The 275,080-nt window shown below is 43.6% G+C and overlaps 30 protein-coding genes and 3 long non-coding RNA genes across 54 annotated transcripts in view; 18 read left to right on the forward strand and 15 right to left on the reverse strand.

Annotated features, from left to right (window-relative positions):
• Positions 1-256: 256 nt before the first annotated feature.
• On the forward strand, positions 257-3,918 carry gpr173 (G protein-coupled receptor 173). Its single transcript, XM_061272832.1, has one exon. It carries the CDS (start codon positions 257-259, stop codon positions 1,463-1,465), a length of 1,209 nt encoding a protein of 402 aa, XP_061128816.1. The 3' UTR covers positions 1,466-3,918.
• A 1,192-nt stretch (positions 3,919-5,110) lies between these two features.
• Positions 5,111-11,905, reverse strand: wdr13 (WD repeat domain 13). Its single transcript, XM_061272825.1, has 10 exons — positions 11,765-11,905; positions 11,253-11,358; positions 10,051-10,282; positions 9,287-9,396; positions 8,943-9,073; positions 7,904-8,211; positions 7,221-7,401; positions 6,846-6,987; positions 6,637-6,755; positions 5,111-5,719 (listed from the first exon to the last, which is right to left on the reverse strand). Exons 2-10 carry the CDS (start codon positions 11,291-11,293, stop codon positions 5,535-5,537), a joined length of 1,449 nt encoding a protein of 482 aa, XP_061128809.1. The 5' UTR covers positions 11,294-11,358; positions 11,765-11,905; the 3' UTR covers positions 5,111-5,534.
• A 979-nt stretch (positions 11,906-12,884) lies between these two features.
• Positions 12,885-14,319, forward strand: LOC133150353 (uncharacterized). The gene is made up of 4 exons (XR_009713756.1): positions 12,885-13,034; positions 13,114-13,145; positions 13,228-13,297; positions 13,891-14,319. It is a non-coding gene; the product is annotated as an uncharacterized LOC133150353 (long non-coding RNA).
• A 358-nt stretch (positions 14,320-14,677) lies between these two features.
• On the reverse strand, positions 14,678-22,086 carry LOC133150349 (protein-serine O-palmitoleoyltransferase porcupine-like). 3 transcript variants are annotated; one of them, XM_061272830.1, is made up of 14 exons: positions 21,951-22,086; positions 21,682-21,874; positions 20,937-20,980; positions 20,678-20,859; positions 20,477-20,607; positions 20,365-20,385; positions 20,247-20,261; positions 19,681-19,806; positions 19,503-19,603; positions 18,872-18,948; positions 18,709-18,772; positions 17,959-18,044; positions 16,861-16,971; positions 14,678-16,304 (listed from the first exon to the last, which is right to left on the reverse strand). In XM_061272830.1, the coding sequence occupies exons 1-14, from the start codon at positions 22,084-22,086 to the stop codon at positions 16,203-16,205; spliced, it is 1,389 nt and encodes a 462-aa protein (XP_061128814.1). In that variant the 3' UTR covers positions 14,678-16,202. The 3 variants fall into 3 exon arrangements, with proteins under 3 accessions (XP_061128814.1, XP_061128813.1, XP_061128815.1); XM_061272829.1 differs by lacking the exon at positions 20,247-20,261; XM_061272831.1 differs by lacking the exons at positions 20,247-20,261; positions 20,365-20,385.
• A 1,684-nt stretch (positions 22,087-23,770) lies between these two features.
• LOC133150348 (uncharacterized) lies at positions 23,771-26,729 on the reverse strand. The gene is made up of 4 exons (XM_061272828.1): positions 26,228-26,729; positions 26,045-26,138; positions 24,939-25,110; positions 23,771-24,828 (listed from the first exon to the last, which is right to left on the reverse strand). The coding sequence occupies exons 1-4, from the start codon at positions 26,424-26,426 to the stop codon at positions 23,902-23,904; spliced, it is 1,392 nt and encodes a 463-aa protein (XP_061128812.1). The 5' UTR covers positions 26,427-26,729; the 3' UTR covers positions 23,771-23,901.
• An 8,351-nt stretch (positions 26,730-35,080) lies between these two features.
• LOC133149926 (PDZ domain-containing protein 4-like) lies at positions 35,081-46,209 on the forward strand. Its single transcript, XM_061272163.1, has 7 exons — positions 35,081-35,140; positions 40,100-40,395; positions 40,461-40,548; positions 40,718-40,816; positions 40,905-40,967; positions 41,266-41,367; positions 42,472-46,209. Exons 1-7 carry the CDS (start codon positions 35,081-35,083, stop codon positions 44,284-44,286), a joined length of 2,523 nt encoding a protein of 840 aa, XP_061128147.1. The 3' UTR covers positions 44,287-46,209.
• An 82-nt stretch (positions 46,210-46,291) lies between these two features.
• On the reverse strand, positions 46,292-63,367 carry kdm5c (lysine demethylase 5C). 2 transcript variants are annotated; one of them, XM_061272795.1, is made up of 29 exons: positions 62,944-63,367; positions 61,466-61,613; positions 59,974-60,051; positions 59,752-59,874; positions 59,442-59,612; positions 59,227-59,361; positions 56,806-56,862; positions 54,775-54,895; positions 54,413-54,708; positions 54,061-54,219; positions 53,839-53,958; positions 53,614-53,772; positions 53,087-53,268; positions 52,847-53,009; positions 52,642-52,761; positions 51,980-52,174; positions 51,648-51,833; positions 51,418-51,538; positions 51,176-51,323; positions 51,015-51,105; positions 50,202-50,584; positions 49,975-50,113; positions 49,707-49,886; positions 49,097-49,207; positions 48,303-49,019; positions 47,975-48,017; positions 47,704-47,903; positions 47,149-47,328; positions 46,292-47,062 (listed from the first exon to the last, which is right to left on the reverse strand). In XM_061272795.1, exons 2-29 carry the CDS (start codon positions 61,607-61,609, stop codon positions 47,054-47,056), a joined length of 4,731 nt encoding a protein of 1,576 aa, XP_061128779.1. In that variant the 5' UTR covers positions 61,610-61,613; positions 62,944-63,367; the 3' UTR covers positions 46,292-47,053. The 2 variants fall into 2 exon arrangements, with proteins under 2 accessions (XP_061128779.1, XP_061128780.1); XM_061272796.1 differs by lacking the exon at positions 56,806-56,862.
• A 513-nt stretch (positions 63,368-63,880) lies between these two features.
• Positions 63,881-91,101, reverse strand: iqsec2b (IQ motif and Sec7 domain ArfGEF 2b). Of its 2 annotated transcripts, XM_061272797.1 has the most exons (14): positions 89,779-91,101; positions 72,771-73,074; positions 72,270-72,587; positions 70,996-72,059; positions 70,764-70,925; positions 70,559-70,681; positions 70,301-70,467; positions 69,932-70,071; positions 69,726-69,851; positions 69,279-69,378; positions 69,031-69,192; positions 68,759-68,953; positions 68,313-68,362; positions 63,881-67,277 (listed from the first exon to the last, which is right to left on the reverse strand). In XM_061272797.1, exons 1-14 carry the CDS (start codon positions 90,219-90,221, stop codon positions 66,099-66,101), a joined length of 4,533 nt encoding a protein of 1,510 aa, XP_061128781.1. In that variant the 5' UTR covers positions 90,222-91,101; the 3' UTR covers positions 63,881-66,098. The 2 variants fall into 2 exon arrangements, with proteins under 2 accessions (XP_061128781.1, XP_061128783.1); XM_061272799.1 differs by lacking the exon at positions 68,313-68,362 and having other exon boundaries at positions 67,126-67,277; positions 89,779-91,091.
• On the forward strand, positions 72,862-75,161 carry LOC133150354 (uncharacterized). The gene is made up of 2 exons (XR_009713757.1): positions 72,862-73,001; positions 74,495-75,161. It is a non-coding gene; the product is annotated as an uncharacterized LOC133150354 (long non-coding RNA).
• Positions 91,102-92,281: 1,180 nt separating the features above from the next.
• LOC133150335 (membrane-associated guanylate kinase, WW and PDZ domain-containing protein 1) lies at positions 92,282-129,913 on the reverse strand. Of its 5 annotated transcripts, none has more exons than XM_061272803.1 (16): positions 129,557-129,913; positions 119,399-119,688; positions 116,262-116,378; positions 110,023-110,142; positions 108,619-108,792; positions 106,407-106,569; positions 105,812-105,876; positions 104,407-104,568; positions 102,736-103,222; positions 102,036-102,555; positions 101,529-101,592; positions 101,051-101,455; positions 97,745-97,945; positions 97,383-97,606; positions 96,727-96,865; positions 92,282-95,440 (listed from the first exon to the last, which is right to left on the reverse strand). In XM_061272803.1, the coding sequence occupies exons 2-16, from the start codon at positions 119,676-119,678 to the stop codon at positions 94,527-94,529; spliced, it is 4,035 nt and encodes a 1,344-aa protein (XP_061128787.1). In that variant the 5' UTR covers positions 119,679-119,688; positions 129,557-129,913; the 3' UTR covers positions 92,282-94,526. The 5 variants fall into 5 exon arrangements, with proteins under 5 accessions (XP_061128787.1, XP_061128784.1, XP_061128785.1 ...); XM_061272800.1 differs by lacking the exon at positions 129,557-129,913 and adding an exon at positions 129,127-129,319; XM_061272801.1 differs by lacking the exon at positions 129,557-129,913 and adding an exon at positions 128,994-129,093.
• Positions 129,914-130,688: 775 nt separating this feature from the next.
• Positions 130,689-134,184, forward strand: gpkow (G patch domain and KOW motifs). Its single transcript, XM_061272413.1, has 11 exons — positions 130,689-130,915; positions 131,021-131,223; positions 131,457-131,590; positions 131,813-131,919; positions 132,329-132,542; positions 132,617-132,749; positions 132,946-133,114; positions 133,198-133,318; positions 133,672-133,741; positions 133,818-133,903; positions 133,984-134,184. The coding sequence occupies exons 1-11, from the start codon at positions 130,725-130,727 to the stop codon at positions 134,113-134,115; spliced, it is 1,560 nt and encodes a 519-aa protein (XP_061128397.1). The 5' UTR covers positions 130,689-130,724; the 3' UTR covers positions 134,116-134,184.
• On the reverse strand, positions 134,059-137,188 carry pqbp1 (polyglutamine binding protein 1). Its single transcript, XM_061272414.1, has 7 exons — positions 137,119-137,188; positions 136,378-136,445; positions 136,176-136,287; positions 135,795-135,895; positions 135,533-135,715; positions 134,824-134,881; positions 134,059-134,744 (listed from the first exon to the last, which is right to left on the reverse strand). Exons 2-7 carry the CDS (start codon positions 136,442-136,444, stop codon positions 134,594-134,596), a joined length of 672 nt encoding a protein of 223 aa, XP_061128398.1. The 5' UTR covers position 136,445; positions 137,119-137,188; the 3' UTR covers positions 134,059-134,593.
• A 378-nt stretch (positions 137,189-137,566) lies between these two features.
• On the forward strand, positions 137,567-140,227 carry timm17b (translocase of inner mitochondrial membrane 17 homolog B (yeast)). The gene is made up of 6 exons (XM_061271448.1): positions 137,567-137,707; positions 138,356-138,455; positions 138,521-138,584; positions 138,654-138,782; positions 139,027-139,137; positions 139,209-140,227. Exons 1-6 carry the CDS (start codon positions 137,682-137,684, stop codon positions 139,277-139,279), a joined length of 501 nt encoding a protein of 166 aa, XP_061127432.1. The 5' UTR covers positions 137,567-137,681; the 3' UTR covers positions 139,280-140,227.
• A 2,098-nt stretch (positions 140,228-142,325) lies between these two features.
• On the forward strand, positions 142,326-156,950 carry LOC133148348 (voltage-dependent L-type calcium channel subunit alpha-1D-like). The gene is made up of 46 exons (XM_061271454.1): positions 142,326-142,612; positions 142,703-142,808; positions 143,655-143,794; positions 144,164-144,309; positions 144,391-144,543; positions 144,916-145,112; positions 145,206-145,309; positions 145,393-145,535; positions 145,648-145,713; positions 145,779-145,842; positions 145,990-146,016; positions 146,128-146,288; positions 146,776-147,001; positions 147,133-147,340; positions 147,411-147,531; positions 147,615-147,687; positions 147,768-147,831; positions 147,921-147,978; positions 148,079-148,175; positions 148,275-148,404; positions 148,479-148,538; positions 148,717-148,823; positions 148,938-149,025; positions 149,569-149,676; positions 149,743-149,795; positions 149,861-150,007; positions 150,077-150,278; positions 150,355-150,513; positions 150,797-150,907; positions 150,984-151,067; positions 151,234-151,254; positions 151,340-151,468; positions 151,550-151,615; positions 151,701-151,792; positions 151,920-152,079; positions 152,185-152,312; positions 152,387-152,483; positions 152,568-152,670; positions 152,762-152,863; positions 152,972-153,096; positions 153,736-154,058; positions 154,623-154,739; positions 154,818-155,167; positions 155,388-155,500; positions 155,562-155,891; positions 156,065-156,950. The coding sequence occupies exons 1-46, from the start codon at positions 142,512-142,514 to the stop codon at positions 156,260-156,262; spliced, it is 5,958 nt and encodes a 1,985-aa protein (XP_061127438.1). The 5' UTR covers positions 142,326-142,511; the 3' UTR covers positions 156,263-156,950.
• Positions 156,951-157,875: 925 nt separating this feature from the next.
• Positions 157,876-168,018, forward strand: sypb (synaptophysin b). Its single transcript, XM_061271442.1, has 7 exons — positions 157,876-157,960; positions 159,929-159,994; positions 165,227-165,351; positions 165,810-166,008; positions 166,077-166,268; positions 166,380-166,695; positions 167,919-168,018. The coding sequence occupies exons 1-6, from the start codon at positions 157,943-157,945 to the stop codon at positions 166,662-166,664; spliced, it is 885 nt and encodes a 294-aa protein (XP_061127426.1). The 5' UTR covers positions 157,876-157,942; the 3' UTR covers positions 166,665-166,695; positions 167,919-168,018.
• A 3,424-nt stretch (positions 168,019-171,442) lies between these two features.
• On the forward strand, positions 171,443-180,789 carry plp2b (proteolipid protein 2b). Its single transcript, XM_061271998.1, has 5 exons — positions 171,443-171,838; positions 176,855-177,010; positions 177,081-177,179; positions 178,676-178,772; positions 179,164-180,789. The coding sequence occupies exons 1-5, from the start codon at positions 171,746-171,748 to the stop codon at positions 179,175-179,177; spliced, it is 459 nt and encodes a 152-aa protein (XP_061127982.1). The 5' UTR covers positions 171,443-171,745; the 3' UTR covers positions 179,178-180,789.
• A 748-nt stretch (positions 180,790-181,537) lies between these two features.
• Positions 181,538-190,390, forward strand: prickle3 (prickle homolog 3). 2 transcript variants are annotated; one of them, XM_061299760.1, is made up of 11 exons: positions 181,538-181,771; positions 184,520-184,599; positions 186,006-186,189; positions 186,380-186,493; positions 186,751-186,888; positions 187,130-187,333; positions 187,903-188,089; positions 188,202-188,501; positions 188,773-189,069; positions 189,138-189,482; positions 189,703-190,390. In XM_061299760.1, the coding sequence occupies exons 1-11, from the start codon at positions 181,730-181,732 to the stop codon at positions 190,128-190,130; spliced, it is 2,319 nt and encodes a 772-aa protein (XP_061155744.1). In that variant the 5' UTR covers positions 181,538-181,729; the 3' UTR covers positions 190,131-190,390. The 2 variants fall into 2 exon arrangements, with proteins under 2 accessions (XP_061155744.1, XP_061155735.1); XM_061299751.1 differs by having other exon boundaries at positions 181,539-181,771; positions 184,517-184,599.
• Positions 190,391-190,653: 263 nt separating this feature from the next.
• On the forward strand, positions 190,654-193,988 carry fam110a (family with sequence similarity 110 member A). 3 transcript variants are annotated; one of them, XM_061299793.1, is made up of 4 exons: positions 190,654-190,784; positions 191,084-191,264; positions 191,464-192,127; positions 192,285-193,988. In XM_061299793.1, exons 3-4 carry the CDS (start codon positions 191,666-191,668, stop codon positions 192,948-192,950), a joined length of 1,128 nt encoding a protein of 375 aa, XP_061155777.1. In that variant the 5' UTR covers positions 190,654-190,784; positions 191,084-191,264; positions 191,464-191,665; the 3' UTR covers positions 192,951-193,988. The 3 variants fall into 3 exon arrangements, with proteins under 3 accessions (XP_061155777.1, XP_061155774.1, XP_061155783.1); XM_061299790.1 differs by having other exon boundaries at positions 191,563-192,127; XM_061299799.1 differs by lacking the exon at positions 191,084-191,264 and having other exon boundaries at positions 191,563-192,127.
• Positions 193,989-196,519: 2,531 nt separating this feature from the next.
• Positions 196,520-199,970, forward strand: LOC133168326 (peptidyl-prolyl cis-trans isomerase FKBP1A-like). The gene is made up of 5 exons (XM_061299810.1): positions 196,520-196,664; positions 196,759-196,806; positions 198,000-198,112; positions 198,186-198,362; positions 199,256-199,970. The coding sequence occupies exons 1-4, from the start codon at positions 196,628-196,630 to the stop codon at positions 198,312-198,314; spliced, it is 327 nt and encodes a 108-aa protein (XP_061155794.1). The 5' UTR covers positions 196,520-196,627; the 3' UTR covers positions 198,315-198,362; positions 199,256-199,970.
• Positions 199,543-204,653, reverse strand: LOC133168300 (syntaphilin). 2 transcript variants are annotated; one of them, XM_061299771.1, is made up of 5 exons: positions 204,480-204,653; positions 203,379-203,471; positions 203,171-203,302; positions 202,854-203,003; positions 199,543-202,476 (listed from the first exon to the last, which is right to left on the reverse strand). In XM_061299771.1, the coding sequence occupies exons 2-5, from the start codon at positions 203,426-203,428 to the stop codon at positions 201,390-201,392; spliced, it is 1,419 nt and encodes a 472-aa protein (XP_061155755.1). In that variant the 5' UTR covers positions 203,429-203,471; positions 204,480-204,653; the 3' UTR covers positions 199,543-201,389. The 2 variants fall into 2 exon arrangements, with proteins under 2 accessions (XP_061155755.1, XP_061155762.1); XM_061299778.1 differs by lacking the exon at positions 204,480-204,653 and having other exon boundaries at positions 203,379-204,452.
• A 1,794-nt stretch (positions 204,654-206,447) lies between these two features.
• On the reverse strand, positions 206,448-210,887 carry LOC133168310 (double-strand-break repair protein rad21-like protein 1). Its single transcript, XM_061299787.1, has 13 exons — positions 210,738-210,887; positions 210,527-210,653; positions 210,145-210,244; positions 209,891-209,973; positions 209,447-209,545; positions 209,230-209,325; positions 209,027-209,126; positions 208,302-208,524; positions 208,140-208,209; positions 207,500-207,633; positions 207,341-207,430; positions 207,097-207,174; positions 206,448-206,946 (listed from the first exon to the last, which is right to left on the reverse strand). The coding sequence occupies exons 1-13, from the start codon at positions 210,885-210,887 to the stop codon at positions 206,770-206,772; spliced, it is 1,527 nt and encodes a 508-aa protein (XP_061155771.1). The 3' UTR covers positions 206,448-206,769.
• Positions 210,888-212,072: 1,185 nt separating this feature from the next.
• Positions 212,073-217,920, reverse strand: LOC133150455 (opsin-5-like). 2 transcript variants are annotated; one of them, XM_061272999.1, is made up of 7 exons: positions 217,772-217,920; positions 216,599-216,742; positions 214,786-214,876; positions 214,546-214,708; positions 214,159-214,286; positions 213,753-214,087; positions 212,073-213,461 (listed from the first exon to the last, which is right to left on the reverse strand). In XM_061272999.1, exons 3-7 carry the CDS (start codon positions 214,874-214,876, stop codon positions 213,189-213,191), a joined length of 990 nt encoding a protein of 329 aa, XP_061128983.1. In that variant the 5' UTR covers positions 216,599-216,742; positions 217,772-217,920; the 3' UTR covers positions 212,073-213,188. The 2 variants fall into 2 exon arrangements, with proteins under 2 accessions (XP_061128983.1, XP_061128984.1); XM_061273000.1 differs by having other exon boundaries at positions 213,237-213,461; positions 213,743-214,087.
• A 1,269-nt stretch (positions 217,921-219,189) lies between these two features.
• On the reverse strand, positions 219,190-223,857 carry LOC133150408 (EMILIN-3-like). The gene is made up of 4 exons (XM_061272913.1): positions 223,222-223,857; positions 223,009-223,128; positions 221,721-222,217; positions 219,190-221,621 (listed from the first exon to the last, which is right to left on the reverse strand). The coding sequence occupies exons 1-4, from the start codon at positions 223,374-223,376 to the stop codon at positions 219,703-219,705; spliced, it is 2,691 nt and encodes an 896-aa protein (XP_061128897.1). The 5' UTR covers positions 223,377-223,857; the 3' UTR covers positions 219,190-219,702.
• Positions 223,858-228,161: 4,304 nt separating this feature from the next.
• On the reverse strand, positions 228,162-231,204 carry LOC133150561 (fibrinogen C domain-containing protein 1-like). The gene is made up of 8 exons (XM_061273188.1): positions 230,991-231,204; positions 230,704-230,801; positions 230,205-230,589; positions 229,952-230,045; positions 229,727-229,857; positions 229,464-229,560; positions 229,206-229,385; positions 228,162-229,120 (listed from the first exon to the last, which is right to left on the reverse strand). Exons 1-8 carry the CDS (start codon positions 231,060-231,062, stop codon positions 228,867-228,869), a joined length of 1,311 nt encoding a protein of 436 aa, XP_061129172.1. The 5' UTR covers positions 231,063-231,204; the 3' UTR covers positions 228,162-228,866.
• A 2,374-nt stretch (positions 231,205-233,578) lies between these two features.
• LOC133150320 (uncharacterized) lies at positions 233,579-234,965 on the forward strand. The gene is made up of 3 exons (XR_009713754.1): positions 233,579-233,792; positions 233,982-234,076; positions 234,175-234,965. It is a non-coding gene; the product is annotated as an uncharacterized LOC133150320 (long non-coding RNA).
• A 3,510-nt stretch (positions 234,966-238,475) lies between these two features.
• On the reverse strand, positions 238,476-241,014 carry LOC133149932 (fibrinogen C domain-containing protein 1-B-like). Its single transcript, XM_061272168.1, has 8 exons — positions 240,828-241,014; positions 240,560-240,654; positions 239,820-240,456; positions 239,564-239,657; positions 239,339-239,469; positions 239,072-239,168; positions 238,814-238,993; positions 238,476-238,729 (listed from the first exon to the last, which is right to left on the reverse strand). Exons 1-8 carry the CDS (start codon positions 240,897-240,899, stop codon positions 238,476-238,478), a joined length of 1,560 nt encoding a protein of 519 aa, XP_061128152.1. The 5' UTR covers positions 240,900-241,014.
• Positions 241,015-243,727: 2,713 nt separating this feature from the next.
• On the forward strand, positions 243,728-246,854 carry LOC133149942 (angiopoietin-4-like). Its single transcript, XM_061272179.1, has 8 exons — positions 243,728-243,869; positions 244,059-244,153; positions 244,256-245,036; positions 245,199-245,292; positions 245,387-245,517; positions 245,680-245,776; positions 245,855-246,196; positions 246,772-246,854. Exons 1-8 carry the CDS (start codon positions 243,798-243,800, stop codon positions 246,852-246,854), a joined length of 1,695 nt encoding a protein of 564 aa, XP_061128163.1. The 5' UTR covers positions 243,728-243,797.
• Positions 246,855-248,026: 1,172 nt separating this feature from the next.
• LOC133150540 (fibrinogen C domain-containing protein 1-B-like) lies at positions 248,027-251,275 on the reverse strand. Its single transcript, XM_061273121.1, has 8 exons — positions 251,089-251,275; positions 250,821-250,915; positions 250,081-250,717; positions 249,825-249,918; positions 249,600-249,730; positions 249,333-249,429; positions 249,075-249,254; positions 248,027-248,990 (listed from the first exon to the last, which is right to left on the reverse strand). Exons 1-8 carry the CDS (start codon positions 251,158-251,160, stop codon positions 248,737-248,739), a joined length of 1,560 nt encoding a protein of 519 aa, XP_061129105.1. The 5' UTR covers positions 251,161-251,275; the 3' UTR covers positions 248,027-248,736.
• A 2,713-nt stretch (positions 251,276-253,988) lies between these two features.
• On the forward strand, positions 253,989-257,224 carry LOC133142663 (fibrinogen C domain-containing protein 1-like). 2 transcript variants are annotated; one of them, XM_061264075.1, is made up of 9 exons: positions 253,989-254,130; positions 254,320-254,414; positions 254,517-254,971; positions 255,152-255,297; positions 255,460-255,553; positions 255,648-255,778; positions 255,941-256,037; positions 256,116-256,295; positions 256,383-257,224. In XM_061264075.1, the coding sequence occupies exons 1-9, from the start codon at positions 254,059-254,061 to the stop codon at positions 256,466-256,468; spliced, it is 1,356 nt and encodes a 451-aa protein (XP_061120059.1). In that variant the 5' UTR covers positions 253,989-254,058; the 3' UTR covers positions 256,469-257,224. The 2 variants fall into 2 exon arrangements, with proteins under 2 accessions (XP_061120059.1, XP_061120050.1); XM_061264066.1 differs by having other exon boundaries at positions 254,517-255,297.
• Positions 257,225-258,283: 1,059 nt separating this feature from the next.
• Positions 258,284-261,532, reverse strand: LOC133142655 (fibrinogen C domain-containing protein 1-B-like). The gene is made up of 8 exons (XM_061264053.1): positions 261,346-261,532; positions 261,078-261,172; positions 260,338-260,974; positions 260,082-260,175; positions 259,857-259,987; positions 259,590-259,686; positions 259,332-259,511; positions 258,284-259,247 (listed from the first exon to the last, which is right to left on the reverse strand). Exons 1-8 carry the CDS (start codon positions 261,415-261,417, stop codon positions 258,994-258,996), a joined length of 1,560 nt encoding a protein of 519 aa, XP_061120037.1. The 5' UTR covers positions 261,418-261,532; the 3' UTR covers positions 258,284-258,993.
• A 2,713-nt stretch (positions 261,533-264,245) lies between these two features.
• On the forward strand, positions 264,246-266,881 carry LOC133149445 (fibrinogen C domain-containing protein 1-B-like). Of its 3 annotated transcripts, none has more exons than XM_061271876.1 (9): positions 264,246-264,387; positions 264,577-264,671; positions 264,774-265,228; positions 265,409-265,554; positions 265,717-265,810; positions 265,905-266,035; positions 266,198-266,294; positions 266,373-266,552; positions 266,640-266,881. In XM_061271876.1, exons 1-9 carry the CDS (start codon positions 264,316-264,318, stop codon positions 266,723-266,725), a joined length of 1,356 nt encoding a protein of 451 aa, XP_061127860.1. In that variant the 5' UTR covers positions 264,246-264,315; the 3' UTR covers positions 266,726-266,881. The 3 variants fall into 3 exon arrangements, with proteins under 3 accessions (XP_061127860.1, XP_061127861.1, XP_061127859.1); XM_061271877.1 differs by having other exon boundaries at positions 264,774-265,168; XM_061271875.1 differs by having other exon boundaries at positions 264,774-265,554.
• Positions 266,882-267,016: 135 nt separating this feature from the next.
• On the forward strand, positions 267,017-270,816 carry samd10a (sterile alpha motif domain containing 10a). Of its 5 annotated transcripts, none has more exons than XR_009713482.1 (6): positions 267,017-267,403; positions 268,982-269,048; positions 269,397-269,578; positions 269,823-269,991; positions 270,088-270,209; positions 270,597-270,612. XR_009713482.1 is itself a non-coding variant. In XM_061271885.1 (6 exons), exons 1-6 carry the CDS (start codon positions 267,302-267,304, stop codon positions 270,617-270,619), a joined length of 690 nt encoding a protein of 229 aa, XP_061127869.1. In that variant the 5' UTR covers positions 267,017-267,301; the 3' UTR covers positions 270,620-270,816. The 5 variants fall into 5 exon arrangements, 4 of the variants coding, with proteins under 4 accessions (XP_061127869.1, XP_061127870.1, XP_061127872.1 ...); XM_061271885.1 differs by having other exon boundaries at positions 270,063-270,209; positions 270,597-270,816; XM_061271886.1 differs by having other exon boundaries at positions 269,834-269,991; positions 270,597-270,816.
• Positions 270,817-270,914: 98 nt separating this feature from the next.
• The window catches only part of uckl1a (uridine-cytidine kinase 1-like 1a), a 10,455-nt gene continuing 6,289 nt past the window's right edge, over positions 270,915-275,080 (forward strand). Inside the window, exons 1-6 of one of the 2 annotated variants that reach the window (XM_061271891.1) lie at positions 270,915-271,052; positions 273,158-273,345; positions 273,510-273,616; positions 274,249-274,419; positions 274,766-274,837; positions 274,935-275,080. The exon at positions 274,935-275,080 is cut by the window's right edge and continues 44 nt beyond it. In XM_061271891.1, coding sequence (XP_061127875.1) covers positions 270,964-271,052; positions 273,158-273,345; positions 273,510-273,616; positions 274,249-274,419; positions 274,766-274,837; positions 274,935-275,080 — 773 coding nt within the window. In that variant the 5' untranslated portion in view covers positions 270,915-270,963. Of the gene's footprint in view, positions 271,053-272,342; positions 272,805-273,157; positions 273,346-273,509; positions 273,617-274,248; positions 274,420-274,765; positions 274,838-274,934 lie in introns of those variants that run through there. The other variant, XM_061271890.1, reaches the window with a different exon arrangement.

Raw genomic sequence — 275,080 nt, forward strand, 5'->3', positions numbered from 1 at the left:
GAGGAACGGGGAAGATTTCCATGGCGGTCCTCCGTCTCTCGCCGAGGGAGGAGGAAGGTGGGGGGGCGCACACAGCCCTTCATGAAAATGTGCGTCTGTGTTCACAGGTGGCGAGCTTGTGGACAAAAGAGGAGAGGTGACGTGTAGAAAAGGCCTCTCCTTGTAAAGCAGACAACGGCCGTAAGAGGATCAGTGGAGCTTATAGGCAGGCAGGCAGAAAGCACGCCCGAGCGCAGGCGGGAGGGAGGCCGACAGAATGGCCAACCAGAGCTTCGCCATGGACGGACCCGGCAGCTTGCTGGCCGGGCTGGCCTCGCAGAGCGGCTCGGCCCGAGGAGGCAGCAGCAGCAGCCACGGCGGCGGCGGCGGCGGGGGAGGAGCAATCTCGGCCTCAGATGTATCTGCGTACTTCAAACTTGTTTTCTTAGGCTTGATCATCTGCATTAGCCTGGCGGGCAACCTTTTGGTCTCTCTGCTGGTCCTCCGAGACCGGACACTTCACAAGGCGCCGTATTTCTTCCTGCTGGATCTGTGCCTGGCCGACGCAGTGCGCTCGGCCGCCTGCTTCCCTTTCGTCCTGGTGTCGGTCCACAACGGCTCGGCGTGGACTTACAGCGCCTTGAGCTGCAAAGTGGTGGCGTTCATGGCCGTGCTCTTTTGTTTCCACGCTGCCTTTATGCTCTTCTGCGTGGCCGTCACCCGCTACCTTGCCATCGCCCACCACAGGTTCTACGCCAAGCGCATGACGATCTGGACCTGCGCCGCTATCATTTGCATGGTGTGGACTCTGGCGGTGGCCATGGCCTTCCCGCCCGTCTTCGACGTGGGGACGTACAAGTTCATCCGGGACGAGGACCAGTGCATTTTTGAACACCGCTACCTGAAGACCAACGACACCCTGGGCTTCATGCTCATGCTGGCCGTGGTGGTTCTGGCCACGCACGGCTTCTACGCCAAACTGCTGCTCTTCGAGTACAGGCACCGCAAGATGAAACCCGTCCAGCTGGTGCCGGCCATCAGCCAGAACTGGACTTTCCACGGTCCCGGCGCCACCGGCCAGGCGGCGGCGAACTGGATCGCCGGGTTCGGCCGGGGCCCCATGCCGCCCACTCTGCTGGGGATCAGGCAGAACCTACACAATCAACACCGGCGCCTGCTGGGGATGGACGAGGTGAGGTCCGAGAGGAGGCTGGGCCGCATGTTCTACACCATCACCCTGCTCTTCTTGGTCCTGTGGGCTCCCTATATCGTGACGTGCTTCTGGAGGGTGTTCGTCAAGTCGTGCAGCATCCCTCACAAGTACCTCTCCGTCACCGTGTGGATGAGCTTTGCCCAGGCCGGAGTCAACCCCATCTTCTGTCTCCTGCTCAACGAAGATCTGAGAAAAGTGCTGCGAGCCCACCTGCCCGCCTATTGGAGGACTAAACAACACCTGCCCCAGGATGAGGCCTACTGCATCATGTGAAGGGGGGGGGCCCGGAGAATGTGCTTTGGAGCCAACCAGTGCAGGCACAGTGCCATTTCAACAAAGAATGTCGATATTTGTGCCAGAGGTTTTTGGAGGGGCCCGCTCAGCCAAACTCAATTGCCTCGTGATGGATTAATAGGTAAGCTCAGCCCGGAAAAGTGAGACCGATGCCATTTTTAATATCATGTTGCCTTACTTCAGCGCGACACACATCAGTGTCTGTGTCACTCAAGGCACAAAACTGAGCATTAGGACTACCGGATAAAATGTTTTGATTGGAACATTGCAGACTTGAAAGACAGCAAAAAAGAATTTGGAGAGTTTGAGTGATGGAGCGACCACCCCGGGACTCCGATTTGTGCTAACGGAAGGAGACTCTTCGGAATCGAAGAAAGCGTTTTAATAGCAGTTATGAACCCTAACATGCTTGAGGTTTTTTTTTGGACTTCATTTAGGGTACGTTACATTTCTTTGTGTCATAAGAAAAAAAAAAATGCCTGTTTTTCTTTATTTGTAAACGATACATGTTAAGCAGATGACCCTATTTTGAAATATGAATTGATTTCATATTGTAAAGGCTGTACAGGAACGTTAATTCCTGCTTGTGTGTGTTTTTATATCTCATTTTTGCGTAGGTGTGTGAGGATAAGCCTGCTCTGATGTTGCCATGTTAAAACTCCTGCTGTGTCATACTTAGGCCTGGAACACACGTAAAGATTTTTTTTTCAAATCATCGTTTATCAACCGACGATAACAAGTCACAATTTCTCCCCTCAAAAATGAAGACTTTCAGTTGTAAATCTTTAACATGTTTATTAATATTTAAGGTTGGTGCACCAAACCATTTAGACCCAATTATTGGGACAAATTCACTCTTAACTCAAACCGCAGGATATTCTTAAAGGATTATTTGATTAGGTTGAGTAGAAGCCAAATGATGACAAAAACAAACTCATTGTCTTTGTGTGTGTACCAGGCCTTGTACCAGTCAGAAAATGTGAGAGAGCTAAATGATGTTTATTTTCAACAACAAAAAAAAGTCAATAAGAACTGTAATAGTGTGGCTTGCGTATGAAACAAGCCATCAAATGAAGATGTGTCTTCAAAATGGATTCCAATACCATAAACAACATCAGATATTTAACATTAAAAGGAAACTAAACCCAAATCAATTTAAAAGCAAAAACGCCATGTTGGCGCCAGCACTTGTCAAAACAAGGTAGGACCCTCTGATTCATATTGCAGTGAGAATGAACTAGATAATTAATCAACGTAAAGGGGGAGGGCGCCATGTTGGGGGAAAACAGAATGAGCCGTACTGAAGCTGTTTTATTTTTACACATTATAAACCAATTAAAAGTGAAGAAAGTGCTTGATAAAAAACAGGGAGAATTGTTGTAAAACTTTGCCTCATTTCTCACACTTGAGAACTTGGATTTGTTGTCAATAAGTGAAAGTAATTAGGTTTGATACATTTGAGTACACCTGTTTCATTCCAAATGGCTTGCAGCAAGGCAAAGTCAACATACCAAAACAAGAAATACAGTTTGCGACCATTAAAGCTGTTTTGTGAATGTCTGGCAAACATCTTTGCAATCTTAAACAAACGCTGACAAAAAAAAATATTTGCTATGTGTGCAAAAACTCGCAAACCTTCACCGCTCAGTGACATACGAGCTTCAGTAGGAATTTGAAGTGTGTCAGCGTTAAAGTTAACACTAGACTCGGCTAATGGCCGACAGCAACCATGTGTCGCTTGTCGTTGCTGAACATTTACCAAGTATGTTTTGTCAGTAAAAAAAAAAAGTTTGCATAATATGCGGGAACGTCACATTCTTACAAATTCTCACTGACGATGAAAAAGCAAGCCGACCCCTAAGTGACTAGCTGCAATGTTTTAAACTAGACTTATGTGAACAGCAGTTTATCAATCAGATAAACACGTTCAAAACACAACTGACATCTTGGGTTTAGCTCCCCTCTAATGTAAGTATAACAAAAATGCAAAACTATGGGTGAATCTTAAAATGAGAGGAAACAGTCCACTTGAAATGGCTAATGGTGATGTACATTGTATTCCAAATATGCAAATATTTGCAGATCTGTGATGTTGGGAAATGTTTTTCAAGTAACTATGAATGACGAAACGCAGTGGGAGTCGATGTGGAAGAGCGAACACTGAATGTTTGCGAGCCTGCTCATGTTTCCCTCCCATGTGAGAGTCTGGATCAAAGTTTCCGAGCCAGATAGTCCCGCTGCAAGTCAAGTCGCCGAGTCTCCAATTTGAGATTTGCGCCATGCAAATCTTTGACCTGTGCGGTCAATCTCGAACGTGGGGGGGGGCAGGGCTAACTTGTACAGATGTTGATATGGAACGTCCAAGCAAAAAGTGTAATGAGGTCTGTGATTTTTACATCAAGCATTGCTTTGCGAGGTGATCTTGTGTAAACTGTACAGTTGAGCTGAGGTGGTTATTTTGCCCACTCGTCAATAAAGACTCTACTTTTGATGCATTCTTTTTTTTTTTTTTTTGCTGTCTGTGAGGCCAGACGGCCGGGCTGCTGTGGGGCACACTTTATGGGAAATGCAACGAGCAAGGCAACAAATATGACATCTGTACCTGCAGGATGGTTGCACAAACAAGCATTTTGGGCACCCTGAAAGGAGTACAATGGTTCCTTGGGACCTGACTTGGGAGTTGTTCGTGATACGAGTCGTTATACTGACAATTTTTGTTTGGCTTTTACTTCCTGCGCAAACTTGATTATTTATTGGAAAAATGGCTAATATTACAGCATATTAGTTTACTGGTTCTTTTATCACAAAGTGTTTAGGTTGAGCTACCTGACATGTTTCGGAACTACATGCCAGGTAACTCAACCTAAATCCTTTGTTTGTGATAAAAGTAAAATAATTGACAAGAGAAAACAAAATGAACATAGTACAACTATTACAGCATCTTACTGAGTCAGAGCTGTAATATTCTATTTTTCTCCATTCGTTATACTTCCTCCCCTTGAAGGAGCGGCACAGCGAATTAGATTGCAATGAAAGGAGGAAGTACAGTACGTGACTTTATATTTGTCGTCTTTTCTATACGAGTTCCAATCCATGCAATTGATCTCAAATATAATTTTACAATCCAATTGTAATCCCTAGTTTAGGTTTAACACTAAATGTTGGTTAAGAGCTAACTATTTTAATCTGTTTGTTATTTTGTTGATTAATACATGAGGATTAATTAACGTTAAAATTAAGTTGTAATTTACATTCTCATCCTCCTCCGTTCTAGAACATTCTATAATATGGTGTCATTCTAGTTAATCATCAGTTAAGAAACCGGTTCATACAGGATCAGCATTTGTTTGTTTAGGGGGTCATAAAGTAGTGGCTAAAATGTCAGCACTAGGGTGTGTGGTTGCCGAAAAATAAATCTCCAGATTTACTACTAAATATAATCATAACGACCAACCCAAGGGGAGGGGCGAGGTCTAAACTGGAAGGGGAGGAGCTTATACCGGAAAAGGAGGGGCTGGGGTTCGCCCCCATGCGAGCCGAGCCGTAGATGGATGGATACTCTCAAACAGAACATTGTTTTGTATTGACAGTGCAGAAGATTCACAAACAAGTTGAGTCAAGTCAGTCAGTTGCAGTTGTTTATTTTTGCATGGGTATTAACTTGCTCCATAAGCATCTGCAATAAATACACAAATAAGCACAAAGAAACTTAAAACATGCATAATGCTCATGCTAGGGCAGCGCACATCTGAAAAGCAAAAAAGGCCTTTTGATTCCACGTATTGCATGAATACCATAACTACAGCAGTGAGACTGACAGTGTTGGGAATGTTTCTGTAGACACCACAAGGAAGCAACGTCAGAATACAGAAACGCTCACTTGCACACAATGACAACGCACACCTGACTTTTCCAAAACACCTCCTACGCAGCAAAGTGACGAGAATGACTTCAAAATCTAAAAGCGGCTCGTTACAGTGAAAAGACAGGCGGTTAGGGAACAGCAGCGTTTTTTTTGGGATTGGCCACTTTGAAGCCTGTTCTTGCGTTACTTTTGCTCCCGCCTCCAGATGATCACCATGCCCGTGGAGTCAGCGGAGGCCAGCAGACTCTCATCGCAGTTGAAGCTGACGTCGAGCACGGGGCCGCCGTGACCTTGCAACTTGTTGACGATGGCCTTGGTGTTACGTTCCACGTCAAAGAAGTACACGCAGGCGTCCTCACTTCCCGTCACTGTTGACAAAAAATGTCGCCATTTGCCGCAGAGTGCTGTTGTGTGGCTCGGTTTGTATTGCTGCTCCACGTACGCGTAAGAGGCATTTCAGCTAACTGAAGGTTCATTTCACTGTGCAAATTTTAATTATTTATGTTAGCATTACGTTTTCTGACTTTTCTTATTAACCGATAACTGATTACTTAACCGATTTGATGAATATTTTGGTGTTTCAATAAACAATTCCATTTGCTTTCATCTGTGTGTTTGCTTTTACTTTAAACTTGGGACAACTGGGAGTGACTCATGGCTTGAAACAAGCACACCTCGCCTTTTATTTGGAGCAAGAGGGTAAGAACAGGTTGCGTGTTTAAAGTAAACAACCAGAGCCAATTTGCTCTTTGTTGCCTTTCTTCTGTTAAAGCCACATATGATCGGTCAAGATGCGTGATGCCGTCCGTCTCTGTTACAGGGGGCGTAATGAGCGTACAAACTGGAGTGGCAAGAAAACGCAAAATTTGGACCCATTGTTAATGATAGCAGAGAGGGCGAAGGCAGAGCTCAGATTTCACAAACGGTATACTTTCTGTCAGATAGGTTCCGCAAACAACCTCCATTTGGTTAAGTATGTGCATCTATTGCAACTGCTGTTGGCATGCTCGAGTTCTACACAAAATGATTCCGCCCTTTTGATGTTGTTTGTATGACGCAGTTTTGTTTTTGTAGCACTCAAGTTGTGCTAACAAAAACAACAAAATAACAAAAACGATAAAAAAAAATAGTATCAAAAACAATATAAAAAATTGGATGACAAGTGCTGAATATTACATCACAATTAAGTAATAAAATTAACAAATACAAATCTGATACAAATAAAAAGGTTTGGAAAGTACTGAAATGCATTTTTTGGTGGTAATCCCTAAGCAGGGCAACTTACCGACACAGGCGCCTTGTCTGAAAGACATGAGAGGGCAGAAGATGCTGTGAACGAGCTCTGAGCCGTGCTGGATGGGGAAGCTCCTCTTCAGCTGCAGCCCACCTTCGTTGTCCATAACCCTGAAAACGTGACGCGGGTTATGAGATCAAAAACAATGAAAGGCAGTGTTGCATGATGCTTGTGTGTGTGCTTGCGCCAAGCAAACAGACCTGTAGAGCAGCAGCTTATTGACGCAGGCATTGACCAGCAAGGAGGGGTCTCGTGCCTCTCGGCTGATCCACGAGCGAGCAGAAATGCTGCAGATGGAGCTGCCTTCGCTCACCACCAGACGCTTCGCTTTGGTCAGCTTCCCTGCGTCGGGGCGGTCGAGGAAGAGATGGTGTGGATAAACAAATGGTCAACACAAGAATTGACACAGGCTGTGGGTAACGCCTTTCTTCACTCAGGACAACCTTAACCCATTTTTGAGAGTTATTAAGGACCCTCTAAGCCACAAGGGGCCAGAAGTATATTTTTTACATTTCCACAAAAGAGGTCAAACTCTGGCTGATCTTCCGAGATGATGACAACAGCTGCGACGGTACCTGTGGCCATGTCGAAGAGGAAGGAAAAGATGCTGCCTCTGTCGTCGCCCGCCCAGAGAATCCTCCCCGGAGAGTCAAAGGACAGTGACAGCACGCGGCCGGTGAGCTTGCTGGAGCCACCCTTCACCTTCTTGCCCGTGGAGATGTTTACCACCTGCAGATGATGTTTACTGTTGCCCACCTGTTAAAAACAAGTCAGGAGACAATCCTGATAGTTTACACAGCCAAAAAAAAAAAAAAATGCACATAAGGGTAATCCTCCCTCTTGCTTGCAGAGTTAATTATGCTATTGTACAACACGCGGCGAGTGGGGTGCAATATCCCTAGAGCAGTCGTTCTTTAATTTTTATAGTTAAGTGCCTCCTAAAAAAAAAATGCTTGGCTCTCCACGTACCAACATCAAGACAAGCATTTTTTGGTGTTTATTAACCGCAACAGAAATTTGGGACTCAAACAAATCGTATGAAAAGTGAAAGTTGAACTCTGTAAATGATTAAATTGATGATCAAAAGTGTTGTCAATTAATGTGATAACAGATTAGCTGTCTACTAGTGGATCGATTGTTGCACCTCTACAGTATACAAAACATTGGATGTGCAAGAAGAGGAGATTGTGAGCAAACCAAGATAACCATTTCACTAACTGGATGAGACGAAGCAACCGTGTATCAAATTAAGACTCACAACAGTGAGGTTGTTATTCATCGGCTGGAAAGTGCAGCAGAGTAGCTCGCTGGATTCCGGGTCTCGGACTTCTCGGATGCACCGGCCGTCCTCGGTGTTCCAGATCCGCAGGGTCCCGTCGAGCGACGTCGACACAATGACATCGTTGCTGAGGGACCAAGCAAAGTCTGTGACGGGGCCTCCGTGGCCTTTCAGAATCACTTTGACCGTGGGCGGAGGGGGGGACAAGGTCATGATGGACAGGGTGCCGTCCAGCGAGCAGCAAGCCAGGAGGTGCTTGTCGTCGTTGGCAAACTGCAATCGTGGTACTGCAATGAGGCAGGATGACGGAATGAGAGGACGCTCTTGTTCAACATCAGGTTTTGGTCAGGCCCGTTTTAGTTTATAGCTTGCACAGTATAGTGGACAAAAATAGAGGCGCGAGTTCACATTTGGTTAGTCATTTGGAATTGGCTCATGTTTGCAGCGCCAGGCAGTGAGCAAAAAAGCAGTCTGCTGCAAAGTATCTTCAAAGGGTGTTGCAACCAAAGAGAGTAGCGTGACCAACTTCATCAACATTTTAAAGGGAGACAAGCAACTAAGGGGGAGATGTGCTGCTTTGTGCGTGGCTCAGGAAAAGATGGGAGGCCAGACACTTTAATTATGGGGAAAAACAGGAACCCGTCAAAAGGTAACAAGGAGTCAAGCAAGCTGCACACGGTCAAAGACAAAAAAAAAAGCAATGATTTTGCCACGTTGAACCATTTACGAAAAACCACTTATTTTGACATTATCTGTAAACAAAATATCTATTACTATTTTCTATCCATTAACAGACTACCTGTCGATTAATTTAATAATCGATTAGTTGTCGATTGATCGTTACACTTCTAGTTTCAGGAGAAATAAAGCATTTTGCAAAGGAGGAAAATAAAATCTAAAAAGTAAAAAAACCAAAAAACGTTTTGGTAAAACAAAAGAAAAAAATTAAGATACAGTATACCGGCTAACCCTGGCTCAAGACGAAACACCTATTACATAACCAACTAAATGTGCCTACCTGCAGAATCGACATGTTGGTCAAATATGTGGTGCATTCCAGCAAAGGCGTAATTTTCACTCAAAGTCGTGTCCCCAGCCATGGCGCGACTCGCTTCTGCCACCGAGGTTGGTACCAAACTGCCCGGAGGCCTGCCGAGTCCAACGACAACTGGTTTACAACCGGGTTGTCAGTACAGCAGCGTGTAACGCATTAGTCTATTTGCACTGCAATCAAAGTCTACAGCTAAGAGGCAATTATCAATCCTTGCTGAGGTGACAACTGAATGATTAGCTGCATTAGCAGTATCACAATAAGATAAAATGCAATTTCCAAATTGCAATACCAATATTAGGGGGAACTACCTTTCGTCGTAGACAGCTCTGTTCATCTGGGCCTGCAGCTGGTAAGAGCCTCTACTGATGGACCGCCGGTGGCCACGAGCCCCTTGGGTGCGGGGATCCTCCTCAAAGTCCTGCTCATGATGAAAGGAAAGGGAGACAAATGTTGTCAGACTGCAAAAAAGATTTCTTTGTTCTTACCAGTTTTGATGAATCACAACTGAACAACAGCACTAAAACACCAAAACCCCATAACAGTAGTTTGACTTACAAGCCTGTTTTGGTCTGAACGCAAACTCACGGTTTCGTAGCTGTCAAATGAAATATTCACCATCCAAATTCATGAGAAAAGTATCACGGTATCGTATAACATGACAGAATTGAGTGGAATAAACTGATCTTGACAGAGTGTCTCTTCGTTCACTTTTTCTCTGGGCTTGACAAACAATTTAGGCATTTCTGTCACACTGAGCAGTGCGTAGCGAGGGTGACAGACATGATCAACATGCATTACCACAGTTGGCCAGTAGGGTCGATATTTTTACTGTACCTTCGAGCAAATTACACGCGCAACCCTAACCGTGTTGAATGTGTGCCTTGTAAGCTTTTTGGCTCCAATTTTCCTGCCTGTAAAATTGCCACTTCAGACTCTGACATGATGATAACTCTTATCTGACCAAGGCTGTGTGTGGTTATTAACAGCAACTGTGGTCTTGAGCTGTGCTGATTGAGTGGCGCTGTTAAGTAAGTCAAGAAGAAGAAGTCAATTGTTCAAGAAGAGTTCTGACCTCCATGCGGTCCAGTGTGGTGCGGGAACTGCGCACACTGCTAGCCCTGAAGCTGCTCTGCTCGGACAGCGGCCCGTAGCGTAGAGCCAGCAACTGACTACGCAGCCTCAGATACTGCCTGCGCAGCCCCGGCTCAAAGCCGCACTTGGCGTTCTCTCGAAGCAGCTGGCTGCGGCGGCGGATGTACTGAGTTCGGAACTGTGGGAAGGTGGGCGTGCGGTAAGCATTGTACCTGGGGCAGGGCAAAAAAGGTGATGAATGAGTAATGAGTAATGGAAAGCAATTTCAGCAAGTACTCTATATTCTTCATATCTATCTTAAGCTCTGTGTACTAGCACACTCATTTTACACACGAGTAGAATGTCTCTGTCTCTCATTAATAGTGCTAGTGCCACTCACTTTTGGCTTCCCTGTCTCATTTGTAAACTACACTACTAGGCCCAACTGGTTGGCTCGTGTCATGTACTAGTAGCTTCTTGGACCATGGTACCAAAATTCCCAATAATTGTTTCGCCTCTATACAGTTATGGAGCCAGATGTTAACACCGATTTTTTAAAATTCCACTCGTAGTATTACTAGTACATAAGTGTCAACTAGTGCACATACTGCCTCAGCTTCTCAAATTAACATACACCCATCCAACTACTACGCAGAAATGTCAAACAGTAGTGTTATTTTTATTTATTTTTAAAATATTATTATTTTACAGTAGTGTTATTTTTATCTGATAAAGGAGCGATAGCTGTAGAAAACTGCAAGAAATCTAACGTGAACAATGACTAGGCGGAAGTACAAGCCGAAACATTTTAGGTAATTCAACGTAGATATATTGTTTGTGATAAAAGAACCAGTTAAATAATAGTCAAAAACTAATTGTAGCTGTCTCAGATCACAGTTCAATATCTAGGATTCTGTTGCACATGTCTGCAAATGAATTGTGAGTATCTGACAGAAAAACCTAAAGCATGCCTATACAGCCTAAACAAAAGCCTATATGGATCAATTGCAAAAGTGTCATTTGTTTTAAGCAAAAGGATTTTGCAGATGTGTGATGAGGCAAAATTGAATTACAGAGAGCGACACTTATTAAAAGTGTTTACACCAAGTGTGTGGAATGGATAAGTTGAATATGAAGGGTATGGAATATTTTTTCTATAGGATGAGTTGTTTGATGACTATCAAAATGTGCCGCTGGTCTCACCTTGCGTCCACTGCCAAAACCTGCTGCCAAACCGCTGCCATTAGACAAAAAAAGCACAGTAGGCGAAGAGCAAGCCACTGCCAGGGCAGGACCTACACAAACACACCTTTTGAAGAGAAGAAACGAGGCTTTTATTCAAGTGCACACCTTAAGATAAACATGTATAAGTACGTGAAACGGCCACTCGATTTTACTTGTATCCACCTCTACGATCACAGGGTCAGCATTGAAAGCATTTTTTCTGTCAATTTGACACGGACAGATAAACAGCGACATCTAAAAAGCCAATAGTAGTCATGTTTTAGCTTGTTAGTTCTCGATTGTGGTTCGATGCTAACACGGCTAAGCTAGCAACTAGCAGACGAGCCACTCAATGATGACACACACACACACGATAGTTTAACTCGATTTTTTCACTTGAACTAAGGGGCGCGCTGCTTATTAGTATATACAGATTGGTAAAGATTTACTTGACTGGATATAGCGAAGAAATATGTTAGAAAGCGACGCACTTTCCTAGCTTTTCTCCATCGTCGCGTTTCCGGGTTGGTCACGTGACCAGGTAACCACAGGAGGGTCATACCCGGATGAAGACGTTTGCCACAAATGTAAATCTGCAGATGAAACAAAGTTTGTATTCTTCTGAAAGAACGGCATCTTTGTTTACTTTAAATATCTACTGCTAGAAAAAGGACAGCCCTCACGGTCCCATTCCAATGTCTTTAATGTTTGTTTGTTTTTACTCTAGTTTTTCGTGTGACCCCTGGCATGTTTTAGTTTTTGTGTTGGTGATAGGCTGTCGGACGGACGGATGATTCATACTTATAAGTATGAACAAATATATTTGTTCATGTATCTTGTTGAATGTGTATTGCAGTAACATTAAATAATTTAAAATGAATCATATTTTCCTATCATTGCCAATAAATACTCATACAAGTCATGATCAGTGTTTTCGCATAGATTAGGGGGCCCAAATCTTTTCCTCCGAGGGTTGCATACAGAAAAATAGAAAGATGCATGGGTCACTTTGAAATGTTTTGACATTAACTTATTAAACATGGTAAAACCAATCAAGCAAGCAATAATTAACATAGTTTCTAACTATATAGGCATTTTTGGAAAATGCCTACTGCTAAAGTGATGAGGCAGATTGGGGGTGGTTGGGAGTGGCCTGAATCTCATCTTCTTAATAAGGCAGATTTGGGGGCGGTTGGGAGCGGCCTGAATTTGATCTTCACTTTCTTTCAGAAACAAATCAAATCTAGTCAACTGATGAGACTTGAGATTAGAATCCTTAGTGTGATATTGTTACACCTTGATACCGAACAGATAGCAGATCAAACCATTTTAGTTTCTGAAACTATATTATCTTGACTCCCAAGTCCAAAAATGTTGTCACTTTCTTACGTCTGAAGTTAAGTCATGTGACTCAAGTCCCCTCAATTGTGCTACTTCCTGTCCTATTTATGAAAGGGTGTGTTTTGATATTGACATACCACGAACAATAGATGCACTGACAGTTCCAGTGGCTTGACATATCACAAGGTCAGCTGGGCGGTTTTGCCTGGCTCAGCACAGAGGTGCAGAGCCGCAGGACGCGCCGCTCAGCTGACGGGGCTCTTTGCTTGTTTAGCACCGCTTTTTCTCGAAGGGGCCCCGCTGGCCCAGCTATTCAGCCACACCGACCATAAATGACCGCGTGGAACAGCACGTTTTGCACCGCATTCTGAACAAAACAGCATCGACTCTGGAGCACAGCCAAAATGCCAGGAACGAAAGGTGAGCAAACATACGATAACGTCCACAAACTCGCAGCACATCGTCCAGTTTTATTAACGGTAACCGTCAATGTTTTTAGGTAACAAGTCGGACAAGAAGTCAACTACCAAGGTGGGAAAATAGTTACATATCTGTATCTGTATCTTCTTCTTCTTTCTTCACAAAACTTTCTGATGTGTCCATGTTTCCGCAGCAACCTCAGAGTCCTAAAGAGCAGCCGAAGAAAGGTGATCAGAAAGGAGATGACAACAAGAAGCAAGGAGGTAAGCATTTATATGAAGCACAAGACATTAGGGCTGCAGCTATCAAATATTTTTAGCAGTGATTATTCCATCAACTATTCCATTGATTAATCGATAAAAATGTAATTTGCAGAATGTACGTACGTGTAAAATACTCTTTACTATCACTGTCCGTTAAAAGATTATTACCAAGATTAGAAGGAGGCAATATTTTTAACTGAGTGCTACTCTAGTACTTATTTATGTGACACTTATAGCAGCCTGCAAATCATTATTTTTTTTCACGGTAGATAAAACTCTTTTCCCCATTATCTCCGCATCTTTTCAGAAAATGTTCACCATTGTTTTTCGAAAAGTTAAAACAGATATTTGAAAATATCTTCAAGGGATTCGACACAAAGATGGAAACAACACAAATGGCAGAATGTTGAAAACAGGATTTGGAATTGTATCAGTTAAATAATGCTTCTAAAGCAGTGACTCTTTAAGTTTGTTAGGCTGTCTCTAGTGGTAAGCGAAAGAATTACAGATTTAAATACAATTAATAATGAGTGTGAAACAATTTTTGTTAAGTGCCCAGTGAAGCTATCTGTCCGTGTTTCATCCCCTCGCAGGACAGCCGAAGGGAGAGAAGCAGTAACTTCCAGGCCTTTGTGAAGATGGCACTGGAGACGTTGCTGGGCTCCTGCCGTCGCAAACACGGGGGTCCTCGGAGCAGGCAGGGCTAAGCCGAGTTCACCGCCCCCGAGCCGGATTGTTGGGTGGCCTTCCAACACGACATTTGCTCATCTCTCTCTCACAGAGAAGGAAAATCAAACGGATTCCAGATGTCTCTCCCTCTCCCATGTTCTCAGCCTTTATCTGTGACCACACTGTCCACCCAACATGCTGGATGCTTGTACTCCAGTCCCCCCCAAAAAAAATTCTTGCTCAAAGCAAGACCCCATTTTGTCACCCTTTCCCAACTCACCCTCAGTATGGACTGTTTAACAGTCTATACATTTTTCTTGTAAATAATTATTCAAATAAACAATTCTTTCTTACATGATTTGAATGTGACTATTGATACTTTTTATAGCAGGAATCTCTTTCCCCCCCATCTGCTTTGGCTTTGGGTTCATCCATCCATTATTCAAACCGTTTTATCCTCACAAGGAATGCAGGTGGTCCTTTTTCACCTTTGGAAGTTTTTCTTTTCTTTCTAAAATGAATATAGGTACATAAAAAAAACAATAGTGTTGTATTCACTTTAGATCTCAAAATGGTTTTGTGGCTGCTGGTGTATGATGTAAATGGCTCAGAATGTTTAAAGTTGCCGACCCGTTCAACAAATACCGCTTGACAGTGAAACAGGTTTCATGTAAAATTTTATAAAACGATTATCACAGGTGGATCCGTTCATTCACATTCACAGGGGAAAAAATATACTCATTGAAATCGGCTGCTGAAGTGAGCAGTGAATGCTCAATTTTCTGCAGTGGGGTTCATTCACATAGACTTTTGCCATACGCTGTGCAAGACTTGGGCAAATAGAGCCCTCACTCTCTAATATATGTAACACTTACGTGCTTGCACTTACAATTTAATCCTTGAATGTCACAACTACACCGAGAATATGTATTAGCAGTCAGACATTTTCAGGTAATCACATAAAGTCATCGGAATCTGTGGTTGAGGAGAAATACACAAGACAAACGGTTTAATCATCTCTACAAAAGCCTGTGTCAAAATTAATATTGAGAGGAATAAATTAAACACTATCCTGATTCCAAACGTGAATAGTAATTGCAAAATAAAATGACTTTTACCCCTCAAAATGCATTTGCTGGTTGACATTCGAATTCTAAAAATTCCAAAAGAAAACAACAGACATAAATAGTAAAAATGATTATCCATTGGTTGCCAAGCGTCACGATCGTTGCCAAATATTACTGTTTAGTCACTTTTGCTGTACATAATTAACATGAAGTGGGAGTTTTAAGAAAAGTGTGGTTTTAACTTGGCAGCAACACGATACTGATGGGCACACCTCAGCAGTCTTGCACAAAATGAATCTTGCAACTAATAAAGTATAGTGTTTTATTTAGTAACACTTCATCACAACTAAGGTAGAGACAGAGCCCAGAAGTTTATGACAGATGATTGACAGCTCATAAATCACACCTGTCTCTTATTGGTTGTTTTTCCTCTGGTGTGCTGGTTAACTGCAAATCTAAATTAGAGGCCAGAGAACGCTGTTGTTCACTTTTTTACAGATCATTTGACTCTTTTAACAAATTTGACAAAAAGTGTTGTATTTTTTTGTGACTTCAAACTCCCCCTCTACAATCATCTTGGGCTTAGGGCAACCACCTATAACTAATGAGTAATACGTGACAAATGAAATGAATGTTTGAATATTATTTGTGCTATATTAATCTTTATGAAAATTCACCATCTGACACATGCTCATTTGAAAGAGTGATGTTGGTTTAGAAATGTTTTTTCCCATAGATGCTCACTGTTCTTTAAATGGGAACCGCTGAACAAAAGGACATTGTATAATATCTGTTGATCATCATCAGGGAAAATACAAAGTATGATTATGAATCACTAGAGGTGATCGGAAAGCTCATCTGGCGCAGAGATAACAAGTCAACCCCCAGAGAGAACAAGCCGATCCCCGCCACGGTGATCGCTATTGATTGTGACTCGCAGGGAGACATCAGTAACTGCTGTCACAACATGAGCACTCGGAAAGAAACAAGATGGCGTCCATAGAAAAAGAGAAAGGAGAGTGGTGAGGATATCAAAAGGATTCCTCAGCAGGCTGGGATGACACATGAAGCAAACACCAAATGGTGCCAACCTGGCGATCGATTGCTTCTTTGACAGTCACAGGGAAGAGAACGCTCATTGTTGCTGCTTCTTTTGCCCGTTCTCCAATCTAGAGAACGAGGCGGTACAATATCCAGCATCCAAATGTGATCCAGTGGCTTGTCCAGCTCAGCTCTGACCACTTCTGAATGGTGTGATGGCTTATGTCATCCTGTAGGGAGGGGGCAATTTTATTTTTTGGCTCTCATGCCGCAAATCTAAACCATACTTAGAGAACTACCCATATACAATAGCTACATATGGGCCATTCCAACGAATTGGTGCTATCTCAAAATAAACTTCGATTTCTAAGCTACTCAAAATTGGTATTGGCGCATTTGACTTTTTTGGTCAATTTTATTGTACTGAAAATTCTGATTTGAATAACACCACTAAAAGTGAAAGAAGTGAATTTTTAGCATATCATTGGTAAAACATGAAATATTGCCACGTTAAATTTATGCAACAATGTACCTTAGCACAGTACAGCGACAAAATGCTATTTTAAATGTAAACAAACAATACAAAAAATATTCTGATGACAGGATTGTGCCAAAATTTTAACCCTCTGATTCGTAGTTGAAATTATATCAAACATAGAAATAAATAAATGGACTTGCTTATGGCCTTCCCATAGACTACAGAGGATCTGAATAATACAACTTTCTGTGGACCGTGTGACTTATTGGGTGGGTTGGCCCATATGTATTCAAATATATTAAACTCACCTCATCTTCTTCCATGTAGTCCACACTGGAATTGAACACTGAACCCAGATACGTCAAATGGACTATTGCCAGAGCGCTGAATGCTATGTTGATCATGTATACCCAAAATACCTGCAGAGATTGAGGCAACACCGTAAGTTCATGTAGGAAGCATTTTGTTTGCAGGGATTCTCAGGATTTGTCAAAGCAATCCTGCATAACAGCTTTTCTTTTCCTTTCTGGGCATCCTGCCAGACACACTAACTCTAAATTATATCACTTGACAAGCGCCGGAAGACCGTTGAGTCTGCTGTATTTTAACTGGTGCAGATGTAGTTTCCTTGAGAATTAAAACACAAAATCTTCCACATTAGTTTACGAGGAGAAATTGATATTCTGCTTCACTTGACATTCACCTTAATCTAACCCTTTGCAAAATATAGATCTTGCACAAATGTCTTTGTTGATGCTTATGCTAGCATCATTTCTGCACACACAACATACATTCTCTGACCACAGACATCCGCAATCACTTCACAATTCAAAACAATTGCTCTATTTAAAAAGTCTCCTTTAACTGGCTCTGTGCACATTGAAAAATGTTTTTATGAATGTGCCACTGCAAAGGTTTCTAATATGGGCTTACGTCACCATTTTATACCTCAACTTGAATTACTACTAGTTGTTGAAGGAGCTCCATGTTTGACACTGACAATGTTTTTACATTAGAGCTTATTATATTTAGCAGGTCTACCTTCCAAAGGTTTCAAACGCTTTATTGCCACTTCCACTTGAAGTTTACTGTCAAACCAAACATCAAATATAGAATTACACCCCGTGTATTATAAACAACCACATAATTTTGCGTCTAAGGCTGCTATCTTTATGCTGATGCTAACATGTGGAAAACGCCATAGAGTCTGCAGTGTGCACCTGCAACCGGGTCATGCACAAAGGCTGAAAGGAGGAAAAAAATCAGTAAAAAGTAATATCAGCCATATCTAGCAGAGGTCTAACGGAGAGCTCGGGAAGGATGCAAGACTCAGCAAACTGTTCATGCACAGTAAACAAAGAGCCGTGGAGAGAAAAGAGAAATAAAAAAAGAGACAGGTACATCACCTTTTTGTTCTGGTGGGTGCAGTTCGGCTGACATTTCTTGGACAGAACACAGCCATTGAAAATGGCCGCCAGTCTCTTTCGCAGCACTGACGCAAAAACAGAGCAGAGCCGAGGCATTAACATAAAGAGCTTGAGCGATGACAAATAAATGATTGTACCGCAGTGCACAGAAATGGAGCCTAATGGTGGCGGCAATCAGCCATTACTGCAAAGCTAAGTGTGGAAAGGAGACATTAGAGCTGAAGTGTCAAACTCATTTGAGTTCAGGGGTCACATTTAGCCCAATTTCTTCTCAAATGGGCAGGACCAATTTGTTTCACACCCTCAACTGACTCATCACAACAGACAAACCCAAACGGGCATGATTCAGAAAGAGGCTGCTTGGTATGTAATTTGTATTCATACAAATACATAAAGTTGAGGCAATTAGATTAATAATGTAATAATTTTAGAAACTCATTTAAGCGGTAAGTGGGCATTTAGTAAGTTCGTTATACCCACTTGGTTATTTGGTCAAATTAAATCAGTAGTCAGAGATCCATATATAAACCAAACAACGGAGCGGACTGAAGCTTATACTGTCTACCCTTTTCACATAATATCAAACTATCAGACTAGTCCTAGTTATCAGTGTGCCCTTTAGTGGACAAAATGTGTATGTGTACTCTTATTGAGAGATTGCAATCTGTTCTGGCCAATTCAGGCCCGTGGGCCGTATGTTTGACACCCTTGTATTTGACAGACTCTCACCGTGCTCAGTGTAGGTGATGAAGCCCAGGGACAGGAGCACGGCACCTAAATGGAAACTCAACCCCTATCAGGCACAACGATAAGTCAATTGAATTAATCCAATATTAATTAATTAATTTCTTAATCATATACGGAGGGTTAGTCTGAATGCTTTGTCACTCACGTGCAGAAGGGCACTGGCTGCGTATGTCACCATGACGGCAGAGAAAGTCCCAAATTTGAGAGCACTTTGAAATACGTCTACAAAATAAAACTGGCAGTTATTTTCTATTTAGACTTGCTTACAATACGACATACAGATATACGAACGCTATATGGTGGCAGTGAACTCAACTCGGTTCACTTCACAACACAAAGCAGTTTGACAGAAGGAGGAAATCTTCAAAAAGAGGCTTCAAGCTTGTTAAAAGCAACATGACAAGACTTCTCCGAATTGACTTTCTGTCAAAATGCCGAGTCCCGGAGGAATAGTCACTCCAACCTGAGAAAAAACGCAGAATGTGTCTTCAAAGCACTATCGCCTGCCCACATGCAGCAAATATTTGGCTTTTGGTGATGTAAAGCTCAGATGTGTACCGATGAGCATTCATACTGCAAATGCATCGCATACACATGATCTACATTCACATATGAGGCCTGTGTCAATTTTGGGACAAAAAAATGGAATTGACCTGCTGTGTGAACACAGCCAATGACTGATAAGCATAATCATCTAACAAACTCAAACTGTGACTAAAATCAAGGAGCCGTGATGAATTCATATTGCATTGTCGCGTATGAACATTCCAACTCACAGGTGTGAAGAAAACGTGACATGGGCAGATTCCATGATGTGACCACCTCCACCATCGAGCGAGGAAACTCGATATTCAGCGGCTTTGACACCGTCAGATCCCTACAAAGCAAAAGTGTCTTTTAATGTGTGGACTATACGAGCCCGTGCCGTCCATTACGATGCTTTCATTTACGGACCATTTGAGGTTTTCTTTCTCCTCGGTGAAGCCGGCTCCGGCCAGAGTGGCTGTGGTCTCGCTCAAAAAAGCAACAAAATAGTTGCTGAAATGGAAAGACAGCGTGTTCTCGTAAGCCAACAACCACCTAGGGGGGGAAAAAAAGATTTTTTATTTTTCTGGGCTCCCTTAAAATCTATAAAAGGTCATCGCTGTCAATTGAGACAACTTTCTTGGACTCGCGCGTGCAACACATTCAATGCAGTTAGCATCCTACCAAAAGTGCAAATGTGGCATTTATTTAAGTTTAATTTATTTGGACATGGACATTCCAAACATTACATTTGCATATTCAGTACATAGTAATCATCACGTTCAATTTTAACAACTTTTATTTTGAGCTAATCTGGCGTAATTAGTTTTAAATATTTAAGCGCAATGTTCCAACTGTACAGTGGCTTGCAAAAGTATCAACATTTATTTTTAATGAATACATAATGCATACATAATTTAATGTTGCTCATTGTAAATCTGATCAATGCCATGCAACATGTGCTGTGTAAATGCACAATCCAACAACGTACTTACTTAGCCAGTGAACCTCTAAGCAGAAACAAAACAAATGAGGTTTTCAGTTTTAGTAAACAATCAAACCAAAAATAAGCATGCTTTAAAATGCTCACATTAATCAAAAAAAACTCCTCACCTTGTTTTTCTTCTCTTTTTACTATGAAAGGACCAAAAGTAAGCAGATGCATGATGATACAAAACGAGAAATCAGAGTGCAAATCCACATGTGGCCTCCGTATTGCACTCACCTCCTTAGCAGCTTGTCTCCGTAGATAGGAATGAAATAGGGGAAGAGGTAGGGTGCCACGCAGTTGGAGAGAACCAAGCAGATCTGACTTTTCACCCAGCTTAAAGACACTTTGAACAACCATGAAAGGCTCTGCGGATTAAAAAAAAAAAAGATAGTGAAGTGCAACATTTCTACTGAGTGGCTATTGCATTGCACGTACCATCTTCCGTCCTTCTAAAGCCTCTTTGTAGCTATTGAAGCTGATCCACGGCCCGAAGATAACTGTTCCCACATAGTAAATGTAACCCATGAATTCGATGGGAGAAGGTACCCCGGTCAGGACGCCTCTGTCCAGATCGAAGGCCAGCGAGACGGCTTTCATGGCCACCACCATCTGTGAACCTGGAATAGCGCGGCCGATACTTGGAACGGGCCTTGAATAATTAATGCATGAAAGGATGGGCGGCTGTGCTACTTACCTCTCATCTTGTGCCAGTTGGTGGTATCCATCATGTGAAGTTCTCTGCTCAAATCAAGCATAATTATTAGTTGTTGTAAAGTTTTGAGTGAATTTTAGGTTCAACTCAAAATTTCACCCATAATAGGTACGTTATATGAAAGTAGGGCTAAATGATTCTGAAAGATAATTGTGAGTCTAATATTATAATAATTATAATATATATAATAATAATATAATAAAAAATTTTTTCAGCTTCATACATATATTTTTAACAGAAACAACTAATAAATGAATCCGTGTTCCAATAAGAAATATCCGATTTTTCATACTGTACATAAATATTGGTTGATTGATGTTACCATCAACCAAATAATTCATACAGAGCAAACATGCAATTACAGTCAGGGTTTCTTCTTAGCACTTCTTATGACAACTTTACAAAATTCTACAAAATAAGTGTGGCGTAAACATAAATAAGTCCGAAATGAGATTACAATAACAATGCAACAAATCTGTTGCTTTATCACTTGTCCTCTCATAAAACAATGTGTGAATATTTGCACTTCAACACAAAAATAGACACTATATAAATCGTTTTTAAAAAAGCTTACGACCGGGCAAAATGAAGCACAGGTTTTGCGAATTGCAGCCTCTGCAATTCGAAAACTGCCTTCTAAGTCAATTTTGATATGATTAGATAAGCAGGTAAGAAAATGAATGAACAAATCAATGTTAAAGAGTATATCAAAGGTTGATGTTCTTACCCCAGCATCAGATAGATAAGCACAGTGATAGAGAGAAAGGTGCCTCGCATGGTCGAATGGCGACACAGGAAGAGGAAGAGGTAGCAGAGGAGGCTCAGGAGGACCACCCAGATCATGTGAAGCTCGAAGAACAGGTAGAGAACATAGAATCCTCCTGCCACTGTGGCCAGATGCTTCAAAACGGAGGGAAAGCCTTACCACAGAAAAGGAGACGGAGATTACCACCCGGGGTACGCCGTGACTGACGGGACACACACAAAAAAACTCACTCAACATCCAGAGAAGGCGACACAGCAGGCAGATCAACAGCAGCTGCCACACCTGCTCGAGGCCCTGCTGGGCTGTTGGCAGCAGGCAGCCATGAATGAGCTCCTGGAAGAACTTCTGGCGGCTGAACGTGCCCATCGCTGCCAGTCTGAAATGGCAGAGGACTGTTTAGAATATCTTACATGTTACAATGAACCCCTACATAGTCACCATTCACCAATCCCACATATCTGCAGCTACCCAACAATATACTGAAAATTTAATTGAATAGTGTGGGGACTTTTCTAACAGCATACAATTTGTGCAAAGTCTTTTGGAGGAAGAAATGAGTTACTCAGAGGAACCGTGGTCATATTGACTCATGAATTTCAAGTTATGATTGAAATCCAGGTAACATTTTTGTCCATGTCAGGAAAGTAGTCCAGAATGAAATGACTCTATACAGTACGAATGCTATGACACAGACATGACATGCCAAAGTGGGTTACTTAAACGCATCGCTGTGCACGGGTTCGCTGTGGCTCCGCAATGCAGTGGACCGGAGGGACTAGTTGACTCACAGCTGCTCCGCGCGCGACCTCCACCGACACAACACATGCAAGAGGACGTCCAATAAACGCCGTCGCCCAAAGCGCGCTGTGACAATTCTTCTTGGTGAAGACCAAGGTAACCCCGACCACTCGGTTTGATTTTATATTTGAGCGTCGACCCCCCCCCCCCCCCCCCCCCCCCCCCGGACCCCACGCCAACAATGTGACACCGCGCGCTCATCAGTGTGTGTGTTCCGAAAATAAGCCCACCTTTCGCCGAGCGGCAGCTTTGAGCTTCTTCCTGTTTTACAGTCACTTCGCCACGCGTGTTTTTCTGTTCACTGGGTCCAAATGATGCTCAGAACTCGATGACGCGCAGCATCAGCACCAAGCCGTCCACATAAGCCACAGAGGAAGCGTCAGCCAATCAGCAAGCTAACCTGCAAGTGATGGCCAATCAGAACAGTGAATGACAGATGTTTCAACCAATTACAACTCGCGCGCATGCGATTTGGAGCCTTCCGACCAATGCGGTGCAGACAGCGGATCAGGAAACGCTCATCTGTACGTGGGAGCTGTGAGAAAATACACCATTAAATCAAATTACCAATAAAATTCAATACAAATACAATAAAAACGTGGTTCATATAGACACATAATTATATTCCACAATCTTTACTTTTCTCAATGAATGGGGTAAATATAAGAATTTATGATGCGGTGTAATTCTACACATCTGGAGATTACAACTACAATCCAACAATGATGCATCCAATCATTTTCCCTTACCAAGAACATAATGTAAATTTTCTGTCTTGCAATACAGGTCCATTTCAAACGCCGGCAGCAAACTTCGTGGAAAGAGGCTCCCATCAGGTCGTATTGGTTTCCTTGCAGTGGAAGGACAGCATCAGTTGGTGGCGCTACTGTACCATTTAATTGGTTTGCCAACTGCCAGTTAACCCCACAGAAGAAAAGGAACAAGGACAAGGGATCACCATGTTGCATGTTTGTCAGGTGTTTGTTTTTTACAGTACATCAACATTATTGATTGCAATTTGCTTATGAATAAAACATGCACAAAAACCACATTTCTGTGTTTTTGTGTGAAAATGAAGTAGCCATTTTAATAAATTTAAGTAAGATGTCAAGACTACTTTTATTTCAAATGATTTATTATAACTAGGTAATAGTTCTTATTACCAAGGGGTGAAAACAGCGGAAAATGAGCGGAATCATTTACCATGGAACTGGTTGCAAATACTGACTAAAATGCAATTTAATTCAGTGGCTGATGACGACAGATTTATTAACAGTGTCACATAACGTTAAACAACTAGCAGCATTAAACTATACTAGGACTGGATTGTGACATTTGCCAGGCACAATCCCAAAATTTGAGCTTAGTTTTGAAAAGTTTCAGTTAGAGAACAATTTGGAGATCATAAGCAGTTGGTCCTTGATCTTCCGGCTCCTCATTTGGCAGATCTGGAGGGACATCTGGTGAGATCTCCAGTGGCTCCTTTTTGACAACAATGTTATTTGGCACATCCGTTCCCTTGCTCAAAATATAGTTATAGTTTCTTTGAACCTTGAAAAATGCTGAAGTGAGGCACTGTGCGGAAAACATTCGGAGTGCCGGTGGCAGCTTTGGAGGTGGATATAGGGGAGCTTCCATGGAGGCTTCAGATTTTGTATGTAACAAATGAATGGGAAAGGGAGGAGGTGGCATTTCAGAAAAAAACTCCAGCTCCATGTTTGAAGCTGAAGCTTGGGGTTCACTGATTTGGTTAGCAGCATTTCTTAGCAGGGGGATGAAAGCCCAGGCCGTTTGAAAGTCATTGAGCTGCTCCCCAACCTCACCCCGTTCAAGGTCGTCTGACTCTGTGACGGGACAATCGTCGTCGGACTCGCTCGTGATGACCGGCGTAGCCACCAACGGCGCGCGTCTGTGAAGTTGACAGAACAGCACGCCGCACGTCTGGCACTTCCTGACGTCTCTCATGTGGAGCAGTTTGTGGCGCTTCAAGAGTTGGCGGTCAGCGAATGTTCGATCACAAATGTTGCATGGAAAAGCAGGCTCGTCTGGCTCCGCCAGAACTTTGGTGGGCATCTCCTCCTGAACATCGCCACTATGAGGAGATCTTTGTCCTTCATGCTCAAGTTTATGTCTGACCAGCTGTGTGACCGTGGAGAAGTTTTCATTGCACAGCTCACACAGATAAACGCCCGATGGTGCAACGATGTGCTTGAGGAGCACCACAGGGCTGGATTTTTCAAATTTCAACAAAGGTGACGGAGTTCTCATTTCGATGTCACTCTTGGTCTCCTCGGTTGATGCTTCTCCTGTCTGCAAAACACACCAACAAATTAAGAACCTGAATGATGGTCCTGGTTCCAGTTGATTCCTGGGTATCGATGCCCAAGCCAACTTGTGTCACTTGTATTTGGACATTGTACCATTGCACATTGTGTGGTCTGGGCGTCTTGTGAAGGTTGAATTCTAATCAGTTCGAGGGAGGGCTGCTGAATCACAAGGTCTTCATCTTTGATCAGTGCTTCCTTGGACTTGTCTCTGGCGCCTTGGTTGACTTGGTGACCCCAGTGCCATTTTCCATGTCCTCTAACGATCCTTTGAAAATATTGCAAAGAAGATTACATGACATTACAGATTAAATCAACCGATTAATTTAGAAAATATATACGGGTAATGAAAAAAATAATTCCATCCACCCATCACATCACTATACCAACATTTTGTTATCGGTACGGGTACCAAAATCTACTTTGATTCTTATGAATACTTTTCATGGCAACCGTCAAATCTCTGGTGATTCCACATAAAGCAAACAAATGTGCCTGCTCAGGTTTTTTTTTTTTTTTTTTTAAATATTTTTAACTTTTAAGTGAAATGTTATTTAACTAAAATAGAATAGATTTTAATTGTATCATTAAGTAGTTATTTTTTTCTTTTCTTACATAAAAGTGCAGTGTTAATATTGTATTGTTTTTTTATCAACACTTCAGCCTTCTATATTACTGTATTTTAAAATTGGTTAATAAAACGATACATTAAGTATTTTTTCAAGGTGGTACTTTGTGTGGAAAATTTGCATCTGAGTTGGCGTCTTTATTGAATGCATGCATGTTTTCAGACTGTCGGAAGATGCTGGACAACAAAAACCCCATTCAAGCAGAAGAAAAGGCAAAATCGAGCCTACTCCATTCATTTATCCATTTTCTAAAACGTTTATCCTCAGTAAAATATATAACTACCTTTGATGCGTTAATATCAGTGTTACACCTTTGCTTTTGTGCCCTTTCATATTGTAGGAAAACTACCATGATTCCTGCAAGTTGTCCCTTTAATCAATCAATCGGACAACGCTGAGGCAAAATGCGTTTTTCTGACAGTGTACATAACGCATCTGTGATGCTGTAACAAGCGTTAGCTCATGTTTAAAGTTTAGCATGAATAAACGCACGGCTCAAACGTCGCAAGTAACGCTGGAAATATGTCAAACAAGCGCAAGATGATTCTGAGTGAAGAAGTGGAATTCGCTTGCCTTCTGCTTTGGCTCCTGGGTCGCGAGCTGCTGTTCACGTTTGTAAACACTGAAGGTACAAAGTCGGGATTGTTCTGATCCACGGACGGTTCCCCTACAAACACATCCGCATTCTTTAAAAATCACTTTTCGGGTGATAAACAAGCGAGAAAGTCTCTACATATGAACAGTATTGAGCTTTACCTGATATGAAATGAGCGCCACAAATGCGAGCATTTTCTTTGAGCTCCTCCGCGCTGCCATTCACTTGCTGGAGTACTTTGAGCCACAAACGCCGTCGCTTGGCTTGAAACGCTCGGTATTCCGTTGGTAATCTGTAGAATTTGAGTTTGCCACCGGAGGTATGCCGATTTGGACAACCCAGTACGCAACAAGCGTACATTTTACTTGAAAAGCAGTTTAGCTTCGGACGAGGAAATGTGGAGTTGAAATAGCCTGTCGGCTTCCGTTGCCGAGCAGCGCGCGTTAGCACCGGAAGTTAGCGTCAGCTAATGTTAGCTGGGAACGAGACGAGTCTGTCGACTAACTATCCAAATTTGCGGTGCAGTAATTCTGTTTCGACAATGTCAAAAGTATTACTATAGGTCAACGTGCCTTACGTTGACTAAACAATACATCCTATCTTATTCGGTTTTTAAACTTGATGGTCCGAGGATGAGCCAGGCCCCTTCGGATGAGTGCTTGCTTTTTTTGCCCTGCCCACATCGGCCATAATATTAGGTACACCTAAAATGAATACCGTTTGGCGCAAGTGGCAAAAATAGAAGCGTTTTTGACCACCATGGATGACCTAGAACTAAAATCTGGTCGATATAGAAGAAAAGACATAACACTTATTAATGCGTATTTGACATATAACTACTATCACTGAAAGTAAACAAAAGAAAATGGCGTATATTTGGGGTAAAAAAAAAAAGTGAAAGGCTGAACCGATTTTAGAGATGAATAACGTTATTAATATTTGTTACATAGGGTTACAGTTAAGTAATTAATTTATTAAACTATTTAATATATATATATAATTTAATTCTCTCTCTCGCTATATATATATATATATATATATATAGTCGTATTCATTTGGCAAAACCTGCAAAACGACAAACAATTGTAAAATCGTACTGTCACATTATGAAATAAAAGCTATATATATATATATATATATATATATATATATATATATATATATATATATATATATATATATATATATATATATATATATATATATATATATATATATATATATATATATATATATATATATATATATATATATATATATATATATATATATATATATATATATATATATATGAAAAGTCACATCTGTCGTTGATAGAATGCCTAATTCCACCCTAGGGGGCGACAGAAGCCATAAATTGCAGCGTAGTTATTGAAATTAAAAAAGTAACTTGTTATTGAAAGCAATATTTAAAAAAAACAATTACATAGTATAGAAAGTGATGGATATTATGCTCATAAATGAGCTTTTCTTTCGTCAAAGGCAACAGAAAATGAAACCGAAATTTCCCCTTCACTCTATTGCTGGATTCAGTGCCTGTATGTGACTAGTAGATGGCGCTGGTGTTCAGTGTCAACATGCTCAAGGGTTTCTAAATACGGCAATGCATAATTTATGAATTGGACATTTTTCTTTAACGACATCTCATTATCCTGCATTGGCAAAGACTGTTTGTTCTTCTTGATGACTTTCAAATATCTCTCAATAGAACTCAAAACTCAGCCAAGCCAAATTGAGCTTTTATTTTTTTTATTATGCCAATGTTTTGGATAAATTAAACAATAACAACAAATACACATGCGGTTATAGTCAAATTTCGTTTGTGGTTCCATTTTTCTTCAGCACAGTTGTGGCTTTCACAAAAACATCGTATTTAATGAATTCCAGTCTGTTCAGAGCAGTTATTTGTGAACACATACCCGACCTAGAGAGCTCTAAGATGGAGATGCTGTTTTCCTCCCTCAAGGTGACACCTCCATCTGCACCCTCCCTGGTGTTGCCAATCCCCTCCTTTTTTCTCCTATGCGAGGTGGGATCTGATGCTTCTCCACCTCAATCCCACATGTGGTCTGCGAGCAACGCACATCAATCTCTGCTCTCGCGTGATGCAGATTGGGACGAATGAACCTGAACAAAATGAAATAAGACATTGGCTGTATAATAGGACAATTTGCTCACTCTACTCACACCTTCATTTTTTTTTACTGTTGAAGAATGCTGGTTCTATTTGACTGCACTGAATCTCCATCTTAATTAGACTTTTCTTCACCCCCACAACTAATGTTATTCTGGGTGGGACAAAATAGATACAAGCGAGTGATGGAGTACATGGAAAAACTGGGGCAGCAAAATTGTACCAATGGTTCATATTGAGGTCCCATATTGCCAACATAGTCTGAAGCCCTGACCTTGTTTTTGATCAACACTTAGGCTACCTGTATGTTTTGATGATGGTAATCATACTTGTACAAGGGGAGCTGTCTTCCCCACCACTAAAGATGGGCGTGGCGCCGCTTGCCGAGACCATGCCGTGACGCCGACAGCCTCCCATAAAGTATCAGTCTCAACTCCGTCTCAAAGCGGGAGCCTCGTTGCTGACTTGACGACCCCCGCTATCACGTACGCTCCTGCCGAGGCTTTAGCGGGCACAAGCAATTACACATTAATTTCAGCCAGACAGGCTCCCATCCCCCTCGCACCTCCGTTCTCCGCTCTCTCCTTGTTATGTCCCTGCAATGTCTGCCCTCCTGATATCACACACATATTTTCAGCACACCTAAACACACATGCAACCCTTAACCTTCACATTTTTAGCCTCCTTTCACACTTTGCAGCACATCAACACGGGGTTCAGAGAAATACTCAAAGGACCGACAAAGCGGGAGCGAGAACGAGGAGGCCAAAGGGGCGAAGATGAGAGAAAAGCTGGAGGGAGATACAATGTGTGAAATGTAAGGAAAGCGTAGCGTGGGTTGAGTGGGAGCCTGGCTAATGATATATTGATTTGGTTAAGCCCAGGGCAAATAAGTAGGCGTGCGTGGGAGGAGAAGAGTCGTAGCTTGCAGATGTTCTAAAACACCTGGCCGGGATACGTTGGCGTTGTTGTGCACTCAACGAGAAGCACTTCAGAAACCCCCAAGTGACACAAAAAAAACATGTTTGGAACAATTAGGAATCAGTGGTTCGCACTCATTAGTACGCCTGCGCAAGCTAATGATCCGCACAAGAAATGCAAATGCTAGGTTCGTTTACATATTGTTTTGTGAGGAAAGACATCGCCCACTGAGTATTTCAATGAGTTGAAGTTGATACCACAATTGTGCACATGCAGTGTACAATTTTTTATAGTGGTGTTGGGCAGTGCATGTTTGTTGTTGTTTTTTAATGCTTGAAGATAATAGTTCAGGTGTAAGCCATAGTTCAGAGCTAATTTGGAACAATAACAAAGATTCCGGATATTAAAACAGCCATTTGAAGAGATGGGGTCTTGGGGGATCAACTTAGATCAAATCAAGAAGACGGCAGAGAGAGAATGGAGAGTTTTGTGTCTTGCTGCTTGTGCGTCAGGGTGTGCTTTACTGTGCACAACCTTGTATGTACACTTGAGTCCTTTTGGGCAAGTACTGTATTGATTCATAAATACGGTGCTCTGTTAATGATACACTATTGATTTGGCAGATCAGCGGAGATAAATGTGATGCGCTGAGAATTGTTTTGGAGGGTTGTGACACATGGGAGCTAGTCTGAGATGATGAAATTGTCTATTTCCATTTTGAGTCTGTGTTTGTTTAATATTTCTCATGTTGATTTTACAAATCTGTCTGCACATAATCATAGCGAGCCAAGAAAGCCAAGCTAGAGGGGGAGAAAAAAAACATGCTTATGTTGGCTTAATGTAGCAAATCTGTCTACGTTGACAATACTATTAAACACATCATGTTCATTTTGTGCAGATAAAGCAACAGATGACAAGCGAGCAAAATTGCAATTAATTGCATTTATTGAATATTTCCCTACGCTGCTGATGGATGCACCTGAGGGCTGCTGTGGTTAATTCAATTATATGGAAATGAAGATGTCACAGTGAGGTGTCACAGCCAAGCGTGGCCAAATGTATCAGGCCACTCTCACTCAGCCTCCTCTATAATCCTTGTCTTTTGGAAAGCTCAATGCAATTCCTTTTTATCTTATTCCAACTTGCTACACCTTGAACATGATTCCAAAATTCTACCGTCATCGCTTTTTTGGATCTTTTTATCTGAAGTATCTTTATTTCCTTTTTTATATGCTATATAGTCACTCGTAGTAGATATTTGCTATCTCAATCCAGTCAGGTTATTGCACAATTTCCAGCTGATCTATATCATCTGAAAAAAACATTATTTTCTTTCTTACTTTTTTAATTTTAACAAGACTTCATTCAACGGCCACGACATTTTGCACTCGTCTGCAGTTCATTATGAAAAACAAGGCAGAGTGAGATGTGGAAATCTTTTTCTTACTGTACCTTTAAGTGTTTGTCTCCCCGCTCCCCTTTACCTTTTTTTTTTTTTTTACAGGGCCGAGACAAAGGCTTTAAAAAAAAGATAAACATCTTCCACGTCCCCTCAAAACTCCCAGCAAAAGTCATCCTTCCTAACTTTGTTGAGCTGCCGCATCAACCCCCCCATCTTAAATCCTGCACCTTATAGTCAAGCCGCATCTTCTCTTAGTCCACTCCTAGCCTTCCCTTTTTTTCTTTCTCCCATTTATCCACAGGCTCGTTCTTAAAGCACCTTAGTTCTGCTTTGAGGCAAGCTTCCACTGTGAAATGGCTTTCAGCCACTCTGCCAGAATGTGAATGAAGGCACGGCGATGGCCCTCTTCTCACAAACTCATTCACAAGTTAAGACATGATGCAACACCCAAACTGTAATCAAAATAATCCAAAACATCGCATTGCAGTCCATTCTGAACAGTACGTGCAACCTATTCCTCTAAGCGGTTAATAAATAATGAGAAGGATGTTAAGATTCTGCCAGTATTCCCACCATCTGCCTCTCGAAAGCAAAGGGAGCCTCTCTGGGAAAAAAGTGTCTGTTTTCACTTTTTTTTTTTTTTTTTAACAAGCGCCTTCATCTTCCCCAGCCCATTACACTGTCCTGATCCTTCACTTCTTGATCCTTGACAGTCCCTGCTGGGACTGCTTTACCTTCCTTTAGTCATGTATGCAGAACACTTACACACTACAAATGGATGTAACAACCCCGAGCTCTTCCTTGTCTTTCACAGCAGATGCTTGAGTTGAATGAAAAGTGCATCTGGGATGGATTACAGTACATGTGTTGTTATTTTATCGGGAAATCGATAATCAGCACCCATCTGTTTGCTGCAGTGTGACAAATGATTTACAAAATTATTATTATAGTTATTGTTTACTTGCAGTCATCCAATACTGTTGAGTGTGATGAAAATGTTTCATTTTGATGTTTTTGGGTGGAGGATCAATGGGATACAAGACGTTTCCCAAATTTCCATAAACTTTAAGAGTAGGGCCGCCAAAAAGGGTGTATGACCCTAAAGCACCAAGACAGACCTAGATCTCCCTCGACTTCTTTACGAAAGACAAGGCCCCATTGCCCGATTTAAACATTTATGATTTTGCACAAACGTTTGCCCGCACCTGTTTTAGAAGAGAGGTAAAACCTCAGAAGATCCACAGCTGAAATGTGAATCCGCACGCCCTTTACAACAACTTCTCACGATGGAATATTGATATTTACTAGCTTGGTTTTCATTTCATCTTCAGCAGACTTATGCTCATCTTCTTTGACACCTATAAGTGCATTTAGTAGTGTGTAACATACAATGTGTGTTTGTTCATTTTATTTTTACAAATCAATTTCCGCCTCGCCCTCAGCACATCTGCAAATTTGGTTAGAAAAAGTAGATTACATTTTAGAGTCACCAAAACCGGGTCTAATTTGAGGCGCAGGTGGTCTAATGCAATTTTAGTGTATTTAAACAAGGTGCAGGCAGACAGATTCAAGGCTCCGGTGTCTTTACAACAGTAGCAATGTTCTTTTTAAAATAATAATAGTAAAATACAGTTCCATATTTAGCCATCGTATATAAATTAACAGCAAATAAGCACAGTCGATTTAACAGCATATACCTATGCATTAACGTCATTGCATCAAACTTAACCATTGATCCGTTTCCCCATCAATACCTCGAAATGGGCATTTGGTGGCACATTTGAACCTGCTATGTTCTTCCATTTGGCTGCTGCAGTGGGGCCTGGTTGCTTCATGGCAGCGTCAGCGTGAGAGCAGACTTTATGTTTGCAGCATTTTCATCAATGATGGTGTAATAAATTAGCAGTTATTTTAGCATATTCTATTCGCCATTGATTTTGCTGTGGTATGTTGATGTTGGTGCGTGATGGTAAATGATCTCAATCTGAGATACTATAATACCAACCCACAGTGAAGATATCACGATATATTAAGGTCTTTGCACATTAGGTGCAGACAAACAGGCTTACTTGGTCATGCAAGGTGCAGTAGATGTGAATTCATAAAATTGGATGGAGAAAGAAAAAAAAAAAAAACCAAACAAGTGCTGCTCTGAGCTTCACAGGAAATGATTTCACTCACATACCGGACGACAATCTAAGATTGGCCAGAGATTTGGATTTATTGACCACCTTTTTCTTGGCAGAGCTTAAACAAGTCATTGTGATTATCTCTGGCAAAAAAATTGTTTTTCGCTCTCCCACACAGTGATTTGCATTTTATCACTTGGCTTTGCTCCCTGTTCTCTATTCATTGTGTCACACCTGTTATTCACTTTTCTCCCCTCTTCCTCCACAGTGTTTCCTCTCTCTCCTTCTTTGAGGCAGAGCACGCCCCTCATCTAAATGCAGAGCCAGTGCTATGCTCCAAACCTGCTTTGGGCATCAACCACAGCCCTCATCCCTTTTCTTTGTCATTTTACAAGCGGTCAAGGTGAATTGCTTGTGTGTGGTAATTAAGATGGATGAACTTCCAGTTTATTTGCCTGAACCCTGATATTCCAGTCGCTTTGCATGCTCGCATGCCTGCAGACAAGCAAAGCATAGAAAAGACAAGGAGGAGGGAGCGGACAGCAAATGAGGTGTGGGCAAAATTATGGTGGGGGGGGACTAGCAAAGAGAGCCCAGCCCTGGAAACAGAGACTAAAAGGGGTGGGGGATGAAGAGGGGGAAATGTGGAGAGTAAAAAGCTGCTCCAGTCGCAGCTCAGTGCCGAGTACTGATGGGAAGACTCATCAGCGGCGAACAGGCGTCTATTGTGTTCCCCCCGCTGCAGTGGGGGGCCGCATTTACCGCCCGAAGGGAGAAGCTGAGGACCACCCTCCAATCAGTCGAGGATGATTTCGCACCGATTGTGAGACTGCCGATGCAGATTCATCACTGGCATGCCGGGATGCTGGCCATGCGGGTTTTTTTTTTTGCTTCCACACCTTGCTGTGGATTTGTCACATGGACTGAGTAGCAGAGGAAAGATGGACTAAAATGGTTTTGAATTTTGCTTCTGGAGATTCAAGTTCTTTCCAGGAGTTCTTTGATTTCAAAGTCTTTTTTTTTTGGAGAAGGAGGGGAGCTCCAGTTGTCATTAACTGTAATTGATTATTAAGTTGCAGAGAAATGGCAGCACTTACTCTGTCTCCACTTTGACTCAAGTTGTCAACCCCCTCTCGAAGGTTGCAATATTTCTACGTACTTTGCATGTTTGCCTCCTGGTGTGTTCAGGTGCCAGGGTTGGGGATTACAACAGATACAGGTGTTGCCGAGGCTTGATGGAGGATTAGCTGCTTTAATAGCTTGTCGCCGGCAGCCCGCAGAGCCACGAACGCCTCACACGTGTCTCAAGCTGCGGCTGCGTTGACACTTGGTGCGGCGGGATTAAAGATAAAAGGTGAAAGCAATGTGATTGGACTCGGAGGGCAGGAACAATGGCCGGGAGACCGCAAGGAAAGTTATATTGAGATCAGCCTTTTTCAGCTTGTCTCGTGTAGGCAGAAGTGGTTAGTGTTTGTGACACTTTGCCGGGCTTCTCCAATAATTCAACAGCACAAAATCCAATCAGTCCGTGAGAAGATATTGATCGGTCTGACAGTGTGTTGTCTCATCACTCATCTCAAGAGGTCACTGATGTCACTGTAAAGTGCCATCCAGGCTCAGCCTCAAGCAGTTATTGGTCTGAAGGAGTTCTCATCATATCTGACAACACCTCAGATCAATATGATGATTTTCTCCTGCAGTCTACAGCAATTTCATGTGTTCAGTAAGAGGTTGGGCGTGTTAGTTTATTTGTGGACGGTCATTCTGTGTTTGCTTTGATGTGTATCAGTGGAGATTGTGGACAGGAAAATAATATGTGGTGCTCAGTCTCACATCAATTCTCCTCTTGTTGAGGTTCCTCGCTGGGGAAGTTGAAGAATGATTTCCTTCTGAATTGGAGGACCAAAGAAAGTGTGGTGCAGAAACCAAGCACATAGTAACTCAAAGAACAAATCCTTAAGCCTTGATATGTGTGAGCCAAAAAAAGTGCTGCTCATCAGAACTGATAGCAAGTCAAATTTTGCTTTTCAAGTGGTAGACAACACAAGTGGAGTGACTAGGGAAACCAACTTTATCCTGCACAGCAAGTCGATCAGAATCAAATTTTGAAACCAGCACAAACTTTTTTTTTTCTAAACAAAATTTTGCACCGACATTGGATTTAAAAGAGTTTTTTTTTTTTTTTGCCTGAGAACAAGTCTTCTCTTAAGTGTGTGGAACAAAGAGAAGATGAGAAAACTGTCATCCTGACACGGATGTCAGATTGCGTGTGACGCTGAAGTGGAAGAAGAGGAGTGTTCCATACCGCAACCCCGCAAGGGAGGGTGGGGTCCTCCCTCTGCCACAGACAAAGACCTCGACAGGTTCTGCCATAAGTTCCGGTCATCGGGTCGCTCTTGCGCGGTCCAGCAGTGTGTCACACGCCACAATGGGGTGCAACATGTGTGTGGTCCAAAAGCCTGAAGAACAATACAGGGTCATGTTCCAGGTGAGGCCTCGCTCTTGCATCTTTTCCCAACACCTCATTGCCACCTTAAAGGGTGAACTGTACACACCCGGGCCATTCAAACCATTCAAACCAGCTGAAAAGCATTCCGGTTCTACTGTGGATGCCCACAACATGTCCAGTTATACTGCATGATAGAAAATTCCCTGACTATGTAGACTACAATAATAATGCATCCGATTTATATTTCGTCATTTTCTCATTCAAAGCACCCACAATAGCTATTTCAGGTACTCGCATATTCACTCTGGTGGCGGTAAACTTAAAGCACGTAGATTTGAAAAGAAGACGCCTATTTACCTCCTGAGCCACAAGCATGCTTTTTATATTTTACCTTCTTGTCCAGCAACATGTTGTATACTATTTGCCTGTCTGTGCCAACTGAAAGAAAGTAGCAAATTAAAGTGTACCTCCATTTCGAGGTACTGAGGGGAAAACGGAGTAGTTACCATATCATCTAACAACCCCTAACCTGTTTTTGTTTTGTGTCACTGTAATGAGAGTACAATTGAGTTTGTATTCAAACAAAACGTTACCATTTTGATTTAATTGTAAATTATTTCATGACAAAAATCTTGTGAAAATATTTTTTTACAAGTACCCAGTTATTCTTAACAGGGTTGCACTAAACAGCATATGAGCAACGAAATATAATCAGAAAAAAAGTGTACTGTAAAAAAGCTAAGGCTATTCATTATTTTTCTATTCTTGTGTTCAAATCAGTGATCAGCATGGCAGCATTTATGTTTATTTGAATAATAACAAAAGGTATAGAAATAGCAGCAGGAGGAAGCAGTATGACTGTTTTTTTTTTTTTTAAAAAGGTAATAGGAGAGGGGTTGCCAGGGTTACAGCCTGAGCACCACTGTTACCTTCGAGCTTCTTTAAGCTTGCACAATGCCCCAGAGAGGTTCTGATGGCAACTGGACAATATTAGTGCTGACCCCAATGTAAGCCCTGTGATCACAAGGCATGAACAATCCTCAACGGCTGTGCTGTTGTTATCTGTGATGCACCTTTTGGGGGAGTGGCTCGTGGACATCGAGGGCAGCGCTACTTAATGGGGGTACTCCTGGTGCCGGGAGCAAGAAAGACAAAAACCCATGCTAATGAGACGGTCAGGGAAAAGGAGACTCTCAGGAAATTCTGCTTTTTCTGCTCCTTGCCCTCATGTGTCAGAAGCAATTGGATGGACGGCAGATAGACAGCTTTAGGTCCCTTCAAGAATCAACGTTGCATCAACTGTGTGGGTTGCGCTTATGAAACCATAGCCACCAGTCCATGAAACAGTTTTAGAGCAAACTCATTTTATGGCTGCAACATGTACCCAAAAAAGCTGAGATCGGTGGCAAAAAAGATGAAGGAAGTCCAAAAATATGCTCTACAGGTGAACAGCCTGATTGGGCGCAGGTAGGCGGCATGATTGGCTCGAAAAGTCGCTTCCTTTATTTGCTCAGTCATTCACTAGCAAAGATAGGGTGAGAAAATAGTCAAGCACTTTAGGGACAATGTTCTTCAATGTGCAAAGAATTTAGGGGTTTCATCATCCACTGCCCGCACAAAATATCTTCAAAAGAGAATCGAAATCAACACTGAATGCCCGTGACCTTTGATCCTTCAGGCGGCCCTGGCAATGGCAATAAATAGAGTTTGGCGCTACATCCCTAAGGCTCATGTTTCAAATTGTTTTTGGAAATGGATGCAAAATCCAAAGGCCAGTGAATTTGGTGACTTACATCATTCATGCCAAAAAACAAAAATGTGATGTAACAATGGTAAACATCAAGTTCATGATTATTTGCTAAAAAGGAAGTTGATCCGTTTGAACATTAAATATCTTGTCTGTGGTGTAGTCAATTAAATGTAGGTTGATAATGATGAGCAAATCATTGTATTCTGTTTTTATTGATGTCGAACTCAACAGCCTTAATTCATTGGAACTGGGTTTGTAAAAGGGAAGACAATGAATTATAAGTGAATCACTGGATGCGCTCACGTTCCTTTTCAGATTTATGCAGCTCTGTGCGTGCATGTGTAATTACTTTAATTTAAATGAGATAAAGTCAATGTTGGATACAGCAGGCTGCAGAAGCAGATGGTTCAATCGGATGGCTTCTTGCCCGACGAATAAAACGCGAGCGTCGTCCGTCCAGCCTCGCCAACGCTCATGATTAGTACGCACCCGCCACTGGACTACGTGCCGTGATGCACTTGTGCAGTGTAGCTACAGTTGTTGAATTGTGTGCATGTGGATCGAGAACAAGTGAACAGTAAACCTGGTAGCTTCCCCTGGAACCAAATTGGTTTCAAGGGAAGCGGCTTCCATGGCAACCGCTATCATTAAAAAATGAGTGTGTGTGTGCGTGCGTGTGCAACCATGCACTTCTCTGTCACCATTTCAGTCCAGCCATTTTAATTAACTGATTTAAAGGACCTTCCTTTTAGACAAAAAAAAACATATTATATTTGAGTCTCTTGAGGATGTTTTTTGTCTTCACATGGACTTCCGATTTTGTTATTTAAGGAAAACGAGAAATAAAATAGAATACAGTGCTATTTTTTTTATTGTTTCTTTTTCCTTTTGCCTACTTATTCACCCCAATATATATATATATAAATTAGGTGTATTCTAATTGTTTTTTTCCCAAAACATTTAAATGATTAAGGCGATGCTATTTAGCCGAATATATCTAATCTTATTATTTGTATTAGTTAATAACATTTAAGCTTGGCGCTCAATAAGATGGTGATCCAAATCCAATTCTGAAAAGCATTTGATTCAATGTAATTTGGTGTGATGCAATTACCTTGTGCACTTTGGATGTAAGAAATCAGACGACATGCCCCTTTGTAATGTTGAACCTACTTGAAAAGTCTTTGCATCCTCCACGGGCCTCATCAGCAGGACCGCGAGGCCCAGTGATGTCAGTCGACAGGGCTTATCGCGCGCCACTGGGTCAACTGCTCCCACTTGAATTGATTCTCTGAGAAGGTGGCGGCTGTTCACGCCCTCCAAGCGAGGGCAGAGAGGAGAACAAGCCATTGTGGTGGAATCAAAGCAGGCCACAAGGTTGATTTGCTTTTCCTTTCTTTTCCCTTTGGCCTCCAGGGACTTGAGCTGGATAACCGCAAAAGAAAGACAAGGGCAAAACAATGAGTATTTATGTACATATTGATATACAGCATAGTTCTTCCCCTCCCCCCCTTTTTTATGGCAGCGTGTTTATTTTGCTCTTTAAAGACCTTTCATATAAAAACTAATTATGCATATTTCCCAGAGGTCGTTTTTTTTGTGTTTGAATCATGGCTGATCTCACTGGCTGTTTACGTCCACCAAAACAATTCCTTGAAAGACAGTTTTGTTCTCCCCCAATTTTCCTCTCCTTGCCTTCCCCCAACGTTCGGATCTCTTTCATCTCCATCCACTGGCGCAGCCTCCTCCCTCAGCCACCGCCCACCCGCTGTATGCGATTTTCATTTGTATGATTCCTCAGAGTCTTTAGCGGTTATGTTAATAAGTCTAATATTCAAACTACAGAAGTGCACATGTTGATGATTGCGGCACTTTCCTCTGTTTGTATGCACGTGGCCAAGACATTAGGTACACCTGAATGATTTAACAAGATCCAATCCAAGATAATTATGCACACTTTTCATTAACTCTGATCGCACATATTTACTGGCAATGGGTTTTTGAAAAATCTGGAAACTAAAATGTGGAAAAGTGGTGTGACCCTAGAATTCAGTGCTGCTTAGTTCTCAGTCTCCACCATAAACATTTCAACAAATACCTTCAACATACATAATGTATTTTAAATTCCCTTTAAATGAAGAAGTGTGACAGTGCCAGTCCAAAGTGTGCATTAATGTGTGATAGAGCCCATTTTTTAATTTGTCAAAGCAGTTGCGCCTTTTAGTGTGGTCCCCGCTGAGTGTATAAATGACGGCCTACAACCCAGAGACGATTGTAGTGGATTTTTCATTAGCTCTGGGCAGACAAGTGCCATTACGTGGCTTGAAGTCGTCTTCAAAGCAAGCCGAGCACCCTCATTGATAATGAATGAGACGAGCGTATCCCTTCTCTCTGCTCCTTCACCTTCTTCCTCTCACTCATTGTCCTTTCTATCTGTCACTCATGAACCCAAAGATGTTTCCTTGTGGCCTTTCTTTGATGCTACGAATGCATTAAGAGCATGTGAACCTAATGCCGTCCCACTTCCGTGAGCACCTTCGAGATAGGAAACATTCCAAGGCATGAAGCTCATTTGGAAAGGCAGCGAGATTTATGACGACAGATCAGCGTGAGGAAGGACAAACGCAAATAGTGAGAAGCGTGGGTTGCCGTCTCAGGGGAGGGACAGCGCTGGCTAAATTGCTGAGGCAGCACGGCGAGAGGAGCCAAGAGGAAGGGAGATGAATGCCAGCATAAGGCAAGGAAGGAGGATGCTTGGGGGTGGGTGGTATGGTGCTTTCAGAGCATTCCAAAAAAGGTAACAAGATGCTAAAAATGGTTGCCCCCCAAGTGACAAAGTAAAAATATAGCACTTCTTGCCCCGAAGTACATTTTACAGGTATTAATACATTTTGAGATTTGATTTTGCGGGGCAGCCCAGATTTGTACTTGCTACTTTATTCAATTTTCCCCTGATGACAACATCAGGATATGTGTTGTGTCTTGGGTCAGCCTAAAAACAACAAGTGTCAATCAGGGAAACCCATATGAGTTATCATTCGCCGAGTTAGCATTTTCACTGTTTCCCCACAGACAACCTACTACCAGTGCTTCTCAATTATTTTCTGTTTTTAAATTTACGAATCGATATCGGCTTGTGAAAAAGAAAATGGATTCAAATCGATTTTTTTTTTTAAACCCAGCTCTGCCTCCAGTATCTGACTTCAGTAAAAAAGAGCATGAGTATGATACGAGTCTGTTTCTTGCAGTTGAACAGGAAGGAGTTGTCCCGACTATCTGGCGATCCCACGCTGGACATGAGGGACCCCGTACTGTCCAACATACTACGGGGTCGCAGGGCCCGCAGACGCGCAGGCTCCACGGGGCCTCCCGCTAGCGTGGCACCTCTGACCATGGGGATGGCCGACTGCGTGGACAGCTGCACCCAAACGGACATCAGCTTCCAACATATGTTGACCACGGGCAAGAGCAAGCAGTCACCGCCCAAGCCTCCGCCTTCGCCGCCTCTGCCGGGGCTCCTGGAGCCTTATCTGCTCAATGAGCTGTCAGTCACATCACAGGCTCTGTGTCTTCACAGTCGAGCTGACCTTTCACTAACCACCCTTTCAGTTTCCTAGAGCCCGTGTACTACGACCCCTCCGACTACTTTGACGTCTCTCAGCATGACGTCGACAGGCAGGATGAGCTGGAATATGAGGTGAGCGGTATCAAAAACGGAAACTAACGAAATAAACTAAAATTTAACCTTCTGAAAATTCTACCTGTGACTAGAACACAATGCATTCAATATTCTTGATATGTATGCTCTTTGTAGAACGACTGTGACTGAAGCATTTTTGTTTTGTTGTTCAACTTGTCTTTACCAGGAGGTGGAGCTCTACAAATCCCGTCACCAGGATAAACTTGGGCTAACCGTGTGTTACAGAACCGACGATGAGGAGGATCTCGGGATATACGTTGGCGAGGTGATGTTGACTGTTTTTTTCATTTAAGCATTGGCTATGACTTATTAGCACAAGTTCACTTCACAAAAAGCCTTCTCACTTCCTCCAGGTGAACCCAAACAGTATTGCTGCAATGGACGGCCGCATCCGCAAGGGGGACAGAATATTGCAGGTGCACAAAAACTCATCCAGTACCTTGCATGCATGAAGAATAATGAGCAGCATCACACATTCACCACATGGATGCATCATACAAATCCTATTTTGCAAATGTTCCTCGCAAACTACTTATTCAAATGGCCACTTTCCACCATTGGAATCAATACATAGGTCACATAGAGAAGGCATCCTAATTGCTAAGCTACCATGAGATTGATGTGTCGTTTAACACCCGAAGAACGGATAATCAAGTTAGGAAAGATGCAATAATAAAATGAATTTATGTTTTTTGCTTTTTTGTTTGTTTTTAGATCAACGGAGTGGACATCCGAGACAGAGAGGAGGCGGTTGCTATTCTGACCAGAGAAGACAGCACGAATGTCTCCTTGCTCCTCGCACGACCCGAGATAGAGGTGAGAATGTTAGCTAATTGGTGGTGGGCGGGCTGCGAGCAGCCCGTCCCGTGCACTCGCTTAAAAATACACGATCGTCCTTTATCATCTTGTATGCGTCATAAGTCACTTATATCTTTACAGTTGAGAAATTGGAACGAGATAATAGATTGAAAAATTGATTTCTGCTAGATGGCAAAATTAACCTGTTGCCATTCATACAGTGAGTAAATTTAGGATTTAGCATCTTAACTATTTTGGAACATTTGCAGAACTTGCCATTTTTGTTTTCTGGTGTGGCGTTACAATTTCCGACTGTGAAATCAATACTGTGGCTCATTAAAGTTTTGGAAAATTTGAACTCAAACAAGAAATGAGGGACAACTTGAAGAGCAAAGACAAATTATTCTTCGCACTTCTCTAGGTCACTCTGGATTTTTTTTCCGAGGATAAGCTCCTTTAACATTAGCTTTTTGACCGAATTTATTGGCAGACAAAATTGATTCTTTTTTTTGCCGCTGCTTGTTAAAAAAAAAAGTCAGACTCCCACGCTCCTTGTAAGATTACGCCATTTGTATGCAGGCCACATTTTGCACACAGAAGGCGAGAGAGGGCAACGAGCCTGCACAACACACGTACACGTTGCGCAACCTCTTCTTTGGAGAGACAGCTTACCTTGAATACCTGAGAAAAGCTAAGGCCAGACTACTCATTTTGATTCCAAAGAGGCAGCGGTCTCATTAGAGGGTAACACCCACAAATGTATTTTATCTGCGGCCACGCGGGAACGCCGAGCCGTCGTCCGCCGACGAGAACAAAGACCAACGGATCGATCGCTTCAACTGTCTGAATGCGGTTCACGTGCAAGCAATTAGGCGCAAGATCAACTGCGCTCTCTCGGGGCAACCTTCACTGGCTTAAGAACATTTGCATGATTTGCATTCCGGCAGCTGCCGAAGAGGAGAAGCAGGGATGGAGGGAAAGATGATTTGAGGTGCGAGCGTTTTAACTATGAGAATGAAACGCTTATCTCAAGGCACCGCTGTATTTACAATGTATATTTAGTACAAATGAATGCTTGTAATAAAATATTCTTTCTCTTACATCATCTGAACTCTGGATCAGAATGACAACCAGGTGGTTCCAGACACAGGGCAGTTGGAGCCACTGGACAACGCCGTCCACCTGTTGGCCAGTCACAGAAGCAACACCGGCACCTGCGTAGATACCTCCGCCCCGGCTTCTGGGTGCCAGGATGGCTTCCCGAACCGGGATTCGCCCAATTTGCTGCAGACCGTGCTGAGCAACAGTCAGGAGCTGGACAGCGGAGTGGGCCGCACGGACGAAAGCACGCGCTACGAGGAGTCCTCGGAGCACGACCTCCTGGGAGACGATCACACCAGCGCCTCCAATACCAACACCACCAACACGCCCGGAAGCTTGCGCAAGTTTTCCTCCACCCGAAGCGACACGTCGCCACTACTGCACTCCCACGACCTCCAGTATAGCGCCGACTCCCTTTTGGGCCTGGACTGCATCGGCGGTGCACCGCCGGAGTCGCTGGAGGCTAGCGACAGGGCCTACACATGTGACCCGGTGAGAACGATGATGCCCGGGCTGACGGAGGAAGAGTGCGAGCGATACAAGGAGTTGCTGGAGATCAAGTGTTACTTCGAGAGGAGCGCATGCGGTGAGGAAGAAGGCGTCTCGCTGGACGAGAACAAGAACGAGAGCTTAACTCGGCACGAGATGGCGCTGTTAGAGGAGGAGTTGCGGCACCTGGAGTTCAAGTGTCGCAACATCCTGCGGGCGCAGAAGATGCAACAGCTGAGGGAGCGCTGCCTCAAAGCTTGGCCTCTGGAGGAGAAAGCGGCCAGCCGCTGCTCGCTTGGCGACGAGTCCCGGCACCAGGCCCTGTCTGACATCAACGAACTTCCCGAGAGGGAGCGCTCCGATAAGGACAGCACCAGCGCCTACAACACCGGAGGGGAAAGCTGCATGAGTACCCCGCTAGTCAATGAGAAGCACCCTTACGCTGACAGCCCAGAAGGCGGAGAAGCTCAACTGGAGAAGAGCTTCCCCTCAAGACAGAAGGAAAGGGCAACCCGAAATGGAGGAGGGGCCGGAGTCCAAGTGAACCTCAACCAGGCCGGGAGAGGATCCAACCCGGGAGCCCGGAGAGGTTCCGACGGAGGGCTGAGACGCAACTGCAAAACCAATCCTGCCAGCGGGAGGCCCGGCGGCCGCAGTGCCGAGAACAGTCCTTACATGTCTCGCCGTCACGCCCAAACAAAGTTGCCGCGGCACTACCTGAGCTGCATGCAGCTGGGCTCTCCATCAACCTCCGAAGTCCCCGGAGAGGCCGGCGCCGACCCTAGAGGTGGAGACGTCAGCCCCATGAGTCTGGGGAGCACTTGTAAAGACGTGGGCCAAAGTGAAGCCGCCGGGCTCTTGTCCCCGCGGATGGAATGGAAAGTGAAGATTCGAAGCGACGGTTCACGCTACGTGGCCAAAAGGCCCGTGAGAGACCGCCTCCTGAAGGCGCGGGCCATGAAGATCCGAGAAGAACGCAGCGGCATGACCACAGATGACGACGCGGTGAGCGAGATGAAGATGGGCCGCTATTGGAGCAAAGAGGAGCGCAAGCAGCAGCTGCAAAAGGCCCGAGAGCAGCGGCGGCGCCGGGAGATGATGATGCAAAGCCGCCACGACTTCCTGAGGGAGCGGGAGCAGGGCTGCGGGGTCTCCGGGGACGGGGACGCCGTGCCCCAGCAAGAACCCACTTCCATCCTGGAGCTGTGCCACCGCAAGAGCATGAAGAAGCGCAGCCGCAGAATTCTGGACAACTGGATCACCATCCAGGAACTGCTGACCCATGGGAGCCGATCTGCGGATGGATCCAAAGTTTACAACCCGCTGCTGTCCGTCACCACGGTCTAAGCGGGACAATGTGTTGGATGAGGACATGCCCCCTTTTACACTGCCCTGTTGCCAGCCAGAGGAGGCAAGTGCACACACTCTGGACTTACACGACTCACAGAATAGTGGTCTAAAGTAAGTCTACCCGTAAAGGCTAGCGTGAATTTTATTTCCGCTTTTAGATTTAACTTTCACCCGAAAGCCAAATACCTGTAGGTTTTTCGTAGTAGCAGCATTAAATAGAAAAGATAGGCATGTAAAAAAAAAAAAAAAAAAAGATTGGATAAGGACCAGTCCAGCTGGAAATAATAATTCATAAATAATTGATCATTATCCAATGAGTTTTTTTAAGTGATAGTGTGTAGAATGTTTTTATTTTTTAGTGTTCATTGATTGTAAAATAATGTGCAAACATTTTTTTGGACATTTTTGGGGAAAAAAAAAAATCTAGAATTGTAGGTCCACTAACCTCTGATTATATTCCATGGATGGTGCGTCGCCATAGAGTAGCTGACACGTCTCTCCGCCATCTTACTGCTATGGAGAACCAAAGGGGACAATCATGTGATCACAGATCAATGAGTACAACGTGTAAAAACAGCAATGCACTCACCTTGATACGTGATGGAACACAAGAAGTCGTTTGATGACATTTCGCTGACACCTCTGCTGAGGAAATTGGCGGCAGGTGGGGGTCTCCAAGGCACCACTTCATCGTGCACATGCTTCAAATTAAGATCCGTGGATTCTATTAGTTCACCACTAGATGGCAGTAAATTCTACACACTGTCCCTTTAATGCTAAAATGTTTTACAATGAGTCAATTTTGATAAAAGTACAAAATACAGTTGCTTTCAAATGTAGATAAAAGTAAAAAATCATGAGGAAAAATAAAGCCACATCTGAACACATACAGTGCCCTCCAGAAGTATTGGAACGGCAAAGTTAAAGTCCTGCTTTTGTTGTATGCAGAAGACATTTGGGTTTCAGATCACAAGATGAATACGAGACAAAAGTTCAGCTTTTGTTTCCTACTATTTACATCAAGATGTCTTAAACACGTCAGAACAGATCACCTTTTGTTTGAAACCACCTTACTTGCCAATTGAGCAAACGCATTGAAACAGACATGATTAAATTAACTTTAAGTGAGGTGCGGGAAGGGTGTGCTGGGAATGGTGTCTGCTCTCAATAAAGGACACATCTACATTTTGAACTTTTGTCTCATATTGATCTTTCCACCAATAACGTTGCCAAATCTGTCAATAAGCTGCATTCATTAAAAGGATTGTATTAATGAGCTCTTTAAAAAAATAACAGTTGAATTGATGAACTGCATTGCAAACGCCACAGTCGGGAAAATAGATTTAATGGGCTTAAAATACAAACAATGAGCGGTGGCAAGGTTAAAAAGAAAAAAAAAGCCACCAGAGGCGTCGGAAATTGAGAAGAAACGACAACAGCGCCCTCTGCTGATTTAGAATTTGCCACAGAGAAATGACTCAAAAGCTCACGCACAACAGAGCTGATCTTTCTAGAAATGATCCCGTTTTGACCACAAGGTGATTTGTAGGAAAGCTTGATGGAAAGCACAAAATTGAGATTATTTTGCATATAACAGTACAACTGGAAATAGCAAAATTATGATGGGTTATTCTCAAGCACATTTTCTGACTAGGCTATCAGCATTTTCAAAAATATTTTTTAAAGTAAAATTTGCCAGCCTTTTCCTTTCATGTGCATCAAGAATTGTAAGCGGCTCTCGTCTAAAACATCTTGTTCCCTGCCATGAGAACGATGCTCATTTGTTATTGTTTTTCCATGCATGTTTGACTATCATGTTGAGCCGATATTTTTACATTTGTATACCGTGACTGTGCGTGAACGTGCTAGCCAGTATTTGTTCAATGTTGTGCCGTGCACTTTGTGATTTTTCTAAATAAACACCGTATTCATGAAGCTTTGCGGCTGCCTTTCTCTTTGTGGTTTTACATGACTGTCCTAAAGAAACCAAATAATCACTCGGTTTTTCCTAAACAATTCTAAACCTTTATTTTTCTAACAAGAGTGAAAAGAAACAAAGGCAACATTAAAATAAAAAGTTTTTACACAAATGATAACAGTGTCTCTCTGCAATAATAATAATAACAACAATAACAAGAAGAATATTGTTTGAAACAGAGAAATAAAGTGAGTTACAGTAAAGATACCTTAACTCTGCAAATGAAGGAAGTGGAACTGAGAGGATGACCGACATCAGCTCTGCTCTGGGGTCAGACAGTGTCCATTTTGGGAAAGTAGCACCAAAAACATGAATGCCTGTTTTAAACACTTCCCAAAACAACGTCACCAGTTCTCCCCGTTGCCAAAACGAGCTTGAGTAGGACTACAAAAATAAAAGTCATCAAGGTTGCGCCGTATGTCCGTGTCGTGGCCTCATGGAATCCAAACGAACCCATATAGCTTATCCGTGGAGCTCGAGATCAGGGGCAGAGGGCTTCCACTTAACACATTGGGGGTAACAAAACATACCAACTTACCTGGGAGACAACTCTAGATAGACCACATAAACTTCTATCACAGGAAGTCCCACATTTTCCAACTGTCTTGGGAGCTGACGGGAGAAACCGATTCCAGGAACGAGGACCTCTTGGGGGACAGAAAGTCGGATTCATGTGGAGGGAGTGTACAAGGTTGAGAAATGACGTTGTGTGGTGGGTGGATGTCCCGCATCTTTCTTTTGTCAGTCTGCTCCCTCAATGTCTTTGGCAGAGCCAACTTCTACCCTTCACAGAATCTGTCAGAAAATACACACAAAAAAAACATCTTAAGTTTGTTCCAAAATGTTGAAGAGGCTGAGTCAAGGATGATTTCAAGATGTACCTCTGGATGAGTGTCGGCGGGCAGCTGAGGGGAGGGGCATGTTTTCTTCGAGTCCGGCACATCCGGCAGGGCCGCTCCGACGCCGTCCGTATTGGCGCCGCTTCCTCTGTGGCTCTTTCGCTTTCTCTTGGAGTCCTTCGTACGACCTCGACTGTTTCGCTGCTGCTCTTCTAGTTCCATCTGTGAGCATCACACATTATATGTACCGAGTTATACATTACGAGTCCCTTTTGGCACGTAGAACAACAACAATCACCCCCTTGGCAAGATATAAATATTTCATACAGAGTGATAGATTGAATTTTTTTTTTTACTATTGAAACAAGGACCAGGAGAGAGAGAATAAAGAAAAAATGCTGGATTTAGGTGTTTTTATTTTAACCTACATTTAAAAAGAGGATGTGAAAAAGTCAAATAGACTGGACAGTGTTTTTTTTCTTTTTTTTTTTTACGTAAAGTAATGCACGTAGGGCTGGGCAATATGGGTGGAAAATGCTACCCAATATTTATTTCAATTTTTGTGGCTCTGTTTAGTGCAATTTTTATAGTGCTAACCTGAATAAGTGTGCATAGTGTTGCCACAGGCGGATCAGAGGCCGCCTGCAGGACTCTGCTTATGGTGTGCGTCTGATCCAGAGAGACCTCCAGCAGATCTCCGTCCAGCTGCAGCCCCTCCAGTCGCTCCCTGGTGGTCGGTGAAAGCTGCACCACCTGACCTTTGAGCTCGGGCAGCAGCGGCAGCAGAGCGCCCACACCTGAGCGAGCAGAGCAAACCAACGTCTTCAACATTGGTCGCCAAGGGGCATCGGCGAGTGGTCTGACTTACCAGTGACGCCGGATTTCTTGCTAATGCCGTTCTCTCGAGTGGTCTGCGGGAAAACAAGCATCTCATCACACAAACCAACAGAAAAGAAACATTTCAAAGCCTATTTACAAAGATCCATACAGGTCTCTTTGAGCCTTATTTTGGGGGTCTGCAAAATAAATCAGAGCGTTATAGCAGTGCTTCTATCTGACTGATGTCATTTAACTCTGAGGTGGTGGTTTAAGATGGTATGCTGTTACTGTGAAGTGATTCAATGTATTACAATACAGTATAACTGTTGCACTACAACCATAATACACTGGCATTTTGCTTGTGGTTCAGGGTGTACCTCAACGCCATTGGATTTCTTTTTAGGGGAATCGTCCGTCAAATCGATGATTCCGTCCTCTCCTTCACCTCCCTCCGAGTCGGATAAAACAATGACTGAGTTGGAGTCGGGCTCTTTCTGCTCACTTTCCTCCTCTTTGTCACAACGGAGGGTTTCTTTGAGTTCTTGCAGCGTCTGAAGGGCCCGCTGAAGCTCAGGGGTCTCCAGTGCCTCCTTGGCACGACCCTGCCATGTTATGGCTCGCTCTGTGAGACACTGCAGCGCCTCGCCCTCGGGCAGGCGCACGGGCAACCGCTGCAAGGCTACCAGTAACGCCAAGATAGTCTCCAGACGGGGGCGGCGCGAGCGCTGGCACCGCGGACACAGAAAACGCGAGTCCCAGTCCCACCAGCAGCGTGGGTTGCCCGGTGGTCCACAAGAGGGCAACAGCGAGGGGAAAGGAACACAGCCACCGTGGAACCAGTCCTTGCAAAGGTGGCAGCGCAACTGAGGTGTGCGCGGCTGACCAGCGCACACGCACACAGTCTGAACAGAGGAGCCGAGGTGGTTCCCATTCTCTTTGACAGAGTTTGCCGAGTCCGTTTCCATGAGGTCATCTGACGTCTCCTTCGCTTCCTTGTCACCCCCTGCGTCACGTCCTAGCTTCGCCATGTTGACTTTTTGGAGCCTCAGTAGTGCCTCTTTCTCCCGGTGCTCCCCTTCTTTGAATGCCATCACCTAGAACAACACGCGAGTTCAGATGGACAGATTGAAGACTCGCACAGCCACAGGTCAATGTTGTGCGGCAAACTCACAATAGCCGCAGGGTCTCTAAGGTCTTGAGCAGAAAGTCCCAGAGTGTTTGTATCAGGGTCGTCCGTGTCCTCCGTTTTGCCATGTCTCCTTTTAGCGCATGGACACAACACCTGCAGACCAAAATTGGGTGTTCTTCACATTCGACAACAGTTACCGTACGTCGGTAAGGAACACTACTCAGGGGGATAAGCAATGAGTACTCGAGCCCTGGGTACTGTGTGCATATTTTGAGAATCTGCCTAAGCCTATTTATCATTGATTGTACCCACTTGCATGGATTTTGGCAACAGAGTGCATGTAACGATTTCATTCGCAGGTACACATGAAATTATAAATATGCTTCAGTATTGGGAAATAAGACACTAGTGTCTACAGTGTACGACTTGGCAGTACCTGGTTAGAGCTCAGTTCAGGTCAAAACCCGAAGGCATATGTTTGTGTGTGAAAGCTCATGCGCATTTTTGTCGTACCATCTTCAACACAGCAATGCCAATTCAAATTCGGAATCCCCGCAAAACCAGTAGCCAACCGTCGGACACTAAAGAAAAGTAGTTCGGCCAACCTGCCGACTCGGTCAACATTTCAATCAAGTTTGCTCTAATGGTGCACCTCGAGCAGGCTGTGCTGACTGCTCTTCTTCAAGAAGGTCTTGGAGGCCTTGTCCCTCCAGGAATGAGCGCTGGCCACCTGAAACTCCAGCTGTCGCAGCTCCTCCATGAAGACGGGCAGGTCCCTTCCAACGGCCACCAGGCCCTCCAGGTCATCCAGGCATGGGTAATGCTCCCCATTCTATGACAAGTTGCCAAAAAGTCTCAGAGAGGATTTTGACAAGACCAAATAACGCTAAACGCATGAAGAGACAATGGTGCAATTTTACCTGGATTTCCTCCAGGTCTGTTACCCAAGCACGCGCACGGCTTAGACAGCCCTGTAAAGCTTGAATGTTAGGCAACTTGACAGGAATAAGCTGGGCCTCATTCACAATCGCCTCCAGTGTTGACAGAGGGTGCTTTTGCCTGGTGGGACAACGGGTGAGTTGAAAACAGGGACAACTGGTTGTGACGTGTTGTCCGCCCCTACTCCTTTGTTGTATTTGCTGCCTACCGTTGTTCTAGACAGATCTGCGCTTTCTCCTCCCAGCGCTCCGCAATCGTGAGTAGCTCCTGCAGTTCTGCCATAGCCGTATCCACAGATGCGCTCTGTGGCACGTTGCAGCCCGCCTCAATTAAATTCCTCAACACTGCCAACGTGACCTCTGGCCTCTCGGCCCCCTCGGTGCCCAAGGTGCGCCTGACTTCTGCCAGCCATCGCCCTAACTCTTGAAGGCCTTGAAGCAGATTACACTCTGGCACTAGGACAGGCAGCTGAGTTCCCTGTTCCAGCAAGGTCTGCAAAAGCTCTGCTGGTGCATTGTTCCGCCTCCAGTCGCGCTCGTTGATCAACTCCTGAGCTCGGCTCTGATAATCACTCACCAGCTGCAGAACCGCCTAAAGGGGAAAAATGTCGCTGGATGAAGCAACCTGGTTGATTTTTTTATTTATTTATTTTAAGTTGTAAGCCAATTATAAAAACCAAAAGGCGAGGTGCCAAAATGTATTTATTATTCGACAACAAATGAATTATCAAATTGATTGCCTCATATTGTAATAATAATAATAATAGTAAGAGATTTTTAGCTAAGGAACCCATTTACAAACCTCTGCTTTTACTTTGTAAAACAATGACCATTCTTTCTTGTGTGCTATTGCTCGACTGTTGCTTAGTTGTTTTCAAGTCACTAATTACAGAATAAAAATAACTGACAATAAATATCATCAAATAATTGAAAAACAAATACACTAATTCAAGTAAAATTGTATTCTGAATGTAATAATGGATTCTACAAATAATCGTGACAGCTCTACGTGGGGTAGTTACCTGCACGTCCTCCAGCTGACGCATCACACAGGGCAGGTTTTGCATAGTCTCGATCAGGAATTTCAGCTCCGCCAAAGTCATTTTTGTGGCACTGAAACACAGCAATGAGTAAATGTTCTGGTATGACTGATTACATGCATGCCGAGTTTCCTTCATCTCACCTGGTGCTTGAGTCAGCAAGGAGTTCAGTGCTCTTCTGTTGGCAGTGCTCTATGTCTTTGAGAACAGTGTTGAGTTTACGAAGAAGTTCATTGTCTGGGAACTTTCTTTCAGCTGCTTCCGTCTTGAGTGTCTCCAAGTAATCAATTCCTGGGATTGAATGAAATAGCACGCATGCATTTTGACTTGATTCTAACTGTTTCTGTAGAAATCCTCGAAAAACAATTGAGTGCTGGCTTCCTACCTATCTTATTTCCATCCTCTTGCTCAAGCGCCTCTTTTACTCTGTTGGCCCATGAATCGAAGGACTCTGAGCGAACTTTTAGGCGGTGTAACATGGCCAACAACTCATCCAGGGTGTATCTGTACCTGCAAAGAGGCACAGCAAAATGGCAATTCTGCAAGTGTGGCCTATGATGAGAAAACAGAATTCTAAATTTCTAAAGCCAATTGTCAAGAGTCCCCAAAGAATAGGTACCTGAGGTATAGTTTGTCAGTGGGGCAGTTGCACAGATCCTGAGTGTGATACAGACACACCAAACTCTCGGGGCAGCTTGAACAAGCTAGTGCTGAGAGGAAACATGTTGTCTTGCATTTGTCACATTGTCGCTCATCATCAGGTAACAGCTCAAAGGCCTCACGCTCCGCTTCAGTGATGCCCTGCATACAGAGGATATTTTTAGAGATTAGTCAGTAGTGCTTGCTGTTGCTTTGCAGGGTCGTCTATAAAATCAAATGGCAGAAAATAAAAGCTTGAAAATAAATGATGCCAGAAAGACATTAATATAATGTCTGGCAACTCTTACCCTTTCCATCAGAGCCTTTCGCAGCTTTCTCTCTTCCTGAACAATAATAAACATTTCCCGGTGTGTTGCAGCAGCAAGATTGAGATCCAGTTTCTCTGGACTGGCTGCCATTTTACAAGTCAGCTCTTCGTGAGAGAAGACGCAATACCGCCGCAGACGTCGATAGTGCTCGATGCAGGAACGACCGGCAGGTAGCTTTAGAACACAAACAAAATAACAGGGTCATCCTGATTGCCAAGTCTCGTGTTTTCAGAACTGCACAGTGTTGGAACTAACGGCGTTACTAATGCCGTTATAGATTTCCAGTAGCGGCTAATCTACTCAATTACTATGTTAATTGTTATGACGCCGTTACCATTACTAGCAGTGATATGTGGGACGTAACTTATGCTGCTTGGGTAACGCAAAAACACTTCTGCATAATGCCACAGTCAGACTGAAAGCGAGCTGAGCATTTCTGGTGGCACCTTTCTACATATAGTCAATGTGGTTCACACGGTCAGGTCCGGTTGGGTGCCGGGCGGCACGTTTGAAGAAAAACGTTTGCGCATAGCTCATTTTGCCGAGGCAACTCATAGTTACCCCAACAAGCAAACACGTGGGGACGCGTGGCGTGGCACTGTATTTCACGTTCAGTCTGAACCTACCATTAGGACACTTACCCAGTCAGCTGTACAGAAGTTGACTGCTTCTGCAAAATTATATCCCTGGTTGAAACCACTGTGGTATGCTCTGGGGAAGGTGATGACAAACTCGCCGGCACACTGGTTGGTCCTGACAACCTGTCAATTCAAAGTATTCCAATCAAAAAAATAAGTCATAAATGGTCACTTTGAGGCAAGAGAACGTGCGCATTGAGACACTGACCGGTACACCGTGAGCCATGAGGATGTTTGGGTTCATGATTGTGACCAACTGGTGCAAGAGGTCAGGCTGGAACTCAAATAACTCTGGAGTCAATTTCTTCATCACCTCCTCTAGTCGCTCAGCAGCTACTGAAGGAACTCCATACCAGGTTTTAGGTTCGCCCCTGAAGATGATCAAGCAGGTCAGCATACAAGATCCAAAATCATATAAAAACTATAAAAAAAATTGCGTGTCCTGTACCAGTGCAGGTAGTTGATGGAGTAGCTCCAGTGATCCTCAATGTGCCAGCAGAAAGCAGAGAATACCATGCCAACGTAAAGCCAGGGCACCTTCATGCCAGAGATATCGCCATTAATGTGGCACAGGAGAGACTGCTCCAGCACGGGCATCACGTTCAAGTTCCAGCCACTGCGGGCGTAGTCCTGACAAGCGCACAGGTTGAACGTCATGAAGCACTTGGGAGTTTGCCTCAGCTTACATAATGTAGCACTACTGTATTCATTGAGTGTGGGTTACTTTTGTGGCTTCTACTTGTATTCCAGACTGTCTGGAGAATAATTGACTCATATTTCACTAGTAAAACTCTAAGGCCTCCAAGACATTCCAAAATATTTAGCCTAACTTGACATTTGACTTCAGATAGACAAAATGCTAGGTATTTGAAGTTGAACTGGAAATGTGACTCTTAAGTTCTAAATGCCTTAAGTTTTGCTTTTCTAAGCAGGAGCCATAGGCAGAGCACTGTAGCATATCACAAGCAAGCTCACCTCCTCCTCTTTTGTCAGAATCCTCTTGCCGTTGTTCATCGGGAAGCCGCTTCCAAACTCTTTGGAGTGGATGTCTGCTCCATACTCTACAGTCACATCCTCTTCGATGCTGCTAACCAACCTCCAGAACTCCCTCTCCACAAGCTCGGTGGGAACCATCTACAAGGGAAGAACACACGGATGACCTCTCTCATGACGGCAGCAGAAACGTGCGAGTGCGCTTACATGGACAGGCATGTTAAAGTAATCGGCTTTGAATGCGTCGGCCATCTCCCCAAAACTCTGCAGACTGTACTCCCGAGTTGCTTGTTCAAAACCAAACGCTTCCGAAGGCTTCTTGCACTCCTGCAAAGAAGCATGTCCATCAGGAAGGAATACGTTTCATCAGTTGGGACACTCACATACAGGACAGAAGCTTTCTTTTTATTTTAAACTACTACAACTTACTTCCGCAACACACTTTGGGCATCGCCAGTTGCTTTTGGGAAGATCAGTGAGCGGTGGCAGCAGACAGAAGGTGTGGTAGTTGTCATCACAACCATCACACAGCAAGAGTTTCTCGTCGTCATCTCCACGACCACACATTCGACACACAAATGAATCCACCTTTGACCGAACAAAGATTTCAGTGTTGAGAGCGAAATGGGCACATTTTAGTTTAAAACGCTCCAAAATCCAAAAAGCACTTGATTGTGCTGGTCTACACAAAAACCACACCTTATTATAAAGGCACACCTTCGGTTTTTGAGAAAATTAAAGACTTAAGTGCGCCTAATGGAGCGGAAAATACGGTACTTACACTTTGCATGTTGTCGAGGTTACGTCGTAGCCTCATGGTCATTTTGGTGCATGGACCATCGGTAAGATGTTGGCGACTGTCTTTGTGAAGATGCTCCTCCAATTCCTCTTTCTTTACTTCGGTCTTCACTTCCGGCTTGACCTCTGCTTTGACCGTGACGGGAGGGATCTGGGGGGTGGCTGAGCACTCTTCAGTCTGTCCGTCCTGTGGAACCGGAGGCTCCCCTTTTGCACAGGTGACCCCAGCAGCAGCAGGTGCTGGGCAGTCCATGACGGTCACAGTTTGAGGCAGTTCATCTGGAAGAAAAGATTCAAAGTAATCCCCGGAACGCATGCAGGACTTACGTCAATGCATCCCCTTACCCTTCTTCCTATATCGGTCCCGTGCCATGAGTCCAAGTCCCATCATCTTGGGCCCGGCGCCATAGATCTGCAGCTTCTTCAACTCTGGGTTCTTCTCTATGTCTTCCTCGGTAGGTTCGGGCTGAAAATAGGTAAGTAGAAGTGCAATCATTATGATCGAATGGACAGACTGCCGCCACTCTCCAAAGCACACAGAGCAAAGCAATGTGACCTAATGCAGACAAAAATCAAGATCACAAGCAGTGCAAAAGGGGTTATTCTAGCTAAGTTAGACATTAAGGAAAGCGTGAAAGTTACGACCCAGCATCAAAATAAGGTACAACCATAAAGGTACAGCACACTAATGATTCACAAAACCACTTTGAATTCATTCAACACGGAAAGATGCCATGTGGCACAAAGGAGGTGCGATCCAATCAATGACGCACTGAGTACATGTAACACCATCTTCCATTTCTAGAACGCAATTCAAAAGCAACAAAGATGCCATTTGATATGTCGCAAAATCATGTTTACACTTGCATCATTTCAACAAATCCGCATCCAGGAAGTAATGACTGAACTTACATTTTTCCACATTATGTTACTTATTCTAAAATGGGATCAATCCAAAATGTTCCCCTCAAAATTCTCATGCGGTCTGAGAATCCTTCTGGGCACTTTGTGCCAGGCATGCTGTCATGTGGATTTGTGTGGCCATTCGACCATACAGGCCTGATTGGTGGACTACTCCTAGAGACAAAATGGTTATGTTTCTGGAAAAGTCTTGCCACAGAGATAAAGGACCAGCTCTAGAAAGAGATGGTGGTTCAAAACTTCTTCCATTCTCCCACTTTGCTCATTGGAAGCTTCAAAGCAGCAAAAAATGTTCTGTGCTTATCTCCAGATGTGTGCCTTGGGCCAATCCTGAGTCTTAAATCTACAGGAAATTTCTTTACCTTTGCGCTTGGTTTGTGCTTTGACATGCACTCGTCTGCTGGACAGAATCTAGACAGGTGTGTGCCTTTCCCAATCATGAAGTTGTGAATACATGAAATGTCTTTTTTTTCCCCCCAAAACGTTTGCACAAATCGATGGAAAAGGTTTAATTGAATACCGTCCAAATATATCACATGTCCAAGCAGTCAACTAATACACCGCTAAACAACACGAATACTCTAATGGACTCAGCAGCACGCAGATAGACAATGGTTTAAAAAGCAATGAGACACACAAATAAACTGATGAAAGGTATTTTGAAATGTGCCAAGAAAAAAAAACAACGTGCAGAAAAACTGGCTATACAACAAATGTGTGCAAATAAAATGAACACCAGCCCTGTTTTTCCTCTTCCTTGTCTGGCTTACAAATATAGGATGATTCAAAAGGCAAGCTTTTATTCTGAACAGACATGATGCTACACCTTTTCTTGCCGTAAAGTTAGCACCAGCAAAATCGCTCGAGAGCCATATGGGAGACATTTTAAGCCTTTTTAAGGCATTTTTAACCCCGACTAAGCACAAGCTGCATGAGCTGTTGTTTTAATCATTGTTGATTGGTTAGCAGGACAGTGCAAAAACTACACAACCATTCAGGTGGTGTATATCGCAAGCAAAGTCAAGTCAAAATTATTTATATTGCACTTAATCACAGAGGCATCTGAATAGAAGACAGGGCTACCAACTCAAACCCCCCAAAACAGCCCTTATACTGAAGTCCTGGAAATTGCAGCACATCCATTGAACTTTGGACATTAATCAATGTGTCAAAGTTTGGGCAGGTAAATCAGGAAAATTACAAGTTCAAATTTGATTCTACTACAGTACAGTATTACAATATCACCGTGCACACCAACATGTCAGAAAGAGCCACCCTTATGTGTGGCATCCCAACTCAAGTGTGAGTTAAATGTGTGTTCATGAAAATGTTTAAGTGGTTAGCGACACTATTTTTGTTAAAAAATGCATGTGGATGCTAGAAATTGTGCAGTGGGAAGCAAAAGAAGAAAAGAGTAGGGGCTGAGGGTGAGCTCATATGCTCAAGAGGCAGTACCGCTGAGATGAGTTGAAAGCCAGTGGTGAGAGGATGAGGGTTGGGATCCTCCGGACCCTGCAAGGGGACACAACAACAGCAACAATAAACTAAGCCAGGAGAAAGAAGAGGGCAGGAGGGACAGTCAGGGAGGAGCTGGAGCCGTGGTGAAAATTTGAATTGTTGAGACTTTTCTCCATCTCTCTTCATTCATCATCATCTCTTATAAGGAATAGTTTTACGATCAATTAATCATTTGGGACCTTGTTTAACTTAATGGCCCAAATTCTCAACAGTAAGGATTTCTGCAGTGCTTCATGAAAGCAGACTTATGTTTAACCAAATGAAGACATTTGCAAACATCTGCTTTGACTTTGTAAATTAATCAACAACATTGTTGCCCATTTTCTTTTTATGTTTTAGATGAAACCAGAAACGGAATCATAATGTTTCTGTATTTTATGCACTGCCAATTTAAAATAATGTCCTGTTTTTGAATGAAGGGAAACATCTATTTTTATCCGATTCATTTATTAAGAAAAAATAATTAACAATTTATTCTTTAAAGCATTGGTTGCACTGCAAGTACACTATATTATAAAAATGTCATTGCCAATAAGTCAAGATGGGCTTGTGGTAAAAATGTTATTTGAATGAAACCTCCTCTAGTACTGCTTAAGTTATCTTAATTAGATACAAATCTCCGTTCATGAAAGTAGTTGAGGGGAAAGCAACCCAGTAATAAGCAAACAGTAACAATGGCAGGTTAAGGCACAGGTGGATTGCAGGATGGCAGCAAAGCAAGCTGGGATGCGCCCTGATTGCACAGTCACATAGTGCAGACACACACACACACACAAGGACAGACAGTTAACACCAACACAGCAGCATAAGGACAAGATGGAAGACTGCCATGTAACTGATGCAATGGAGACCTTCAGGCAGATGACAAAATGAAACTGAACCAATAGAGGCAGGGTGGCTTGCAAGTGAGAGCAATAGGCGGCTGCAGTATTTGTTGTCCACCATCATTGAACAATGATGGCTCATCATCATGGACTGACAAACTTGCCATACGATTTTTTGGAGAAGGGGTCTCCAGAATTCCTTTGATGCAGTGGACCATTAACCAGGACGCAATCAATCGATTATATAGATCTCCATGATTCACGTTTGGTGGTTGCTCTCTTAATACATGTACAATGGTGCCTTGAAATATTAATTTGTGACCACACCCGTAACTTGCATCACAAACAATCTCCCCCCCATTGAACTGAATGGAAACACCATGAGGGGTCCAGCCTCCCACACCAAAAAAACAAACAAAAGATTTTGAGTCAGGAAGAGTGGGGATGGGGTGGGGGTGGGGGCTGTAATTTATTATTACTGTAAGTAACACCGCAGATAAAGCGGTTCAGAAAAAAAATACATGTATGAATTTGCCGGCTCATATCACCAGTATCACAAGGCACCACTGTATAACGCTAATATCTTACAAAGCCTTCAGACCAGTTGTCAGAAAGGTTACAGGACCAGTATTCTTCAAAGCCAAATTAAGTTTGGTTTTTTTCCTCCTCAATGCAGGCTAGGCTAGACAATCAAGCTGTACATCTACAAACTCTGCTGACCGCTAGAGAAAACCTTCCTTGGTGCATGTGCAGTTTGAGTATGCATACCAACTTCAGTGATCCCTGGGTGACCCAAAGGTCATATAACGTGTTGCTGACTTGTAACTGCATGCCTGCTCACGACGTCCTGAGCAACTGACATTTCTTTACCGTGCTGCAGCAACATGACTATTCGCCTGACCTGGCTCAGTGTTGTTTTCTTTTTCCCCAGGCTTTAAGTGGGTCAATCAAGGGGACCTGTTTTGAAGATGTGGACAATATCTAGATGGAAGCGATTATCACGATGCCGAGGAATTCTGGCAGAGAATACTGGGAAGATGTGTTAGACTGTGATAACGGCCAAGGGGACAATTAACAGTTTGGATTTCAAATATATTTTGTGACTCCAGTCCTGCAACCTTTCTGACACACCTCAGACATGACATGAAACTGTCGGTTTCCTTTCCCGAACAAGATCCATGAATAATATAACCAACGTGCGTTTCAGCAGGCGGGGGAAACACACTCAAATTGATGGCATTCCTAGAAACTTAGAAAGTTAGCTTGACAAAAAACAATGACATGTACAGGAAACTATTAAACTGGTGATTAAGAACAATTAGCTGTTTTAGTTCAGGGCAGACTGAGGTCCTGTTCGTTAAAATTGTGTGATGTCATTTTCACGCAAGCACTGTGCTTCTTTGAGAAGTGACTTGTTCCTAACACGATCACGTACAAGTTAGTCATTTTAGAGGCATGAAAATGTAATCCTAAACGTATAGTCAGGCAACTTACTATAGAATGATTATTATGACAACAAAGCGCTTTGTCTTACATCAGGCTGGCAGCGATTCGCTCGGCGCCCGTAACTGCTCATTTTGGATGGCTGCACTGATTGACGCAGGGGGATGGAGTGGGGCTTGTACTCTTTGTCCACATCCTCACCATCATAGTGCTTCGGCTTGCAATGCTGCAAAATCCATCAAAGACAAAACTTGAACATTTTGTTTAATTAGGGAAAAAAAATAGGTCAGCGTAAAAACGTGTTACCGGCAAGCTGGCACCAGAGTGGAACATTTCAAAAGGGTGGACGATCCTCTCATAGTGCGAGCGCAGAAGAGACCCGATGTTCTTGCCTGGGGGGTAGCCCAGCCTTTGAGCCACACGGGCCCAGCGTCGTTCTTTACAGACCAACTCAAAACCGCCTTCATTAGACACAACCTGGAAGACCACGGCAATATGCATGTCCTAATCACAGTTTCAATAAACAGAATTTTCCAATCACATGACCGGATCGGGACAACTCTATAAGGCAAAGAGAATAATGCGTAATTTATCTAGAAATTCAATTCATGTTCACCCTTGAGAGACCGAAAAGATCAAGAATGCGCCTCTCGATGTGCGGAATTTTCAAGGAGGAAGCCTGAATCTCCCAAAACCTGGCAATGCGGTCCAAATAATTAAGCTTCACTCTTGTCTCCGCCTGGGTGGGGGTAAAGGCATGAAGAACAACAACTATGAAAGAAACTTTCAATCACTCAATTCAACTAACAACATCAAGCAGTGTGTATAAATGACTTGCCTCCAGTTCATTAAGCCTCTGGATGCGCGGCGTGAATCGGAACGTATCCAACTCCACTGAAAATGGTGGTTGCCAGTCCTATTGCCAGAATAAGAACACTAGTCAACAATACGGTCTTGAGCCATCCCTATCAAACGGAACTGGCACTTTGTTAAAATAATCGGTCAGTGAAGCACCAAACACTACTCAAAATTAACTTTTTCGTTTATTGCCCACATTTCAGGTAGTGATCCTTTGTGGTAGGAGTTTAATTCCTTCCATGACCTCTCTAGTGGAACGATAACACTCAATTCATCAACAGCACTAATACGAAACATGGCTTAGAACCAAGGCTTGAAAGAAGCAGTTTCACAAATGCACTCGTATGGCAATTCTGCTCTTGCCGAGTCAAAACAAAAAAAAAGCATTGATTTAACGACTTTTCAGATTTTATAGTTGAGTCAAAACTGTGTTTTGCAGTTATATCGCTACATTGCTTTAAGGTGTGACCCGTGCGTACAACAAAAGGCACTGTCGATAGAATATTTTGGAATTTTTAGCCACAAGCGTCCTGGTATAAAACGGGCAATAGAGGTCAAATTCTTTATTCAGTAGCAGCCCGTATGACACTGTTTGGTGTAAAGCAGTTGGGCTACAAAAGAGGGCCTTCGACCACAGCTGTGTCTGTCAGTGCACCACACTGTTGATAATTTGCCAATAACCAAAACAATGCAGCAAAACTGGCTGAGTGGCAGTTATGAGCTAGTGTTTTCAAATAATATTTTTCATAGACTTTGCATTGCATACTGGTGCTTCACTGAGGTCGAGTACCTGGAGGAAACCCACGCAGGCACGGGGAGAACATGCAAACTCCACACGGGAACGTTTATATAAGCGAAACACTGAGTTTTGATTGTGTGTAAAATTTGTTCTAATGCATCCGGATCAATTTGCTGCAACTTCTATTGCCATTTTTAAGTATTGCTTGTAAAACTTAAAATTTTATTTTGAAGGACAGTGAATGTGATTACATCTTATACATGTACAGCTGCATTAAATGGTTGGGAGTACAAAAAAAAAAGAAACATCAGGATTATTTTGACCGATGTTTGAAGGGCCATTATATGTGGAGACAGTATATACTGTATTTACTGGGCCACTCATAAAACCTTGTGGCTGAACCCTGCGCACACCGCGCTAGTGTTAAATGGAGTCCCGCTGCATCTTAGCTTGTCACAATAGAATATTTTTATTATTAATCAATTATTCCATCATTACTCCATCGATTAATCAAATAGGATTATACTTTATTTTGCATTAAGTTCATTACAACACAACTTTTTCTGATTTACTGTTTATGAAACAATTATTGTTGTTAAGCAATATCAAATGAGGGATTGATGCACTCATCAAAACCTAACAACTCAAAGGATTTGGCCAATATCATGATGGACAATTTCTATAAACGGCTAAAACAGTTTCCTTTTAGTTTCACAAATGATCAAATGCTTACTGGTGGCGGTCGAATTTTGCAGATTCCAGACTTCTCCGCAATTGGACGTATTTTGGCGATGTAGCCCAGAGGATCCTTGAACTCCTCCCATGACGGCTCAAAAACTGGACACTCCGGAGGAGCGACAAACTCGTCCCCTTCCATAGCCCTGAAAAAGATCAAACAAAAATCAGTTTACTCCGGAATTTTCTTTTATGCATGCAATGGCCCAAATTGCAAATTAATGTTTTTGTTGTTGTTGTTGTTGTTTTTTAAACAAATTCATTTAGGATTTTAAAAGCAGACAAAGTATAGCAAAAGTAAATTTTTACATTAAAAATGTCTAATTCAAAAGTATTCACCCACAGAATAGTGTAAACATTGGAAAGTTATATTTAAAAAGTAATAAATAGGTTTGGGTCAGCATGACACCTTTCCTGAGCAAGTTTAACTGTCCGCAAAGCATTCCTGTTTTGTGTGTCACCATCCATTGGAAGCTACAATGAAGCAAGTGTGAGCCACATAGCTACAAAGTGCACAACTTTGGAATTTGAAGCGCTTCCATTTCTATCCCTAAACATGAGCAGATTAAAGAGGAAGTGTCTGCATTTTCCCTACCCCAAGTCAAGACAACAACACAAACTCACTTTCTTTGATCAATCAACACAATTCAAAAGTGGAGCGGCGGAAACTTTGCAACAGAAATCTTTCATTAGTTATCATACATAAACACAGGTCCTTATATTTGAAACACTCAATCCCAACATATGTTGTCGAGAAAAGTGACAGTCTTCAGAATGACAATTTCTTATAAATCTTCACACTTGGGGTCAGTACAATTGACTTTAGACTTGAGTCAATTATGTTCGTGCAATCCGTGTTTGTTGAGCCTCAACCTCAACAATGGCGTGTAGGCCATGAACCCAAAACAAGGCCACAAAGGTATCAATTTTCATAGAGCACTTTTTAAAAACGGCTTTGAAACAACGTATAGAAATCGAAGCTTAATCGTCAAAAAGCAGCATCGACGCTAAAATAATACGTTGGCTATCTTGCACCGACTTGTTATCAATGTTGGTGGCAGAAGATCAACTTGGATTTGGCCCCGAAACCACAAGACGATGACCACCCACTCCAGTCAAAACAACCCATAAACATGACTTCTGGTGTTATGCAATTCACTTTATAAGTCCTACTGTCTACATTTTCTTTGATAATCAATTGAATTCAAGTCTATTATTGTTCAAACATTGGTGGTGCCAAACGGAGCTAACATTAGCATTAAGGCCTCCGATCCGATTTTGCCGTCGGACCATCTTGGTTAGCATTACTTAGCTCAAAGATGAGACTAAGCAAACATTGGCAGGCGGGGGCTTCCGTGTGTCCTCACGACAGCGGCCAAGTCAACACAGCGATTGGGCATTATGTAACAAAAGCAGAGTCGCCTCTGGAGCACCATTCACACCACACAGAGTCGGCATATGCGCCTGTCGACTGACCGTAGACACCTCGATGTCCCGAGCTGTGACGGGACCACTAGCCGCTCTCCTTGGTTTCGTTGCGATGACTGCTGGCTGCTCTCGGATGGTGGTTGGCTAACGAATGCCAGCTGTGCTTTGATGCCGTTGGCGAGCTAGCGCTGCTAACGGCTACAAGCAAAGTTGGCCGCTTGCTTCAATTCACCCTAGACGTCCTCCACTCTGACAAAACACATGAAATATGGACGCGAGGCATCCGTTTCATTTTATCTCCGAATCGTTACTGATAACTGTAGTGTGGCTAGCAATCCTTTTCCGGCAAACACCATCACTCACTCCCTTCAGGCTATCCTATCTTTCTTGACGAGTCGCCATCTTGCTTTTTTGCCCCTTTTTGTTTTTTCTCACGGCCGAAGCACAAACGCAAGTCCACTACGTACGCTCTTTGGAAGTAGTGCGCACGTATGCCGATTCACGACGGCGTGTAGGAAAGCAACAACGTCCTGTAGTTACAACCGCCCCTTCGCCGAAAATTGTCTTAAAATAACGTAAAACGACTCACCTTTGAAACAAAGATCATTTCTTTCCACCTATCAACAGAATGATGTATAAAGTGTGTGTTCTTGTACTTTACATTTCGTATGCTTTATTTTGTGAACTGGTCACTCATAGTGCATGTTGATAGACAATACAAATGAATTGACCGAGTTGTTTTAATATTTCATTTAGCGGTGCAATACGATTTCACTTTTATTTTATTTTTCACAATACTATAAATTAAAAAATGCTGTGTGATGCTGACCCGAAAGTCTCTATGAGGAAAAAGAAAATCATCAGTGATAAGAATTGTATGCTTTTATCTTAACGCTAAACTACGACTAAACTACTACAGTCGCTGCTTGAATATGAAATGAATAAAACAAACAACAACAAAAATGAATAAAACATGACAACCACATCACTGCAAGGACACTTTAATTGTTCTGAAGCAATAAATATTCACATATCAAATCTCTACTCTTTCAGTACATTTAATACAAGCACAACAGAAATTAAATGGTTCAAAATAATATCCATAAGTGCACTGACATAACCGTCAGGCTGTATTATATTCCTCTTGACTCCATTTCTCGTCTTCAGTCACAAATGATAAGAAATAAATATATTTTTTCACAACATTTTCTGTCCCTGTTTGTCGTTGCTATGTACATACATCATGGCACTCACATGCACACACCTGAATACAGACTGGGAGCGCTTTGTCCCATGAGAAGCCTTAAGCATATTATTTACATTTGGATTTATACAATACAATCTATTCAATAAGTGCAGATATACCCATGCAAGAAAAGTCAAAAAATAAAAGGGCTTGGCAACACATAAATAGAAAACCTTCATCTGACTTTCTCGAAAACCTTCTCTATATCATTTGCTTGTGGATTCACGTTTAATCCAATTTGTCATTCAGTACAGCTTGATTCTAAACATTGACATCATTTTGTCCTCACTCCCCCCCCCCCCCCCCCAAAACAAATCTGAGAATAAATGTTCTCTTGCTGGCACTGTAGGTAACTGTCAGTACTCACAATTCAAAATATTGCAGGAGGCCACAGAATAACAAAGGATGCTGTTTTACATTCTCAATCCTTAATTATTCTTTTTTTTTTTTTAAGAATACAAAGCCCTCATGGGGATGCCACTGCATCAGGAAATGTGGCAAGAGAGTTCTACAAAAGTGTCTGGAGGGGTGAGAGAATAAGATGGTCACTTGTGACTTAAGACATCACATGTGGAAAAAAAACAAAAAAAAATCTCTTGTAAAAAGCTCACTTAATTAAAACATCGAAACACCCAATGATGAATCGTATGATTTTGAAAATATGAACCTCCACAACCAACAAAAAAGTTTTTCCCTCCCATCAAGCAAAACAAAATGATTGTCAGTTCAATCAACAATCACTCGAGATGATAGGAAAATGACGTCAATGACTTTAAATCAAAGCGAAGGGCGTCTATATGTACTTTGAAGCTTAACATCTGTCGATACATTTACATACTGATCAAACAGACAATATTAATCATACACATAGCAGATCTAATATTGATAAAACAGCAAGAAGCTTCAGAAACATTCACAATAGATTGTTGATTGTATTATAAATTTCTAAAGTCCTTGAGAAATGCATTACGAAGCTCCCGTCAACATGTAAAAGACGCTCAAGTGAAATTCAACGTCTGCTATTAAAAGGTTTGACGACGGTAACATGTTTGAGGTCATCATTGAGGAGAAAAAAAAAAAAGATACTGTCAAGCAAATCCTGCAGTGGATGGAGACATCATGAAGTCAAGGGAATTATTGCAAATTTTTTTTTTTGCTATTTTGAGTGTTACTTATCTGAACTGTACATTAGGTGTTTGCATTTAAAGTAAAAGTCAATGTACAGTATGGTTGTCATTTTTCATAAATATAGACAAAAAAAGGGCTATTCTCCCATTTGTATGCAAGTCTTTCTTTTTTTTACACGCCTGGCTTGTGCGCCTGTACCGACACGCATTCTCCCGTCCCGTCCAGACTTCTAGCGCACCCTCCATGTGTGACCGCATCAAAATCTGGGTCTGCTTGTAAAAGCATCGATATTTTTAGAGGAGTCAGTGCGTTACCAGTCATGAACCTCACTGCATGTCACGAAATCTTACTCAGCATATGTTAAAAGATGTTAAAGACTTTTGAACAATTGACCTTATAATGCAAATGAAGGCCTTGTTTTTAGACTCAGGAATTAAATGCCTTTCAAGACTTTAAAAGACGTAAATGACAAATTTGAGTGGACGGGAAAAGCACACATCCAACAGGGTGCCTTTTCTGACTTGCGCACACGGGAGAATTCAGACAACTTCCAATCTATGCAGTAACAATATATAGAAATATGAATCTTTAACTATATGGCTATAGACTTCTTTAAATATTGTGTGTTCATGTGCGTTGTTCACACTTGCGATCTACATATGCGGAAAGCGGAGGTGAAAGTAACAGAGGCGGAGCAAACTGCGTTTCTTCTTGTCAACCGCGTTGCCGCTGTTGCTCTCGGTCCTGGCAGATCTGGCCCTGGCCCTCGCCCTGCCCGCCTCCTCCGCTCTCTCGTCCGACCTATGACCCCGGGCGGCCCACACCCTGCTCACACTACGGTGCTTATCCGGTTGATAGGCTTGGATTTGGAGCTGCCCACCGTACCTGTCGCCCCAGCCCCTGTCACCTGCGGCCCTGGCTGAGGCTGCCCGGGGTGTTGGGGGGGGAGAGGGGAGAGAGGTGTAAGAGGGGTAAGGGGGGACGAAGGGGGGGGTAAAGGGGAGTGTGGTGGGGGAGGGGGGATGGAAGAGAGAGGAGGGTACTGGGGCGGATACGGGCCGGCGGAGGCTGCTGCGTGATGCGCGTTGACGGTAGCGGACGGCAGATTGTGGGGGAGGGTGCCGAAGATGAAGTGTGTTTGATGACTGGAGTGGCTGCCCGGGTGCGGTGTGTGCACGTGCCCGGGGTGGGTTTGGGAGTGTGCGTGGGGGTGCGGGTGCGAGAGAGACAAGGTTAGGGGTGGTTTGGTAACAGGGCCGCCGGCGCACCCCCTGATAGAGTGTGTAGGCTGAATGTGGTACAGGGCGAACTGCGGGTTCGGTGAATGCTGGGAGAGAGGAGAAAGGGGCGGCGGACGTCCCACTACCATGTTGGTGTAGCGACCCGGAAGCCCATGTTGTGAGAGCTGGGAGAGATGGGCCAGCTGCGGGTGCGGGGGGCAAAAGGGTGTACGACAGGGTTGCGGGCCTCTCTGGATAGTATGAGGGGGCGGCCCTTGCGAAGGAGGAGTGACATTTTGGGTGTGGTAGCGATGGTGATGGTAGTAAGGTGGCGGGGGCTGCACAATAGCCGCGTGACAGTACTGTGCGTGTAGCGCCTGGATCTTGGAAGGCCCCCCATCCAGCGGCTGGCACAGAGATGACGGGGAGTGAGGAGGGGGCCCTCCCGTCGTCGGCGGGGCGACAGGCGCGGGGTAGGGTGGCCCCGGTGGAATGAGGGGCCCCGGCGGTTTGGCGCGTTTGCTGCCGAATAGTGAGCCCAGGAAGGAGCCGTTGTTGTTGGTGCTCCCCCCAGAGCAGCTCGTCGCTCCCGCTCTCTCGACACTGCTGGGGACGCCACCGACTCCTGTCCCAGCAGTGGTATGTTGCTGCCCCGGCCCACCCCCCATCCCCGTCCCGGGGCTCAGGATGGGGCGATGAGGCCGGAAGTCTTCTGTCGCGTAGCAGCCGGGGACTACGCCTGCCACCGGGTAGCGCTGGTGAGGCTGCGGACTGCTAATGATGGAACCCTGAAAGGAAAAGAGCGTCATCTTGCTCCACATCCGGGGAAGCACTTAAGCATGTTCCTAATTTTTTACACTCTTAATAAGGTAGAAGAGAAAATGCACAACAGCTATGTTGATGAAAGGAGATGAAATGAAATGAGGTCACAGTTGACAGTAATACAAATAGCTGGATAGAAGATAGTTAAGTTTGCTGACACAGCATCTTTGGTCATCCAACATTATTTCTTTCATATTTGCTCCTCGTGACATGTTACGCCACCATTTTTGAGCTATGATGGCCATTTATTTCTGAAATGCTCCACATTTGAAAAGCATGCTTTGCCGTCCAAGTAAAGGGTATAAAAGGGTGCAGGACAGACACGCAGTGGGTGTACACTCACAAGCAACACGCAATTTTAGGGAAGAGGACAGATGCAGGTCTACTTATTGAAAGTCCACAATTGAAGACTTTAAATGGAAAAGCTGACAAGCACCATTTATCCAAAAATAGAAGCAAGCCTACTAGCAGATTGCCCTTGATGGCAGCGTAGTTCTGTCTTTGTAACACTCTAAAGATTTGATTGCAGAATCTGAAGTGTCATACGCCTTTTACAAATTATGCGATTACGTCATTGTGAACGTCTCCTCCGTCCATCAGGCCAGGTCTGCATCTCTTATTTCTCGTTAGCTCATAGCTAATATATAGCGTACCGGCTTCCAATGCTCCCATTGTCAACACTCCCAGAGCCAAGTCCTGATTGTTGAGGTGAAGTTTAGTCGTAGTTGTAGTACAGTCACGTAAAACTATACATATATTATTTTTAATGACGCATAATAGTTACTAACTTTCTGTTATGTCAAAATAATCAGTTTTGAACCATTTTTTTTAGTCGTCTCGTTTAGAGATTTTTTTGGGGTCAAATTAGCATCTCAAGATAAATTTTTAATCTCATGAATAAAAACATAACCTGTAACCTGAAATTCCGAAAATTCATTTTACTCATTTCACAAAAAATGGTGATGCCAGCTATTGCATTTCATATAGTCTTTGAGACTTACTTCCATTGTACTGTCCAGAGAACCAACACTGTTCCTTCGGCCACGCTTCCCTGCACCCCAAAAGGTAGAAGAAAGTTTACAAAGAGAGCAAGATTTCAACGTTGCTGTGCACGCCAAGATGTTCCGATAGACCTTTTTTCATCATGTTTGTAAAGAATAGGCACCGGGACATACGTCCAGGTGGCAGAAGAAGAGTGACTATCGCCGACCAGAACTGAGAATGATGATACAAAGTTGTTGTGTTTGGGGACATATCCTGAGATCATTTGAAGATCACTGTTTTGATTGCACGAATGTTCCAAGAAAGGAGCCGGGTTTCAATCAGAATTTCTGCCACCCGGAGGTATGTACAAGAACATGGTGGAAAGGTCAACAGAAGTAGAGAATAAAATCAAAACAGAACCCAACGCGGTGTAGAATATTCTCCACAGAGCTCTTCTTCTCACCTATATCAGATAAGTCCCTGAGAGATGAGCTGAGAGCGGTGCGTTTGAGACCTTCGCCAATGGAGCAGTTGTCGTCAAAACTGGTCCTTCCCATGGTACCATTCACAATGTCACTCTTCACACCAGCTCCACCTCCGACCACACCTCCTGTCAGCAAACTGGGCCGCATGACACCTTTCTGCTTCTCCAACTCCGCTGTAAACACGGCAAGGGAATTTATATGGGACACATGCATGTAATTCACAACAGCATCCAGTAGACGGCGCACCTACATTCAACTCTGTATTTCTCCATCTCCTGCACTTCTGCGACACTCTCCCTGAGGTCACTCACAAAGCGGGTGCGGTCTTGCTGACTCGGAGCCATAAAGACGATGAGAACTTTTCTTTCCCCACCCAAGACTGCGGATGTCAGGCGAATACCATGAGGATAATCTGGAAGCAGAACGACAATAAGAATCAAAGTATTTGAATGACATAATGATGGTTGAAATGTGTAAAGGGAATAAAAAGTTATTTACAAGAATTCTGGAACAAGTGAACTTGCATCTCAACCAGGGGAAAAGATTGTCGAAAACTGTATGTCACTGAGGTTTTTTTCTTTTGAAAGATTTTGGTTACCTAATGCAAAAACATGGAGAGAATTTCCATGAGGCCTTGAAAATAAAATAAAATTAAAAATAATCAAGTTTTAAGGAACAAGTCATAAAAGAGGCTTTAAGTTGTAGCACAAAATATGCAGCTCCTTTTAATAAGGCCTCATTAAACAGGCATTTAAACTTTGAATATCAGGAACAAGAATAATAATCCCTACCACAATAGCACTTTTACTTTCTTTCATCAGTCATCTGAGCTTTAATGAGCCACTTGAGTTGACGCAGAGCTGCTGCGAGTTAACTACTGTATAATATTTTCCATGTGAGCCCGTAAAGAATATGCGCTAAAAAAAGATGAACGGAGCACCTTACCACCAAAAGGTCATTAAAGAGAAAGACCTCGCGTTGATGTACGCCCGTTCTCTGAGGTCTGTTGGTGTCGGGCACCTCGTACAGCTGGCAGCAACACACCAACCTACGATGGGGAAGGGATAACACCTAACGAAACAAGTACAAGAGTTATATTGGAGCAAAGTTGTTGTCCTGAAAACCATCATGAATTGAAAAGTAGCTCTTACGGGCTTTTTGCCCACAAGGACTCTTTCCACTGCCTGTACTTGAGACACATGGTCATCATTGGTCCGCAACTCCCATTTCTGTATCCGCTGGTAGATCCCGACAAGAAGGTCCCTGGGAATATCCTGACCATTATCTACGCCTTGGGGGAATAAAAGGGAGTGATTGCTTCATTAAATATCTGCTCAGATTGTCACGCATAAGATAAAATACTACAAAGTCAATTAAATTGACATCCGTCCATCCGTCCATCCGTCCGTCCGTCCATCCGTCCGTCCGTCCGTCCGTCCGTCCGTCCGTCCGTCCTTCCATCCATCCATCCATCCATCCATCCATCCATCCATCCATCCATCGGCCTAAATATTTGACACCTCTTAAATTCTTGATGAAATCCTCCAGCTTCATCTTCCTCTCCGCTTTGACGTTGGGACTGTACATGTCCGTGTTGAGAAGGATTATCGCAAAGGCCAAGATAAAGATGGTGTCAGGGTTCTGGAACTGCCGAATCAGAACCGGATTGCATACGCAGTATCTCTGACTGCATGGGAGACATGAAACAGGGTCAGCGTAGTTCATGACTCTGAAAATCTGCTAACCTTTAGCGGTTGGAATCTCCGACACACACAAACCTAAAGGCCTCAATTAGCCGTTCCACTTTTTGCGCTTCTCCCTGAACTTTAATTTGAGCCTGGAACTTCCTCAGCGCGTCATCCAGGTCCATTCCGGAGAAGTCCATCTCATCAACCACACAACTGAAAATTGACACAATACAGATGTTTCAATGTTGGCGTGTTGGCTCGGATCAAAAAAGTAGAGCTTCTTTCTTATACCCACTCTAAAACATCTTTGTTGAATTGCTTCTGCCGGTTTCCCAGGAACTCCCCAATCATCTGCCTGCTCAGACCTTTCCTCTCAAGGATGAACCGAGCAATCCCAACCGGAGTGTCTGACACAAAGCCTCTCTCGATCAGGTACTGGATTCCTTTCTCTGGTTTCCTGTCATTGAAAGAAACATGAGTAAAGAACTGTGTGCGCAGCCTGGATGTTTTCAACCCAAACGTTTTACTTGTTGAAGAGGTTGAGACCAATTCGGTACTGGCGTCTCTGGACCACATCGCTGTTGAAGGGCGGTGAGTCCCAGCTATTACGGCTTTCTCTTTGATAAGTCTGCTTGCCCAGAGGGGGCAAGGGTTCCCGGAGACTGTCCTGAGACGAGGAACCGGAGCTGCAGTTGACTGTCTCATTGGAGTTGGTGGTGGAGTTGAGCGAGTCGTTGTCTCCGTCCGAGCAACACGGTTGCTCCAGTCCGCCGGAGGGCAGCGCTGTGGAGGAGGAGGAGGACAGAGGGGTAGCGGGGGGCTGTTGGGGTGATGAAGAGGACGAGGGCGTGTCAGGGTATTGATGGTGGTGGATGGGATGGTGGTGATGGTGCTGATGGTGGTGGTGCGAGGCCACCTGGTGAGGGATGTGTGTCGGAATGGCTCTGCCCGGCGCTCGGATCTGACCCTGGGCGGCCGTTGTGGATGCCGAGCGGGGGCCTGTGCCGGGGGAGTGTTTGAGGGTTCCCTGAGGAGAACCGGCCCCCACCCCAGGCTCCTGCTCGTACACCAGCTGTCTGGTTAGAGAGCCCCGGTCGGAGCGGTCGCTCATGTCCACTGAGCTGTCGCTCGGTGGCTCAATGGTGAGGAGAGGGAGGTGTGCGCCCCTCAGACGATAGTCCCTACACTCTGTGCACGGTGTACTGCGACGACTGTTACTGCTGCCTCCTCCCTCTGTGTCCCTGCTGTCCTCACGTACCCCGACACCGCCGCCGGGGCCCCAGTACTCCGTGTCAGTACTGCTGGGCGCCCGGTCGGGGGAGAGTGGGGAAGACGGTATCCCGTCATCCATGTAAAGGGTAACGTCACTGTACGAGGTGGCCGTACTGTCTCCATGCATGCTGTGTCCTCCTCCAACTCCTCTGGCTCTTTCGCCCAGACCACGTCGGGAGGAGGGATTGCTGCTGCTGCTCCACATACACTCCCCAAAATCTTCACTGAGACCACCACCCTCCCTGCTGCCTTCTTGGGAATCATTGCGACTTGAGCGGCAGGTCAGGGCATCGTCTATCGAGTCAGCTAAGGACTTAACCTGGACAGAACACAAACAGCGGCAGCGGTTTATTTGTAACATTTTCAACCACTGAAATTGTAGTCATAGAAACCTTTGCCAAGATGCTTTCTGTTTATTTTGTTGTCTAATCTGACTTTCTTTAGGTCCCTCGTGAGACAAATGTAAACAAATGAAAAGAAGCAGATGACTTTGAGAGCCAAAGGGTAGGAAAAAAAACCCTCAGGAGACCTGTTTGCAGAAGGAGTCTTCTAAGTGGGTGTAGTCTCCCTGGCGATTGGTGTCGGGAGAATGAGGAGGACCTATGGCCACACTGTGGGTGAAGTTGGTCTGCGTCTGGGCCTGCTGCTGAGGCTGCCGCTCGTCAAAAGAATACTGAAGCCTCATATTGGACAGAATGATGCGACGTGTCATGCGGCTCTCTGAAGCAGAGCTTCGGAGGCGCTCAAAGTTCTTGTTCATGCGATACTGCCTGAACGCCGTCTGAATGGTCCTGGCTGCCCTCCGACTCACGAACGAGCCCCCGTACTTTCTCTCCAGCATTTCCACCTGGGGAGATTGGGAAGAAACGATTATGCATAGACTATATGGGCAGTCTAAAACTGAACAAATACTTTTGTTACTGGAATTAGAATATTGTGTCGGACCAACACTAGTAAGAGTCTTCACTCTTTGAGTCCTCAGAGTGTGGATGGCGTTAGTGCTTTTTAAAACAATTGCTGTCTTTGTTACCTTCTTATCCTGCAGATCTGTTGAGAGTTCATAACTGTCTGAGAGAGCCTTGCATCTCTTGTTCTCTTCCTCTTCCTGCTTGCGAAGGGCTAGGCTTGCTGGTTGGTGGCGCGTCCGCAGCACCCAAGCCAAACTGGCTGAACTGGAAGCAGCCAAGCATGAGGGGCCCCTGGAGCTAGGGGTGGTGGTCACGCTGCTGTTGCTGTCACCGTAGCGCTCGGAGTTACGCAGGTAAGGCGTCTGGCTGAAAGTGCTGTCTTTGCGGGTGCCCGTCTCCCCCGGACACTGGGACTCCACTTCCACACTAGAGAAGAAATAGCTTGCACTATTACGTTGACTCGTACGTCTGCGTAAGAGGAAACAACTCACACGTTTAGCCTATTGTGTTTGTACAATAGGACTAGGAGTGTGTAATCATAATTGTTAAATACACTCAATAATTTTTTCCTGGAAAACGTGTGTTGATTTCAATAGCTCAATTCACGACTTACTTGTATATTACACAAGATGCTCACATAATGTGGAATATTTCTTTTTTTTAAGTACTTCTCTTTTAGATTTTGTAAATAGACGTTTTAGTTTTGTCACGCTTAAACCCATTCAACTAGTTGTAAGTTGATGTTTCAAAAGTTATGAAAATATTTTATGAAGCTGGACAAGTTCCCTCGTGCTGCTTTAATACAATTTTAATGAATGAGGTCATTTTCCCTGCAGATGGCATCCTAGTGAGTTGGAATAAGTGGAAACTGGACGCTCGTACGGCTCAGAATATTTCCACCATATGTCATGTTGCTGTATATATAGTCCATAAAATGTATTTCATAAAAAGAAAAATGATCAAATAAAATGTACGTCATAAGAATTCCAAGAGTGTGTCCTTTCTATACAAATTATACATAGATTAAGTCAAAAGGTATGATAACTAAGAAATTTTAATTGTAACTTTTTAAAGCCTCAAATTTACATTTGAAACTTTTTTCCCCAGATTCACATAAAACTTGCATCATTTTATTCCTTAACATCTACTCAACTCAATTACCATTTGGAGACATAATTTTAATTTTGCACAAAAGCTAACGACGCATAGGATTTGTGCTGGTTGGTTCACCAATATTGCCACAGTCATGAACAGGCTATATGATGTCTTTGGCAAAAAAAAAAAGAATGTATAATATATTACAAACCACGCAAATTACAAGGTAGTTTGCCATACAAATTATGTTTAAGATGTTATTTGAGTCTAATGGATTCATACTGTTTGTTTTACAGTCAATAAATGTGACATTTTGTCTCTTTTGGTATTTGTATTTCCTCCTCCTTGGCTCCTTAAATAGAAAAAAAGTCAGAAGAGGGAGGGGGAATTGCTCGGTTGCCGTTGGACCTTTTGTGGGTGGCGAGGCAGTTGTTCAGATGAAAATGTTGTTGCCATGGCAATGTATTGACCATAATCACAATTGAAGTGGGTGTTGAAAGATGCGCTACAGGTTGTGAATGGTAGTCTAAAGAAGACTTTGAAAACCACTCATCCATACCTCTGTCCGAATGAATTTCACAATAAAAAAAAAAATCATTTGTGGGGTGTTTTTGGTCTCGAGTGTGAAATAGAAAATAGGCATTGGGCAGATGGTATTTTCATTCGGCTGAGTCATGTGACACTTGGGGAGAAACATGCCTGCTTGTCTAAACATGCATTTGAATTGTTTTTTTTGTTTTTTTTTGTGCAGAATGCTTCAGCCGTCACGCCAAAATGGGAGTGGGAATATGAAACGTACGAGCTTTGAGAGACAGAATGACAATCCTTTGGAGAAAAACACCTTGTCCTATTTGTTCAAACTGTCAGTGTGCTGACAGGAGTAGCCTATAGAAATGAAATGTTCTGTGGGGGAAAAAAAAGTGACATCTCTGGCCCCCGTCTTATGTGATTCAATTCTTGAGAAACCTAGTGGGCGCCACCTCAAACTGGCCTTTTACTTGGGCTTCGTGCGCTTTGCTGAATCTATGGTGGAATATCCACCTATGTGGACAGAAAAATGCCCATCCCTCGTAGCGTCAGGTGAGAGGACACAGAAGCGATGCAGAAATAGAAAAATTTCACTTCGACAGATACATTGATCAACTCTCTTTGACTTTTACTTTGTTACCCAAAAAATAAAAATGGCTGTGTAATATTCTCTTTCTGGTGAGCCTTTTGTGCTGTTTCATAAATAGAAAATTAAGACAATTTCCTGTGGCAGAATTTGCCTTAATTTGTTCTATAAAGATGCAATTTATTATTGTTTTAGTTAAAGTGATGTGGTTGGCCAGTTTCTGAATTTACACATTGCCATTTTTAATGTTGTCATTTAATTCTGTCATGCTTTGATTGAAAAATAAATCACAAGTTATCAATGACTCAGTAGGTCTGTTTATTATTATTATTTTCACTGATTGAGAAGAGTACTTTTTACTTTGAATCATATCATTCGAAAGTAACACTACGTTGACTTGAGTACAATTTATGGCTACTCTACCCACTTCTGTGAATAAATTAATTGCAGAAAGTAGTGAAAGTACATTATCAGAAGAGGAGGAAGTTGGCTGCATAAAACATGAAGGTGGCCAGCCGTATTGCAGCAGGCATCTGCACTTCATCATTTATGCAAAGGACTCTCAGTGGTCCTGTTAAGAGTTCCGGAGGGAGATTTTCTCAAGAGGCTCATTCATGAGTTTCATTGTCATCCAACCATTTAATTGGAGCAGCGGCTTGGACTATAACAAACATAATTCAGGAAAGTTTGTTATTATTTATATTGTATTAGGCCATAAAGAAACAAATTGGTCCATTCGTGGTGAATGTGTCCCTTACACTAAAATGAGTTTCACAGCCGTGCTCAAAATTGTCCAAGAGGTGTGATTGTGCATGTAAATGGATTGTTAAATTTCTAATGTTTTCTTTATCGCAACTTCCTTCACCAAACAAGCCACGCCGATTACCATAGGGGAATTTCTTTGTATCTCATCAGATCAGAGGTTTTTAACTGGGTTTGCCCAAGGAACCACCATTACAACCAAGAAGAGGACCACTGCTTTGGCCGAATATTATTTTATTTTGGACCGAAGGAGGAGAGACCTAGAACAGGCTATTTATTTGCATCTGTATGTCTATGTTGGGAATCTCAGCTATATTTTGACATAATTTGGATTCACAAACTTAGCTGGAAAATAAACCAAGTTTAGATAATGAATCCAGTTTATTTGTAAAAATGTTACAATTATTTTCCAATTTCACGGACTGCCTGCAACATCGCCACGGACCACTAGAGGGCCGCGGACTACCTGTTGACAATCACTGCATTAGATAGTCGAATTGTAGCAAAGGTTGTGGCCAGTGCGTACTGTACATTTCAAGATGTGTGTAAATTCAGCTCTTTGTTGAAATCAATACATAAACAATTGACAAGACGCTCCAAGATACATCATTAAAAATTGATATGCTGACTGTGTGCTTATGACAGACAGAAAGGCAGTCGGTCCAGCTTTGCAAAGGTTTCTAATCTCTTTATCTCCTTTTGTTTTGGCGTCAAAAATCAGCATTTGTAGCCCTCTGCAATATCCCAGAGCAGGAGCAGACATACAGTAAATGAATGTCCTTTGTGTCATGAAACCAAAGTTCGGCAGCATTCTTTATTGGTCGCACTGAATGAAAACAATGAAGTCTTTGACGGGGTTACAGCATCCGTCACCCACCACAATCACTCATTGTTGAATACTTGACATCCCTAAACTACACACAACACACGCGTGCACAGACAAAGACTTAATTGAGCAATAAAAATTCATAGCCTGTCCAATGTGAAGACAAAGCACATTGGTAGGGCAAAAATATAATCGAATAAAATCCGACTTTCATGGAGCGCTTTATCTGGGTCATCACGTGTATCGAACCAAAAACCACATTTTGAGTAGGCCTGAGCTGTGGGCACTGAGGAATGATTTCCAAATCAGTTCAAACTGGTTTTCATCAGAGAAGGCGAGTTTGATACGGCTATGCAACTATTTCACATTCCACTGTACATTATGTTCTTGAACCACATATGTACAGTATTTGCTCTCATTTAGCTTTGTTTCACTCTGCCACCAGCAGTCAGGCGCAGAGGCATTGCAAATCAGAATCTAGTTTCAATCTGATTAGATGGATAGATTTGTGGTTTTACTCGTGTTGTGAAATTGTGATTATGGAATTTGTTCCGCAGCAAGCATGCCATCCGTCACACAATTCATTAAGTCTTAAATATTAGCCAGCGTATGACATAATTTAACATTCAGCAGTATTACCACCATATGTGGAAGCTCTTTAAAGATGGATTCCCCAACATGCAGCATGAACAGGACTTTTCAAAACACATCAGACTGTCACACTTATGTGACACTTCTTGGACCCTGTCACAAAACTAGAGGAAAGAAAAGTTCTTACCATGCTGAGACGAGCAGCGAACGTTCTTATACTGACTGGTGGAGAATTTATCAAACACACCTTCTCTTCTTTCATTTAATCACACACGCACATTTTGTCACCTTGCAAAGCTGCACAGGCCGCATTCTTCGAGGTTTTGTTTTTCATAGCCAAAAACTATCCCCGCCTCCACTGACTTAATGACATGGGCAGGGAAACAAAACAACAGGGAAATAAATAAGCACAATTGTGGGTGTGGTGAGTAAAGCTTGACGTTTTATGAATTTGAAATCACACCATGCTTCTATTCAAGGTCTCCAAGTATGTCATGAACACTATGTGAGAACAGGGATGATTCATTTCAGTGTGCAATTGAATACGTGGTGATTCGGGTGGAGATAATCAAAGCCGCGTGGACGCGTTGTACCATGTTGACTGAAAGAAGTCTTAACAAAGACAATTTACCTATTAATAGATGTCTCGTAGTTACTGTTGCTAGGGTCAACAACCTTATACCTGGAGACAGATTAAGCATTTAAAAGTTACATCAGCCATATAGGGACAGTACAACTAGAGCATTGCCTGACAAGTACTCACATTATAAATATATATGGTGGAATTACCAGCATTTCATAATTCATACCCAGCATTAAAGTAAAACCAGAAATATTTAAGAAACAAAATATTTTAGACATGTACAAATGATTGTGCCAAAAATGCGGCAATGAAGAAAAACATTTTAGTGGAAGCAGAATTAAAAAATGTTCCTTGCAAGACTGTGTTTTATTTGCTCTAATATGTTTTATTTGCCCTCCCACACAGAATTAAGAAAATGAATTCACTGTTCTCAACCAGACAAAGTGATTTTATGCCACACTGCCACCTGCTGTTACCTCAAATTGATTTCAAAATGCCCATTAGCTCGTCTTTCGAACATCGTAACCAACACCAGGAACCAGGTGTTTTTTTTTGTGTGGAACTTTTCACTTGACTTCAGTTAAAACTTAAAAGTCTACACTCTCAAATTAATTAATTAGTTTCTTCATTCATATGCCAAACAACTTACAAATATTAAATTTTCTTTTTTTTCCTTAACCCTAACCACGGCTAGATTTACTTGTTTTTCAAGATTGGCCAAAAATGGGCGACACGAGCTCATGCGCTGTTAAACTGGTTTGTCATCTGGTTTGTTGAGGTCAAATAAAGTAACAAGAATTTGTTAAATCTAAAATGAAGATCTAGGTTGTTGTTTTTTTGGGGGTTGCAAACAGCAGCATGAGTGACCCTTTCTGTGCGATACTTTACCATGTAATGCACAGTGGCAGTTTCTCTTAAAGCCAACCACTGATGAACCTTCCAACCTAGCAAAAGGACAAAGCAATGGAGCACTTTCATGGAGCACACACCTTTATTTTGTTCAGAACGAAAATAACAATCCTAAAAAGTTTTGAGAAACCGAGCACAGACACAGAGATGTTGCAACGGAAAGCATTTTCAACAAAATGCACACACTTAATGAGGAATTTGGGGGCATTACATCACTGCCAATAGCTCGCTAACAAATAGTGACAAGTGAGCACATCCAGACTCAAATGAAATGAGCGCAATGACGGACGACGGTGATGTCTTCTGACAACTTGGGATGTTAATGGGGGGGGAAAGGGGGAAAAAAATGCAGAAGCACAAAAAAGGAAATCCTCAAGATTCTTTAACAAAGAGTGAAACCTTGACTTACAACTTTTCAAGATACGAGCCACCTTTGGTCAATGTGTGTTTTGGCTTTGCGTTGTGGGCATGACTGAAGACATTCCAACACGAGATGGCAGCAACAAACCTAGCAACATCCCACCACTAGGAACACTGAAACAATCCGTTATGTTTGGCATGCTTTGTGCGAGGTGTTGATGTGGTGAAGCAGTACGAGATTAGTACTTTTACAATATGCAAATTTGATAAAGGCTATAACACTAGCCAAGGCCACTAAAACCATTTCTATTTTGCAAACCAATCTATGTATATTAAAAGATGACATTTCTGAAAGGAATACCGGACAAAATAGGACAAAAAAGGGCAAGGGGGGGGGAGCAGTATTTCGTCACTTTTTATGAATTGAAAAAATTCAGAAAAACAAAACAAGTTTTCTAAAAGCTACACAGTGTGTTTCATACCCCTAGCGTCGCCATCAATTCACATCGGTTCACTTGCAGCGGAGGGACGACGCATGTTGGTTAGAATTACCATTAACTCATTCACTGCCAGTACAAAATGATGTTAGACGTCTATTCTCGTCAATGGTAGTGAATGAGTTAAGCTGGTTTGCCAACTGCCGACAGACACCACCGAACAAGAATAACAAAGCACAACACATTATATACAATGTTGGTTGGTCATTCGGAGCAAATGTTATTACTGTGTGTAGGGAAATGGCTTGAAATGTTGCCGGTATCGGCCCGATACGATACCTGATATCGGTACGTAGCCATCACAACTCATATGTGAAGGTACCACTAAATACAGTAAGTCTTAAGTAGAAACCAATGGAATTCTGATAAACAAACGGTAAGCGATTGGTTCCATGCGCTCTGGTATTTCATGGTATCCGCATCTAATACTCGGTCAGCGACACGTCGGCTCAGCTCATCGAGACGATGGGCTGCTGCAGCCTGAAGCTGAACAGCAGAACCGGTGGGCGCCCTCATCCTCCCCCTCCACTCTGGGAGGGGAGAGACGGAAGGAAAGGAGGACAAGGGGAGGCAGACAAATCACAGGAAAGAAGAGAGTGAAGACAAGCGTCAGACAAGCACAAACAAAGCAGAGAGTGGTAGAAGCAAGGAATGGCGACAAGACGTGGGCAACATTTTGAATTTAGGCTACTTATGTACACTCCAATGTAAATGCCTCTGTAGGGACTTTAGATTTTTCTTTGGCTTTTTTTGCATAGGGTATCAAGTGATGGGACTTTATGAATGAGTCACTACAAAAATCTCTGTCCACAATATTCCGAAGGGGACAGTCAACATCATTACAAAAAAACTAACTAAGGAAGTATGTACGTGCCTTCATATTCTGAATCTGAATTTCTAACCCTGAATTTTCTTACCATCAAAAGAGTGAATGCAGACATTTCAGTTTCAAAAATTCAACATTCAGTGTTGAATGTATTCAGCTTCTAAGTCAACGCTCGGCTTGAAATTCAACACTTGGCTACAAATGAAGATGCAAATAGTCAACTCCGAGTCATTACAGTAGGAGAAGCCAGACCAAAGCAATATTTAAAAATAAATAAAATGATTGGGTGTCATTGGATGCTGTGACGCATAAGTTACAAATTTCATCTGTACTATTTGTAGCCAAATGTCAAATAGTATTTGAAGCCTGATGGTAATTTTATCAAGCGGAAAGCTGTACAGTGAATAAAATTCAGATTCAGAATCTTAGTAATTTGGGTTCAGAACCTGAATGCAAGTAAAGTAACTACCCGAAAATCTCTTAAGTCACTCGTAAGTCCCGTTTCTGAATGCCATTTCTGCAAGGGAGCTTGTTGGGAGGTGACTTGTTTTGGTCTTGAGGAGCCTCCTTACCTGTCCTGCCGCTGCATGCTCGGCTGAGCTGAGGAGCAGCAGTACTGATGGAGACTGACGAAGCTGTGAACGCTCAGACTGCTGGGGAAGAGAGTGGCGAGGGCAGAGATGCCCGCCGTAGTAGTGGGAGTGCTGGGAGCTGAGGTGGGCTGCTGCCCTGAGATGGACGATGGTCGCACACTGACAGCCACGAGCGGAGATGAAGCGCATACACACAGAAAAAGCAGAGACACACGAGAAGATCAGCAACGGCCGAAGCAGCGACAAAGAGGTGAAGTGAGAGAAGCAGACAGATCATGTGGCAGCATGCGGACAATGAATGGGACCATTTGCACTCTGCGGACAAAGACAGATAAAAAAAAAAAAAAAAGAGATTGCAATAAATAGAGCAAAAGGCCACCGAAATCTTTTAGGACTGTTTGAGGAACTCAAACGCGCAAAATAAATGACACTGGACCTGACAAGGACTGATTAGACCTACGAACAAAAATATATATTTTTTTCTTATTATTATTTGAAAATTATTATTTATATAGGTTATTTTCCATGCAATTTGATTCACAGTGATAAAGATGTACGCGACTGAATTTCATTTTGAAACTCAAATGGACTCCTATGAGAATTTGAATTATTGACAATTATTATTCAAAATTGAGTCATTGCTTCTAAGAAAGAAAATGTAAAGGTAGGCCTCAATATGTTGTCGTGAGGGATTTGCAATCTGAAGTACCAGGATGTCATTTTTGCTTTCACACAATAGCAGACAGCAAAATAAATGGTTTTATTTCAGAGCTTTGTATGAATTTGTAAAAGCGTCACAACAATGACATGATTAAAGACAAGTGTGATGACTTTCATGAGTTGTTATCTATCCATTTTTATCTGCAGCTTGAAGTAGAACCCTTTTAAATGTTGTAACTCACCGGATATTTGGGAAGCTGTTTTTGACTTTGAAAAAGTCTGGGAAATTCATTCATTTATTATGATTTGATGTCATTTATCGGGATTAAAAATAAATTTACGAAATTGGAGGTTGGCCCTGTACAATAAACACATATAGTACACTTAGCAAGGAAATTTTGAACACACACAATTTGATGGCAATTGTAAAAAGTGTTTGCGACCATAAAATCTCTTTGCAAGCGTCTGGGGAACATTTTTTGCAACCTTGAACGAACCGTGACCAAAACAACACTCGCTACGTGTGCACGCCCTCGCACGCCTTCGCCAAAATCCTAATGAGAGTCTTAACGAGAGCGCAGCGGTGGAGATTACCATGTAAATGCCGGGCTCTCGCTGTGGACAGATGCTGTCAAGGACATGCTGCCCCCATCATTTGAGCATAGAAACGCAAAGCAAAGAATTTTTTTCAAATTTTGGCCCCCACTTTGTCCTTGATTGTCCGACAGTTGCATGGAGTGTCAATGTAGTTTATTTTTCTTTAAGGCCAGAAAATATTTCAACACCATACTATGAAAAGACCAATAGGTTCAACTATTGAGTCATCTTAAATAAAATAAAATAAAATAAAATAAAATAAAATAAAATAAAATAAAATAAAATAAAATAAAATAAAATAAAATAAAATAAAATAAAATAAAATAAAATAAAATAAAATAAAATAAAATAAAATAAAATAAAATAAAATAAAATAAAATAAAATAAAATAAAATAAAATAAAATAAAATAAAAATATTGGTCACAAAGAAAAGATGATCTTGCTTTTCTTTTATAACACCTACAAAACAAAAAGATTGATGAAGGCTGGCAGAAATCCATATTCATTTACAGAAAGATTTTACCGTGAGTGAGAATGATTCATCACATTGCCCGAGTTGAGTGGCTTGTTTTACATGACGCTCATCATTCAGTCCACAAAGTGCGTCACCCTCTCTCATCACTGCAACACACACTTTCCTCTATCTTCCTACCTCTAAACCTAGTATTGCTTGGAATGAATCAAAATTTCATAGAAGTAGCACTGCACCTCATGTTTTCAATGCGTCTTGGGTAACAACAAGCCTGGCCACAATATTTGATTGACACAAGAGGTCAAGCGTTCACCTCTTAGTCAGCTCCGATACACTCCAGCTTGCTCCTGATACTGAACAGCAACTGCTTCATTTTACACTAAATTGCCTGATAATATCAAAATCAGTCATTCCGCTCATCACAATCATTGTAACAATATTTAATTAGCATGATGACAAGAAGTAGCGTGACGCCATTACAGCGTACAGTCATGTAGGCAGATGACAAAGATATGGAATTCAAATCAAAATGTCATTGCCGAAGGAAATTCTTTTTACAGAGCGGAAAAACGCAGATCATCCAGATTATAAGGCTGAAGTTGCAAGATATGATCTGCGTAGCTGATGAACTGGTGGATGTGCTCAATATTGCTTGTGGAGGAGCTGTTATGTAAGCTCGAGTCGCTCTTGCACACATATTTGTATTTCCCCAGCAGCTACTGTAGAACATCTTCGCTTAAATTGCCTCCTCCGTGCATAGCGCCCGTAGAAGCCGATTTGTGCTTTATGGACACTTGTGCTTGATTTTTCCAGTGCCTAAGGAGACGAACTGCATTTTACCACAAATTAAAACAACTGCCAAGGGTCTTCATAAAAACTGTGACATGCTAGGTACAAATTGGCTCAAGGATTGAGAATTTAAGAACAAGGAATAAGAAAACCAGATTTATTCTTTAAGTGAGAAGGTCATATACAATGTCCTACATATTGTTGGAAACACAACTTGTATAGTATTTTTAACAATCTCCACCTCAATTTCTACTGCTTTGACTTCCAACTTCTAACATCGGCACTTGTCAACATATAAAACGTAGTCACGGAAGGAATTTGACTAGCACGGTACCTTTTATGATATATTTGACAGGACGAGATTTTCCATGAAGATATTTTTGTGGTCTCCTTATGCAACTTTTTTTACTCCCCCCACACCTAGCGCATGTGTTTTCTCCAAGCATGTCAGGCAGCTGCAAGAGTGGGAGGAGAGCGAGCTCCACGAGAGTGAGAGAGGTCAAACGCGGAGGAGGGCAACTGGGCAAGGGTGAAAGCCATCAGATGAAACGGGCACGCCGCCCGCAACATGAACGCGCAGGATGCGCGTGCGCACGCTCGCCACTCAGTGTCTCTGCAGGTGTAATTGGCGTGGGGGCGTGGATCGGCACGGAGGTGATTGAGGCTATGTATAGACTTCACTTTGACTTGCATCTGCTATCCTGTCGCCATGCAATCTTTGCCTTAATGCGAGTCACTTGAAATGATGCTTTCACTATTTTGTCTGTGAAAGCGAGTGGGCGTGCACTGCGTCATCTACCTCCAGCGCGTGACCCGCCTAACTCTTGCTGACAAACAAAGACGCTTGATTACCACACACGCTCTATCGTGCCCTAAAGTTAAAGGGGGGGGGGGGGGGGGGGGTGTACGCACAAACCCTCCCTTTCCGCCAGCTTCAGACCCAAGCAATACACAGCCACTTTCCGCAGTACTCTTGAGTTTCCTGCTGCTTGGCAACAGTGTGGCCTGCCTGCGTGGGTGTATGGCAATGCGTGCCAGGCGCAACCTCGGAGAAGGAAGGGCGATACTTTGACTGACTGTAGTGGGCACCTGTGCGCACGTGCGAGTGGACACCCTACGTGAAAGTGACAAAAGCCAAGAAAATAACAAAGTATAGCCAGGACGCATCGCAACTTTCCGATGCACCTGCATGGCATTCCATACATCATTTGTGCGTCGCCTCATCTTGTCATTCAATCCTGCTTTTGCCGCGCTCATGCTCCCACTCTCTCGATTCTCCATCTTTCTCTCCCCCTCGCCCACAGAGTTGTTCATAGAAGAGCTCACGGCGTTCCCACGGTAACCAGTCTCCCTATTTTGCTCCATCGAACGTGCACGTGACTGTTTGACAAACATCCCGCAACCTAAGTGATATGCTCCTTGGGCAAATGATCACTGAATAGTCATGGCTGGTGAAGAGCGCAGAATTTAAAGCAACTATGATGAGATCCACAGTTGCTATAGATGCTCATGCTGGCCAGCCTCCGGCCTAATAATAACTAAGCCAAACCGCTCATTTGTCACACACGTGCGCAGCCGATGCTCAGACACAGTTGCCATTCAAATGTACAATCGAAATCCTGTGCAGCATATTTTGTACCTATGTTCAACTGTCGCCATGTTTGTTGTACTATTGCACTCCACAACATGTGTATAAAGCTAATGGAAACCATTGTCATGTAATTTTACCAAATTGTTACCAAAAAAGTTCAATTTAGCTTTTATTTAATGCTACCTTGGTTTCATAAACAGTTTAGCTATTTTGAGGTAGTATTATTAAAAAAATATTGTAGGCATTCCTTATAGTAAAGGCAAAGTTTATTGACAGAGCCCCAGAAGAATGTGCTTTTTGCTCAAGTCCATAAATGATCCCCAAGTTCTCATTAAAGCCAATACACTCCAGTCTTTCCACAGTGATAATAATGGTAAAGACCTGCAGTAGTTCGAACACTTTCACAAACTCATACATAGTTCGAAAATAACACTGTTTGTTTTGCAGTCTGCTATTGTGTGGATTCAAAATGGCTGATTCATCCTTGCACTTGAGCTTACAGACCTTTCTGGTGTATTGCAACAAAGCAATGAGGTTACCTCCAGTGGCCTGAACCTATAGGGATGCAACAACAATGCATGTTATGATACCGTATAATTCTTGTGGCATTGAAAATTAATACTCCCTCAATCCATTTCAGCAAAAGAAGTTAAGAGGCGGATCCAAAACTAGTGAAATGAGATCTGGATTGCTTATCAAGTCAGGTGAAGGCAGCTGAATATCCTAAGTACATGTTCACCGTTTCCATAGCAACTGCAATATCTATTTTTCTTGTAGCAGTGAGCGTTGCTCCAAGGACATATCACCTCCAATCAAAAATGAATGCAAAAAATCACTTCAGCACTTGCCAATTCAACAATTTGCTGGAGATGGCAAGTCTGGAATGCAAGCGTGTTTTGACACACTAACCTGAACTTGAAATTCAAACCCTAACCCTAATTTGTAACCCTAATCTTTGCATCAAACTCTACTTTAAAAGGCTAGCTTGAAATCCCAACCTCAATACAAAGCCCAAAAAAATAGCTAAATCTAACTTATAAAATCATTTGAAGTACTTAACCCTAGCCTGCAATCATATTTTTAACTAAACCCCCAAATTTGGAACTTTCAACCTAATTTGGAACCCTAATTTGAATTCTCAACATGTACTTCAGACTTTAACCCAGGCTTGTAATTCACCAATTGGTCCCAACTAGTTGTTGTTGTTCTGGAGTGTTACAAAAGATTACCTTGAACTGACTCAAAGTTGTAATGTACGCAAATCAAATGTGAATTGAGTGCACCACAAAGACCCTCATGCTCCAAAATCCCAAGAAGAAGGCATAGAAACGTCGCCCACGTTCACGTTGCCTCCCACGCGCATGCACGCGCGCACACAATTTCAATTTGAGACATCTCACTTTGCAGCATTGCAACATTTTGACTCAAGCTGCAAATCAACACTGTCAATCTGCTGCCCTGAAATGCAGCAAGGCCAAAAAGCTTCTGGTGGCCGGGGTGCACTACCACAATATATGAGCCACGTTGGCCGGGGCCACTCGTCTTCTTGAATCCAAGCGGCTGTTCCATTTGAAAGCCCGGCAACCTCGATCAATCCGCTTATGATCATAAGTACGCGGGCAGGCGAAGGGGAAAAGCAAAAGCGGGGAGAAGAGTAGGAAAGTACAGCTTGTCTGACTCATAGCTGCAGCATGCGGCGAGATGGAACAGCAAGGGGGCGACTATATGTACACGCATAAGTACGTATGTATGTGTGAGAGCGAGACTTTTAAATTTAGCAAATTGAGCTCCTTGTGAAATAAAAGCCCTTTTGTTGTGCACCACGTTCCTGCAATTAACCTTCGTATTGAGAACGATGAGCACCTTCGCAGGCCCCTTTGGCTTGAAGCGTTCCATCCGTGAAGAAGCCTTTGTGAACGTGCAAGTCCTTTTTTTTTGGGTCTTATATAACAGCTTTACGCTCTCTAGCAGCACTACTGAGTCCTGCAACTGACCTCGGTGCTTGTCCTCAGAATAAGAGGACGTCTCGTATTACTGCAAAATTAAAAGCTAGACGACATTGTGTCTGGTAATGGACATCCCAGGTGGTATTATAATAATCAGTTCAGTACTAAGGCTACACACTAAAAAATGGCTAGTCCAAAGGCTGGATCAGAATTAGTGGCTTGTATCAGGAAGGGCATCCGGGGTAAAAACAGTCAAACATAATCCAGCGATGTCTCGGAGCCAGCTTTTTCACTCAATTTGGCTTACTTTTATCTAGCAGTATTTAGAGTGTATGTTCAGGTCAATCTAGATTTTTTTTTTTGTCCAATGTTATATGAACTAAAACCCGAATAAAGGCGCATTTGTTTTTTTGTGTGTGTTAAAATGGGTTTCAAAAAACGGAATACATTCTGGTTTTAAAAGTGTTGTATAAAGCAAGTCGCTGTACTTAAAACAACTAATGCAAATTAGCATTAACCCTCTATTCAACAGGTTATTCACAAACAAGATGTAGAATGACAATCTTAACCTCAACAACTATTTTTAGTGACGTACTGATGAGCTCAGAGGAGTTGAGACGTTCCACAGCAAACAGTATACTTGGCACGACACGCAATATGATCGGCAGCTGCAAATAAACATGTGAGAACTCAGGAGGGATTCCTAAAGACTCAAGAGTCGAGTTTACAAGGAGTTGATTCGACTAAAACCCAAATGGACAGAAACAAAATTTGCTGCTCAAAATGTCCTCTTGACCTACTATACCATCCCGGTGAAGTTTCTTTCCACACCACTCGTTGAGTTTCTCGTCCTGATGCACCCGCGACAAAACTAGCAGTGCCGTTGTAACGTTCACCCTTGGGCCAGCAGTCATTATACTGAGCTTGCACTAATTACTCTCTCATGCACTCGGTGTGTGTCTTCCTCCCCTTTCAACACATTTGGGCTCATAGTAGCGTATTATATAAAGAGACAATTTGACGGTCTCATCCGAAATGCACCCGTGTGACCTCTCCTAAAATTAACCAGAAGAAGAAGAAGAGAAAAAAAACTCCACCTCACTGCATCTTGGCAGAGGTGCTTTAGGAGATCACGTCAGCTCCAGGCCTCGCATTGTTCACAGCGCTTTTAGCAGGATGACGACAAGAAGGCAGGCTAAGGACAGCTGTTTAAAACACAGCCGCTGGGGCATGGCAATGCAAAGGAACCACTTTATTTGGCAGAATCCAGCTGCTGCACAAAAACACACACACACACAAACAAAGCAAAAGGCGATATACTATGATGAATTCTGGGTGATACGAGGGGCCAAGAACAAAAAGGCAGACATGAGCACTCCGTCACGAGGGATAAAAATCATTAAAGCTGCAAGTTCACGATCAATGGAAAAGATGCCATCTGGCAAGTAAAAAATGGATATTTCAGACTAATTACTTTTTGAGGGACTGGAACGAATGGCTTTTTTTTTTTTAAAACATATTTTTTACATCTATGTAGGATAAATATGCCCAGCAAACGTACTTGTGCCACCTTTGGAATTGACACCCCAAAAATCTAAAGGGATCCTCAGATGTACATTTTAGCCATGACTTTTTTTTTTTTTTTACATCACGCCTGCAAGATCTAGCGCCATTTTGAAACATGATTGAAACTATAAAATGAGACTGCAAAATCAAACAATCCAAACCATGGCCTTCAATCATGCACACCTATTTCATCTAGCCTCTTACACATTACATGTTGGAGCCGCGAGAATATAGTCGCTTAAAACTTCTGGTGACAAGAATATATCCCACCTGCTCCTCGCAAGATTTCCCCGACGCAACTACGAGGCGCTCTAAAGTAGCCATGCCAACACAAATCCCCTCTTCGTGTGCTGGCTGTTACTTCAGACACTCTTTTTTTTCTTTTTAAACACGTTTATTTCGGTGGAGAGCGCAGGTACTTTTGCTTCCTCTTAAAAATGATCCATTGTGCCTTAATTTAAGCTCAACAAAGCAGTTTGAAGAACGTGTCTCCCTTCGTGCCGCATGCCCTCATTGGCTCCCTCCTCGCCCTATTGGCAGATGGCAACTCAGCGTGCATTCCACCTTTCCTCTTTTACGCACACCACGGAAGATCACAACCCTTTTCCTATTCTCTCCATCTTCTTTTCCAACACACACTCATATTGCATTATAATCGGTTGCCAGTGAGAAGGCTTTTGTGGCCCAGCTCAGCCCAAGGGGCGGCGGGCGGGTGGAAACCTCTCCCAGGCGGGCCTGAAACTTCCTCCACGGGCAGCAACAGTAATTAGCAAAAGGGAGCGATGCGTCAGAGTATTTAATAGCCACCTAACTAATATATGCTTCTGTGTAATGACTAATCTCCCCCGTGGAGTGGAAGAAGACAGCTCGGCTCGACAAGAGATTGGGTTGCATTCCAATCAGAGACTGAGAAGAGCGTTGGGACCTCACGTCCACAAATGATTGTCCTATCATGGGAGACTGTCACATTCCATTTCACTGTTTGCCCTTTTTTCGACACCAATTGCTGCCTACTCACAAAGCTTAATGCAGAACAAAAGTGTGGGTTTGCGTGTGTGTGTGTTTGCAATATTCAAGTTGCTATGCCATTAAAATGATAAACGGTATCAAGATTTTGTGATCCAGTTTCTATTCATGACTCATGTCGGAAAGCACTACTAAGCTCCTGTTTCCATTCACATAACAGAACGATAGCTTTCAACATACAGGCCCAAAGGAAGTACTGAATGAAGAGACATTTGCACTGATTCCCACAGAAATATACACCAGTTGGTCTTTTGAAGGGTCATGACACAGTTGGAGAATAAAACAGACGTATCCTGACACGAATCTTTCGAGTTGAGTCAACTTACTTTCTGCGAATGGTGGCGCTGGTGTTGGTGTCCGTGCTGTCGGTGCGTTCGAGACGGTCTCTCTCGGTGGTGGACGAGCCGCAGGAGAGACCTCGGGTCAGCCTGGCGTGGGTCCTGTCCCTGGCAGGCCCCGGCGCCGTGGCGCATCCACCTTTGGTCTGAGGTGAGGACGCGCTCCCGTCCCCGCCGCCGCCGTGATGGGAAGGGAGCGACAGAGGCTGGCCGTGATCATGGTTCTGCTCCGGGGTGTCCGAGCCAGGTGTCCGAGGGCTGCGATCGTGCCTCAGGTCTTGGTTCTCCTGGCTAACCCGGTCCAGCTGACCTTGCAGCTCCTCGATGCGCCGCCGTTGGGTCTCCAGGAGTTTGGCCTGGCTCTCAATGATGTTGTTGAGCTCCAGGAGGTACTCCACCGCCCGGTTGGGGCTTTCCGGGCTTGCCTCCATGACGGAAGCCCAGAGCCGCCCCCCCCACCAGCCCTGATGAGTGGGGGGGAGGGAGGAAGCCACGCAGACTCTGGATGAGATGAACTATTAGCTTCGTATGCGGAGAAACAAAACGTCACAGAGGTGTTGGTTGTCGGGCTGACTACATGTCGTCAAACGGGAGGGCGAACATGAGCACTAGAACATCTTCACAGCGCTTTGGGATGTCGCCATGTGGAGAAGATCGCCGAAAAACGAGCGGGAGAAACTGTCGATTGTCTCATCGTCAGCTGCCATTTTGCCAAATCAGCATGGAATTCTTGCAGAGTTTGGGCCGTCATGATGAACATTAGACAAAACTGACTGAAATAGGTTGGTGAACTATTAATGATGTGATATCGAGATGAAAAACATCTACCACTTTAAATTCCATCCATCAGCTGACAACTAGACAAAGGGTAAAAAAAAGGGACTATATTTCTGATCTCCCACTGATCGCCAAGCAGTGTCAATCATTACATAACTCCCACCCACGCTGAAGATCCCCCACGCAGCGATCACAGTGTCTCTTTCAACCCATGGTTCGACGCGTCTTCACCGCTCGGAAAGTAAGCAAAGTTGCCTTACAAAGCGCATTCTTCCCTCAGCTGCTCCACAACTCCATCCTTTCATTTATCGGGCGTCTCCTGCAAAGTCAGCGCTTGTGCTTTTTCCCCATCCAGCAGCACTTTACTTCCACGACGCGCGTGTTGGGAAACCGATCGGAAAACTACCAAGAAGTGACAAGCGATGTAAATAAACTGCGACTCTGTGACTTCTCCTTGGCGACTCCGACGACGTGCGTGTGCGTGTGTGCGCAGGCGCGCGCGCGTCGCTAATCCAAGCAAAAATAGAGCGCAGGTGCGCTTCGTGCGCGTCCGGACTGCGGAGCGACTGGAGCGCAGCGCAAATGGGCAAGATGGCAGTGATGATGATGATGATGAAAACATTCCGGTCAAGACTTTCGAAATAAAGCACAGCGTTAATCCAATACTTCACCATTTCAAAATAAAACTGATCATTGTTGCGTTATCCTCGTCAACAGAACTTTTCCATCACTTGTAACCCTATTTGGTCATTTAGCAGAGCAATTGACAAAAAACGTGAAGGGCTTATCTTCCAAGCCACGTTAGACCGGAGAACATCCAACTTTGCATCATAAACTTGCAGGTTAATTAATACAGTAAGTGTCTGGACTCCAGAGAGAAAATCTAGTTGCAAAAGAGAACCGTCCGTCACCGGAAATAAATTATGGTACACTATGCTGTATATTAACCAGGAGGAGTGTCTTATAAGATTAGGGAGACATATCCAAAAAAAGACAAAAAGAAGACCAGCGGGCCTCACAGTGAATTATTTTTAGCTGCATTCCTTAAGTGCTCCTACTGTGTGTGGACCCTCTTGTGTCTCTGTTATGCTCACACAGGTGAGATAATATTAGCGTGGGCCTGTGGGAAATGTAAAATCCTTGTTGTGGTCAAAAGCAGGTTTAATAATTTACACGGAGAATCTAGATCTGGATTGTATTTTATGATAGATGTGCTCTCAATTTTTTATCAGCTCAGTTTCTGGCCATGATTCTCAAGTTAACATTCAAACTTTCTCTCCAAAGAGAATATAATAGAGCTTTTCCATTCATTTCATGCAATGTTAAGGGAAAATGCTGGATATAGGGCTTTCTTTCAAATGATCTGTCATTGCTTTTGTGGAAATTTTATGTATGAAAAGTTTTAGCAATATAGTTATTTTGGTTATTTGGAAAAAAAGTGGCATGAACAGCCCTACCAAATATATGAAGTTATTGTTATTATAGCATTATTATGAAAACAGCATATGCTGGAGGAAAAAAAAAACATGTCGACCAGTGTTTAAAACTATAACATAGACAAAGTATGTTTTGCACAATATATTTTTAACAAAACGAAAAAAAGAAAGAAAAAACGTGAGATGAGAACGACTCCATTAGAGCGACTCGACTGTATTGTTGCTGCCACCTGCTGTCCAACCGTGGTTCCTAAAATAAACTAATAAGTGACATGATATTGGTTCAGCACTTTATTTTCACTTTTATTACAACGTGTTTACACTTCAGACATATCATCTGCTTTGGGAACTAAAAAAAAAAAAAAAAGTGAAATTAAATCGACACTGATCAGGGATTCGGCGGTGTCATTCTTCCGGTATTTCATCAATTTTGGAAATAAATCCAAGAACGTGTGAAGAGGATTTTTCCAGCACGATAATAACAGTCTGTTTTATGAAAATGTGTAACTTTCCCTTCCGAATGGCTTAAGTATCTGATAACCTGAGTAATTGAAAAAAAAAAAAGGTAATCTATAGAAAAATAACATCTCAAAGTTTCTCTTCATAATGTCTTTTCGATTGCTGTAACACAATGAAAAAACACATTGTCATATTGAATAAAACACCATGAATGATGATGAGATGTTGAGCGATTTACAAGGACCCCATTAATTCCAATTTATGATTCACAGTTAGACAATGGTCGGGATGACGCAGTTTGTTACCAAGGAAACGTGGTAACGTAACGCATGGGCATACAAATTGAAACCCGCCCACCTCTCACTAACTTCGAGAAAAAAAAGTGAGCATCCTAATTCACACTCAAGTCGCATAGAAGAAAACATTCATGATCGTGCCAGGCGTGCTGCTGGCACGATCAAAAATCTATTCGGTCCTTCACAAAAGCTCTTTCGTGTACTTTCCATCACGCAAGTGGCAATATAAATGGACAGCTGTTGCGTGACATATACAGTAGAGATGAATAATTACGGACATGTACATATTTACAGAATATATTTTGAGTGAAGAATGCCACACCTTGAGGAAAAGCGGCTTTGAAAAGGGGATTTGCGTCATCACAATTATTGTGAACTATACAGTGGAGCGTGGGCCGACTACACGGAAAGGGAGGGCGGATAATTGCATTTTTATTGCTTGGAGTCGTCATGAGGTATAAATGAAGACTAATGCAGACTTCTTAAAGGAGCAGATACTTTACAGAAAGGAAGGAAGTGAGAAGCAGACAACCGTGGTGCATATAAGTCCCATTCAGATATATTTAAAATAAAATAAAAGTATTTTCATTGTTGCAAAACAATTCAGTTAAAAACAGAAATCTCAAAGTAGGAGAAAAAATCTTAATATAAAAAGTATGTGTATTTCTATTTTATTGAAGCACATTTGAGAACATTTAGTCACATTGGGCAGAACTATGGCACAGATTGTTGACTTCCAATTTTGATGATGTATGGATATTTTTTAGCACATGAATGAAAAAGTTCAACCTGTATGTGTATTTTATGCATATTTATTGTATCTGTTTTAATTTAAGTTACAAAAAATATCTGCTCTACCGTATTACCCTGGAACCAATTTTAAGACAAAAGTGCAACAGAATAAAGGGAAAAGTGACCCAGAGAAACAAGAAAATATCTAGAACATGAAATATTAGCCAAGAATCAGCTGTAAAAAGGCACGAAGAATACAACCACAAATTTTGGGATAAGAATCCAGAACAAGTTCCAGTAGAAAAACAATTCAATTGGTCCTCATCAGTTTCCATTCATGGGGGATAATGGCGCCAGACAGATGGGGAAAATAGCGAGGACTAAATTGCCAGGGGAGAATAACAACTTGCCAAACAAGCACAGATACGGTCCCACTACCTGAGAAGTAAGTTGCCACACTGAAATGATCAATTGTGCAAATATTCTTCTATTTAGATGATTAGACTGCAGAACTATGTTTTCCATATACGTACGTATTAAAAAAAAAAATCCAAGATAAAAAAACAATTAGACTGACAAGCCGGAAAAGAGCGGTGATTCCCAACAACAGTTTAACGGCATGTTAGTATCATCAGATGTGCCACGGGGAATGATCAAATTTAATTTAACTGGTCTGAGAATTAGTCTTTTTGCTTTGCTATTACTTTTCAAGCATGGCTGCCATAATCGCTATAAGGGAAGCTGTTGAAGAAGCTCTCCGTGTGTGTCTCCGTGGTACCATGGTATTCTTCCATGCGCATGACCAATGAAAATGACACCTGACTACTCACAAAAAGTTCAGGATCAAGTAGAAGATGAAGTAGAAGTTATACAAGTGAACTTCATTTCATCTTCTGTAAACTTTGGAATGGTCATCACAAATTACTGCAGATACGGTCAAATGTTTTTGTGATGCGGCAAACCTTTTGTGAGTAATGTTTCAGGTTGTGAATTGCCATGGTACCAAGTGAGTGTTGCCAAATCAACAAAATTGCATTCAAGTGGCATCGTCACTCCGCTCTGTTTGCTGGCGCCTGGGCCTCGACGACAGCCCGTCCTCCGCGACAACGCGGGCCACCCTCTGCCGACTGGGAGCCAGCCAAGGGCCAGGCAGCAGGTCGAGCGTTTGGCCGAAGATGCTGGCGGCGGACACGGTGTCGTCTGATTGGCTACCTCCGGACTGTGACTCATCGTCCCTCAGCTGATTTAAGGAAAGTGCGGAAGTGAGGAAGGAGAAGGGCTTCCTTTGAGAGATGGAATATCTCCTTGTGTCACTTGATAATTCTTCCTCCTGTGCATCACTTGAAAGCTCATCTTCCGCAAACCTCTGAAGAGTTTCTCCACCCTGCTCGTCGTCATTATCATGGTCCATGGAGCCCTGGAGGTGCTTGATGTGACGGTAGCCTGCGGCGATTTCCCCCATTTCATCAGGCTCCTCCTCGCTCTCCCATTTGGGCCTGGGAAGCTTTTCGTTAGGACTCGGAATTGGCAGCACGCGTACTCCCTCTATGTCCTCGTCTTCTACGTGGACCTTGTCTTCCAGATCCTCCTCCAAAGGAGCAACTTCCTGTTTCTTCTCCTTCCTCTCTCTACTCCTCTCTCTCTCTGCTATCTTCACCCTCCTCACATGACTGTCGTTCGTTGGCAGGGCTTCTCTGGGTAAACTCCGAGATGCCCTTCTCCTAGAGCCCTCCCCTTTCCCGGGTTGTGAGTCGGGGCTCCGCAACGGCGAGCGACTTCCCGTTCCCCGCCTTCTACGCCTTCTTGTCCCTTTCTCTCGTCCGTCCAAAGACTTGCTTCTTCTCTTTTGCTTGGAGCTGCGCCCCCTCTGCCTTCTGGGGTTTACTGCAGCCATACCCTGCTCCTTGGGGTGCCGCAGGCGGGAGGGGGAGGTGATTCTGTGCTCATGGCCTGGAGGGAGGGGTGAGAGGTAAACAAACATGTTTGAGGAGCGTGTAGTGCAATTTGATATCAAAGTGAGTTTTATCACGCTTGAGATCTGTATGCAACTGTGCTTCTCAAAGTACAGTGGTGCCTTGACTTTCATTTGCTCCATAACCACACTCAAATCACATCTCAAACTATCTTTTTCCAACAAAATTAATATGAACAAAAGACACCAAAAATACAAATTCTAAATAAATGAATTGCCTGGCAGAGATTTGAAAATATATGCCATTGTCTGTCTACATGTGTTGCTGCAGCATTTGTGTTCCAATCAGTTTAAAGGGTAATAATTGCAGCAACATTAATGCTAGGTTTGTTAGCCAGTTTGTCATTTTGCATTGTGTTAGTGTTAAGCTAGGATATTTTCGTCAGACAGGAACACACAGCATGAAATTCTCTTTTGTTTTACATTAAGATGTACAGTCAACTTCACCTGTGAGTGTCAATAAACAGCTTGAAGCATTTTTTGGGAGGGGGCGGTATTGTTCACTGTCTGCCACTGTGCTGCTCTTTGTCAAGTTCTTTGAAGCCATCAAGATGACAGCTTGTGTCTTGAAAAATTCACAAATTGGATCGCTTGCAAGTCAAGGTACCACAGGTACATTATAATCCAGGGTTGAGGTCAAGTGGACATAATGTTTGAGTTATGCATGCTATTACTCCAGAGTTAGGAGTATTTTATGAGTTTAGAGTAGACAGTAATGATGTTATTGAGAGCTCTGGGCAGTCTTTTTTGATTCAGTATATATTACGCAGAGTTGACATTTGAGGAAGATGTAAGGAGCTGTACTCGTGCTATGTTTAACTGCTATTATTTCAAACACAACCGTATGCGAGGACACATGCAACGGTAGCCGAGTGCAAGAATGTAGAGAGACAGAAAATGGGAGAACTAACAGGAACCATTACCAACCGCGTATTCTCTGTCCGTCCAACCACATAGAAGCAAGGCTCGCCTAATTTGGAGTTGGTCATACAAAGAGACAAACTGGAGAGCTCCACTGAGAGAAAAAGAATGAGTGGAATGTGGAGGAAAGACAGGAGAAAGCAGAAGAGAACATGTAAAACCAAGAAAGGGGAGAAATATGAGAACGGATGCGTTACAGGAAGGAAAGTGTGGCCAAAAGAGAAGCGTTAGACAGGATTCTAGTAAGCATTCATACAAAGTAGAAGAAGAAGCCATTTTGAAGACCTCCTATTCTCATGCCAGACTTTTTCACTCAAATGTACAGAATGTTATCGCTTCTCACCATAGTCGGGCACATATCCGTTTCCTCTCTTGAGGACCAGGTGGATGCGGTGCCCTCCTTTGCGGATTTGCTCCACCGCCTGACTGTGAGTCATCCCCGTCGTGCTGTCTCCGTTGATCTCCACAAGCTGGTCACTCACCTGCACGTGGATCAAAACTGTCAACTGTTCACGCTCACCTTCACAACATGACGAGCACAACACATTTGAAGGAGATGAAAAACGCTGCTGTAATTGGCCAATTATTGAAGTTGGCTGTGATCACTCCCACAGCGGCGCAGCGCTCCCTCTCACGGTTCTTGCCATCACTGGCACGGCTACCACAGATGACAATATCATCACTGGCATCTTTACCAGCTAAAAATAAACAAAGTGCCTCTAGCTGTTCTTTCAAAAATGAAACTGTGGGTGATTTTACGGGAACAGAATTAATTGCAAACACACTATTTGTGATTGGTCCCCACCACCAGTGGTTCACCTCGAAGAAAATCAGCGGGCTCATGACAAGATGGATCCTCTGGGTTTTGGGAACTGACAAATACCACGAGGATTCAGCTTGCAGGCAAGGTTGTGCTCATATCGTCTTTGGGGTCAGCCATGTTGGTGACCCCTGCGCTCGAGGGACCCTGCATACACACTTTGAGAATCAAGCAGTCACCTGGATCTTCTGGCTGCGCGACGCAGGCCCTCCTTCCATCAGTCCCAGGACGTAGAGGCCCATGTTGTACTCGCTGCCCCCTCGCAGGCTGAAGCCAAATCCCGAAGGGCCCCGATCCAAGTTAACGCTGTAATACCTGGAATCCCGTTTGGGGCGCGACTTCTGACCCTTCCTGTTTCTGTGTCCGAGGTCATACTCAGTTGATTCTGAAAGGTTGGTTGAGTCTGGAAAAGATAATATTGCTGATGTCAGAGCTGTTATGCTATTTGTTAGCTCATCTATGGCATTTTCTATTATGCGTTTGCATTGCATTTGGACAAATACATTTGGGAACGACGAAGCCAATGGGCCGTTTGGCTTACAGGCATTTGGCCGGGGCACGACAGTGAGGCGTAACGTGTTCCCTGCTCGGCGAAGGATCTGCGCCAGCTCGCGGTGAGGCAGCGTCACCACTGAGCGTCCTTCTACGGCCTCCAGTCGATCCCCAGGCCGGATTTGACCGCTCTTGGCTGCTGGGCTGCCTCGGCGCACTGTCACTAAACGATGTGGCAGAAGAGAAGCGGCTGCACAGGGAAGAAAGGAATTGAAACCAAATAAATTCCAGAGAAGTGATGTTTCTTGACACATGTTTACACCAATAATATTTTTGCTCACCCATACATGAACTAGAAACTCAGATAGCGGACATGCATTTTATTCATTCTGTCACCATACTTGTATGTATACTGCCCCCTGTTGGCCATGTTGCACACACCAGAAGGAGTTGCAATGAATTGCACCTTATAATAACAGTGAGCACATTGGTGGATTTCACAAAAGCTGCCTGAATGTTTTTCTTGAGTAACATTTCCCACCCTGGTTATAAATGCACTTCTCTACAATAGTCCCTTCTGTTGGCAACTGCTGGCCTCACTCAGCTCTTCTCAGCCCCGTCCCTGTTTAACCTACACAGCAGCATGAAGAATTCATCCAGCTGAGGCACGAAGACTTCCTCACACAATGGATAAAAATAGACAATTGAAGGCATCGCCACAAATCGAAATTGCCTTCACTTCATGTTCAAGTCTTAGCGATGCAAAACATTAAGAACCCAAAAAAAAAAATCCCACAACACCATTATTTGTATTTTGACCATTTTTGCAGTGGATAAAGAATATATTACTGGAACTGTGAGTAGTTAATATGTCTGTCTCCATGTGTTGATGCACTGCTTAAAGTGTTATATCACTGGCGCATAGATGCTAAATATTAGCCTATCTATGACTTTCTATATTAAATGCTACCATTCAGCTAGCAGACTTGAGGTGTCAAGTTTTGAATACAAAGAAGCGGTAAATCTGTTGATTGTGTTTTGTTTTAGAGTAATCTGGAAGCGGCATCAAACACCGCTTATATTGCAAATCAACCATTTATGTTGTCAGTAGATTATAAACTACAATGAAAATGTTTATTTTATTCAACTGTAGCAGCAAAAGCAGAGAAAGTGTTCAGGTCCCTTCATTTGTCTTGATTCAGAGGCCATGTGACATGTTCATTTTGGTCTGATAATCTGGGTGGCCCGAGCGGAAATGGCAATCAGGTCAAAGCTTTGCAAATAGTCTTCTTATTGCGTATAATACAGCAGCAGCGGAACATCAACCTCTGCCAGAGAACGCGTTCCAAACCCATGCACAAGCCCCGACTCACGTGCAAGCACAGTGACTCACTCAACACACGGACGCAGATGTGTTGAGCCAAACACACACACGCACAGCACCACCACACAGAAGCGCCCTAATGGCTTCCCTTCCTATCAAATTGTTCTTCCCTCCGGCATTCCGTGTTGTCCTGTCCAGAGTCATCTCACCGCAGCCAGCACAGTAACAACGTGCCGCAATGAGGAGAACAACCACTGCCCAGCATCAGCACCAGCTTCCCCCCCTCCACTCCACCTTCCGCCATCATGAAAAAGCCACTCTACGCAACCCGGATCAGCTCGTGCAGCCTGCTCTGAGAAGGATCCTGTTTATCCTGAGCAAGTAGCATCTGTCGGATGTGTTACTAAACATGCATTTGACAATGCCCTGTTGGTTATTGAAAGAGTGCATCACATTTTAGGAAAGAAAATCACAAGACCAAAACAACACTGCAGCTTCTTTGGTAATTTGAGCATTTTTCATTTTCTGCGAAAATATACTCTCAATAACAATGTTTGTATTTTAATTAAACATATCCCTATTAATTGCACTATCCTTTTCCTTGCCAAAACACCAAAATAACATGTAACGCATCTTAATTTAGTTTCTAAATTACGTCACGGCCGTACGAGCATGTGGATGCAACTCTCACATGGCACACAGTCAACACGTCTGGCTGAGCAAAAACTTCAGGCTCAATAATTCAAAGCCGATGCACACAACTGAATAAAAAGACAAAACACTGCAGCGAGTCCAAATCAAGAAAGGAGAAGCAAACAGAGCAAATCATTACGTTTCGACTCCTTCACAGTCCTAAAAGCGGACTGTAGTCTCTCCAGCATGGCTCAATGATCAACCAAGAAAACTCCTCAGTTCCGTGTCATGCTGTTCTCCAAGACGCCGACGATCAGATGGAACCGGGAGCTCAAACGCAGGATGTTCCCTCAGTGCCACAGGAGCAATTCTCTTAAGCAGCCAGTGACGGAGAGAGGGAGGGAGGGAGGGAGGGAGGGGGGGAGGCTGGGTTTTAATCTTTGGAAAAACCAGACCGGACATTTTTACTGCAGAGTATAGGAGTCGTGAGGGAGGCGGAGTGGTGAGGGAGGGAGCGTGAACAAGTAAGGAAGAGTGAAAGAGAAGGTTACGTTGAGCGACAGGGACGACTTCATTCTGGGACATGACAGGAGATAAATGAGGGAGCGCAAGTACGCAATGAAGATGGAGCAGACTGGAGACAGGTGCCACCGCAACATCAATCTGGCCATGAAAAGATGTTTTAATCCCGCAGGTTGGCTTGGCCCGTAAAGCAAATTGAAGTGCACCACGTTGGAACAGAGGGCAGCCAATTGAAGACAAAGGATGTTCTGACTGGGCCCTACATCATAAGGATGCGCTTTACACTCAACAATCAAGACAGGATGAGACCCCTCACACTTGGGACGTAAACTGGCTTGTCAGGAGGAAGATCGCATAAATGCTGTTGTTGAACAGAAGCAAATGCAAAATGTTAGGTGATACAAATAGGAGTTTTATTTTAGTTAATTTATTCTTTTTTTTTATTGTATTTAGTATATTTACCAGTAATCAGTGTAAAGATAATTTGTTTGATTTTTTTTCTTACAAATCTCTATCAAGTCATGTGCTGTCTGTGTTCTTTGACAATATAAGCAATGAATCAACCAAAAGAAAGATGAAACTCTTCTTTCATCAGATAGAAAAACTTTTCTTGTTTTTTCTAGTTTTCCTGTATTATTAATATAAATTTTAACGCTTCACTCACACTGCATTACCAACAACCAATATATTATGAACTATAGTTGAGGTGCAGGCGAGGTGCTCTTTTCTCCACATGGGGTCAGCATCCACTCGTTCCACACTGTTGTAAGCGTGACTGTGACTGTGTGTGGTTCTGTAAAATGTCTCATTGAGCAGCAAATGCTTGCGAGTGCACAGAAATTTCGAAAACTGTGACTGTCTGAAGTTGTGACTGACCTTTGACGTTTTCCAGATCCTGAGAGGCGATGACAAAGCCGAAACCCTCTCCTGGTTTTCTCTTCAGCTCCACATCGAACCCTCTCAGTCGTCTGGCCCTCTCGTCTTCTCGCATTTCCAGGCCTGAATCGGGTTCTATGACTCTGCCATCGTCATCCTCCAGACCTGTACTGATCCAGTCCTTGGGCTCCATGGTCAGAGTGACCGGAATGGACTCCAAGAAGCTGGTGCTCTGGATCAGCGAGGAACCTGTCGAAAACGTGGATGGCGGCGTGCCGAATGACGTACGAGGTACAGGTAAGGCATCGGTGAGGATGGCCGAGTGGCCGGGCGGAGGAGGCGGATGGAGCAGAGGAGGGGGGAGTCTCCGAACGGAGCTGGGGGAGATGACGGATTGATAGATACCTGATGACAAGGAAAGAGAGAAAACAGTAAGAAATAAGCAACCAAAAAAACAAATGTTTCAAGTTTTTTTTACCTCCTCTGTACACCAACAGAGTGACTTCGCCCTGTTTGGTGTGCTCCTGAAGAACCGTTTGTACCTGTTTGTGAAGAATAGGATGTGACAAAATGCCAATATGTCGGAGGGTAACAGCTCGCGGCAACCTTTTTTTTTTTTTCGATTTTTGGAACAATGAACAGTTGATACATTTTCAATTATGAACTAGGAACTGAACTAGTTCATTTTAAAAGTTGTGAACTGAACTTTGAATTAGTTCATATAGAAAATGAACTTGTAAATACTTTCCAAAATGATTTGATATGTGGTATATTTTGAATTAGGTATGGGAATGAGTACAAATTTTTTGTCAAATGTCTCCCTGTGAATGAATTTCACGGAGGGATTTTTGGGTGAAAAAAGTACAAGAGTGGAAAATTTTGAAAGGTTAAAACAAATACCCAGGATAGTGATCATTTTTTGATTGATTGCATTAATCCTTCATTCAAATCAGTTATTGCTTTAATGTGGTCAAGCGTTTCCTACCTGAGCAAGGCTGAGACTCTGCACATCAGCTCCGTTAATTTTGACAATAGCATCCCCTGGCTGCAGAGTGTTGCATTGCTTTTTGTCCCAGACTCTCCTGACGACGGTCATCTCGCCCCCTGGCCCGCTGGCCATCATGCTGAACCCCAGGCCTCTGTCCGCTTCAGTCTGCGCCAACGCCACCGGCACCAACTCGCCTTTGCCGAAACCCCCATTTGCCATCTTGCCGAGACCGGACGTTGCGCTGCCGTGGAGACCGTTAAAGCCGCGGCGAGGGCTTTCTGGCGTCAGAAGAGGTCGAAGGTGTGAGGGCTGCGGCCTGAAGAGGTGGGCGTGAGCGCTGCGGGGGCCGCCCGGGGATGACGACGGCCTCTTGGGTGACAGAGGCAATTGCAGGCGAGACACGGGCAGCGTGCAGGTGGATAGGTCGCTCTCCGATGACTTGATGGATGTGCCGAAACGTAAAGGATGCTGGGGGGTTGACATCGAGTTGTTGTTGTGATTACGGATCATTGATGCCCTGACAAGGACAAAGACGTTAGGAAATTAATCTCTTTTTATATATATATATATATAAAATGTGTTGAATCACAAATTAAATCCTGTTAAATCAATATTACAGTTAACCCTCACCCATTCTTGCTTTGCCATTAACGTTCTTTTTTTTTGGGAGGGGGGTCTGTTGTTGGCTGTATCTTACCTGTGTGACCCAATAGCAGAGACAACCTCACTATCACTCTGACTGGCCAGGGTGGGGTCAAGTGACTGCAGTCGGGCTAGCGTTCTCAGGGAACGAGGCGGGCGTGTCAAGGGCGGTGAGGCGGCGTTGCTCAAACTAGAACGTCTCAGTGACGACTGTCTTCCGGCAAAGGAAGCGGCGTTTCCGTTGGCGTCGAGAAACACGCCGGGCTCCACGCCGTTTAAGTGGCGGCTCTGGGGAGTGGGCGTCTGGCGCCGAGGTAGATGGTGAAAAGGCTCAGGCTGCGTAGTGGTGGGTAGTAGAAGGGGGTCGCTGCTGTCCAGCAAGCACTCTTTGGGGCACCCGTCGGGGTTGTATAACATGGGGTATCCTCTTCTGACGGCGATATCCACACCGTGGCCCACGGGGACGGATTTCAACATCTCCACCACCTTTTTGTGAGACACTCCCAACACGCAAACGTCATTGACGTACACCAGAATGTCCGCTACCAAAGCACAAAAACACACATTGAAACAACGACTAGACGATGACATGAAGCGTTTAGAGAATTTGCATTTGTCGAATAATTTGGTGACGACTCCACATAGAAACAATCCCCCCCCCCCCCCCTGAGTCCAGGAGAAGGAAATCGACTTTGCAGAGGTCTCGTGGTGCGTCACCACGAAATAGGCCGCCACCCTTTGGTATATTGTGTGGGTGTGGACAATTCAAGCGACTAATCCTCAAACGCTGCCTATTAACAGATATCGACTCAATCGGTCCCTACAGGCAGTCTGCACTCTGCTTCCCTTCAGTGTCGATCGCAAGTTGTTCCGACATTTCGGTGCCAGCGTGTTTACATACGTCGGCGAGTCGAATGCTGATATGATCGCCAGATTAATGCGGTGGGATTAACCACTGATTACGATATACACTTGCTGCAGAAGATCAGCAATTTTCAGTCTAATCCTTAAGAGGTTGAATAGAAGAGAGAAAATGTTGAAAGGGCTTTGCAATATTTCAGGTCCTTACGATGCGCAGTCTGCTGTTTCACATTTTGAAATTTTCTTTGAGAAGATCATCTGTGGTGTCATGGGATATTATCCAATTTCACTCATTGCGTTCTTATTACAGTGGTGCTTGCGATTTTTTTAGGTTTGAACGGTCGTTGGGCTGACATTTTGTTTTGACTTGTGTTGTTTACCTTGTAGTGAAAATGAAAGTGTCAGATGTGAGTGAGGTGAACATGTAGTCGATTTGACAAAGTAGTTCTACGATACATTTAATATTCTACAGCAGAAGAATATTTCTAGATGTAATGAAACTGATAAAAATGAGGACAGGTGGAGCAGCAAAGGCAAAAAAAAAAGCCCATTTAAGTTATGTGTTAGGAAAATTGATTGCGCATGCATTGTCCAATAAAAAATGTATGTGAAATGAATCAGGAACTTAATTACACTAATAAACGTATTAAAAGTATACAATTTATCAAAACATCTACTTGGGTAAATATAATTAATGTCGCTCTTTACTTGCCATCTCCGCAAGGAACAACAAATGGAGGTAGCGCTGAATCACGGCTGGGGTAGTGTAGACTCGCAATGCATCGCACCAACGTTCACCTTTCAATTTTCGGTGCGATGCACTGCAGTTCTGCACTAATGACGTGGCTGCTGAGTGCACAGTCACCTGTCTTGAGAGCCGAGGGTCCGTTCGAAGTCACACTATAGACCTGAAGGAACTCTCTTGGCTTACTGCCTCCAACAATGTTGAAGCCAAAGCCCCGGGAGCCCTTGATCATATGTGTGCGCACAAGAAAACCCTGAAGCTCCTCTGGGTACTCGGTGAACCCTGAAAAGAATGACACAAAATAAAAAAAAAGAAAACATAAGTTAGCATTTTAACTCAGAGGGAAGTCAGTCATAAAAGCGAAAGGACAGCCGTGGGGAGAGCACTGGCGCAAAAGAGCAATAAAACACTTTGAGTTGTGTTTGTGCGACTTAATAGTCGTTGACAGGTTTTAAGAGTGAGGGAGGAGAGAGAGTCAAAGTGCACCAGATGGCACTTCCACAAAATTAGTTGACAAAGTTAACTTGCACTTAAAATGAGCCCATCCATCCATTCATTTTTCATAGCACTTATCCTCTTCAGGGTCATGGCTGAGCTGGGGCCGAACCCAGCTAACTTTGGTGAGAGGTGCGGTGCTCGTTGGACTGGTCGCCATGAGCCAATCACAGCTCACATATCGACAAACAACACTAGATTGATTTGAAATGGGATTTTCCCAATTTGGAATACAGTGAACATACATCGTACATAGTTTATTTGCATTAGTAGTTACAGGAAACAAATCTATGTTTTCCAGACTAATTTACTCAACAATCACACAATATACCTTGTCATGCCAACAGCAAATATACAAAATGAACTTTCAGTTGTCACTTTCTGTCGACGTAACAAGTAGGATTGAAGAGGATCTGCCATATCAATAATCTTCAAACAAAACTAGATTGAGTTTGAAATACTGTTTTAATTTTCCTTTCAAATTTAGCATCAAAGACAAATGTCGCCATCTAGTGATCTACAGTAGAATTACATGCCAAATAAACAGGAGGCTGAACAAAACAGTACTAAACTGTACCAAAGAAATCAGCAAAACAATGGGACTACAAACATACAATCCAGGACAAAGGGGGGTTCACTGTAGTTTCTAAATTTCTCGTCTTAAATTCTCTTGGAAAATTATTTGGAAATTTCATGAAATTTACCAGACATACTGCCCCGATTTATGCAGCGAGTCGTGATGAATAGCATAAGAAAAAATGTCGAGCGTGCCGCCAGCCTTAGTTGAAGAGCCTGGCAAATTGCCACGGACGCCGAGCTTTCGGCCTTAATCACTCAGCCGTCCCGGTTCAGCCAAAAGCTCATTCCATCTCATTTGACTTCAACCAGCTGGCTGTGGCTGTTATTTCCGTACTTGACAAATATGTAGCGTCGTTTAAGCTGCTCTGTGGTGACACGTGCTACCGCTGTCCCGATAATGATGCGCACAAATTGTAAGGACGTAACAAAAGAAAGACAAAAAGTGGCTCACATTCATTTTTGTAGAGCGACTCCCTGCTTGGAGCTCGAGGACTCTGCCAGCTGGTCCTCTTGTGGCTTTTAGAGACAAAAGGGAAAGGAAATGAAAAGAAGCATCATCACAACGGAGGCACACAAAAAAAACACAAAAGTTTACAGCATGGAGATTTGCTTCCATGTCTGATACTCATCATTGAAGTTAAGGATGAGTGCAAAAAAATTTCTGGCCAAAAATGAAGAAACCCCAAAAAAGGATTTGTAGGGAGCAGATCTCAGCTTCTCAATAGGCTGCAGTAATAATAATATTCTTCCCAGAGGATAAATAATATATGCTTGAGCCTATTGTTGTATTAGTCGTCTACATGTGCTGCTCCACTGTTTGTGGTCTAATATCAGTCACTTAAAAGGCAATTATAATTAGCAAAAACGAAAGCAAAAACTAAAAAGTTCACTTCCTCCATGCAAGACTCGTATCGTAGTTTGTACTCGCAATTCACAGCAAAATAAAAAACAACAACTCTCAAGTCGGGTCACTAGTATCGTGTGTGATTTCCAATAGGGTTGACTCGATTTTTGTTTTGCTAAGAAGAGGACGTGAAAGCACTGACTCAATGTAGTGAGAGTCTCCCGGGTCGCTGAAAGCCTGCTCCCAGTCATCCGCCATCACGTCTCTCCCTCTGGCTACAGCCCTGTTGCCCACAAAGCCGTTTTCTAGGATGCAAGCGACCCCACCACTCGATGCCCGGCGCCCCGTCGGTGACCGATGTCCTCCTGTAGGATGTCAAGAAAAAAAAAACGAGTTGAAAGGTGACGTGTCATCGACCACATGCATCCCATGCTGAAAAGGAGAGCAATGCCCCGATGCTGGCATTTCTGCAAGTCCTGAGGTCAGCATTTCTGTCAATTTCCTTCTCCCTCTCAGGAGGCAGCATGTGTGACTGTGCATGTATACCACTCACAAGTAGGATCATTTTTTTCCTAATTGCCCTTTAAGACATCCTTCAGCCATGAGCTCCAAGGTGGACCTGAATGATGTTGATCACAGGTCGGCACTGGCCCACCCGTCCTTACAGTCTTACTCTGAGTTCAAAAGATGACTCAGCACAAGCTGGAGGAGATGACTCCCCTCTTCTTGGACCACATCCAAATTGACACTTCTATGCATGGCCATCACGAGAGTGCCATCCCATGCACCGCCACACACTGCTCAGCCATTGTTTAATTAAAAAAAAAAACATTTTGATGTATAAATTGATGTATGGAGACAACTATCAACAACAAATTCCGTCACCATGCTCTTAAGTCAAAACAGTTCAATCTCACCTCAGCTTCACGCACTGAAAAGATTGTCAATAATCGGTTCCAGCCTCTCCAGAACCCACAAGAAAAATGTTTACTTGTGTTTTTTGGAATAAGAAACATAACACTCACTTCATAAAACATATTATACATATTTAAACAGAATGTAAAGAATTCAATATTGTAGATCAGATTGCAGATAAATTCATTGAAGCTCCTTCTGGTTTATGTGGCTTGGCCACCGGGGGGGAAGTATAATACAGTCATCCGGACACAAACCAATCAGATTTTCACAACTACTTAAAGACACAAAGTAAACAGCAATAATATTAGTAAGTTTTCACTGAGGACAAAACATATACAGATAATACGTACGTACATTAGTGCTGTTCACAAATGAGTCAGAATTAATTCACCAGTTCAATTGAGCATATGACATTAATAATCGATTCAGAATAATTTGCAGACTTGGATGAGACGGGATGAGATGAGTACTTCCCGGAATTTCCCCAAAATATAGTAGCCCACCCCCGTTCATTACCGACCTCCACTGATTTGCAGGGCTCAACCTATAAACCATCAAATGTACAATAAACACAAAAAATTAAGAACCAGCAATAAATTCTGGAGCCATAACGGCATTACACAATCTGATGACCTTTCATTTGACGTTTTTTCCCTCCGTCGCCATCACGGCATTGCAGGACTTATCTGGTTAGTGCCATGCTTACTTGTCCGAAGGCCAGCCCGACCTTGCTGTGGAGCCAGTCCAGCAATCGATGAAGCCGCAACCTCACTGAGAGTTTAGAGCATGCTAATCGCACTAATGACTGATTCATTTCAAACGCACACTGAAACTACAGCGACGGGTTTTACAATTGAACTTTTAGAGGGGTTCAATATAGAGCACGCTTGTATGATAAAAGGAGCCCTGTATCATCACCAGTAGCGGGTTGTGCTTTTGGCATTTGGGCCTTTAGTGGGGTTTTGCATAACTAAAACCACCGCTATTACGTCTATAACTATAGAAATGTGGACAAGATATGTCTATAAATATATATATATATATATATATAGACAAATTAAAATAAACAAATTCTCTTCTTGATGTCAGAAACAAGAGTGAGCAATGAGACGTGCAAAAACAATATATATATATATATATATATATATATACATATATATATATATATACATATATATATATATATATATATATATATATATATATATATATATATATAGGGTTGTATATTATAGATTATATTGTAGATTATATATATATATATATATATATATATATATATATATATATATATATATATATATATATATATATATATATATATATATATAATTTGTGCAAGCAAGTCAAAGTGAAAAGAATCATCAGAACCAAGAAAAAGGAGTAAAATAGATCATCCGTATCTCAAGGTACCACTGTAACACGATTGAGGTTGTAAATGTAGGTCAGCCGTCCCACCGGCCAGCAATGCTTTGTGACTCCTTATTGATACTTGCCCGGGAGGCCCAGGTCATCGTCAACACGCTCAGCTTGGGCTGCAGCCTTCTCCAGGTTGCTGAGCGACTTGCTGCGCGTGCGGAAGTTCCTGAGCAGGTTGCGGTGTTCCTGGTAGGTGATGGGGGGGCTTTCTGTACTGATGTGAACAGGGCGAGGCGTACCGTAGTAATTCCCTGAGACAAACAGGGCAAGGCGCAGTTGGAGTCATGTGCATATACTGAAAATAAAAATCAACAGTGACACCATTTCTGAAGCTACAAACCAGACATATGGAACTATTTGTGTGACTGCAACCTTTGTGTTTATATATCCGTTATTTAAGGGCTTTACACTTTAATGGTGTAAAGTAGTCCTGTCTACAGTGTTTGGACTTAGTACTAAGCTAGATGACTTGTGTAAGTTAGTTGGTGCTTAGTTAAGTACACATGATTATTTGGGGTTTATGTTTAGTTTGACAGTATATTTTAAGTGGGAACTGACTGACTGACTGACTGACTGACTGACTGACTGACTGACTGACTGACTGACTGACTGACTGACTGACTGACTGACTGACTGACTGACTGACTGACTGACTCACTAAGTCACTGACTCACTGACTAAGTAACATAAAAACAAGTGTCAAACCTCTAATTTCAAACTAAAAGTCAAAGTCTGCTTTATTGTCAACTTCTTCACATGCCGAGACACACAAAGAGATCGAAATTACGTTTTCTCTATCCCACGGTGATAAGACATATTACACGATGGACATACAAGTAAACGACGCAATATAAAAAACAAGAAGGCACAAACAATAAATAATAAGAGTAATAATAAATAATATTATTTATTATTATTATTAATAATAAATAATAAATAAAGAAGATTAACTTAAAATTTAACCTAGCATATTTGTAAATAATCATATTCTAGATACTATGAGACCAAATAAAGTCCACTACAGTGAGTTCTATAACGATTTGTTAACGTTTCTCTAGAAAGAGTCGCCTTTTAATGCAATATGTGAACACCGGGCGACGTTTTATGAAGTGGCATAAAGCTACTCGCCTTGTGTTCTTAGCTCAAACAATCTATCTGTCAATTTCACATGTGAGGCAGGTAAGGCGCGAATAATTTATTGCTCCATTAAATGCTCATAAATTATGGATGCTAATACACGCGACCATTTTAAGCCTTTACAAAGGTGGAACCTGCGGGGCGTCTGCAAAATTGAAGCTAAAATTGAACACTATAATGCAATGTCACAACAATCTAACAGATTGCGCAGCAACTAACCACTAGTTCAGCAATTTGCCTCTGTGATGCTCATATTGCTATTTAATTAATAAAATGTTTATGTTGTATCGTGCTGACACGAAGCAATTTCAGATGTGACTAATGACGTGTGCCACTGTGTCTACCTTTAAATTTACCGCTCTCCAGCAGCGCTCCCGACTCCTCCAGAGAAAAAAACTCCTCAATGGAGACAAAGTTATAGTCTGTCCCGGGGATCTCTCCCACTCTAGGCGGCCTGGTCGTGCCTGGGAAAGGAAGAAAACATGAAATATGAAGACGTGCATCAAAGCAACGAGGCTGGAAACGCTGTAAGCTCTTAAGTGGATGATCTGCCAATTAATCAAGGCAGCGTGCTTTTATCCGAGGGTCATAAATTATAGCAAAGCCACTGACCTCAGTGTTTAAGCTAAACAGCGATTCAGCAAGCTATAAATAGTCCCTAAAGCATGTTTGTAACTCATAAAGGTTTGACTGGCTTGACACTTTGCTTACATTTGAAACACAAGCGAGCAAATCCCCATCAACACATTTGGAAACATTGCCTCTCGTCCTCATCTTCCCAATTTTAGAATGCAGACATGTACGATAATGATCAGTTTCACAAAGCCTCCTCCACAGCCAGCCGCCATCTGCTTTGCTCCCTTTAAAAGTCACCATTGTGAAACTGTACTGTTTTTTCATTAATTGCTCCTGTCTTCACTCACTGCTCCAAGTTTATTTATAAAACACAGTGACAAGACCCCAGCATATACTATTTGGTCTCTGCTCATTATGTATACCACCACCCGCAATCTCAGTTCAAGCAGTTTTATTAGCGTGTATGGGGTGTGACACTTCTCAGAACTTCAGAAGTCTTTTCCCAATGCAAAGTCCAGTCTGTCTGACTAATTGTTTTAACTAGTCAAATGTGGTCAAAACCAATCCAAATAGTTCCTTTTTTTTTTCTTTTTTTTTTTAAATCGTGGCACTGTTTTTGTCACAAATCTCATATTGAGAGCAAAGTCATGAACAAACAAAACTTTTGTGCTGTTCAGGCTCCTGATGGTGCAGGCAATTCATTTAGCAAGGCCTTTTGATTCTGCTAGATCGATAGGAATTGAATGAAATATTAATGAGGCACTGTGAAAGTCTTTCTATTGCCATTGCAAAGACGGAGCACTCGGATGATCAATGACCTGTCATCACAATTGATTCTAGTTGACCTTGTCCTGAAACGGAGCAAAGAAACAACACCACATCATTACAAGATCACCGAGGTAAGGTGCCAAAACAAACTCTTTATTGTGCCATTTTACATCTGGCAGACAGACAAAACTGTGTGGGGGGGGGGGGGGACCTCCACCTGTTATACACCTTGATTGACCTCCATAGAGTCATTTATCTCTTGAGACAAAATCACCCTGAGTGTGTCCCACTCTCCCACGGGAGCACATGTGATGTTGGCGCCCAACACCCAGGCAGCCAATAAAAGTGATTAATGCACCGCTGTCCAGGGAGCAGTTTGTCGCACAGAAAGTGAGAACTTGGCAACACACACACACACACACACACATAGCTTGGTGGACACGCACACTGGACACACAAACATTACTGTAGTCATCATCATCCATCTGACGAGTCTTACTAAAGCTATTTTTGTGTGGTAGCAAGAAGTCTTGCACTTACTGTAAATTTGCAGTTCTCCCATCAAATACAAGATTTTTTACAAAGAAAAAAACAAAACAAATGGGGGAAAAATGCAGTAAAGTACTCATGCTGTAATTAAGTCGAAGGATAGATTTAAGCAAACAAAAAAATGATAGATTACTGGCAATTTGCTGCACTAATTTGCGTCCACAAAATCGGCATAACGTGGACAATATGGCTGTGCCCACAATATCCCATTTTTTATCTTCAAGATAGGTATATCGTGCAAAAGAATTACACATTTCTGCCTATGAAATAGTGCATACAAAATACAAATGCGTGTCAACAAAATATTTTGCGTCCACAAATAGTTTTAACGTGTAGATGAATTACTCATCTGTGCCCGTGAAGTAGGTCACCATGAGCAAAAAATATTCATCTGTGCCCACTAAAAAGGTACAAAATACAATTTTGCAGCCCCAAAAAAATTGTAGGTATGACATGCACAAAATGAATTTGTGCCCAGAAAATCCTAATTTGAGTCCATAAAGTAAGTATAATAACATGCATATAAAAGAATAATTTTTGGCAACAAAATACAATTTGCGTTTTTGCTCAAAATAGGTTCTGTGCTTGCACAAAATACTAATTTAAAGAAATAGGTCAAACGTGTGAAAGAAATGATCATTTGATAACGTGCACAAAAAACATATTGGTGCCCACAAAATAACTGTACTGTACATACCAATGATTAATTTCTGTCCGCAAAGTAGCAAGTATTTTTCTCCCTAATTTATGTTCGTGCCTTTCACGTGGTGCCCCATTGAGCTTTGCCTGCAACAGAAGGTGCACTCAAGGAGAAATCAGAGATCAGGAGGGATGAGAGAGAAAGATGTCTGAGGAAATGTGCAACACAAGGCGTTTGTTATCTCCGTCTGCCCCTGCCCTCGGGCTTATTAACACTCTTCCTGATCCACCTGCTGATTCTGTAGCTAATTATAATGTTTATATTCGGGCTCATCTTCCAGAATGTATCACGGTTGTTTTCTGCTCTTAGGAGGTAACGTCCATATGTGCTTGTTTTTAAATTATATGAAAAGGCTTCTTGCATTAATAAATGGATGAAAAATCCTTTTTTGAGGGTAAAGGGAAAGTGTAATGTACACGTCTAGTTCACCTGAGGAAAGGTCGTCAAATGTCAAGGTGAAAAAAAATGACATTTACTGAATTCTATCACTGTCAACTTTCAAAATGGGTCAAATTGGACCCAAATAGGATATAAGGGTTCAAATTCAACAACAAATCCCCATGACGATATCTGACATGTGAATAATTCCGCTCCTCCCCTCCGGACAAACACGACGTCTCCAGCTGATATGGTGCAAATCTGGCACTCATTATCTATGCGCCCTCTGAGGAGATCCACATGGCATGTCAGTGCCTGCGGGGAGAGTCCGGGAAGGCTTTCGGGATGGATTATTGACATCTTCTCCGTCGCCTGACCGTCCCTGCGGATGCTACGTGCCGATCCTCAGGGACAGGAGTGCGATAGAGATTGACGAGGTAATTACACAAAAGCCCGTATCAACCAGCAGACAAAGCTGTCCGTCAAGCTCACCGCACACAAAGCGCTAATGACGAGCGGCGCAGTTGAAAAGGCCACAGGCTCTCCTTCGCTGTCTCGCTCACCAGCATACGAAAACGGTGATTCCAATCTCTGACTGTAATTAGAAAAGTCTTTTATGGCGAGACGTCGAAGGGCCTTGAAACAATGACTTTGCGTTGGAAACGGGCGTATAAATCGCAGCGATGGGGAGGGGGGGGCAAACGCTGAGGAGGGTGCTTTGAGGTCGCAGACGGAAAATGACAACAAAAGAGGTTGACAAAATGCTTCCTGTTGTGATGTGGACCTGGAAAATCATGTCTGCGTCTGTCCACAAAAGCACATTAGGCCATAGACGGTGAGGTCAAGGCGAATCCAGTGACCCAACTTTGGAGAGACAAGCTCTCATTTCAACTCAAGTGACAATAATATCAAACAGTTCTTCAAAAAAGAGACTCCAAGCTGTTGTGGGTACGATTGCAGCTTACTAAGTCACTCTTTTGTTGTTTTGGTCTGGATGTATCACACTGCCCCCTGGTGGCTAGGTCAGGAACAACAGAAGGAGCAGCACAATTAATTGACTTGAAGTATTAAATCATGCTCCACAAACTGTATGATTCCTTATATTCCATTCAATGATCGTATTACTTTAAGCTTTAATATCTAAAATTATTATTAAACAAAACCAAATTAAACATGTTTATGTCAGGGATTTTTTTGTGTTGGCATTTAATGTCATTTCCATTTGTTTCAAGGGACAAAGATGATTTGAGTCACAGAAATTTAGGTAACTTGTATTTCAAAGGACCACTGTCAATTTTCCTTACATAACACCAGTTCGCAACAGACGCTTTCCCGGGGCCCATTTCCCCTCGAGGTTATTTGTAGCGTAACATTCATTTGCTTGATTCTGTCATTCATTTCCACTTTTATGCACGGCGGCTTTGGAATGCTATTTCCTGGATCAAAGCGCGTTGTCTTATGACAAGCCTTCAAGAAACGAGATGTTCTTTAAATAGCACAAAGGTACAAGAAGGATACAAACAGGATCGAGATACTCGGGAGGATGGCAAGGCTTTTCTATCCTTTATCTAGTTACTTGTAAGGCGAACAGGCTTTAGTGAGTATTCCATCCATCCATTCATATTTGAGCGCTTATCTTCATTAATGTCACGGGTGAGCTGGCGGGGAACACATCATGTGTAAATAAACAACCATTCACACTCACATTCGCTTTGATGGACTGTTTCGAGCCTTAAATGAACCCACATGCATGTTTTGGGAATGTGGGAGGAAAACCAGAGTACCCATGCAAGTTCCAGTTGAACTGGCGTAACTACATGACAAATCGCAAAATTATGAGAAACCCTGAAATGTATTACGTTATATCATTGTATTTATCACATAAAAACATGACATTTGTCAAGTTATATTTGGATGTAATGTGTGGCAGCTTGAGGCAATAGTAGGATTCCAATAGAATCAAATTAAATAAAATCCAGGTGATATATAACTACCGTAATTTTCGGACTATAAGTCGCCATCTAACTTTCAATTTTGTCTGGATTGTTAATTGCCATATAAAGTGTCAAACATTTCCTGTAATTTTGCACCCTTACTACCTCCTTGTCCACTGCACTGCCTTGTGAGAGTGTAAATGAAACTAGAAGTCAATTGAAAAGAGGAGCAACATACAGTACAAAAGGTCCCGAAGAGGGCCACAAGGAGCCAGTGACGAATCCTCACCATCAAAGTCCTGCTACATCAAACCCAGTAGCCTCATCCTCGAGGAGAATCCAAGAAAATGTGACTTCATTACGACTGCTCGTGACAGCTGTCAAGATCAGGAGAGCATGCGTGTGTGCATGCACACATGGTATCGGCATGACAACAACAGAATCTTACAGTGTCATGTCAACAGATCGGGGGATTAGGCCCACGTACTGCTCAAGGAGCTCGACCTGCCTGGTTGTCTCTAAAGGAAAGCGTTTGTAGCCGAGGTAGGGTCAGCTAGGGCTCTATTCTGATATATGGCCACATTGGGCACACACGAGCGTTGGGAGAGCTTGGTCATGATGATTGTCGGCAGACTGCGTCACATGACCTACTTCCTGTCCTAACGGGGAGGATTAGAAGACGCCCTGTTCTTACAGATAGGTTAAGACTTCTGGCACACTAGGTGGTCCGTCTTGTCTACCTATATGGGCCCAAAATGACAAGCTAAATAGGAGGGAAAGTAACTGGGGAGGGAAAAAACAAAGTCGTCTGTTATATCCCTCGGCTGTTTCCAGTGACGTCATACATTAGAGAGGATTAACATGGCAACAGATGTACGACAACAAGCCGCCTTTGGCTGCCATTGTACATGATTTCATTTATGAGCATCCAAATTACACGGCTTGTGCAACCTCCTTCTCAAGGGGCTTACAGAAAGTTAGTTTGTACGCAGCTTTACAGACAGTACACCAAAAGAAGGAAAGAGAAGTAGCCCGGAGCGGTGGCTGATGACTGGAATGGCGAGAGACAGCCTCTGAGAATAAACCCGGTGCAAAAAAAAAAAATGTTGCCACGCAAATGTTCTAAAATGACGATGTTGTTCTTGGCCCCAATCTAATTTAATGGCACTTTGATTATTTTTGATGTGAGATTAACTGATCTCAACAAGCCATCAGGTACAAGCATTGTAGGAGTCATTTTTTTTCTGGTAATTCTAAACATAATCCATCTACTGTATTTAGTAGCATTAGGGCATTGACGGACGGACAGATGGACAGATTGATTGGTCTCAAAAGTGGGTGACCAGGCGTCTGTCTTTGGACAGTATATATTGTTTGCTGGAATAAAGAGCAACAAATGTGAGCAGATGTGACCTCTACTCACTCAGCATGGAAGCAAAAGAGAAAGGCTAAAAGAGGAAAGCATGACCATCTTTGTCAACTTACTGCAGACTCAATTCTCATTTTCCTGACATTTTTATTTTCATTTGACTTTTACATTTCAGCTGCATTTTTTTCCTCATCCATTCAGGCACTTTTTGAAGGAACCGATTAGAAATAGGGCCTCTATATAAAAGGTGCTGCGCAAAGAGCAAACCATACATTGAAGGCAAGATGAAGAGCATCATGGGTGACTTACAAGGTACAGCTCGGAGGTAAAGGTTCTCTCGGATGACCTGCTGAAGTGTGCTATCCACTGAGCCGGGTGTGAAGCACTTACTCAGGTACAACCTGAGATCCTTGCACAATGTGGCGCCTGAGGGAAGGGCAAAGAAAACAAGCATGGCGTCAAGGAAAAAAGAAGACTTGCTTGATGTCGTCAAATCTGACGACGGATGAGAAGCAAATTGCTTTGTGCTGCAACGTTTAAAACCAAGTGCTGCTTAATTTAGCACTTTAGGCAAATTCACACACACACAGCCATCTCTCTCTCTCTCTCTCCCTCTCGCTCTCTCGCTCTCGTGCCTCGCATTGCACCTGAGAATCACATGCCTTTTCGCAGCTCCCTCGTGCATACCAAACAATCTCCTGAAGTTAATTGCCGCACACTTCACAACTGAGGCTTTCACCGGGGGAGGTAGTAGAGCCAATCACCTGGGCCTGGATTTCATCTCTCTGATGACTTAATATCATCTCAAACGCTTAACACGCTCTGTTGACAGGCCGCTTGGCGTTATTGATGGACTGAGCGCATCTCCGAGCCTGTCAGTCACACTGATAGACGACGCTTGCCCTGCGGGCTGCCGCTGCGCCTCGCCGTCTGCACCCCGGTGCTGCCAGACGGAATTCACTGGGCTATTAAAAGAAATGTCAGAGTGCTAGAGGTTTTGGAGTCATCTGTATGTATATATGTATATAGCCTATAATATGTATTTTGTCTGCCGCCATCTGCTACTTGATGATACTGATGAGGAAATATTTTATTAAAATGTAAAAACAGTGAACTGAAATCTACTACACGATAAGTTATAATTTATTGCTCCAGAAAAAAATTCCACCTGTTTCGGAACCTAACCTTTTATTCATAATTATTATTAATATATTCTTATATTAGATATTATGTAGTATGTATGATGTTCTGGAGAGAAAATGAGGGTCGATTCAGAATCAGCGCCAAAAAAAATCATTAACTTTACTGGCACTTTAGATTATAAAGATGTCGATTTTTTTTTCTACCTGATTTAATCTGTATTTTGAAGTCATCTGTTGTAGCCCTTATTTAAATATTGAATTATTCATTAAGAGTTGTGTATCATTAAAAAAAATGGTGCCATACAAGCTATAAAAAAAATCTGCTAAGCACTCTATTTATTACTGCTGTAAATCAGTTATTATTACCCCAAAATAACCTTCAGGATAGTCCGCGCCTAATGAAGCTGAACATCATTAGTTATACATTCTAATGCCCCAGCTCCTGCTTTTTTCTTTTTTTAATTACAGGGCACCCTTTTTTACATTTTCCCCCTAATACGTTAGATTTACTCGAGCAAATAGTTGCGGGTGTTTTGCTATTAACTACGCTGCTTGCTTACTCCGAGCATATTTATCTGGTTTAATGGGGTCTGGGGAGGCGAGCTGAGGATGTTAAGTAGCATGCTTAAGCATTGTTCTGGTATTGATTTGGTTTTTATGCTGCTACCATAAGGACCTTGCTGTTCTACACCACTCACAAAAAGATGAGGTGAAAATTCAGAAACTTAAAATGCATTTGAAACTATTTGAGTTGGGTTGACATAGTTGAGTTTAAACGTAAGTAGGTATATTGGTATTTCCAGACTTAAGTTGACTCGGTAACTAGAAGTAGGAGGAAAAGTCGTTCAGCTACCTGGCACGTCGGCTCATCAATCACTGTCAACACGCAGTCACTCCGACGGCCGGGCTTTCGAGATGATCACGGATACGCCCGTGGCAGTGGGAGCTGGAGCAAAGGTCCTCGTTTACACCCCCGTGTCCAAATCAGCTATCAATCAAGGCGGCAAGGCCACGGGGGAGATGCGGTCAGGTGACACTCGGCTGACATATTACTCCGCTCCGAAGTGACCGAGGCATCCGTTAGCCGTGCCCCGTGTTGTTATCATCAAGGTCCCACGCCACTGATGGGCAACTATATGGCCGCGCTCCTGCCCACGAGGTATTCAGCCGTGACCTCGTATCCGTGCGCCAATCGCCTTGACACATCCGCACTAATTGACGAGTGCGGATCAGCATCGTAACGCGAGTGACGGTGAATTTGGCCTGGGGGGGGATGTGGGGGCTGCGGGGGTGTAGAACAACATTATTATGGATGACGGATTGGACACTGGAGTGATGGGCTGTTTGGGTGCAGTCTGATGAAACAAGTGCAATGGAGCAAAACAGATAAGTCAATAAAACCTACAGACATTTTGGCACATCTGCTAAATTTTTGGGGGTGGGGGGATTTGCGGATAATTTTGCTTGTGGACTGTGATTGGCTGGTGGGAGCTGGTGACATGTCGAGTGTGTAGTGTACGTATTGTCCAAAAGTCAGGTGAGATAGATTCTTGTTCATCCGCAACATTAATGAGGATAAGTGGTCAGCAGTGAGCAAATCACTGTTACTGCCTGGGGTCAAGTCTGCGCTCTGTCCGTTGGAAAGTGATTGTCAAAGGGAGGGCGGGTCTGCGCTGGGAATTGATCGACATCGTCGGGGTTGGATTTGCAGACGAGGGGAAATCTGTCAGGAAACTCTAGCATTCTTATTGGATTCAGTGCTTATCAATGATTATTTGGAGGGCCCCTTAAGTTGGACGCTGGGGGCCACCACCACCTACGTACTCCTTTTTTTACTATCAGTGTTATTTTGTTTATTTATTATTTTATGACATTATATTTTTATTATTTATTGTATTCACAAACCCTGAGAATTCTTCAAAAAGTGCTGAAAAACATTCAATATACCGCGTCCACTAAAAACTGGTGTCTATAAAATGTTTCATACGTAGGATTGTCTATGCGTAATTCAGCCAAACATAGTGGCTAGTCTACTGGTCACTTTCAACATATCTATTTTTGTACCAATTTATGCATCTATTGATATGTAAAATAAGGCCAGCCAACAGAACGAAACATCTTTTTGACTGACACTTATTAGAAAAAAGAAGACTAAAATTATCTTTCGAGCAGTTCACGCTATTTTCACTCTTCTCAAGTTAAATGACATGCAGGTATTTCTTTCCATGTGGTTTTTGCCACCCCAAAGTACTTGTGACATCACCGTGAAAAGGTCAATAGTACGTTAGCTTGGCCGAATCCTACCTGGTGACACGCTTTTGATGCGGACAGGATGGGGGCAGGAGTTGAGAACCCCCCGTACGTCTCCGAGCGTCATGCCCAGTACAGGCGTTCCTCCAATCTCCAGAATGATATCGCCCACCGTGAGTCCGTCCCCCGGAGCGGCCGTGACAAAAGGAAACTCTCCGTAATCAGCCCCTCCTCCGACGGCCACGCCGAGCTCCCCTGATGAGCCGATCAAGGGGACGAAGGTATCCTGCATCCTGGAACGCCAGTGCTGCTTCCTCACAGCTGTCTTAGACATGGCAAATGAGCTGCGAAGGAGAGAAAACACAATTTTGAGGTGTCATATGGCGAAGAAATATGGAACATTTAAGTGAAAATTGCATCAAGGAGAGTGTGAATTCAGATTTTATCAAACTTTATTCGAAAATATATTCAATATGTTGTCTTGACGTTAACTCAAAGACTATTTTTCATCAAATTTTGTTACCATTTTATTTATTACCGATCTTTAAATGCTTTTTCTCATAAGTCCTGGATTTGGATGTTATTAATAAACAATGCAGCGTGTAGATGAATAAAAAAAATCAAACAAACAAACAGCTCTGAGGGCTTGCTTTGTTTCTCATTTCTTGACAACATGGAGTGTGGGAACTGCGTCTGTATGTTTGAACACAAACACACAGCAGCACAGCAAGTGGCTGTGTCACCACACCAAAACGTTCCCTCTTACTCGTCCCCGGTCCATGACGTGTTGTCATGTAAACACGTATGTGCTCACATGGGAAAAAGCTGACCGCACATTGATAGATTCTGTTGTTGCTGCAAAGCACGTTTGTCTTGTTTTTCCTCATGGCAAAGGTGAGAGAGAAAAAAAAACTCAGAGCACAACGCTGAGCGGATTTCTTTGAGGTGACTGTGATGTGACAGCTGCAGTGTCCGTAGAGAGCACACGATATACCGACGTCACCTTGACACCGGGAAAGGGTGACAATGTGTGACACTGTGTGGGCAATAAAGCACGGAGCTTACCAAAGACACATTTGGGAAGTGTTGGACTTCAACATGAAGCTGGAAGCACAAGTGGTAGGAAAATGAGCATCATGGACGATTTGAATTTAGCAACATTATTTTACATACATTAAATCTAAAGTGTTTGTTTATCCCCTCGCCCATCAAACTAATTGCTTAGCCACTAGATTTACACTTGTGGCTCTATTTTTCGTGATTTTCATAGATCCTGCATGACGTGGTGAAACTCAGAGGCCTGTCTACCACACATGAGCACTGGCGGATAGATCAACAAGAGGGAGGGCTGCACCACTGTGGGAGTGGTCAACGCCGACTTCAATGATGGTCGATCAAAGACAGACAACTGTTTTTTGACATGGTCGAAACAAGCACTGTGGGTTCCAAAACATCACCCTCATAAAATGTATTTCAAAAACCCAGCAGCACATTAGCATTCAAACAAACTTTGCTCCACTTATCCATACAACACCACCTCTGCCTTAGCCAGGAGATTAGCCATTATGCATCACTTAATCAGTACATTCCAATCCTCTTGGGCGAATGTGAGACGACGATGACCCTCGCCTACGAGAAGGATAACAAGGCCAACCTTTTAGAGCCAGATAAGCCTGAGCAGCGGCACCCCAAAGGCTGAACGCAGCAAAGGAAGGACGCTATACATCTTATCTTTTCCTCTTGACAGGCGGGAGTGACAGAGATGCTCATTTTCTCTTTTAGCTATTTGCAGGAAAGGATGAAAATGAGCGGTGTGAAAGACAGACGGATGGTCTCTCTGACAGGAGTAATATGAGAGGAGAGGAAAAAGACGAGTGCAGAGGTCACATGGTGATGGGGAGGCGCCACTCAGCCTGGGCTTGGCGACGGAAGCGACCTTGGACAAGGCAACATGAGTCCGTGCTGGATCTACTTGCACAAAAGCAGCAATTTCACACCAAGTGCCACCTAAAAATATCATGACTCACATCAAAACACAATACAGAAGAAGGCCTGACTATTTGGTGAAAACGAGAAAATTATTTTAAGATTGAAACCTGTTATGATAATCAATTGTACCATTCTGCACATCCCCACTGCGAATGACTGTGGGAAAAAAAAGTCAACTTTTGGTCACCATCTGCTCATATTCGGCCAAACGCTTCACAATTCAATAGCGCGGAACTGTCACAGTGCGGACGGACAATGACCCATAGATGATTGTGAAAGCGACCATAAAGTTTTTCAAGGCAAAGAAGCGGAATGGCCACGTCAATCACCTGGCCTGATTCCAATTGAGCATGCAATTCACTTGGTGAACTGACAAAACTGAAGGCCAAATGCCTCAAGCAACAACAACCAGGAACTGAAGACAGTTGCAAACATCAGAAATGAAATCCCGCGCCTGATGATGTTGTGGATGTGTTCCGCATTTCTTTATTTGGATTTCATATTCTCATTCTGTGGTTGATCTGGAGACTTCTTCAAACATCCGTGCAGTCGTCTGCAATGATTGGAATACTAAAAATAAAATCACTGATTGGTGCTGGGTATTATTCCGATCCTGTTGAGCATACTCTGCGGCGCGTGCTATGAGTCACATGAATGCTCACTGTTGTCTTGACCTCGTGCGTTTGATGGCGCTTTAATGAGTCGCAGCCTGTCAGGGCGCCCCAAAACTGGACGCCGCTGACACACACCCTGTCATCGCTGCAGTCTCATCAGTCCATTCAAAACCATTGCACTGAAATGCCATCAGTAGGAGGACGCTGGCTAGACATGACAGGGGGGACCAAAAATAAAAATCATGGAACATGCGGACAAAATGTTCATTTGTGGCTACGAGGACTTTTTGGAATATTGCCCAATTTTTGGAGCAAACACTTGAAATAGAGTTGCAATGATCAACCAACAGATAACGGATTATCAGATAAATCAATAATTATTTATTTGAACAATTAATTGTCCAGAAATTGTTTTTTTTAAGGTGTTCTTTTAATTTATTTAAATTAGAATGAACATCAATTCTTTTCAGATTCTGTTCGTGCACTGCATTGCCATTTTCCAAAGTGCTTGTATCTTGTCAGTGTGCGTGTATTGCTCCGTGACCCCGACGTGACATTTTGCATTCATTATCAACATTAAGATAAACAAATTTGTTGAAGAGCTTACCCAGCATCCTGACTACCCGAGCATGACCAAAATAAAAAATAGAAATTGCTTCAATCCGTCGCAGAGATGAACGCAGACAACACAATGCACAGTCAATGTTGGCTTTCAAAAACAATGCACCACTGACAATTTGTGACCTTGAGGTCAAAAAAGCGCTGACCAGTACAGATCTCCTTTCACTGACTTCCGACACAATTCTGCGAGGGGGAAGTCAGAGTCCCTGTGGCCTTCGACCCCTCCAAAACCTGCGCAGTGGAATTTCAGACAACTACACAATCAGTCCTTGGCAAAATGCACTTCTTGTGAAATCTATTCTTAGAAATCCCCTTTCATTTTATTTGTCTGCTCAGATTGGAACAAAGCTTGTGACTAACAGCTGTGTGACTTGGTTGTTGAGAAAATACTTTGTTTTCTATTAGTACGCATCTGCCATCATGTATAGAACCAATACAGCACTGCTTTGAGGTACGAGTTGAATTTGTTCCATGATCACACTCTTAACTGAAAAGAAATGAATCTCAAATTGTCTGTCCCCAGTGAAATTAATGGAAAGGCCATTAATCCATTCAAATCCACCCCACTAAAAAGAAAGAAATGTTTTTAATGAAGAAAAATAACACCGTTATATTAAATTTCATAAAAACAGTTACACCGTAAATAGAATGTACAGTTTGTGCTTTATGATTTCATTCTACAATTCATGAAGGCAAAGAAAGGCATATGACACACATCAATTAAGATAACTGAATAATTGAATAGCTTAGCAAAAAAAATCAAGAAAGCCTGGAAAGTGACACGATTGATTTACAATCAAACACAGATGTCTACTTTGCATTTCCTTGGTGGAGGACATGTGATTTTTTAGCTTTAAGACCCTTTGACTAACATTGGATGCCCCTTCTGCAAGACAAACACACGCCAACTATCATTTGAAAATTTCAGCAAGCAGGACAGTGGCAATCAACGACATCATTCTGACGAATCGTGGTTACATTTCGAATGGTTGGAATATTCATTCCAGATATCTGGAACAGAATTGGAACTCATTGAAACAACAGATAAATTGTCCGTAATTTGGTTTTGCCCATTTCCCATATCCAGTCAAACTGTAAAAAGCGAGGAGGGCTTGCCGCAGCTTTAGACGTCAGAGGTTGCTGTGATCTAACTGTGTTTTTCTTTCGAATGAACACGCCGTTGTCAACTTTCTGTTTCCGCTCCAAATGTGATCCACGATAACCAAATTAGCCGCTTCTATTAGCTCAGCCTGAAAGTGCAATGAATTTACGTAAGTCAACTTGATGTTTTATTCCCCTTTCAAGTTCAATTGGTTGTCTTTCCTAAATGTGAATCTGGGTGAATATTGATGGGCTGCCTGTGTGTGGTTTGTCAGCTCAGATTGTGACCAGCGTGCCGAACAGCCTTAATTGTGTCTCTGGATGCAAGCACTCACAGCAAACGACCAAATGGAAGGATGGAGGACTTTTTTCATATGTCTGAATAAGCAGGACCAAAGTCAGCATGAGCAACGATTTCCTGCACATTCAGAGGTAAACAAAGAGAACACAGCGCACGCTCATTTCAACAGCACACACAGCTGGATAATTGCAATATTCACCGAGTCATCACATAACAACTGAACACGTGGAAGCAATGGCAAGTATTTCCATATGTGAAACATCTAGTTGAAGAAGCGGAAAATAATGCAAATTATTGTGTTCACTGCTCACATGACAAAAGGGAGGTGAAAGCACAAATGCGATCATTTATCATGGAGGGAAAAATACTACACACGTCAACCACAGCTAACATCAATTGGGAGACAAGCGTAAGAGGGAGCTAAAATGGATGATGTGCAAATAGCTGTTTGATTGCTATTTGCAGTCGGAAAGATGCAGGAATTTGGTCATTTGTTCGAAATATGTTTAGTGAGGTAGGAACGGAGACAGGACCTTAAAAAGGCAGCCTTGAGATGAAGCCTCCCGTTTAGCATCCGCTTGGTTATAGCATTAATCTTCATTGTTTTGTCGAGGATACACAATTAAATATGGCGCTAAAAAAATTGCAAATTCAACCCAGATAGAACCGAGATGTTGATCAATGTTTAAAACGTGACTTATTTGTTTAGTCTTGAATTTGATTGACCAACTTCACTTTAGATGTGTTCTTTATCTGATCAAATGGACTTTCACATTATTTGAACTGTCTAGGTATCATATTATGTTTGAAGGGGGATCCCCTCATCTGTGGTCCCTTCTCAAAATTTCTTATTTTTCCCCAGTTGGGGTTTTCTGGGTTTTTCCTTGCCCTCCTTTCGGTTAAGATCAGGGCATGCCGTCAATATTGTCAACTGTGTGCATGTGAAGCACTTGGAGATTTTTTTTCTTTTATGATTAAGGGCTATATAAATACATTTCACTTGATCTCTAATCTCTGATCACACAATCCCTTGCATTGGCATGACAACTGCAATTCACCATCTCTGGTAATATATAGTATCGTAGGACCAACAGAAAAAAGGGAAAACTAAATCTCATCCTTTATCAATTGTGGTTTCGATATAAAGATGAATACTTGTTTCCATAATCACATTGTGTTAACATTGCAAGTGAGGGCATGATTTTCCCCATCACGCACACCAAAAACAAAGCCTCTCTATTCCACTTTGACATGTAGTGAAAGATGCTGCTTCTAATCTTCCCGCAGCATCCTCCCGGGGGTGATGCTGAGGTCATCCAAGTAAAGCATCTTAAATAAGTGGTGACCTAAAGATTATCGGAACTACAAGTAGTAGCGTATGCACAGGAGCCTCCTCACACCTCCGACATCTTTTCAGGCATGGGTGCCCTGACCTCCTGACATGCCCACCAAGCTACGCGAGTAACACGGGCTGAACTAAAGCCCTGTCCTGCTCGCCCACTTCCAAATCTAGGGCACGAGAGTGCCACGCACAAAATGGACAGCAGTGGCAGATTTAAAAATAAAAGATTAAACGCTTGTGGCTGGGAAAACATAGGCCTCGCAGTGACATGGAAAAGTACGGGAACGTACATGACCTCGTACATGAAAAGGAAGAGAATACATGGAATGAAAAGTACTGGGGATCTTCTTTGCACGCCAGCAGCAAATCTCAAATCCACGCCGTTGAGTGACTACAAGTGTCCCATGAAAACACTGTAGATATCAAGCATTGGAAGGATTTTACTCTTGATATTGATGCTCTAAAGTCCCTGATAAGTAAAAATAAAGCTTGCAAATTTAACAACTGCCAAATTTGAATTAGGAAACAAAAACTAGAATTGTGAAAAATAAAGCGGTGGGTGTGTCCATTGAATACCTTTTGAGACTCCTTCGTGATGAAATGAAATTATTGAGAACTGTTAGTGACACATACCTGTCAGGAGAACTGGGTCAGGCTACTGTTCTCTTAGGGGACACTTTATCATTTGGGATCAAGGTCAAGGAAAGCATCTGCATGTTGTGTGCTGTGTACGTGCACGGCTGTGATGAGAAATACCGCTGCGACAAGAGATCCTCTCACTTAGTCTGCCGTGACACATTACGCCTCACACTGCGGCCGGAGATGAGCTCCCGGCAGGAAGCACGGATAAGTTGATCAAACTATCAACTGAGAATTGTGTAGAAAATGGGTAATACTGCACTTGTTCATCCAGATCACAACAAAAAATAAAGGATTTTTTTTCTTTTCTTTCTTTGAAAAAAGATGAGTATTGTCAAAATAGACTTATATTTTTTTAACAGATGATGACATCACATCGCTCAAAGAAAAAGATGAGGGAGGTAAAGTCATCTATTCTGGGGGTCACCTTATGAACGTGGAAAAAAAACAGGGCGAGCTTGATGAAAGTGAACGAGAAAGCATAGCCGTGACCTGATTGAAAGTGAACCAACCGGTTGATGTTGTTGGCCCCAAGAATACGTGTCGTGGCAGACTAAAAACTACCAGCTTCTGGCATTAAAAAAAAAAAACTGCCTAAAAAAAAAACTGTTATTTTTTTTAGTTGTACCTTCACATATTTTTTAAATCAATCACAACATTAGCAAAGCACATTTTAATAGTGAGTCCAGAGATTATTTTTCCCCCTATATCAAAAATGCCTGTATTTTTATCGTCATCGATGAGGTCTGTCACAAATATTTTTTAACACTACGTACTATCACAAAATTCAATGTTAACACACTTTAGTCCTTGAGATAAAATATTAGTATTGGATGTCCTTTGGTGCAAAATATTGACAAAAACTGTTGGTGGCTACCAGACCTTAGCCCCGCCCCCCAACCCTAACCACCAAAACATTAGAAAATTCTTTAAATTCACTTACATGTGAGTAGTTTTGACACATGGGTAAAATCACTATAATGTGCAGTAAGCTTATAGACTCCCATCTTACAGTGAAATGAAATTAGCGATTCACAGGGAAGGTCACACGCAAGCAGGTCTTCTTTGGGCGTGTGTCTTCCAAGTGCATTCGTGCTGAATCAGTACAGCGTCGGCTGAAGGTGACCCATCCCTCGTCTCCTCCTGCAGCCTGTCTCACCACCTAATATTGATCCCACTTGTCCAACTCACATCCGAGTCAAGGATACACAGATTCATTGCTTTCGTGACATTTCAGATATGGCCCTGTGTAAATTGTAACCGCACACGTCGCCATTGATCTCTCATTGACTCGCTCGTTCTATCCGAGTTTAACCACTTAACTCTGAGCCGTATTGAATCACGCTGGAAAAAAAATGAGCATGGGAATGTTGTCGTTGAGATTTCGTGAAATGTGGGGAGACTAAGAATAGAGCAGACTACAAGTGCAGAATCTAAATGCAGTGGCTGGGAGCAAAGGTTTGGACCACAGATGGGAGAATGTGCCTGCGTAGCCCTGCCCTGTCAAGGGTAAACTGCACACACACGAGCGTGCACACAAACACACGCACACACACTATTTTCCCCTCACCTTAAAACAGCAGCATGAATATGCATAAAGCCGAAGGACACATGAGGTACCTAATTAGGCAATCAGCAATTCCCCGATGCATTCCGATGACAGTGGATAGATGCCCCTCGCTTTCTCCTCCCTTCTTGTTAGTCATGCTCCCCGTCCGAATGCATTCCCACTCACGGGGTGATACAAACTTAGGACAATTATCGCCACATCATGTGAGGGCGAGAGCAGGTTTTACTGTGTTATTATGATAACAAATTCATCACACCATCCTTGACTGGAAAGAGCAATGGAAGAAGTCAGGGCCAGCCATACTCATCCGTCACTCCCCTGCATCATGCAGGGACACCCCTTCAACAAATAACACATACCTTGAGGCCTTTATGCGCATCCTCACACAAATGAGGGCAGAAAACATCCACCCATTACAAGTCTGATTTGATATGTGTCCACATTTCCAAGACAAGAATCTAACCCCGTTAAAAAGAGGGAAGGGGATGCCATTCATCCATTACAGCTGCCCAAAATGACATTAATAGTTTTGCCACATTTTTTTGTCAACATTGTGGTGCTCCTTCTGTGGAGCACACCTTAGTCGCCTCGAGGTAGCAATATTACAGATAGACAGTGCACATGTACTTCAGAAAACTACTGTCTATGAAGAGGACAAAAAAAATATATGCCTGTATTTGTGCCTTATCTGTCTACGTGTGTTGCTCCACCATTTGTATTTCACTAAAAGTGACACTGTGACATAGATGCTATCTGTTAGCCTGTCGAAGGTATTTTGCATGGTTTGTTAGCATGAAGCTAAAGGGATTGAAGGTTGAAAAGCTTGTAAATCTGATCACTCAAATCTCACCACTGTGTGGCCAAGCAACCATTACCACTTACGAGCAGTTTACATGCTAACATGTTTTAGGACATGCTGGTGAGTCCAGAAAACATTCAAACTACCGTAATTTTCGGACTATAAGTCGCACCGGAGTATAAATCGCACCAGCCATAAAATGCCCAAAAAAGTGAAAAAAACCCAAAACATATATATATGTATATAAGTCGCTCCTGAGTATAAGTCGCCCCCCCCCCCACACCCAAACTATGAAAAAAACCGCGACTTATAGTCCGAAAATTACGGTACACAGACACACACAAAGGTCAAAGACATCTGCACAAAAAGCAGAAGCTTGCACCATGATCACACCACGGACCATGTAAAATACAATTGCGATTTGAGATACAAGTGACCGGACTCACAAGTCTTTTGAGATACGAGCAGTCATTTGGACAATTACAGGCTTTGACTTATGAGGAAAAATTGCAGAAACAAGCACTGTATGTTTGGAGGCAGTTACTTAATTCACTCATAATGGAGAATGACGATCATCTCAGGGCACCACTTAACTAGAAGTAACACGGACTTTTTTCAAGATGTAAACTTTGGAGTGAAAAAAAAACACGCCTGACAAGCTCAGGTAGCTCACCTGCTGTGCCCAGACTTCACCTGTCCACGTGACTCGCAGCACATGTAAACCACTTGACATCATGCCCCACTCCACGCATGCACGCGACGGATGCAGGTGGAAATGCTGGATCACTCCCTGCATGTTTACTGACCTGCCGTGGCGCTGACACACACACATTCTCTTCAAGCAGTTGAGCCGCTCAAAGAGGATCCGTTTGAATGCGTCTATATACATTGCCGTTTCAGGGGTGAATATTTAATCCTGCACTTGGGAATTTATGTTTTGGTTTGGAGAAAGCAGAAGCGTGGTGGCTGCAGTGATGAGTGCCGCCGCCGCCCCCGCGTCCCGGAGAAAGAAAACTCGAGAGGATGCGCGCGGCTGACGGGATATTTTGACAGAGAGGAGAGAGAAGAGAGAGAGAGCGAAAGAGAGAGTGGAGGGGGTGGGGGGGGACATTGACATGCTCACGCATAAACACAAATCTGGCAAGCTGCTTTTAAACGCTATATGGATCATGCCCGGCATGCTCTTTTCACTTATGACGTCACAATGTAACACTTTAATTCCGAACAAGCTCTTACCTTCATGTTCCAAATAAATTCTATGGACCAGCTTCTCCTGGCACGATTGTCATCACTCCTTCCTTTCTTCTTCTTTCTTTTTTATTATATAATTTGAGAAATTAAATTGGCGCTATTGGTATTGACAAAACATTTAGCCCGAGGTGTCATTGAGGTGCAGGCGTGGTGCGCTCAAGACAACGAGCGAGCGACTATTGTTGCACAAAACGAGCTGGGAAAAAGGAATGTCTCCGATCGTAGTTGTCGGAGATGTCTACAGAAGAAAAGAAAGATTCCACGCTGCTCCCAAAAGGCGAAATAGTGGCCAAGACGTCGACAAGAGGGCAAATACTAAGGTCATGAGGGAAGTTGAGGGGCGGAAGCTTGGGAGGGGAGAAAATGAGTTTAAAGTACCGCCCCTTGTTTGTATCAAGAAATCTACCTGCAACATAATCACTCCGAACAGAGGAGCAAAAGTTTTTTCTACACTTTTCTGCAATTCAGTTCTCATATTTTTTACAAGTTATACACTTAAAAAAGGAGGGGCAGGAACAGTCATTTGAATTCATTAAATTTGAACACTTAACGGTGCTGATTAAAAGATGGTTAACTCAGGTAATTGTAAAAGATAAATAAATAAGACATAGACAGGCCTATTCAAATTAAGCGGGTGGAAGCAATTTGCTTATGCCAACTTCAACCAGTGTTTCAATGTCTGACACACAATCTACATTAGTTTTATCTGTGCTGCTAATATGAGGAGGAGAAAAATAGAATCACAAAAAAACAGAATTATGACCAGTGACAATAACAGTAAATAATAAACAATAATCTGGAGTTTGAAAAATGATTTGTATAGAAATGATTTGAATACAACAGTACGTGCTCTATAAATAAACTCCTGTCCAGTTGGTAAATTAAATCAAACTGTGAACTAGTGTAAAAAGTTTTCACAACCACTGATTTTGAGTAATTCAATGAACCAATCAAGAAATTACCAGTACAATGTTTTTCCAAGCCATTTTATGATATCATGCCATATATAATATATGTTGAAATGTTTGTGTTGTTAAAGCGCTTTTTTACAATTACTGATACGTCAGTCTGTCCGCATGTTTGCGCTCGCAAAAAAAGAAAAAAAACGACAACTCCCATAATTCCTATTGTCTAGTGACGTCATCAAATCACAATGGCGTCGCACGGGAATGATTCGTCTTCGTCTTTTTTCTCGTCTTCGGAGGACCAAAATGAGAAAAAAACATCCGTTTCGTTCGGTTTTGCTAAAACCTTTAGCAAATTCAAACCTCCGAGCGGTGACGTTGTAACAAGGAAAGATGACATCGATTATTTGACCGGAATCACAAGGAATCAATTGCAGAGGTAGGCTAATGCTAAGGGTGTTTTGTTTGAAACGCTATTTCGAAACTTCACCAGATGTAAATTTGAGCGTGAGCGTTTGCTAACGTTGGTGTGTCATGTTTTTAGTACGAAGCCATCAGAAAGTCCAACGGAACGTATCATCCCTCTGATCCTGAAGAACCGCTGGCGAGCCCCCGACCAAGAGGGCCAGAACCTTGAACGTGGAGATAAAATCTGCGAATCAACTCAATTTAACGGCGATGGAAGTGGAGGCAAAACTCACGAGAATGACTCCGTGGAGGCTCAGGCTGTCAAAGAGCTTATTGAAGGTGTGTTCAGCACTTGGCACCTTGTCCTCACACCTTGAACGGAACAGAAGTGGGCAGAGTAGACAACATTCTTAATTTTTTCACTCAAGTATATTTTGATAGAGTAACTAGTCGAAACAAACTATAGTTTTCCAAACAGGGTGTACGATTTGTCCGACAAATGAATACTCAAATCAAGCCACCACTGCTTTTATTCATAATGGCGGCTGACTTGATCTGTTCTCTCTTGATAGAGTCAAGGCGGAAGCTGGAAGAGATGGAGGCAAAGCCTAATCTCAACCTCACCATCCCCCTGCTGGCACAAAACAAGGTGCCTGACGGCTTTGAGGACGGAGACCATTTAAATGTGGAGCTGCGGCCAGATCCTGTGAGTAGCGAAACTATTCAACTGTTCTGTTGGAAATATGCAGAGTAGTCTTCCACCATCACAAGCTACAACCACAGTGATAAATCTCACGTCCGATGAAAACCTCTGAAGCAGTGTCAACCAAAATGAACAACATCTTTTGTGAATGCCTAATATCAATATTTTGCAAATGGTCATAATGTGGCTGGACGTTTGTATGACTCAAATGTATGTGTGCTACAGTCAACAGAAGAAGATTATGAAAGAGTTCCTGTTGAAGGCTATGGAATGGCTATTCTGAAGGGGATGGGCTGGAAGAAAGGGGAAGGCATTGGCCGCACCTTTAAGCAGTAAGTCGTGTTCATTGCAATTTCAATTTTTGGGGATTTCTGTATTGCATAGATGGTAGAAGGTGGAAAATAACGTTCACATAGCCTACATTTTTAATGTTAAACCTTATGTTAACAAAACCGCTAAGTGAATCTTATTGATACTTTGGTCTGTACTGAATAAAAAACAGGGCCTATTTCTTATTTGGGCTTTATTATCCTTCCTAGGTTTAATGCAGTGATTCTCGTTTTTTAAAAAAAATTGTACTGCGAGAGTTACATTAGCCCCCCCTTGTGGTCCATTAAAGATTGAATTTTCAATCTCTATAGTTGTCAGATTGGCATAGATTGTACAATTGAGTCATAGCCTAGTGGGATTCCTCCCTTTGAAGTTCTACCCAAGTGTACTGAGCGATTTGTCCTGCGACAGAGATGTGAAGCCCTACGAATACAAGCCCCGGGTAATCGGCTTGGGTCTCGGGGCGGATCGCTCGGCCATCAAGGATCTGGAGCCCGGCAAACGTCGGCGCCCGCCCAAGCCCGGCGAGGAGCGTGACAAGGAGGAAGAGGAGGAGCAGCTGGTCTTGGCTCGCGGTGGATGTGTGCTGCTGGAGTCAGGGGCACATAAAGAGCGCTATGGAAAGGTCAAATTTATTTTAATTTTTCCATGAGAAGATGCACACCGAGCTGCTTTGTGACCCCCTTCTGTCCCGTGCAGATTGAAGCTCTGGACACGGACAACGCTCGCGTTTTGGTGAGGTTGGCGATTGGTGGCGACGTGGTGTCAGTCCACCAGTACGCTGTCAAACTGGTCAAGCAGAAGGAATACGACAGATATGGCAAAGACCTCAGTAAGTCTGGGCAGAATTAGCTCAATAATATTTGGAACCAGGACTGGAGTCACAGTCAGCAATTGTGTTTTCTTAATGTACTGTTCCCAGCAACCTTACATTTAGATTTATCCTGGTCTACTCCCATGGAAAGTTTCCAACTTTGAAAAGTTCTGGAATTTCACAACTGTACTAGCAGAGTCCCTCTCCCCATTAGGTCGTCTCAGCAAAGCACATAAAACCAAGGTAAAAGAGGAGCGAGAGCCTGACGAGCGACAGCAACGGGAAGACAAAGAGAGGCGGCAAACAGACGGGGTCAAACACGCATCTTCCGAAGGAGGAAAAGATGATCGGAAAAGGAAACACAGAGAATCCAGTTATGACAGGTGCGTCCATTGAAAGCACACAGTCTATGCAACGCTGCTTGTCATGTCATGGTAATAAGGAAGAACATTTGTCGTTTCTCCAGCGATAAGCCGCTGGAAAAAGAAGCGAGGCAAGCAAAGGCGCCGCCGTCCTGGCTCCAGAGAGACTTGAAAGTTCGTTTTGTGGACAAAGATTTCAAGGGGGGGAAGTACTACAACTCAAAGGTATTCATTCAGCCCCATCAGCTTGAGCAGTGTCCGTTTTACATATTTCGTTTGGGGGGGACTTTAATGGTCACTTTAAATGTTCTTTATATTAGAAAGGTCCTAGGTATGGTTTGGAAAAATAATACAGACACCACACAGGAGCAACAATTACATATTGACTAATGTCTATCAGTGGTAATCTAAAATTGGCCTGATTGACATGTCAATTCAATTTTTTTAGCCCCCCCAAAAACAAAACATTGACTTGTAAAAAAAAAAACGTTTTTGGATCATGAATTTTGTCCCTCAGAAGTGTCATACTTTTTCAAATCAAACTACATTTCTAACGTCATTGCATCGGCTTCTTTCAGATGCGCGTGGAGGATGTGTTAACGCCGTCAACCTGCATTTGTCGTACTGAAGAAGGAAGACTGATAGACGGTAAAAATTCATAGACCTATTTTCTTTGTGTGTTTTTTTAAATTAAATAGAATGTATATTTTTTGTCCTTTGACAGATGTGACGCAGGATATGCTAGAAACGATTGTGCCCAAAAGTGAATATGACGCCATTATGGTTGTACTGGGTGAGCATCGGGGACAGGTGAGTCCAAAGTCATCTGGATTTTGCTGAGAATTCTGTTTCGAGTCATGTCGCTGATCCCCACATCTAACCGTGTGCAGGTGGGCAGTATTCTGCAACGGGACAAGAACAAATGCAGAGCAACGGTCCAGCTCGACAGATATGAAAAGAAACTCTTCACTTTGGACTATGATTTTATTTGTCACTATGTGGGAGCGACAGACCACTATTGACTTATTATTCTCTTATTGTAAGAACAAAATATCATTTTGTAATGTTTGTAATAAAATTGTGAATTTGTACACGTTATTAATACAAGAGTACTAGTTCCACTAAATGAAGATGAGATTAGAGCATTTGGCCTTTAAATTGTTTGACCAACAAAGTTAACTTTCTATCGGAAAGCAAAACGTGGCCTCAAATGGCTACAGTGACAACATAGGTCATAAAATAACCTTAAATAACGGGTCCTTCTTGCTTTAAGAACTTCCATATGGAAATAAACCAAACTGTCACCCTAGGAATAAAAACCTTCAACTGAAGCGGCAATGGTGACAGATGAAGTAAGATCTATTCATAGTAAGAAGTTCGAATAAAATGAAGAACAAAGTGGCATTCTAAGATCAGACTGCCTAGCAAACGTTTGTTGCTTACAAAATGACTTTTATACAACTCTTCCACTACCAAAAGAAATCACATCGAGAGTTGGCGTTACTCGTTGACAAATTGGTTTGCTGCATTGGCGCGGAGTACGGCTCCCGGACTCGGGTACGGTCGCTGCTGGAACAGAGGCCCGGCGGCCGTAGTGTCGGCTCCTGTCTTTGCTTCGTTACGTTTGGGAAGACCACTAGACCACGAGCCCCTGCAAAAACATTTTTGCTCAAATGTGGTTACTTCCACTTTGGAAGAAACAAGCAAGGTTAGGAAGTCATGTGACGTACTTGGGAGCATCAGAATATGCACTTGGGTCCATGGGGTCCATTTCATCATCTTTTTTAGCTGAGGGAAAACAATTGCAGAAATATTTGTCAAAAAGAGTTTGTCTACGACAATGTTTTCCAACTTCAATTAAAACAAGGCTCAAACTATTTTACATTGGAAAAATCTCATACATGATTTGGAGTGGAGTAAATTTGCCTCCATTGCGGGTTCCAAGTTGGGGTTCCGTATTTGCGGTCCCCGCTATTTCGCCGATTTATTTTGGTGCAGTTTATGTAGCATTTAAGAAGCATGAAAGCTATTTCAATAATCATTGGTGTAAAATTTATAGAACTATTTTTATTCTGCCTCGTGTTTATTTTACGTTTAATTCCACTGTAGGCCACAAGACACAGTAAATTTGAATGAAAAATGAAGAGTTAATATTTCAACTCACCGAGGTATTTTCTTAAGATTATTAATATCCTCTTTAATCCTACTTTTTACGCGTACCAAAAGCAATGGCTTGGGTAAGATTATGTAAATGGTGAGTTTGGGGAAAGTTTGTTTTTAAATGAATGCAAGTATTGCAAAGCTAATATCAAAGAAGAGGTCCTATGATAAAATTTAACCTGAACTAATAAGATAATGGAATTTTAGTGCGTATACTATGACAGGCCAGAGTACTCTGTGTGTGTCTTGGAAAAACAGTCAAAATGGATTTCAGTTTACCAATTTTGCCCTTTCTATAGGGTGCCACGTCCTCCCGCCTCTGCTTCCTCCTGTCTCGTTCGCGGCGCTCATCCCTCTCACGGTCGCGGTCTCTGTCCCGCTCTCTGTCTCGGTAGCGCTCGCGATCTCGGTCCCGCTCTCTGTCCGTCTTGTCAGACTGACGCTCACCTCGGTCGTCCTCCGCTGAACAATCCAAGGCAAAGTTAGAACAAACATCAACAACATAGTGAACTTGATTTTTTTCTGTTTTGTTTTGCTCAACCTTTTTGTTTCTTTGCAGCTCTTGTTATTTGAGCCGACGGGTCGTTCGGCGACAGCCAGGCCACCAAGTCCGTTTCCACATTCCAGTAGTAAGGAAGGCCGCTACATTAATAAAAGAAAAAAAGATAGCTTGCTGATCATTTCACTGGTCACTTCTGGAATGCTGCAATGTCTGAAAAACTGAATTCTAATTCTTTTTTTTTGTCCATCAATTTAAAAGTGGTAGATTTACCAAATGATTCAAGTTTGCATCTGTTTGGATTACTTTATTTTTTTATATCCTATGAATAGTTTTGAGAAAAGCATGAGCAGATGTCATCAGCAAAAAGCATGATCAAATGTCAACAACTTTGGCATACTGTAGAAAATAAGCAATACGTACCAAGTAGGGTCAAACACTTTATACCAGTTTGGCGGCAGATTTTCTATCCTGGTGGCTTCATAATCGACATTGTTGTCGTCGTAATCTTCAGCAATAATCTCTTCATCTGCCCCTGGAGGGATAAAATAGCATATGGCACTGGAATCAAATCAACTGACATGGGGCTGGGTATTTTGATCCTATGTTTTTGTTTTGTGCCAACCTTGCTCTGAGGGTTTGACAATTCCTCGCTTGGCCAGACGTGCCAGCAATGCTGCAGGAAGGGGCATCCTGCAAGATAATGGACAAAGCTCTCTTACGATTCTCTCACTTTTAGTTTCACTCATTTGATTGATTCTTTTTAAGCGATTAGGATGAAATAATATCATCTCAAAACACTGTTGCGGCAATCTGGATTTGCCTGTTGCATATCTATTCGGCTTCTGAGCAACCCAAAACAAATATTTACAAGACGAGTCCTTGTAAAACGTTTCATTAGCTATTTATTATAGAAGACTGAATAAAGTCAGTGATATTATATTTAGAGACGTACATACTTGTCTCGTATGCGTAAGTGTTGTATAGGCATGTATGTGGAATTTATGCATATAGTCATGAGTAAACAATTCAGATTTCAATTCTTGATTGATTATTGATCTTGGGTAATGATTATCCAAGTTTAATTTGAACTTTCTCAACACAGGGTCTTTCGGCAAGGGATATGGTGTGTTGTTTGTTTTAAGTGCATTTGGGGGAGAGGGGATTCTAGTAATCGATCTTAATTTGACAAACGAACTCGCTCGAATACATGCTACGAGTATATGGCAAAGCAACATGGTGGTAAACAAATGCAATGGGTTTATAGAGGGAGAAAAACAAGAGTCGCAATCTAAAAGACGCAATCAACGATACTTAAAAGCCAAAGTATAAAATAATAGGCACACTAAAACTAATGTTTTTCTACCTGCTTTGAGACAATCGCCAGCCGAAACGACGAAACCTTTTCCTGCGGCGCACGTTAATGACGTATTCGTAATCACGTATGAGTTTGGAGGGTCTAGAAAAATGCAGTCGATAATCTGAGTGATTTGTAAAAATTGTCTGTCAAGAAACAAGTTTAAAAAAAAAAATTACGGGAAAAAAATAACAGCAGAACAACAGAAGTGATCATGGAAAAAAATATGGGATTGTAATTATTTTACAATAATGTTTCCCCAATTTCATACTGTTCAGATTTGGTTTGAAAATATTTTACATTTCATATCAATAAAAAATACCATCATTTTAGATAATTTTGATAAACTAAAATTATTTATGTAGTTCTCTTGTTCTCTTACCGTGTGTCGCCTAGAAAAACGTCATCGGACCTTGCCTTTCGCCACCAGCCGCATGCATGTTTACTCCAGACCACTTGAGGTACACTATCTTTAAACAAAAAACAAAAAGAGGAGCCAAAGAAGAAACCTTAAAGAAACCCACTTGGAGGATAATCACAATGACGTCACACCGCTATCTATCACAACAAACATGGAGGAGTATGCCCGTGAACCTTGGTAACATTACGCTTTTTATATTATTTTATACACTTATTAAACTATTCGACCCAGTTCTAGGCTTTGTTTTGTCTGTATTGTGTCCCAGTAGTTTGTCAAACCGTGTGGACGATTCGGCTTTCACGTTAGTAAAGAGATTAGGGTATTTTAACTACGAAATTTAATCTGTGAGTGCTAACAGAAATGAAATCAAATCTTTTTTTAAAAACTATATTCGAATTGTACGACAGTAAAACTAATGGTTGGAAGTAGTGATGTCTAAATACTTGTCCTGAATTAAGTCGATTTCAGTCTCTCTTGGTTGTTTATGCTATATCTATTTTGGGGCATTTATTTTTATTTTTACTTTTACTCCCATCATTTGATATCTGCATTTTTTGGTACAGTTTTAGTTTGGTCAAACAAGACTTTAGCAACCCTGGCTAGCACAACTAAGAAGATATTGCCAAAGTACTAGATGTCTGATAATTATACTGAAAAGGGTATTCTGGTTATCCTACTCAATATCTTCTATTAGTCCAACAATAAATAAATCTAAAGTTAGACTAAATATTGAAAGAGCAGATTGTATGCATATGATTGTCAGTGGTCAATTATGAATATTAGGTCTAGTCTTTTAAAATGTGTGGAAATGTTGCTACTTGTTAGCCCGTGGAGGATAGTGGATGACTGTGGAGGTGCTTTCACCATGGGTGCCATTGGTGGGGGCGTGTTTCAAGCCATCAAGGGCTTTCGAAATGCCCCGGCGGTAAGTACGCGTATTTATTCTTCCTATCTCTGTACTTTTTGTGTGATAATACTGCAACATTTCAGGGAGTTGCACACAGACTGAAAGGCAGTGGAAATGCAGTGAAGTTAAGAGCTCCCCAAATTGGCGGTAAGCAGGTAATAGAACCGAAAATTTTGAAGTGATACATTAACGTCAGTGTCTTGATGTGTTTTACAGGTAGCTTTGCAGTGTGGGGAGGCGTCTTCTCCACCATTGACTGTGGTTTAGTTCGCCTGAGAGGAAAAGAGGATCCGTGGAACTCTATAACAAGCGGTGCTCTGACAGGGGCCATTCTGGCTGCACGCAGTAAGCGAAAACTCAAGTAGACACTACGGGGGTACGTCATAGTTGGACCACAATCTCTTCAACTTCTCATTTAAACTTTATACCAGGGCTGGCCAACCAGACAGAGACAAAGAGCCACATCATACACATGAGCACACATGAACTATCACCCCCTCACCCACTGCAAATTTGTACACACCGGTTTGGATGGCCACATGAGATCAGAAGGATTTTTGTTACCCCCCCCCCCCCCCCCCCCCCCCAGGTGGACCATTAACCATGATGGGCTCTGCCATGATGGGGGGAGTTCTGCTTGCTCTAATTGAAGGTGTCGGAATTCTCCTAACAAGATACACAGCGCAGCAGTTTCAGAATCGTGAGTGACAACACGGGTGCGGTGTTATCATTGGGTGCTTCGGCTTCAAACACGTTGTTGTCCCCCTTCAGCGCTTCCCTTCGCAGAAGATCCTAGTCAGTTGCCTCCAGAGCGTGACGCGGCACCAAAGGCTCACTTTTAGTAGAGCCACAGGGGAGGGTGCCAATTCACTTGTCACTGGTGAAGGGATGCAGAGAGTGACTCCCGCTGATGTGAAAGTCAACTTACCTCAGGTAGAAATGACTCTGAATTATCTCTAGGGAAGTTGTAAATAGTTTTTTTGTGAATCGAGACAATAGCTATTGACACAAATACACTGCTGCGTTAAGATATGAGTTTAAATCGTTCCATGATTTCACGTGTAGCTCATATCATCTTTCCCCATTGAAACTCCAAATGGAAATGCAATTTGCAGTCAAGAATGATGTGAAATTTGATGGTGCCGTCTATCGGTACAGCTCAGAAATGCAGCTTGTCTTAAAATTTGCCCTGCATCTCCAGAAAATCGACCAAGTGTTGAAAAAGTTAGGGCGCTCGTTTATCAACGTCAATTAAAAAAAAACCTTCAGATGTAGCGTTCATTCGTTCGTCCATTTATTTATTTATTTGTTTATTTATTTATTTATTTGTTTGTTTGTTTGTTTGTGAAATGCAGATTGCACATGGCAGAAACTGCCACTGGAGCCAAGGCAATATTTTACACGAGAAAAAGCACTTGGCACACCACGTACAAATGAACACAAACACAAAAAATGATTGTACTTGTATAGATAAATGAGCAAATATATATCATTTATCATATAAGTAATTGACCATTTTTTGTGAAAATAAGGGGGAAAAGTAACATTTGATAATTGAGATCAAGGTGCAGTATCCAGAGAAAACCCATTGCAAGTGTGGGTCCCTCCCGGTGTTCTTGTATGGTTTTTTTCTGGGTAGTCGGCAAACATGCAAACTCAACACAGGGTTGTTGTTATTTAAACAATAGGATTGCAACGTGATCTTGTTTTCCTGTATAGAATGTTTATTTTCTTACAATATTTATTCAAGTGGCTGAAATGAATAAAGATGTCAAATGTTGGTAAATCAAGAGATTGTGCTTTTTTTAATTCCCTTCCTTGTTTTGCTTTAAAAACAACTCAACTTATTTTGTTTCATAAGAAGGAAATTAATATCTTACAAAACTATTTCATAAAAACAAATACGATTAATCACAGAATCTCAATTGGACTTTGGGAGCCTGGCCACTCCCAAACATTACTTTTGTTCTTCTGGTGAACAACAGAATTCATATTTCTGTCGATTACAGCAAGTTGTCCAGGTCCTGAGGAAGCAAAGCAGCCCCGGACCATCCCACTGCCACCATCATGCTTTGCTGTTGGCGTCATGCATGTTCTTTTTGGCAAATACTGAGCCATTTTGACACCAGATATAACGAGCTGCACAATTTTAAAAAAAGAGTGCGCGTACGTGCATGTATTTATATTAACAAGTCGAACTGGCTTCTTATCTGTCTATGCTCGCTGCCCTGTGTGGCTAATTTCTTCCGGGCTTTACCTCTACCTTCCCCTCAGAAGATTTCCACAGTGTCATCCCTCTAAACGGCTCAGCTGTTTAATCCCACTGGTTCGTTGGTTGACCACCGCAGAGAGTAGTGGACGCTTGTGTCCACTTGTCCACTCCGACCTGGAAAGAACTGAGCTTTCTTTGGATTTCTGCATGCATGCAACTCACCGGTCGGAGCTGCGGGCGCGCACACGCTGGACTTGTGTCGCCCGTGCTCACTTTTAGTGTGCCGGTTCTGTGTCCTTTTGACATCAGGCGCTCCCGGCGGGGGGTTGATGGTGGTGGCTTTGCTCAGCCCCACATCGTGGTGTTAAACTATGGACATGGACGGGGTCAAGAAAGGTAGGGCTGCTGATACTGTTTCTTCACCTTTGTGATGTAATCTGTGATGATAGTTGGAAGGGTTTTGTCCATGCAGGCGTTTTGTTAAGTGTACCATACTTGGGCTGTCTGTTGTCCACGTGGCCCTATTAACAACTAGGTCACATCTGCAGGTCTTATCTTGTCATAGAGGCCTACCTGGAGGACAAACCAATCTGCAGCCACAACTGCATCATTAATAAAACAATATATTAATATCAAATTATGGAAGAGACTATAGCTATCTAGCAAGCTCTCTCCATTTCTCTCTCTAGTAGTCTGTCCATCCGTCTACTTGTCTATTCATCAAGTAGTATCTATTTAGTATCGACAATCTTCATAATTGATATTTTGTTTTCATCAGCACATTGTATTTACAATATTTATTGGGCCTGTCACAATATTGTTTCGCACGATATAGATTGTGTGTCTTCTCTATATGTCTGTCTGTCTGTCTGTCTACAGGCGTTCAATATGTAATTATGTTGATAATGATTGCAGTGTGTTGCATATAACCCTGCACAAGCTAATTCACAGGTGTCAAGACTGAGGCCCGCCGGGTGCACTCAGGACCCTACTTCCTCTTTTTTGTGGCTCGCAAAAAAGCATCCCACAATCTTTCTTAACTCGGCTTCTACACTAGCCATAACAAAAAATATATATACCAAGCAAATTCTAGGGCAATTATTGCGCATGCAGCTCAACGTCTGGCTTACAGACGTCAGCATTAGCCATGTTTTCAAATCTAATTAGCATGGTAGAAACTTTAAGCAGCATTTAAACGGCCTATGTCATGTCTGCCAAGAAATGGATGCCGCTCCTTAATCAATGAAAATACAAGGACGACTCTCATCAGAGATAACGCCAATAGGCTGACAGCAGCATTGAAGAAACTGGAGGAAGTTCTGGCAAGTAACGGCTGTTCGTAAATATACAACAATCTTCCATCTTCTGCATACAGTATGTCTTGGAAGACAGTTTGCAAAGGCACACTTGAAGCCTCCCAAACACACGTGAAAATCTTTTCTTCAGTTGGAATTCGGGAGTTCGGAATTCAGTGATTGATTCATTCTGAAGACAATCACATCCCCCAGGTATTAAGGGTGTGCACACTTATGCAACCACATTGTTTAAATTCCATTCTTAGTCATTTAAAAGCAAAAAGGTTGTACAGTATAACTTAGTGATCAAGTTGCTGGTGGAAAAAGTTTTGAAACAATTTGTCTTGGTTGAATTCTTGAATCTCACATTTGAACAGCGTGTGGAGCATTTCGATATCCTCTGTGCGTGCTTTCACCCGTTTTTCTTTGAAACACATTTCATGCTTTTATCCTAATACTTGCTTATTGTTTTTGGCAGAAGCCCCTCCAGGTGGCGATGGAGGGAAATCCGACACCCTGGGCTCGACGGGCTCAGCCAAAAAGCGAGGCGGGGGTGCCAAGAAGGCCATGCAGGCCAACAAGTCTGCCCTCAGAGCCCCCCGAGCCCTCTGCTGCCTCACCCTCAGCAACCCCATACGCATGGCGGCGCTGGCCCTGGTAGAGTGGAGATATCCTTCCTGTGTACTGCCATCCCACACACGACGTGACACAACTGTTCAAAAGTTGACGTTGTTTAGGCCTTGACCACCATTTTCCACACCCTTCGATATCTTCATTCTGCTTGCCATCTTTGCCAACTGTGTGGCCATGGGGGTCACCAAGCCCTACCCCGATGATGACTCCAATGTGACAAATCACAAACTGGTGCGAATCACACTTTCAGCGTGTGTTTATTATATTTGGTCAAATGGTAACCAGCAAAAAGAAGTTAATTGTAATTGGCCAAAGTAGAAGTTCAAGGGAATATTAGGGCCATACTAAGAAAAAAAAAGGGGGGGGGGGTCTGTAATGAGAATAATGTGAGAGTGTGAACAATTGTTGAGAAGGTAATGGTGTGTTCCACAGTAATTGCATTAGAGAGGGGTAAAAAAAAAAAAAAACTCGGCTGAGTGACCCGGCGACTGTTAGTGGTGACTTAGTTAAATACCAACCATCTGCCTTGCCGGCTTCATTCTATGCTCCCTGATCTTCTGTCTTTTTTAATCATACTAAAGTAATTAAGTACTAAGTCAGTCAATAAGCACATTACCTGATGATTTTCTTGCAAGCAATAAAAGCTCAAACATGTATGTGATACTTTGTTAAACAAGGTCACCAAGGGAGAGACGACTAGAGCTCTTTATTGGATTTAGGCTAAGATGACTGTTGAACATTCCAACGCTCCAACAGTTAGTTTGGACCAATTTTACATCTTTGTTTTGTGTGTGTGCACGTGTGAATTCCATTCTTCATTTATCTCCTGTTTCATTTGATCTGTCAGACTGAGGCGCAAGCCAAGTGGTAGTAACAATTTGATGCCGACTTAAGCAGCAGGTTTCACAAAAAGGATTGAGTAGCTGGCGTAAGTGGGTTAAGAGGTTAAAACGCCAAGCAGTGTATTTCATGGATGGGCGGAGCAAGTTGACAGTTTTTGTTTCGCAATATTTTTATTTCTGTTCGCATGGCATTTCGTAGCCTCTCATGCACTTAAATGCTTTCATATGCTTTCAGGAACAAGTGGAGTACGTCTTCCTGGTCATTTTCACCATCGAGACTTTCACTAAAATTCTCGCTTACGGCTTAGTCATGCACCCCAGCGCCTACATACGCAGCGGATGGAACTTGCTTGATTTCATCATCGTCATTGTCGGGTATTTAAAAAAACGAGAAATTGCAGGTCTCAAAATGATTCATCAGTTACAGAATCAAAAAAGGGGCAGATTATATTGAAAATTGAAATGTTGTTGGACCACCCAAACTCTCGTGGTAGTGCTTAATTGATTTTATTGTTTTAAATCAGAATTAAATATTTGCAACAAACTTAAGTGTAGAATAAATTCTTATCTTTTTTTTAATCAAGAGAATAATCAATTGAGTAAACAATTTGAAAGCTATTCCATAGCTGCAGCACTAATTGTAAGTTTTGTTTGGATTTTGTTTCAATGCCTGCCAGTCAAAATATATAAAACCGCTCAGTGATGCTGAAAAAGTTGCCTCATTAATATTGCATGTCGGTGCAGGCTGTTCAGCGTCATAGCGGAGGGCATGACTGACCACAAGCCAGGAGAGGCCCATCATGCCGCGGGAAAACCCGGAGGCCTGGACGTGAAGGCTCTGAGAGCCTTCAGGGTGTTGAGACCACTCCGACTCGTGTCCGGAGTGCCGAGTGCGTTTGTTGGCGGCCATCTTCCCGGGCTTCTTCCTCTGTTGTTTTCTCAGCCAAAACATGTGTTTATTCTCTTGCCAGGCCTGCAAATTGTGTTGAATTCTATCATGAAAGCCATGGTCCCGCTCCTCCACATTGGTATGCTGGTCATGTTTGTCATCATCATCTACGCCATCATCGGCTTGGAGCTCTTTATTGGCAGGATGCACAAGACGTGCTACTTCACCAGCACAGGTTTCTGCAAACCCCAAAACTTGTTCAGAAAGCACTGATGAAGATTCATAATATGTTTCTAATGGGAGGGATTGGTGGAAATGTTGAAAATAATTCCTGGAAAAATCAGAAAATACCCAAAAGTCAATTACTGTTCGGGAGGGGGGGCAGTGCTCCTATGCCCCCCCTCTAACTCCGCCAGTGGCAACATGATAGACAGATAACATCACAATAGTAAAAATATAGAGTGCAAGTGTATATGTAAAAAAAAAAACCTGATTTCAATTGTATTTTTTGGGGGTGAAAGTCGAGAGCCAATTAATGGCATACTCATTCATTTAAATGAGGCCGATTTTAATACGCTAACCGACTCCTGTCTGTTTTTACTTCCAGGTATGATGGTGGAGGACGACCCGTCACCTTGCGCGTTTGCGGGGAGCGGTCGCTTCTGCGTGACCAACGGGAGCGAGTGCAGAGGCAAGTGGGAGGGTCCGAATGGCGGCATCACAAATTTCGACAACATTTTCTTCGCCATGCTGACCGTCTTCCAGTGCATCACCATGGAAGGCTGGACAGATGTGCTCTACTGGGTAACTAATCCGTGCCTGTCTGTCTGCCTTTTTCCTCGTCGGCTTCATTTCTCCACTAAACTAACTTTTTCTATTTTCCGTCTCGCCGCAAAGATGAACGACGCCATCGGTTTTGAGATCCCATGGGTGTATTTTGTTTCTCTGGTCATCTTTGGTTCCTTTTTCATCATCAATCTCGTTTTGGGTGTGTTGAGCGGGTAGGTAGACTGGCTCGGTGATCATCGTGTGACCGTCAAATCGGAGGTCAGAATTGACGGGGGGGTTTTTTGTGGCTTCACAGAGAATTTTCCAAGGAAAGGGAAAAGGCTGTGGCCCGTGGTGAGCTGCAGAAGGCACAAGAGAGCAAGCAGATGGAGGAAGACATGATCGGCTACATGGACTGGCTCATAGAAGCCGAAGATGTGGATGAGGAAGGAAATAAACGTCAGTCCTGGCGGTCACACATATCTCATTCCTGTTTTATACTCTCTGCACATTTTGGCCGTCTACTAACTACATCCACAGTTATCAATAAATTAAAATTTGTCCCCAAAAGGAGCGGCGATTGCCAAGAAGAAGATGATGAAGAAGTTTGGCTGGTACAAACAAAGTGAAGATGGAGGTACGTTCATCGGCTGCGACGTCGGGTCCGTCTTTTTCTTTCTCATGGTGTCTACCTTCCGACAGAATCGGACTCGGATGATGACATAGCATACCTCGACGATGACAGCGGGTTCTGTGCTTCTCTCATGTAAGAGGATATGACAAAACCGGTTTGTGTGTCGTTAGAGTGGATCCTTTTAGAGCTTAGTAAAAGAAAATGGAAGCAACTTATAATTTTTTTATTTCACATATTTCTCTTACCATTTTCACCACAAATTGTCTTTTTGTTTTCCAGGGCCAAGATGATGGCCAACAGCTTTTGGTAAGATCTTCAAAGTGACTTGTTTATTTATTTTCATCTATCCCATACCACAATCACACAGACACGCAATATTCAAGATTGTGTTTAAAAAACACATCACTCTTTCCTTAGTGACCAATTGTGCCAGTTGAACCACACGTTCAGGAAGAACTGCCGCGTGGCCGTCAAGACAACCAACTTCTACTGGTTGGTTCTTCTCCTAGTGTTTCTCAACACGGTGGCCAGCGCCTCCGAGCATTACAGCCAGCCAAAGTGGCTGACAGAGATGCAAGGTAGGAAGCCTGTCCGTGGAACCTTCGCTAAGACACTGCGGACGTTAGTGTTCATGTCAATGCTTAGTTTTGTTGAGCTCAGCATGTGAACGTCACATGACCAAACTCGGACAACAAGTGAGCCCTGAGCAACTGTCCCCGTGTCCAAATTCCGGATCATCCAATGGCCGTATTTTGGTGGATTTTGATGCTTAGTTTGGATTCCACAAACAAAATCTTAATCTGAATGCCGCGTTTAGGCTAGTGGGGGCGCATTGAAATCATCACACAGCCACATCCCCAGTTAAAAGCAAGTGTGCACACTTTTGCAACCACAAACAGCTGTTTATTTTTACTTATCTTGTGGGTAAGGATTATTTTTCAATTGAGCAGGTTATAAATCTAATTTTTATCCTCAAACAAAAACATGAACAGGGGTGTGTAGACTTTTTAAAAGCACTTTAGCAGGCCCCCAGTGACAGAAAGCATTTGTTGCGTGTCTCCTCAGAGCGAGCCAATAAGATCCTGCTGCTGCTCTTCACGCTGGAGATGCTGATGAAAATGTACGCCTTCGGCCTGCAGATCTATTTCATGGCCCTCTTTAATCGCTTCGACTGCTTCGTGGTGTGCGGCGGCATCCTGGAGACGCTGCTCGTGGAGTGGGACTTCATCCCACCCATCGGCATCGCTGTGCTCCGCTGCATCCGACTGCTGAGGATTTTCAAGATGACGCGGTAGAGACTAACAGAACCGCTCACACCTCTGAATCCAATTAACTAGTATTTCAAAGAAAGTTTAAGTCGCTGTAACCTTATGCACAGTTGGAATATTTCATTCAGTTACATTTGCTGTTGCCTCTTTTCAGGCATTGGGCGGCCTTGTCGGACTTGGTCAACTCTCTCCTCAACTCCATGAAAGCCATCTGCTCCCTCCTGCTGCTGCTCTTCCTCTTCCTCATCATCTTTGCCCTGCTCGGCATGCAGCTGTTTGGAGGCAAATTTAACTTTGACGAGACTCAAATGAAGAGGAGCACATTCGACTCCTTCCCTCAGGCGCTGCTCACTTGCTTTCAGGTGATTTCACGCAGCCCTACGTCGTTCCCGTCTTCTATGATTGATGGTTAGTCCGTTTTTCTCTTTCCAGATTCTCACTGGAGAGGATTGGAACGCTGTGATGTATGATGGCATCATGGCCTACGGAGGACCGATCTTTCCCAATATGGTGGTGTGCATTTACTTTGTCATCCTGTTTGTCTGCGGTAACTGTATCCTTTGTCGTCGAGTACTCAACGGCAAATCAAATGACGACTGTGTTGGAACAAATCGACTTAACGCATGGCGTGTTCAGACATCCTGCTCAATGTTTTCTTGGCTATCGCTGTCGACAACTTGGCCGGAGGAGGCGAGCAGACAAAAGCCGAGTGGGTTTGAGGCTTGTTCTGAGACCCTGCAATATGAAAGATGAAATACATTCAGACAAACCGCATTTTGGCATTTTCAGGGAGAAAAAAGATGACGATGAAGACTGGGATGACGAGGATGAGAAAGAGGATGAAGATGGGGGGGTAAAGTGGTTGATCACAACCAATAATACTTGATTTTTGAAGGAAGGTAGGAAGGAATAATTTGTGCCTATTTTGATTTGGGTGTGCAGAACGAGGATGACGACTGGCAGGAGAATGAGGAGCTGAGGGCCATCGAGGGGTTGGAGGGTAATGTTCATTTATTTTAAGACACCATTTCAGTCACTAATATGCAACAAAATGCATCAACATATTTTTTATATTTGGTGTAATATTTCCTGCTTTGTAGGAGTTGCTCCGTTAAAGGCAGAGTTCTCTGGTCCAAAAGAAAAGATTGTGCCCATCCCTGACGGCAGCTCCTTCTTCATTCTTGGAAAGAAGAATTGGTGAGCTCATCACCAAAGCACTCGGAGTCACCTAAAAATTTTCATTGAGCGTCACCTCGACTTTAACTACCTTTCTCGTCATCTCCTTCCAATTGCCAGCTTGCGAGTCGCCTGCCACAACCTCATCCATCACCCCTACTTCACCAACTTCATCCTCGTCTTCATCATCCTCAGCAGCATCTCTCTGGCCGCTGAGGACCCCATCAAATCACATTCATTCAGGAACATTGTAAGCGTGCTCCGTGTTTCCTCACATGGGCATCTCGAGCGCAACTCGATTGATCCCGGCCTTGTCATCCTCAGGTGCTGGGTTACGCCGACTATGTTTTCACATCAGTGTTCACGGTGGAGATCGTGCTCAAAGTAGGTGCACTTTTCAGATATTGTCACAATCTCATTTAGAATTCATAATTTTTCTGTCCAATCAGTTGCTTCCTCTATTAGCTACTAAATGTAGCGATGTTCACAAAACTAGCAATACATTCAACACATTAAAAATACTCACCAATTACAGACGTTATTTGATTGCTGTCGTGTCTAGATGACCGTGTACGGCGCTTTCCTGCACACCGGCTCCTTCTGCAGAAACGCCTTCAACTTGCTCGACTTGGTGGTAGTCGGCGTGTCGCTCGCCTCCTTCTTTCTACAGTGAGTCCAGTCCGTTCATCAAACAGACGTTTTTTTTTTTTTTTACTGGAAAACCCACTCCTTTAAATTGCCACAAATCACACCACCATTCTTAAAAGCCGACTTTTCCCACAGTTCCAGCGCTATTTCGGTGGTGAAGATTCTCAGGGTGCTCCGTGTGCTCAGACCTCTCCGTGCCATCAACAGAGCCAAGGGACTCAAAGTAAATTTTTAAGATTAGATTTTTTTTTTTTCTGCTATAACTTGAAAGTGCACACTTAAGGTACAAGCGCTGGATAGGTAGGGCAGTCACTATCGAATATTTTTAAAATCGATTGTTCTATCGATTAGTCCATAGATTGATTGAATGATTGGGTCAGATTTTATTTGCATTAAAGTGTGTTTAAAACATTTCTCTCCAATTACGATTGAATTATTTTCCTTTATTTGGTATTAGGTTGTGATTAAAAACAACTAAACAACAGTTAAACACTTATACACAAGAAGGATTGATGGAGGCTGGAATGGATAAATGGCATTTTCATTCATTTGATTTGAGACATGAGTGTTTTGAGTTACGAATGTGATCACGGAATTAATTAAACTACTATGGGCTCATACCACTACATCAATATCTTTCTGAAATTAGAAGGAAAATGTGTTCCAGATAGTGTCTGTTTCGCAATTGGGTAGATGAGGAACAAATTGGAAGGAACACGTATCACAAGCTATTTGTCTTTTTCTTGTTGTTCTTGTCCACTCCAAGAATGTGGTGCAGTGCGTGTTTGTGGCCATCCGCACCATCGGCAACATCTTGATTGTCACCACGCTCCTCCAGTTCATGTTCGCCTGCATCGGAGTGCAGCTCTTCAAGGTTGTCAGCATTTTGACGCAGAACCTTAAGACAATCATTTCATTATTATCCGTCTGATGTTTTCAGGGGAGGTTCTACAGCTGCACGGACGAAGCCAAACACACACCTGAGGAGTGCAAGTTAGTTTGAGCTTCTTTTGTCCTCAGCATCTCAAGTGGGAACTAAGTGTTTGACCCGCTTGCAGGGGAACCTTTGTGGTGTATAAAGACGGTGATATGAACCATCCCATGGTGAAAGAGAGGATCTGGGAAAACAGCGACTTCAACTTTGACAACGTGCTGATGGGCATGCTGGCGCTCTTCACCGTGTCCACGTTTGAAGGCTGGCCCCAGTAAGTCGCCACGCTCACTTTGGCGCCTTTCTCAGCTTTACTAAGTGGGCCGTCTCCTCCCGCGTGAAGGCTTCTTTACCGCGCCGTGGACGCCAACGCCATCAATCACGGACCCATTTACAACTACCGAGTGGAAATCTCCATCTTTTTCACCATCTACATCATCATCATCGCCTTCTTCATGATGAACATTTTCGTGGGCTTTGTCATCATCACCTTCCGGGAACAAGGAGAGGCTGAATTTAAAAACTGCGAACTCAACAAAAACCAGGTTCGTAAAAATAATTTCTTACTGCGAGTCATTACTTGAAATATTAATGCTTTTGTGTGTGTGTGTCTTTTTGCAGCGCCAGTGTGTGTACTATACTCTGAAAGCACAGCCCATCAAGATTTACATTCCCAAAAATCCATCCCAGCTCAAATTCTGGAAGATTATCAACTCCAGTCAGTTTGAGTACGTCATGTTTGTGCTGATTCTGGGCAACACGCTCACGCTGGCCGTGCAGGTACACACACTTGTCTGGAAGCGGCATTCTCTAGGGATGTCCCGATCACACTTTTTTTGGCACCCGGGTCAGAGTCCGTACAGGAAAAAAAACATCACGTGATCGTCGGCCTGATTTGCAATCTCTTGATCGGATCGGCACATCCCTACCATTCAGGATCACTACACACCGCTAAAGCCCTCTCATACAAACTGCTAAAATCTCCAAATTTTACTGTCCTGACACTAAGAGCTATCGGGCCCGCCGTCGTTGTGCTAACTGGAGGTTTTTTGTTGTCCGTCAGCATTACGAGCAGTCCAAGATGTTCACCTCGATCATGGACATCCTCAACATGATCTTCACGGTGGTGTTCACTATCGAGATGATCATCAAGTTGCTGGCTCTGCGGGTTCATGTGAGCTGTCACCCATTCGTCAGTGAAGCATCTGAAGGATTTTTGACTCACACCCGTGCGTCGTCTTCCTCCGCAGCATTATTTTATTGATCCGTGGAATTCCTTCGACGCTTTAATTGTGGTGGGGAGCGTGTTGGACATAGCAGTCTCCGAGTTAAGCGTAAGTCTGACGGCTCAAATCTTTGCTATTATTTAATAGCAAAATAACAGAAATAGGTCATTGACACTCCTGCCTTCACCCAAGTAAGTTAATAAGTAAAGAAATAACTGCACATGGTTTCTCTGCATTGATCGATCTGTCTTGTGTCTCTGAAATGTGGCTTCAGGGAGGAGGAGGTCATGGTGAGGTAAGAAGCAAGAAGAACTCAAACTTGTTTGTGTGTCTTCTCTCGTTCCGGCGTTGTTTGACAGTCTCCTTTTGTCGCTCGGCAGGGAAAAGGCGAAAGCGGCAAAGTTTCCATCACATTCTTCCGCTTGTTTCGAGTGTTGCGGTTGGTCAAACTGCTCAGTAAAGGAGAAGGGATTCGAACCCTCCTCTGGACTTTTGTCAAGTCCCTGCAGGTCAGAAGAAATCCGGCGGAATCTATCGTCGTGATAGGAAGCGCTCTCTTTCAAATATGCTTTTGAAATTTCCCCGCTCAGGCGTTGCCTTATGTCGGTCTGCTCATCGCAATGATCTTCTTCATCTACGCCGTCATCGGCATGCAGGTGAGTCTTCTGGACCAAGAGTTGCAATTTGAGTTAACCGCCTTTCCCTTCACAAACTGACAATGGATTGACACTCACTCTACAGACGTTTGGGAAAGTGGCCGTGGACGACGACACGCATATCAACAGAAACTGCAACTTCCAGACCTTCTTCATGGCTGTTCTGGTGTTATTCAGGTCTGGGCTCATTTGGTTGTGTGATTTTCAATCTGCTAGCCTTTTTTTTTTTTATGATGCAGTGGTGCCTGAGTGAACAGACTAGCAGTTTTTTGAGATGTGAAGAACTGCATGTTTGTTTGGGCAGGTGTGCCACCGGAGAGCAGTGGCAGGAGATCATGTTGGCCGCGCTGCCCGGCAGACGTTGCGACCCAGAGTCGGACACCGAGCCCGGAGAAGAGTTCTCCTGTGGGAGCAACTTATCTTACATCTATTTCATTAGCTTCTTCATGCTTTGCGCATACCTGGTGAGTGAGACCCAACAGGATGAAGTAATTTCTCTTACTTGGAATCCAAACAAGCTCTTGAGCTAACTTTACATTTTGCAATCCGTTCTCTTTCTCTCTGTCCAGATTATCAATCTCTTCATTGCTGTCATCATGGACAACTTTGAGTACCTGACAAGAGACTGGACTGTACTTGGAACGCACCACCTAGATGAGTTCAAGAGAATTTGGTCCGACTACGATCCCGAGGCCACGTAAAGACTTATCTTCTCCCCGTGACTTCCCGTGCTGTCGTTTTGCTTACGTGTTGTTTTGTTGTGTGTTGCAGCGGCCGCATTAAGCACATTGACGTCATCACGATGCTGCGTAGAATTCAGCCTCCCCTTGGTTTTGGAAAACTTTGTCCTCATCGTGTCGCTTGCAAAGTTTGTTCTTGCTTTCAGCACAGCGTGCTAGATATTTGACGGGTACGTTCATATTTGGCCTCCTCTGTGTGCCCTTCATCTTAGAGGCTGGTCAATATGAATGTGCCACTGCACCCCGATGGGACGGTCACCTTCAGCGCGACTCTGTTTGCTCTGGTGCGGACGTCCCTCAAGATCAAGACTGAAGGTTCAAACTCAACAATAATAGAACCGTACAATGAAGGGTGCAAAACATTGCGCAAATCGAAATGAGCATTTGTTGCTTGCGTGTCTCTCAGGTCCCATTGATCAGCAGAATGAAGAGCTGAAACTCATCATCAAGAAACTCTGGAAGCGAACCAAGCCCAAGCTATTAGATGAAATCATACCTCCCCCTAGAGGTACTTTGCAGTATTACAGTAGAGTCATGGATTTGTCAAGTCTGGCTGCTCGCGAATGAAATGTGTAATGCCAATTGTCAGAGTCTGACTTTGTCACTTTTCTCTTAGGGGACGAGGTGACTTGTGGCAAGGTTTATGCCAGCTTCTTGATTCAGGACTACTTCAAGAAATACCGCAAGAGAAAAGAGAGGGAACGGAAGTCGAAAAGGAAGGACAAGGCCGCCTCTCTTCAGGTGATTGTCGACCTTTGCATAAAGTTTGTCAGCGACAGAGGTGGACATTCAGTCCAAGGGACAGAATGGTCCACCCGTCCGTCACTGACGGACGCCCATTTTGTGGATGAAGGATGAGGGACAAGAAAGACCGTCGGTGTAATAGTCCCTATCCGGGTCAAGTCCTTCAGACGGACAGTTTCGGTACACTAACATTGAAGTATGTCAAAAAAAATTTCAAAAGACCCTTCTTTGTCTCACGCGTGTAACCGCGTGAATGTTAACCTGAAAGTTGGTGCTCCAGAGTTAAATGAATAGTAAATGAGCCAGTTAATGAGCCATAATTATGAATTATGAAACCTCTGCCATTATCCTCTCTCTCATGCCGTCACGAATGGCATGGACAGCCAATAAAACGGGGCATCTCAAAGACAAGTCAATAAATTATACCTAGCACCACCACCGTCGTCCACGGGATGATGAAAAAATAATACTGCTTCGGCCAGAGCACAAAAGAAATGAATATTCCTGGAAAATCTGCAATTAGGCGATTTTTCAAATGCCTAACCATAAACTTGCCCAATATTTACTTCTGTTCCTTCCGTACATAGATCTTGTATGTGCTTTCACAGGTGTCATTTCTTCCGTCTGTGTCCTTAGCAAGGTCTCCGAACGCTGCAGGATCTGGCTCCAGAGATGCGCCTGGCAATGGCATGCGACCTGGAAGAGGAGGAGGGTGCAGACGAGATATTCGAAAGCGAGCACGGAACCTCGGTCACCACCACGCCCGCTGCCACGCCCATGCCGCCCATAGAAACGCTGGTGCGGCAGACCGCTGTCGTCGTGGAAGCGGAAGCTGTTCCAGAAGTAATCACGCAGCAGGTGATGAGTCTGAGCGACAGCTGCCGCGCGAGCAACTTAGAAGTCGCGGGGGAGAGCGTCGTCACAGAACAGCCGGGGAGGTCGGAAGTTCTGCTCAGCAGGTGGGTTCCCCGCTTTCTCACTCTCATTAGTTTCTGCCTTGAGGTACAAGTTTAATTTGTTCTGTGAACATGTGTGTCACTCAAACACTCATCTCAAATTAAAATGAATGGAAATGCAATTAATCTGTTCCAGAAATTTGAAATGTTTTATTTTTAATTAGAAAAATAGCACAGTATGATATTATAAGTGGATCTGAAAATTGTTTTTCTTTGCTCAACAATGCAACTCCGATTGATTGTGCAATTATTTTTTCAAGATCTTCTTCCTATTTATTTTTCCAAGCAATAGATTAATCTCTATTTCAAGAAACATTATCCATTTTATTCTACATAAATGTTTTGGTCTTATTTACTCACTTTGACCTGCAATCTTTGCATTCACTACAAGAACTTGACAAAATTCTACCAGACAAGAGTGGCCTTGACCTAAATCAGAACCACAACAGTTCTCACTATTAAATTAAATTTTACATTGTGGCGTCGTCCGCAGAAGTTGAAAAACATAACGAGCCTATATTACGGTACCTTCTGAATTCGGTAACTTCTGTTTGCACTCTTGAACAGGGCGGATTCCATCAGCGACCTGCCTCCCCCTCCAGACTCAACAGAGTTCATAGAGCAGGAAGTGACACAGCCCACAGTGACTGAGGAACGTTCTGCCAATCTCACATTTGAAGACCGGTAAGGAAAGCGTCTTTTGGGAGGAAACCCCTTAAGGTCCATACAATAGTTCTGATATTCTATGCTGTTGTCTTGTAGGTACGAGTATCCTGCGCCCGCATCTCCTTTACCACCTGCGCCAGACTTAAACGGGCAGAGCCTCGAACGAGCCAGCAGCGTCGGCGAGATGTCATGCGACGTTAACGGCTCGGCTAACGGTTACCCCACAAGCGCCGTGAACGGAGAAGGTAGTTTCGCTGGGGAGCCCTACCCAGCACACGCATATAACGACAACGGATACTCGACTTATGAGAACGGCGGCAGCGTGGCCAGCGTCAATGGCAACGGCAGCATTGTGAGCGGAGGCTACACGGCCAACGACTATAATGGAAGCACCAGCAGTAGCGCGCAGTTTGTCAGGAGGAGGCTGCTTCCGTCCATACCCAAAGGTGAAGCACATCACATTTGTGACACTTTTTGATCATCACAATCTGCTGATAATGGTCACCTTTCCAATGAGCTGCTCCAAAAGAGATCCAATGCTGCCAACTAATGTTTTGTTTATGTATCTATTGTAAAGCTTTTGTTAATTCAGATGTCACTGGCATGATTTTGCTATCGAAGTAATAATCATCAAATTCCCTAACCTGCTCCCTCTTGTTGTTTTAGGTCATAAGCCCACCTTTAGCTTTCAGTGTCTGAGGCCGCAGAGCAGCGGTGACGATATTCCCATCCCGGGAAACTACCGAGGCAACACATCCCCATCCAGGTCTCGTCTCCAGGTAAGAGCCGCGCTGTGTTCTCTCGCCGCCTCGTTTTAACATGGTCGCTCTGTCATGCCAGGCGCAGCATAACCTGGACTCCCGGCCCAGTAGCGTGTCGTCGTCGTCGTCCGTCTCGTGGGCCAATAACATGGCGGCGGGAAACACTCCCGGTCCCGCGTGTATCGCCCCGTCGGGGCGCAGGGGCAAGCTGATCTACACCCCGATGATCCTGGTAGATGAAACCACGGGGATCAGTCAGCCGCTGTGGAGCAACGGCTCGGCCAGCCTCCCCGCGGGAAGCCGTCCAGGGTGGTACTCTGGCCAGAGCGGGAACTACGGCAGCTTGAGGGTTCCGCCCGCCAACCAGGGCTTTGTGGACAAAGGCAGCGCAGACAGTCTGGTGGAGTCGGTGAGTAGAAATCGTGCCGTCCATTTTTTGCGGCTTCACTGCATTGCAGATTTTTTTTGAAAAATTCCCACTGCAGGAAAATGCCATCTGACTTTTTTGTGACAGTCTGAATGGCTCAATTAGGATTTTTTTATTAAAAACATGCTATACTGCACACCCTTGTTCATCCTCAGATTCTGATATCCGAGGGTCTGGGTATCTATGCCAAGGACCCCAAGTTTGTGAATTTTGCCAAGCGGGAAATTGCTGAAGCTTGTCACATGAGCCTGGACGAGATGGAGAGCGCCGCTGCCGACTTGATCGCCCGTCAGTCCGTTTCTCGCTTTGAGGACCAGCTGGCTGACGAAATGAACTGCGTGATATCGTATTGAATCAGATGGACAGACAAGAGACGGGATGGAATGAACACCTGTGGGAAAGGGAAAAGGACAGAGAGAGAGACAACACGTCCGCTGTCATTTGTATTCGAGAGCCGACTCGTTTGCTTGCCGAAAATAAAACAAAAAGCAGCCTGGCACGATGCAAATCAGCGCAGGGGTGGGCAAAGTATGGCCAATCAAATCCAATAAGCTGTTAGCACATTTTTATGAGTCCTGCAAAATTTGTTTCATGCATTTTCCCTAAAATTGGTCACTTAAAAATGTTATTTAATGGTTTTGTATTCATTTATATAAATAAATAATTGGCTAACGGAGTTATTGTAAATATGACCATAACACAATTGAGTAAAATTATTTTTAATGTACAGATTATAAAAGAATTGACAAGTGTTCACTTGATTTTATGTACATTACATCTCTTTTGTTTTACATGATGGCAACATTTACAAAAGGTGGCCCACCCTTGTCATATGTGCAGGTATTACCACCGCAATGTGGTTGTATCAGACACGAACAAAGACTTTTATGAACAACCAAAGAATAGATTTTATTGTGATGGGCTTTTTGGGGTTTTCCATTGTACTTGCGTCATTTTGTACTGTACTTGAATGACCACTTTACACTCTGTTATGTGCAGCTGAATTCGTCATTGTGAGAGTTTCTATTGCATTAAACGAAATTCGGGATTTGGCTTTCATGTGAGATTCTAGAATGAACCTAAAATGCACTAGAACCTTTGCAGGCAAACTTTTTGAAATTTGTTTAATTTAAATAACCTTTAACACGAGAGCGAGCGAGTTTCAAGAGCCTGACGAATGATGGGAAACTATACTACTGTCTTTTTTTAGGTGCCAAGACATCAAAATCATATTTTCTTTCCCAACGGTTTTATGCTAAACAGATCAAAATTAATCTGTGACATGGTTAAAGTTTAATATCTACTGTAAGTAGTTTGTTGGTTGCATATAGTGCTTTAGCTGTCAGTCTTGGAGGATCTGAGGAATAAGATACTTTTTTTTATTTTTGGAGACAAAACATTTCGAAACCTGTGTTCGGCACATTTTGTGGAGGATGACTTCAGCAAGGTAAACTTTCACACATGCCACAACTGCATTGATCAATTTGATATGTGGAATATTCTTAAATGGGGTTACATTATGATTGCTCGGAAAGCAAGATTGTTTGGGAATTTTGGTCACACTGAAGAATCAAGTTTTCTTCATGTTGTTATGATCGTGGGATTATAGGATTATTTAATCCCACTGTGAAAGGAGGAACACCACCTGCTTTTTACTTGTCAAAAAAATAATAGAAAACAACGCCGGCCTAGCTTTGAACTGATGTATTCCCCTGCTATTTTTACATCTTTGAATCCTCTAATTTTGCATCTTTGAATCTCTCCATCAAGCGAGATTTGCGCCTGGAGACTATCGGCGCATTCCTCTTTCTTCTTCTCCCTCCAATCAAAGCCCCATGGCCCGGGGCCATCACATAATAAAAGAAGCGCCGGGATTGGGCGACCGCAGCTGACGTCATGACGTCCTCGCCCCAGCTGGTGACGCAGCGGCTGGCTCTTCCTCGTGGGCGTCTTCCTCCCCTGGGCTGTTCCGGATGAGACGCCTCCACCCCCTTCGCCCCTCTCATCCTCTTATCGGCGAGTAAGCGGCCAACATGGATGTCGTCAACCAGGTAAGACTTTTGCCAGCAATTCATCCATTTGCTGTTTTAGGTTGTTGAATTACGAGTGCGTTCATTTAATTCAAGCTTTATCCCCATTCGTGGTTATATGTTGTATATTTTTTTTTTCTCAACGTTAATGTTGCGGTCTGCTCCATCGACTGTTGAAAATGCTTGACGCAGCATCGGTGCATTAAAAAAAATATAATAGATATTATAATGTTCCATCTGTGTGTTATACAAAGCATAACAGCGCGATGATAATGCAAATGATGTTTTTCACGAGTGTTGCTGCTGCTGCAGTGTTAGGGCACGACGGACGAGCGGGCCTGTCGGCTACTGCAAGGGGAGGGAGGGGGGTTGGGGGTGAAGGAAGGATCTCCACAGATTAACATTGACGAGGATATTCTCTGCCACCCCCAATGTTGTGCTTGCTATTGCCCAATAACATCCACTGCACGTCTCAATCAGCCCCGCTGTTGCTAGGACAACAAGAAGGATGAGGCCCCCCCGTACTGTTGCAAATAGCCGCACCGCAGTATTGTGGGCCCCGAAAAAGAAGCCTTCACTTCCATCACGTCTTCTTTTCTATAATGAGCGAGGCGCGTAGTATTTCCCAAGTGATGCCCTGATAGGCATCCGTCGTGATTGCCTGTCTCTCTTTTTGCACGCCATCTTCTTCTCGTCGAAGAGCGTGCGGCCATTTACTATTTGCCGCTGCAGAGCGTACTCTGCGGTGTCGCATTCACCTGCGCACACAACTTTCACAAACCCCGTCCCCCACCGCACCCTATAAAGGGCAGGATATTGCGAAGTGTAGTTTTTGCCTGCTTGTTGTAAACATAGGATGCACAAATGGCTGCTGCGACGGTTAATCAGCTTTGTCTAATTGGAATGCTGACGGCGTACGCGCACGCAAACACACACACACACACACACAGATACCGCCCACGCCTCATATAGGCCCCCTAATTAAATGTGTGTGTATGAGTATTTTGCAGTCACTCAAACTCTCATATCGCCTTAATTCTTCTACTGCAATGTATAAAAATGCATTGCATAAAAACTCAAGAAAATTTGTTTTTCAATAAGGAAAGTAGTGGGCAGATTTATAATGTTGTACTTAATAAAAACAGAGTAATCATATCATTGAATTTAAAACGAATAAATCGCATCGCATCTTTCAATTACATTTATTGCCTTGCTTCTTCTGATGTGCCCCACTTGGGCACTAGGGGGCAGTGTGATATAGTCATGCAGACACAAATAAGAGTCGCCACTACTCTCACTGACCAAGTAACTACAATAATCTTAGTTGCCATTGCGTATGTCTGTTTACCTATGTTGATTTATATTTATGTTAAAATTGTTCCTACGTGGTGTCAACTCGGACACTATTAATACAAATAGTTTGACCTTCTTTGGTGTTTTCCATTATGTGTTAGCATTAAGTTAGTGGAGGCATCGCTAACGCAATGGTGTTATATACACAAGATGTAATGCTCTTGGTTTTGAGTTAAATTTGGCAGTAAACCTTTGAATGGGAGTGAAATTAAACACCTCCATGTATGTCTCATGTCTGAAGAATTGCTCTCTGTCTGCCAAAGTGTTTTCTATTGTGAAGTTACATCTCGAAAAATGTGTACCTTTGTTTCTCAAGTCACTGCACAGCCATCAAGACTAACATTAAAATACAGTACAGTAGAGAAGTAGGCCTAAGTGTTCATCAGAAGGGAGACAGTGGTTTTATCCCTGAAAAGAATATTTCATATGATGAAAGCCACTGTCATGTTATGTTTTGGAAAGTTTGAACAATAGACAACAGAATTGTATAAATGTGCTAATATACCAATTTCTGGTCTCAAAGATGTCCGATTCTTTGAAAGTTATGAAATTGGAGTGTGAAAAGTTCTGATTAGCTGTCATTTGCTGCGGAAAGAGTGCAAAGATTTTTGACTTTTGTGTTTGTGTGTTTCCCAGTTGGTGGCCCAAGGGCAGTTCACAATAATCAAGCAACCGTTGGGATTTATAAAATTCCTCCAATGGGTAAGTCATCTCACTGTTCCTGTGTTGCATACATGATGTTGAAGTTAAGAACATAGAGTAAGAGAGATTCTCCCATCTCATTCATGATGATGAAGATAGAAATTTATTCATCCCACAGTGGGGAAATGTACTTATCACAGCAGCGTACAAGAGTGCAAGAATACAAGCGCCAAATTTAAAAAAGGATAAACAACAGTACCTTGATTGACTCTTTTCTTGCCCGGATTAATAGCGTGGAGATTTTACAAAGAGTTGTGCGAAAAACATCTTCTGCAAAACAGATAATGTTTTGCTTCCCCGTTTGTCCTCTAGTGGCTAGTACATTTTTCAACTTTCTTTTTATGACATCAACTTGGTTTATCTTCCTGACCCATAGTTTCCTTTGGATTCAATTATTTTTTTTAGAAATTCAATGATAGATGTGGCAGCCATATTGGATGGGGCGAGTTCCCGTCAAAGGCAAAACTCATTCATATAGGGCTTATCTGATTGGCTGTAGCTGCGCGGGAAATAATGTCGGCTTTAACAGTAACATCGTTTAAGCGCCCAATATCTGTGCATTGCATGAGTCTGTGTTCTGTGCGACCAAAGCGGAAATATGTCATTTGAAACACGAGAGACAAATGAATCAAAACTGAACACTAGTTATACTGCTCATCTGAAAACACATCTACATATCTTTTGAAGTATTTTCTCAATAGTATATTTTATTTCCATTTTTGAATTGTCGTCCCTTTCAATGTGACTCATTGGATGTACTGCCCAATTTCTCCACTGGGCACAACCCCAAACATAAAATTGTCTCCAATATTTTCATTTTAAACCAGCCATTTTCACAATATACCCTGGCATCTATTGTTTTCAGACATTATTTATGACAGCATCTATAGCACATCTTTTTCCCCAAGTATTTCTTGGCACTGCAACCCTATAGTGAAGAGTGGCCTGTGCAGAGGACACTGAGGGTAAGGGGGGGGGGGGGCTGAGTCATTTACTGGAGGACATGACCTCTGCATTGTAACGCACTTCATTACATTTCCTGCTTACTGCGTGCAACCTCTTCGCCGCACGTTGGAGACAGAAAACTGCGGCATGGGATGAAGTTGTTTTTGTTGTTGGGGGTGGGCGCAATTAAAAATCGCAGCTGTGCCGAGCTAGCTTTTCCCTGGGGCCAACACGCGCAATGTGCTGGTTGGTTCTATGCTGACCAGCCTTCGGGCTACCACGTGGACGTTCCTTTACGCTTAAACTGACAGCGAGACACAATCGTGCTAGTATGTAACGTGAGAGGGAGAGTGACGAATCGCCATGTGATTTTTCTACATTATTCTAATTGACAGGGTAGGAAAGTCACAAACTTAAATAGATTCTGATTCAGTTACTGGTTTGCTCCGTAATATCTGTCAGAAAATGCACCACAAGATGCTGTAAGTCACGACTCACACCCAGATGCATAAACAATAAAATGGCTTTTCTAAAAACTGACTACAGATCGTGACGCTACAGGGATTCCCCCGCAGCGATAGATATTTTATTACGACATGACACATTAGCTACAAGTAGTACAATGCAATCAAACAGTATGGGCCTCGGCAAATGTTGGACAATGGGCTGTAAATGGCCGTCATTGGACATCGCTGATTCTCACTCTGCAGCTTCGTCTGAGGCACGAATGCGCCGCACGGCTTCATGCTAATTGCGTTGTCGTGACTCTGTAGTCATCCAGGGGTGTCCAAACGTTTTGCAAAAAGGGCCAGATGTGGTTACGTGAAAATGTGTGGGGGGCCCACCTCTGTACAGTCTGTCCAATTGCTTTAAACCTTTTGCCCATCTCATCTGGTAGTGCCTCTTGTTATTGAATTTCAGTCTGTTTCTTATCAAACTCGAGAGTCACGGTTGTTTAGTATTTCAGTAAAAAAAAAAAAAAGCCAATTTCTACTTGTACTGGGAGCAATGGCCTTCTCTGTCAACTTTATTTTTCTCCGCTATAGTCTCCATTTCAGAGCAGGCTGGAAAGGTGTCATGCAGCGGGGGGGTTCAGTCTGACACCTAACACGACACGACTTTGAGAGTGGTGTGTTCTGAGAGGCAGAGTGCGCTCGGAGCGCATTTCCGAAAGCGCCAGAAAGCATAGCCGCAGGTCTGCTGCCATCTTCTGGTGAAATATAAAATTGCTTTTTTGTACGTATGTTTTCTGCTGTGGTCACCACTGCTGATGTGCTACACATTATTGATATTATGCTTGCGGCTGCGGGTCAGTGAATATTTGAACATGGGCCACTTTTGGTCCCCGGGCCGGACTTTGCACACACTGCTGTAGTCCTTACCTGGAGCTATTTGAGTGTGCTGGCACCTCACTGCTAGCCAACTGCCATTTAGCAGCCTGACCTGTGAATCATCTGGCAGAGCGCAGGAGGAGTTGCTACTTTTATAGGATTTATCTGGCTGGATGCAAGCAGCAACATACAAGGCCAGGCTCAACAAAAAGATTACAGAATTGCAAAATTGTAAGTCACATCATTGTATCTCCGGTACTACCGACTAAGGGGAGGAGCTTCATCTAGTTAGGGCCTCTGTGCATTTTTGTGGAATTCTGTCCCTAGCTTTATTTGGAAGAACTCACCAATTCCCATGTTTTGTGCTCTCTATAAAACGTCACAAGATGGCGATGAAATCAAACTATTTATTTGAAGTTGGAATGATATTGAGATGCTTTGGGATCATAGCTTGTGCTGTATTTGTGGTTTAAAGTGTTAATATGGCAACCCTAAACAGTTTTAGGGAGCATTGAGTGGCAGTTTTTGGATGGCTTGGTTCCTATCCTGACCATAAGGTGGCAGCGTATCTGCAGACATGCCTGTCGTGCCTGATGACGTCATGGAATGTGTGAACAATATGTAAAACATGAGCTGAAGAAAGGCAAAATCGAGAGGCAGGTCTTCCTAATTCATGCATGAAAAGATAGTCGCATTGCAAATAGTCCTTAAGTGTGGCCCAAATGCATCTGTGGGCAACTTTGTGCAACAGCTTCCTGCATGTGTGACTCAGCGAACGTCGCCCACCGACCCGCCCTTTTCCTTTCTCGTGCTGACAAAGCAGCCCTTTGACGGATGTAACAAGACGTCCGGTTCCTAAATAAATCTGATTGGCTCATTTCTCAAAAGCCAAATGTATCTAAAGGCACCACTCTATTTTTCTATCATGATGCGATCGAAAATGGAAGAATATCTCAATACGTCATCTGGCTGGATCTGAAATGTCACCAGCAGCTTCTCTTAACATTGATTTTCCTGGTGGAGTCATGCGATGATGTGTGAGAAAAACCATAACAGGCAGATGGTTTGTGTGTGTGTGTGCTTGAGAATTTTTTGAGGGGACTGTGTGTCTTCTCACCACGGTCGAGCTGACATTCATCCAGCATGCCAGCACGGATAGAAACCAGCCTCTTGCTGTGTGGCGCTGCCAATAGCGTTGCCATGGCACCAAACACCATCGCCACTCTCATCCCGGCGGGCGGCTTGCCTTTCTCCAATTCTTCACTCCTCCTTGCCATCCATGCATCACCATAAAAGTTCAGCTCTTGGAGGCTCCCGTTTAGCTTTGACTTTCTATTTTCGCCTCCTAACAACGATGCTGCAGGAGGCCAAAGCGCCGTGATCCGATCCGCTCGTGCGTACCGTTCCATTACTCTGGCACGCTTGATTTAAAGCATTACCTGCTGCCACGATAATCTCTTAACCAGCAAATCCCAGCCCTTGTGATGAGTGAGGTTTTTTTCCCCTCCATTTTTGAAGTAGGCCTACAGTTGACATACTAAATGCTCATGGTGGTAGTTGACTTTTTTTTCTTTTGGGCTTTTGTGATTATGACGCCGAAACGGAGACTTTCCTCTTTTATCTATAACCGTTTCAAACAAGGCATATGTTAGTAGAGTTGTTATGATTGTATTATTGCCAATGTTTGATGTAAAGCGCTTTGTGAAAGCGCCATCTATATAGATAAAAAATGTGTTGTATCGGATTCTAACACACCCCTCTGCGTAATCGTAAACGTGCGCAGACACCAAAGAGCTGTGACCCATTGCATTCCGAGGATGCCTGCAATTCCCTTATTGTGGAATTTTTCCAATTTAGAATATATTTCACACTTTAAATGAGAAACTGATTTGCGTTTGGATCCCAATGTTATATTCTGATTGTCCCCAGTGACATGCGTGGCTCTTCTAACGGGCTACTTTGAATGAGCGTGTCCGCCACTGGCCATTGTGCCACTGCATTGTGTGCTCCATCTTTGGGCATTCAGACCTAAGGAAGATTTAATAATATTTGTTGTTCTTTCCAGATGACATCTATTAATATAGTTTTATTTTCTGCCTACATGTGTTTCGCCACCGTTTGTTTTCAAATATTTGTTACTTAAACTCTCCAATAACAATGCTGCTTGTAAGCCTGTCTATGGCATTTATATAATAATATAATATGAATTCTCTTTGTATTATGTTTATTTTGCATGGTTAGAGTATTAAACCCTTTTCATTGGCTTTTTTTTTGCAACTGCAAGAGAGGTGGTGTAACTGCATTGTTTTCTGTGGTCACGTGTTTGTGTGTGCATGTGCTTGTGGACGTGTGTGCGTGCGTGTGTGTTGTGGCTGGATTTACAGTGGAGTATTTGGTGACAGATGGTAGGGCACCTCACTCAGATTAATAGCTGGATTTTCCATCCAATCGGCTCTGGCTTGCAGAGTAGCGAGGCCGTGCTGGTAAAAATAGTCAGGCTCGTCTAATCTGTTGTGCGTCTGCGCAACGCATGAGAGTTCATCGAGGCGTTCACGTCGGTTCATGACTCACAACAACGCTCAGCGCGATGGGGAGATGTTGAATGTCTGATGGGCGGGATAAAGCCCGCCATTTGCCCAATGACGCTCCAGTTTTGCGCTCAATGCTTGACTGTAAAAGGGGTCAGCCAGTCTCATCTTCTTGGAGGTTCGCTTTGGCTTCGAGATCAAACGTCCAACAATAATTCACTGTAGCAACAACCAAAAGCGAAATAGTAATGAAAGCATTTGCAAATGAAACTGTAACCATGACAACCGTTGCATAAAGTGTTGATCACACAGTATTTGTTAGCATTTTTTTTCAAAACTGAGAGAACCTCGGCTTGTTTTGTGCCACCTTTGTTCTCATGCATGTGTTGAGTCGCTGTCAAATGTTCACCCTGTGTTTCTCCTCGCAGATCTTTGCGATCTTCGCCTTCTCGACATGCGGCAGTTACTCCGGCATGTTCAAGATGAGCGTGGAGTGTAAAAACCGGTCGGAGAGTGATCTTGGAATCGAAGTTGAATTTGAATATCCATTCAGGTATGCCATTACTGTTCTTGTACATTATATTACTCATCCTTAACAAATACATTGCACATCCGTAACAAATAAATTACCCCCAAAACAATTGATGACTAAACTAAACAACTGTTTCTAATTGCCCACATTGCTCTTCTTACCAATGATGTTCTAAATGTATTATTTAAGTTGAGCTTTTAGAGCAAGTGGTCCCGTTTGAAATGTGGTCATTTTGATTCATCAACTTGGAGAACCCCTCGAAAGTCCTTAAATCCCAAAGCTCAAATTTGCAAGTGGCAATACTAGAGTGAGATGAATAAAGATGAATAAAAAAAAGGATTCATCTTTTTTCAGATGAATTAAAAAAAAAAACCTAGAGCCAGATGAATCGTTTGCTGATTAAAAAAAAAACAATAAACAGGGGACTTGTCCAGATTTTGTTCAAAGCTCGTCCAACTTACTCTTCTTGTCTTTGTCAGGCTCCATCAGGTTTACTTTGATGCCCCCACCTGTAAGGGAGGGAACCCTGAGCGTCTCTTCCTGGTGGGCGACTACTCTTCCTCAGCTGAGTTCTTTGTCACCATCGCTGTCTTCTCCTTCCTCTACTCCATGGCGGCTCTCTCTGTCTACTGTTTCGTCCTGGAGAAGTACCGTGAAAACAACAAGGGCCCCCAGATTGTGAGTCGGTGCATTACTAAGGGGGTCAAATTGAACTGTATGTAACGCCTCTACTCGTTGACCGGCAGGACTTTGTAGTGACGGCGGTGTTCGCCTTCATGTGGCTGGTGTCGTCTTGCGCGTGGGCCAAAGGTCTGTCGGATGTCAAGACGGCCACCGATCCCGAGAGGGTCATCACCCTCATCACGGCCTGCGACGAACGAGAAAATCGCTGCCGTGAAGTCCACGACCCCAAAGTCTCTGGGCTCAACACCTCCGTGGTAAAGCCTGGTTTGACACTCGACTCATCACGTGGACTCGAGTCATTGCAAATGAAATTGTGTTGAATGAAGTTGAGGGAAAATAATGATATGTTACCGTGTGATCCACAGGCTTTCGGCTTCATCAACCTGATCCTGTGGATAGGCAACTTGTGGTTCGTCTTCAAGGAGACCGGCTGGATGGCGGCCGTCGCGGGAACGTACATGCCGTCGCAAGAAAAGCAGCCCGCCCCAGATTCTTTCGCTCAGGGTGGCGGCTACGCTCAGCAGGATCCGTATGCCGGCTCCCAGGGAGGTTACCAGCCCGAGTACGGCCAGCAGGGGGGCTACAACGAGGACGGGGGCTACAGCCAGGGCTACGAACAGCAGCCCACTTCCTACTCCAATCAAATGTGAGCCTGTGTGCTGAAGCCACAGCTGCAGGATGGTGAGTGTTTTGACCAAAACGATGATGATGACTGTGTCCTATTTTCTATGACATGTTCATGCCGAAGTGACCCATCATAGTACACTAATGTCTTTGAATGTCAACGAAAAGCTAACTTTAGCCTGGGTAGTTTGCGGTTGTTACACAGAATCAAATAATCCGTAAAGCACTTTTGAACGGTCATTTATAAAATGAGGTTTTGATTCAATTACGGTTTTGGACCACAGTTAGAGGTACATTGGTGCCTTGACTCAAGAATTTAACTTGTTGCATGCTCTTTACTGAACAACACACTTGTAACTTCAATCATCTTGCCATGAATCAGTTCTAGCCTTTACCCCCCTAAAAATAATTAAAAAGAAAAAATGGATATCATAGTATTGTTCTTCATACAAACTTACACTAAAAACATTATTAAATAGAATGTAAAGAATTGTGTGCGCCATTGCCACGTCTGGCAGTATAGTAAACATGGATATTCATGAAGAAGGCAAATAAGATGTAATAATATTTGGAATACATTTCCATAAAGGATGAAGACTATCAATATTGTTTCATGTCAATTTTATTTCATATTATAAAATATATTTAGAAATGGGTTTTTTTTCAGCCCCCCAATTTATCGGTGTAGACGCCCCCCAGTGTCCCATTTTAGCTCTAGCGAGAAAAAATCCTGGACCCGTCCCTGCAAGTACTCATCATATAACAGTGTGAATGCTTTATATGACCTTTGAATAATCGCCTCAAGGGCATATGCAATATTCATCCATCCATCCTTCCATTTTCTTTACCGCTTATCCTTGTAAATTGTCTCTTTGCACGTAATCTCCCGCACTGGTGAAACACGGCTTGGTCTTAGGTCCCGGTTTTGAAAAATGTGTTTGTTGTATCATTTTACAGGACCGCGGTGGCCATATTTTGTTATTTCAATAGCAATTATGTAACATTATTTTCAGGCAGACATTGGAAGTGGCTGAACTATCTGCTTCAAATTCATAAAGAAGAAAAGCAAAAATATTGCAAATGTTTTGTGCATTTTAATGAAACAAGAACTATACACTACATGTGTTCCGCTAATGTTCCAATTGGAAAAAAAAAAAGTGTGTTCCAAAAAATCAAGATACGTTTTTTTTCCCCCCAATGTTGAAATATAAGTGAGGCTGTCATAAATCATTCAAAATCAGGTGAATGAATACTCTTCCTTCCTTCCTTCCTCTTTCCAGGGTGACCTTGTGATTCCGGCGCTCAACCGCCGCCTGCGTTTCTGCACTCGTCTGTTAGTCTGTTTGTGTACATGTGAGTTGGGCAAGTGGTGGGGGGAGGGTGGGGTCATACATGGGGAGGGCGGAAAGGCCAAAAGTGGGTCGTGAACACCTTAAGGGTGCAGAAGGGGGCCAGGGAGGGGTCGGGGTGGTGGGGGGAGGGCTCGGAGTCTTTGCTGTAACATGATGTTTATTCTCGTGCTGTATTTAACTGTAGAAGACAACAGAGGATTGTCTGTTTGGTTATACGAGAAAAACTTGATACCAAAACATTCATTGACATTTAACATTGAGGAGGAAAACACGTCATGGAAAAAGACTTCCATTTTTTTGGTTGGGATGGCCGGGGGGGGTATTGTAGTTAAATTTAACTTGAGAGAATGTATTGTCTGTGCTGTGTAAATATCGACATGCTAATATATATGATTCTATGTACCCCATTGAATAATTGTGCACTCCATATTAGTTGTCATACAACAAATGTAGAGCACAGAGTTATTCAATTGGATTTCCTTTGGTTCAGGAGCGCATAGTTTGGCCTTTGCCCTTCAACTCCTCTCTCATCACCCCAACATATTTTTTTTTTGTTTTTTGTAATTGTTTTTGTCACTGTCAATTATTTTGTAGCTGTTGGATGAGGAGCAAGGTGAAGGCCGATGAATAAATAGGAAAAAAACTACAAATGAGAATTACCAAATGTAAATTTTCACCAGGAGGATCACGCCTGCAAAATTTTAGAAGTTGAAGATATGAAAGTACGGAAGGGTATTGCTGCCACAACAGGAAAAAAACAAAACTATGTAACAAGGTGCTACATTTAATTTTAATTTTTAAACATGATAAAGTTTCCCATTCAGACGTTTTAATATGATACATTTCACATTTCAATGTGATAAAATTCACATTGTAACGTGTCACTTGTTACAACATGATATTTTGCACTTGTGTCTTTATAAACCAAAGTTACGAGCTACATAACACATGATAACTGACCGCATCAAAACGTGGCATAGCATGAAATTCCTTTTATTAAAATATGATATTTATCAGCGTGGCAACAATACACATCTGTTGGAAAGCTCGAAAGAAGGCGGTTTGGCAAGTACATTGTCTCCCCCTTTATTTATTTATTTATTTGCCTGTTTTTTGTTCCCCTATCAAGAGGATGCGTGAATATTTCCAACCCAACACGTCAAGATGACATTAGTGACTTGCGTGCATCTTCTAGTTCCTGCGCTCTTTCACAAACTACTGTTGTGTGCTTTGAACATTATTAATCACGGCAGCGAGTGTCCGTTTTAGAAGTGCGCGTGTTTATTTGTGGGTATCGATCAGGTTTTGTCAGTGAATTTTTGTCCTTTTTGTGCGGTACGGAAAATTGTGAGACAGCCCGCTAGTATTTTCCCCCCTTACATGAACTTCAACTATGGGTTAATAAAAATAAGGTATAGAACATGCTTAAGACATCGCCCCTGGAAAATGTTTTAAAGTAGTCTGGACAAAATGTCAGAGATATATATGTTGAAATCCTTTCTCGCTTCCCCCCTTTGAATGACAAGTGAAATGACTGCATGCATCGTCTTCCTCTTATCCTAAAGTGTCCCTAAACTTATTCGGGCAGACTGCGCAGTGATACTATATGACAGCATGTTAGATCCATCTACAGTTCTACACAAAGCACAATTTAGGCAATAATGAGAATTTAACAGCCCTGCCAGTTGTGTTTGAAATGGTCGCAGCTGTGTCATCATTTGTAGTTTTGCTTCCACAGACCACATCTGAATGGATCCTTGTCCATCTACAGTGTTTGGGTCCAACGCTCAGCTTTGGATTCGCTATCTTCTTTATTTTCCCCTTTTCTCTTATCCCCAATACAGTTTTCTTCCCTCTGTAGCTCTTATAAATATGCTCAAATGAAATATACTCTGTTGTTAGTGGTGAATGATGTCTTGTGATACTCTCTACACCTTTGGATAGTGCTGTGTTTATTGTGTATGATGTATACATATTAGTATTTATGATAATGATAAGTCAGAGAAGAAAAATATCTAAGGCTCTTCAGAATTCTGCTGTATTCTTACTGTATGGGCTCCATGTGAAACAAAAATGAAATAAACTTGAAATTATTCTGTTGAAGGTTAAAATGAGTACTTTTGTTCAAAGTAATCTCCTTTTCTTCTGCAAATGCTTGGTTAAATGTTTTGTAAATGAAAATTAAATTAAAACTAATATTTCAAAACTAATACTAATAGATTTGAGGGGAAAATACTTTCAATGTTTCAATGTAAATACTTTTTGGGGGAGGAGACATGATTACAGTAAATGACCCGGCTAGCCTCAGTTAATTCCTACTCGTGGGCTAACGGTGTGTGCGCGTGTGTGTTTGTGCGCTTGTGTTTATTTGTGCGCGCGTGCGTGTGTGCGAGGGCGCCTGCGTGTGTGTGTAGGTGCGCGCCTGCGCGTATGGTACTTGTGAGAACGCAGGGGGCCCATTTTATTCATCAAAACGGAAGATAGGTCAAGTAATTTGTGGATGAGATTTAAAAAAAGAAAAATAGACACAACTTAAAAATGTTGATTATAATAATGCAATAATTCAATAACTCATTTCCATGTGTATTTTATTTCCAACATTATTAACATATTTACAAGAGCATTGTATGCATATGAACTATTAATTGTTTAATTAAAGAAATAAAATGTTATGTGCATTGGTTATTTTAGATTTATGTTTTTACTGTGCAATTCATTAATATATATGAATGACTACATTTTAATTGACTAACCATAGGGATTAGTAAGGAATTCAATCAAATCAATCAATACTTTACTATCGTTAAAGTAAATCCTTATTTACAGAACAGAGCGAATGGTATTTATGAGCACTGCTATGAACTATGACTCACAACTTCCATAGAAACGTCATTTAAACACAGCACGATGCCTTCAAAACTATAGGAGAATACACTGCTTTCAGTTAATGCCATAGTGGTTGACTTGATTACTGTTGACAGGAGGGATAAACGAGAACAACTTTGGACATAAAAAAAACAAATTTAGATTTGTTCTGTATTTCCTGTTTAAATTACGGTCGGAGAATGGTTGCAAGGATGAATTCAGTAATTCAACAAAATTACGACTATTTTGCCGTTTTCGAGGATTCATGAAGGCAACTCGCTACAGTTGCGACATACAGTGCTGTTGCGTTATGGAAATGTCGGAATTTTGTACTTCATCTTGTTCACTTGATCATAAATAAAATAATGCAAAACAAATGCATCTTGCCTAACACATATCTAAATACAAAATTGAAATTAAAGTGTGTTGTGTAAATGTAACATTGTAGTGGGTTGGCATAATTCACTTGCACACCACAACATACCATTTAAACTTTGGTTCGTGAAAAACGAGGACTTGGATCGGACGTTTCCAACTTGAGATTGTAAAATTTCCCAGTTGTTATTGAAAGCAGCACAGTTCCCCGTAGAGAAAAGTGAAAGCCAACGCCCCTATGAGTGACATGACAGCTCCTCTACTCTCCTTCGCTCGCCTCCCACCTCGCAACTTCCAAGTACGGACCATAGCTTCTTCGTAGCTACTGTGCTGTTTCCTGACTGATCTCTGCCAGCCAGCTTCACCCACTTGTTGCTTTAGATTTTTTTTGGAGTCCGCAAACACGAAGACAAGCTTGCGGGACCAGCGTTGCACTCTGGGACATCTTTGCTAAAACTTTTGTGGCTTTGCTTCGTGTGTTACTGCCTTGACGGCTATAATTACTCCGAATAAGAATGGCCGATGCATCGAGCTCCGATACCAGCTGCATGGAGAAGCTGAAAGCTTACGTGAGGACCCAAAAAGGTCTTATCCTCGCGGCAGAAATAGTAAGTACTATATACAAATCAAAACACATTGACGGCATGCAACTATTGGATCGGACTGAATACTGTTAGTAACTTGTTATAAAACTGCTCTGATCCACGCAACGGTGTTAGTAATAGTTCTCCTTTTAATACAATCTTTTGATTGCTTTGCCACTGACTGCGCTATTCGGGATTTCTGCCTTTGACTGTTCGGTTTCCATGAAGAAGCTACTTCATGTTGAGTGTTTTGATTTTTTTTTTGTAGGAGACTAAGTTACAAAGATGCAACCGAACCGTTTAAGACAAGGTCGTCAAACTCAATTTTAACGCTGGCTATTTGATCGTGATTGTTTTGACCGTAAAACGTGACAAATCCAGCGCCGGAGGAAATTTCAAAGCGCATATGGACCAGTGCTGCTTGCTGTGCTTGAGTTCTAATCATTAAAGTTGACCGAAAATAACAAACATTTAATTTTCATTTCATGACAAAAAAAGCTTGCGTACCCCACCCCCCCTCCCTCCAACTATTGCAAACATTTTACACATTCCTTCCATTTTCGCTGACATTCTTTAGCTCAATTCCATAAAAGACGAAGAATTACAGTCCACTTTTACAACTTTGGCTGAACTGCCTTGTTCATTCCGCCAACGACTGCTTGGCCATTTGTAGACTGCGGCTGCCGTTACCATGACAACCAGGGTGGAGCTGGGGCCTCGCAGCGATCTTCGCGGGCCACTGCTAGACTAGCAGCTAGAGTATGAACGCCCATTCATGTTTCCTATGGTGAAGGGAGTACTTACGATAACCTGGATCCCATGCATGAGGTGCATGCAGTGCGGATGCTATTATGTAAAATAGCTGAATTGTGGCTACCCACTTCAAATGGCTTGTTGTACACTTATGGTTGATGGTCGCAATTAACATGCACAACACATTTAACCATTTTCTTCATCGCCAATGGCTATACGTTTTTTGCCTTTTAGCCTTCAGCCATATTTTGTCTTTTATTAAATGCAAACTGCAATTCACCATAAGGCAATTTGAATGATTTTTGGTTCAAGACCTGAGAAAATCTATGTGTTGGCACCTCAAACCTACAGTTATTTTTTTGCTGCATAATTAAGGTGGTAGATGAAGTGTCATCCATGTTTTTCAAATGGTGGAAGTTGAATTTGATTCCTGGCACTTGAGCGAAATGTGGTTTAAGTGCATTCAGTAGTGGAAGAACATTTGTGAATTTCTGTGATTTTGAAGCCTCCTTTTTCATACTTTAGAATTTTTTAATATACTATTTTTTTCCCCCCCATCATTGTAGTAAGTATGGAATGAAAAGCATGTGGTGTGGTGGTTCGAGATCTCACCAATAGAGGTTAAGGGTTTCCACCTGTCACTTGTGTCACTTCTGGGTTCTCATTTGACACCAAAGGGCCAAATATTTATGGCACACAGAGGGTCACAACTCAGCCCAGTGTGGCTTTCTCCCTTACCACATGCTTGGTGCCATGACCAAAAGTCTGCATCATCCGCTTGTTTGAGATTCATCAGCTTGTCACCACAGATGTGCAGTGTGATCAGCCATCTCGCGAGAGCTTGTTATATGCTGGAAATAGAAAGGGAAGAACATTCCTCCTCCAGTGAGAAGTTGCTGATCGTAAAGTGCCTTCCCTCTCTCTGCCTCCATGCTCATAAATCAAGGAGCTTAGAGAAGAGACTCTCAGTTGCAGGCGCTCAGTCATCCACCGACATTTAAGGCACGAATTCCCTCGCCGGGTGGGAAGTTTGGACTTTGGAGGAAAGAAGAATCTCTTGGCAAAGTCAGGAGGCGCACTCTTTTTGTTTATTCCGCCCTCGGTGCTCAAGGAAGTCATTTTTGGCGGTGGATGGCCGAGATAGTGTGTATTGTAGGAAGCAGATTCAAGAGCCAAAACAAAGATATCACACCCTCTTATTGAGTGTTCAGTCCTGTGGTAGGCGGCACGACCAGATGCTCTCAAGTCGATTTGAATATTCTGTTCCATGAAATTATTATTTATTGAGTTCATTCTTTATATGACACTGTTACTTTTGACTGCACTGTTTCTTTTGCCCAATCAGGTTTCAGCCTCTCTGTTGCCTTGTCAGTCTAATCTGCCCACAACTTTGTAAGTGCAAAATGAAAAAGCTTATCTGACTGTGTTGCACAACACAACCAGTGATATTCTGTTTAAACTTTCCTTTTGCAAACATCCGCTGGTCGCCTGATGTTAGCCACAGGTTTTGAGCCGGTGCACGGCGTCTCATTGTCACAAAGCCATCAAAAAAAGCTTTCACACGGTAAAACTTCTGTTTCTCTCAAATGAAAATTCTAAAGCAAAAAAAATCTGTTCAATTGCTGATACTTTGTTCAAAATGCTACGAGCAAGACGCCAGAACCAGCCCCGCACATCGAAGTCCGTGGCCCCCCTTAGTGCAAAAAGCCTTTTAGTACTCCACAAGAGCACACGTTCTGTTACGTCATCTTCACAAAGTCTTTCTTCAAGGTAAAGGTGTTTTTGTAGTCTATTCAATTAAATATAGGTTACATATGATTTGATCTGTTTTCATTTGTTTAACACTTCATTGGAATCAGGTTTATAGCAACCCTTACGCTTTGTATCTATTATTGTGTAAAACGACAGTCACACTTTCAGTATAGTTGAAAATGTTGCACTGCTTTCGAACGGAAATGGGACTTTTGCAACACTTGTCAGACATCTGCAGACTTAAAGACCCCCACTGGAATCATTCTCAAGCTGTTTTCACTACTTTCAATTGGTTACCCTTGCCTGAATATTATTTGATCTACCTGTGAAGCATGCAGTCCGTGGAGCACGCCAGGTATAATCTGTGAATGGGAATGCATGAAGCAGCCATTTAAAATCTCCACACACTCCTGTTTTTTTCTCACCCATTTCCTCTCTTTGTGGCGACTTCCTTCTTCCTTGACAGTCATGTTTTTGATGGTTTATTAAATGCAATATACTGTGTAATGAATGAGCCTCTCAACCTGATACATAGTAGCAGTTTTTATAAATCGCTTTGTGATGGTCCATGCCAGTTAGGTTCAGACACCTTGCGTGTTGTGCGGCAACCCTGAGAGACAAACTTATTTAGTTATGTACTATATATTGAAACATCCATCCATTTATACCTTGGACTGCTTAGCAAGACACAAACCAAATTCTAATCAGCTCTCACATTTAGAGTCTTCAATGAAGCTAACATGGACGTTTTTGGAATGTGGGCGTAAGCAGAGTAGCGTATTCTCAGGATGCAAATTTTACACAGGAAGTACGTAGCACGGATTCTAACCCGAATGTCAGAACTGTGAGTCAGAAGTACTGACCAAATGCTCCATCGCACTGCCTCCTTGAAACATAACACGTTTTTTTTTTTTCCGTCAGTGAGGAAACGGAAATTTCCATATTGTGCTCAACACATGGTATGCTCTTTAGTTAACTGCTGTGATTGTTGAAGGGGCGTGGGGGGGGGGGGGTTAATGCCCTAAAATTGACTTTCCTAGCAACCGATTCTGTTTGAGGAGCGGCCCTTGACTCTCATGTGTCTGCTGACTATATTTAGCCGACCGTTCACTACAGCTCCCCGCTGGTCCCTGTGAAAAAAAAAAAAAGTGCTTCATTATACCCATGACTCTTGGGGTGGACTTTTTCAAACAGCGTCACTCCAACAGATGTGCGGCTCCGCTAACAGCATGAAGGTGTCAGCGTTTATCAGAAGCGCCCTTGTTCCAAGGGAGCCTTGTAGCCGAGCGGGTCGGTCACAGCAATCGGAATAGAGCCTCTTTTGTGTCGGGCCGCGTAGGACCTCAAGTACTCCCTGTCTCTCCACTGAGGCAGCCTGTGCCAGTCTGAGATCACGTGAACGAGCGTGGCGGCGTGTGGTGCCTTGAGACACACGTATAGTTCGTTCCGTAGACCACTCGTATCTCAATTTATATTTAGGCCCCCTCTGGAAAATGAGATGCTGCATCTCAATGGGGTTACCCTTAATAAATAAATTATATTGAAAATTAAATATTTCATCATGGAAATAAATGAAGGCAAATGTTTTGCATTCATTTGCACTGCAACAAATCAATGTGAAATTAGTACGATATTGCATTTCAGAAAATATTCTACCGTGTACATCGAAAGGGTGGAATGTTGACATATTTATGACTTGCTAACAAATATTTGATATGCAAAAATGTATGGTGTGAGTAAATTCCCCAAACAAAGACTTTCACTGTGTACAAGAGATTAAATGGTGAGGTTTTTAAAATGCTGTCAATGTTGTCTGAATGCGTGCGCCCACGTTGTTTGACAATCGCTCGATTGTAGCAGGCCCTCTGTTTATTTGTTTATTTTTCCAATCTGGCAGCACTTTAGGGGGAAGGATCGAAAAGAATGCAGCATGAAAGTTTTTCCCCGTTATGGAAAACTATGAGCTTGGATTGAAGATGCGCATCAGAATATTCTAGAGTAATCTCGTGCCTGTGAGAACTCTTCTGATAGAGTGCAAGATTTTTTTTCTGTGTAGTTTGTGGGCTTACTCTTGTGTACTACAAGAGGAAGTCCGCTAAGAGTTACTGCACAAATACAGTTTAGCTTTAGCATTTCATCTTTAAAAACCTTTTGTACCTCAACAATTCTGGGCTGCAGTTTTTATAGAAGTGCAATACATTTTTAATTGAATAACTATTTTATTATTTTTTGCCTACATATAAGCACAGCATTAATATTCCAATTGAACATAAGGTTGCATTGGCTTACACAATATTAAATAATATATATATATTGTAACATTACGTTCGCAATTCAAGACTCGGGGCAGTTGGTCATCAATTTTAGTCAACAGCTGAAGTTCAGGAAAGGCAAGGCAGCTTTATTTATGCAGCGCATTTCATACACAATGTAACTGAATGTAGGACGAAATGAAAGCCACTTCGAGATGCATGTAAACGGTTGTTGGTCACTAAACGTTTGATGACTGTGATTGTCCTTCCTCCTCTCCCACAGGTCATCAGCTTCATCGTTATCATTTGCTACGCAGCGTCCTTGTACGGAGGCTACTCAACCGTGGCCATCTGTGAGATGGTCTTTGCCATCATCTTCTTTTGTATCTTCATGATGGAGCTGGACAAGCAGTTCCTACTGGTCAACTGGCTGTGGACGGTGAGTGGCGAGCGTGCGACGCCGTCATGGTCGGCTTGAGCAAAAACCTCACTTTGCTATTTTTGCCCAGGATCTGTTCCGGGCCGTCATTGGCGCAGTCCTTTACGTCATCACTTCTCTGGTGTGCCTCGTCAGAGCATCCGGGGACGGCGGGCTCATCGCAGGCGGGGTCAGTAAAGACTTGCACGTCTTCTTTCCTTCACCTTTACTTCATTGATGAGTTAACGATCACTTAGTTGTTATGTTTTCAACCCTCTTATAACATTTGAGATCTTCTCTAAACTTTTGAATGCACAACCGTGCAACCCACTGAATCAATCATGATGCCAATCTTGCTAACTCCAAACTTAGGGCAGATTGTCCAAATTGGGTCTTCTCTAATTGTGTGATCTTACCTTTCCTGGTCCTGACATGTTGAATACAAACACAGGCTAGTTGGAACGCCTGACATTTGTCAGGGCGATTAAATGGGTTGCGCATGACTCACTGTCATAGCAGCCCTGAGGTAATAACTCGAGCTTCATCAAAAGTGTTTGGAGGTGGCTGTTTGGAAAAATAAAATGAATAAAAAGAAAAGTCAAACGCAGGAAACAAACTTGTGTCGTATTTGCACGGAGGCTTGACAAGTGAGCGAGCGGTTGTAATTTGAAGACAAAGCTTACTTGAGGTCGGCCTTCGAAAAGGGAGTGCGATGAGCAGTGAACGCTGTTTCGTGTGTCTTGTTTATTAGCAACGTTCAAGGACGGGACAAATTCTTTGCGAGAACTATCAAAACAGTTTCGGGAGTACCGTATTTTCCGGCCTATAAGGCGCACCGGACTATAAGGCGCACCTTCAATGAATGGCCCATTTTAAAACTTTATCCTTATATAAGGCGCACCGGACTATAAGGCGCACCATTAATGCATCATGTCAGATTTTTAATCCAAATCAAATCATTCTCCATTTTATCTTTTTTATTTCAACTTCAGACGGAAACAAATTACTTTATAATCATAAAAAATCCATAGTCTTTTTGAGTCATGATTCATATTCTTCAGCGTGCCACTTATGATTGATTTCATGACACAATGCTTTGGGCCAGTTTAAATTTAGGAATTTGGTCCATATATAAGGCGCACCGGGCTATAAGGCGCACTGTTGGTTTTTGAGAAAGATTTAGGTTTTTAGGTGCGCCTTATAGGGCGGAAAATACGGTACTTGATAATGTCAAATATACTGCCAGGTAATGTGAAACACACTTCAGTCACATCAGGACTACACTACTTAATGTGACTCATGTAAAAATGTGAGTAATTATTGCTCCACCCACTAAAATTGTAACAAACTGTGATCTCTAAAATCACTTGAGTCAGCCAGCCCTTGACTTGGAACATGGGAAAGAGAACTCCCTCCACGTTCTGCTCCTTTCTAGACCACTTACAGTATTAGACTCTGTCCTTGTTTTGGGAAATTTTCTAAAATGTCTATTTTTGGTTTGTTGTTTTTGCAACACCGTGCCACCCAACTTACGGATTTGATTCTGATGAATAATTCACCAAAAGTATGCTTGTACTGTGTCACCTAGCAAATGTCAAGTAATGAGCCCTCCATATTTAATTTTTTTAAATAGCCAAACCTCAGAGCAATGAAAATAGGTGAATAGAGTCAATTCTTTTGTTACAGGTGTTTGGCTTGGTTGCTGGTTTGCTGTTCGCCTACGATACGTACACCCTCGCCTTGCAAATCAAGAGCACCAGGCAGCACACAGCGGCTGCTACCGGTGAGATGGAGCACGGCTCGTTTTGAAACTCAAATGCTGCATTTACACTCATTGCCTCAAATGTAGAAGTTGGCAGATGTAATTGGCTGTCTGTATTTTACTACTGATTTTGTTTGTTTTATATTGGCGTGCCAGTCTCCATATATGTAAATTCCATGTGTCATCTATGGCCAGCTCCATTTTTAGAAATACCCCATTGGATGTATGTGCATGTTTCAAGTATCGAGATATATCTAGATATATAGTATGCCACTTGAGAATATCCTTAGATGCTCATGTACTGTAAATAGATATGGGAAGTGGACACTGAGACATTGAGTATAAATCCAGTTTTAGAATCAGCCCTTAAAAATGGATGTCATATTTTATTTTATTTGTGTGTTTTTCTTAGACGACAGAGTCTAAGCCCACCAAAGTGCGTGTGCCTCTGAGCATGTAGCGGAACAACAAGAGGACGGAGTGCAGCAGAGCAGAGGAGTGGAGGAGACGAAGGACAGTAAAAAGAACAGGGCAAAGTTAAAATCCGTGTCAATATCTTTTTTTTTTTTTTAAATCTATCAAGCCATGCCTAAGAGGTGGATGACCATGATGTAGCAGTGCCGCGCATCTGTGCCTGCGTGTCAACTGTGGCGGGAACGCCCCTCGCAAACCCTAAACTCAATCTGGGAACATTAGCTAAAAAGGGAAATGTGTAAGTGATAGGCCATGTCGAAGGTCAACCCAGATAGTCCTCCAGCAGCGCGTCTCCTCAATTTCCACTTTTAATGGACTACTGTAGTTGGTAGTAACCGTTTTGTTAAATGTGTATGGTGCTTTAGGCATTATGTAACATCCTAATAATTAGCCCTACGTGTGTTTTTTTAATTTTTTTTTAAATATAAATAAGTCGTTCAGCCTGTTAGTGATTGACTTTCAACAAAACCACGCCCCCAAACGGTTAAGGTCTGTCAATTTCCCGTCTGGTCCGTAGATTTGCATTTTCACATCAATCCAGAAAGTTTGTGTCAGCTGCTTTAAAACCTTACCAAAAAAAGTTCTGAGAAGCTGTGGACCTCCAAAAAGCAAAATGATGACGCAATGTGCCTATGGATTATGTAAATCCGACATCAGTTATCGCAAAAGATTGTCAGGTGGACTCCAATTCTTTCACAGACATTTCAGCCAGCCTGCGAGTATCTAATGCGACTTTAAGTCTACATCCAAAAACTCTACTCAATCACTACCAAAATGTATGTGCGCAAGCGATAATAATTCTCTGAAAATATTAAAATCAAACTTGTAATATTTTTTTACTTGATGTCATAAGGTTGCACGAGTGCCTCGTACAGTGGCAACATTCCGTCACCGAGTGAACAGGAAAATCGGATCCGATTGCCACCCAAACACTCACCAATATGCTCTGGTATATTCCTTTCTATAGTTCCTTTCCGTTGTAAGTGTCCAGAGAAATGGCGGTGTGCCAAATGAGGGGGGGTTCCACAAAAGGTCAATTGACGTCCTTCACGGTTTGTCCAAGTGCCTGTGTGGTCATTTGAGATCTCACAATCCGAAACACTTGAAGTCATCTACCTGCTTGGATCTACAATTTTTATTTTACCCAGTTTTTCATTTTATTTTTTTTTTTGAACTGCTGACATCCACTCAACCGTAAAATACCATTCATGTGTGTCACAGTGTTAACTGTGTGGTTCATAAGCATCCCTTGTGTTAATATGCTAACATGTCCGCTGTACAGTTGTGTCAATGAATCCAGCCCAGTTGCATAACCTTTCCACATTGCCACATTTGCGTTCCCTGCATCCTGTAACAGGAAACATGAAGAAAAGCGGTCATAGAGTATGCGACAGTGTCACATATGTCTGATATCATTCATTCATCAATTTTTTCAACTTTCTGGTTGTTGTTTTGTTAAAAAAAAAAAACATTGTCATTATGCTTTCTAACATGCTTTACAAATGTAATTTCACAGTCTAAAGCAACTTAAGCTTTGGGAAATAAAAGCCATTGCTACAACAAATGCTGCATGGTACTAGAATTGTTTTTATTTCAACTAGAGTGATTAATTATTATAATTTAAAGTGGTGTTTCCGAAAGTGCCGATGTTGGCCCCTTTAACCGGCGAAGGTCAAACTATTTGTTCAGACTACTGTTTCGTTAGACTTGCGTTCTTCCCGACTGCCAGGAGATGGCAGCCGATGACTATTGAGGTCATTTTATACTTGACACACAAACTTATTAGGTCGAGCTGCAGTGACTATCAGTTCCAAACTACTGTATTTGTTTGATATAAATGCAATGACCTTGATTTGATATGTCAAAGACGGCTTCAAGACAGTGAGGTTTTTTTTTTACCTCAGAATAATATCTGCAGGATTTAAAGTTAATATAGATTTAAGATTTCTTTTCTGTGATTAAGTCCTGTTTGCACGGCAGTGGTGTGTTAAAGTACATTAATCGTTCCTCTGGTGTCCGTGGGCCAAATATACAGTGTGCAAGTGCACACCTCTCGTCCACAAAGTTAAAGCCGGAGGTAAGTCAAGTTGACAAGAACTTTGCATCTACCGGTAATTCTAGGGTTAAACTTTCAAAATAAAACCTATATTTATGTCAAAGCACACAACAAAATAGTCTAGTTTGTCTATGAAAAGTCGAAATTTCAGGTTGAAATGAAAATGTGTACGTGAGAACTTCCCCTTAATTGAGTTTCTTTGCGTAGTTAGTAAAACTCGTTGTGGCCAATTTAACTTTGAAAGACAGAAAGTAGTCTGTCTCTTCTGAGACACCGGAGCTTATTAGTTGCTGAAGTAGTTCGCTTGGAGGCGTTCTGTCTTCGATGTAGTTTGGTGGCAACATCATGTAGTTTATCACACAAACTAAAAATTGAGGCGATCGTGTTTAACCTTTGTCTTCGTTTAGCTGGATTTTCGACTGTGATTTTTTAAACACACACCTTTGTCATGTTTCTACGCGGGTCAAAACAGCGACGATCCAACTACTCGGTAAGTGTCTCAAGTCGGTACTTCTCATTCACTTCAATCTGAAATATGATTCCGCATTTATGTTTTTTATTTCATTGTCTTAAATACTTCTAACTTCTCGTTGACATTTCAAACTCGAAGGAAAGTCCTAAAGTTTCCCTGAACTTTCTCCTCTACAGTCACCTGGCTTTTGTTTTTCTTTGTATCAAATCACCAATTTAAAAAAGAGAAAGCGGGAGAGAGAAAATGTGGGATGCAAAATAAAAGTTTCTTTCGTGTTGATTTGCCATACTTTGTCTCAGAGAGTTCCACATTCTTTGTGACTTGGGTCATTTTGGGGAGTCAAGGTGAGTTTGGAGAGGGGCAATGACGTCACAGCCTCCTGGCGGAGCAGGTTGGTATAATGCAGATGAAATATGACCTTTTGCAAAGTGTTGATTTTAACAATAGCCAGCAGAATGTTCCGGATTGCAGAAAGTGATTGAATGCTGACTTAACCGATTGACTTGAGCTGAAAACCGACAAAAACGTGCAGTGATTGGGGTTGTGGCCCCCAAAATACCCCAAAAGATTGCTTTTAGTCGTTGATTTATTGTTGTTAAAATGAAAATTAATCTAACAACCATCCGCACTCACACCTATTGGCGATTTGGAGTGCGGTCTACCATGCAGGTTTTGGGAATGTGTGTGTGTGGGGGGGAAACCGGAGCTCCTATCTCAAAGTCACCACTGTACTTTGGTGGAAAACAAGTCAGAGATGATCATATTTTTGTTCTTCTTTTCTGTGTGGTGTGTCAATTCTGAATTGTAGTATATGCTGTGGTCCACTTTAAAAATAGACCGTAGGCCAAAAATGTCCCTGCGCTGTAGTTTGGACAGCGATGCATTAAATTGTGCAAGTGCTTCTGACGGTTCTCACAACCAGGTAAGATGACATGCCGCTCTTGTGTAAGTCATTCAATTAGTACAACTTAAGCAGTCCAGACTGATTCATACAATAACTAACCTTGTATATGAATGAACTGCATCAATATTTAACGCAACGCTCCCATCCTCTCTAGAAAAGGACTTTGGACTTGCCTTGAACCAGGTTGTGGCTAAAATGTTTGTTTTCAAGATATTTGTAGTCAATGATACAATACAATACAACCTTATTTATCTAGTGTATTTTACAACAGCTGCACCTGCAAAAATGGTTTTGCATTTACCAAAATAGTAAGATAGTGAAAACAGTCAATTAAAACATAAATTATTATATAGTAGTAATAATATATAAAGTAGGCGCCATGTTTGGTTGAAAACCAAAGAATAAAAATGTGACTTAAGTGACACGGGTGTTATTCCATTTCATTGTCACACCGTCACCATCTTGCAGTCCAATCATACATCAAACACTGAGCCGCTGCCAAATAGACTGTAATCAAATTCGAGCTGACTTAAATCAAAGCAACACAAACCCGTCAGCGCAAACAGGTCATTGTGCGCACTCGTCGTAAAATGACAATACGCAGGTGTTCATTTCATCTGCCGACTCTCAACGGCACGTCAGCCAAAAAGCCCCCGGTGTCCTGTTGTCAACGGAGGTTGGCCGCAATTTCCAAAGGTGTTTTGATCCCGCGGCTATTTACTCCCATCCCTGCTCGCAGTAATGATAAAGTAGGAGTACGTACACGCGCTTTGCCTTTTGTCCTTCCCTAGCTCAGTTTTCAAGTCAGCATTACGAAATAACAGCTGTCACCAGCTTTACTTGCCTGGACGTGTATCCGACTCGAGCCAAGATAGAAGACATACAAAAAGTATATGGGAGTACAGCGTGCATTGTTTTCCTGACTGACTTATACACAACCGAGATATAAAAGCTCCTCTTTCCTGTACTATTTTGATGTGGTTTGATAAAAGAAAATGTATCGTAAACAATGGCAGACCTTGTATGTATATGTTTTGATCAAATTGAAATATTTCACAAAATTAGCAATGTTGCAAGTGGAAAAACAGTGATTTTATTGCTCAATTTATTGCTCTGAACTGCATACACTGGCAATAGGACGGTTGCTCAAATTGAATCGGAGGAAAAGAAAGTGGAGGCCTCACTCAGAGGGAAAGGGTGCAGCTCTCATCCTGTGCCTGCTTCCTTCCGGGCAGCTCCAGAACCAGCAGCAGGCCTGGAGTCCACACACACACACTCACACACTCTTTATTAGCACATTTGCTTTTGTATACGACACACAAGGGTCCTCATTCACAAATGGTGTGGATGGAGAAATATGTGCTAAAATTGTTCATATGAACATTTGACGCATAAATCTTATTATGGTTCATCAGTATGTTCTGTCTTGAATTTGTTCTTAAATGCATAACCATAATGATCAAAAGCGGGAACTTACTAATTAGATTACTTCATGTATTTAAAAACCATGAAATGGAGGCTCTTGAATCTTATGTTGGATGGATGGATGGATGGATGGATGGATGGATGGATGGATGGATGGATGGATGGATGGATGGATGGATGGATGGATGGATGGATGGATGGATGGATGGATGGATGGATGGATGGATGGATGGATGGATGGATGGATGGATGGATGGATATTGTCACATGCCAGACTCAGGCTTCATGTCTACGCCAATGCTCATATAATAATGCAAGACAGAAGCTTTTCCAACACATTCTGTGGAAAATAGGATTGGCTGCTCTTGTGCGTCCAGCGCCAGTCTGCTCTACTTGCGGTGGGCAATGATGTGAGCTGAGCTTCTTCTTTCCAGCAGGAGGAAGAGGATCCAGACAGAGGGCAACCCTGCATGCGCTGTGGAGACCAGTGCCCCGGCTTCCGCGTCCACGGATGGAGGTATGAATGGAAGGAGCCTCTACGTTGTGATGTTGTGTGTGTGTGTGTTGTCAGGATTTTTTTTCTCAGTCTGGAGGTCACAGTTGCTCTCTGTGCTTTTTGTTCCTGGAGAGGGTCACAATTTTTCATCAGAGCTACTAGGGGCCACATACGACCACGATCCAGGATTCAACAGGGCACATTATTTGATTAAGAAAAAAATATGCTCTGTTGAAAGCTTGTAGGACTTGCCAACAGTACCTTTGAGAAGGCGGGTGTAAGCTAGCAGTCTGTTGCCCCTTTTCATCACCTAGCGGACGGTGGCCGTGGGATTTCCAGCTGTTTCCTTACACCCATGGCACACGCGTGTCCTGTTTTGCTAACAAGGACATGCTGTATGGTCCGGGTCATGTTGTGCCAAGAACGACTACAGTGGTACCTTGAGATATGATTTTAATTTCGACTGTGATCAAGCTTGTAATGCAAAACACTCATATTAAATATTTCCCTATTGAAATTAATGGATTAATGGATTCGTCCCAGCCTCTCAAAAAAATATTCTAATGTGTGTTCTAATGGGCTTTCTCCGCAGATTGACAAATGCCACAAATTCACAAATCCTGTCTGATCCGTAGATCTAACATATGGCAAAACTTCTTCTAAATGTTGCGCCATTATTTTAGCCAGAATTTTACAATCACAATTTAAAAGTAAGGTTGGCCTGGCAGCTTCTTACACAACAAGAGAGATGAACATGCTATACTTTTTTGCCACACGCTCGCCCCCGCACAACATAGCACTCCTCTGTCTGCTCACAAATGAGCCCTCCCGCCTGGCGACAGATGTGGAGTCCAAGGACAAGGCTGAGAGGGAGATTACGGCTCCCATCTTTTCTCCTCTGGCTTAGGCCACTGACCTCATTTCCCGCCTGTTTTGGACATAAACGAAAGGACTTTCTGCCATTAACCCAAGTGGATTGTTGGTGGGAAAACAAGTTGTGATCTCTGCGCTTCACTTTTGTCCATGATGCGATTAAAGTTCAATTTAGTTGCAGTGCGTGAACGGTGAACTAAATCAACCTGTGCTAGATAATCCAACGTTGCGTCGATTTGTCAGTTTGTTATACAGAACAGCCACAAGAAAATCCACTATGTAGATAGATTCAGTGCTATGATTTAGAAAGAAAAAAAAGAGAAAAAAATGTCCAGTTTGAACATTTAAATCAAGGTGTCAAACTCAAGGGCTGGGGGGGGGGCGGCAGATACGGCCCACCACATCATTTTATGTGGCCCTCAAAGACAAATTTTGCAACGACTTTGCGTCATGACTAAAATTACAAATTGTCTTCATTTTTAAAAAATAGAGACATTGCTAGCAATTTTATTAGCATTTGTCTTTTTAAAATATTTGAACGATTGCGTCCACAGGAAGATCTGCGTGCACTGCAAGTGCCTGCGAGAGGAGCACGTCGTCCGCTCAATGCCGGGCCAGCTGGAGAAGATGATGACAAAGCTGGTGTCAGACTTCCAGAGGCACTCCATCTCAGACGACGACTCGGGCTGCGCCTCGGAGGAATACGCCTGGGTTCCGCCTGGCCTCAAGCCTGAGCAGGTGAGCCACCACTTTGACCCTCTTCAGAAACTTTGAACTAGAGGTACACCGATTAATCGACAACGAATCGATCATCATGAATTCTTTTTTATAAGGAAACTTGTAATTGATTTGTTGTGCTTGTGAATTCTCCAAAACGTTTTTCTGTGACTATACAAAGTCAAAGTCAGTTTACCCATCTGCCTTGCAGGTTTACCAGTATTTTAGCAGCTTACCAGAGGACAGAGTGCCCTTTGTGAACAGTGTGGGAGAACGACACCGAATCAAACAGTTGCTGCACCAACTTCCTGCTCATGACAGTGAGGTAACGTTACTTTCTCACACAATGAACTTTCTCAAGAGACCTCGAATAGCAGACGTCCGTGGAGGAAACTTTAGTTGCAGTTGGCTTAGTTATCCTTCAAGTGTAAATAAAAGCTTTTTCCATTTGCTTGATTTTTAAGACATCTTCTTTAGATACTTTTCATCTCACTTAGGAGTGTTTGAATTTCCAGGAGCTGTAGTACAGGTAAGATGAGCCTGAAGCATCTGATTTCTTGTTGTGAACATGTCATCTCACAGCCGCACTACTGCAGCTCACTAAGCGAGGAGGAGAAGAAGGAGTTGCGTTTGTTCAGCCAGCAGAGGAAACGAGACAACGTGGGCCGAGGCGTTGTCAGACTCTTTCCCGTCACTATGACTGGAGCCGTCTGCAAGCAGGTAGAGCAGCAGTTTTATTTTATGCTCATACATACAAATTGCAGTAGCCTCAACCTTCCTGTCGGAGAAATATGATGTATTTTAGATCACTATTTGACCAGCTCCCATTTCCTACTTTAATTCACTGGCTTGACATCTGTTTATTTCATTCATCTGTTTGTATTTGCAAATGATCTTGTTTACATCCCGAAGACATCATCACAATAACGGAGTCTCTGAGTGAAATATGTTTTTTTTTCAGTGTGACAGAAAGATCAACGGCGGCGATATCGCCGTGTTCGCCAGTCGGGCGGGAAAGGGCACTTGTTGGCACCCTCAGTGTTTTCAGTGCGCCTGCTGCAACGAGCTGCTGGTCGACCTCATCTACTTCTACCACGATGCACGCATCTACTGCGGCCGCCATCACGCTGAGAGGCTCAAACCTCGATGTCAAGCCTGTGATGAGGTGACTACCAACAACCAATGAAAAGGGGAGGCGGCAAGCTACATTTGCAGACAACTACTAAAATGGCAGTGGAAATTTGAAAAACATTCTAGGGCTCCAAAACTTTGAAGAATAATCTAATTGTGTTTTTCTTTTCCCTCGATATTGCTATTGGGATATAATATGCAATTATTCTTTTCAAGCTCTTCTTCCCTTGACATATAGAATCTGTCAGAGTCAGAGAATAATTACTGCAGAGAGACTGAAATCAGAGTATTTGTGCAATTTTAAGCTAAGCAATGGCTTTAAACCATGATTTTTAGAATCGTTACCCGTTGAGTTGATTGGGTAATAGTGAATTAATCAATTAATTTTGACGGTTTAAAGAAAAAAATCGAATTATACATCAAATAAAGGCAAATAAACATTTAATATGAAAGGCGGCTTGGAATTGAAATGGAAAATCAGCTGATTTTATATTTATTGTTATTATTTATATCATAAAAAATATATATAATTTCTATATTATTATTATTAACCCAAAGCTTGTTTATTTGTGCTCTGTTTGTGCCACGGCGTATCCATCCAAGATCATTTTTGCAGACGAATGCACAGAGGCGGAAGGAAGGTTCTGGCACATGAAGCACTTCAGCTGTTTTGAGTGCGAGGCAGCACTGGGCGGTCAGCGTTACATCATGCGAGAGTGCCGCCCATACTGCTGCTCCTGCTATGAGTCCCTCTATGCAGAGTACTGTGACACCTGCGGAGAACAAATAGGTACCGGAACCAAAACGCTTAGAAAGTACTTTGAAACCTCAGCCAGTTGTTTGCTAGTCACAAATTCAGACAATGAGCCCATTTATCACGGAGAATCAAATTGTCACCGCAGGCATCGGCCAGAGCAAGATGACATACGAGGGTCAACGCTGGCACGCGGTGGAGTTTTGTTTCTGTTGCGCCCGTTGCCGCCTACCTCTGCTGGGTCGCCCCTTCCTGCCCCGACGGGGGCTCATCTTCTGTTCCAGGGCCTGTTCGCTCGGAGAGGACCCCGATAACTCGGACTCTTGCGACTCGGCCCTCCAGAGCCGACCTCCGCAGCACAGAAACTGTGCGCCGGCCCGGCGGCACCAGCAACTGCACTGCGGCTCTCCGTTACAACCAATAGAGGGCGTCAACCCCTGCATGAGTCGTAAGTAGTAAAGCTGAGCACGAAACTTGAAGCTGCGAGGAATATTTCATTGTAGCCTGACTTCGATCTTTTCCTACCTCTCTGCCCAAAAGAACAACTCAGCTTACGAATGCTGGACACCATGGCTGCTACATTGCAATTGATCTATTGCCATAAATTAAATCAGATGTTAGTAGTTTGATGATTTTTGGGAATGTACAATCTCAGGACGAGTGTTTGTTTGAGGTTAAACTGGTTTCAATTCTCATCATGCCCATGTTCTTTTACTTAGGTGTCAATTGCTCGACTCCAGTTGAAAATGGAGTTCCTTCTGCTGGTGGCTTTTGTCATCCAAGAGGTTCCTATTCCCCTCTTCCCCACATCCATCAAGGGAATGGCCTCGGGCCCTCGTGGCCCCGCAACCTTCCACATTACACTCTGCTGTCGGATGACGGCGGGATGAAACCACCTGCTGATGGCCTTTTAAATGGACATTCTGGACATCCTCCCACAACTTTGTGTTCAAGAGGAACCTCGACCGGCCAAGACTGCAGGAACTGGGTGGAAAAGACCAATCAAGTCATGAAAGGTGATCGTTGTCATCTTGTCATCAATTACAAATATTTGCTTGAAGCCTCATCTGATTTTCTCCTCCAGACTCTGTCCAGACCATTACGACATCACACTCCGACACGTCTCCCGAACCACCTCCGCTTCCTGTCAAGTACCGGGACATCTTACTGCAGGATTCATCCCCTTCAAACGCCCCCCAACCAGAAGACAGATCCCCCAACTCGCCACCCCCACTGTCTCGAAGTGGGACGGCGAGGGTCAGTTTCAGAGAACCAATCAGCAGCAGCTACTCGGTCGAGGAGGAAGAGGAGCACGAAGAAGAGTTGCAAACAAATGATGACAGCTCTCAGGAGGAAGAAGAGGTGGAAGAAGGCTTCAGAAGCAAGATGCCTCTGCACCAAGGAATCCCATCACAGATGGATTCTCTGGGTAAGAACACGAGGACAGTCAACAGCTGTTAAGTGTGGGCACACCTTCCGGACCCACCCGTTGGTTCTAAGGTGGAAATCTACAATACGGGGAGGACTTATAGAAACAGTTTGAAAATTTGTTTTGCCTCTCCCACACATTTAAACAAAAATCTAAAGTTTTCAAGACACACGTTAATTACTATATTCCTTAGGTTTTTGTGTTTTTTTATGTTGGCTAGACGGGTCCCCTTACCAGCAACGCAGTCTGCGGCGGGGTTGGAGTCGTCGGCGCGTTTCATCCGACCACCCCCGCGTGTCCACGAGCTCAGCCGGTCACCCGCGGGTCGGACGCCCTCAACTGGACACTGCGGAGGGTCGAGGGGGGAGAGGAAGCAAAGCCTCTTCGCTGGTCCTGCGGTCCATCCGGCGCAGGCACGAAGATTCGTGTTCCACGTGCTCGTCTTCATCAGACTCTGAGCAGGAGGGCTTCTTCCTGGGGCAGCCCATTCCTTTGCCGCCACAGCTGCAAAAAACTCAAGGTGAAAAAGACGAGGAGAAAAGAGAAGAAGAAGAGCCGCCTCGATGGGGACTGAGGGACAGCTTCAGGCGCAGACGTGCTCACAGTCTCGGTGCTAAAGACAAAGATAAAAATTGCTCAGTTTCTTGACCCAAACATCAAAATTCACGGCCTCCTCGCACTTCTGAGGTTCAGGGTTCGAATCTGCGTGGAGTTTGAATGTTAGCCTGACTACTCCAAAAAAAAAAAAGCCATGTAAGCACAGCTCCCAAGAGCAGTCTTCAGAAAAGCCATCTACAGCTTTTTTGGGGGGAAAAATCTGTTTCTCTGATTTTACTATGAAAGGTATTCTGTATGTTTGTGTAAAATACGCATTTTTGCATTAAATTACTGACAACCTGCCAATTCCACACGCAAATGTGTAGTGTTTATTTGCACGAAATAGTTATGACACCAGGGCAGCACCACCGCGCACTGGTCAGCATGTACGCCTGCCTCACAGTTCAGAGGGTGCGGGTTCGATTCCACCTCTGTGCGGAGAATTCAATTTCATGAAAGGCAATCTTAATGAGTTGCAACGTAAGTTGACAACCGGTGGCGTAAAAAAAAACGCCAATGTAATTTTTCTGGGTTTTATTTGGAATGGACCAATCAGCAAGAAAGAGGCGGTGCCCATTAGAGTTGTCGCACAGGTTTGACTAGTGGTTCTTTCAAATGTTTGGTCCCTTGCTTCATTTTACCAAAATAGCTCGGACGACGACAGCGGGAGCGAAGAGCAACAACGTTCAACTTTCTTTAGTCCAGGTGAGGACTTGCTTCTTATTTTTCTATACTTCTCGTCTGTTGTGTTTTGGGCGTTGAAGAAATTGTTGAGTTGCTGCAAGCCTGCGCATGCCCAAGACTTCAAGACATGTGGGACTTAATACTCTTTCCTTGTTTACATGTCCTTATGTGACACTTTGCTCCTTTCCTTTGATGGCTCTTGATATGAATTATTAGACCGACTTTACTTGACGTGTGTGAGGCAATGAGATGACAGTAGTTGAACTGTAGAGGTAAATGTAAAAGTGTAAAACTTTGTGACTGGCTTTAAAATCCTACAGCTCCCGCAGAGGATCTGGCATGGTAACAATGTGCAGAATATGAGTGGCAAGGAGCAGATTAGTTTATTTTTTGAATGCCCACCGAGCATTTGAAGAAGCAGGGAAGAAGCACCTTTGCTGTCTTCATTCACCTGGTCACCCGGAGAAGCTTCAGGTGTGCACGGTGTTTTTGCCCCTCCAGGTAATTACCTAGCAAAAGTTAGCTAGCTTCTTTTTATCAATGCTGTACCGATTTTTAGGTTTTACATCTAAAATCTCCATCCATTTAAATTACCATGTTGTAAAAACGCTCTATAAATGAAGATGTAAACCATTTGGGGGAGTGTAACACCTTTTTTGATCGTTTGGTTGGTTTTGCAACTTGTGCTTCTTTATATTAGAATTTGAGCTTGGACTCGCACCAAAAATCCCCGTCCCCTTATGTGCCAGCAATAAACAAGTTCAGGTTGGATTTGGTTTCACTTGGGCTCTCATCACAGGTCACCAACAGAGCGGTTCTGACAATGAACCAGCCCAACGAAAAGAGGAAAACCCAATTTGTCCTCTAAAACCAGTTCTGACTGTAATCTGGAAGCAAAGAAAATGCCAGTGGAGGTCAAACAATCGGCGAGGCCCAGCCCATCTGCAACATTTCCTCGCCTGCGGCCCAAGCGCCCAGTGGGTCCCGAATTCTACCGGCAAAGTCCGCCCTCGGCCGCCCGACCCAAGCAGAGTGCTGTCGAGAGGCTGGAAGCGGACAAAGCCAAGTACGTCAAAAGCCAAGTGGCACTGTCCAAGCAACAGCCTGTCAGGTCTCCTGACGTGCGCAAGTCTCCGCTAAGCCCCGTCGCCACCACTCTCCGGCCCGCGAAGAAGACTCCCGGCCAACCAAAAAGCAAGCCGGAGGCCGTCCAGCTGGACCTGGAACATCTGAGCAGCCTCATAAGTGATGTGAGTGACGGCCCCACTCCGATTGCTAGCTCAGACTCTGTTGACTCCTCCCCACTGCTGAAAAAAACCACGCCAGGGCTGCCGTCTCAGCCTCACGACTCCAGTTCTGCCAAGGTGACTAACTCAGCTTTATTTACAGAGCATTTAAACAACAGTCTCATTCACTCTTGTGCCGAACGAATTTGACATGATGTGGAATAAATATTAAATGACCATGACTGAGAAGATGAGCGCAGCTGCTGTAAGAACTCATGGTCGCCTTTTCTACTAGGTGAAACTGAAGGCGGCAGGCTGGGTAGAAAGTCCGGGATCTCCTACTGCGGGGACGGTGCGCCGAGTGGACGTCATACCTCAAGCCAGCCCTTCGAGGACACCTCGCAGGCCGCCGCTGTTCCTCCGCCAGCCGCTTCAGCCACTCCTGCTACACCCCCAGTTTCCCCTCCGCCCGACTATTTCGCACCTCCTCCTTCGCGCAAAGGCCACTCCGTCTCCTCTGAAACCTGTCGTCGCCACGCCTAAGCGGGATAACCCTGCTAGCTCGCCGCTTCCCGTCTTCCTGGGTTTGCCCCCTCCGTCTCCAGCCGTCACCCCTCTATCCGGCTCCCCCCGCAGCAGGAAACGTCCGTCTCTGACCCGCTCCAAATCGGACATGAGCGAGCAGTTTTCCCGAGCCGGGACGGAGCTAGAACGCTTCTTCAACCTGTGTGGTTTGGACCCCGCGGAGCTACAAGACTTTTCCGGAGCCGCCTCTGACATGGTGTCTCTGGCCCGCTTTCGGAGCGTCAGCGCTCCGGGCTCGGAGTGCGCCGGTTCTGGCGGGCCCGATGAAGACGGCGATGACGAGGAGGCTGAGGACCGTGTTCCCTACGGCGTGTCGGTCATTGAGAGGAACGCCAGGGTGATCAAATGGCTTTATGGGCTGCGACAGGCAAAGTGAGTGCATCCCTTTCCCACTGGGGTTGCAAACGGGTGGAACATTTCTGGCAAATTTCCACAAGGAATGTCGGAAAGGTTTCTGTGGCAAATGATGGCCATGAACTAGAAATGGAGACATTTTTTGGGGGTGAAAAGCTACTATGTTCAGGCAGCACAGTTGACCTGAGGTTAGTCAGCATCCACCCAATAGTTCTGAGGTCGGCGCTTTGAATGCGAGGGTCCTGTTTGCATGTCAGACGGAATACCAATCAATGCATGGCATTACTCCGGGTACTCCAGCTTCACCCCATATTCTGAAATCGTCCATCTCGGGTTATTTGAAGACTCCAAATGAATGGTGTTCAAAGTGAATAGAAAGGAACCATTGAGAAAGGGTATTTAAGTTATTTTCATTCTTGCTTTATTTCCATTAATTCACATTATTTTCCACAGAAAAAGACCAACTTTGCAAATCTGCAAAGAGGTAAGCTAATATTGCTGTTCGATGCAAAGTTCAGTGGACATGTTGAAGGCATCCATTTTGGGGGTGGGAGGGCCTGCTAATGGCTTCATTTGTAACTTGTTTTGTTTTTGGATGACTGGTGATCGTCTGTCTCTATTGGCTTTGAAATAACAGCGGACAAATGGTCAAAGTCACAGTTGTTAATTCTTATTTTTTTTCTATGACGAGCATGTGAATGCTATTAAACTGCTTTTACGTTTAATTAGGTTGCTGTTGCAAAACACAACTGATTATTTCTTGGTGATTATTTTGCATGGACAACTATCAATCGCGACACTTTATTTATATAATTGTAATTTACAGATTGCTCATTTGGACATCGGTGTTCTAGATGGTACGATTAAAAATATTTTTGTTTTGTTTTTTGTTTTTATTTTTTTATTAAATCTATTCAGTCCTGGCCCTGTTCAGATATTTAATCTTGTCAAATGCTGCATGTGCAGGATCCTGACTCTCAAACCGTTGCGATGGCAGTTTGGTGCATCAGTGTTGAGTTTTAGAATGGCAACTTGTGAAATAAACAGTTGAACCCTGAAAGTGCAGTTCTGTTTTTTTTTTTTGTTTTTTTTTTTATTAAATAAATTCTCCAACTTCTATTAGTCACTGGAGATTATGGGCTGAGACAAAGTACCTGGTAGTCTAACATTACTTCCAAGAAAATAGTCAATTTAAAGTTACTTTGCGAGGGTGAGTCGTCCAAGAAAAGTCAAAGCTGAAACAAAATGCGCATCTAGTAGAAAGTCGCACTTGTAACTTACTCAAGTCAATAAGAAGCTTAGTAACAATAGAAATGCTGCCACGCACTTACGTACGTAGGCAGACAATGTAATGCTCCTCGTTGGTCTCTATTCTAGCCTCTAAGAAAAAGGAGTAATATCAATGCTGTAGTGATGAGCTGCGATGTGTGTCCATGTACAGTCTATCCACCTGTCTGTCTGCCAAGGCCTATGGCTGATTCTTTCAAAAGCATTTCTAAGGGATGTGGGAAAGAACGTCGCAGCTCATGTGAGTCACCACGCGATGCCGAGAACGTGACTCATTCAAGAAGGAGACAGACATCCAACAGTGTTCTCTCTCCTCTTAAAAGTGGAACGCCTCAAGCTTGTTTGCTGTGACTCTGTTATGAGTTTAATGCTCACTTGGTTTTCTTAAAAAAAAAGTCTTTGCACTTTTTTAGCTAGAATTTCAATGTACTACTAGATTAAGTTTTCTCTAAAACTAAGCATGAAACAAAGACAATTACACTGTATTTCAAACAATTCCATACCTTAGCCTTAGTTTACTAGCTTAATGTTAACACATAATGGGAAAAACACACGAGTGCTTACAAGTAACATCTGCTGTTTGTGGCAATGTGCTGTTTTATCCTCTCCAAAGAATGACTCATTCTGAGGAATAGTGAAAGTCCCCTTTTGTCCCATTTAAATTCTTGTGTGTGTGTTATACTGCCCTCGAGTGGCCAAGTTACACACAACACAAGGAGCAGCACAATGACCATTAAATCGAAGCAAAATGTGGGGCGAAAAATAGGTTAATTCTTTACAATTGATGTAATTATCATTACGCCATGTTTTTAGAATGTTTTATAGGGACATTTTTCCCCGTGATGCTATTGCTGCCAATTATTTTTTTCTTTCTTACAGTTCAGAAGCTCCGTTTGTCAACAGAAACGCAGATCAGCCGACTAATGTGACGACTTCACATTCACTTCACATCTCGACGCAAAATGCAACACAATGCAGAAGTCCATTTCTACGCCGAGACTAAACAAGCACGTTGTAAAGACGTCTTTGTAGTGTATACACACACCAAGAGAGTGACCAGAGCAAAGAAGGTCGATGGAAAAAAACAACTAAGTCAACTTTTGATATCCATACTTCAAGGTTAAAACCACCACAAATGGTCAAAGACTGAAATGACTTATTTGGGTTTGTATCTTTGTCTTGATGGCCAAAATGTTGTTTTTGGTGTTTTGATGTTATCTGACCTGACAGACATGCTGCTTAAAATTAGTGTGCTTCACTAACTCTTTTGTTGTCTTCACAATACTGTCTGATATGTCCTGTGGATTTATGCTTCATCTTCTTATGTCAAAAATTTCAGGGGGTTCAGTTTGCTTGCTAATCCCTTCCCCAAAAAACTGATTGGACTTGTATTTGGTATGTTCAATCCAGACGGACTTCCTGAGATACAGTCCCGTCACTCCAAGGTTCTCGAGGGCCCTGATGAGAGACTGGCCCTCTTCCTCTCAAAGACCTTCTCCAATCCGTTCTTCCCAAGGTACAGTCAACTACAGCAGGACCACTTGCCTTGATGTTTCTGACACCAGTCTGAAGGACGTGCTTTGCAAGACCCACTTTCTGCTTTCCAGGCCACGAGATTTGTTCCAGTGATTCAATCCTTTCTGGCGGAGCTGCCCAGCGGAAGAGACTTTGCTGGACTTGGGAAGACATTGAAGACCGACTGAATGAGGAATTTGATTAAGAGTCAATATATTTTAAATATGTATGAGTCAATAAACTGTATGGAGGAGTCAATATATGTAAAATATCTCAATGTGGGGAATTATAGGGACATTTGGAAGTGTTCCAATTGAACAGCTCGGTAGACCTGAATGCTCAGTTTGAAGTTGCTTATTTTAATCAGTCATGCAATGCGGTGAATTTGTAGGAAGAAGAGAGATTTGTAGGAATTGGGTCAAGGAAAAGTTGACTCGCAATATAAAAGTCTGTGAATACGTAAAATGTCAGCACTGTTACGCGAATGTTGTCATGGAAAATGTGGAATAATGGGACTTTGTGAAATGTGGAAACATTAGTTTCCAATGTTGAACGGAACATTTGGAATTTGGAAATTGTTTGAATAACTTGAGTAAGTTGTGAAATATGGAAAAGTGCGATCATTAAACAAAACGTGTCCATTCTTCTTCTTTTTTTTCAGGGTTGATGTGGAATTGTACTTTTAAAAGTATCCATCCATTCTGAAAGGCTTAAGTTCCAAATGTACGCGTGCGCGTGTCCGTGCGTGCGCTTCCCACAAAAACTAAACAATAACCCCAGATTTGCGCGTGTGGGCGCACGCACGCCTGCGCGAATGTGCGCCTGCGCAAACTGTGCATCCCCCTGCTTCCGCTCTTCCCACGGTGGTCGAAACGGAACGGCCGAGGAATCGCGAACATGGGAGTGCAAATTGAAACCATCAAGGCGGGGGACGGTAGGTCGAGCTCTCCTTATCTTTTTGCCAAATCGGTTTGTTGTTGTGGTGGTTTTTGTCTATTCCGACGGTGCTGTCCCGTGCGTGTCTGCAGGACAAACGTTTCCCAAGAAGGGGCAGCGCGTCGTGGTGCACTACACTGGTGAGTAAGGGTCGCGGCTACAAGAGCGACACACTTAACCATTTGGCCTTTGAATAATAATAGTAATAATGATTATCCCACCATTGTTTGCTTCCGATGTTTTGGCTTAATGCATTCTTGTCGTGAACTGGGTTGGTTTGTTACCACTTGGTATTGTGGTGGGCGGCGGAAGGTTTCCTCTTTGGCTAGTGGTCAAGCGTGAAGTCATTATGGCGTTTTGGTGAGAAATCACTGGGTCGCTAACGTTTATATTTAATGATCTTATGTTTAATTGAAGTTTGTATTAGTTTTTTTTTGTGGTTTGGGTGAGTTAGCAGGAGCCTAGCTTTTTGCTAATCGGCCCGCGTTAAGCTAGGCGGCTAACTTAAGCTAATGGGCTAACCAGCTGCAATGCTGCCCTGGAAAAAAAAATGTTCTGTCAAATTGGTTTCCATGTAAGCTCATTGTTGTTCTCGGGGAGAAGAGGGGGGGGGGGCGGTGTTAGTTAGATAGTGAAACTACGTTAATAACTAATCAGCGATAACAAGCCAAGTGTTAAGGGTGTAAACGTTACGCCACTTATCACGGATCTGATGTGTTTGAAGGATCTTCGGAAGAGTCTGGTTGCAAAAGAGTTCTCAGAAGTATCGATTTGTTTAGCCAACTCGTCAAACAATGTCAATATCACATTTCTGATTGAAATAAATCAATATGTCGACGACAAATGAAACTATTTTAGTCCCACTATAAGACATGATCAGTGTCATTAATGTTAAAAAAAATAGCAAGTGCATGAACTTTGGCCATCACAACACAATGTGCAGGAAAAAATGCATTTTCATGTAATTATTTTATTTCCTGGGGGTGCAAATGGCATCGGTTTGGTGGAATGACCCTTTGACAATACCGCAATTGCGTCCAAATTGTCAAGATGGCGATCAAGTCATATGATTTGTGAAGATGATTTTGATTTCAAAATGTCACTGTCATTTGACGAAAAGGACAATCTGCATGCAGGGGCAAAAGGCCGACATAATCAAACATTAGATGTTACTAAAGTTGCGATTGAACTTGATGCTAGGATGATGTTGTACGGTTGATGTCAGTGGCAACAGTTTGATGATAGAAGCAGGTGTTGAAGCAGTTGGCTTGACTTTTTGTAGAGAGAGCTTCGTGAACAGTATGGTTGTGACACACACCTTCTCTGTGGTCAGGAACACTGGATGACGGGAAAGTGTTTGACTCCTCGAGGGGCCGAGCGAAGCCTTTTAAGTTCAAGATAGGACACCAGGAGGTCATCCGTGGCTGGGAAGAAGGAGTCGCTCAGGTGAGGAGTTGAGCGGAGCCTTTCTCCCTGCACAATGGTGAACCTGCCTGTAACCTTCTCTCCACCTCCACAGATGAGCGTAGGTCAGCGAGCCAAGCTGATCTGCTCGCCGGACTACGCTTACGGCAGCAAGGGCCACCCAGGGGTCATCCCCCCAAACGCTACGCTCACCTTTGACGTGGAGTTGCTGGGGCTGGAGTAAGGCTGAAGCGTTTTCGCCGCTTTGCCTCGTTCCGTGCAACTTGCCAGGGTGAGACAAAATATTTTGGTGTTCAGATATCCTACTGAAAATTTGATCTGATTTTTGATTTGATCGGATATTTGGATAAAAATAAACACTTTTTTTTCTTGAATATAAATACTGCAGGCAAGAACATGTCACGTCTACTTACGAACACCTATACTTAGGAACATTCCAAGATACGAGCCTCGAGATTTTTTTGCCTGCACCCGTGAGTGACTCTGTTGGAGCGTGTCACGTGACGTGCGTGTGCGTGTCTCTACCCTTCGCTCAGCCACTTCCTGTGTTTGTTGATCTTAAACTGCATAGGAGGTTCCTCTCGAAGAACATTAGTTTTGACAAATCTCTCCCCATTGTTTTTCGGTCCATGAAATGAGGTGACGTAAGAGCCACAGTAGCGATTTTGCCAGCGAAAACAACACACTTGAGTTGGGCTGTGCAATCAAGCAAAATTGTGACTCTCCGCAATTGGAAAAAAATGACATAATCGAAAAGAAACGATTGTCAATATGCATTAATGCTCAATGCAACAAAACCATACTTGAATTTATCATTTGCACCATTTTCGTTTAAAAATAAAAAATCCACACACACATTTTCACACTGCCCCGTTTTCTCTTGCGCTATTGTTGAAACAGCCTACTCATGTGGTCCTGAGGGGGCTACTTGATGCCCGCAGGCACCACAGTGTCTGTCACCCCAGCTGTAGAGTCAACACTTCAACCATCTTTTTTTTCTTTCTCTGTATTTCTCCCTGAATGAGTGCATGCATGCACCTGCAACAGCGTGCAGTCAACATGCCTGGTGACCAAACATTGATCTGGGTGTCGCACGTATGATTTTATAATAAGGCAGAAATCTTTACTGTCACCTGTATGGTGCTGCTTTTGTGTTGACTGCAGGTCAAATCCTATCATGGGAACATGGAGGGAAATCCGGATGACTCCTGCATAGGACCTACTATGTCTATACCTTCACCTGTCCACTCTCCTTTTCATATGCATACCACTTCCTTCTAGTTTGGACCTTCTACTCAGTCCAACCTCATCCCATCCTAGGCATACTGCAATGTATTTTCATGTTTTGTTTTATTGTTGACATTGACATGCTTTTTCTTTGTTCTGAATCAGTTTCATTCCTCGTGTGGCCTTTCTACAACACTGGTCTTAATGTGTTTTTTCAAAAGGAATTGTTTTGACGCGGAGCTGTTTTACGAGTGGCCGTGGCACTTCGTTATCCGGCGACATTACACAAGGACGTCACTTGACATCCTCAAATCAAGCACACAAACGGAGTTGCCTACGGCTCTCCACAATTTTTGCCAGCAACATTTATTTATGAGCGCACGATGATTTTAGCGCTCAGACACTCACAGTTGGACGCTTTTTGTCTTGGTTTGCTCTTAAAAAGAAAAGAAAAGAAAAACAATAAATGTGGGGAAAATGTACCCCTGCCCCCTGAAAAACGTTTGTGGCAAAAGGTTTGTTGCATGAAAACTTACCCACGAGGCACCTTGCAATTTGTGATTGCGTTTATTTTAAGGAGTTGTGTGTTACAAGCTGTGGATGTTACATTCTCTTTCTTACTCTTGACAATAAAAGAGTACAGTCAGTACAAGCGTCTCATTGCTTTGTAGGAATAGGACAGATCAGATTTAAGGAGCAATCGTACCCTTGCAAGTTAAAAATATACAGTACATTTATATTTCAACCAAAAAAGATTCTGTTTTTGTGCAACGTGCAGATCCAACCTTTAAGTTGAATTGAGCTAGCAAACTACCCCTGAAAACAAAAATATATATTTCTTTGCATAAGGTTCAAACTAGTTATTGTACATATTTTATTACGTGCTTAGGATTTGCTAATTCAGCAGGAACTTTACCTCACTCTGTCTTCTCTTGTCCTATGTTAACACATTTGCTCTTTCTTTATATATACAAAGTTCAAAAATAGACCCAAAACATTATCTTAAAAATCCTTAGACAAAGCTTTTTGCATTCATACATTCACGGATCACATGACCTTGTATAACCTTCAGTCCACACACACGTTGGTCAAGTATTTCCATGGAAAACGACAAGTTAGCTCCTCCTATGCTTTGTTCCCACTGTTAAGTCCCTGTAAAGTTTTTATATTATGCAAGCTATTAAATATTTATAAAGAAATGTTCCCGCAGGAAATGCTCTTGGAAAGAAAATACTGTACAGTTTCTCTGGGGAGAAAATGTTTCCACTAAACTGAAATTGAAAAAATCTGATTTTCGTGGACAAATAAAATTGTAGACAGGACAAAGCGCACAGTAGAGTCCGAAAAAGTCACACAATTTTAAGTTCACCCAAAATCTTATGGGAAAAAATGGACCAAAACAGTAAAGTAAGTAAATACTGTAAAATAAAATTACAAAAACTATACTATAAGAATGAAAAATATACATAGTAGAACAGAAAAGCGTAATAAACATACCTTAATGGTTGAAAACAAACCATTCTGAAAGATTAAATGCAAATTTATTGTACATAAGTTCAATACAACTGAACTGGAGCACTCCAGCAATTTGCTTGAATAGCATTTTGCTTGGACCCAGTGGCGGAGCTATGTGGTTGCCAGAGGTGGCCATGACCACCCTTTGTCAAATATTGTCTGAAATTTAGCACGCCAAGGGTGCTAAATCAGTCTTTGGGCAGCAAACTGTATGGATGGACAATATTATATTATTTTTCTGGATATATAAAAAACATTCTGGAAGTCAAGTCAATTCTGGAAGAAAATCTGTTTTGAGGAGAGGAGGCAGGAAGGTAATTGCAATTTCATTCATTACAATGGGGAAAAGATGAGTGTTTTGAGTTGCAATCGCTATCTCCTGTAAATAGCAGGGTCCACTTTTATCTTTGAGAACGATTTTTCTCTGTGCAAATAAGTAACCCCCCATAAGTTCGCACCAGTTCTTTCACATATTCTTTAAAGTTAAATGTGACAAGAGCAGCCCATTCCAAAAGCGTGTTAAGTTTGAGAAAGCCTGGACGGTTGAGATTCCAAGTCAGATGGGCGTTCCACTCACGCTGGCCCGTACGCGTCCTGGCCCGCCGCCTCTCCGACGGAGCGAGTGCAAGGCCACGGCACAGCAACCTCTCAGCAAGGAGCCGATGTGATAGACGGGCGCAATGTCCTGAGGTGATCCGCGACACAGCCACGCCACGGTCGGAACCACCGGCGCAGCCAAAGCCAACAGATCCACCAGGAAGTAAGGGCTCCAGTGGAACCTCTGAGGCGCATCATCATTTCCCCCTTCCTCTTTGCAGTCCTCCTCTGTCTCCAAGATGGCTGCTTCCTGCCTGTGGGGGGCCGCGGAGTGGGGTTGGCGCACGTGGGGGATCTCTGGAGGAGACAGAGGAAGCAAAGTCGTCGGAGTGACAAAGGGATCCGCGAGGCTCGTGTCCGCCGACGGCACGGAAATGACGCTCAGCTCCTCTGGGCCGCTGTCCTCTCGTGACCGCCAAGCCATGGTCGGGCTGCAGGCCTGTGAGCGTACTTCTGGCTTTCTCCTAGCCGCAGCACTCGGGACAGGATCGGCGGGTGCAGTCGAAGCCGAGGCAATAGTTTCCGGGGGCTCCTCCTGAGGTAAGTGCAGGAACAAGTGATGATGAGGGAGGTAGCAGCTTCCAGACAGAGAGTGGCAGGAGTGCGAGACGGATACGGCGCCCCCTCGGCACAGCCGGTCACACGCGACGTAGGGCAGCGCAGTCCCTTCGGCGCGGTCCCGCCGTGGCGTGCGCTCCGTGAGGAGTCCGGCCTCCAGCAACAGGTGGCATGACGATCGGTTTGACTCGGTCGGCGCGGCCTCGGCGCTCAGGTGTCTGCTGCGGGTCAAAGTGCTGGCGGGGGAGCAGCCGCAGGAGCGAGACCTCCCGCTGGGCTTCGGGTCCTGTGACCTCGTATATGGCTTATGGTCGTGGTCTTGCTTACCCAGATTGGACCTGACAGACTCCACCACTTCTTGCAGGTGCTGAATTTCCTTGCGGGCTTCTTTGAGGGCCAACTGGGCCTCCACGCGGTGGCATTCTTCTTCAATCCAGTCTTCCTGCATCCTGTACAGCTGAGTCCTCAACTCATCTATTTCGTAGTCCCTGTGGTGTAACACGAGAATATGGAAAGTACTTGAATTTTTTTACTAACCTTTTGTATTCCTGGTAAACAACAGGTGCCAGGGCAATAGTTTTTGTTCTTCATCTTTTGAAAAATATAGCGCTTAGAATAAATAAATTAGTTATGATTCCATAATAGCTGTGAGGAAATTGGCAAAAAAAAAATCATTGTATTCCAAAATAAAAGCAGATGTTTGCAAATGTCTTATTTTGAGTCAACACAAAAACCTGTCGGCTTTCATGGCCGAGTGAAAAAAATCAAGATTTACAGTAGAGACGCTGACACAGTATGTAAAATCTTAATTTATATTGTACATAAAGTTTGTAAAAGACTGACGGATGTATTTGATATGACTGACCTGTGATGTAATCGCTCCACGTTGTCCCTCAGTCTGGCTCTCAGATGACGTATGCACACTTCTTTCTGCTGCAGGGGAGTGAGGTATTGCTCTGGGGCGGGAGGCCTTATCCCATGGTTGTCGCTACACACCGTATGCTTTGCCTGACGCCTGAGGAGAGAAAACAGTGGCGACATCAGGTTTTGGGTAGATTTTTGGCGTTTATTTTATTTTCTATGTGGGGAAGAGCTTAATGTTGACAGGTGGAAAATGCACAGCCTGCCCCCATGACTCATCATATTATGCCCAAAAAAAACCCCTGATTAGCAACTTTGTACCTCGGCGTACTAGGATACAGCCGGGGCGTGAGGCTTCCCTCTGTCGCCTTGACCTTCAGCGAGTAGTTGCTGGTGCTGGACATGTCACTAGGGTTGCATCGTCCGCTGCTACCACTCGCTCCTGCAGAGCGCCTTGTTGTGAAAATGACAATATTGAGTTGATGTGTCCCAAACATTGTTTGGATGAGTAAGGAGGATGTGACCATACCTGCGCTGACCTGATGAAGGTTTCCTGCTTGGGGTGAGCGTTAAGGACATGCTGCCTCTAGTAAAGGAGGCTCGGAGTCCTTCCAGCTAGACTCTGAAAAATAGTAAATGCATTTATGGTATTAGAATCTGATTGGCTCTAAATTGGATCATGGAGAGTCATTTCCTGCAAAAAGAAATGACTTAAGCAAAAAATGAGTTTGGCAGTTGTTATTAGCGTGATGATATGTTAACTTTGGGGAAAATACTTGATATCATAGCTATGCAGTATGCAGATGATATGAAGCAACCAGTATATTGATCAGTTCAATGTCACTCTCTACAGAGCAAATTAACAACTGAATGAACCAAAACAGTCTTCAACTCAACTTTTAAATGGGATTAAAGTTAAATATAAACTCAAAACAACTTTGCAGATTCAAGAACAATCAAACAGTCACGCTCCCTCCAAGATGATGTCTTGGACGGATGACGTAGCCGTTCAGACTGTGGAACAGTGTGTTGTTTTTACTCTGCTTCTAATATTGTTAATTGAGTTTTTAAATCCTTTGACGTGTTGTGTCTTTGTCTGCGTGAAGCACATTGATTTTCCTTGTGTATACGAAATGTGCCGTATGAATGAAGTAAATGGCAAAAAGGTACAATCAACTTTTTCATTCATACAAACCATGGCTTTGTGTTCATTTCACAATAGGTTGTGTTGTGAGTACATTTCGACGACATCATCTTTAGTTTAGTATTAATACTTTTCTGTGTGGTGGGCTTCCGAGAGATTTTTCTCATGATCGAGAACGAACGGACTCACCTCGCCTCGCCTCGCCTCTTGTACGTATATGAGCAATAGCAGCATCAGCAGCATCCACCAACAGGTGGTCACGGCGTTAATGGCGAGAAATACGTAAGCGTGTTACGTAAGCGTGCGCGTGATTGAGGATGCGGGGGCGAGCAGCTGGCACAAAAAGCGCACCAAAAGCGCCCACAATATGTAGAGCATCCTGGAATACAATTAAGTCGTGGAAAAACAGCAGGAGCACAAAATAAAGAGGAGAAAAGGCTGAGTCCTGCCGTTTGTGTGGCGGCGGGTACCGCGAACGCGTCTCACCGTGTCAGAAGCCTCGGACCCGAGCTTGCCGCTCACGGGGACGACGACAGCTATACCGAGGCTGCGGCTGGTGCGTCGCTGGCAGCGTGGCGAGAAGACGCAGCAGCTGATGCGGAGCCGAGCGCATCCTGCAGCCATGAAGGGCTCATATCGAGTGCGCCCACTGCGACGTCGATGCCTCTTAAAGAGACAGCAGGGGACGACGACAGAAGGGAGGACAGGACATGAGATGGGACTGTCAGGGACAAATGTTCAGCGCTCTCACAATCACAATCCAAATGCTCTCACACATATCAACTACTAATAAAGTACTCTTGATATACTGTACTGAAATGCTTTCTGATCAAGCATCAATTAATCAATCTATCTCATATAGCCTACTGAAAAAAATGTTTCAGTAGTGTGTGGACAATTCAGGAATGAGTAATAGTGTGAGAGCGCCATAGTTATTAGAAGATTTTTAGGTCAATGTGGAATATGTGAGAGTATGATACTTGTGCATGTGTGAGCATTTCAGTCGTAGTGTGTGTTTCATTTTACATGTGAAAGTGTTTCTGTTGTGTAGCTTCATGTTCACTTGGCGCAGGCAACGTGGCTTCACAAGTTCTCATTCAGGGGCAGTTAAATGTGAGTGAATGGTTGTCTGTTTGGACAGTAATTGCCCACCCATTGTGTAGGACAGGGGTCGGGAACCTATGGCTCTTTTGGTGACTGCGTCTGGTTCGCGGACAAATCTGACATTTGTTTAGACAATCGAAGTCAGAAATAATGTTGTTATATTATCAAAGTGAAAAATAGAGCGACTGAAATAAAAATGTTAAATTAGCTTTCAAAATATGATCACGTTTGCAATCCATCCCATCTGTTTTCTTCCGCTGAAATCCACGGTTGCGTCATATCAGCCAATCCCAGCCGCCCTTCGGTGTAAAACACGCTAGTCGGACAAAAAAAAAGCGCGATTTTTATTGGACAACACGGTGCCTACGGGGTCGTGAGAGGTCAAATTCCATCCGCTTTATTTAAAATTTCAGCTAGCTAGCTGGTGTGTGCCAGGCAAGCATGAAAGATGGCGAAGAGAAAAAAAAAAGATTACGATTACCGAACATTTCATAGTGAGTGGACCGAGCTAGTCAACAGCAACTCCGTGTTGACAAGGTGACTTTAATTTAGCTAGTTTTGCTGGCGCATTAGCAATTGTGAGCAACGGAAAGCCATGTACTGATGGTGAATATTTCAACATTTATGCTTGATGTGGCTAATGAACTTTTTGACGACTTCACAGATAAAGAAAAGATATTCAAACGGATAAAAGACATGCCTCTGTCAGCAAGAACCGTTCACGATCGGGCCATTATGACTGATGACCGCCTCAACGCCTGCATGAAGCTCAACCTCACCGCATATCAACCGGACTACAAAACCATCAGCAAAACATTTCAGCCCCAGAAGTATCATTAATGGTGAGTTTTCTTTCTAGGTTTCAATATAAAACTGTTATTAAAAAGAATATATTAGTACACTCAAAAAATCGTTGGTGTTAATTAAAATACATGCATTTAATTGTATTTAGCCCATCGTTTTTTTTTTCATTTTCAATTTTTATGGCTCTCACGTGAAATTATTTTTAAAAAATGGGCATTTTTTGCTCTGTCTGCCAAAAAGGTTCCCGATCCCTGGTGTAGGAAGTCAGCCAGGATAGGGTAGGCTCCATTCTCCAATCAAGAATGGATGGAAATAAAAAAAAGTCCTTCCAGAAGAGTGAAATGAAACCAGCAGGAAGACATTTCTGCCAATATTCATACAGTATGGATTAAAAACATTATTATGTTTAGGATTGGCCAACCTCCGGTTTGTATTGCAGACCACCCCCGTGACCCACAAAATAGCAACTCAATATATTTTATGATTTGTATATACACCAAATGAGCATGTTTATGATCCCAGAAGAAATGCATGCCAGTTGCACCTAATAATTTAATGACAAATTGTGACTTACAGTTTGACACACACTGCTAGCTTTTAAAACAGCAACAGCGTCAACATTTTCAAGCAAAAATGTCAACTGTCCAACAACAGAACTGTTGTTCGTTTCACTCATAAGAAAGTGCTCTGTTTTTAGTTCAACTAAAATTGGGTTTCACTTCAATTACGAGTTGCTCTAGAATGAATACAAATAAATATTTTTCTCTTGCAATTGTATTATTATTTAACACACAACCACATTCTCCAAAACCAAGACTGCAACCTGTTGAAGAACCCACTGACAACTTCTTAAACTGTATTTAGTGTTTTAACATGAAGAATGCAGAACCAGGGTGAGAAAGATGTCGTGGCATGGAGCACTCTGGTGCAGATTCACAACCCCTTCCTTATGAAGCATAAGGCAACACTGGAATGTTCTAGCCACCTGCAGGCGGGTGTGTCCTGAGCAAAGGTCCCGCAGGCAGAACGAAGTGCCCTCAGAACACTGCCACACACGTGCACACACACACATAACTTTAATTTGTATATAGCACATATAAATACATATTTTTTTGCCATCTAGTCTAGAGGAAATACTGGATTTAGGATGGTTATATCCGCATTAATAATAACGACTTTATTTTTAGGGACTTACTTGTAGGGATTTCAGAAGCATGTGTGCCTGTCGGTACACCGTCTGACTCTCCCCAGAGTTTTGGCAGCCCAGCAAAGACTGCAAGTTACAAAGGGACCATGTTATTTACAGGAAGTGTCGGCTCAACCTCCAGGGAGACAAGTTAACAAGGACCAAATGGTTTGAAAATGATAGCCCCACTGCCAAGTTAATTTGAATCCAACAATGCTGGCAAAAGCTTGAGCCACACAAACTTTGAAGCCACCTGACTGTGCTGCTCAATGTGAGACTGATGGACAAACATCGGGTACTCTGGTGAAAGCACTGGTTGACTTGTGTCCAATATGTGTTCATCCTGAGAAACAAAGTACATATGATAAATGTGACTGATGCATCACAATTAGCTAGAAATATTTGTGCTTACTTGCATGAGCTCCAAGTCATTCAGGTGGTCGCTGGAATAATTAACCTCTGTGAGCTTGTGCTCTGTGGAGGAATCATTGAAGCTTTCTGTGCTGAGTGGGCTCGTGTTACTGAGAGCGGACACGGGGTACAGAGCTGTGGAAAAGAACAGAAACACTTCAATAAGACACGCTGTTGTGTGTGGAAATAATGGCGACCAAAAAAACTATTTGAGACCAATTCTGTTATTTGGCAGGAAAAAAAAAAGGCTGAGAACTGACAAGCAGGTCAATTTAAAAAAATATATAGAATTAATTTTAAAAAAGTAGGTTTTTGTCCAATAATGATTGCAATGACAACTCTATCATTAATTGCTAGTTATAACAATTGTAAATTGCGTATTAAACCGGGAACCCTTGCATAATCAGTAACCAAATCGCTCTCAGAGATGTTTATTGGCGTCAGAGCCCCGTCTAGTGGACAAATGGCACAATAACATCATTATTGTGACTCCAACACTGATCACCATTTACCGTTTCATGGGACATTAAGAATATATCATCGTGTAATCTGTAAAACTCTGGCAGATTATTATTTTAAAAAGCCAATGAAATCAGACGACGGATTAATCGGCCAGGCCCGACTCGAGCGAAATATCCTACCTTCATGGTCATCTTGCCGCATGACCTCTTCCTCCTCAAATGTCACCTGGATAACGTCCTTTGGAAAAGCCTATAGGGAGAAAATGGAATTCGGCAGTATCATACATTTCAAACAGGTGTTTTTATGACTTGATCTGGGAGGAGAAAGTGGTTTCAGGGTACCTCCTTAATCTCTGAACCTATAACATCGGAGCATGGCTGCGTGAGCAGTTTGACTGCAGTTCCGCTTTCTTCCCAGTACATGAGCTGCTGAGTGGGGGGAGCCATGATCGGGATGTCAATCAGATCAGAGTCGTCGCTAAGCTGCATTTGCATGACTTTGTCACTCAGAAATGTCATTTGGTCCACGATCAAGTTGCACTTCCTCTGTCTTTTCTTATTTGTACTTGCTGAGGAGATGAGAATAGTGAGTCAAGTAATGTTTGATACATCTAAATATGGAATAAGTGCCCATTAATTTTTTTCTAATTTATTTTAAGAGTGGAATCGATAAAAAATGCTTTGCAATTGCTGAACGTTTTTAAAAGCGAAGACAATTTTGAATTTTAGCAAGAAACAGGAAGTCAACACACTTAACTTGCTAATGTGGCGGGGCAGATCTAGCCCACAGGCCAAATGCCTGTGCAATGGAGACGTGTCATGTAAATTCTATGACTCCTGATAATCACTACCATCTTGGCCATGACTGGTATGCCTTCAAATGGTCTAAGTCAGTACTTTCTTAAGCAATTATCCTCCGTCTCTAAGGCAATGTCAACATACAAAGAAGTTTTTGGCCATTCGACTTGTATTTGCAAGGATAACATCTGTCCTTGGATTGACCAGATTTTTGCATGTTTAGTTTCAGACATTTAAGTGTAATAGGTGTAAATAAAGTTTGGTTGTGCCTACAAGCGTCAGTTAAAGGCGGAAGGACAAAGGATGTCTGCTTGTAAGATGGCTGATTCAGGGACTCTTCTTCCTCAGCAGGATCTCTTCTAATTACATCTGAAGAACAGAGGAAATTTCTCAACCAGGAGGTTGCACTTACTTTCACATATATTTGTGAAAATGAATGCTAAATACTGAATCTCTAAGAACGCTGTTGTACCATGCTTTTGGTTGAAGGAATATTTGTTAGGTGTCTCATTATCATCTGGGATGAACTCAGTAAAGTCAGGATGAGTGCCGCAGGATGTCAGGAAGTCTGTGGGATCAAAAATCACAACTTTATTGACAATAGTTGACAGAGAATCAAGATGAATTGGTCAAAATGGACACAATCGTAGAATACCGTATGTCTGTTCAGATCATTTAAGAAGACCTACCAAGACATAAATCTACTCCGATGTCCTCATCCCCGAACAAGTCTTCTGGGTGACCCAGAGTTTGAAAGTTCATATCCAACTGACTGATGGTCATATCAACTGCAAATCACAAAGAGAGAACAATAATTCAAACCATCTTTCAGTATTCACCTCACTTGAAAAAAATCTGAAAATGTTTCTGGGGGTAATGCTACTTGGGGATACAGTATCAACTTGATTTTTTTTTTAACTCAAATCCCACAAATGCAATATTAATCAAAATGCTGTGTTTGGACTATTGGGGGCACATAAAACATGTTATTGTGAAGAAGAAAATTGGGGTTAACGTCCTCTTTAATGTGTCCTATCCATCTTGTGCCATTCATACAACAGAGTACTTAAAACTTAAGAACAGATTAAACTGAGTATAGATAATTTTATTCTTCTGTTTTTGTCAATGGTTACTTGAATATTCCTTGATGGTAATTTCCTCTGCATGACTTAGGTTTTGCGAGTAGACATCCTCATTCATATCCACGTTGAAGTCACTAATGGAGAGAAAGACATAACGAATAATAAATATCAATCAAATAATTATTTTTTTCAGTTATAAATTTATTTGGATATGTAACTGAGGAATGTGATATTCAGCCATTTATGATTAATATTTTTCCACTCATGGTTATATGAAGTGCAATCAGAAGAACACAAAAAGGTACCTTGAGTGAGGCAAGTAAGATATGTCGTTACTCAAGGAGATTTCTTTTACTGTGGCCTCAGATCCTTCACAATACAATTTTTTTGTCTTTTCTGGAGCATCTGGAATGTAAAAGGTTACAAGCAGATGCCAATATCAGAACAATTTTACTTGATGAGAAAAAACTAACAGAACCTTCTGGCCGTGAGTAAAAGAAAATGTCTATACGGTCCCTTAACATTCTGGCACTAATCAACTCAGTGTCCATCAATGAATTGGTATAAGCACCCAGTTAGACATTTGGCAGGGTTTTTTTCTCGAGTCACACATTTTAAATTCCATCAAGTTGGCAAATTTCAACAAATAGACATTGCACTCCACAGATGAGGACAAATGTTTTTTACCTGGCCGAAATGACAGTTTGAATTTTTCCAGGGCATGACTGCAGTCTGTTAGGAGGTATTTTGCTTTTCTGCATAAGATCTGAGTCACGCCAAGAAGTAGAGATCCAGACAGTCGTAAACCCAGAGTCTGTAAATAGACTAGCAGCCATTTTGTACAGTACTTTTGGGGCATTTGTTGGGCGTATGACGTTAATACTTTAGAATTGTTCACCTGTGGGGAAGATACAATATCTTCTACTGCTGAATCCAAATCACATTCAATAACATGGGTCTTGGTGACCTTCCTGTTATAGTATACAGATAACCAAATTTCTTTCAGCTTTTCCCACTTGTACAAGAAGGGTGTCAAATAGTTGAGCATATTCCTGGAGTAATCTTGTCACCTGAAACAAAAATATTTATGCTATGGTTTAATTCATGTCATTGTGTTGCCAGCGGTTGAGTTAAAATACAAAGTTTGGCAGCAAATGTCACAGCAAAACATCGCTTTGGTTAGGAGTTTAACATAGGTTTTCACAAAAGTAACCACTTTTATATGAATGTATGTATAACCCAGGCATCTCACACTGTAAAACATGGGAGTAAAGTTTTTCCGAAAAAAAAAAGTACATTTTTGAGATTTTTTCGTTTTCTTTTTTACTAGTTTATTATGTCACGGCTGGTGACAGTCGAGTAACATAGCAACCACTGAGGGGCATCCAAAAATTGGAAAAAATTGTCATTGTCAGGAGTAAGGAAAACATTGACCGCAAAATTTAATTCCTTCCTTGTGCCCAGGGTTAAGGTGATTTTTTTTTTTTTTTTTACAGATTTCAGGTAGGAAATAAATGTGACAGGTTAACGTCGACGTTAGGCCCTTTGACGAGGATTTTACCACGTACTGTTAACCTCCAATTATGGACACAGCTCAAAAGAGTAACGTCGTACATGTATATATATTTTTCCAACTCACAGTTTAAGCAGATAAAGAATCCGTCATCAATTCCAGCAGCTCTCGCAAATGACGAGTACTTCACTCGAAAATCCCGCTTCTTGCGTTGGCTTGTGACGTCACGTAACTTTCCGGCCAAGAAAATGGCGGCCTGTTTGACGTAATGCGGAAAAAAGGCAATAATGTAGAGTTGATGGCAAGCAAATTACAAGCCCCCCCAAAACGTAAAAAAATTGAAATAAATAAATAATTGCAGGTATCAATATCAAACTGTTCCTAGTGATTCTTGAATTCCTTGCAGTAGCAGCCCACTGGAATACAATTGTACATTCATCATCTTTCAATCCCTCTTATGGCAAAATAGTAATGCATTAGACAAAGACTGTTGAACTCATTTCCATGGTGTGCCACAATGTAGTTTTTCCTCAGGGAGGTGTTTTAGAAATTCAGTGTCAATTTCGTTAAATGGACAGATCAATTTAGAAAGAAATATTAAACAACCCAATTTATTTATAAACCCATTTTATTTGGGCGGGCCTCCCTCACCTTGACTTTGACACCAGTGCATAAACCAGTATATTACTCTTGAACCTCTCACCACCACATCACTATATCGACACTCAATCTTTTTAATAAACAAAACTCGACTTTATCAAACAGAGCACAATATTTTATATGTGTATTTTATGTATTTTCTACACATACATGAAGTGATATACAGCGCATGTTTTGGGATATGTCCGGTAGTATTAAAATTGCTCCAGGATCAGTAATCAGTAATGTAATCAATATAGTGTCCACATAACACAAGACAGTATAGTTCAAGTGCATCACCTAAATCTGACTGTTCCACAATAAAACTGAGTCCCTGTGGAGAAAAGTGGCTGCCAGAATTTGATGGATTCCATCCTTTAAAGGGAAAACTAAATCAATTGCAATTATGTTTTACGTTTCCCCACAAGTCTAATCACTGTAATCTGATTAACCTTGTATTCTTGGAATAAGAATTAAGATTAATGGATTTCCACCCACCCCACGGCATGTCATTTTGGACTTTTACCGCCTTCTACTGCAGACTGAACTTTTCATCAAACTGCTCTCTTGCTTGAATTGCGAGCATCACAGTTTCACGGTTTTTGGGGTTTGTGCATTGTCTGCACTGTCAATTTGATATAATTTTTGAATAAAGGGATGGAAATCAAAATGCTTTTTCCAATAGGATTCATTGATCCTTCAAAAATAAAAAGAAACAGTTTATTTGATTATTAAAATCATCATTGGTTGCATACCAAATACTCGAATAGATTTTCCTGCCAAAATGAGAAAGACCAAATCCATTTCAGTAAACACACTTAATTTGCTTTGAGGGGCCATAAAAAAGTATGTGGTGGGTCACATTTGACATGTAGAGAATTGGAACACAATAAGAGCTGGCCATCTCGCAATTTTATAAAGTCTTGCAACTTGTACACAAAAACACCTTCCCGGTGACGTCATCATGTGTTTCTGGTGCTGTTTTGTTTGGCAGCACCACTAGAGGAAGTCAGCCAGTGGTGTGGCAGCGGCGGCGAGTTGGCTTAGTGTCACCTCTCTGTGAACCGATCCAGTCAGGATGCGAGCAGTCCTTTGGGTTGATCTTACGTGACACTTGGCAGGATTGTTAACGTAGTGAAGACAGACCTCACATCTGTCCACTTGCCCGTTTGAAAAGCATGCAGGGATACTCGTGTCCTAGCTGGATTCTGGGGTGGCACCCAGTCGTGGACTTGACGTATAGATCCTCTGCCATAACGTGAAGGTGTCCCTGTAGAGACACTCGCGGAAGTTTGGCTTGCACAGCAGGTAGACCGCTGGATTGTAGACGGTGGAGGATTTGGCAAACACAGCGGCCACGGCGAATGCGGACGGAGGAACCCGTGCGGCGTCACTGAATGCTGACCACATGGCAACACCGGCATAGGGAGTCCAAGCACAGAGGAAGCCTATACACACTGCTACTGACAGCTGTAGAAAAGAATAGAGAGAGACAGCTACTGATCCATAAAACCATAATCTCTCGTTTGGGGTTACGTTCCAGACTACAATCGACAAAATCTATTTGTATACAATACGCTGTATTTCAAAGTTGCATGCATATTTGGCCGAAATATATTCACGTGAGGTCATATTGTTGTTAGATATTTTGATGTAAATATATAAAAGTACCTGTGTCCAGATATAAAATAGTGTCTACTATATTGTACTGCTCTACTTTCACGTTGCTAACGTTGAAGAGAGACACTCACTCGCTCTAACCTTGACAATAAGCGAGTGCGCACTGGTGCTTTTAGCTTGCGGCGACACGTGCTGCTGGACAGCCTGCCGGGACCCTCGTACCATGAGCAGGATAGACGAGTAGGAAAGAAAGATGATGGTGGAGGGCAATGCGTAACAAAAGATAAAAAGGCAGACGATGTACGACATGGCTGATAGCTCGTGGTTGGGCGCGTGCCAGTCAATGCAACAGGCCGTGCCGTAGGGTTCCGTGCCGTATCGTCCCCACTGCGCTAAGGGCCCCAAGGCAAACACTGAAGCGTAACACCAGACTCCGACCACCAGGAGGCGAGCATGTGCCCAAGAGAACTTGTTTCCTGAGACAAGAGAATCAGTGAGCTGTTTTGCTAGTTGTAAGCTACTAGTTGGTTGTTCATGAGTTTCTCACCATAATTTGGAAAGCAGACTTTAAGGCAACAAACTAAAGAGAGGGCAGTGAGGTTTGTCAGGCTGCAAAGACCGAACAGTACACCACACATTGCATAGAGTTGACAGGCGGTCTCTCCGAACAGCCACCTGTATGCAGAGAGGAGAAAATGGTGAAGACTGGAGGAAATTGAACTTAAATATCGATTAGAGCTCGATCAATATGAGATTTTTGATTCTTCTCAAGGCAAGCAAAACGCTACTAAATAAATCAAGGAACTTGAATTTGTAACACTGTCAACATAGGAGTCGCTATGGGATGTTTAACAATAATGGTCGACTAATTAATAGTGGAACCTTGCTTTTTGTGATAATTCCATTCCAAAAAGTCTAAAGCTTGATGGCATACCTGTGTGAGAAAGATGACGGTATTGCCAGAGGGAATAAAAAGAGCGTCATTCCAAGGTCACTGATGGAGAGATTGATGATGAAGAACTCGGGTGGCTTCAGGCTTGAGCGTTTGTGATGTGCAACAAGTAACAGAATGCAATTGCCGAGGAGGGACAGCACGCCTGGGTGGGAATTGATAGAAAAAAAAATTGTTCAGGTGTGGTGACTTCCGCTGAGGATCATCAAGGAGTTTACTCACAATATAAAATATAAATTGAGCCCATGACGACATCATACTCCTTGGAGATAGTAGAGGTAAACACAGCTGTTGTGTCTGAAGCATTTCTCATCTAGAACATTGGCACACTTATGAGTCCACTTGGAATGCACACACACAGGCAACAGCAAACATTTCAACAGCTTCTTTCCTGTTTTCAAACAATATACTCTTACATTCTCTATCTCATCTGCGGGGACATGTGTGGAGGTACTATTCGACAGCATTGAAATTGCAACAGTGACTCTCAAGGACTGAAGTATGCAGGCAAGATCAAGAGGAAGACTTGATTGTGATGCAAGTGAGCACACCAGTCAATCTTGATGTGCCCCTCTGTCTGAGTGCCATCCGAACAAAGAAAAACACTCATGCCTCATTTTAATGCTCCTTGAGAGCGCGATTTTGTCTTGATTCATCTTGAAAGGTTGGCAACTTGGCATTGAGACCACCAAACCCATGAGTTCATGGCCATCAAGCAATGTTGGCATGATCTATATGTTGTATGGTGGGTAATCTGTGATGCATCTTGACATCTGTGGAAGTGAAGGAGAAAAATACCTCTGGGGTAGGTCCAGATGGCAAGAGCCCGGAAGAGCCAAAGCAGCTCAGCTGTCCTTTTGGCTTATTCAGTCTGACTTTTCAGGCTGAGCTGTGAACAGGTTGATTAACTTTTGTTCAGCCAGTATTTTTATTTACAGAGCTGTCTTATCTGACTCAAGTTGACTGAGTTTGCATATTCTCCCTGTGTCTGCGTGGTTCAGACAATGCATTGATGGAGGTTATCAGGATCCAAAATATTTTACTCCACTTGTGTTGATTTTTTTTTTTAAATTTTGGGTCTCTCAGTGGCGCTGCATCCCCTCACTTGAGCCACATATTTGTCACTCATTGAGCAGTGATGCACAAAGCCAAAGACCTTGGGAGACCTTTTGCGAGCCTGAAGTGCACCGTCTTTACCCTTGCTGTGTGTAACCGACCGCCTGCTCTACTGAAAGTCAGTGACGGTGACAATCAAACGCCATCGTGCTCCACTATTTGCACAGCAACATGACAAAGTGGCTGCGGGGCTTTCTTTCAAACAGCACTTTGAAAACAAACATCTTATGTAATGGGCTGTGGAGACCATCATTCAGATGATCATTTAGTCTGGCGTTGATTATATTCATAACATTTGGTGCTTTTCTTGTCTTTGAAAAGTTCCCATCACAGTCAATTACTGTAGTAAATAATCTTCAAGAAAAAACACTTGTCTTTTATTAAGCTGTTTTTATGTGTACCTCACTCATTAAGGGAAGCAAATTTCTTGTTAGATATTTTTGAAATCATTGTCTTTTCAATTTGTCATTTAAATCACATCTGACATCTCACGCCACCGTGCGCTCTAGCAACCAAATGTCCACAATGTGCTCAGGGTCTTGTCGTATCACAGCAGCAAGCTATTTGAAACAAACGATCACATCAAGCTAATTAGCAACAGAAATAATGAAACACCAAGTGAGTGTATGGCGTCAATTCTGCAGAGGCAGAACTCATTACTGCCCTGCTACCGTGATGTCAGCATGTACATTCACCACTTTATACTTTTGAACCTTGCTTGATTTTCAATCAACACATGAAAACAGGGAAAACAGAACACAACTTGTGCCAGTCTGAATGTAGTTCATACATTTAAAACACAAGGGAATGTACACACACTTGCATTCAACTAAAGTAAAAATATTATTGTAATTATTCCAACGCTGAATGTCACAGTGTGATGTGTAAAATTTAGAGGAGACTAAATAGTGCTGCCTACCTTCCAGGGAAGAATTTCGTGTCCTCTGTGAAACTCATGGAGGCCCAGTACAGAGCAAGACACTGGACATGAGCTCCAGCCAACAACTGAAAAGGCGATGGGGAGGACAACCTGGCGCCACGCGGAGAGCTAAATGAGAAAGCCCTGGAAAGTAGCAGGGAGAAAAGAGTCCAGCTTAAGGTAACCTCTTCGTTTTCTTCACGACACATCCAGCAGGCAAGTGGACGCTTTCATGTATGGTATCGTCATTGTTGTGGAGATGCACTAAGCGAGGGAGACGGAGCGAGAGAGAGAGAGAGAGAGAGAGAGAGAGCAAAATAATGGACGGGGGAGGCTGACTTGACAGGCAAGCTCAAAGTGTGGCTGATGGCTCCAACTATTACTCATCTTATTTACTTTATGGAGCCTAACACCGTTTCCTTCTGCTGTATACTTATAGTGTACCGTAGTCAAGAGAAAAGATTGTTTTTTTTTGTCTTGGGTAGTTAACATTGGCATGGTTCAAAATCTCTCTGAAAATAAAGTAGAGAGTGAAAATGACAACACATGACAAGGAAGGGATCATTTCATTTTGCATATATTTGTTTGCACGTCCTAATTGACGTTGCCCTAGTTAACGCTGTCACTGTTTTCAATAAAATTTCGTTTTGTTTGTATTGTTGGTATTCTCGGAATAACCATTGCTGCTGAAAAGGAAGTATAACTGGGGTGTCAAACTCGTTTTTGTCGCGGCCTGCATCATAGTTTCCTTCAGAGTGCCATTATGACTGAAATAAATGTACGAACGTCTACACAACAAACTGATGAATAACTAGTTTTGAAATAAGACACTAGTAAAAACTGTGAAGATGAATGCTAATAAAACTTGCTAGCTACATCTCTATTAGTAAAGACAATTTGTAATTTTAGTATTGATACATAAAGTCGATGCAGAATTTGTCTTGGCGGGCCAAACATGACGACACTGCGGGTCAAATTTGACCCATGGGCCAACCCTTGACACCCCTGATTATAACAACAATCAAACGTAGTGTAGTTCGGGACTGAGAGCAAATTTATCAGGCGATTATTAAGAGCTGATCCTCTCAAAATATAAAGTCAAATCGACCTGGCCGCTGTAGCAAAACCAGTAGGAAGCATTTGCGATGCACCAAAAGCACTGTGTCATCCTACTTTAATCGTGTACCGCCACCCGCATGCAGCCATCTCGCTCACAGGCTGACAGTCGTGGAAAGCCGCTTAAGGGAACGTGAGCTCTCGAGCCGAGCTGCGTCGTGACTGCTGGAATATCAGCCTGCCTCAAAGAGAAGGGCTGTCATGTAAAAAAAACAAAACAAGCAGGGTCTTGGGCCTTCTCAGGCCACTTGCCCTGACATGTTGAAATGAGCCTAGTCTAGAAGTTGAAAACCCGTGGGTGTCATATTTTTTGCCACGCTTGCTTTATGACCCCTGAGAGCAGTTTGGGAAGATTGCTTTGTCAGTGAAATGCAGTAGTGCCTTGATTTGTTACTTTAATGTATTCCTTGAAGATGCTTGTTGATCACAACTCTCATCCTTCTCCATTGAAATGAATGGAAATCCGTTCCAGCGCCGCCCAAAACACCAACAAGACGAAACAAGATTTGTAACATGAATATCTACCGAACAAAAAACTAGCATTAAACACAATTTGTGCCATGAGTATTGAAGAGGAATGCTTTAAGTTTGCTCTTAAACAGTGTCAGTAGCCATTTGCAGCAAATCTGGAAGATCGCTCCATAGGACAGAGGATCAAGTAGCTGATAGTTGGATCCCCTTGATCTATATTTTCAGATCTTGGGAACCACAAATAAATATGAGCAATCTGAATCAATTGGTGCATTCTGGGGTCAGACCTTGTTCACGCAATCAAAGATGACATCCTACTTATGTTTGTATGTGAGTCAGCATACTAACTGTCCATCCTCCAACCATCATCGTAATGAGGACAAAAACTCTCAAGGACACTCTACGGAGTGAATCACCTTTCAAACCATCCTCTGCTTTTGTGCCAGATTTAGGTTTTGCAAATGTTCACGGGTGAGCAGTAAAAAAAAAACTCATAAAACCTCGTTAAAAAGAAATCTTGTCTGTATGCTGTGAAATAAATACTTGGCATAACAGAAAAAAAATGCTAAAGGAGAGAGCTCTTGATCTTTTCTCATGGTCCTCCTTGTGACATTTCAATCATTTCTATTAAATTGATGTGAGAGATGGAAAAAAAAAAAAGAGTGCAGTGGGTTCATCATCCACATAATTGTCATTGTTTGTCCGACAAGGATCGTCAGCAAGGTCACTTCAGCAATGCCTTTGGAATGCTGAATGCAGTGCGCGCAACTCCGAAGATGGATAATGGATTTGAGCGCAAGGTGACACCACTGGGCTGCTTATTGTTTACTTCTGGGACTCAATGTCTTTTTAATTTAAAAAAAAAAAAAAAAAAAAAAACCTTTTATTTGTGCTCTGCAGTATCTTCCAAATTATGACAATTTACCTCTTGACGACCTCTCGTGGAATGCTTACCTCCTTGTCACAACTTTACAGGGAATATTGACTGTCAGAATTTGATCATCAGGTTAATTGTTTTATTTTAGAGATACAAAATATATTTTCAACAAAAAAGCATTTACAGTACAGAATGTTTATTTTTGTGCTGGAAACCCTAAGCAAAGTACAAATAGATGAGGAATTCAGGGCGATAAAAAGCAAAGGACTAATACAATATCAAATTATGTAAAAAGCATTGTGTAATTTAGCCCACATAATAAAGTATAAAAACTAGAACATCACATCAAACACTTTTAAATATATACAAAGACTTTTCAGCATGTAATCAGCACAGTAACAAATAATTTGGCGGGTGTTAAAAACGATTGCAACTCAGACTTAGCACCTTCACGAGTCAAGTGAAAGTAAACGTTTGTCATCACAACATTGAGTGGAGTCAGTTAGTTGCTGCAAAACGTTTTAGACTGGATATCAGTTCGGGTTTACAAAAAAATGACACCACCATCATGTGGTGTTCGTGGACTTGCACAGCACCAGCAGAATATTTACCCTTCATTTTTCTTCATATAATTTACTTACTACTTTGAAGTAAACGTGTCCCCGCGTTGTAACTCTTGCTCGTAATTCTGTTGTGCTGATTCTGCTCTTGAGCTGCAGTTTCTGATTTCGTCTTTCAGCTCAGACAACTGTTGGGAATGGTTGGAGAGAGTCCCATTGAATTGCATGAGGAAGCCGTTGGATTGTCTGTCGAGCTCCTCCCTTATTCTCTCCAGATCTTCCGCTACAGAATCAAGACCTTTACATTGGTCCTCCACATTAGCAACACGTCCACCGACCTCTGTAACCTCTTTTTGTACACCCATAGCTGTGCTCCGACAACCTCGGATCTCATCAGCAAGCCGTCTCTTCATTTCCTGCAACTCGCCCTTGAGCCGGGTCAGTTTGCGTTCACCTGTACCAAGCATGGAAGCCTGATGTCGAACCAGTTGGACCACGCCCTTCATCTGTTGTGCCAGACGTGACTCTCTCTCATGCCAGGAGCTGTTTGCTCGTCCCACCTGGTGGACTACGTTCCCCAGTGATTCCTGAATTCCTTTCAGGGTCCGGTTGACCGAGCGAACATTGAACCTAAGGATGGTGAGCTCACCTTGTTCTTTTGGTCGTTGCTCTTTGTTGGTCAGATGCCTCACGATGTTCTGTAGTGTGATGTTGAGGCTGTTCAAATGGTCACCTTGCCTTTCTAACAACGCCTCGACATTCTGATCTTCTGCCTGGCCACTACTTGAAAAAGCGGAGTCCCCTTGGATAGCCGTGGGTGTTTTAGATGACGAACATGAGGAAGAACAAAGAATCTCTAGGTTGCTCAGATGCTTTTGGACTCTGTCCACGTCCATCTCGAGTCTCCCTCGGAGGGACTCCAGCTCTGTCTCCAGGGTCGGAACGGCATGTCCTTCGAGGAGCGCAGGGGCAGTGGCATTACCCAATTCCTCCAAAGCCATCAGTAGGCGTTCTTCAAGTTCCCTCAACTTGCCCTCCATTCTGGCCTCCAGGCCTAGTCCTGTTTCCGCTTTGTCTGAGATGCTGCTCCTCTTTACCACTTGCCCAGTCAGGTTGAGCTTAATCTCGACATATTTAAGGCGTCCCTCTAGCATTCCTTCAATGTGGTCTTTATGACCTCCCAACTCCACTCTTAGGTGACTCTGAGACTGATTGAGGTCTGCCACTGATGTTTCCACCAACTGCACCCTGTCGCTCAGTCCACTCACCACACTACAGCAGCTTTCTATTGTGTTCAAATGTTGAACCTGCTCCTGAAGGTTCCTCAGCTCTCTCCTTAAGTCGCTGGCACTGTCTTCCAAAACATCTTCCATTTGTTCCTGCCGTTCACCTCGCTCCCTCTGACACTGGCGACGTAAGTCTTCTGCTTTCTCCTCACATCGGCCCACTGCAGTCTCCACCCGTTTCTCAAACCCACCCAGAATGTCTGTCCTGGCTGCACTCAGTTTGGCATCCAAGAGCTGCTCTGTATCCTTTGAGGCTTTGCTCTCAAGATGGGTCGAGTCTGATTCTGCGCCTTCTCTGGTTGCTAACTTCTCAAGTGCTCCGTCATGTGTCGTTACTGTGGCTTTAAGCTCCTGAAGCTCCAATGTCTTGGCTCGCAGCTCGGTCCTGAGCTCTTCTACCCTTCCATTCAGTTCCGTGAGCCCTGAAAATATGTGTCGGCCATCAAGACCACCGGCATCGGGATCGCCTCCGGGAATCTCCGCAAAGCCGACTGTGGAGGGCCTCGAAGATATAGCAGGCGCTGAAAGAGGACTGGGGGCGGCAGAGAGCAGAGCTGTGAGCATCCTGTTGGCATCTTCTCTTAGTGATGCTCGAAGGCTGTCCTCCAGGCCATTCACAGTCCCCTTCAGGGTCTCCAATCCCTGGTTCAGACGTCTTACGTCCTCCTCCATTCGAAATATTCTCCCCTCTGTCTCAGTGTCTAGACCCAGACCTAAAAAAAGATGGGATAGATTTAGTGTTCTAGTCAGTCACATTTATTACAATAACAAACACATGAAAGCAGACCGGATTGGAATGCATATTGGTTCACCTTCAGTTTGTTCGCCATTGGTAGGAGCAAGCGGCATTTCTGGCCTATGCTCCGCTTCTTCTTGATTCTGTTCATGCGCTGTGTGATGTTCTTCGATATGGTCCGGCATGGGCTCGGGCCCATCTGGATATGGTTCAAAAGAGGTGTCTGGATAGTTGGAAGATCTTGGCAGTCCAAAGTTAGGCATTGGGTATGAGTTGAAACCACGGGTGGGAGGTCCTTTGGGTTGATTCCATGGGTTAGCTTTCACAACAGGGTTGCTAGGTGGGGCCTTGAAAATGGAAGCCTTGAACATAGGAGCTTTGTATTGTGGTCCCTTGAACTGTGGGCTTCTGAATGGTGGCCTGTTAAAGGGTGGCATGCTTTTCATGGAATGTTGGTAAGGTGGGGGTCCCTCCATGCAGTCGTAGCCAGAGTACCCAGGACAACAGCGCCACTCTAACTCAGTGACTGTTTTATGTGCCACCTTATACATTGGTTTGTAGATCAGGCGATACCTGAAGAGAACAATTTGAAATGATTTACTTTGGGCTTTTCCTTCAAACAATGTAGTAATCATTCTAACATTAGGCAAATAAATGGATGCTGGTATAATATCACTGTTGGTAGAAAACATCGTCAGACTATTTTTTTTTTAAATATTTTCCCAAATTGAAACTATTGGTCTGTCCCCAGGTCACCTGGTATTAACAAATTTAAAGTGTTGAAAATTGCTTGAGAACAAATCTCATCCTGACATTTGAACAGTCTGAAAAGTGAAACATTTTCAGTCATGTGATATGATATCACCTCAACATTGAAAAGTCCGTCCGTCCGTCCTTCCGTTTATTTATTTATTTATTTATTTATTTATTTATTTATTTATTTATTTATTTATTTATTTATTTATTTATTTATTTATTTATTTATTTATTTATTTATTTATTTATTTATTTATTTATTTTGCATTTCAGAGTTTTTGGGTAATGTTTGTACGCAAAGATAATTAAATAATGTAGTGGTTAGTCTGGTAAGATGGTGACTTTGGACACCACCCGACAGTGACAATGTATTCCCAAGAAGAAAAAAAATACAAACAAAATAGAGAGCAACATTATGGAGGATTTAAAAGAAATGTACACCTAATGCTGCTACAGTAATAATTTCACGGTGGCAGATATAATAATAATAATAATACTTATTGATATACTGTAATGGTGAATGATAATTCCTGTTTGAAACATCTATGGATGTGCATTTATTTGTATTTAGTACTATGTAGAATGCATAATAAAAGGAAATCACTCACATAAGCGTTGGACAGTTTTTATGCCAGGAACACTTGTTGTACTCAGCTTTGACATACGGGGCCGCCCCATCTTGCAAAGTGAAAGACACTGTCTTCTCGATCACATAAGCACAGTGGTTCCTTTTAAAGAGGGCAAGAAAGACGGAAACACGTTGTTAGTGAGTTACAATTACATGTATTGTAGACTTGAGAAGCCAGAGAACCAAAGCTTACTTGTGTCTGCTGGTCGGTTTTCCTTGCCCGTGATGCTCAATCAGTCCAGATCTGTAGTCACTATAATGCTCATACGGACCATATGACTTTGCTTCTCCAATAGACAAATATAGCATTATTACTATAAAAAGACTTGCTGCCATTGAGAAATCCATCACACGGTATCCAATTGTCCCAGGTTTAAAAAAAAAAACAAAAAAAAAACTCACAGATGAAAATTTATTAAAACTCCCCTTCCATCAACTTGGTCAAATATTCCAAAATGTACTTATTCAAACCTGAACCAGACAATCCCGCCACTGTTCATGTGAGTGCCTGTGATGAAGTGCGTCAGTACACTGACAGAGATTTTGGGTGCCACTAATAGGACCCCAAAGGTCCAATTTACATATCTCCTCCCACACACCCTCCCCAGTGTCACACCAGCATGCTACTGGAACTGACGGAGTTGAATTAGCCCACACCTAATATGATTCACTTGCCCCCAACTGTATTTTGAGAGGAAAAATTCCAATGTTCACGCTGCTGTATTCCTTATGGTGACATCATAGCAAACCAGAGCGGAAAAAAGTGTCGTCTGTCATGTTTTAAGAGTAGGTAGATGATCCAAGATGAGAGGAGAATATCATTTCAGTGCTTCGCAACATGTCCTGCTCTCCCTCAAAAAAAAATGTAAAATTCATTTTTATGTGAAAACTTTGGGGTTTTTAAATTGGGTGAAAATTCAAACTTCTGCACATTAAAGCATCAAAAGTAAAATACACTTTAAGAATGTCAAAAAATACAGTGGCAAGAAAAAAAATGAACCTTTTGGAATTGGCTGTCAGTAGCCACCCACTCACTCTCCTGCCATCAGATTTACCAGACATCTTGGAATCTTTGACTTGACAAGTCCATGCACGTGGGCAGAGTCTGAAGTGAACACCTACCAGTAAACCTCCATGGTCTGGAACAAATAATCGCAAACACTTCCGGGCAATAGCCACACTTGTGAATGCCATGCCCCGAGGCTTCAGATTATGAGGCGTCTTTGTGTGGTTGAATAAATAAGCGCACTGCTCTTTATTTGAACGATAGTAATTACTTTGGCAAAAGTAAACAATATTGCAGTATTTCATTTTATCAGGATGGCCATAATTATATGAAGTCCAAAGGCCGACAGCAGTGAGGCTTTCAGAAACCCAATCTGCTTTCAGCTTCTACAATACGTGATCAAACTTTGAACAAGTGCAGTCATTATTTTGCTGATATCGCTTGACTGAGCTTTTAGTTCTCCTTTTTAAGTAAATCTATTTCCTGCATCCTGTTTGTGTGTGCCCCGACCCACCTCAATCATCTGGTAACACCCCGGCCACACTTTGGGTGTGCAGGGTTATTTTTAGAGCACACTACTTTTTCCCAAGACACACCTTTTCTTCTCCATTTGTAAACAAGCTCCCGTTGTATGATGTGAAACACGTTGTATCCGCGCCGTAATGTTCTGGCCAGGTGGAACAAGCGCAGCTTTCTCCTATAGCCCGCCGGCTGGCGACTCCACCCTGACTCGTGCCTGAATGGCAACACACATTTTGCGGCGGTTCTGGCTTGCACCCGCGCGGCTGTCTCTTACGCCTTACGTCAGGGTGAGGCCTCATGGCTCTGCCCGGAAAAAGAAGAGAAGCCACACATTGGCTTTTCTTTGACTCACAATCAATCAAACACGTACTAATGACGATGAATGAGTCTGTTGACTTTGGGCAGCCTTTTCTCATTTTCTCTGTGCCTATTTAAATTTAACACTGGCAGTTGACATTCAGAGCCAACATGTTAATCCCTTGATGTGTGTTTTGAGCCAAGGCAGCGTGTTTTCCTTCACACTGCATGCCTTTGCATATCATTTTGACTTGATGACATAACAAATGAGGTTAGTTCACAGGAGCGCACTATCCACGGCATTTGACAGCCTCTTAAAGAACCTTTAATTCATCCATTTTAGTGTTTAAAACAAATATAAGCTGTTTTAATGTTGAGTTTTGATTTTGACTTTTGAGATCTGGCCAGTAAATTTGATAGGAACCAAACATTAGTAACTGTCAGAGCTTTTGGAAATGCAGGTCTGGAAGGATGTTCTTGTTGATCTTGTGCTGCTGTTTGTCTTGAATCATCAATTGCAAGTCTTGTATGCTCACAGCCATGCAAAAGAACAAACAAGAATAATTGGTCTCAACACTTCACAAATCTGGACTGCTGGCGCACCCAGAATTTATTGAATTGCTTGATTTCTGTATTCTATTTTTTATTTAGTGTTCATTTGTACTTTCTTGAAGATGATATGCTCACTCTGAGGCATCAGGATTGAAAGAAATATAAAGTGACACAGATTGTCCTGAACAAACCTCATTTGGAGGCCACATGCCAAGTCAGAGGTCAAGGCACACTTCACACATTCGCTAAGAGGAGCAGTGTGTTTGCTGTCGCCAGGCTCCTGCTGGTGTGTACACATCTGGACAACACACACATGTGCACACAAACACACATGCACACTGACTACTGTCTCTTTAAAAATCCTTCTGCTTAGTTCTTTCGAAGATTTTCAATATCCTGCCACTACATAGGGAAATAAATACAGTAATCATTTTGCCTATTCTTTGCCAGGCTGCTTTAAACAATGTATATAATCACAATCCTCACATCTAAGATACAATTTGAGGTCATATATATATATATATATATATATATATATGACCTCAAATTATATATATATATATATATATATATATATATATATATATATATATATATATATATATATATATATATATATATATATATATATATATATATATATATATATATATATATATATATATATATATATATATATATATATATATATATATATATATATATATATATATATATATATATATTTACCGTATTTTCCGCCCTATTAGGCGCACCGGGGTATAAGGCGCACCTTCAATGAATGGCCCATTTTAAAACTTTGTCCATATATAAGGCGCACCGGACTATAAGGCGCATAAAATAGAAACTTTACTCCAACAAACTGAGGTTGACTAGGGTTGCGGTATGCACCCACTAGCCAATAACCAACGAGTGTAAACAATCGCGTTTCTCAAATGAGCTCCTATAAAATGATTGGAAGTGACTAAAGTTCAATCTAACGCATTGGTACTACTTACCTATGTTTCCCTTCCATATCGATCCGTAGATTTACTCGAAACATGAACAGAGCAGCCTATTTTGACATGAAATAGCCTCGCGCGTATAGCAGCTATCGTTATAGCATTAGCCATCCGCAAAAACCCATGACCCTCAGCTCGCAATCTCCCATGAGCCTCAGCAAAGTGTAAACAATCGCGTCTCTCAAACGAGCTCCTATAACATGATCAGAACTGACTAAAGTTTGATCTAACGCATTGGTACTACTTACCTATGTTTCCCTTCCATATCGATCCGTAGATTTACTCGAAACATGAACAGAGCGGCCTACTTTGACATGAAATAGCCTCGCGGGTACAACGGCTATTTGGTGACGCCCCCTGACTACAATTACCGTAATGCTGGGAAGCGATGCGACCTTGTAATTTACTAGTCGTACTAAAACATTTTGGCAGAGCACTGTGTACAACCAGTATGGATCAACAAATTCATCACTTGATCCATATATAAGGCGCACCGGACTATAAGGCGCACTGTTGACTTTTGATAAAAATTTAGGTTTTTAGGTGCGCCTTTTAGGGCGGAAACTACGGTAATTTTTTTCCGTCCCTTGACACGAGCACCATTCAAGAGATGAATTAGAGAGGCAAATTGACTCGGGCTACCTGTTTAACTTTACGACAGAAAGGAAAAATTTGCTGAGCCCCTTTTTCTCCTGGGAGGTGAATGTTGGAGTCTCATTCGCTTTCTTGTTCATGTATGAGGACAGAAAACCCAAACATTGGCCAGGTGGATTGAGGACTGCAGCATTTCTCGGCTTTTTGCCCGGCGACGTTTTCCTACTGACCATTTGTAAATGGTGTAGGCATGGAAAAACAAAGAAAAGAATTACTGGTGACCTACCTGTACAGCAGTATTTTCCATCGTGCAATTGATTTTTGTAATTGCCTTTGTAAGTAAAAAGATGAATTTTATCTCGCACCAATGAACCTGTGCCCTTTGCTATCTGCGTGTACATTAAACCTAGGTGTCAAACTCGAGGCCTGGGGGTCAGATACGGCCCAGCGCATCATTCTATGCGGCCCACAAAGACATTTTGCATCGACATTACGAACATTACAAATTGTCTTCAATTAGAACAAATAAAATAGACATTGCCATCAATCTTTATTAGTGTTGGTCTTGAAAGTATATTTTTTTCCTAGTAATTCATCCGTTTGTTTCGTAGCCTATACTGTACGGCCCTCCAAAGGAAACTACAAGTACAATGCAGCCCGCGACAAAAATGACTTGGACACGCCTGGTCGAAACGGAGCCGTCAAACCTGTTTCAGGAATCATGTTTGTTTGTTTTTTTATTGAGGGACCTCGCACTTTCTCATACTGGAGTCACTAGAAACATCATAATGAAATAGAAAGTTCACAGTTTGGGCATGATCATTTAGTGCCTCCAATAGGGCTCGTCACAATCACCCCAAAGTATTTGAAGCGCATGCACCGTGGTCAGACAAACACAAAGTATAATGAACAGAAAATGATTGAGAAGCACTGGTCTAACAGAATATGTACACAAAAAATGTCATTCAACCAAATCCATTGGGAGTTCATTTTAAAAATGTGCCGTTTGGTTTTAAATTTAACAGCAAAAAAAAAAAAAAATTCAACCTCCGAATTTTGTTCGACAACCGAAGCAAAAACAATCTAGAATTTTTTGTTTGAATTCCGATTCGCTCCACATCGTAAAATATACGTGAAAAACAATCAATCATCAAATCAAAGGATTATCAAGAGAAAGTTTAATGAATAAGAGAAAAAAGTGAGACATCTCCATTGTTTGTACAAACGACAATTCCACTCGCCATTTGTCATTCCAGCGAGACTGATGGCGTCGCAAACCTCTTTGGATTGTAAAACTCAACCTTCGTAAAGGGAGGGGACAAAAAGGAGACTGCTGGAATGGGTGGAGGAATTAATCAGTTGGCCTCGTTCCCAAAATCCAAATTTTCCAAAAAAAAAAAGAAACTTAACTCCTAAAACACTTGTAATGAAATATTACTTTAACAGTCCTTACTGACGTGAGAATACATTCAGCTGTAAGCTACAATGCTACGGATAAACAAGGTACATAAATCAAATGCAACTTCAGCAATGGAACACAAAAACGTCACCCTCATTACCTTATTAGCTGCATATACAGGCGTGAGGTGGTTAATAAGGCTTAAGAAACTTGTAACTATAACTTGGCTAGTCAACAGCTTAGAAAACCTGGCCTTTTCTAGCGGAGATTTTGCTGGTGGTCCGTCACTAAGACGGGACCGTGGGAAACGACACAGAAAAATGTTCTGCCTCATTGATCACCATTAAGAGGCATGAACAAAAATACTTTGAGCTGAAATACTGCCTCAGATGGAGTTACAGGTGACGTCGGGCAGCACCCACGTGATCCCACGGGGATGCCGTTCCCAGGCTCCGCCGGCCGATCGCTCACTTTCTGGGCCGGATCTTCATCTCCACGAAACTCAGGCAGGTATACTTTGATGTCCCCAAATCACGCCAGACTACATTGTGAGCGTCGCAGGTGCCGGTTGCCTTGTACAGCCCGTTCAGGTTGGACTGGTGACAGTCCCGGTGCCACCAAGCGCCATCCCACTGGGTGGCGCAATTGCCTTTATCCCACGCGTCATGGTCGCGGTCATTGGTGGTGAAATGCATCCGAGAATGGTAGGTGAAACGATCGCCTGCAAAGCACACAAACTTGCTTTTGAGCACACGCAGGCGGCGCGGGCTCTCGAGCGTGCCCCCCCCCCCGGCGGGAGTCGCTACCTGCGTTTCCAGAGTAGCCGTTCACATCCAGCTGGTAGGCGTACTTGTCGGGGTCTATCGCGCTCCAGGCCACCGCGAACGTGTTGTAGAGAGCGTAATATTTGACGCCGTTGAATGTGGTCAAGTCGATCCGCAACTGGTAATCGCCCGAGGCCGTCAGAGCGTGGATGCTTTGCAGGCCTGCAAACACGCAAAGGCGGCGGCGGCACGTCACGCAAACCACAAAGGCTTGACAAGAAGGATGTCTTTGTTTCAGACCGAGCCAGTGCTCTCCGGAGAGGATTCCAAAGCCCTTTCGATAGTCGTTCCAACCCCGAGAGAAGTTGACGGTGCCGTCCTTTCTCCTCTGGATCACCTGCAAACGCACACACACACACACACGCACACACACCATCAGCGGAGCAAACGAGCATGACTGGCCAACTGGACGTTCAGCGTTGAAGAAAAGTGCCAACTTTATTGGGGAAGGCTTCACGAGGGGAACTTTGGGGTGATTTTGGGGGGGGGGGGCAAGCACTTACGGTCCAGCCTCCCCCGTCCTGCTGCATGTTGCAGTGAGCCTTGAAGCTGTTGGACCCTGGAAAGATGTAATAGACATCACTTTTGGACTTTCCCGCCGCCATGATGTCACTGCAGTCTCTGGGCATGAAACCTGAAGCAAAAAAAAACAAAGAAAAAACACGTGAGAGCGCAAACTAGATGCCCGCTTTAAACAAACTGGACACGCTCGCTCGCTCGCTAGCTACCATGGAGTTCCCTGTTAAGGGTGGGCTGATCCACCACCTTCTGCCGCAGGCTGGACAAAGCCGAACTCAAGTCCTTGTTCTCTTGTGAGCGCGCCTGCGCACCAAGCGTTTGAAAGAACTGAAATGAGATCTTCAACTGGGACACTTTGTTTGCATGTTTCAACAATACTTTTGTTCTAATTCAAAGGAGATAGTAGTTTGTGTGTAAGAGGGAGGGAGGGAGGGACGTTATGTCCTGAAATGTGCACCTCACCCGAGACATGCTGTTGTAGTCCGTCTTCAGGTCTTTCAGTGTCTGACTCAGAAGCCCTTTGTCGCTGCTAATCTCCTGCCAGACTTTGGCCAGCAGGCTCTGACCCGCGTTGTGACTTGCCTTCAGCTCTGCCAATGCGGTCTGACCTGCCTCCTGACCTGCCTTCAGCTCTGCCAATGCCGTCTGACCTGCCTCCTGAACTGCCTTCAGCCTTGTCTGACTCTTCTCCAGGTCGTTGGAAATCGCGGCTTGACTTGCATTCAGCTGTGCTAACGCGGTCTGCAGCGCCGCCCAGTGGCAGGCTAAGTCGGTGCAGTTGCGGTCCGGGATGCTGTTGGGCAAAGTCGCCACCAGCGCGCCCAACTCTTTGACGATGTCCTGAGGCCTTTGAACACATATAGGGTATACATGAAAAGGGGGGGGTGGGGGGGGGGGGGGGATTGTAACTTGTGGTGGTCAAGTGTTTGTTCATTGCGTGCGCGCGCGCGTGCGTGCGTACCTGTTCAAGTAGAAGAAGAGGATGTTTTGGATGGAAAGCACGACCAACGGGAGCGTGGGGACCACCGCCAGAATGGAGCTCCAGCGTATCTGAACAAACTGAGCGCAAACGACGTCACAGGCGGCGGCTCTCTCTCTCTCTCCCTCTGTGTCTGTCTCTCTCTCTGTGTCTCTCTCTCTGTGTGTCTCTCTCTCTCTGTGTCTCTCCCCCCCGACGGAGCGAACGACTTGCAAATGCTTTCAATTCGACCTAGCCATTCGTCAAGCGCGTGCGCGTCCGATGCGTACCTTGCGCTTCGGTGGTTCGCCGATCAGCTTCTGGGTGCTTTGGTTCATCTCGAACCACTTGTCATTTGACATTTTGCGCTCTCCTTCTATTCTTGCTTACTCCGTACGAATGTCCCTCGATGTGTACGTGTTGTCTGTTCTGCGCGCGTCTACTGCCGTATTTTGTGTTTAGCCAAGTGACGTGAAGTTTTCTTTGCACTTGACGTTGGTTTTGACCTTGCTTGCGGCAACGAGACGGGACGAAACCTCTGTCTGGGCTCGGTCGGTACATTATTGCGAGAGAGCGCAAAAGCCCGACAGAAAAGGAACGGGCACAAGGTACACAACACAAAATGCGCCCTCGAGCAAGTTCAAGTTGTCAGTGACAAGATTTCATTGATTGATTGGTTGGTTGGTTAGTCTTTATTTATCGATCTATCTATTTCTTCATTCACCTATACATGTATTTTTGGATTGATTGATTCATTCCTGTATTTCCTCATTTATCTATTACACTTACACTAGACACTTGAAAAATTAGAGGGAACATTGGTGCCGACACCGTGAGTTCGATTCCCTCGTTTGACGCTGTGAATGCGTGCGTGTGTGCGTGACCAAAAACAAAAAGCGCACGTGTATATGAGTGAGCAAGAAAGAATAAATAGGAGCAATACCGAACGCCACCCTGGTGTGGTGTCTTGTCTCCGATCAGAGGGAGGTTGAAACTCCAAACCAAATTGACTGAAACACAAAAAAGACAAGAGCTCTCAAAGCCATGTAACGTCGCGAGCCCGGCCGGCGCTATTTCAGAAAAAAAGGACGCAGCTCCAAACGGCAGACTTTGTCGTCAAGTAATCGTAACACTACATTTGATTGATAAGGCGCCTTTCAAAGCACTCAAGGTCGCCGTACGGACATCGAATAGCATGCCAAAAAAAAAAAAAGACTGAAGCAGAGTGATGGATAGGATAGGTAAGCTGACTCACCTCTCTGACTGGACGGGGACCACAGAGTCAGATGCTCCTTCGGACACGCTGTCCCCAGTGATCCTGGAACGGTCCTAGGGTCCAGATGAGGGAAGGACAAAGGTGTGAATTTAAATGGGGGGAGTTAGTCTATTTGCAGCCTTGTACTCTGTCTCTTCCAAAACAAGTGGTCATAGTAAAAGACGTCTGAAGACCTATTGACAGTATTGTCTACCTTGTTCCAAAAAGTGCTGAGATTCAAGAGTTTTGATTCGCCATGTTTGAGCGTGCCAAACAAGGAATTTGACTTGGGTAAATCACAGCCTCTGTTGAACATTTAGGTAACTAACAACACTCAGGACATGCGAAAAATGGCAAATTTTGAGTCCTCAACAGGATGACTTGGGAGAAGAGGTATGTTTTTAGACGGGACTTAAATATGGGAAGTGTGGGTGAGTCACAGATGAGATGAGAGGGGTGACGCTGCTTTGCGGATTTCTCTTATCGCGGGTGGTTTTCGGAACCAATTATCCGCCACGAAACCAGGGGATTATTGTACTCGATGGATTTGTTGGACTGCGGCGGTCATGCAAGGGTTTTCAACAAGGGCGGCCCTACCACTAGGCAGACTAGACTTGCAACCACCCCAAAAAAAAAAAAAAATATATATATATCTATATATATATATCTATATATATATATATATATATATATAGATATATAGATATATAGATATATAGATATCTATATATCTATATATAGATATATAGATAGATATCGATATAGATATATATATAGATAGATATATATATATACACATACTTTGCCATTATTATTTTCATGCATATTGGGATATAATGGCTCAAATAAAATGGAGGGTGCCTTTTTTATGAATGAACAGTTGGGAGCGACTTGGAAAGAAAAGGATCATTCAAACCCCCAAAAAAGCATGTCTTATTTTTATTGCGGCCTAGTCTGCTTAGTGTAAGGGCCGCCTTTGAAAAAACAGCTATTGAGCAAAGTATTGATAGTAACCTGCATCGTGTCCAGCTCCATTTCTCCTCCGCAGTCGGATCAGCGTCGAGCTGTGTCAGCAGATTGAAATGGTCAATCAGCACGCAGCGGGTTTGACAATAAATAGTTCGGCAGCGATAGTGACGTGGGAAACATAACACCACGATGAGAGGACAACAATGTCTATAACGTGAACAAATGCACAGATGAGAGGGTGACGCCGCCCTACGCCGCCCTTGTTTAAAACCCTTGCATGACCGCCTGTCAATATTAGTCACCAAGGTATGTACGTTCGTGAAACGTTCACGTGTAACGGTTAGTGTGCGCGTGCGTGCGCAACATTGGGAGATGCGTATAAATGAGGAAATACAGGAATGAATCAATCAATTCAAAAATACATGTATAGGTGAATGAAGAAATAGATAGATCGATAAATAAAGACTAACCAACCAACCAATCAATCAATCAATGAAATCTTGTCACTGACAACTTGAACTTGCTCGAGGGCGCATTTTGTGTTGTGTACCTTGTGCCCGTTCCTTTTCTGTCGGGCTTTTGCGCTCTCTCGCAATAATGTACCGACCGAGCCCAGACAGAGGTTTCGTCCCGTCTCGTTGCCGCAAGCAAGGTCAAAACCAACGTCAAGTGCAAAGAAAACTTCACGTCACTTGGCTAAACACAAAATACGGCAGTAGACGCGCGCAGAACAGACAACACGTACACATCGAGGGACATTCGTACGGAGTAAGCAAGAATAGAAGGAGAGCGCAAAATGTCAAATGACAAGTGGTTCGAGATGAACCAAAGCACCCAGAAGCTGATCGGCGAACCACCGAAGCGCAAGGTACGCATCGGACGCGCACGCGCTTGACGAATGGCTAGGTCGAGTTGAAAGCATTTGCAAGTCGTTCGCTCCGTCGGGGGGGAGAGACACACAGAGAGAGAGACACACAGAGAGAGACACAAAGAGAGAGACAGACACAGAGGGAGAGAGGGAGAGAGAGCCGCCGCCTGTGACGTCGTTTGCGCTCAGTTTGTTCAGATACGCTGAAGCTCCATTCTGGCGGTCCCCACGCTCCCGTTGGTCGTGCTTTTCATCCAAAGCATCGTCTTCTTCTACTTGAACAGGTACGCACGCGCGCACGCAATGAACAAACACTTGACCACCACAAGTTACAATCCCCTCCCCCCCCCCCTCTTCATGTATACCCTATATGTGTTCCAAGGCCTCAGGACATCGTCAAAGAGTTGGGCGCGCTGGTAGCGACTTTGCCCAACAGCATCCCGGACCGCAACTGCACCGACTTAGCCTGCCACTGGGCGGCCCTGCAGACCGCTTTAGCACAGCTGAATGCAAGTCATGCCGCGATTTCCAACCACCTGGAGAAGGGTCAGACCGCACGCGCAAGGCTGAAGGCAGGTCAGGAGGCAGGTCAGATGGCATTGGCGGAGCTGAAGGCAGGTCAGGAGGCAGGTCAGATGGCATTGGAAGAGCTGAAGGCAGGTCAGACAGCAGGTAAGACCGCATTGGCAGAGCTGAAGGCAGGTCAGGAGGCAGGTCAGACGGCATTGGCGGAGCTGAAGGCAGGTCACGGCACCATTTCCAGCGACCTGGAGAAGAGTCAGACCGCATTGGCAGGTCAGGAGGCAGGTCAGACGGCATTGGCAGAGCTGAAGGCAGGTCAGGAGGCAGGTCAGACGGCATTGGCGGAGCTGAAGGCAGGTCACGGCACCATTTGATGTCAGAGTATTGCCACATGTCACTATGACAAGCAGAGAAAATGAAAAGATTTTGGAGGAGGAGTCAGATCTGTGTCCCAAGACTTATGCTCATCGTGTGCCGTATATCAGTGGTTCTCAATGAACAGAATGCAATAAATTATGTCAAATCTTTATTCAAAAAGTTCATTCGTCGAGTTTCTGAGAAACAAACTCAGTGCTCCCACTAATTCAACGTAATGGTGAGTTTTATTTTTGTCATTTGTACTTGTTTTTATGTCAGTCGTATCATATTATTTCATCGTATTTATATATTTATTATAAATGTATTATTTATTTATTCATATAAATGTATTATTTATTTATACAAATGCCGGTCCACGAAAATATTTCTGACATGTAACCGGTCCGTGGCGCAAAAAAGGTTGGGGACCACTGTGTTAAAGTTCTAGTTGGCAATATCCGTCCATCCATCCATCCATTTTCTGAACCGCTTAGTCCCCACGGTGGTCGCGGGAGTGCTGGAGCCTATCCCAGCCGTCATCGGGCAGTAGGCGGGGGACACCCTGAACCGGTTGCCAGCCGATCGCATTTATTCATTCATTCATTCATTCATTCATTCATTCATTCATTCATTCAGTCAGTCAGTCAGTCAGTCACTCAGTCAGTCACTCAGTCATTTATTTATTTAATCTGGTGTTGCACACAATGGTCCACAGTGTGCACAGGGAGCGTTTGTGTTTGCACAGACACTTGAAAAATTAGAGGGAACATTGGCTCATAGGTGCTCTGCGTCACAGGGACTTGATATCCCATTTTGTAGAATCGGAGGAGAGCGAGTCCTGTTCTTCTCAGCCATTTCATGGTCAGTGGTCACAGCCGCCACGCCTGCTTTACGCCACCTTGGCTCTTACACCCTGGCTCTCATGACCATGGCCAGAGTCCTCATGGGAATATTGTACCATTAGAACACTGGAGTGATAGTTGCTGGAAATGGGCCTCTATACACCTATGTAGATATTGCACCAAAAACCAGACATTTGCAGCTAGAATAGTCATTTACCACATTAGCAATGTATAGAGTGTATTTTACAGAGTGTATTCTGCTTGCCTGCCTAGTTGCCTGCCTGCTTGCCTGCCTGCCTGCCTGCCATTCCTATGCCTTGGTAGTTGCTTGGTACCAAGATGCCACATGGTGGGGCCAAAGCCCTGCTAAATAGATAAGTAGGACTTCAGGTCTTTGGCACCATCTTGTGGCGTTCCAGAAAGTACAAAAACTGTGAGCAAGCAAGCATTTCATCAAATAACGGACGATAGAGTCCCCAAATATTGTTTCGAGGATGTCAATTTGTGAATTGGACACTGCATACTTTTGTGAATTGTTTGGTGGTGCGCCATGAGACTTTTCAAAGTAAAATGTGTGCGGTTTGCGTATGAAACCTGCGCAAGCATGGTTGGGTTTCTTCCTGGTACTCCAGCTTCTCTCACATGTGACGGCGTGCCACTTCTTTTATTTACCATCATAATAGAAGGCCTGCAGGCTTGCACAGTTGTCCATTACTTCAAGAGGAGATGCTTGGAATACGGCTTTTCATGCGCTTGTATGTCTGTCTTCACTGGCTGCTTTAATTAGAGGCCTGGGGCTTCACTTTGAGCTCCTGCGCGCGCTTGAGAAAGAGCCACGCACGCTCGCTCGCACACACACACACACACACACACACACACGCACACACACACACACACACACACACACACTAGTGTACGTCATGGTGTGAACCAGTCAGTGAAGAGAGCCAGTGCGCGTCATTGCGGTCTGCTTTGGAAGGGCTTCTTGGTTGACTAGGACAAGAGCTGAGAGGATGCGGGACGGTGTCTCTGCTGCCGCTGCCGTTGCTGCTGCCGCCACCCGAGATCATGCACCAATAAATCCGCGCGGCGTGGAAGCACCATGGCTGTTGACGGTAGGCATATTACTTTATTTCATTAGGTACTGAAAGATGCATTGATAGTTCATTTGAAGGAACCTCGTACATAATTAACTTCAACTCGATTGCGCAATCTAACAAAAGCCATGGTTGCTAAACTACTTTTGGACTTGTTTTTAATGTGTGTAATTTTTTTTCTACATACACTATAGGGGTGTAACGATTCATCGATACACATCGATTAATCGATATAATGCTCTACGATTCATTGGCATCGATGCTAAACGTAAACATCGATTTATATCGCCGCGTTTGACCTCGGACATTAGACGCCACTTTATTTTGAAATCCAGTTCATTGTTGCTTGCGTCCTCTTTCCGGGAGCAGTGAGCGGCGGCGTGTTGTGTTGTGAGCAGAGCAGGCACGTGAAAGGGGAGTCCACAACTAGTACGCGGCTCCTGGGCTGGCGCTATGGCTAGTGTCCAAAACGACGAGGAAATCACCTCCCCTTTCTTATTTGGACTAAACACAAACGATAAACCAATCTGCTTTCACAAAGGATGAGAGTAGTCAGAGATGTATTACTTTTGAGAGCCTAAAATCAGAAGATTTGGACAATCTTTAGTGAAAAAAACGTCTCTAAACACTTACTTGATTATTAAAGTACTCATGGATTTATTGTCGATTCATCAATTCATTTTGACACCTCTACCTCACGTTGAAGACAAGTCTGTCCACTTTTCCTACATCCAAGCTAATGTTCACGAATGTCATGTTATGCTTAAAATGAAGATTCTAAAAGTCTAAAATGATGGTTAGTCCATCATGCTAGAGGTGGTGTTACTTTAGGAAATGCAGTATATTTGTCTTGTGGTTGTAGTAAAAAAATGGCGCAAAACGCATGCTTTACTTTTGGATTGTTTATTTTCGACTTGTGATATTTTGATATTTGATCTATATACACAAAAAATGTCATTCAACCAAATCCATTGGGAGTTCATTTTAAAAATGTGCCGTTTGGTTTTAAATTTAACAGCAAAAAAAAAAAAAAAATTCAACCTCCGAATTTTGTTCGACAACCGAAGCAAAAACAATCTAGAATTTTTTGTTTGAATTCCGATTCGCTCCACATCGTAAAATATACGTGAAAAACAATCAATCATCAAATCAAAGGATTATCAAGAGAAAGTTTAATGAATAAGGGAAAAAAGTGAAACATCTCCATTGTTTGTACAAACAACGACAATTCCACTCGCCATTTGTCATTCCAGCGAGACTGATGGCGTCGCAAACCTCTTTGGATTGTAAAACTCAACCTTCGTAAAGGGAGGGGACAAAAAGGAGACTGCTGGAATGGGTGGAGAAATTAATCAGTTGGCCTCGTTCCCAAAATCCAAATTTTCCAAAAAAAAAAAGAAACTTAACTCCTAAAACACTTGTAATGAAATATTACTTTAACAGTCCTTACTGACGTGAGAATACATTCAGCTGTAAGCTACAATGCTACGGATAAACAAGGTACATAAATCAAATGCGACTTCAGCAATGGAACACAAAAACGTCACCCTCATTACCTTATTAGCTGCATATACAGGCGTGAGAGGTGGTTAATAAGGCTTAAGAAACTTGTAACTATAACTTGGCTAGTCAACAGCTTAGAAAACCTGGCCTTTTCTAGCGGAGATTTTGCTGGTGGTCCGTCACTAAGACGGGTCCGTGGGAAACGACACAGAAAAATTTTCCGCCTCATTGATCACCATTAAGAGGCATGAACAAAAATACTTTGAGCTGAAATACTGCCTCAGATGGAGTTACAGGTGACGTCGGGCAGCACCCACGTGATCCCACGGGGATGCCGTTCCCAGGCTCCGCCGGCCGACCGCTCACTTTCTGGGCCGGATCTTCATCTCCACGAATCTCAGGCAGGTAAACCGTGCTGACCCCAAATCCTTCCAGATTACATTGTGACCGTTGCAGGTGCCGGTTGCCTTGTACAGCCCGTTCAGGTTGGTCCAGTGACAGTACTCGTGCCACCAAGCGCCATCCCACCTGGTGGCGCAATTGCCATTATCCCACTTGTCTTGGTCGCGGTCCTTGGTGGTGAACATCTCCCCAGAATGCTGGGTGAAACGATCGCCTGCAAAGCACACGAACTTGCTTTTGAGCACACGCAGGCGGCGCGGGCTCTCGAGTGTGCCCCCCCCCCGGCGGGAGTCGCTACCTGCGTTTCCAGAGTAGCCGCTCACATACAGCGGGTACCCGTCCTTGTCGGGGTCCATCGAGTTCCGGCCCACCGTGAACGTGTTGTAGAGAGCGTAGTATTTGGCGCCGTCGAATGCGGTGAAGTCGATCCGCAACTGGTAATCGCCCGAGGCCGTCAGAGCGTGGATGTTTTGCAGGCCTGCAAACACGCAAAGGCGGCGGCGTCACGTCACGCAAACCACAAAGGCTTGACAAGAAGGATGTCTTTGTTTCAGACCGAGCCAGTGCTCTCCGGAGAGGCGTCCAAAGCCCTTTCGAAAGTCGTTCCAACCCCGAGCGAAGTCGACGGTGCCGTCCTTTCTCCTCTGGATCACCTGCAAACGCACACACACACACACACACACCATCAGCGGAGCAAACGAGCATGACTGGCCAACTGGATGTTCAGCGTTGAAGAAAAGTGCCAACTTTATTGGGGAAGGCTTCACGAGGGGAACTTTGGGGTGATTTTTTGGGGGGGGGGGGGTGGTTGTCAAGCACTTACGGTCCAGCCTCCCCCGTCCTGCCACATGTTGCAGTAAACCTCGATGCTGTTGGACCCTGTAAAGATGTAATAGACATCACTTTTGGACTTTCCCGCCGCCATGATGTCACTGCAGTCTCTGGGCATGAGACCTGAAGCAAAAAAAAACAAAGAAAAAACATGTGAGAGCGCAAACTAGATGCCCGCTTTAAACAAACTGGACACGCTCGCTCGCTCACTAGCTACCATGGAGTTCCCTGTTAAGGGTGGGCTGATCCACCACCTTCTGCCGCAGGCTGGACAAAGCCGAACTCAAGTCCTTGTTCTCTTGTGAGCGCGCCTGCGCACCAAGCGTTTGAAAGAACTGAAATGAGATCTTCAACTGGGACACTTTGTTTGCATGTTTCAACAATAATTTTGTTCTAATTCAAAGGAGATAGTAGTTTGTGTGTAAGAGGAGGGAGGGAGGGAGGGACGTTATGTCCTGAAATGTGCACCTCACCCGAGACATGCTGTTGTAGTCCGTCTTCAGGTCTTTCAGTGTCTGACTCAGAAGCCCTTTGTCGCTGCTAATCTCCTGCCAGGCTTTGGCCAGCAGGCTCTGACCCGCGTTGTGACTTGCCTTCAGCTCTGCCAATGCGGTCTGACCTGCCTCCTGACCTGCCTTCAGCTCTGCCAATGCCGTCTGACCTGCCTCCTGACCTGCCTCCAATGCCGTCTGACCTGCCTTCAGCTCTGCCAATGCGGTCTGAGTCTTCTCCAGGTCGCTGGAAATGGCGCCGTGACCTGCCTTCAGCTCTGCCAATGCCGTCTGACCTGCCTCCTGACCTGCCTCCAATGCCGTCTGACCTGCCTTCAGCTCTGCCAATGCGGTCTGAGTCTTCTCCAGGTCGCTGGAAATGGTGCCGTGACCTGCCTTCAGCTCTGCCAATGCCGTCTGACCTGCCTCCTGACCTGCCTTCAGCCTTGTCTGACTCGTCTCCAGGTAGTTGGAAAGCGCGACGTGACTTGCATTCGGCTGTGCTAACGCGGTCTGCAGCGCCGCCCAGTGGCAGGCGAAGTCGGTGCAGTTGCGGTCCGGGATGCTGTTGGGCAAAGTCGCCACCAGCGCGCCCAACTCTTTGACGATGTCCTGAGGCCTTGGAACACATATAGGGTATACATGAAGAGGGGGGTGGGGGGATTGTAACTTGTGGTGGTCAAGTGTTTGTTCATTGCGTGCGCGCGCGCGTGCGTGCGTACCTGTTCAAGTAGAAGAAGACGATGTTTTGGATGAAAAGCACGACCAACAGGAGCGTGGGGACCGCCAGAATGGAGCTCCAGCGTATCTGAACAAACTGAGCGCAAACGACGTCACAGGCGGCGGCTCTCTCTCTCTCTCCCTCTGTGTCTGTCTCTCTCTCTCTGTCTCTCTCTCTCTGTGTCTCTCCCCCCCGACGGAGCGAACGACTTGCAAATGCTTTCAACTCGACCTAGCCATTCGTCAAGCGCGTGCGCGTCCGATGCGTACCTTGCGCTTCGGTGGTTCGCCGATCAGCTTCTGGGTGCTTTGGTTCATCTCGAACCACTTGTCATTTGACATTTTGCGCTCTCCTTCTATTCTTGCTTACTCCGTACGAATGTCCCTCGATGTGTACGTGTTGTCTGTTCTGCGCGCGTCTACTGCCGTATTTTGTGTTTAGCCAAGTGACGTGAAGTTTTCTTTGCACTTGACGTCGGTTTTGACCTTGCTTGCGGTAACGAGACGGGACGACACCTCTGTCTGGGCTCGGTCGGTACATTATTGCGAGAGAGCGCAAAAGCCCGACAGAAAAGGAACGGGCACAAGGTACACAACACAAAATGCGCCCTCGAGCAAGTTCAAGTTGTCAGTGACAAGATTTCATTGATTGATTGGTTGGTTGGTTAGTCTTTATTTATCGATCTATCTATTTCTTCATTCACCTATACATGTATTTTTGAATTGATTGAGTCATTCCTGCATTTCCTCATTTATCTATTACACTTACACTAGACACTTGAAAAATTAGAGGGAACATTGGTGCCGACACCGTGAGTTCGATTCCCACGTTTGACGCTGTGAATGCGTGCGTGTGTGCGTGACCAAAAACAAAAAGCGCATGTGTATATGATGAGTGCGCAAGAAAGAATAAAGAGGAGCAATACCAAACGCCACCATGGTGTGGTGAGCAATACCAAACGCCGCCATGGCGTGGTGTCTTGTCTCCGATCAGAGGGACGTTGAAACTGCGAACCAAACGGACTGAAACACAAAGAAAGACAAGAGCTCTCAAAGCCATGTAACGTCGCGAGCCCGGCCGGCGCTATTTCAGAAAAAAAAGGACGCAGCTCCAAACGGCAGACTTTGTCGTCGAGTAATCGTAACACTACATTTGATTGATAAGGCGCCTTTCAAAGCACTCAAGGTCGCCGTACGGTCATCGAATAGCATGCCCCCCCAAAAAATAGGACTGAAGCAGAGTGATGGATAGGTAAGCTGACTCACGTCTCTGACTGGACGGCGACCACAGAGTCAGATACTCCTTCGGACACGCCGTCGCCAGTGATCCTGGAACGGTCCTAGGGTCCAGATGAGGGACGGACAAAGGTGTGAATTTAAATGGGGGGAGTTAGTCTATTTGCAGCCTTGTACTCTGTCTCTTCCAAAACAAGTGGTCATAGTAAAAGACGTCTGAAGACCTATTGACAGTATTGTCTACCTTGTTCCAAAAAGTGCTGAGATTCAAGAGTTTTGATTCGTCATGTTTGAGCGTGCCAAACAAGGAATTTGACTTGGGTAAATCACAACCTCTGTTCAACATTTAGGTGACTAACAACACTCAGGACATGCGAAAAATGGCAAATTTTGAGTCCTCAACAGGATGTTGACTTCTGCTATGGTGAGTCGTGACCACTAGAGGTCCCCAGTTAACCAAGGTTAACAACGCTACGTCGCATCTCCCAATGTTGCGCGCGCACGTACATCCGTTGGTGACTAATATTGACATTTTCAAGATTGATACAATATTTTCTGCATGTTGTTTATACTATTATTGTATTATTTACATGTTTGAAACAATGACTTCATGTTCTAGTCATAAAATATGCACCTAAATGGATTCATATACATTTCTTGAAACACACACGCACAGAACTGTTGTCGCTATCCAATAAATGCAACCACCCCAAAATATATACACTACCGTTCAAAGGTTTGGGGTCACAAAATTGTTTGGGTGACCCCAAACTTTTGAACGGTAGTGTATATATTTATTTAGATAATTATTTATAGATTATATATATAATCTTCTGTGTAAAAAAATCTTATAATATATATGTATACTTATATTCATAGATTATCTATAATCTCACACAAATATAAGGTATAATTCATAATATTTTATTCATAATATTTTATTATAATATTTACACTACCGTTCAAAAGTTTGGGGTCACCCAAACAATTTTGTGACCCCAAACTTTTGAACGGTAGTGTATATATATACTTTGCCATTATTATTTTCTTTCTCAGTTGCTCTAACTCATATCCATGCATATTGGGATATAATGGTTCAAATAAAATGGAGGGTGCCTTTTATGAAATTATCAAATGATGCTTTCATATGAGTTCGAACAACTTGGAAAGAAAAGGATCATTCAAACCCCAAAAAAAGCATGTCTTATTTTTATTGCAGCCTAGTCTGCTTAGTGTAAGGGCCGCCTTTGAAAAAACAGCTCTAGCTTTTTGTATTGTATTTTTTAAGTATTGATAGTATAACCTGCAAATTCTGCATCTCCATTTGTCCTCCGCAGTCGTATCAGCGCCGAGCTGTGTCAGCAGATTGAAATGGTCAATCAGCACGCAGCGGGTTTGACGTGGGAAACATAAGGACAACAATGTCTATAACGTGAACAAATGCACAGATGAGAGGGTGACGCCGCCCTTGTTTAAAACCCTTGCATGACCGCCTGTCAATATTAGTCACCAAGGTATGTACGTTCGTGAAACGTTCACGTGTAACGGTTAGTGTGCGCGTGCGTGCGCAACATTGGGAGATGCGCATAAATGAGGAAATACAGGAATGAATCAATCAATTCAAAAATACATGTATAGGTGAATGAAGAAATAGATAGATCGATAAATAAAGACTAACCAACCAACCAATCAATCAATCAATGAAATCTTGTCACTGACAACTTGAACTTGCTCGAGGGCGCATTTTGTGTTGTGTACCTTGTGCCCGTTCCTTTTCTGTCGGGCTTTTGCGCTCTCTCGCAATAATGTACCGACCGAGCCCAGACAGAGGTTTCGTCCCGTCTCGTTGCCGCAAGCAAGGTCAAAACCAACGTCGAGTGCAATGAAAACTTCACGTCACTTGGCTAAACACAAAATACGGCAGTAGACTCGCGCAGAACAGACAACACGTACACATCGAGGGACATTCGTACGGAGTAAGCAAGAATAGAAGGAGAGCGCAAAATGTCAAATGACAAGTGGTTCGAGATGAACCAAAGCACCCAGAAGCTGATCGGCGAACCACCGAAGCGCAAGGTACGCATCGGACGCGCACGCGCTTGACGAATGGCTAGGTCGAGTTGAAAGCATTTGCAAGTCGTTCGCTCCGTCGGGGGGGAGAGACACACAGAGAGAGAGACACACAGAGAGAGACACAGAGAGAGAGACAGACACAGAGGGAGAGAGGGAGAGAGAGCCGCCGCCTGTGACGTCGTTTGCGCTCAGTTTGTTCAGATACGCTGGAGCTCCATTCTGGCGGTCCCCACGCTCCCGTTGGTCGTGCTTTTCATCCAAAGCATCGTCTTCTTCTACTTGAACAGGTACGCACGCGCGCACGCAATGAACAAACACTTGACCACCACAAGTTACAATCCCCTCCCCCCCCCCCCCCCTCTTCATGTATACCCTATATGTGTTCCAAGGCCTCAGGACATCGTCAAAGAGTTGGGCGCGCTGGTAGCGACTTTGCCCAACAGCATCCCGGACCGCAACTGCACCGACTTAGCCTGCCACTGGGCGGCCCTGCAGACCGCTTTAGCACAGCTGAATGCAAGTCATGCCGCGATTTCCAACCACCTGGAGAAGGGTCAGACCGCACGCGCAAGGCTGAAGGCAGGTCAGGAGGCAGGTCAGATGGCATTGGCGGAGCTGAAGGCAGGTCAGGAGGCAGGTCAGATGGCATGGGAAGAGCTGAAGGCAGGTCAGACAGCAGGTAAGACCGCATTGGCAGAGCTGAAGGCAGGTCAGGAGGCAGGTCAGACGGCATTGGCGGAGCTGAAGGCAGGTCACGGCACCATTTCCAGCGACCTGGAGAAGAGTCAGACCGCATTGGCAGGTCAGGAGGCAGGTCAGACGGCATTGGCAGAGCTGAAGGCAGGTCAGGAGGCAGGTCAGACGGCATTGGCGGAGCTGAAGGCAGGTCACGGCACCATTTCCAGCGACCTGGAGAAGACTCAGACCGCATTGGCAGAGCTGAAGGCAGGTCAGACGGCATTGGAGGCAGGTCAGGAGGCAGGTCAGACGGCATTGGCAGAGCTGAAGGCAGGTCAGGAGGCAGGTCAGACCGCATTGGCAGAGCTGAAGGCAAGTCACAACGCGGGTCAGAGCCTGCTGGCCAAAGCCTGGCAGGAGATTAGCAGCGACAAAGGGCTTCTGAGTCAGACACTGAAAGACCTGAAGACGGACTACAACAGCATGTCTCGGGTGAGGTGCACATTTCAGGACATAACGTCCCTCCCTCCCTCCCTCCTCTTACACACAAACTACTATCTCCTTTGAATTAGAACGAAAGTATTGTTGAAACATGCAAACAAAGTGTCCCAGTTGAAGATCTCATTTCAGTTCTTTCAAACGCTTGGTGCGCAGGCGCGCTCACAAGAGAACAAGGACTTGAGTTCGGCTTTGTCCAGCTTGCGGCAGAAGGTGGTGGATCAGCCCACCCTTAACAGGGAACTCCATGGTAGCTAGTGAGCGAGCGAGCGTGTCCAGTTCGTTTAAAGCGGGCATCTAGTTTGCGCTCTCACATGTTTTTTCTTTGTTTTTTTTTGCTTCAGGTCTCATGCCCAGAGACTGCAGTGACATCATGGCGGCGGGAAAGTCCACAAGTGATGTCTATACCATCTTTACAGGGTCCAACAGCTTTGAGGCTTACTGCAACAGGTGGCAAGACGGGGGAGGCTGGACCGTAAGTGCTTGAACCAAAAACACCCCAAAGTTCCCCTCGTGAAGCCTTCCCCAATAAAGTTGGCACTTTTCTTCAATGCTGAACGGCCAGTTGGCCAGTCATGCTCGTTTGGTCCGCTGATGGTGTGTGTGTGTGTGTGTGTGTGTGTGCGCGCGTTTGCAGGTGATCCAGAGGAGAAAGGACGGCACCGTCGACTTCTCTCGGGGTTGGAACGACTTTCGAAAGGGCTTTGGACGCCTCTCCGGAGAGCACTGGCTCGGTCTGAAACAAAGACATCCTTCTTGTCAAGCCTTTGTGGTTTGCGTGACGTGACGCCGCCGCCTTTGCGTGTTTGCAGGCCTGCAAAATATCCACGCTCTGACGGCCTCGGGCGATTACCAGTTGCGGATCGACTTCACCGCATTCGACGGCGCCAAATACTACGCTCTCTACAACACGTTCACGGTGGGCCGGAACTCGATGGACCCCGACCTGGACGGCTACCCGCTGTATGTGAGCGGCTACTCTGGAAACGCAGGTAGCGACTCCCGCCGGGGGGGGGGGGGCACACTCGAGAGCCTGCGCCGCCTGCGTGTGCTCAAAAGCAAGTTTGTGTGCTTTGCAGGCGATCGTTTCACCCAGCATTCTGGGGAGATGTTCACGCCATCTTTTAACCATCTTGTGGCTGGCGTTCCAGAAAGTACAAAAACTGTGAGCAAGCAAGCATTTCATCAAATAACGGACGATAGAGTCCCCAAATATTGTTTCGAGGATGTCAATTTGTGAATTGGACACTGCATACTTTTGTGAATTGTTTGGTGGTGCGCCATGAGACTTTTCAAAGTAAAATGTGTGCGGTTTGCGTATGAAACCTGCGCAAGCATGGTTGGGTTTCTTCCTGGTACTCCAGCTTCTCTCACATGTGACGGCGTGCCACTTCTTTTATTTACCATCATAATAGAAGGCCTGCAGGCTTGCACAGTTGTCCATTACTTCAAGAGGAGATGCTTGGAATACGGCTTTTCATGCGCTTGTATGTCTGTCTTCACTGGCTGCTTTAATTAGAGGCCTGGGGCTTCACTTTGAGCTCCTGCGCGCGCTTGAGAAAGAGCCACGCACGCTCGCTCGCACACACACACACACACACACACACACACGCACACACACACACACACACACACACACACTAGTGTACGTCATGGTGTGAACCAGTCAGTGAAGAGAGCCAGTGCGCGTCATTGCGGTCTGCTTTGGAAGGGCTTCTTGGTTGACTAGGACAAGAGCTGAGAGGATGCGGGACGGTGTCTCTGCTGCCGCTGCCGTTGCTGCTGCCGCCACCCGAGATCATGCACCAATAAATCCGCGCGGCGTGGAAGCACCATGGCTGTTGACGGTAGGCATATTACTTTATTTCATTAGGTACTGAAAGATGCATTGATAGTTCATTTGAAGGAACCTCGTACATAATTAACTTCAACTCGATTGCGCAATCTAACAAAAGCCATGGTTGCTAAACTACTTTTGGACTTGTTTTTAATGTGTGTAATTTTTTTTCTACATACACTATAGGGGTGTAACGATTCATCGATACACATCGATTAATCGATATAATGCTCTACGATTCATTGGCATCGATGCTAAACGTAAACATCGATTTATATCGCCGCGTTTGACCTCGGACATTAGACGCCACTTTATTTTGAAATCCAGTTCATTGTTGCTTGCGTCCTCTTTCCGGGAGCAGTGAGCGGCGGCGTGTTGTGTTGTGAGCAGAGCAGGCACGTGAAAGGGGAGTCCACAACTAGTACGCGGCTCCTGGGCTGGCGCTATGGCTAGTGTCCAAAACGACGAGGAAATCACCTCCCCTTTCTTATTTGGACTAAACACAAACGATAAACCAATCTGCTTTCACAAAGGATGAGAGTAGTCAGAGATGTATTACTTTTGAGAGCCTAAAATCAGAAGATTTGGACAATCTTTAGTGAAAAAAACGTCTCTAAACACTTACTTGATTATTAAAGTACTCATGGATTTATTGTCGATTCATCAATTCATTTTGACACCTCTACCTCACGTTGAAGACAAGTCTGTCCACTTTTCCTACATCCAAGCTAATGTTCACGAATGTCATGTTATGCTTAAAATGAAGATTCTAAAAGTCTAAAATGATGGTTAGTCCATCATGCTAGAGGTGGTGTTACTTTAGGAAATGCAGTATATTTGTCTTGTGGTTGTAGTAAAAAAATGGCGCAAAACGCATGCTTTACTTTTGGATTGTTTATTTTCGACTTGTGATATTTTGATATTTGATCTATATACACAAAAAATGTCATTCAACCAAATCCATTGGGAGTTCATTTTAAAAATGTGCCGTTTGGTTTTAAATTTAACAGCAAAAAAAAAAAAAAAATTCAACCTCCGAATTTTGTTCGACAACCGAAGCAAAAACAATCTAGAATTTTTTGTTTGAATTCCGATTCGCTCCACATCGTAAAATATACGTGAAAAACAATCAATCATCAAATCAAAGGATTATCAAGAGAAAGTTTAATGAATAAGGGAAAAAAGTGAAACATCTCCATTGTTTGTACAAACAACGACAATTCCACTCGCCATTTGTCATTCCAGCGAGACTGATGGCGTCGCAAACCTCTTTGGATTGTAAAACTCAACCTTCGTAAAGGGAGGGGACAAAAAGGAGACTGCTGGAATGGGTGGAGAAATTAATCAGTTGGCCTCGTTCCCAAAATCCAAATTTTCCAAAAAAAAAAAGAAACTTAACTCCTAAAACACTTGTAATGAAATATTACTTTAACAGTCCTTACTGACGTGAGAATACATTCAGCTGTAAGCTACAATGCTACGGATAAACAAGGTACATAAATCAAATGCGACTTCAGCAATGGAACACAAAAACGTCACCCTCATTACCTTATTAGCTGCATATACAGGCGTGAGAGGTGGTTAATAAGGCTTAAGAAACTTGTAACTATAACTTGGCTAGTCAACAGCTTAGAAAACCTGGCCTTTTCTAGCGGAGATTTTGCTGGTGGTCCGTCACTAAGACGGGTCCGTGGGAAACGACACAGAAAAATTTTCCGCCTCATTGATCACCATTAAGAGGCATGAACAAAAATACTTTGAGCTGAAATACTGCCTCAGATGGAGTTACAGGTGACGTCGGGCAGCACCCACGTGATCCCACGGGGATGCCGTTCCCAGGCTCCGCCGGCCGACCGCTCACTTTCTGGGCCGGATCTTCATCTCCACGAATCTCAGGCAGGTAAACCGTGCTGACCCCAAATCCTTCCAGATTACATTGTGACCGTTGCAGGTGCCGGTTGCCTTGTACAGCCCGTTCAGGTTGGTCCAGTGACAGTACTCGTGCCACCAAGCGCCATCCCACCTGGTGGCGCAATTGCCATTATCCCACTTGTCTTGGTCGCGGTCCTTGGTGGTGAACATCTCCCCAGAATGCTGGGTGAAACGATCGCCTGCAAAGCACACGAACTTGCTTTTGAGCACACGCAGGCGGCGCGGGCTCTCGAGTGTGCCCCCCCCCCGGCGGGAGTCGCTACCTGCGTTTCCAGAGTAGCCGCTCACATACAGCGGGTACCCGTCCTTGTCGGGGTCCATCGAGTTCCGGCCCACCGTGAACGTGTTGTAGAGAGCGTAGTATTTGGCGCCGTCGAATGCGGTGAAGTCGATCCGCAACTGGTAATCGCCCGAGGCCGTCAGAGCGTGGATGTTTTGCAGGCCTGCAAACACGCAAAGGCGGCGGCGTCACGTCACGCAAACCACAAAGGCTTGACAAGAAGGATGTCTTTGTTTCAGACCGAGCCAGTGCTCTCCGGAGAGGCGTCCAAAGCCCTTTCGAAAGTCGTTCCAACCCCGAGCGAAGTCGACGGTGCCGTCCTTTCTCCTCTGGATCACCTGCAAACGCACACACACACACACACACACCATCAGCGGAGCAAACGAGCATGACTGGCCAACTGGATGTTCAGCGTTGAAGAAAAGTGCCAACTTTATTGGGGAAGGCTTCACGAGGGGAACTTTGGGGTGATTTTTTGGGGGGGGGGGGGTGGTTGTCAAGCACTTACGGTCCAGCCTCCCCCGTCCTGCCACATGTTGCAGTAAACCTCGATGCTGTTGGACCCTGTAAAGATGTAATAGACATCACTTTTGGACTTTCCCGCCGCCATGATGTCACTGCAGTCTCTGGGCATGAGACCTGAAGCAAAAAAAAACAAAGAAAAAACATGTGAGAGCGCAAACTAGATGCCCGCTTTAAACAAACTGGACACGCTCGCTCGCTCACTAGCTACCATGGAGTTCCCTGTTAAGGGTGGGCTGATCCACCACCTTCTGCCGCAGGCTGGACAAAGCCGAACTCAAGTCCTTGTTCTCTTGTGAGCGCGCCTGCGCACCAAGCGTTTGAAAGAACTGAAATGAGATCTTCAACTGGGACACTTTGTTTGCATGTTTCAACAATAATTTTGTTCTAATTCAAAGGAGATAGTAGTTTGTGTGTAAGAGGAGGGAGGGAGGGAGGGACGTTATGTCCTGAAATGTGCACCTCACCCGAGACATGCTGTTGTAGTCCGTCTTCAGGTCTTTCAGTGTCTGACTCAGAAGCCCTTTGTCGCTGCTAATCTCCTGCCAGGCTTTGGCCAGCAGGCTCTGACCCGCGTTGTGACTTGCCTTCAGCTCTGCCAATGCGGTCTGACCTGCCTCCTGACCTGCCTTCAGCTCTGCCAATGCCGTCTGACCTGCCTCCTGACCTGCCTCCAATGCCGTCTGACCTGCCTTCAGCTCTGCCAATGCGGTCTGAGTCTTCTCCAGGTCGCTGGAAATGGCGCCGTGACCTGCCTTCAGCTCTGCCAATGCCGTCTGACCTGCCTCCTGACCTGCCTCCAATGCCGTCTGACCTGCCTTCAGCTCTGCCAATGCGGTCTGAGTCTTCTCCAGGTCGCTGGAAATGGTGCCGTGACCTGCCTTCAGCTCTGCCAATGCCGTCTGACCTGCCTCCTGACCTGCCTTCAGCCTTGTCTGACTCGTCTCCAGGTAGTTGGAAAGCGCGACGTGACTTGCATTCGGCTGTGCTAACGCGGTCTGCAGCGCCGCCCAGTGGCAGGCGAAGTCGGTGCAGTTGCGGTCCGGGATGCTGTTGGGCAAAGTCGCCACCAGCGCGCCCAACTCTTTGACGATGTCCTGAGGCCTTGGAACACATATAGGGTATACATGAAGAGGGGGGTGGGGGGATTGTAACTTGTGGTGGTCAAGTGTTTGTTCATTGCGTGCGCGCGCGCGTGCGTGCGTACCTGTTCAAGTAGAAGAAGACGATGTTTTGGATGAAAAGCACGACCAACAGGAGCGTGGGGACCGCCAGAATGGAGCTCCAGCGTATCTGAACAAACTGAGCGCAAACGACGTCACAGGCGGCGGCTCTCTCTCTCTCTCCCTCTGTGTCTGTCTCTCTCTCTCTGTCTCTCTCTCTCTGTGTCTCTCCCCCCCGACGGAGCGAACGACTTGCAAATGCTTTCAACTCGACCTAGCCATTCGTCAAGCGCGTGCGCGTCCGATGCGTACCTTGCGCTTCGGTGGTTCGCCGATCAGCTTCTGGGTGCTTTGGTTCATCTCGAACCACTTGTCATTTGACATTTTGCGCTCTCCTTCTATTCTTGCTTACTCCGTACGAATGTCCCTCGATGTGTACGTGTTGTCTGTTCTGCGCGCGTCTACTGCCGTATTTTGTGTTTAGCCAAGTGACGTGAAGTTTTCTTTGCACTTGACGTCGGTTTTGACCTTGCTTGCGGTAACGAGACGGGACGACACCTCTGTCTGGGCTCGGTCGGTACATTATTGCGAGAGAGCGCAAAAGCCCGACAGAAAAGGAACGGGCACAAGGTACACAACACAAAATGCGCCCTCGAGCAAGTTCAAGTTGTCAGTGACAAGATTTCATTGATTGATTGGTTGGTTGGTTAGTCTTTATTTATCGATCTATCTATTTCTTCATTCACCTATACATGTATTTTTGAATTGATTGAGTCATTCCTGCATTTCCTCATTTATCTATTACACTTACACTAGACACTTGAAAAATTAGAGGGAACATTGGTGCCGACACCGTGAGTTCGATTCCCACGTTTGACGCTGTGAATGCGTGCGTGTGTGCGTGACCAAAAACAAAAAGCGCATGTGTATATGATGAGTGCGCAAGAAAGAATAAAGAGGAGCAATACCAAACGCCACCATGGTGTGGTGAGCAATACCAAACGCCGCCATGGCGTGGTGTCTTGTCTCCGATCAGAGGGACGTTGAAACTGCGAACCAAACGGACTGAAACACAAAGAAAGACAAGAGCTCTCAAAGCCATGTAACGTCGCGAGCCCGGCCGGCGCTATTTCAGAAAAAAAAGGACGCAGCTCCAAACGGCAGACTTTGTCGTCGAGTAATCGTAACACTACATTTGATTGATAAGGCGCCTTTCAAAGCACTCAAGGTCGCCGTACGGTCATCGAATAGCATGCCCCCCCAAAAAATAGGACTGAAGCAGAGTGATGGATAGGTAAGCTGACTCACGTCTCTGACTGGACGGCGACCACAGAGTCAGATACTCCTTCGGACACGCCGTCGCCAGTGATCCTGGAACGGTCCTAGGGTCCAGATGAGGGACGGACAAAGGTGTGAATTTAAATGGGGGGAGTTAGTCTATTTGCAGCCTTGTACTCTGTCTCTTCCAAAACAAGTGGTCATAGTAAAAGACGTCTGAAGACCTATTGACAGTATTGTCTACCTTGTTCCAAAAAGTGCTGAGATTCAAGAGTTTTGATTCGTCATGTTTGAGCGTGCCAAACAAGGAATTTGACTTGGGTAAATCACAACCTCTGTTCAACATTTAGGTGACTAACAACACTCAGGACATGCGAAAAATGGCAAATTTTGAGTCCTCAACAGGATGTTGACTTCTGCTATGGTGAGTCGTGACCACTAGAGGTCCCCAGTTAACCAAGGTTAACAACGCTACGTCGCATCTCCCAATGTTGCGCGCGCACGTACATCCGTTGGTGACTAATATTGACATTTTCAAGATTGATACAATATTTTCTGCATGTTGTTTATACTATTATTGTATTATTTACATGTTTGAAACAATGACTTCATGTTCTAGTCATAAAATATGCACCTAAATGGATTCATATACATTTCTTGAAACACACACGCACAGAACTGTTGTCGCTATCCAATAAATGCAACCACCCCAAAATATATACACTACCGTTCAAAGGTTTGGGGTCACAAAATTGTTTGGGTGACCCCAAACTTTTGAACGGTAGTGTATATATTTATTTAGATAATTATTTATAGATTATATATATAATCTTCTGTGTAAAAAAATCTTATAATATATATGTATACTTATATTCATAGATTATCTATAATCTCACACAAATATAAGGTATAATTCATAATATTTTATTCATAATATTTTATTATAATATTTACACTACCGTTCAAAAGTTTGGGGTCACCCAAACAATTTTGTGACCCCAAACTTTTGAACGGTAGTGTATATATATACTTTGCCATTATTATTTTCTTTCTCAGTTGCTCTAACTCATATCCATGCATATTGGGATATAATGGTTCAAATAAAATGGAGGGTGCCTTTTATGAAATTATCAAATGATGCTTTCATATGAGTTCGAACAACTTGGAAAGAAAAGGATCATTCAAACCCCAAAAAAAGCATGTCTTATTTTTATTGCAGCCTAGTCTGCTTAGTGTAAGGGCCGCCTTTGAAAAAACAGCTCTAGCTTTTTGTATTGTATTTTTTAAGTATTGATAGTATAACCTGCAAATTCTGCATCTCCATTTGTCCTCCGCAGTCGTATCAGCGCCGAGCTGTGTCAGCAGATTGAAATGGTCAATCAGCACGCAGCGGGTTTGACGTGGGAAACATAAGGACAACAATGTCTATAACGTGAACAAATGCACAGATGAGAGGGTGACGCCGCCCTTGTTTAAAACCCTTGCATGACCGCCTGTCAATATTAGTCACCAAGGTATGTACGTTCGTGAAACGTTCACGTGTAACGGTTAGTGTGCGCGTGCGTGCGCAACATTGGGAGATGCGCATAAATGAGGAAATACAGGAATGAATCAATCAATTCAAAAATACATGTATAGGTGAATGAAGAAATAGATAGATCGATAAATAAAGACTAACCAACCAACCAATCAATCAATCAATGAAATCTTGTCACTGACAACTTGAACTTGCTCGAGGGCGCATTTTGTGTTGTGTACCTTGTGCCCGTTCCTTTTCTGTCGGGCTTTTGCGCTCTCTCGCAATAATGTACCGACCGAGCCCAGACAGAGGTTTCGTCCCGTCTCGTTGCCGCAAGCAAGGTCAAAACCAACGTCGAGTGCAATGAAAACTTCACGTCACTTGGCTAAACACAAAATACGGCAGTAGACTCGCGCAGAACAGACAACACGTACACATCGAGGGACATTCGTACGGAGTAAGCAAGAATAGAAGGAGAGCGCAAAATGTCAAATGACAAGTGGTTCGAGATGAACCAAAGCACCCAGAAGCTGATCGGCGAACCACCGAAGCGCAAGGTACGCATCGGACGCGCACGCGCTTGACGAATGGCTAGGTCGAGTTGAAAGCATTTGCAAGTCGTTCGCTCCGTCGGGGGGGAGAGACACACAGAGAGAGAGACACACAGAGAGAGACACAGAGAGAGAGACAGACACAGAGGGAGAGAGGGAGAGAGAGCCGCCGCCTGTGACGTCGTTTGCGCTCAGTTTGTTCAGATACGCTGGAGCTCCATTCTGGCGGTCCCCACGCTCCCGTTGGTCGTGCTTTTCATCCAAAGCATCGTCTTCTTCTACTTGAACAGGTACGCACGCGCGCACGCAATGAACAAACACTTGACCACCACAAGTTACAATCCCCTCCCCCCCCCCCCCCCTCTTCATGTATACCCTATATGTGTTCCAAGGCCTCAGGACATCGTCAAAGAGTTGGGCGCGCTGGTAGCGACTTTGCCCAACAGCATCCCGGACCGCAACTGCACCGACTTAGCCTGCCACTGGGCGGCCCTGCAGACCGCTTTAGCACAGCTGAATGCAAGTCATGCCGCGATTTCCAACCACCTGGAGAAGGGTCAGACCGCACGCGCAAGGCTGAAGGCAGGTCAGGAGGCAGGTCAGATGGCATTGGCGGAGCTGAAGGCAGGTCAGGAGGCAGGTCAGATGGCATGGGAAGAGCTGAAGGCAGGTCAGACAGCAGGTAAGACCGCATTGGCAGAGCTGAAGGCAGGTCAGGAGGCAGGTCAGACGGCATTGGCGGAGCTGAAGGCAGGTCACGGCACCATTTCCAGCGACCTGGAGAAGAGTCAGACCGCATTGGCAGGTCAGGAGGCAGGTCAGACGGCATTGGCAGAGCTGAAGGCAGGTCAGGAGGCAGGTCAGACGGCATTGGCGGAGCTGAAGGCAGGTCACGGCACCATTTCCAGCGACCTGGAGAAGACTCAGACCGCATTGGCAGAGCTGAAGGCAGGTCAGACGGCATTGGAGGCAGGTCAGGAGGCAGGTCAGACGGCATTGGCAGAGCTGAAGGCAGGTCAGGAGGCAGGTCAGACCGCATTGGCAGAGCTGAAGGCAAGTCACAACGCGGGTCAGAGCCTGCTGGCCAAAGCCTGGCAGGAGATTAGCAGCGACAAAGGGCTTCTGAGTCAGACACTGAAAGACCTGAAGACGGACTACAACAGCATGTCTCGGGTGAGGTGCACATTTCAGGACATAACGTCCCTCCCTCCCTCCCTCCTCTTACACACAAACTACTATCTCCTTTGAATTAGAACGAAAGTATTGTTGAAACATGCAAACAAAGTGTCCCAGTTGAAGATCTCATTTCAGTTCTTTCAAACGCTTGGTGCGCAGGCGCGCTCACAAGAGAACAAGGACTTGAGTTCGGCTTTGTCCAGCTTGCGGCAGAAGGTGGTGGATCAGCCCACCCTTAACAGGGAACTCCATGGTAGCTAGTGAGCGAGCGAGCGTGTCCAGTTCGTTTAAAGCGGGCATCTAGTTTGCGCTCTCACATGTTTTTTCTTTGTTTTTTTTTGCTTCAGGTCTCATGCCCAGAGACTGCAGTGACATCATGGCGGCGGGAAAGTCCACAAGTGATGTCTATACCATCTTTACAGGGTCCAACAGCTTTGAGGCTTACTGCAACAGGTGGCAAGACGGGGGAGGCTGGACCGTAAGTGCTTGAACCAAAAACACCCCAAAGTTCCCCTCGTGAAGCCTTCCCCAATAAAGTTGGCACTTTTCTTCAATGCTGAACGGCCAGTTGGCCAGTCATGCTCGTTTGGTCCGCTGATGGTGTGTGTGTGTGTGTGTGTGTGTGTGCGCGCGTTTGCAGGTGATCCAGAGGAGAAAGGACGGCACCGTCGACTTCTCTCGGGGTTGGAACGACTTTCGAAAGGGCTTTGGACGCCTCTCCGGAGAGCACTGGCTCGGTCTGAAACAAAGACATCCTTCTTGTCAAGCCTTTGTGGTTTGCGTGACGTGACGCCGCCGCCTTTGCGTGTTTGCAGGCCTGCAAAATATCCACGCTCTGACGGCCTCGGGCGATTACCAGTTGCGGATCGACTTCACCGCATTCGACGGCGCCAAATACTACGCTCTCTACAACACGTTCACGGTGGGCCGGAACTCGATGGACCCCGACCTGGACGGCTACCCGCTGTATGTGAGCGGCTACTCTGGAAACGCAGGTAGCGACTCCCGCCGGGGGGGGGGGGGCACACTCGAGAGCCTGCGCCGCCTGCGTGTGCTCAAAAGCAAGTTTGTGTGCTTTGCAGGCGATCGTTTCACCCAGCATTCTGGGGAGATGTTCACGCCATCTTTTAACCATCTTGTGGCGTTCCAGAAAGTACAAAAACTGTGAGCAAGCAAGCATTTCATCAAATAACGGACGATAGAGTCCCCAAATATTGTTTCGAGGATGTCAATTTGTGAATTGGACACTGCATACTTTTGTGAATTGTTTGGTGGTGCGCCATGAGACTTTTCAAAGTAAAATGTGTGCGGTTTGCGTATGAAACCTGCGCAAGCATGGTTGGGTTTCTTCCTGGTACTCCAGCTTCTCTCACATGTGACGGCGTGCCACTTCTTTTATTTACCATCATAATAGAAGGCCTGCAGGCTTGCACAGTTGTCCATTACTTCAAGAGGAGATGCTTGGAATACGGCTTTTCATGCGCTTGTATGTCTGTCTTCACTGGCTGCTTTAATTAGAGGCCTGGGGCTTCACTTTGAGCTCCTGCGCGCGCTTGAGAAAGAGCCACGCACGCTCGCTCGCACACACACACACACACACACACACACACGCACACACACACACACACACACACACACACTAGTGTACGTCATGGTGTGAACCAGTCAGTGAAGAGAGCCAGTGCGCGTCATTGCGGTCTGCTTTGGAAGGGCTTCTTGGTTGACTAGGACAAGAGCTGAGAGGATGCGGGACGGTGTCTCTGCTGCCGCTGCCGTTGCTGCTGCCGCCACCCGAGATCATGCACCAATAAATCCGCGCGGCGTGGAAGCACCATGGCTGTTGACGGTAGGCATATTACTTTATTTCATTAGGTACTGAAAGATGCATTGATAGTTCATTTGAAGGAACCTCGTACATAATTAACTTCAACTCGATTGCGCAATCTAACAAAAGCCATGGTTGCTAAACTACTTTTGGACTTGTTTTTAATGTGTGTAATTTTTTTTCTACATACACTATAGGGGTGTAACGATTCATCGATACACATCGATTAATCGATATAATGCTCTACGATTCATTGGCATCGATGCTAAACGTAAACATCGATTTATATCGCCGCGTTTGACCTCGGACATTAGACGCCACTTTATTTTGAAATCCAGTTCATTGTTGCTTGCGTCCTCTTTCCGGGAGCAGTGAGCGGCGGCGTGTTGTGTTGTGAGCAGAGCAGGCACGTGAAAGGGGAGTCCACAACTAGTACGCGGCTCCTGGGCTGGCGCTATGGCTAGTGTCCAAAACGACGAGGAAATCACCTCCCCTTTCTTATTTGGACTAAACACAAACGATAAACCAATCTGCTTTCACAAAGGATGAGAGTAGTCAGAGATGTATTACTTTTGAGAGCCTAAAATCCGAAGATTTGGACAATCTTTAGTGAAAAAAATGTCTCCAAACACTTACTTGATTATTAAAGTACTCATGGATTTATTGTCGATTCATCAATTCATTTTGACACCTCTACCTCACGTTGAAGACAAGTCTGTCCACTTTTCCTACATCCAAGCTAATGTTCACGAATGTCATGTTATGCTTAAAATGAAGATTCTAAAAGTCTAAAATGATGGTTAGTCCATCATGCTAGAGGTGGTGTTACTTTAGGAAATGCAGTATATTTGTCTTGTGGTTGTAGTAAAAAAATGGCGCAAAACGCATGCTTTACTTTTGGATTGTTTATTTTCGACTTGTGATATTTTGATATTTGATCTATATACACAAAAAATGTCATTCAACCAAATCCATTGGGAGTTCATTTTAAAAATGTGCCGTTTGGTTTTAAATTTAACAGCAAAAAAAAAAAAAAAATTCAACCTCCGAATTTTGTTCGACAACCGAAGCAAAAACAATCTAGAATTTTTTGTTTGAATTCCGATTCGCTCCACATCGTAAAATATACGTGAAAAACAATCAATCATCAAATCAAAGGATTATCAAGAGAAAGTTTAATGAATAAGGGAAAAAAGTGAAACATCTCCATTGTTTGTACAAACAACGACAATTCCACTCGCCATTTGTCATTCCAGCGAGACTGATGGCGTCGCAAACCTCTTTGGATTGTAAAACTCAACCTTCGTAAAGGGAGGGGACAAAAAGGAGACTGCTGGAATGGGTGGAGAAATTAATCAGTTGGCCTCGTTCCCAAAATCCAAATTTTCCAAAAAAAAAAAGAAACTTAACTCCTAAAACACTTGTAATGAAATATTACTTTAACAGTCCTTACTGACGTGAGAATACATTCAGCTGTAAGCTACAATGCTACGGATAAACAAGGTACATAAATCAAATGCGACTTCAGCAATGGAACACAAAAACGTCACCCTCATTACCTTATTAGCTGCATATACAGGCGTGAGAGGTGGTTAATAAGGCTTAAGAAACTTGTAACTATAACTTGGCTAGTCAACAGCTTAGAAAACCTGGCCTTTTCTAGCGGAGATTTTGCTGGTGGTCCGTCACTAAGACGGGTCCGTGGGAAACGACACAGAAAAATTTTCCGCCTCATTGATCACCATTAAGAGGCATGAACAAAAATACTTTGAGCTGAAATACTGCCTCAGATGGAGTTACAGGTGACGTCGGGCAGCACCCACGTGATCCCACGGGGATGCCGTTCCCAGGCTCCGCCGGCCGACCGCTCACTTTCTGGGCCGGATCTTCATCTCCACGAATCTCAGGCAGGTAAACCGTGCTGACCCCAAATCCTTCCAGATTACATTGTGACCGTTGCAGGTGCCGGTTGCCTTGTACAGCCCGTTCAGGTTGGTCCAGTGACAGTACTCGTGCCACCAAGCGCCATCCCACCTGGTGGCGCAATTGCCATTATCCCACTTGTCTTGGTCGCGGTCCTTGGTGGTGAACATCTCCCCAGAATGCTGGGTGAAACGATCGCCTGCAAAGCACACGAACTTGCTTTTGAGCACACGCAGGCGGCGCGGGCTCTCGAGTGTGCCCCCCCCCCGGCGGGAGTCGCTACCTGCGTTTCCAGAGTAGCCGCTCACATACAGCGGGTACCCGTCCTTGTCGGGGTCCATCGAGTTCCGGCCCACCGTGAACGTGTTGTAGAGAGCGTAGTATTTGGCGCCGTCGAATGCGGTGAAGTCGATCCGCAACTGGTAATCGCCCGAGGCCGTCAGAGCGTGGATGTTTTGCAGGCCTGCAAACACGCAAAGGCGGCGGCGTCACGTCACGCAAACCACAAAGGCTTGACAAGAAGGATGTCTTTGTTTCAGACCGAGCCAGTGCTCTCCGGAGAGGCGTCCAAAGCCCTTTCGAAAGTCGTTCCAACCCCGAGCGAAGTCGACGGTGCCGTCCTTTCTCCTCTGGATCACCTGCAAACGCACACACACACACACACACACCATCAGCGGAGCAAACGAGCATGACTGGCCAACTGGATGTTCAGCGTTGAAGAAAAGTGCCAACTTTATTGGGGAAGGCTTCACGAGGGGAACTTTGGGGTGATTTTTTGGGGGGGGGGGGGTGGTTGTCAAGCACTTACGGTCCAGCCTCCCCCGTCCTGCCACATGTTGCAGTAAACCTCGATGCTGTTGGACCCTGTAAAGATGTAATAGACATCACTTTTGGACTTTCCCGCCGCCATGATGTCACTGCAGTCTCTGGGCATGAGACCTGAAGCAAAAAAAAACAAAGAAAAAACATGTGAGAGCGCAAACTAGATGCCCGCTTTAAACAAACTGGACACGCTCGCTCGCTCACTAGCTACCATGGAGTTCCCTGTTAAGGGTGGGCTGATCCACCACCTTCTGCCGCAGGCTGGACAAAGCCGAACTCAAGTCCTTGTTCTCTTGTGAGCGCGCCTGCGCACCAAGCGTTTGAAAGAACTGAAATGAGATCTTCAACTGGGACACTTTGTTTGCATGTTTCAACAATAATTTTGTTCTAATTCAAAGGAGATAGTAGTTTGTGTGTAAGAGGAGGGAGGGAGGGAGGGACGTTATGTCCTGAAATGTGCACCTCACCCGAGACATGCTGTTGTAGTCCGTCTTCAGGTCTTTCAGTGTCTGACTCAGAAGCCCTTTGTCGCTGCTAATCTCCTGCCAGGCTTTGGCCAGCAGGCTCTGACCCGCGTTGTGACTTGCCTTCAGCTCTGCCAATGCGGTCTGACCTGCCTCCTGACCTGCCTTCAGCTCTGCCAATGCCGTCTGACCTGCCTCCTGACCTGCCTCCAATGCCGTCTGACCTGCCTTCAGCTCTGCCAATGCGGTCTGAGTCTTCTCCAGGTCGCTGGAAATGGCGCCGTGACCTGCCTTCAGCTCTGCCAATGCCGTCTGACCTGCCTCCTGACCTGCCTCCAATGCCGTCTGACCTGCCTTCAGCTCTGCCAATGCGGTCTGAGTCTTCTCCAGGTCGCTGGAAATGGTGCCGTGACCTGCCTTCAGCTCTGCCAATGCCGTCTGACCTGCCTCCTGACCTGCCTTCAGCCTTGTCTGACTCGTCTCCAGGTAGTTGGAAAGCGCGACGTGACTTGCATTCGGCTGTGCTAACGCGGTCTGCAGCGCCGCCCAGTGGCAGGCGAAGTCGGTGCAGTTGCGGTCCGGGATGCTGTTGGGCAAAGTCGCCACCAGCGCGCCCAACTCTTTGACGATGTCCTGAGGCCTTGGAACACATATAGGGTATACATGAAGAGGGGGGTGGGGGGATTGTAACTTGTGGTGGTCAAGTGTTTGTTCATTGCGTGCGCGCGCGCGTGCGTGCGTACCTGTTCAAGTAGAAGAAGACGATGTTTTGGATGAAAAGCACGACCAACAGGAGCGTGGGGACCGCCAGAATGGAGCTCCAGCGTATCTGAACAAACTGAGCGCAAACGACGTCACAGGCGGCGGCTCTCTCTCTCTCTCCCTCTGTGTCTGTCTCTCTCTCTCTGTCTCTCTCTCTCTGTGTCTCTCCCCCCCGACGGAGCGAACGACTTGCAAATGCTTTCAACTCGACCTAGCCATTCGTCAAGCGCGTGCGCGTCCGATGCGTACCTTGCGCTTCGGTGGTTCGCCGATCAGCTTCTGGGTGCTTTGGTTCATCTCGAACCACTTGTCATTTGACATTTTGCGCTCTCCTTCTATTCTTGCTTACTCCGTACGAATGTCCCTCGATGTGTACGTGTTGTCTGTTCTGCGCGCGTCTACTGCCGTATTTTGTGTTTAGCCAAGTGACGTGAAGTTTTCTTTGCACTTGACGTCGGTTTTGACCTTGCTTGCGGTAACGAGACGGGACGACACCTCTGTCTGGGCTCGGTCGGTACATTATTGCGAGAGAGCGCAAAAGCCCGACAGAAAAGGAACGGGCACAAGGTACACAACACAAAATGCGCCCTCGAGCAAGTTCAAGTTGTCAGTGACAAGATTTCATTGATTGATTGGTTGGTTGGTTAGTCTTTATTTATCGATCTATCTATTTCTTCATTCACCTATACATGTATTTTTGAATTGATTGAGTCATTCCTGCATTTCCTCATTTATCTATTACACTTACACTAGACACTTGAAAAATTAGAGGGAACATTGGTGCCGACACCGTGAGTTCGATTCCCACGTTTGACGCTGTGAATGCGTGCGTGTGTGCGTGACCAAAAACAAAAAGCGCATGTGTATATGATGAGTGCGCAAGAAAGAATAAAGAGGAGCAATACCAAACGCCACCATGGTGTGGTGAGCAATACCAAACGCCGCCATGGCGTGGTGTCTTGTCTCCGATCAGAGGGACGTTGAAACTGCGAACCAAACGGACTGAAACACAAAGAAAGACAAGAGCTCTCAAAGCCATGTAACGTCGCGAGCCCGGCCGGCGCTATTTCAGAAAAAAAAGGACGCAGCTCCAAACGGCAGACTTTGTCGTCGAGTAATCGTAACACTACATTTGATTGATAAGGCGCCTTTCAAAGCACTCAAGGTCGCCGTACGGTCATCGAATAGCATGCCCCCCCAAAAAATAGGACTGAAGCAGAGTGATGGATAGGTAAGCTGACTCACGTCTCTGACTGGACGGCGACCACAGAGTCAGATACTCCTTCGGACACGCCGTCGCCAGTGATCCTGGAACGGTCCTAGGGTCCAGATGAGGGACGGACAAAGGTGTGAATTTAAATGGGGGGAGTTAGTCTATTTGCAGCCTTGTACTCTGTCTCTTCCAAAACAAGTGGTCATAGTAAAAGACGTCTGAAGACCTATTGACAGTATTGTCTACCTTGTTCCAAAAAGTGCTGAGATTCAAGAGTTTTGATTCGTCATGTTTGAGCGTGCCAAACAAGGAATTTGACTTGGGTAAATCACAACCTCTGTTCAACATTTAGGTGACTAACAACACTCAGGACATGCGAAAAATGGCAAATTTTGAGTCCTCAACAGGATGTTGACTTCTGCTATGGTGAGTCGTGACCACTAGAGGTCCCCAGTTAACCAAGGTTAACAACGCTACGTCGCATCTCCCAATGTTGCGCGCGCACGTACATCCGTTGGTGACTAATATTGACATTTTCAAGATTGATACAATATTTTCTGCATGTTGTTTATACTATTATTGTATTATTTACATGTTTGAAACAATGACTTCATGTTCTAGTCATAAAATATGCACCTAAATGGATTCATATACATTTCTTGAAACACACACGCACAGAACTGTTGTCGCTATCCAATAAATGCAACCACCCCAAAATATATACACTACCGTTCAAAGGTTTGGGGTCACAAAATTGTTTGGGTGACCCCAAACTTTTGAACGGTAGTGTATATATTTATTTAGATAATTATTTATAGATTATATATATAATCTTCTGTGTAAAAAAATCTTATAATATATATGTATACTTATATTCATAGATTATCTATAATCTCACACAAATATAAGGTATAATTCATAATATTTTATTCATAATATTTTATTATAATATTTACACTACCGTTCAAAAGTTTGGGGTCACCCAAACAATTTTGTGACCCCAAACTTTTGAACGGTAGTGTATATATATACTTTGCCATTATTATTTTCTTTCTCAGTTGCTCTAACTCATATCCATGCATATTGGGATATAATGGTTCAAATAAAATGGAGGGTGCCTTTTATGAAATTATCAAATGATGCTTTCATATGAGTTCGAACAACTTGGAAAGAAAAGGATCATTCAAACCCCAAAAAAAGCATGTCTTATTTTTATTGCAGCCTAGTCTGCTTAGTGTAAGGGCCGCCTTTGAAAAAACAGCTCTAGCTTTTTGTATTGTATTTTTTAAGTATTGATAGTATAACCTGCAAATTCTGCATCTCCATTTGTCCTCCGCAGTCGTATCAGCGCCGAGCTGTGTCAGCAGATTGAAATGGTCAATCAGCACGCAGCGGGTTTGACGTGGGAAACATAAGGACAACAATGTCTATAACGTGAACAAATGCACAGATGAGAGGGTGACGCCGCCCTTGTTTAAAACCCTTGCATGACCGCCTGTCAATATTAGTCACCAAGGTATGTACGTTCGTGAAACGTTCACGTGTAACGGTTAGTGTGCGCGTGCGTGCGCAACATTGGGAGATGCGCATAAATGAGGAAATACAGGAATGAATCAATCAATTCAAAAATACATGTATAGGTGAATGAAGAAATAGATAGATCGATAAATAAAGACTAACCAACCAACCAATCAATCAATCAATGAAATCTTGTCACTGACAACTTGAACTTGCTCGAGGGCGCATTTTGTGTTGTGTACCTTGTGCCCGTTCCTTTTCTGTCGGGCTTTTGCGCTCTCTCGCAATAATGTACCGACCGAGCCCAGACAGAGGTTTCGTCCCGTCTCGTTGCCGCAAGCAAGGTCAAAACCAACGTCGAGTGCAATGAAAACTTCACGTCACTTGGCTAAACACAAAATACGGCAGTAGACTCGCGCAGAACAGACAACACGTACACATCGAGGGACATTCGTACGGAGTAAGCAAGAATAGAAGGAGAGCGCAAAATGTCAAATGACAAGTGGTTCGAGATGAACCAAAGCACCCAGAAGCTGATCGGCGAACCACCGAAGCGCAAGGTACGCATCGGACGCGCACGCGCTTGACGAATGGCTAGGTCGAGTTGAAAGCATTTGCAAGTCGTTCGCTCCGTCGGGGGGGAGAGACACACAGAGAGAGAGACACACAGAGAGAGACACAGAGAGAGAGACAGACACAGAGGGAGAGAGGGAGAGAGAGCCGCCGCCTGTGACGTCGTTTGCGCTCAGTTTGTTCAGATACGCTGGAGCTCCATTCTGGCGGTCCCCACGCTCCCGTTGGTCGTGCTTTTCATCCAAAGCATCGTCTTCTTCTACTTGAACAGGTACGCACGCGCGCACGCAATGAACAAACACTTGACCACCACAAGTTACAATCCCCTCCCCCCCCCCCCCCCTCTTCATGTATACCCTATATGTGTTCCAAGGCCTCAGGACATCGTCAAAGAGTTGGGCGCGCTGGTAGCGACTTTGCCCAACAGCATCCCGGACCGCAACTGCACCGACTTAGCCTGCCACTGGGCGGCCCTGCAGACCGCTTTAGCACAGCTGAATGCAAGTCATGCCGCGATTTCCAACCACCTGGAGAAGGGTCAGACCGCACGCGCAAGGCTGAAGGCAGGTCAGGAGGCAGGTCAGATGGCATTGGCGGAGCTGAAGGCAGGTCAGGAGGCAGGTCAGATGGCATGGGAAGAGCTGAAGGCAGGTCAGACAGCAGGTAAGACCGCATTGGCAGAGCTGAAGGCAGGTCAGGAGGCAGGTCAGACGGCATTGGCGGAGCTGAAGGCAGGTCACGGCACCATTTCCAGCGACCTGGAGAAGAGTCAGACCGCATTGGCAGGTCAGGAGGCAGGTCAGACGGCATTGGCAGAGCTGAAGGCAGGTCAGGAGGCAGGTCAGACGGCATTGGCGGAGCTGAAGGCAGGTCACGGCACCATTTCCAGCGACCTGGAGAAGACTCAGACCGCATTGGCAGAGCTGAAGGCAGGTCAGACGGCATTGGAGGCAGGTCAGGAGGCAGGTCAGACGGCATTGGCAGAGCTGAAGGCAGGTCAGGAGGCAGGTCAGACCGCATTGGCAGAGCTGAAGGCAAGTCACAACGCGGGTCAGAGCCTGCTGGCCAAAGCCTGGCAGGAGATTAGCAGCGACAAAGGGCTTCTGAGTCAGACACTGAAAGACCTGAAGACGGACTACAACAGCATGTCTCGGGTGAGGTGCACATTTCAGGACATAACGTCCCTCCCTCCCTCCCTCCTCTTACACACAAACTACTATCTCCTTTGAATTAGAACGAAAGTATTGTTGAAACATGCAAACAAAGTGTCCCAGTTGAAGATCTCATTTCAGTTCTTTCAAACGCTTGGTGCGCAGGCGCGCTCACAAGAGAACAAGGACTTGAGTTCGGCTTTGTCCAGCTTGCGGCAGAAGGTGGTGGATCAGCCCACCCTTAACAGGGAACTCCATGGTAGCTAGTGAGCGAGCGAGCGTGTCCAGTTCGTTTAAAGCGGGCATCTAGTTTGCGCTCTCACATGTTTTTTCTTTGTTTTTTTTTGCTTCAGGTCTCATGCCCAGAGACTGCAGTGACATCATGGCGGCGGGAAAGTCCACAAGTGATGTCTATACCATCTTTACAGGGTCCAACAGCTTTGAGGCTTACTGCAACAGGTGGCAAGACGGGGGAGGCTGGACCGTAAGTGCTTGAACCAAAAACACCCCAAAGTTCCCCTCGTGAAGCCTTCCCCAATAAAGTTGGCACTTTTCTTCAATGCTGAACGGCCAGTTGGCCAGTCATGCTCGTTTGGTCCGCTGATGGTGTGTGTGTGTGTGTGTGTGTGTGTGCGCGCGTTTGCAGGTGATCCAGAGGAGAAAGGACGGCACCGTCGACTTCTCTCGGGGTTGGAACGACTTTCGAAAGGGCTTTGGACGCCTCTCCGGAGAGCACTGGCTCGGTCTGAAACAAAGACATCCTTCTTGTCAAGCCTTTGTGGTTTGCGTGACGTGACGCCGCCGCCTTTGCGTGTTTGCAGGCCTGCAAAATATCCACGCTCTGACGGCCTCGGGCGATTACCAGTTGCGGATCGACTTCACCGCATTCGACGGCGCCAAATACTACGCTCTCTACAACACGTTCACGGTGGGCCGGAACTCGATGGACCCCGACCTGGACGGCTACCCGCTGTATGTGAGCGGCTACTCTGGAAACGCAGGTAGCGACTCCCGCCGGGGGGGGGGGGGCACACTCGAGAGCCTGCGCCGCCTGCGTGTGCTCAAAAGCAAGTTTGTGTGCTTTGCAGGCGATCGTTTCACCCAGCATTCTGGGGAGATGTTCACGCCATCTTTTAACCATCTTGTGGCGTTCCAGAAAGTACAAAAACTGTGAGCAAGCAAGCATTTCATCAAATAACGGACGATAGAGTCCCCAAATATTGTTTCGAGGATGTCAATTTGTGAATTGGACACTGCATACTTTTGTGAATTGTTTGGTGGTGCGCCATGAGACTTTTCAAAGTAAAATGTGTGCGGTTTGCGTATGAAACCTGCGCAAGCATGGTTGGGTTTCTTCCTGGTACTCCAGCTTCTCTCACATGTGACGGCGTGCCACTTCTTTTATTTACCATCATAATAGAAGGCCTGCAGGCTTGCACAGTTGTCCATTACTTCAAGAGGAGATGCTTGGAATACGGCTTTTCATGCGCTTGTATGTCTGTCTTCACTGGCTGCTTTAATTAGAGGCCTGGGGCTTCACTTTGAGCTCCTGCGCGCGCTTGAGAAAGAGCCACGCACGCTCGCTCGCACACACACACACACACACACACACACACGCACACACACACACACACACACACACACACTAGTGTACGTCATGGTGTGAACCAGTCAGTGAAGAGAGCCAGTGCGCGTCATTGCGGTCTGCTTTGGAAGGGCTTCTTGGTTGACTAGGACAAGAGCTGAGAGGATGCGGGACGGTGTCTCTGCTGCCGCTGCCGTTGCTGCTGCCGCCACCCGAGATCATGCACCAATAAATCCGCGCGGCGTGGAAGCACCATGGCTGTTGACGGTAGGCATATTACTTTATTTCATTAGGTACTGAAAGATGCATTGATAGTTCATTTGAAGGAACCTCGTACATAATTAACTTCAACTCGATTGCGCAATCTAACAAAAGCCATGGTTGCTAAACTACTTTTGGACTTGTTTTTAATGTGTGTAATTTTTTTTCTACATACACTATAGGGGTGTAACGATTCATCGATACACATCGATTAATCGATATAATGCTCTACGATTCATTGGCATCGATGCTAAACGTAAACATCGATTTATATCGCCGCGTTTGACCTCGGACATTAGACGCCACTTTATTTTGAAATCCAGTTCATTGTTGCTTGCGTCCTCTTTCCGGGAGCAGTGAGCGGCGGCGTGTTGTGTTGTGAGCAGAGCAGGCACGTGAAAGGGGAGTCCACAACTAGTACGCGGCTCCTGGGCTGGCGCTATGGCTAGTGTCCAAAACGACGAGGAAATCACCTCCCCTTTCTTATTTGGACTAAACACAAACGATAAACCAATCTGCTTTCACAAAGGATGAGAGTAGTCAGAGATGTATTACTTTTGAGAGCCTAAAATCCGAAGATTTGGACAATCTTTAGTGAAAAAAATGTCTCCAAACACTTACTTGATTATTAAAGTACTCATGGATTTATTGTCGATTCATCAATTCATTTTGACACCTCTACCTCACGTTGAAGACAAGTCTGTCCACTTTTCCTACATCCAAGCTAATGTTCACGAATGTCATGTTATGCTTAAAATGAAGATTCTAAAAGTCTAAAATGATGGTTATGCCATCATGCTAGAGGTGGTGTTACTTTAGGAAATTCAGTATATTTGTCTTGTGGTTGTAGTAAAAAAATGGCGCAAAACGCATGCTTTACTTTTGGATTGTTTATTTTCGACTTGTGATATTTTGATATTTGATCTATATAGTCAGATTTTTATACTAAATTATTATTTTAGGACTGTAGGCGATTTGGAATGAAATTTTACTCCACTGTATTTTTCACACATACTGTGTAATTGACACTAAGCGTGACCTTGACCTTGTCATTAGAAACAATGACATACACTTTGGACAGCTTGCTGGTAGTCGTAGGTATTTGTTTAGTTTCGACTCTTGTGCGCAACAAAACACTTTGAGGCGTCGCCCTCTCTTGATTTAAAATGCTCCAATTATGGCAACCCACTTGGAAATGTGTGTTCTTGTTTGGTTCTTAGTCAGAAATGCATCACGTGTTTAATGGATTGATCAGCTAGTTTGTTTATTATGATTCCTATTTTATATCAAATGTACATTTTTATTTTCCGCAATGTTAGTTGTTGAGCTTCCGGGCGTTTTCAGGCTGTACTAAAGCAAGGGAATTTGGACAACTGTTCCTAATGATCTACATCAGCAGCCTGAGGGGGACATAACAATGTTCTATCGTAAAGGATATTTGGCATGTTTGCCTCTCCTCACTCAAGTTACAAGATACAAACACTGGGAAAGAAACTCAGCAAGATTTGCAGAAGATAAAAGTCTGCACACCCCTGTCGCTTCTGAAAGACTGACCTGTCTGTCCTCTTTACAAATTCTCTTTAGTCAGTTCAAGATGGTACACACAAACACATCTGCGTGCAAGCCTCCTCCAAATCTGCTCCATCAATCAGTAAGGTTGCATTCTGTGCCAAGAGAAGCATGTTTACTGTATTTTCATATGTTCTTTAATTAGCCGATGTTTCTCAACCGCCTGCTGTTGAGCGGGCTTGGACGTCTGCCAACATGGCCTCCTCTGCTCGTTGAGGAACGGAGACATTAAATTACCCCTCTGAAAATGCTAAAAGCAGATTCTTGACTGAAACTCGGATGAGTATGAACGTTGCCGTGTGGCCTCTTTGTTGTTGTTATCATCGAAGCGCGTACGGGCACGTCGTTCATGATAACATCATCGCACACCGATGGGCTGTGTGTGTGCAGGCCAACGTTTATTATCTTTCATCATCTTTTCCCTCCGTAGCAGCATCCAGTTTTAGTTTCTGTCGTCCAGCCGTGGAGTACAGAGCTCTGCCCGACGACATTAAAGAGCAACTGAGCGCACGCACGGGCGGCAACCTGACATGGCACGACGGCCGAGGCCAGAAGGCTGCGGCAGGTCGGGCGGTCAAACTGCTGCAGCGACCGGGCGCCGACGCCTGCCAGGTGCAGTATACTGACATGTACCGCTTGCTTTCCGAGATATTATTGATCCTTAACTGCATCCTTTTCTTAAAGAGGCAGACAATTTGAAAGAATAAAAAAACTGCCGGCAAATGCGTCCACCGGCTATGGGTCGTGACACACAGCCTCTTTGTGAACACAGAATGGAGGCTGTTTTCTTCTCCGCGGACTTTAAAGTAGCACAGGCTGTGGCTTTGGTGTTGACTGTTTTGTGCGTTGTGCACAGTATCGTTCCAGCCACAATTACAGCATCTACAACACCAGCCCGACGCAGCCCAGCTTGGTCCGACCGGTAGTTCTGTGGACGCAGCAGGACGTTTGCAAATGGCTGAAGAAGCACTGTCCTCACAACTACCTGGCTTACGTGGAGGCCTTCTCCCATCATGCCATCACAGGTGCACAATTTGTGCCATTTCATTGCAATTTGGTGCAACCTAAAGTGATTTGTAACTTTTGCCACGCCGAGGCCGGGCGCTGCTGCGTCTCAACAGCGACAAGTTGAAGAGGATGGGACTGGTGCAGGAGACACTGAGGCAGGAGCTGCTCGGGCAAGTTCTTCAGCTACAGCTTCGGGAAGAAGGACGCAACCTGCAGCTGCTCAGCAGAGGGGAAGGTCTGTTACCACAAATTGGGATTGTGCCATTTTTTATTTCAAAACACAAAAAACAGTGCAGTTCAAAGGTCAGCGTTGTAGGTATGACATGACCGAACCATCGCGCTCCAAACTACTAGCTTGGTGATGTCTGACCTCAATGATGATGAGCAATGCACTTAGTTCTTTATTACTTGGAATGTTGTGTCAATCAAAACCCGCCTGCTCATGTTGTGTATGTTATCATGCTCATTAGAATTCAACAATGATTGACCCATCATTTATTAATGACAGAAACAGAGGGCCCCATAAATAACATTTTTGCTTTGTGAATATTTATAATGTCTGGTGAAGCCAATTGTTTGCGCTTATGCATCAAATGATGTTGAACTCTCCACTTTTTCTCAGGTTCCTTTCAAAAGAGGTCATAAGCGGACGGACCAGAAATGTGGACGTTTTAAGTACTTCAAAGAAAAAAACATTTTCTGGGTCGTAATATTAAGTGCAGGTGCACACTCAACAGACTGATGACAGCAATCTCTTCTGTTGTGATTTATTATAATTTGTCTTTGTTGTGTTTATATTTGTATCTGTGAAAACCATATCAAAACCCTGAACCTGAATCAAATTCTGCGTGTGAGTACGTTTTTCCATCCCTGATTCATGGATGATAATGATTGGAATTGACGTGGTGACGGGCACGTAGCACCAAACTACATTACCCATGATGCCTCAGTGAGAAAATTAACGTCCTTCATCGTCGTCATCCTCATCCATGGTTTGGAGCGGTCAACGCCAGCTTCGACTTCACGTCACCGTGGAAACTGGAGTGCAGGGGAAAATAATGTCGTGCCGCTCGGACAGGTACCTGACGAAAATTACGTTCACCCTCTTACCTAGAATATCACCCGTCATTTTGTACTTTGGTTATTCGTACGTTCGACGCTCCAGCGGTGTCCTCGTACTGAAACTCAAGATATTTGCATACGCTCCTTCTAAGACAGCTCGCATCGATTTCTTTGGCTTGAATACGATCTCTAATGTGTAAAATAGTTACTTTTTCTACATAAATACAATTTGATGGTTGAGCTTGGCTTCTGTGGTGTCTCGTCACCAAAAGTAGGTAGTTGAGTTGATGACGGAATATATTGCGTCACTGTTACGTGTATATTTTGTAAGTAAGTGAAAAGGGACAAAAGGAATCCGTCTTCATTTTAGCAAGCTCGTAAAGTAAAATTAAACTCAACGGCGAGAAATATTGTCTGCAAAGCGCAAACTGATGGCATTAAAACGGAACAGGCTTCAGGAGCAGTCTACGTAGCGGCCAGCGGAGGGCATGAGAGAAGGAGTCTGAACAGATGAAATCGCTTAACAAGTCAATATCAGTATCTCCTAAAACACTTGTTTTTGTATGCAACATTCATCAGAAAATCAGCAAAAATGTTCATTTGTTAAGTAAAAGCAGATGTTTGAAAATCTTATTCAACTCCTCAGTCTGATTTCAAAGTCAAAGTCTGCTTTATTGTCAATTTCTTCACATGCCAAGACACACAAAGAAATCGAAATTACGTTCCCACTAGCCCACGGTAACAAGACATAGTACACAATATACATACAAGTAAACAACACAAAAAAATAAAAACAAGAAGGCACAAACAGTGAATAAATAAGATTGATGAATTAATAATAAATAAACAAACATATTAAATAAGAGGAGAAAAACTGGAGCAAGTGTGCGTGCATACAGCAGACAGTCAGAATTCAGCCTGAAGGACTATAGAAACTGGAGAGTGTTTAACGTTGAGGCTGAACTCACAATATCAGGACATGGTAAACATTAAAAGATGAATCCCATATTAAAATAGTTTATTAATTTGATAATTGATTAGTTGTTGATCAATCTTTGCACTGCTAATTAATTGAATTACTGCACAAAGTCACCTATTATGTAACATGGGTTCGTGACGTGTAAATGCTGGATGTATGGCACTGATGAATTGCTGATTGTGTTCCAATAGATATCAGTAAATAATCAATGAAAATGGAATACCACTCTCTTTTTTAAGTGCTTTCCCGCCATCTTGTGGCATCTGTAGAGAACTGCAAAGCCCACTTCAAGGCTTCTTGTCCATGGTTTGAGGCCTGCAGCTGCATTATGGTTATCGAGTTTTACAGTTGGTGCAATTTACAAGCTGAGTGAGCCGTGACAAATGATCAGTTGAAGACATGTGCCGTTTCGTTACTTCCAGGTGCTTCCATTAATACCGGCCAAGCAGCTCGTTGTTGCCAGTGTTACACTGATCCTCTTAACACACGTGCAGATAGATGCCAAAGAGTAGTGAGGACACGTGGGCACTGACGGACCTAAAGGCAGAAGCACCTAAGCCGAGTTAGCTTCTTGAAGAGTCAAAATCAAACCTGACTACTTCATGACTTTACTTGATTTTCCAGTTTACAAATTTGGACAAGGTTGAGGGTCCGTCACTGCTTTGAAGTAGTTGCCACGAAGACAAGCCCCATGGAGGATAGCAGATTGTCAGTCAACATAGATAGAAGTCTGCAGGATTGTAGCGGAGCCAGAATCTCCGGCTGTTGGTCCCTGAGGTCCGACTCCAGGTAGGAATTGGCTGCGGTACTGTTTTCTGTGGCGTAATCAGGATTTGTTTTGTTTTTACAGCAGCACTTGACATGCTGTGTACGCTCTAAATAATAGAGGAATCATTTGTTGATCGGGTTGATGAGCATGCTGTTAAAAACGGGGAAGCTTCACAGAGCAAAGGGGTCAACAGTACTTGATCTAAGAACAGACAGACGTGTAAAAGAGAGTACAAATAGCAAAAGCAAGGCAAAGTCAATAGCAAAAGAGCAACCAGTTATACAGTTTCATGTTTATACTGTTTCTCAACTCTGTTGCTTCAGATGCTGTGCACAATTCGATACAAGCTGACAAAAGAATGTGTGTTTTTTAGCGGGAGCAGCGACGATTCTTTGGACCGGCTCTTTCCCCCCGCCAGTGCCCCTCGCAGGAAGAGCACCACATCCCTGAGTAAAACTGAGCCACCCTTGCTTCGTACGGGCACACGCACCATATACACTGCCGGTCGACCTCCCTGGTACGACGAGCACGGAGCACAGTCCAAAGAGGCCTTCGTCATCGGTACGATGTGTTAGTAACCAAGTACAAATACTTTGCTCTCGTTACTTTGGTAAGAAAGACTCAAACTTTATGGATGATGACTGCAGCCACTTTGCTCTTCTCACGATGAGCACTATGTAACTTATGAAAGATGTATTTTGGGTTCACATATATTTGAACGGCAGGCTTATGCGGGGGCAGCGCCTCAGGGAAAACCACCGTGGCCAACAAGATCATCAAGGCTCTGGATGTGCCCTGGGTAGTGCTCCTGTCCATGGATTCCTTCTATAAGGTGACATTGCCAGACAGTGTCTGTATTACGCAGTATTTGCCTCAGATGACTCAGAGAGAGTCAAACCTGGACTGCTGCCTCAAAGCGATCAAAAGATCTCTCTGTCTCCATCGTGTGGCTTAGATTTGTGTGTGATTGTAACTGAATTGAAACCTAATCATGCTCAATTCGCAGTTGCAAATTTTCTGCACTGTCAATATGAACTAATGTCCTGTTTAGGAATGAAGGTATGAAAAGGAATTTTTGATCAATCAAAATGGTAATCAACAGATTAATCAATTACACTGGAAAACGGCAACCTTTCATCAAAGATGGCTTTATGTGTCCCTAAATCTATTTTTGACAGTCTTAAAAAATGTCAACATTTCTTTCTAGCACATCGGCTTTTGAGGTCTTTTTAAGTTTTGCTTTTAAATTTGACATATAAAAGCTTGCTCAATTTGGAGATTACCATGTGTTTATACCTATGAAATTTCACACAAAAAGTCGCCTGCTGCCTATTATTGTTATTATTATTATCATTTATTTTTACATTTATTTATTATGTATCTGTGGTTAAAAAATATAAGAGCAGTGTTATTGAAATTGGTCTGGCTTTAAGCACACTACTTTTGCGTGTTGTGTTTTGTCAGGATTTGTCTCCTGAAGAGCAAGCCTTAGCGGCAAGTAACGACTACAACTTTGATCATCCGGGGGCCTTTGACTTTGAGCTGCTGGTTGGCACTTTGCGCAAACTCAAACAGGGCAAAAGTGTGAAGATCCCTGTGTACGACTTCACCACACACAGACGACAGAAAGACTGGGTGAGCTTTCATCCCAACTGGCCAGATCGTACAGTTTGTTCATTAAATCTCCAGTGAGATAGTCGAAGAAACAATTTGTCACTTGCTGGAGAATTGAAAAGATTTTCTCAGGGTTGTAATAGCATGTCTGTGGTATGCTTTCATCCAAAATAGTTCAAGATTGAGAATTATAGACGTACTTTTACCACATATTTCTTGGAATGAAATAGTTTAGTGGCAGATTTCATGCAGTGAGCGTGACTGCCCTCTTTCTGTTCAACATGCTGCTGGCCGCTTAACAACTACTTGGAGCACGTTTTCAAAGCCAAGTCCTCAATGGTGTCTCTGTTGTGTCTGGTTTCTACAGAAGAATGTCTACGGCGCAAGCGTGATCGTATTTGAAGGAATTATGGCGTTTGCAGACAAACATCTTCTTCAGGTCAAGCGAAAGAAAGCACAGCTCCATCTTGTGTTGATCGAAAAACAAAGCGAAGCTCTTTTAAGCGTCCGTTGGCCTTTGCTCGTCCCGCCCGCAGCTCCTGGATATGAAAATCTTTGTGGACACGGACTCGGACATCCGGCTGGTCCGCCGCCTTCGTAGGGACATCACGGAGCGCGGGCGAGACATGGAAGGTGTCATCAAGCAGTACAACAAGTTCGTCAAACCGGCATTTGAGCAATA

This window comes from Syngnathus typhle, linkage group LG2 (genome assembly GCF_033458585.1).
Source record: "Syngnathus typhle isolate RoL2023-S1 ecotype Sweden linkage group LG2, RoL_Styp_1.0, whole genome shotgun sequence".
Lineage (NCBI taxonomy): Eukaryota > Metazoa > Chordata > Actinopteri > Syngnathiformes > Syngnathidae > Syngnathus > Syngnathus typhle.

Coding starts and splice junctions, on each gene's coding strand:
- gpr173 (XM_061272832.1), top strand. CDS start 257: ATGGCCAACCAGAGCTTCGCCATGGACGGACCCGGCAGCTTGCTGGCC.
- wdr13 (XM_061272825.1), bottom strand. CDS start 11,293: ATGGCAGCGGTTTGGCAGCAGGTTTTGGCAGTGGACGCAAG. Junction 10,283..11,252: donor GTTTTGGCAGTGGACGCAAG/GTGAGACCAGCG, acceptor GCCCTGCCCCAG/GTACAATGCTTACCGCACGC. Junction 6,988..7,220: donor CCTCTTCGACATGGCCACAG/GTACCGTCGCAG, acceptor GCCCCGACGCAG/GGAAGCTGACCAAAGCGAAG.
- LOC133150349 (XM_061272830.1), bottom strand. CDS start 22,086: ATGGGCACGTTCAGCCGCCAGAAGTTCTTCCAGGAGCTCATTCATGGC. Junction 20,860..20,936: donor CAACTGGCACAAGATGAGAG/GTAAGTAGCACA, acceptor GCGCTATTCCAG/GTTCACAGATGGTGGTGGCC. Junction 18,949..19,502: donor GTCACGTTTTCTTCACACCT/GTGAGTTGGAAT, acceptor TTTATTTTGTAG/ACGTATTTCAAAGTGCTCTC.
- LOC133150348 (XM_061272828.1), bottom strand. CDS start 26,426: ATGTACGCTTGTTGCGTACTGGGTTGTCCAAATCGGCATACCTCCGGT. Junction 26,139..26,227: donor TGGCGCTCATTTCATATCAG/GTAAAGCTCAAT, acceptor ATGTGTTTGTAG/GGGAACCGTCCGTGGATCAG. Junction 24,829..24,938: donor AGACCACACAATGTGCAATG/GTACAATGTCCA, acceptor TGTGTTTTGCAG/ACAGGAGAAGCATCAACCGA.
- LOC133149926 (XM_061272163.1), top strand. CDS start 35,081: ATGGGGTGCAACATGTGTGTGGTCCAAAAGCCTGAAGAACAATACAGG. Junction 40,817..40,904: donor TCGGGATATACGTTGGCGAG/GTGATGTTGACT, acceptor CACTTCCTCCAG/GTGAACCCAAACAGTATTGC. Junction 41,368..42,471: donor TCGCACGACCCGAGATAGAG/GTGAGAATGTTA, acceptor ACTCTGGATCAG/AATGACAACCAGGTGGTTCC.
- kdm5c (XM_061272795.1), bottom strand. CDS start 61,609: ATGGAAGGGGACGAGTTTGTCGCTCCTCCGGAGTGTCCAGTTTTTGAG. Junction 53,269..53,613: donor TTCTGACAAAAGAGGAGGAG/GTGAGCTTGCTT, acceptor TGCGCTTGTCAG/GACTACGCCCGCAGTGGCTG. Junction 49,020..49,096: donor TTAGAGACCCTGCGGCTATT/GTGAGTTTGCCG, acceptor GTGTTGTTCTAG/GTGATGGCATTCAAAGAAGG.
- iqsec2b (XM_061272797.1), bottom strand. CDS start 90,221: ATGGAGGCAAGCCCGGAAAGCCCCAACCGGGCGGTGGAGTACCTCCTG. Junction 69,193..69,278: donor TCACTTGTTCCAGAATTCTT/GTAAATAACTTT, acceptor TTCTGCTTCCAG/ATTATCCTCATGGTATTCGC. Junction 67,278..68,312: donor CTCTGGACAGTACAATGGAA/GTAAGTCTCAAA, acceptor TTTTCCTTTCAG/GGTTCCATCATTAGCAGTCC.
- LOC133150335 (XM_061272800.1), bottom strand. CDS start 129,209: ATGTATATAGACGCATTCAAACGGATCCTCTTTGAGCGGCTCAACTGC. Junction 110,143..116,261: donor TTACCTCCGAGCTGTACCTT/GTAAGTCACCCA, acceptor TTCCTTTCCCAG/GCACGACCAGGCCGCCTAGA. Junction 96,866..97,382: donor CGCGCAGCCAGAAGATCCAG/GTGACTGCTTGA, acceptor ATCCACGTGCAG/GTGAGTGACCAGCTTGTGGA.
- gpkow (XM_061272413.1), top strand. CDS start 130,725: ATGGCGTCGCACGGGAATGATTCGTCTTCGTCTTTTTTCTCGTCTTCG. Junction 131,591..131,812: donor TGGAGCTGCGGCCAGATCCT/GTGAGTAGCGAA, acceptor TGTGTGCTACAG/TCAACAGAAGAAGATTATGA. Junction 133,115..133,197: donor AGAGAATCCAGTTATGACAG/GTGCGTCCATTG, acceptor TCGTTTCTCCAG/CGATAAGCCGCTGGAAAAAG.
- pqbp1 (XM_061272414.1), bottom strand. CDS start 136,444: ATGCCCCTTCCTGCAGCATTGCTGGCACGTCTGGCCAAGCGAGGAATT. Junction 135,896..136,175: donor AAAGTGTTTGACCCTACTTG/GTACGTATTGCT, acceptor TTATTAATGTAG/CGGCCTTCCTTACTACTGGA. Junction 134,745..134,823: donor GCATATTCTGATGCTCCCAA/GTACGTCACATG, acceptor ATGTTTTTGCAG/GGGCTCGTGGTCTAGTGGTC.
- timm17b (XM_061271448.1), top strand. CDS start 137,682: ATGGAGGAGTATGCCCGTGAACCTTG. Junction 138,585..138,653: donor AAGAGCTCCCCAAATTGGCG/GTAAGCAGGTAA, acceptor TGTGTTTTACAG/GTAGCTTTGCAGTGTGGGGA. Junction 139,138..139,208: donor AGCGCAGCAGTTTCAGAATC/GTGAGTGACAAC, acceptor GTCCCCCTTCAG/CGCTTCCCTTCGCAGAAGAT.
- LOC133148348 (XM_061271454.1), top strand. CDS start 142,512: ATGCAGGCCAACAAGTCTGCCCTCAGAGCCCCCCGAGCCCTCTGCTGC. Junction 149,796..149,860: donor CACACACCTGAGGAGTGCAA/GTTAGTTTGAGC, acceptor ACCCGCTTGCAG/GGGAACCTTTGTGGTGTATA. Junction 155,168..155,387: donor GCTTCCGTCCATACCCAAAG/GTGAAGCACATC, acceptor TTGTTGTTTTAG/GTCATAAGCCCACCTTTAGC.
- sypb (XM_061271442.1), top strand. Junction 159,995..165,226: donor TTATAAAATTCCTCCAATGG/GTAAGTCATCTC, acceptor TTCTCCTCGCAG/ATCTTTGCGATCTTCGCCTT. Junction 166,269..166,379: donor CTGGGCTCAACACCTCCGTG/GTAAAGCCTGGT, acceptor TGTGATCCACAG/GCTTTCGGCTTCATCAACCT.
- plp2b (XM_061271998.1), top strand. CDS start 171,746: ATGGCCGATGCATCGAGCTCCGATACCAGCTGCATGGAGAAGCTGAAA. Junction 171,839..176,854: donor TTATCCTCGCGGCAGAAATA/GTAAGTACTATA, acceptor CCTCTCCCACAG/GTCATCAGCTTCATCGTTAT. Junction 177,180..178,675: donor GCGGGCTCATCGCAGGCGGG/GTCAGTAAAGAC, acceptor CTTTTGTTACAG/GTGTTTGGCTTGGTTGCTGG.
- prickle3 (XM_061299751.1), top strand. CDS start 181,730: ATGTTTCTACGCGGGTCAAAACAGCGACGATCCAACTACTCG. Junction 181,772..184,516: donor AGCGACGATCCAACTACTCG/GTAAGTGTCTCA, acceptor TCTTCTTTCCAG/CAGGAGGAAGAGGATCCAGA. Junction 186,190..186,379: donor CTGGCCTCAAGCCTGAGCAG/GTGAGCCACCAC, acceptor TCTGCCTTGCAG/GTTTACCAGTATTTTAGCAG.
- fam110a (XM_061299793.1), top strand. CDS start 191,666: ATGCCAGTGGAGGTCAAACAATCGGCGAGGCCCAGCCCATCTGCAACA. Junction 192,128..192,284: donor ACGACTCCAGTTCTGCCAAG/GTGACTAACTCA, acceptor CTTTTCTACTAG/GTGAAACTGAAGGCGGCAGG.
- LOC133168326 (XM_061299810.1), top strand. CDS start 196,628: ATGGGAGTGCAAATTGAAACCATCAAGGCGGGGGACG. Junction 196,665..196,758: donor AACCATCAAGGCGGGGGACG/GTAGGTCGAGCT, acceptor GCGTGTCTGCAG/GACAAACGTTTCCCAAGAAG. Junction 196,807..197,999: donor CGTCGTGGTGCACTACACTG/GTGAGTAAGGGT, acceptor CTCTGTGGTCAG/GAACACTGGATGACGGGAAA.
- LOC133168300 (XM_061299771.1), bottom strand. CDS start 203,428: ATGTCCTTAACGCTCACCCCAAGCAGGAAACCTTCATCAGGTCAGCGC. Junction 203,303..203,378: donor CCTTCATCAGGTCAGCGCAG/GTATGGTCACAT, acceptor TTTCACAACAAG/GCGCTCTGCAGGAGCGAGTG. Junction 203,004..203,170: donor CTGTATCCTAGTACGCCGAG/GTACAAAGTTGC, acceptor TTCTCTCCTCAG/GCGTCAGGCAAAGCATACGG.
- LOC133168310 (XM_061299787.1), bottom strand. CDS start 210,887: ATGCTCAACTATTTGACACCCTTCTTGTACAAGTGGGAAAAGCTGAAA. Junction 210,245..210,526: donor CAAACTGTCATTTCGGCCAG/GTAAAAAACATT, acceptor TTTACATTCCAG/ATGCTCCAGAAAAGACAAAA. Junction 206,947..207,096: donor TGCTTCTGAAATCCCTACAA/GTAAGTCCCTAA, acceptor CGTGTGTGGCAG/TGTTCTGAGGGCACTTCGTT.
- LOC133150455 (XM_061272999.1), bottom strand. CDS start 214,876: ATGAGAAATGCTTCAGACACAACAGCTGTGTTTACCTCTACTATCTCC. Junction 214,709..214,785: donor CTCAATTTATATTTTATATT/GTGAGTAAACTC, acceptor ATTCCCACCCAG/GCGTGCTGTCCCTCCTCGGC. Junction 214,088..214,158: donor AGTCTGCTTTCCAAATTATG/GTGAGAAACTCA, acceptor CTCTTGTCTCAG/GAAACAAGTTCTCTTGGGCA.
- LOC133150408 (XM_061272913.1), bottom strand. CDS start 223,376: ATGGATTTCTCAATGGCAGCAAGTCTTTTTATAGTAATAATGCTATAT. Junction 223,129..223,221: donor AAACCGACCAGCAGACACAA/GTAAGCTTTGGT, acceptor CCTCTTTAAAAG/GAACCACTGTGCTTATGTGA. Junction 222,218..223,008: donor AAAAACTGTCCAACGCTTAT/GTGAGTGATTTC, acceptor TGTTCTCTTCAG/GTATCGCCTGATCTACAAAC.
- LOC133150561 (XM_061273188.1), bottom strand. CDS start 231,062: ATGTCAAATGACAAGTGGTTCGAGATGAACCAAAGCACCCAGAAGCTG. Junction 230,590..230,703: donor CTCTTCTTCTACTTGAACAG/GTACGCACGCAC, acceptor ATGTGTTCAAAG/GCCTCAGGACATCGTCAAAG. Junction 229,121..229,205: donor CGGCTACTCTGGAAACGCAG/GTAGCGACTCCC, acceptor TGTGCTTTGCAG/GCGATCGTTTCACCTACCAT.
- LOC133149932 (XM_061272168.1), bottom strand. CDS start 240,899: ATGTCAAATGACAAGTGGTTCGAGATGAACCAAAGCACCCAGAAGCTG. Junction 239,169..239,338: donor AGGACGGGGGAGGCTGGACC/GTAAGTGCTTGA, acceptor GTGCGTTTGCAG/GTGATCCAGAGGAGAAAGGA. Junction 238,730..238,813: donor CGGCTACTCTGGAAACGCAG/GTAGCGACTCCC, acceptor TGTGCTTTGCAG/GCGATCGTTTCACCCAGCAT.
- LOC133149942 (XM_061272179.1), top strand. CDS start 243,798: ATGTCAAATGACAAGTGGTTCGAGATGAACCAAAGCACCCAGAAGCTG. Junction 245,518..245,679: donor AAGACGGGGGAGGCTGGACC/GTAAGTGCTTGA, acceptor GCGCGTTTGCAG/GTGATCCAGAGGAGAAAGGA. Junction 246,197..246,771: donor TGTGGCTGGCGTTCCAGAAA/GTACAAAAACTG, acceptor TTGGTTGACTAG/GACAAGAGCTGAGAGGATGC.
- LOC133150540 (XM_061273121.1), bottom strand. CDS start 251,160: ATGTCAAATGACAAGTGGTTCGAGATGAACCAAAGCACCCAGAAGCTG. Junction 249,731..249,824: donor CCTTAACAGGGAACTCCATG/GTAGCTAGTGAG, acceptor TTTTTGCTTCAG/GTCTCATGCCCAGAGACTGC. Junction 248,991..249,074: donor CGGCTACTCTGGAAACGCAG/GTAGCGACTCCC, acceptor TGTGCTTTGCAG/GCGATCGTTTCACCCAGCAT.
- LOC133142663 (XM_061264066.1), top strand. CDS start 254,059: ATGTCAAATGACAAGTGGTTCGAGATGAACCAAAGCACCCAGAAGCTG. Junction 255,298..255,459: donor ACTACAACAGCATGTCTCGG/GTGAGGTGCACA, acceptor CTTGGTGCGCAG/GCGCGCTCACAAGAGAACAA. Junction 256,296..256,382: donor CGGCTACTCTGGAAACGCAG/GTAGCGACTCCC, acceptor TGTGCTTTGCAG/GCGATCGTTTCACCCAGCAT.
- LOC133142655 (XM_061264053.1), bottom strand. CDS start 261,417: ATGTCAAATGACAAGTGGTTCGAGATGAACCAAAGCACCCAGAAGCTG. Junction 259,988..260,081: donor CCTTAACAGGGAACTCCATG/GTAGCTAGTGAG, acceptor TTTTTGCTTCAG/GTCTCATGCCCAGAGACTGC. Junction 259,512..259,589: donor CTCCGGAGAGCACTGGCTCG/GTCTGAAACAAA, acceptor GCGTGTTTGCAG/GCCTGCAAAACATCCACGCT.
- LOC133149445 (XM_061271875.1), top strand. CDS start 264,316: ATGTCAAATGACAAGTGGTTCGAGATGAACCAAAGCACCCAGAAGCTG. Junction 266,036..266,197: donor AAGACGGGGGAGGCTGGACC/GTAAGTGCTTGA, acceptor GCGCGTTTGCAG/GTGATCCAGAGGAGAAAGGA. Junction 266,553..266,639: donor CGGCTACTCTGGAAACGCAG/GTAGCGACTCCC, acceptor TGTGCTTTGCAG/GCGATCGTTTCACCCAGCAT.
- samd10a (XM_061271885.1), top strand. CDS start 267,302: ATGCGGGACGGTGTCTCTGCTGCCGCTGCCGTTGCTGCTGCCGCCACC. Junction 267,404..268,981: donor AAGCACCATGGCTGTTGACG/GTAGGCATATTA, acceptor AATTCTCTTTAG/TCAGTTCAAGATGGTACACA. Junction 269,579..269,822: donor CGGGCGCCGACGCCTGCCAG/GTGCAGTATACT, acceptor CGTTGTGCACAG/TATCGTTCCAGCCACAATTA.